Raw genomic sequence first — 245,000 nt, forward strand, 5'->3', positions numbered from 1 at the left:
TCAAAATGCAATGACAGTAAACAGTTACAATTACGTCCAACTTGACGTAGGCTATATCTGTAATATCTGTGAACGTTAGTGTAGGTAGCCTATACAGTTAGGCCTGGCTATAGCCTATTTACATAATAATTTTGTAACATTAAAATATTAGTAGCCTAGGCCTACGTAACTGTATGCAAGAATAACCTGTAACGTTACGAGTTGTATAGTGATTTAATCAATACACTAGAAAATTATGATTTGTTTAACGTTATACATTATATTTTATTTTTTTTTAAATGTAATTTTTTTTATAAATGTAAATGCCTACTGTAGGCTACCAGAGAAGGTAAAGTCGGTAAAGTTGTCTTACAGCGCCGTCTAGCGGCTCAAACACGAAATGTTGCATGGCATTTTGTTTGGCGCCGATGGAGGGAGTCACTCCTGAGATCTTTGGTCAGTCAGACGGCAGAACTTCCGGTCGGCATTTTGTTCTACGAGAGGAGAGCCTCTTGATGAACGCAACAATCGTCATATTTCTTATTTACTGTCGAAATTGGCTGCACTCATTGTTTACGTCGGCGCAGACCGACTGAAACTCCGAAGAACGAATGTTTCCCCATGAATGTACGTTGAAACATTCACCCTCGAGTGACGGAAAAACAACGAATCAGTCCGACACGGATTATTGTTGATAGCTAGCAAGCTAGCTAACCAGCTAGCTGGCAAGCCAATCGAGTTCTTTCTGGAGGAGCTGCGAGAGAGAAGAAAGGGGGAGCTAGAGACACGGACACGGACACAAACCAGGCTAAAACATTACCCTCCCTTTGAACGGAACATCCGAAGGTAAATATAATCACCTAGCTATCTTTATGCAACAAACTTTTTAAATTGCGAATATAACAATAACACTAAAAACATGTTCTGCTGCAAGACCACCTACGGCGTCGTTAATCGTTGACCGGGAGGTAGCGGAAGCTAGCGAACTAGCCAGCCAAGCTAGCTAGGTGTGTTTTTGCTCCGCCAAGGCGCACGGCCTCAACTGGATGTCATTTGTCGAGCCCGAGGATTGGGCCGATGCCACGGAATTATATGCCGTGCCTTTGCTTTTACCTCTAACGTTACTCACTCCAACACATTGCATTTTCCCCGAGTTTAAGGGAAATTGACTAACATGCATCAAACCCCGACAAGCGCTTCCTTGTATTATTTGAATTGCCGTCCGTCCCTTTTCTTGAACAGGGAACAGAAGCTAACCAACAACAGTTATAGCTAGTTAGCATAACTAGCTAGCTATTAAAAAAAGACTATTGTTGTTAACGAATGTAGGCAGCTAGCGTTAGTGATCTTAGCTACTAGAGGTAACATTAGCTTCGCGGTTAGCTCTAAAGATCCGGGCAGTGTAACGTTAACGTTGATTGGTTTGTTCGCAAGTAGCGGACTGCAGCTGGCAGTTCTGCTAACTTAAGATAAACAGTGTAATGAATGCTAACGTCAACTAGCTAGCTGTACGTTATCTAAGTGTTGGGTTGTCATTAGACTCCTAACGTTGTGCTTTGGTTTGCTGTAGCCTTTGGCAGGGCTAATGTTGGTATTGGTTGCTATCTTGTTTTGAAATGTTTTGAGCGACTAACGGTACAGACTAAACACAATCTACTATATTGCCTCAGCTATAGTTACTTAACTTTTGGAGTTTGGTTGAGATTTTAGTGGAATCGTATATGTTTGGTTTCTTGACCACAACAAATAGTTCGATTGCTTTCTGCAGTTAGCCACTTTGCAGAATGCGTACGGTGGTTGTCGGCTACTGGAGGATGCAGCCCCCCACTACTTACTACGTTACTGCCGCCACCATCACAGTGCATCTGTTCCTTTGTGCTGCCTCCTGCCTGTCAGTCTCACAGCTGTCAGCCGAGTCCCTGCGACCTGAGGAAGAGCACATAGACTGGGCATGCTAACGTTACAGCTAGCTAATGTATTGTTTACAAAATGCATCTGTTGAGCCTCTTTCTGTCACAGTTAGCTGTGTCGTGCAGAAGCTGTTGCTGGTATTTACTATTTGACCTCAACAATCGGCTTGCGCTAAGGTCTTGTTGCAACATTGTGTTTACAGATTCACGTGGCATCAATATTCAGTAGAAGTTGCTGTATAAAAAATGTTGCATTTTCTTAGTCATTAAAAGGGATTTCTCATAAGGTCAAAAAGTGTGGCATACTGTTACATTCTAGGTTTGAAGATTGTGTAGCAGTAATTACATGGTTATTGCTAAAATGAAATGCATGTGTGACACTTAATATTGTGATGCTGTATCTGGCATTATTTTTGCTGCTTTGGGTTAGTTTCTTAGTCTGACTGCTGTAGACAAAACTTCTTATTTCATTGTCCCCAAAGAAGCATAAAATGCAATTTTATGTCACAGAGTCTGATGCAGAGCCATGTTCTCTTTCAACAGATTGAGGGAGTAGGACTTTTTATTTGAAATGTCAGTGAGTCCACCCGAGACTGCACAGAATTCTTCAAAAAGGTATCATTATAATGCTTTGAGCCATTTATCATTTCATTGACGTGCCATTATTAACACTAGTAATGCCTGGGTACTCTTAATTTAGGCAACTGAGAATGTTGATAGCGTGTTTAGGGAGGGAGGGTTTGAGGCTTGTGTAATCAATGTCTTTAATTTTGATGTCTATAATATGTAAACACATTCATCATGATTTTGTGTCATGGAGAATACATGTAGATACCGAGAGCCCTGTACTGACCCATCAGCTTGTTGTAGCAACCAGGTTTTCCATGAAGCGTAGGCTGATGTTCTGAAAATTGTAGCTGGCTTTTCCCTCTGCTTTTCTTTGACCTCTTGTACAGTCTTACTTGAGAGGTCACCTAACAAGCAAAGGGATTTAAGACAAATTAAGTACAACATAGGGACCTCATTTGTGCAGATCCATCATTATAAGCTGAGAGTGGAGAGCCCTATTGTTTGAAATTATTGAGGGGGATTATAAGAATGTTATGGTAGTAACACAAAAGATTTACATCAGTTGACTACTTATTCAATTCTAGAGTACTAGGGATATTAAGTGTAGAAAATAGAGGACTGTTGGTATATTCCCACACATGACATAGTATCTAACGTATTACCAGGGCCAATCAGAAAGTCAAGGTTTATCCACTGAAGTACATTATCACTGGGGCAGTATATTCAAAAATATCTATACTGGTGGCAGTATGATGCATGACTATGATAATGCTTTTTCCCCACAAAGCCCCTTTCTTTCGTTTAACCTCATAAGCCAAACGCGGATGTTAATATTATGCAGTTGTGTTTACAACTGTTTTACGATAGATTTTCCGTGCAGAGAATGCATTGATTTTCTGGAAGCGACCAAGATGTTTGTATATGACATAGAGCCTATGTGCTATTAAAAATAATCTAAAGTAAATCTAAGTAATCTGACATGATATTTCTTGAGTAAGAAAGACACCTACCCTGCACTCATGGTAGTGGAATTACATTCCTGATCCTGTGTCCCTGTAACCCAAGCAGAGAGCACTAATGGTTCCCGCTTATGGATCAGTAACATATATGAATAATAATATACTAGATATTTGAGTGAAAAGGGAGATCTCCATAGCAGTTTATCTTGATTGACAAGATCTAATAAGACACATTTATTTGTGGCTTACAGATGATGCAGCTGGCACTATTTCACCCAAAGCACACATAATATCTGCGTCAGGGCAGACATAGCAGTATATAGAGAAAAGATTTCTTCATTCACTGCATTTGATTCCATGTTTTATTTGTATTATTTTCACCTTTGTTCATTTTTTAAATCCCTTTTCTCTGCCTCTCTCATTTTGTAATTCCATACTTTCTCTTGCCCTCTTTCTTCTTCCTTCTCCTTTCGATCACTCATGCTGTTTTTTGTGTCTCTCTCTTTCCCTGACTGACCTTCCTCTCTCCTAGGAGTCAGGAGATGTGAGGACGGGTGTCGTCCATCGACCCCCTGATCTACCTGTGTATCAACACACTCCCCCACCCTCACCTTCAGCATGAATGGGGATATGCCTCATGTTCCCATTACCACTCTTGCTGGGATCGCTAGCCTCACAGACTGTGAGTGACACACAACCGTGCTCCAAACACACTTTCACAGTTTTTGTTGTGTCTCCTCTTCAAGTGTAAGATGCTAAGCTGAAACATTGAACAGATGTAGATTTGTAATTGTGATAGCATATTCTGTCACTTGCCTTGTCTTTCTTCTTCTCTCTACTTTTCTACGACCACGTGTCCTGTATTGCTGATGCTTGTCTGTATCTTTTTCTCATCTTTATTTTTCATCCCCCCACCTCGGTACTTTCCATCATCTCTCGCTTCTCTTCTCAGTGTTGAACCAGCTGCCCCTCCCTTCCCCTCTCCCGGCCACCACCACTAAAAGCCTCCTATACAATGGGAGGATCGCGGAGGAAGTTACCTGCCTACTGGGCTGTCGGGATGAGAATCTGGCCTCCCAGCTAGCCCATGGCCTCAACCAGGTCTCCACAGAGCACATGTGAGTGTATTGTGTCTTTAACAGAGAGACAGGAGGAAACACAATTGCCTGAAAAGAGCTTGTGATCCGACATAACGTGGCTTTACAAATGATCAGTAAAAATAGGTGACAACAGAAGAAATGCCACTGTTGACTTATGGAAACTGTGTGAAGTTGCTTAGTTTTACTAATTAAAATTAAAAAAGCTACATTGTTAATGAGATGCAGACATAAGACTTCCAGTTATGCCAGAATAAATGTTAATGCTTTACCCGCAGGCAAGTTTTTTTTATTATTTTTTTTAAAGATTATTTTTTGGGCTTTTACGCCTTTATTTGATAGGACAGCTAGGTGAGAAAGGGGGAAGACATGCAGGAAATCGGCACAGGTCGGATTCAAACTAGAGTTTAGATTCTCGGCCCGGGCCCGAGCCAGACCCGAGCCAGACCGGACCTCGGGTCGGGCTCGGGCCGTTATTTTCCGCCACATCCTCGGGCCGGGCCCGGGCCGGACCCTTGATCAAGCAATTTTTTTTTTTTTTTTATCCATTAGGCCTACCTTATTATCCTATTTGGGTGGAGAGAAAGCTATGCCATAATCAGAAATATTATAAATATATATATAGGCTATATAAAAGTAACAAATGTGTACAAAAGTTAGGCTGCAGTTACAAAATGCAGCACTTCATGCGCGGAGTCTCCTCCTCTCGCACGCATCACACCGGGAGCTTGAAGATGTAAAGAAAAAAAGAAAAACAGGAGAATTAACTTTGAGTGTGGAGGAAAGTCGGAGGTATGGAAGCAGTTTAAACAAGTCGTGGGCAGTGACAACAATATGTTGTTCATCATTGTTTCTTTTTTATTTTTTTTACGTTTCTTCATTCAGATCCATTTGCGATCCGTTCCATTCTAAACAAACAGCGCAGTTTACATGCTTCGTCCTTGTTGTATTATTCTAAACAGATTTCTGTAGTTCAAACAACTCTGAATTGTAGTTGAGAACGTCAGTTATAACGGCCCACGTATTAAAAAATTGTCGGGTTTAAATCGGGCTCGGGCTCATAATTACAGTTAATGTGTCGGGCCGGGCCGGTCTCGGACGCAACGTGCTCGGGCTTGGGTAGGTTCGGGCTTGATTTTTTTGGGCCGATCTAAGCTCTAATTCGAACCCTGGACCTCTGCATCGAGGCATAAACCTCTCAGTATATGTGCGCCTGCTCTACCCACTGAACCAACCCGGCCACTGTCTATGCAGTTTTAATGCAATCTAATATATTGAAGGGACAGCTACCTTCTCATAGAATTCAGTAGATTGTTCTAGGGCTGCAACTAACGATTATTTTCATTATCAATTAATCTGTTGATTATTTAATCGATTAGTTGTTTGGTCTATAAAATGTCAGAAAATGGGGGGGAAATGTCAATCATTGTTTCCCAAAGCCCAATATGATGTCCTCCAAAGATATTGTTTACTGTCACAGAGGAGTGAAGAAACAATTCATATTCACATTTAAGAAGCTGGAATCAGAGATACAAAATGACTCAGACCAATTAATTGATTATCAAAATAGTTGGCGATTAATTTAATAGTTGTCAATTAATCGTTGCAGCTCTAGATCGTTCAGTCCCCCAACCCTGAATTGTAGGCTACATATCTATAACATTAGTCATATGTATGTTTAATGCAATTAATATTTGCATTAATACATGTTAAGATTATAAACATTCACTATTGTCTATTTTTACTTATTACTATTAATTATGCCACCCACTTGTCCTACTCTCACCATTTTATAATGGGACTGAACTTGTTTTTTTGTTTTTTTTCTGTGCGTTTTCAGAGAGCTGAAGGACAACCTGGGTAGCGATGAGCCAGAGGGGGATGCACCACTGCTGCTGCAGACCATGCTGGCCAGGAACCCTGGCATCTTCAGGGAGAAAAGTATGGAGATACCTGTTGTACATTATGACATGAAAGCATACAATCATAAAGACCACCTTCATGTTGAAACAAATATACTGTATTTTCATTTCTGAACAGATGTTATGCAGCAGCCGATGGTACCACCATACAAGATCACCCAAAATTCCATGCATAGTCCTGCCCAGCCAGCAAACTTCCAGCCAGCTGCAATGTCTCCCAATCCACCAAGGTGAGTCAGGCTGCACAATATAGCGGACTCTAATGTGTCATAACACTAAAAACTGTAACCATGTAACTGTTGTTAACATGTTTTCTACTCTTTTATTAGAGATGCACCGATTACAACTTTCTAGGCCGATTCCGATTTTCTTTGAGTTAGGCCAGCCAATACCGATTTTAGCCAATTCCGATTTCATTTTTTCTAACCACTTTACACCACACACAAATATTTATTTTCTATCTTTTCTTTAATAGAAAATGTTACATTTTGCATAGAACATAGAACATTTTTTAAATAGATAATCGAGCGCTATAAAATACAACTATATAAATGTGTGGGAAATTCACACACATCTAAAGTGCAATGTTTTGGAAGAACCAGTTCCTTCTTTTCACATCCAATATCCAACTAAAGAAAATTGATAAATTTAGCAAACTAAACTTCTGTATGTATGAAAACAGGTAATGGCAATAAAATAATATATAAATAACATAAAAATAAAATAAATATAGCCTTAATGCAGTATAAAGATATTTCTCAAAACACGCACAGAGGCCTGTTTGAACGTCAACAGTAACGTTACCTGAAAACAGCGTGTAGTTCCTTTTTAGCAAGTTTGCTTAATTTGTCATCGTGCATAAATATGAACAATGGCTTATCTGCTAACGTTAGCTCCCGTCGGTTACCTTGGAACAATCCAGCAAATAGACGGTACCCTAGAGTGCCGTTACCTGAAACAGATGATTTAACGTCACCGCTCATTTTACAGTTTAACAACAAAACTAAACTCTTTAAACATTACTACGTTTTTAATGTTGGTTTTGAGTGGTATGCATCCCCACCAACCTGGACAGCGTAAACAGCAACGTTAATACAGCGTGTCGGAGGACTACAGCGTCTTTTTTTTTTTTTTTTTTTTTTTTTTGTTTACAGCGTCTCAGGTCAGTGTGCCCAACGCTATTTTCTGATAAACTGTAGTTTATTTCACGGGACCCGCGTGAGTGCGATTTTCATGTTCCAGTTTTTCAGCCTCAGAGGGGAGAGAGAGAGAGAGCAGCTGACTGTTCGAGCCGTGTATAATTACGACTGTATGACATTTCATAAACAGCTGATTGAGCGGCAGTGCGCCGCTGCTACATGCATACAGCGGAAACCCTGCATGTGCACGTGTGGTGTTGCTGTTGCGCGATGTAAATCATGCGGCGCCCGAGTGCATTTGACCAACATAAAATCAGCATATGTCAGACTGACTGGCAGGTCGCCGGTCATGGCCGATGACATGAAAATCGGCCAATTTCGGTCACCGACCGGTCAATCGGTGCATCTCTATCTTTTAAAGTAGTATATCCCAGTTGCATCACAACATTTTGGGTTATCTAGTTTCATGAATGATTTTCTGTATGTATATGTAGTATCATAGAATAATTGAAAAGGTAATTCAAAGATGTTGTCTTTTAAGTTATATAATGCAATTTATTTTACTGTTAGGCATGCAACTTCCTTCCACTTGCTTGATCATTTTCTTTCTCCCTCATCCCTTCTCCACTTTTGTCCAGCCGGTTCGTTGCCCCCCAGACTGGTCCCAGTAGTCGGTACATGGGCCAGAACAGTCCAGTACCCAGCCCCTACACTCCTCAGAGCCCTGCCCCAGGTTACATACAGCAGTATCCCCACCAACAACCACCCAGCTATAACCAACACCAACAGATACAACAAGGTGAGAGTGTATGTGTTGCATGTTTCATTTCGACTGCAGGAATTTTCCCCTGGAACTAGGAACCTTCTGATGATCTTGCTGTGTTTTGATCGCAGGGACCAGGGTCTAAATTTAACTCTGGGGACATTTTCCAGAGCCTTTTTACCTTCCCTGTATGTATGTATGTACCTTTCAGCTTTAATGGCGCCTTCACTGATGTGCAAGTTATGCTGGCTTTTGAACTTTGCGCCGATAACTGGATGGTTCTTTTCCTCTTTGGCCCGGAGGACACGACGTCCATGATTTCCAAAAACAATTTTGAAATGTGGACTCGTCAGACCACAGCACACTTTTCCACTTTGCGTCAGTCCATCTCAGATGAGCTCAGGCCCAGAGAAGCCGGCGGCGTTTCTGGGTGTTGTCGATATACGGCTTTCGCTTTGCATGGTAAAGTTTTAACTTGCACTTGTAGATGTAGCGACGGACTGTGCTAACTGACAATGGTGTTCCGAAGTGTTCCTGAGCCCGCGTGGTAATATCCTTTACATAATGATGTCGGTATTTAATGCAGTGCCTCCTGAGGGATCGAAGGTCACGGGCATTCAATGTTGTTTTTTTCAGCCTTGCCTCTTACGTGCAGAGATTTCTCCAGATTCTCCGAATCTTTTGATCATATTATGGAGTGTGGATGATGAAATCCCTAAATTCCTTGCAATTGTACGTTGAGAAACGTTGTTCTTAAACTGTTGGAATATTTGCTCACACAGTTGTTAACAATGTGGTGAACCTCGCCCCATCCTTGCTTGTGAACGACTTTTGGGGATGCTCCTTTAATACCTGATCATGACACTCACCTGTTTCCAATTAACCGGTTCACCTGTGGAATGTTCCAAACAGGTGTTCCTCAACTTTCCCAGTCTTTTGTTGCCCCTGTCCCAGCTTTTTAGAAACGTGTTGCAGGCATCAAATTCAAAATGAGTGAATATTTGCAAAAAACACTATAAAGTTGATCAGCTTTAACATTAAATATCTTGTCTTTGTAGTGTATTCAGTTGAATATAGGTTGAAAAGGATTTGCAAATCATTGTATCTGTTTTTATTTACGTTTTACGCAACGTCTCAACTTCATTGGAATTGAGGTTGTAAATTTAAGCTTTGCTGTCGGCTTCCCGACTCCTTTTGAAAAAGACGAGTGTGCATCACAGTGAGACCAAATCGATTTTTTTTTTTTTTTTTTTTTTTTATGAAATGGGTGGACACACTGAACTGCAGGCTAGAGAGTGTGTTTACCCCTGTGACCACCAGCAGCCTTCATCCTGTCATGTTGCTTTAAATGTCAACAGACTAATTTGCCTAATCTTCACGGGTCTTTAGACCGCGATGGAAACACAGACAACATTGGGCTGAAGGAACCATCTAGTTCTGGGGACTTAAAAGGCCCTCAGAACCTTGTGTCAAAATGTGGCTTTTGTGTCATGCATTGGGGGAGGTTCTTTGTTGAAAAATATATCAGTGCTTCCTTGTTTGTGTGTCCCTGTGTGTGTGCACCTAGCTGATGTATATGATCTGTATTATTCTTTGAAAGACATCAGCACAGTTTCAGACTTGTGTACAAGGTTAACATGCTAGTAGCATAGCATTATATAATTATACTCTGAGCCAGGGTTGAACCAGGGTAGACTTTGTGTTTAAAAAGGGTTAACCCGCGTTGACTTTCTCGGCTTTACGACCCGGGTCGAAAGGTGAATTGGATGTGGGTCGATTTCTATTTGAATGGCACGCGACCAGAGTCGCTAAGCACCCGGGCGGGACAAATTATGTCATTTGTTGGAAATGGGGGCCGCAGTTGTCACATGTCGCACATACTTTGAAAAAACAAAAACAACATAGATTTTGTCTCACTGTGCTTTAGAACGTTAACCTATGAAAATAAGTTTTGTTTCTCTCATTCACAGCACCACATATAAATCTGTCAGGTAGCCAAGTTATAAAACTAAATTCTTGATGTTTGTCTTCTAACTGCACTCTGCTTTCTGGTGTATTGTTTGTTGCATGTGGTTAGCAGCTGTGGTTCTGGCAAACTGAGTTCTGTCCCATTTTATTTGGGGATTTCCTGAATGTTTTATGAAAGTAACAAGTTTTGTTGTTGTCAAAGACCTAACTATGAATTCAAATACATGTAAAACAATTTATTTTCCAGTGAATTTCACTGTTGGAAATTTACTGTGGTGTTAATTAATAATAATAATAATAATAATAATAATAATAAAGATCCTATGTTATGGGTTAATATAACGGGTTATGTAGAAAATGCATGCCCTCCAAACATGAATAGAAATGAATGTGCAATTAATTTTGTAACAACTGTGACAGTTGTGACTACTACAATTAAATGTAATTGGTTGAAATGTTGATGCTCTGCATTGAGAGTGCCTGCTCTGCTGCAGTCGATAATATACTCCCAGTTCACTGGTAAAATATCAGACCAACAGGAGGAACAGGTTTGTTTCAACCATGTAGTAATTTACAGATGCCTGCTTCCCGAACAAGTTAGCAGCTAAGAGCCAAAATAAGTTTGCAGTTTACAGACAAAATAATTTTACTATGTATGCAATCCTGTGAATTCAATAAAATGTTCTATTTTTTAGTGGTTGATATGTTAGTGATTTACTTACTATTTTTCCGGCTCTCATGAAACCTCTCTGTGACTCCTGGAAGAACTAAAGCCACATTTATGCTGTTAAACCAAAAACATTTTTAATAAAATCCATGGTCTACTAAGTGCTTGTCAGCAATGTTTGGACAAATCTCCAATTTTTAGGAGATGTTTTTTTTTTTCCTCTTATGATGAACAATGTTAATACCTCACTGAAGGATCATTTAAAAAAAATTACCTTCTATCTTCTTTTTTTTTTTTTTTTTTATCTTGCAGTATCTGTGGCCAGTCCCATGGTTCCAGGTGGCATACGAAATATCCATGAGGGCAAAGTATCGGGGCAGATGGCCAACACTGCCAACCACCACTCAGACAGACATGGCACTGAGGACTACATGAACATTGTACACCGACTGAGCAATGAGGTACGACTGACTAGAAGTCTAGAATGAATACATTATAAGTTTGCCACCCAACAAAGGCACACATTTATGAACAAACAACAAAGTTTGGTGTTGAAAAATGCTATTTTTAAGCGGGTGAAATTTTTTTGCATGAGGTTTGAAAGATTTATAATGTGAGCCAAAAAGATTTTTTTTTTTCTCTAAGCAGCATATAGAGGGCATGCATGCTATGTGACTGTACATGAAAATCCCCACTATCACTGCTCAGGTAGCAAATGGGTAACCGTGAGCATTCAAATGGAACATGGAAAAAAAACTGCTAAAATGAGAAATATCTGTTGTGTAATAGACACAAGCAGACTTAGAAAGAATTCAAGCGCAAGATTTTATACACTGCTTAAGGCTAAAGAGAACACAAGTAATTCTTAAGTTCATAGGGGCGGTTATGTAAGGAATAATGTGGATAAGAGAGAAGAACCCCTTCAGGCTGATTTAAGACCCTCCGCTTTATGTCGAGGTCCTGCATTACACTTTTGGGGTTCGAATTCGCAATAAAGACTGGCTCGCTTTACATTATCCCGCTTGTTACACGGCTTATTAAACAGCTTATTACAGGGCCACTCATAAAGAGGTTACCTGCCTGCTTCCCGGTTGGTTCTGTTAACTTTACTGCTGAAGAGCATCGATTTGTGGCGGAAGCCAGGTCACCCCGGTGAGTGAGCTAACCATGGAGGTAACTAATGCTCTGTTTGCACTGTTGCAAATAGTGCTGCTAGCTATCCTCCTGTCCTCCATCCCCTTTTTCCCTTTGTGATCCGCTGATCAGCGGTATCAGCTCCGTATGAGCACAAATATTAATATAAAAATGTGATTGATTTAAAAATGGTCCGCCAGAGTCTATGATCAAATCTCGACCCATGCAGCGGTCTGTTATACTTAGCAGCAGTCTGGTATACAGAAATAGCAGACAGCAGAATGCCGGGATTGACCAATCAGAATCAAATATTCAACCATGCCATGCGGTTATTTTTAACCAACCGGGCACAAGGGTTTCTGAATAAAACTTGTCCCGCCACATACGTGTAGTTATATTTGTATCCATTTTAATTCTGTTTAGGTTTTAATAACTTGATTTAAAATGGGTTCAGAGAATTTTTTTTGGTGGAATCTTTCTAGTTTTTTCCCCGTATTGAGGGAATATGCCCTGGAGAATGCGAAAGATATTTAGGGAAAACATTGGTATAAACAAATAACACATGCTTAAAAATATACACAATGCTGTAGTGTTTGATATTAAATTAAGTCAACATTAGGGTTCTGAATTGTGGGAAATAATCTGTGCCAAATTCCAATTATTTTGGTCACCCCATTAGTAAATTAGTAGCAAAAATTGAACTTGCCATCAACTGTTTTAAGATATATTTGGAGTACGTTTTTGGTCAGGGTTAAAGCGCTTACCTGGTAGCTTACATCTTTCTTGTCTGTGTGCTGTCCAGGAGGGTGACTCCACCATGAGGAATCCTTCTTTCTCTCTGAGGTCTCCACAGTGCTCCCCAGCAGGGAGTGAAGGAACGCCCAAACGTAAGGACAGTGAAAGAGGAAAGGAGACAGTACAGTGCCTACCTTTTTTCATTTAGGAAAAAGCTGCCTCTGGCTTCTTTAAACTCAAAATTACAATTTCACAACAACAGAATGATTTGAGGCCATTGTCCCTCAAAGGCCAAAGTACATTTCAGTCTTTGTGCCTGTCTTCTTATATAGCATTGTACATTGTCATCACAGTGCTGTGTCTGGTTTTATGCGCTGTTCTTTTTACATACCTTTGGAGGGTAACTTTCGTCTTCATTTGGTGTTCCTTCCTCACAGCGGGTTCTCGTCCCCCGCTGATTCTGCAGTCACCACCTCCCTATGCACCCTCACCAAGGGAAGGAGGACCTGACCAGAAACAGCAGCTCCAGCAAAGAAAGAAAGCCCCAGCAGTGAAAGAGGAGAAAGATATGTACGACATTGTAAGCTCGCCAAACAAGGACTCTACAAAACTTACCCTCAAGCTGTCCAGGGTCAAGTCGAATGAGTCCGATACCCCAGGTAAGGAACATTTTGGATCAGCTCAATCTTAGCTGGATCCCCATTTTTTTTGTCATGCGGTTTCCCTCATCTCCAGTCTCAAATGTAATCAATAATCTTTCACAGTTTTTTAATCAATTAGCAGTACTAAAATGAGGTATGCTGCGCTCATGTCTTTAAGAACAAAAAATGAATCCTGTCATTCAGAACCCTTGAAGTACTGGAAACCATCATCCCTTTTGAATACAACCGTGTTTAAGTGTTTTTGTTGATATTTTAGGGGATGTTCTGCCGGGAATGGACGAGAACTCTGACAATATGGAGGCAGAACTGGGCTTTCAGCAGGTGCCTGTTCTTCAGCAAAATCTAGCTCGGCTGCAACAACAGCAGCAAGCTGGTGGTGCCAGTGGTCTCCAACCTCCCAGTTCCCCTTACGACGAGGCAGAGCTGGATGCCCTCGCTGAAATCGAAAGGATAGAACGAGAGGCGGCTAGTGAGAAGTGCTCCAAGGAGGTGCAAGATAAAGGTGTGTAGAATGTCTCTAAATATGACTATATGGATGAAAGCTGAACACATAGTTGTGAATTCATAACTTTTTATACCTTATATATTTTTAAGGTTTTACAAGTATGTTTTATCTTTATGTCTTTCCAGACAAGCCGCTGAAGAAGAGAAAACAGGACTCTTTTCCTCTGGAGCCAGGCGCAGGGGGACCAGGTGGCCCCACAGGTGCTCCAGGCAGTGGATCAACAGGAGGGGGAAATGCTGGCAAACTGACCCCGCAAGAGGCCACCGCAGCTGAGAACGGTGCCAGCCGCCCTCCCCTCATGGTGAGCATCGACCTCCAGCAGGCAGGTCGAGCTGATGGCCAGCTCGACCCCTGTCTGGCGGCCCCTATTCCAGCCCTTGAGGCCCAACGCTGGCCTGAAGAACCAGCTAGTGGGCCAGCTGCAGTGGAGGGTTCTGATACGGCTTTGCGGTTGAAACCAGATGGACGACCGGAAGTCATCAAGAACAGGGTCGATAAACATGACGGCAGGAGAGATGGTCGGGAGTCATCAAAGCACCGACATGATGAGAAGTCCTCTGACAGACGGGGAGACATGCCAAAGTCATCAAACCGAGGGGAACACGGACGAGACAGGGACCGAGAATCTGACAGAGATAGGAAGCATCGAAGCGAGACTGGTGGTCGAGACCGACGCTCCCCTGACTCTCGCTGTCGAAGTGACCGAGATAGGTACCGGGCTTCTTCCACTGGAGAGCCTGGTCGGAGCGGCAATCGGCATGATGGTTCCAAACCGGCCTCATCTGCCTCTGGTGCTCATCTTCCAGATTCTTTCCCTGCCCAGCTCCTGGGAGGGCATAGTGGCGCACTGAAGAACTTCCAGATCCCTAAGGTGATCTGGGCTGACCCAAACCAAATATCTACCCACCTACCAATCATTCAACTTTCACTGCCTGCAATCTCACGAAAACCAAATCACACCACTGCTCAGTCTTGTTTAGGTTTTTATTTTCCCATTTGTAAGCCTTTTATTTATTCCTGGGATTCGTCTTAAAATTCGGTTAACACATTAACCCACACCTAACCATCTGTTAAAAGTAGAAGAAATTGTTTTTGTTGTTTGTCCTGTGTGTAAACAAAAGCAAGTACCTTGATGAAATGCTCGACTGGTATACTGTATCTCAGATGTTTCATGTGGGTAAATGTCTACTTAAAGCACTCACTGTCAGTATCATGGAGCCCAAAAACCTAGACTGATACTAATTTTCTCTCTACAGTCAAACTTCCATTTGTTTCACCTTTCTAACATCTATTGTCAAAGCAGTGTTGAGAGATGCAACCCCCAGCCACATGCCGTGAAGTTATTTGCCCGCAACAGTAGTGTGCTCAGCCAATTTGTTCATGGTAGTTTTTGTGTGTTACACAAGACAGAAAAGCAAGCACAGTTTTAAATGGATTGCATGCAATAGCTTCTTTTGCGCTACTAGAAAGGAATGAAAACAAAACAAACAAAGGAAAACAAAACAACCATAGTTGTGTTAGCAGCCACTGCATGGTAGCCAAGTTTAGCACCCAGTCAAACAAGGTTACGCTACCAGTTGTTTAATGTTGCGATCAAAGTTTGTAGCTAATCACCCACACAGCATACCAGCAATGAATGGCATGCAAACTGAAAATGTATCTGTTTACCTGGTTTTTAGTTGAGGTTGCCATATAAGTGGTTAAGTGTCATCCTGGCAGGACTAAACCAGCTATGCAGCCTCTGGAGGATGGAAATGTAGCTTAAACTGATGAGTTACGAGGCTACAGGCATAGGTCAGGAAAATTGAAATGGGATCACAGTAACAATCTTTATTGTCTCTTTAGACTCTATTCTTCTTAGCAGGGCTAAGCAAGGTTTTTGATTATAGATTAAATATTTTGAGGTCATTAGTAGTGTTTGCGATGTGATACAAAGTTTTGCATTGGCTAAGGAGTTATGACTCCCCATGTGCTGGAATTGGTTGGAATAAATCATATTCTGAGAAATGTAAATTCTCAACACATAATTGGAGAAGGATGCTAAAAATCAAGAACACTGTGCTCATGATAACTGTGTTAGATGACGACTTAATGAATTAACAACAGGATGGTTGTTTGATTTAAACAGAATGGCTCTTAATTGCTTTTTTTTTAATGAAGTACAAATACTTTGGCTGATGTTTGCTCGCCATTAACTAATTATTTACTTTCAGACAGTAAGGAATGATTACATATTGGACGTCACATTTCTTGTCTTTAAAACATCCACATCCAAAATCTCCCATTTTGGCCCGTCGCTCCCAGTGGCTGGGGGAGTTGCTGCCTTTGCTCTGCAGTTTTGACAATGTACCATGTACTGACCATTACTCCTGCAATTTAAAACATGGAGATAATGAAAAATGGTGGATTGTTGCTTTAAGTCTTGTTATCACATACTGGAAACTTGCATCAAATCAAAATCATTAATCTCATGTCAATCAGTTTGATCCATTGTTTACATTTTATTATCTTACATGGTTTTCTTTTTTGTAAACATAGCTCATGTTTCTCTGTCCGACACTTTAAAGTGTGAAGTTTATTGGAGTTTGAACCTCAAACTTGACAAACTGAGAGGGCTTTCTTGACTTCTTTCTGTTTTTGTGTTTGTTTGTTTTCAGATCAAACGTGACAAGGATGGCAGTGGGTCAAATGAAAGTGAGATGTGGGGACAGCCCAAAGTTAAACTGGAGAGGCTTGGTTTGGTGAAGGACTTTGAGAATAGGCCCAAGCCTGTAGTGGTTCTGAAAAAGCTCTCTGTTGACCAGATCCAGAGGATCATACGGCACAGCAAGTCTGGAAAGAACAGGATCTCCTCAGGAAAGTCTGGGAAAAGTAAGAACAAGAAGCTGTTGAACTGCAAGCCGTTTTGCTCATTTAATCAAAATAACTTTACAGCATTTTTTTCACTCACTCAATACATTTTTTTCCCCATGTACTTAAATAAAAAACAGAATTACCTTTTTGTTAATAACTTGAAAATGTTATTGTCACATTTTCAGGTGGTATGGACCCGGCAGTTCTGAAGGAGCTGCCCCCAGAACTTCTGGCAGAGATTGAGTCAACCATGCCCCTGTGTGAAAGGGTAAAGGTGAACAAGAGGAAACGAAGCACTGTAAATGAGAAGCCCAAATACGCTGAGGTCAGCTCGGATGAAGACTTTGACGCAAATGGCGAATGTGAGTCAAACTATTCTATTCTCGTTCGTTCTCGCTGCTAATCTTTGCACGAGGTTTGGTCATTTGCTTTGAGAAATATTCTTAAAATGTAATGAACCTAAATGAATGCCTGTTGAGATTACTATTTTTGACCATTCCTACACAGAAATATTACGTTTTAAAGTATGTAAACATACTTTGTTATGATTCATATTTAGTTTAACATAACACATAAACAGTTTAATAAAACAATGGAAAGGGATTGAAAGCACATCTACTCTTTCGAGGGGTTAGTGTTGCTTTGGTATAGATTTCCTTTTTTTTTTTTTTAGATTATAGGGCCTGATTTATTCCTCATTTATTATTTTTTTTTTTATCCCTAATCTCTACAGCTGCAAGGAAGCGGCAGCGCCGAGACAAAGACAGGTCCTGGGATATGGAGGAAAGGGAGCGGCGGGGTTCAGGGGATCATCGGAAAAGCGGGCACCGGGACAGCCGACGAGGCTCAGGGAGCCGCTACCGAGACTCCTCCGAGGAACATTCACCTCCACCCAGCATGAGCGAAAGTCTGTATTCAAGTCATCTGTCACAGCATTTCCATTTACGCTTTTTTAACTTTTGTGTTTGACATTGATAGAGCTGCTTTGTTTGGTCTCTGCAGTTAAAGCTAATGCCACATTTGATTGTGAAGTTATGTTCTTTTATCTATATACAGAAAACTAAATAAATTACATGACATCACAGATTAGAAACATTAAAGGAAATGCATCCATTTATATTTTACTTGCCAGTGTATGCGACAAATTGAAACCTAGAAAACAAAGAGAGTTTACTAAAATAAAAAAACTTGTAGAGAGTGTTGGGAATGAATGTTGGGTTGCAACACACAATAAAAACAAAACAAACGGCAATAACAAATTAAGATGAAATTTTTCTCACTCAGTTGCCAGAAAAATGAAGATGAAGGAGAAGCAGAAGAAACGGAAAGCGTATGAACCCAAGCTGACCCAAGAAGAGTTGATGGACTCGTCCACATTCAAGAGGTTCTTGGCGAGCATTGACAACATACTGGATAATCTGGAGGATGTGGATTTCACTACCATGGGTAAGTTGAATGTTAGGAATGTAACTACGGTTCTATGAATCCTGGATGACCACCAGAGTTCTTAGTCACTCGGAATCTTGCGAATCCCGAGTGTGTTGATGCCACCGGAACTTAATACCTTAGCTGGGTCATCCCGAGGTCACATGTGACTTTGTTGATATAAATACTTGACCTGCGCATGCGCGAGACAGATGATCTGGCGGTCAGAAAGGATGAAATAAAAATCAGTGCTGACAGGTTTTGTCAATTTTGAAAATCCAAATGCAGAAAACTGCAGATTTTTTTTTTGTGTTTTCCAGCGGCAGATGATGATGAGATACCCCAAGAATTTCTGCTTGGTAAACACCAGTTGAATGAGCTGGGCAGCGAGTCTGCCAAGATTAAGGCCATGGGCATCTCCAGCAGGGTACTGAATATAGTATATTAGTACAAAGGAAGTTGGGCTGTTGTGGATGTGTGGTGCTGTTTCAGATTTAGGACTAAATAAAGGTCCCTGTTGTTGTAGATCCCGTCAGACAAGCTGGTGAAGCTGCTGAACATACTGGAGAAGAACATCCAGGATGGGTCCAAGCTCTCCACCATGATGAGCCATGTGAGCTCCCTTCCTCCCTCTTTCTGTGTTGAATATTCTTTTATGGTGGTATTTAACTAACATGCCAATTTTGTGATATACTACAGAAATCCAAAGAGTATTAATGTAGGAAAATCAAAAGATACCCACTGGCAGCAAAAGTAGAAAATTAATTGTTAAAATGCTACAAAAGATTTCTTTGCTAAATTTAATAAAAAAACCTTTGGCCTTCAGATAGTAGTTTATTCCTATAAGTCGCATTTACATTCTTTTCCTTTCTAACCTCAGGACCACGATGCTGAAGATGAGGAGAAACTTTGGAGAGACCTGATAATGGAGAGAGTCACAAAGTCAGCAGACGCCTGTCTGACGGCGCTTAACATCATGACCTCATCACACATGCCAAAGGCGGTCTACATAGAAGACGTCATAGAGCGGGTGCTACAATACACCAAGTATCATCTTCAGAACACACTGTATCCACAATACGACCCAGTCTACAGGGTGGACCCTCATGGAGGTGAGGATAAAGAAAAGGAGCTTCATTTCATTTGTTTAATTCATTTTATGTGTGCCTGGGCTGTTGTGATCTCAGTGAAACTAAATTGATAAGTTTTAAAATGATTGTGTGAGAATCTTCTGTCAGTTTTAGGGCTGCCACCTCTTAGTCGATTAGTCGACTAATCGGTCGTTTTGGTCTTAGTCCACTAAGATTTCTTTAGTTGATGAGTCATTTTTTATGCTTATTCATGCTTAATTACTCATTTCCAAGAAACTTATGGGCACATTTCTGGTAAACACAAGATTTAAAGTGGTACTTTTGCAGGATTAATTGTGGAGAAAGTCAGTTTTACAGATGGTTAATTAACTACATTTATATTGTGCTTTTCTAGTCTTAACCACCTCTCAAAGAGCACAGCTCTGTCGATTACATCAACTAATCGATTAATCGACAAAATCATATAAGTGTTAGTCGACTAAGAATTTCTTTAGTCGAGGACAGCCCTAGTCAGTTTTGTTCATAAAACTCCAAGAACTAGCTGAGAGATGGACAAACCTGCCCGCAATTAATCACTGGTGTCTGGAAATTATCATTGGGTTATTACATACAAATGACTGACTTTATAGACTCTTCTGCATGGAAGTATACCTTAAGCACAAATGGTACGACCTGTAGCAGAAATTACAGCTGTAACGAGATCAAGCATGACTCCCTGGATTACATTTAAGAAATGTGTTTATAAAGCTGTTAGCTCTCTTATGATATACGACAGAGTCATTCAAGTGAAGTTTAATTTAACAGAGTGCCAACATATTACACATTTCTTTTTTTGATTAACAGAAACGGAAAATGTTTTTTTAGTATGTAAAATCATGGTTCGTGATCAAAACACTTTGAAAAGGATTTAACAGGGTTATTACTCTTGTTCATCTAGGTGGCCTGTTAAGCTCCAAGGCAAAGCGTGCAAAATGCTCCACACACAAGCAGCGTGTGATTGTCATGTTGTACAACAAAGTGTGCGACATTGTCAGCAACATGTCTGAGCTCCTAGAGATCCAGCTACTTACAGACACAACCATCCTCCAGGTAAACACTAAAAGTACTCACAGTTATAGACTGCAGTTCTGTTTATCAAGTCAAAAATTGCAGCACAAACCAGATGCTGATTCATGTCATTCTTTTTTTTAAATTTTTTTTTTTTACCAGGTTTCTTCTATGGGAATCACTCCGTTCTTTGTGGAGAATGTCAGTGAGCTGCAGCTGTGTGCCATTAAACTAGTTACAGCAGTAAGTCTGTGTTCATTTGTTTCTCTCTCTAAAGAATGTATAGAAATGTGTTTATCTAAAAAGACTGCTTGCGATCTTTTTGGGTCACATTATACGGAATACTACATTGTGGTTTTTTGCAGTTAAATGGCTCCTTCTGACTTTTGTGTACATCTCTTGGTATATCATCCTTTCATGTGTTTTTACTGTTCTACAAAACTATGAAGGTAGAGACTAACCACCTTTTATTTTCTGTCTCCAGGTGTTCTCACGTTATGAGAAGCATCGGCAGCTGATCTTGGAGGAGATCTTCACCTCTTTGGCCAGACTGCCAACCAGCAAACGCTCTCTCAGGAATTTCCGGTAACTTGTTCTATGTTAATTTACATTGATTTATAGCCATTACTAACCCATTAGTATTGTAAGGATAAGGCATCAAATGAAATGCTTTATTTTTGTCCGACCATCAATGTAGCAAAATAATAGTTGAGGCAGAGGTGAAGATTTCACAATTGTGTTCCCAAACCTACTAAGTCCATTATTTTCCTGTATAATACCCATAATAGTAACTGATCATGTATTCTTGCCTCTTGTGTCCCTAGGCTGAACAGCTCAGACCAGGATGGAGAGCCATTGTACATTCAAATGGTGACGGCTCTGGTGCTGCAGCTGATCCAGTGTGTGGTCCACCTCCCCAACGACAAGGACATGTTCGACGAGTACGACAGCAAGGTAAGACAGCAAGCAGACACTCAAAACCACCACGCAAGCAAACATACAATTTATACAAATACAAACGCATTCAAACATGCTCACAAGTCTTTTTTTCTTCGATTTAGGTGGATCAAGATGTATTGATAACCAACTCCTATGAGACGGCAATGAGAACAGCACAAAACTTCCTCTCAGTCTTCCTCAAAAAGTAATTACCATTCCATTTTGTACTGCCTTCAAATAGACTGTGTTCTTTTTTAATAAGAAAGTTGCATTGCACTGAAGCTGTCACCTAAAGTATTTATTACCATGCGACAGTGCAGACTAATGCAGAACAAAAAAAGCTGAAGAACTACTACTTTTTCTCTTTTGGAGCATTACTGCCCCAGTTTGTTATTCCTTCTGCAGCCAGCAGAAATATGTATCAAACCGCCACCATCCTCATGGTGTGCATGTTTCCCCATGTGCATGCTGGGTATTGCATGAGATGCAAACAATTTATGGACCTACTTGTCAAAATTGCTCTATGCCTGTCAAGTACTCACAACACTTTTTTGTGTTTGGTGGATTTAGTGCCGGCTTGTTCGCCTTACACATTTTAATTTTCTATGTCTTCATTATCTGGTGGCTGTATGACGCTTGGCTCCTTTGGCCTGCTACCATTGATATTTTTTCACTATGGTTTCCATTCTTTCCTACTATTTTCCCTTCTTCTCCTCTGCCACCTTCTTCATCTTTCTCCCGTCCTCAGGTGTGGCAGTAAGCAGGGAGAAGAAGATTACCGGCCATTGTTTGAGAACTTTGTACAGGACCTGCTCTCCACAGTAAACAAACCAGAGTGGCCTGCTGCAGAGCTGCTGCTCAGTCTACTTGGTAGACTACTGGTTAGTATGACAGAGCTCTTTCTTTAAACTGAAAATGCAACTATTTGCGCTTAAGTTAAGAATAGATGATTCAGAATAATAGGAGGGCATCTTTTGACAAAAAAGACATGTTAAGAGTTAAGATGTTGCAACTTATTACATTATTATTTGGAAAAGACATCCTCAGGTCGCATGTATTCTTTGAATTTCTAATTTATTTATATCTTTATATCACTAGTTTTTGACTTGCCATCAACATAATTACTTTTAATTTGTGGCAGTCAAGTATTTAAACACTTAAAGATGCACTACTGTAGAAAGTTAAATGTACTAATGCAATGATAAGATGGGTTCTTTCTCTTTGAGTGTGCAAGTGAAAGTCAATCTTGGACTAAAATGTAAAATTCTTGATTTCTTTTCTTTTTTGCTCTGTCTGCTCCCATCAGGTACACCAGTTCAGTAATAAGCAGACAGAGATGGCTCTGAGAGTAGCATCTCTGGACTACCTGGGCACAGTGGCTGCTCGTCTGAGGAAAGACGCTGTCACCAGCAAGATGGACCAGAGATCAATTGATCGAATCCTGCAAGAGGTAGAATAACAACTTCACATTTGATGACCTCACTGTCTCTTGAACATATAAGTTGAAGTTTATAGTGACAAAAATAAGTTAAATGGAACAAGCAAAACAATTATTTTTGTGATCCATCTCTCTCTGATTATATAGTCTCAAGGTAATGATGAGACCCAGCAGCTGCAGAAGGCTCTACTGGACTACTTGGAAGAGAGTGCTGAGACCGATGCCTCACTGGTGGTAAGTTTACATTAGACTGGCTGTGCAAGTGGTGACTTAAAACACATATTTGCATTAAAGTAAGTAGGGCTGGACCCAAACATTTGACTATTCCGATATTTGTTTATTAGGTAGGTTTTTGGTTTTAAATGTTTCTGATTTTTTTTTTTTTTTTTTATACTGTAGAATAACCAAATCCTAAAAAAATAAATGTCTTTAATTAAACAGAAAGGTCTCATGTTGTAGCACAGTATTTCCATTTTAGCTCAGTGTGAGTCTTTATTGTGTTTTGCTGTCATTTACATTTGTGTTTCTTTCCACACACGCACGGTGCGGTGCAATGAGAAAAGTGCAGTGACGACTGGGCAGTCTGCTAACTTGTTGCTCTTGCTACCAATATTAGCTGCTCTGTTTCAACAATTTTAGACTGAAAAAACTTGCATGCAGGCTAAAATTCACCATGGTGTTCTGTCGGGATTAAGCTATGATGCTAGGCTAATTTATACAGTGAAACACTGCTGCCCTATGTCATCTCAGCTGTGAACGGAGAAATTTCTGGCTGGATCGAGTTATAACCAAGCAGTCTGATGTGTGTAAGGCAAGGCAGCTTTATTTGTATAGCACAGTTCAGCAACAAGGCAATCCAAAGTGCTTTTCATGAAAGAGCAATTCAAAACATAAAAACAGCTAAAATAGAATAAGACACATTTAACAGAATAAAAGTTACAGTACAGTGTAAGAAATGAACAGTTACTGCTGCAGAGGTCTGTATGGTTATACTGTAGCAGCCTGGTGTCTTTGAAGGTAAACACAGTCAACGACCATGCACAATGCCTCTGCTGGCACTGCACTGACTGGCTGAGTCCTTGATTTGATTTCATGAGTTTTCTATTAGCGGAGCATGGGTTTTAAGCGTCAATATCTTAGTCGATCATCTTTATTTAATTGTGGGAAGCCAAAATCGTGATTGTGATTAATATTCGATTAATTGTGCAGCCCTACTTTGTCCTCTAGTTTGCTAGAAAGTTCTACGTTGCCCAGTGGTTCCGGGACGCCACCACAGAGGCTGAGAAGTCCATGCGGAACCAAAACCCGAAGGATGAGGACTCATCGGACGGACCACAACATGCCAAGGAGATGGAGACCACCGGTGAAATTATGCAGCGTGCTGAGAAGCGCAAGAAGTTCCTGCGCAACATCATAAAGACCACGCCGGCTCATTTCGCCACCCTGAAGTAAGAATTTGTGAATGTCTCATTAATGTACTCCATATCACATAATAACTTATTGACCTATTTAAACCTATTTCTCTGTTTCTTTTTTGTTGTCTTAGCCACCTGTCAGCTAGAGTTTCACTGTCCGTGTTGTGACTGTATAATCCTATAACATTTGTCCTTTTTGCCCTTCTCTCCAGAATGAACTCTGACACTGTGGACTATGAGGACTCCTGTCTGATTGTGCGTTATTTGGCCTCCATGAGGCCGTTCGCTCAGAGCTTTGATATTTATTTAACACAGGTAAGATCTTACCATAAGTTTATTTTGTCTTTTTAATGAATCACAGCAGCTACATAAAATAATAAGTTGTTCATACAGTATAATACAGGTAATATTAGGACTCACTGGTTTGTCTTTGTTTTGTTAACTGTTGTACTGAAAAAAACAAATCATGTGTAATTATAGGTTGGTGCATTTATAATTATTTTTTTATAGATCTTGCGAGTCCTCGGGGAAAGTGCCATCGCTGTAAGGACTAAAGCCATGAAATGTTTGTCTGAGGTTGTGGCTGTGGACCCCAGCATACTGGCGAGGGTATGTTAGGATCCGTGTTTGCAAAGACAATTTGTCATGCTTGAATTGCACACACAATTGCTCTGTCAAAATGTACTTTCTAATTCTGTCCTATGCTATTCTGTTATGTATGCAAGTTTTCGTGTTGTCTTTCTTCCCGTGCTATATACTGACACTCTTCTCCACTTCTGCAGTCCGACATGCAGCGAGGCGTCCATGGTCGTTTGATGGACAACTCTACCAGCGTGAGAGAGGCAGCTGTAGAGCTGCTGGGCAAATTTGTGCTCAGCAGACCCCAACTCACCGAGCAGTACTATGACATGCTCATAGAGAGGATACTGGTAAGTTGCCCAATCAGATTCATTGTAGACACATTATTCCGTTGTGAGGTCTTACAATCCCACATTGTGATGCTACAATTGGAACTATTATGATTTATCAGAACAGAACATTTTCCAGGCCATTGCTAGTCCATTGACAAGGACATATCCTGCTGTTTGTCCATACTGGCAACAACATGATGTGATCTTAACCATTATACAGTGCACTGGCAGTTGATTATTATGTCTCCCTTGTGAATGTATCAAGAGCCTCCTACATAGCAAGCTTTTTGATGAGGTATCTTTGAGTTGTGGTTCCGTTCATTGTACACCTTTACGATTGTCACATTGGAAAAATAACTTTCTCCCCGTCTCCCACAATATGTTTTACACTTTAAAACCTTACTACTAAACTAGTGTGGAAATGGAGCTGCTGTTGCATGCACCTGTTTAACACGTATTCAAATGTGACGAGCGGGACATCTTCTTCTACTGGGTCAAGGAGGCTATTTTTTCTGGTCGCTGAGTTTTAATGGGAAAGCACTGCAGGGATTGAGATTGAAGATGTTTTAAGTTTCCTTATACATGATAAAAATAATTAAGTAAGGAGCCAGCTTATTAGCAGCATGCAGTCTAAGATTAACACAGATCATTGTGATCGCTGTGGTAATATAAACCATAAATATTGAAATGCAGTCAACACACAAGCTTTGTGTTCATTCTTTGTATTCAGCATATGAGAAGTGAAGGCATTGAAATTGTTGTGCCTGTTGTCATGGAAATGCTCAGGCGGGTTCATGAGAAGTTCACTCTTCATTACAGTCTTATGCTGCCACCTATTGGCAGAAAAATGCTACCGCACCCCAGGCAGTTGTTTCTTTTGTATATGAAAACAAAAGCCTTGTTTTTGATGTAATGCTTGCAGAACATTGCAGAGCCTTTACGATTTGAACTTATTTTGGTGCACAGGACACTGGTATCAGCGTGAGAAAACGGGTGATCAAGATCCTCAGAGACATCTGTCTGGAGCAGCCAACCTTCAGTAAGGTTACTGAGATGTGTGTGAGGATGATCCGCAGGGTCAATGATGAGGAAGGCATCAAGGTATGGATCAACTGCGCCTTTGTCTCTTCACAATTTAAGTGAAATAAATAAATACATTGTAATTCAAAGATATGACTTCCATTCTTCAATCATTATTATTCTATTTATTTAACATGACTCTTTTTTAGATAGATCTCTCTATATTGCAATATGTTCATCACAAAACATTTAAAATATTTGTACACAGTATAGCTCCAACCTAATGACACGTGAACTTGCTGTTTATAGAAATTGGTGAATGAGACATTCCAGAAGTTGTGGTTTACTCCGACTCCAGCCCATGACAAGGAGACCATGACCAGAAAGATCCTCAACATCACTGATGTGGTAGGTTTAACTGAATTGCCAGGTTTTTTTGTATCCAGTAATAAAAATACATCTCAACAAAAAATCTTTCACCAGCCTCCACCCTGTTTCGTTTTCTCATAATGAAGTTTGGCCAGAATATTTTTAATTCTTGCGTCTGATTTCTTCTTCAGGTCTCAGCGTGTCGAGACACCGGCTATGACTGGTTTGAGCAGCTTCTTCAGAATGTAAGCATTTGATTCATGTGTTGGGGCTTCACCTGGTGGGAAATATATCAATGTTTAAAACCTTTTTAAAATAAACATTGTCTCTCTTGTTCTAGCTTCTCAAGTCTGAGGAGGATGCATCCTATAAACCAGCAAAAAAGGCCTGTGTTCAGCTAGTTGACAATCTGGTAGAGCACATCCTCAAATACGAGGAGTCTCTTTCAGGTATGCAAGTTTATCATTTGACACCAACTCAAACTGGGCCATGTGGCAGATGTTGATTTTCTTTTAAACCACTGTCTATACTTCTAGTCAGTGCTCTGTAGTAAGTTTGATTTTGAATTATTATACTATTAAAATTAGAATGAATGTATTTCCTCTTTCCTCTGTAGAGAACAAAGGTGTAAACTCAACACGGCTAGTGGCGTGTATCACCACCTTGTACTTATTCAGCAAGATCAGAGCCCAGCTCATGGTCAAACATGCAATGACCATGCAACCCTACCTGACCACAAAGTGTAACGTAAGTTGTGCATACTAAATCCATTTTGTTACTGTGGAAGTATTAAGGAAATACTTAAGCCGTAGTGCGTAATTAATGACTCTTTACATGTGTGGAGGAATTAACATAACAAATTCACGGCCTAATCTCCAGATTGGATTGAGCAGTGAAAAGACAATTTTGCAATGATTTTTCTGTTTGGTGAACCAGTCGAGTCACTATTGGTACCTGATCTATCAGAGCTTCCCCAGTAATTACTGGTATATTGTTTCCCCTGCAGTCTTCCAATGACTTCATGGTCATCTGTAACGTGGCAAAGATCTTGGAGCTTGTGGTACCTCTGATGGAGCACCCCAGTGAAACTTTCCTTGCCACCATCGAAGAAGACCTCATGAAACTCATCATCAAATACGGCATGACGGTGCGTGGCAGTGGCTTTTTTTTAGAAATGTATATTGGGTACACCATTGTAGAACCAGGTGTGCTCTGTGAAATGTAAGTGAAGTGTAATCAGTGCTACAGAGATGACATGGTGGTCTTCCTTCCTTTTCTCTAGGTGGTCCAGCACTGTGTGAGCTGTCTTGGAGCAGTTGTCAACAAAGTCACACACAACTATAAGTTTGTCTGGGCTTGCTTCAACAGATTCTATGGTGAGATATACAGTTAGCAACTTTGATTGTGTATGCACTGTTTTTGCAAGGACAACAGAAGTCTTCAGTGAGCTTTAAAGTGTCACCTTTACCACATTCCAAGACCAGGCAATATAACTTGTGTTTCAACTTTCCAAACAATGTATCAATTTAAACGAGAGTACACTCTAGTTTTAAGTTAAAAAAAATATATATATAAAAACTGCAAAAAATAAAAATTGGAACTTTAAAGTCTTTATCTTTTTTTTTTTTTCAGGCGCACTTAACAAGCTGAAGGTTCAGCATCAGGAGGATCCTAACAGCACGACATTGGTAGCAAACAAGCCTTTCCTGCTGCGATCGCTCTTCACTGTGGGTGCTCTGGCCCGGCACTTTGATTTTGATCTGGAGGAGTTCAAGGGCACCAACAAGGTAGGATTGCAGTTGATGTGTCATAATATTTAAAATTTGAAATACATAGCATACATAGCTTAGATGTGAAATGAAAGCCATTGCTTTTCCATCTTTGTTGCTGCTATAACAAATGTTTAAATGTACGCTATCTTACAACTACGTGTCCATGTATGTTGTGTACAGGTTGAGATCAAGGAGAAAGTTCTGGAGTTGCTGATATACTTCACCAAACATGAGGACGAGGAGGTCAAGACCAAAGCCATCATTGGCTTAGGCAAGAACACCATTTTTAAATATTAGTTTTGACAAATGTAAAGGTCACCATATTTATTGTGTGCAAAAACCTATCTTTAGATTTTCTTTCCCCAGCAGGTATAGATGAGGTGGATGGAGATGCATTGTTTACATGTCTTTGCTTTGTGTTATTCTATTTCCTCAGGCTTCCTCGTGATCATGCATCCCAGCCAGATGTTTATGCCTGAGGTAAAGACCTTGTACAATGGCATCCTGGCTGACAGTGCCTCCTCCATCAACCTCAAAATCCAGATCCTCAAAAACCTCCAGACATACCTTCAAGAGGAGGACACGCGGATGCAGGAAGCAGACAGAGAATGTAAGTAAAGTTGTGGTTGTTGCTGTACTTTTTAACAGCTTTTTGATTCAGCACTCCAGTGTTACATCCTCTGACAGCATACTGGTTTTGTTTTTGTTTGTCAAAGTTGGTGCAACACATCATATTTTGTGACCTTGCAGGGAAGAAACTGTCCAAAAAGGAGGATCTGAAGGAGATGGGAGACATCTCTTCAGGAATGAGCAGCTCCATCATGCAGCTTTATCTTAAACAGGTGCTGGAGGCATTCTTCCACACCCAGTCCAGTGTACGGCACTTTGCTCTCAACGTCATAGCTCTCACACTCAACCAGGGTCTCATCCATCCAGTTCAGGTAAGATATGAGAGCCAGAAGCTGTCAAACCACCCCACCTCTAGTAATTAATAAAAAATAAACCCAAACTACCATTTTATTAATGCATCTTTGTCCTAGAATTGGGCTCATAGATGTAGTATTTCAATATGATATCAATTATCATTTGGTCACATTTATCCTTGGTTTTGTGTGTGAATCTTAAAGCCTGAAACTAACTCCTAAAAGATAACCATTATTTCATGTGTTCTAGTATAGTTAAACCCTCATTTACTTCAATGTAACAGTTTTGATAAACAGAAGAATGAACGTATGTGACGTCCCCTCTTTTTTTGTCTTGTCTGTGCAGTGTGTACCCTACCTCATTGCTATGGGAACAGACCCAGAGCCCAGCATGAGGAACAAATCTGATCAGCAGCTGGTGGAGATTGACAAGAAGTACACAGGATTCATCCATGTGAGTCGGTGTTCTGTGTTGCCAAGTTTTGAAATATGACTCGCCTTCATTACTTGATGACTTAAGCTAGTTCAACCATTTGTACCTGGAAAAGGAAATCTAACTTAGTCTTTCAGTGCTCTCCTAATAACCTCCAATACAGAATGATCAACATACGCTCACTCAGTCATCCAGCAACATCTTAGTGCCGGTGGTAGAATGTGCTGAATGACCTTTTATATTGATTTGATTTTAAAATATATTAAAGAAACTGAGATCCAAGTGTATCCATGGCAGTATCATATAAAATAGGCAGCTGCAGATCACGTTAAACAGTCACGTTCTATAGCTGCTTTACTGCTGAAGTGGTTTGTGGTAGAACTTTATTCCTCCATTAATAGCCAGTAGACCAACACCAGGAATACACATTAAACACACAACCAGATTCTACATAACATAGATTCAGATTCTGCATAAAATTTTTTCACAATGTAAATGGCACTTCTGTAGTGATGGAGAAATACTGTGACACAATTTTTATTTATTGGCACATTCTCATGGCACCAGCTGTCTCAACAGTTGCCTGAAATGCTAAGTTTGTAACCCTTTTCTTTCAACATTCTTTCACAGATGAAAGCAGTTGCTGGGATGAAGATGTCTTACAACTTGCAGCAGGCCATCGAGTCGTCTCGTAGGACCATCATAAGAGGTTTCAGACAGGACGAGACTCACTCAGCACTCTGCTCCCACCTCTTCACTATGATCCGGGGGAACCGGCAGCACCGGAGGGCGTTCCTCATCTCACTGCTGAACCTCTTCGATGACAGTTCTGTGAGTAAAAACCTGCACTCACCTTAACACGCCTTGGCACTGCTCAGTGTAAAGTGGTATATCCTCGTTAACGACATGCCAAGTAGAAATCTACTTGGCCAACAGTGTGTCTTGGCACGAAATGTAATCACGTGTAAATGTTAAATATGACTCTTAGGGATACAGGCAACTCAACTTTAAAGCAATACCTTTTAATAAAGATACAACAAACACTGTGGTGTTGAAAGAATTTAAATCTAATTATTTTACTGTCTTGCTAATGTAATAAGACTAGGTTATTTTTGACCATGTATGAATAGATAAAATTCTAATAAGCGAACAGTGCAAATAGAGATTGTACCAGGCACTGACTCTCACTCATGCTTTTCCCCTCTTTTCTTTCTATTTCTGCAGAAGACGGAAGTAAACATGCTTCTGTTTGTAGCAGACAACCTCGCCTGTTTCCCATACCAGAGCCAGGAGGAGCCTCTCTTCATTATGCATCACATAGACATCACCCTGTCTGTTTCTGGCAGCAACTTGTTGCAAACCTTCAAAGAGGTAGGATCGCATTTTTAAAAGTAGCTTGCATGTACTGGGGGGGGGGGGTATGTGTTCCTTCCAATGGGGTTGAAAGAATCTTCAAAAGCAAATTTTGTTTACAGTTATTTGTATTTATATGGATTTTTATAAATTTCTCCTGTCCAGCTTCTGCTAAAGGAGCCGAGGCGTAAGGAGAAGAGGGTAAAGGTAAAGGAGTGGAAGAACACGTCAGATGGGGAGGATGAAGAGGAAAAGATGAACTGCGATTCTCCAAGGAGCAATGAGGAAGAAAACAGTGACAGTGACGGTGTGGTACGGCGGCCTAAAAAGGCAAGAAAACCTGTTACAGACTCGGAGAGCTCAGAGTCAGAAACTGATCTGGACGATTTGGATTTGGAAGATGTGGAAAAAGTAATGAGGCTCGTCCCAGACAATCCCACAGGTCTCTTGGACTTTGCCAATTCTGTTCAGGGCATCCTGTTGCTGCTGGTGCTCAAACAGCATCTGAAGAACCAATATGGATTCTCTGACGGGTAAGGTCTACATAATCTTAATTTCTATACAGCCTTTATCTAAATGACTATAATGTCTGAATTTCTAAGTGTGGATTAGTTTGAGCAATTCAAACCTTCAGCCACATTGGGAATTCTATGACCTCTGTAACTCGACATTTTTTGTCTTCCAACAGAAAAATTCAGAAGTACTCTCCGACAGAGTCGGCCAAGGTGTACGATAAGGCAGTGAACAGAAAAAGCAACATTAACTTCCACCCACGACAAACCATCGACTTCATCTCCAACAACATGGCTCGCGCCACACTGACAAACGATGTCAAGAAGCGGATTGTCAGACAGTACCTAGATGTGAGTAATGAAGCTATATCAAACTTTCATTGCCATCACAGATTGCCAGTTAATCTGTTTTTGGGTCTTCTCGACAGTCACATCAGGATTTAAATATAAAGTTATTTCTAATTATCTGAAGAAAGTTATCAATACACTGTAAAATGTGCCAAGATTGGGTTAGCATTCAAGGAAGTTCAGTATTTCATTTTAAATTATGTTTTGACCTATAACTGGGCCTTGCAGTGGGTACGGGCTGTGACTTCATAAATCTACTGGGCCTCATAACAGACACCATTCTCTAGCCCTCACACAATTGAACTTTAAGCTGGCTGCCTTTATCACCTACTCTCACCCAAGCAAAGAGATGATACTCGGCGGCTTGACCAGGCCTTATATCTACATTGTATCTGCGTGGGCTTAACTGTCGTGGCTGGCCCCACTGGCTTGAGTTTTCCCCTTCAAATCATTCAATACCTGTACGTTTCCTATGGTTACCCAAACTCTATTCTGTCGTGTTGGGTTCTTTGAGGTTGATGTTTAAATGCTGCAGAGTGTGAAACTTGTGTCTCAAAGTTAGTTTCTTGTCTTTTCACTCTGCTCAGTTCAAGGTTCTGATGGAACATCTGGACCCAGACGAGGAGGATGAGGAGGGAGAAGCGTCTGCCAGCGCTAACATCAGAAACAAAGCCATAAATGCCCTACTGGGAGGCTCCGGCCCCATGTCAGGACCCAGCCCGCGCAATCAGGCAGGGCCAGAGACGGATGATGATTATAGTGACGACGAAAGGACCCCAGGGGTGAGAGCAATAGACAGACGCGCTATCTGCATTTAAAATGCAATTTAAAAATGTGGGGAGAAACAGTGCAACTTTTTTTTCTTCTGTCCTCTCTGCAGTCCTCTCGAAGGTCAAGGCGAGCTGGTGACTCCTCTGACCCCGGCCGTATGAGTGAGACAGTGGAATCTATGGATGTGATTGCCCTTTGCTGCCCCAAATACAAGGACCGGCCGCAAATAGCTCGAGTCATCCAGAAGACCTCCAATGGATATAGCATCCACTGGATGGCCGGCTCCTACTCGGGGCCCTGGGCAGATGCCAAGAAACGTGATGGCCGCAAACAGGTGCCTTGGGTGGACACTATTAAGGAGTCGGACATCATTTACAAGAAGATTGCCTTGACCAGCAACCACAAACTGAGCAACAAAGTAGTACAGACTTTACGCTCAATGTATGCAGCGCGGGAAGGGGGGGCTAGCTAATGGCTCCCGTGTGGCGTTTTTTTTTTTTTTTTTTTCATTTCTTTTTTTGGTCCCCCTTCTCCATTTCTACTTTATCAAAATCCTCCTCTTCCCTGCTCCTACTCCTCCTCCTCAACTTGCCACCTCCAACAACACAGCCAAACTTCACTGGATTCCTACCCTCCTCCTCTCCTTCCTCATTTTTGTAAGAAAACACAAGAGGGCAAGAATATTTGACACTACATACTTTTACATGAGTTATTCTTGCAAGAATGAAAAAGACACAAAACATAAGACTTATTATATTAGAGGGACTGCTCACGTTTTGTTTGTGTACAAGTGCAGAGGATAGAATCCAGAAGGCATTAAAGGAATAATTCACCCAAATTATCCCTTAAAAAGGCTATCAGAAAAGAGACCTGGAGGGAAATGTTTTGTCAACATTGTTGTGGGAGCTCCTTCGCTGTTGTGCAGCAGATTCTAGTCACTCATTTCTACTCCCACTGTATCATAGTTTAACACAACAAAAAACTAAAATGTTTATATCTCTGAAGACAAAAAAGCTGTAAAAAAAAGAATAAAACCTTAAGTGAATGTTGGAAATTAGTCTTTTTGATGTTCTTATTAAAGTGTTTTGGAGTTTATTATACTACTAGCACCCTGATGGTTTTTTTTCCTTTTAGCTTTTAGATATTTGAAGGAAAAACAAGAAAAAAAGAAAAAAATAAGAATTTTTATTTTTGTTCACTTTTATTTGTCCATGCTGTACAATGGCAGAGTCCTCTGAACATAATTTATTCTATTTCGAACTACGCATGCAGTATATGTGGCCTATTGCAGGAGGATATTTTGTAAATTTAGATTTTGTTGTATTAGGTCACCCTAGTAATAAGAGGAAAGGGGATCCATACCCTTTTGGTGGAACAAATACTGCAATAAATTTTCTACTTCTTTGTCACTTGTCTGCTCAAAGTGTTAATCTGATCTTTTCATTTCATAAATGAAGAAAAGTTTAAGACCTAGATACTGCTAAAACACAGACAGGCCTGAAAGGACTAAGAGGGTTGATCATTTACATATGAGGGAGAAAGCATACAACCCTTCTATTAGTATTTCTGTTCATAGATTTCAAAACGCACAAAACCTGAAAGTAGTCATAATTTGTGGTTTAAATAGTTTCTATAGTATTTGAAAACTATCATAGAATTCAATTTTTTTAACAAATTGTGCCCTTTAGAGAATCACGCCAAACCACTATGGAAGACCTAACATAACATGTTACTACACTCACCTAAAAGATTAGGAACCGTGTTTGACCCCCTTTCGCCTTCAGAACTGCCTTAATTCTTTGTGGCAACAAGGTGCTGGAAGCATTCTTTAGGAATGTTGGCCGATATTGATAGGATTGCATCCCCCACACCATTACACCACCACCACCACCAGCCTGCACAGTGGTAACAAGGAATGATGGATCCATGTTCTCATTCTGTTTACGCAAAATTCTGACTCTACCATCTGAATGTCTCAACAGAAATCAAGCTTATTCAGACCAGGCAACATTTTTCCAGTCTTCAATTGTCCAATTTTGGTGAGCTCGTGCAAATTGTAGCCTCATTTTCCTATTTTTAGTGGAGATGAGTGGTACCCGGTGGGGTCTTCTGCTGGTGTAGCCCATCCGCTTAAAGGTTGTGCATGTTGTGGCTTCACAAATGCTTTGCTGCATACCTTGGTTGTAACGAGTGGTTATTTGAGTCAAAGTTGATCTTCTATCAGCTGGAATCACTCGACCCATTCTCCTCTGACCTCTAGCATCAATAAGGCATTTTCACCCCCCAGGACTGCAGCATACTGGATGTTTTTCCTTTTTCAGACCATTCTTTGTAAACCCTAGAAATGGTTGTGCGTGAAAATCCCAATAACTGAGAAGATTGTGAAATACTCAGACCAGCCCGTCTGGCACCAACAACCGTGCCACACTCAAAGTTGCTTAGATCACCTCTCTTTCCCATTCTGACATTCAGTTAGGAGTTCAGGAGATTGTCTAGACCAGGACGACACCCCTAAATGCATTGAAGCAGCTGCCATGTGATTGGTTGGTTAGATAATTGCATTAACGAGAAATGTAACAAGTGTTCCTAATAATCCCTTAGGTGAGTGTATGTTGTTTCATTCAGTACCAGCTGCATTTAGTACAAAAAGCAGTATGATTACTTGTGACAAATCTAAGTCAGTCAGATACTTGTGGGATTATTACAGTCATAGATAGTCTAATAGGAAAAAACTGCTTTGCCAGGTAAATTAGCCAACATTTTGAATATTCTATTTGTGCAGCTAAGTGTAATTATCCTACGTTTCCCTCAGCTTTTTAGATTACATTCAAAGTTACAAATATTAGTTGATAGTGTTTACATGCTAAACATCAGTGTCAATCACTCCAGATTTTCTTTTATATTGTGTGTCGCTGTGGACAAGTCCTATATTTGTAGAGCGCGTTACGAACCCTTTTTGGGTGAAATAGCTATCCGTACTCTGGTGATGTCACCGCCATCCAGTATTTGTATTTGTTTGGCGGGGTTTGTGACTTCGTCCGTTTGGATCATTTTGTAAACGTTAACTTTCCACCTAGCTAGCTACACAATATGGAGCGGTACGTCTTAAATTAACTTGAGATCCACTTAAAGCCATTTTGTATCACTGGAAACAATCATTAAGTAACAGTCTGACGAAATGTAATGGTTTTGGTAGCTTGCATAAGATATTTACGTTAACATTACCAGTCGCCGTTATTGTGACTTGATTTCAAAGTTAGCTAGATGCAGTTAGCTAACGTTACCGTTAATGTAAACAATGTTACCAACTGTAATAATTACTTTACGCCAGCATTACTTCCTAACAACGTTTATTATATTTAGCTATGTTGTGTTCTGTCTAGTTAATCTAGCTAAGCCACTGAACGAGTAGCTAGTAGCTAGCTAACGTTAAGCTACCGCACAACATACACCGAGATAACATTACTGACAGACTTTACGTTAACGTATATCTGGCCGTATGTGACATTAATTTCAAAATGTAGCTAGCTAACCAATAGTATCGCCCTGATATGCAGTTTTATGTGTTTTGGTGGACTTCGTGAAACAGTAGAATAACGTTATTAAACGTTTATTTTTTTGTAATGTGTGATCTAGTGGAAGGATGAGTCGTGCAACGTTAGCAAGCAGCAGATCATCGGACCAGCCTATGCGAGTGCAAGACAGCAACAGGATGAGTATGGCGTATACAACGCCTAAAAGGTTGGTTTGAAGTAACAGAAACTATTATGCCCATTTGTGGTTGTTATAACCTGGGACCCGTTTCAGGAAGGAGGTTTAACAAACTGAGTCTAACCCTGATCTCTTGAGTTGATTTGGCTACCCTGAGATGGAACACTCTTGAGTTTTCGGTTCCAGAACAGCTGATTCGAGTTGGTTCCATCAACTCGGTGTACGTTCACTCAGAGCTAAGAGCGTGCACCACCAGAATAAAAAGGCAGCATGAATGGAGCCATGATACTACAATTCATCATGGTAACGACCACAAACAAACTGGTCGGCGAAATAATCATGCGCACTACAGCGAGTTTGAAAATAATAATAATAATAATAATAATAAATAAATAATATATATATATATTTTATTTTTTTTAATTAAAAAAAAAAACAACACGGCTGCTGCTGCAAAAGAATTTGTGTGGGAGAAAATTGCTGCTCGAGTCAATGCGTAAGCTCTAATATAGTGTATTAATTTCATATCGCAGGTAATCTATAATATTACTGGTGAAAACTGGAATGGTAGTACACCTATAATTTCATTTAGGTGCAGTCCTGTGGGCGAAAAAGTACTACTAATCCCATTCTGAGGTTGCAGCACCGTCATTTACAGAATTATGATTTACAATCATTTATTTCTTTTTTAATGTCTCTTACTGGTTTGTGTCCAGGGAACTCTACAAAAACGTTTAAAACACGTTTCAGAGCGAGTCACACTCTTCTTACGGCGCTTTGCTACATTTGCTTTACTAATGCTCCGCATCAACAGTGTTGTAAAGAAAACATAATGCGACACAAATAAGAGTAAGAGCATGTCCACGATGGGTGACGTTAGTGATATGGGGATGGATAAGGTTATCTACGTATCTGATGGACACTGAAGAAAAACGATACCGCTCAAATAGGTAGTTATCTGGAAATGAAAATACATCTATAGTCGGGGCCTCAATATCATCTCCCGACATATGTTTTATTTTTTTTTATTTTATTTTGTAGCTCAATTTTGTATTGACATACAAAACAGAGAAACACCTCCCGACATATGTTTAACTAACGAAGTAATACAGCATCTTCATCAACGGGATCGTTGACAAAAGGAAATGCCATGTTCGGAACAAAAACGTTTTTATAGTCTGCCTAACATGGTTAATAAACCAACCAGGTTTTTGTAATTCATGCTGATAACAAACTGCGCTAAAATGCGCCTGATACAGAATGAATGAATGAATGAGGAAATGAGAGCGCTGTGTCAGAGGGAGGAGACTGAGAGAAACTCGAGGTTTATTGACGAAAACCTGCTCCCCACCAGGTTAGGTTCACAGGCTCCGTTACCATAGTAACGGACTCTGAGGTTAAGTTACCTCTCTTTCTGAAACCGCTCAGTTTCCTCATCTCAGGGTTACCAAACTCAGTTTTCACTAAACCTCCTTTCTGAAACGGACCCCTGATGTTAGCAACATCCTAACAAAAACAAACATTATACACTTTGCTCCTTGACTACTTCTAATGACTTTTTTGTATCCATAACATTACCGTGGACTGACGTTACACTGTAGACAAAGGATGTTATGTTTAGTTTCATGCTATTTTCTATACGTTTAACGTTGATACCAAACGGACACAAACACTTGGGCATTATTTAGTTGGAGGCTTCATAGTTTAGACCTCCTAACATTACTTATTTGTGGCATGGGGTGATATTAGAAACATGAGCATGTGACACATGAGAAATGGATTATTGTCAGCATGTTTCAATGTGAGTCAGCAAGTGGAATACATGAATTTGTTCACGTTTTATGTTTCTTCACAGTAATGTTAAACAGCCTTCCTTTGGAAAGCTTAACATACCCAAACCGCAGTCTGTGAACTCTGAAAGGCGGACCAGCTTCTTTGGTGCACGGTACGTGAATACTATTTCAGAAATGTACAAAGTTGCTTTCCAACGTGCTTCACAAAGAAGTGTAAACAACTACAAAAGACTGAGAACATACAATAGATATAGGCTATACATCAGTAAAACCGGACACTGCCAGTACAATTACAATAGTAGTAAGATGAAATTAAGTAGTAAACATGTATAGTCTTTACCTTACACAGTGAGAAGGAAACATCTGTGATGACCTCAAAGAGAGTAATACCTCTGTAAAAACCTCTGTGACTGGGCTTTTAGTTACACTGGTTTAAATTAAAGTAACAACCAGACATTAATGGTACTAAAAGGTATTGAAATGAGTGAACTAGAAGAGAATTCATTCGTTATCCTACTCAAGCTAAAACCAGTCAGATTTGTTGTCTTTGTTTTTCTTTACCACTAATACATTTATACAATGCAATTATTTAGATGCAATTAAAATGAAACTTGTTTTTCTTTATTCATTAATGTATGCTCATTACTCAAGGTGATTGTTGTGATTCACAATTTTTGAAAAATTGAAAAGAATAGTGCCTGAAATTCCCTGAATTTCGTTTTGTAATGTATGAACGTGATTGAGACATGAATTGATATTTGACATTGTGGTGGTATGTTAATATTTTGTCTGCAGGACTAGCGGAGCCAGCATGCCTCGCAACAGCACCATGTCAGGGTTTGGAGGAACTGAGAAGATCAAAGACACCAGACCTCTGCATGATAAGTCCTATGTTCAGCAATGTATCAGACAGCTGCATGAGGTAAAACACTTTGTGTGTGTGTTTTCTCTAATAGCTTAGTTTGTTTACATTACATGTTTGTACATTAAATCCACTGTGTGGGATATGAAAATGAAATATGCTGGTGCCCCTTAGTGGTTATATCTGAAAATTCACTTGACGGCAGACAGCAACATACACCTTATCCCATGTCATTGAACTGCTGCTGAGCATTACTGCAATACACCTGATGGACACATTTACCACACGGAGGTCTAAAAGGCTCCAGCACTCTTGATTTTACAGTCTCACCACTATACTAGCATAATATCAATATTGGCTGATATCGGGTTTGCAATTTATTTGTTTTACTACATTCGTACTGATTAAATAATAATACTGAATGGGAAATCAAAATGTAGCTTAAACTTTTTGTACCTGCATTTGCAGCAAAAAAAAGTAGTATAGGTGTTGGTCAATATGAGTGGGAATCCATACGTAGTTCTGTCCAGCCTGATATTCTCTCTTATGTCTTTGTAGTTCTTGACAGAGCAGGGTTACCCAGGCACTCTGTCAGCCAAGACCCTCCAGTCTCCCTCTACCAAGGAGTTTGTGAAGGTGTTTGAGTTTGTCTACCGTCAGCTAGACCCAAACTTTGAGATGCCAAATCTAAAAGTTGAGGAGGAGGTTCCAGCTATGCTTAAAGCCCTGAGGTAAAATACTGTCTTTAAGTATTAATAAGAATTGTATGTATTCATATTTCTTTGTTTCATTTAGTACCCCCTGCAGACTTAAGTGCATTTTTTTTATCTTAGAAAAAAGAAAGAAAGAAAGCTCTTGGTGGCCTACGACTTTAGCACCACTTAAGGATGGGGCTAGATTTAAAGAAATACAAAGAACGATGGAGAGAAAATCTTTAAAAATGTTATGCTAGTATCAAATTCATAGTACATGCAAGTACCTTACCAATTGTTGTTAGCCTTCATGTTGGCTCCTCTTCTATAGTTTAAGAAATATTGCTGACTGTCTTTATTTCTCCATATTTTTTGGTTTAAGGTATCCATTTGTTCTCTCCAAATCTTCAATGTATTCTGTTGGAGCTCCTCACACCTGGCCTCAGGCCCTTGGTGCTCTCATGTGGCTAATTGACCAAGTCAAGGTGAGACGCAAACAACACTTTTTTAATAAGTATTACAGTGGACTATTACTATCTAAAACCATGTTCTTTTGCATCAGATTCAGAATAAACAAATGTAATTTTTGTGCTTATTCTGTGTGTCAGATCAACTGGTCTTTGAGTAAGCAGGAGCTGCTGTTCAGTGACTTCTGTGAAGACACTGATATCGAGGAAGGGGCTGAATATAACAAGGTACCCTGACTTCTCTTAACAGCACCATAAGGCATAAACCCTTAAAAAACATGTCAAGAGGATGTACTGTATATCTGTTGCTGGAATCAAACACAAGACCTCTTTGTTACATGGTTGCTAACAGTTGTGGGTTTTTCTTACTGATACAGTATATTACAAAGCCATTCAGGTGTTTTCTCTCTGTATTTTTACATTATACGGATCCTCTTATTTTTGTCTGTCTGTCTAAAACATTTGTGAGTTTGTTTGTTTGTTTATTTATTTATGTTTATCTTCTCTTTCACGTGTCACTGTGCAGCTCGTCTTGGACTACACAGCTGAGACATACTCCAAGTTCATGCAGGGTGAAGACACATTTGACGACATGGATGAATTATTCTTCAATAAACTAAGTAAGCACAGCATCTCTATGAAATGTATATTCAAGCATAATGTTAGTTTCAGTTTAGATTTTTATGTCAAATTTTGAGTCCCGTTAAAAGAATCTAGCTATCGAAACATTAACAAGTGTGTGTCTTCACAGAGAAACTTTACAACGTTGACGAAGCCCTGCTGGCCTCGACGGAGGAGAAGTACAGAATACTCAACGATGAGGTTGAACAACTGGAGAAAGAGAGCCGGACGGTCAGAAGACCTTTTTATTGACACGTCCCCATGTGCACATGAATAGATTATGATTTTACAATCTTGCCATTTATTATATACAGTAAGGGCTATTGTACTGCATTCATTTGAAGTGAAAAGGATGAAAACCAAGCTGCAACCTCCGGGGCTGAAAAATTAAGCCCACTCAGAAGTGCCAAAAACTGCAGTTCCTCGAATGGCCACTTCAACCTGGCTCCAAAAGCAAGTCAATCCCCGTAGACGCTAATGTTAAAATGCCCAACTTTAGAGCAGAAATAAACATGTTTAAACCCTGGTACAAACTAAAGCTAATGACCCCCTTCATGTCAACTGTGTATATATAATTCACCCGTTTAAATGTAATCTCGTTTAACTTGAGAGCAACACTAAATCAGACAGATAATGTTCTGTCTTCTTCTCCTGGACAGGACCGTCTAATGACCAAGAGGAAGGAAAGGATAACGCTGCAGGCCGACCTCAAGAATCTCCAGAGTTATCGAAGCAGCATGGAAACCTTTAAAGCCAAACTGGAGAACAGAGATTCAGAACTGAGTGACGAGCTGGAGACCACTGGTAAATATGACCATGTCAGTCAGCCAGTTCTTTGGCAGGATGCACTGGATCCTGTGGGCATCTGATGATGTCTGGATCTCAATAATTAGTCACCATGAAGTCGGGCTGGGCGATAGGGAGAAAATCAAATACCACGATATTCTCGACCAAATGCCTTGATGTCGATATTGTGACAATATTGTAGGATTGACAATTGGTGCTTTATCAAAATATTATTTACACAATGAGATTTTTGATAAATAATCATCAGAAATGTCGATTTCATGACAAAGTGCATAAAGGCAAATAATAGAACAGCTAGAACAGTCTTAGTTCAGAAAATTACATCACTTTACTCTAATGCAGCCTTCAAAACCAGGAAAAAGACCACACTTAATATATTACAATTTTACGATATCCAAAATCTAAGACGATATCTAGTCTAATATCACGATATCGATATAATATCGATATATTGCCCAGCCCTACCATGAAGCCGTCTGTGCTAATTACTACTATGCAAAGTAAAAATTCTTAATGGGCCTGTGCACACTCAGCACCAACATAATAAGGATTCTACTTATGGGTTAACTGGATTTGTGTCTTGCCTGAGAGCCTTCTCAGTTTAGTCCCTGTTGAAAAAAAAAATGTAATATTCCTGTTTTTATTAATAAGCCACCAGAGACCATACTTTTTTTTTTTTTTAACTGCAGATATTCAGTCTCTCACTGTCAATCAGTAACCATGCAGTACATAGAAAGCTTCCACTCAGCAACATAGTTCTTCTGTACTAACTAAACAGTATTCAGGTTCAAATTAGCACATGGTTACCCATGTGTTTTAAATAATCTGTTATGTGGTCACAAGTGGGCTTATTGGGTCTTCTACAATAACTTTGAACATCTCCTTGCAACCAGTACTGAGGATTGAATCTGATTTCATATACATCATGTTTTTTTCCTCTCTGTCTTTCTGCAGGCAGTCAGCTGGAGACTCTAAAACATCAGCAAAATGAACTGCAAAACCTCCTGCAGAACCAGAAGTTTACTCCAGCTGATGTTGAGAGGATCAACCGAGAGAAGAGAGAACTCCAGCAGACCATCTCCAGTCTCAGCAAGTCTCTTGAAGATGCTCAACAGCACAAGTGGAATGAGGAGATTGTTCTGGCCAAAGTGAATGACAAGGTACTGTATGTACATTGACTGTAGTATGTACTGTATGCACAGGAGGAGCAGAAATGGTCAACAAAATGTTTAAGATGGTGTATGTGACATATGCCAAAAAAATTCTTAATAGTTGGGATTAAACTATGATATTTTGTGTCTGTGTTTATTTGCTAACCAGTTGTAGTCAGTATAGATTGATAATAAACGTTCATCCAGTGGCACACATTTTGACCTTTTGATTTAACTTGTTTCCTTGCCCCTCCCAGGCGGAGTTGAAGGTAGCAGAGTACCACAAGCTGGCACGTAAACTGAAGCTGATACCGCTGTCTGCAGAGAACGCTGGTGGTCACGATTTTGAGATCAGGCCGTGTGAATATGGACCCGGCAGCATGGTTCAGCATAAAACCCAGAGACAGGTATTTCCTGCTAATGATCCTGTTTACACAAACTCTTGAGTCGGCATAGGAGCAGTTTTTCATATTTTGAAGGATTTAATTTCAGTACAAACAAGACTACCTTGCTATCCCAATGCTTAGGTTATTTTCAGTTATTTGTAGCTTTGGACATGCACCTTTTTATATTTACTCCATTGTAGGTCGTTGAAAATTAGATTTGTGTCTTTCGTGTGATAATAGATTTGAGTGTTATGTATCCTTGTTCTGATCTATGCTGTGTTGTAGATGGTGCTGAGAAAGCTGCTCAGTGACGTGGAGGAGGAGAACAGTCGATTAGCCAACATGAAACTCAGTCTGGAGGAGTCTTGTGAGCAGGTAACAAAATCCTTATTTTGCTCTATTACCTTTTTCCCATGCTGACACAAAAGTGCGTCTTTTTTTCAAATCACATTTGTCATTTTTTAATGCGTGTCTCTTTTAAGGTGAATTCTAACATCTTGGACAAGTCCAATGACCTGAAGCAAATGAGGGAGCAGATTCGTAAGCTGGACGAGCGGTTGGATTCTAACATGCAGGTATAGTCCATATAGTTTAGACTGCTTAATGTTGGTAGAAATGCCCTACTGCATTCACCAGTGTGCACACATCAAGCACACTTAACCATATTTAGACAAGATGGCATTTGTGCTCTTTAAAACTGAAAAACAGGAATGATTAAACATTTGAACGTGTTGGTGACGTGCAGATGACGCACAGTTGTGTCATACGTGTACTATCAATAGTTTCCTGTGTGTTTGTGTCTGCATAGGTGCTGGCCCAAGAGGAACAGGAATGGCTAGCAGAGAAGGAGTCAATGGAGAACCATTGTAAGCTTCTTGAGAAGAAGGTTAATTTTGGATACGATGAGTCTGTGCAACAACTGAAGGCAGCGCAACAACAGTGAGTTATTGTTACTAGATAGATAGATAGATAGATAGATAATGTCTTAAGGATTACTTCATCCCACTGGAGGCTATGGACCCTACAAAGCAGTGTCAAATGGCCCTGAAATTTTGACATATCTGGCCCATTTATTCTTTATGTGTGAGCTTTAACATCCTCAAGGTTTCTGTCAGTCTAAATTATGAGGGTTTTTTTTTTTTATTTTAAAATAAAACACTTGTGGTTGTCTCTTCTTCAGGTACCACCTAGTGCTGCAGGAGACCAATGAGGAGAGACGAACAGTAGCCAACAACCTTGCATCTGTATTTACCACAGCTACTAACCACTTGTCAATCACAGAGGTAACGTTCTTGCAACTCTACTACATCTGTCCCTGTACTGCAAGGAAGTATCTATATCTCAGGCATACTTCAATTTGTTATGGCAAGAAAACAAGCAAATGTATAAAAATAAGTAGATCTAGCTTTTTTCCCGCGCAAACATCACAAGCACATGACGTATAGGAACATCCTAAGTATTTCACTGTGGTTTAGATGTGACTGTAGCCATCATTGACTTAATACATTGAGGCTTTCAATGAAAAGAAAATGATTGTATGAAATACACAATAGAAATTAGAGCGGCTAAAAACATGAGGAAATATCTGTTGTGGTAGAGCTGCGGTATCAAAGTCCCACCCATACACCTGCCCGACCAATTGCGAGTCAATCTCCGCTGTCGATCAATACGTTTCACCCTGTTTTACAGCATCAAATAACTGATAAAAAAAAAAAAAACACTTGAACAAACAGCATGATCAGAACTACCTAAAATGACCAAAACTATCTTTTTCAAAAAATGATTTGTGTATTAGTATTTAGTATTTATTTCGAGTATTAGTTTGGCCCATGTCCCATCCACTAACATGGAGGGGGTGGGATTTATGACCTATACTGCAGCCAGCCACCAGGGGGCGATCAAGATGTTTTGCCTTCACCCATACCAGTGGTTCTCATCCTTTTTGGGACCAGCGCCCCCCTATCCGTTATCCAGGTCCCTTACCCCCATCAAATAAGATGTAGGCCAATTGCCCTGAATATTAATGATTAGGTCCTATTATTGTTACGATAATTATTATTAGTCCTGTTGTTGTTACTATTATCAAAAATCATCAAAATGTTGGACCGCTAAGTTCATACAGTAGACTTAAAGATAAATGATGTTAACGTTTAATATAGACTATAAAGTTCACGATAAGACAGATTCATAATGCTGCAGTACGCAGTTTATATAAGATGATACTCTGACATCCCGTTCCCATGAAGGCAGCACGGAGCTGCACCACACAAAGCCTAAAGAAACACTAAAGAGAAGAAGAGTTACGATGCACCGTCTCATCCAGTCGCAGTGGCGTAAACTGGCAGGTTTTAATGTTGCAGACCACTGTTTTTTTGCAAGTAGTTTAAAGTGTAAACTCGTATTGTTGTGAACGTTTGGTGTAAACTCGCCTTAAAACAAACGACCCCCAAAGGCACTTCAATGCCCCCCTTTCCACAATATTGCTTCCAGTGCCCCCCGTCATCCTCTGAACGCCCCTGGGGGGCTGTACCACCCCCACTGAGAAACACTGACCTTATGCATCAACTCCTGATTCCTATACCTCAATGTGTGTAATATGTGTGTACGGTACACAGAATTCATGGTTCGGATCATTCCCCGGTTTAAGAGTCACGGTTCTGTGCGAGTTTGGTAAAGCGGAGAAACAACCCAAATGCATTTAATTTTATTTATTGTGAATTGACAGTAGTAAAAGTGTCAATGTCCATACCAAATCCTCTTTCTGTGGACTGAGGTAACAATTTGCCCACTGGCAATTTTGGTAAACTATTTTCAGTTTGAAAATAAGGAACAGTTCAACCAGGTCCATATTACACTGTGGGAACACACTTTCCCAAAAGGAAACGGGTCATAAAAGACTAAAACTGAAAGCATCTCTTATTCTATGGAATTTGAAATACGGGTTTCTTTTTCCTCGTCCCGAGTAAGAGTAATGCTCTTGAATGTGAGTTAGCATGTCTAATGTGTTTCCATTCACAACGGTGGAGCAGCGGCGACGCGCTGTCCTTGTTATATACACAACTCTCTCTCCGTTGCTGTTGTTGCTGACCAGAGGCCTGTACTACCAATCAAGATCAACACGCCCTGGATTTATTTCAGTTACCCGGCTTCACCTAACCTAACAACCGCGGTCCTGCATAAGCTGTGTCACGACGGGGGTTATCAACTAGTTCAGTCAACCCAGGGTTTCCCAATCCAGCAACACGCACACTCACATAAAAGAGGTGCTGTTTGCACAGCACGACCAATCGCAAACATCTACCAGAGCCGCATATTTTACATAAGAGCAAATTATAATTCTACATAAATATGAAGAACGCAGACACGGTTTTACAGGCAAAACGCAATACAGTCACTGCTTCCTAAAACAGGAAGGAAAGCCAGCAAAAAAATAGCCGACGCTGTAGATGTGTAAATCACAAGGCTTATCAATAACACTTCCCCATCAGTCAGGCACAAGATCTGACTATAATTACACTTGTCCTTTCCATAAACTGACATTGCTTTAGCCTATTAGTTCAGTTGCAGCCCTGGCAGTAAGAGATCGTGAGCGCAAATAAAAAAATATAAAAACATAATTCAAACCGATGTGCGCATTGGTAACACCCGGCTCAAAGCCGACAAATGGCCTATATGTAATTCCCTCCCATTAAAATCTATGTATTTCATAAAAATGCCCATCAGGGAATGTTAACGTGGTTGTCGGTCTCTAAATGTTTGAACTTTTATGAGCGCCTCTCTCTCTCTCTCTCTCTCTCTCTCTCTCTCTCTCTCTCTCTCTCTCTCTCTCTCTCTCTCTCTCTCTCTCTCTCTCTCTCTCTCTCTCTCTCTCTCTCTCTCTCTCTCTCTCTCTCTCTCTCTCTCTCTTCCCCCCCTCTCAGCGCACCGAGCTCCGCCTGATCTTAAGAACGGTGACGCCGTTATCAATCGAGTATTGATTGGTCAGTAGGCGGTGCTTTTACACCGGTTAATCTCTAATCTCCAATTTAACCTGCTCCCGACCATGTTAGGTGTTCAGTGTAAGTTACCACGGTGATTTAACCCGGTAACAAGTGATCCACCGTCGTGGTACAGAAAACCCTGGGTTGAACCTGAAGTTACCTCGTTAACGCCAAATCCTGCTTCGTAGTACAGGCCTCAGAAATTGCAGGCATATTATATTGCCTTCCAGCTCCAGATTTTTATGCCAATCAGCTTATTGTGCTAACCTCAGCAAATGTTCAGTTCAGTGTTGCTAACGGCGTACAGCTAAAAGGGTCCGGCAGAACTTGCTCATGTGAACTCTGGTTCTGCATAATGTGCGTAAATCTACATACCATGTATTCTGCATGCACCAGACCGTGACCACCAGACCGTGACCACCGGATCGTAACGTTTTGGTGTGAGGTGTGAATACACAAACCGTTTACAGCCCTAGTGTAATACAACCCATTGGCTCCTGTGGTTCTTGTACAACAGAAGTGCCTGGAGGATCTGCACGGCAGAGTGAAGCGTGTCTGCTCTAAGGCTGTGGAAGACGATGAAGCTGCTATACAGAAGCTGCGGGAAACTTTGAAGAACTTCAAGTCCAAGGCAAACAGTTTGTAAAGTGAAGCGGGAGGATGGAGGCCTTCAGGTCTGCGGGGGCAGATTAGAATAGTTTTCCCTGTTATTTGTTTGTTTAGTTTGTTTCCATCTTGGCCTAATTTGATTTTGTATTATTAGTTCTGAATTTTCACGTGTTTGTGTCATTTTATATCACTGAATAAATAAAGGTTAAATAAAATTTAAAAAATACACTTCTGTTTTTTCATTAATAAACATTAATACATAACTTTAAAACCCTCCAGTTTCTATAAAAGTTTAATATATGGCAATAAGATGCCAGAGGAAAAAGGGCTAGATAAGGTTTGTGTATTTTACTGTGTAACACTGAAATATAGATTTTAATCAATAATTGTAAGTAATGCTTACCAAAAAAAGAAAAATTGTGTTTTAAGGTGTAGTCAGTATATTGTTGTAAACTTTCTCATTTGTGTTAGTGGCTGTAAGATGTATCATCAGTCTTTCCTCACTGTGGTCATACTGGACCTCATCAGATAGTTGTGTTGTACCGAAGCCACTAGAAGGCAGCACATCCCTGGTTGCCAAAACTCAAGTGTTCAGGTTGCTATACATTCACATTTTCCTCTAGGAGATATTTTCGAAACTTCTCAACTGTTGGTTAACGTTGCAGTTTCTACAATAGCTACTTGGTTTCATAAAGTATTCAAACATTAACAAAAGCCTTGTAACAGCTTTTTTTATTAAAGTAAGCACCAAATAAAATCAATATCTTGATTGCAGTAGGAGTCTACAGCAGCCAATACCACCAATTGTTAAAGGTTAATCAAATAAATACTAACTATGGCTGAAGTCAATACAACATCCCTGCAGCACTACCATCAGGCCAAATTTAATTAACTTTATACTTACACAGCTACAAATCGCTAAATTTAAGCCATTTATTTTGGATATTTAATTTTGTCGGAAACAGTTTGGTTGTTATACAGTGTTGACAATATCACATGTTTTGGACACCTTCACTGTGCTTATTTAATATTTGTATTCTACAAACTCAGTCTGTGACTTTATGAATTTGACTTCAGTTAGATCTTGGTTCAGGGAAACGCTGGTTAACAATTAAATAGCAGGCATAGTTTCCATTTGTGTCAGCCTCATTTATCTTATTTTTACTGAACACATTAGAGCATTTAAGGTCCACATACCAGCCAAAACCCATAAAACTGACTGGCTCATTAGTAAATAAAGTGTTTATTATAAGCGTTTATTGTTTTAGGAGTTTTCTGTCATGGCAGGAGCATTTATTGCAAATCATTTGACCGAGGCAAAGTTGGCAGTGACGACGCAAATGGAGTGGGCCATATCTCTCCACAATGCTTTCTCCATGTCATGGTCAACATCACTCATTGTACCGGCTTCCAGTGAACGCTGTATACTTGGCCTGCAGTGTTAGTATTTATTTACATCTATATCCCATGCAGAGATCTGATAAAGATCCTGTGGCAATCTGTACACAATTCAAACCACAATTTTGGTGTACTTTTAGGTTTTCAATAGTTTTTTCTCCTTTTGTGTCCTATAATATCGGCCCTGATCCAGTGTTTGTCAGATCGGTCTTATGGAACTTTTGGGTTTCCAGCCTTTTTCACAGGATCTTGTTCAAATAAAGATATTTCTGGTTCAGCTGCTCTTGTTGGACACAGGGTGTTGATTTATGATTTCACAAAAGTGCCTCTTTTTCCAATTTTCTCATTCCACTCAAAAAGGGAGAATCTGCCCTACAACCTAACACTGTTGACATTGTCCAGTAGCTTGCAAAAATGTGCCTATTGTTTCTTGGTTCATTCTTTTTTTGGTTGTGTATTTTGTATTCTAGTTCCTATCAAAAAATGTCAAAGTGCATGACTTGATAAATCTCATAGAGATGATTTTGTTGCAGCCATATGTCAGACCTTCAGTAAGTGTTATAAATGTCCTTATAATTGTTATAAGTGTCTTAATTTAAGAAGTAAAAATAGTAAAATAAATGTTTTATAGCATTTGGAGAAAAAAAAACAAAAACAGAAAAACTAAAACTTGCATGGTCGACAGGAAGACAACACAAGAGTTAACAGCTTTAGTTTTTCTCAGCCGGTAGTTTTTTGTTGCTCCTTCCACCTGTTCTGAAGCATTGCAGAAAATATAGTAAGAAATGACCTGCATATTAGAAATAAATGAAGTAAAATAATGGCTAGTTTATACAACAGAACGGTGAAATACAACAGTGGTTAACTATTATGATTACTGATCAATTGTTTGAGTCATTTTTCAAGCAAACATTCACTTGCCCCAGTCTTTCAAATGTGAGAATTTTCAGCGTTTCTCTTTTTTTTAATTATTGTAAACTGAAACTTTCAAAATTCCAAGATGTCACATTTGGCACTGAGAAATTGTAACAGACATTTTCTACAACATTTTTGACTAAATTATTTGAGAAAACAATTGGCAGATAAATCGATGATACAAATCCTGAAATACTTAATAACTCAATAACTCATCATCCTAGACTTGTGATATCTATCAATGGAGTATTTTCTGTCCGAAAGCATGAACAAAGTTGAAGTGTCATCCTGGGATTTGGGGCGATGGCCTGACCCTTAAACTTTACATAGTGTCAATACAGTGAAGTGGAAGTAGTTTTTACAAGGGGAACGTTTGAAAACCGTCAGTGCTGCGAGCGTGAGAGAAATGTTTTGGCAGATGTGATGAGGAAAGATGAGGTGATTGTGAGGGGCTCCGTGGAGAGAGGGAATGAAAAATGTGATGGATAACTTCCACCACTGGCAGAGGCAACCCCTGTGTGTGTGTGCACGTGTGTGTGCAGGAAGTTAAAGGAGAGGAGGAAGGCTGGTGTCATGTGTTAACAGCTACAGAGACTTAATTCAACTAAACAGGATAGACCTGGGTGTTTATCAGATCCCATATGGACAGGTGGGTTCCATCACTGCCATTTTACAAGACTTAAAAGTATGTATGTGTCTTTGCATGTGTGAGAAAATGAATGTCCATGATTTGTGTATCTTTGTACCCCCAGAGGCATGTACATGGTGGTCTGAATGTGTATGTGTGACTCCTCGTGCAGGAATGTGGTTGCTTATTTTTGCATAAACCAGTGTTTGTGTTTTTGCCTGTTTCCATGCTCCTTTACATGTTGTGAGTTTGTTTTGTGTTGCTTGTGGCCCTAAGTCTGCATGGACCTATTTTTTATCATGGACCATTGCATTCGAAGACATGCACCATGAATTGTTAATACACTGTATGTTCCTGCTTTCACACAAGGGAAGTCAATGTGACCGGGCCGACTGCAAAGGTGTGTGTGTGTGTGTGTGTGTGTGTGTGTGTGTGTGAGAGAGAGAGAGAGAGAGAGACAGGGCCTCTAATAGAAGGGAGATGTAAGGAAGAGGTATGTGATGGTTTGTGGTGTGCACATGAGACAGACACGAGTAAAAAAGATGAAAAGGTTATCTTCTTCCCTTCTCCATGACCTGGAGATATTTCATGTTTGTTGCTTTACTGTGTACCACAAGGCTTTCAGCAGCTAATCTGTCATACCAGAGACAACCAGGCACAGTAGAGCGGTGAGGTGTTAATGTGGAGTCTTATTAGGGGTTAATTTCACCTTTTCGCCACTAGAATGATCTGTTCTACAGATGTGGGAGAGAAAGGGGAAGATAAAGAGAGAATGCAAGCTCTGTTGTATAATTCCATGTTCTCTATTTTCTGTCTCCCAACTCCCTGTCAAAACCATTGTGTAGCTGAAATCGGTCTTCCTTACCCCAACTTTATGACTAGCTCTGGCATTTTGATTTTTGTTCCAACAACTAATTGTCTCCAGATTTAGAAGACAAATCAATGTCTGCTGTAGCTGTGGCACAGAAATGATGCAACTGATTCAGATTTGAAAAACGTTGCTGTCAGACAATTGTTGACATTTCGACTTCAGCACAATTATTAATAACAATAACAACAATTACAGAAATAATTATGCATCCTTTGTTGGCTGTCAAATATATGATACTATGTGCAACATTTGCTCCTTGCAAATAGCTTGTTTGGGTTCATGTGTAATGTGTTGCTGATGTGGAGGAAGATTTTGTGCAGGTTTCCTAGCGGCAGAGTCTTGGTTAAGGTTAGTTTATTCTTTGTGTGTTGTACAATGGGCAGTGTCTGCTTGTCTACGAATTAAAGATGTAAATGCTTACAGACAGACATAGAAATGCTATTGATCAGACAGCTTTGTATACAAATATGTTATGCTAAATACATCAGGTATGCAACTTTACTTAGTCAAAGCATGTTACAGCAGAGTGTCTGCATCTGATTGTATTGTGCAGTGATCTGCAGCTGGCTGGATGGGGAGGCGTGTTTCCTTACCACCATGTTCGGTTTCTCTGCTCTGCTTTTTAAGTCAAGTCTAATACATTTTTTCAATATCCTTTGATTGTGCATTATATAGTCATAATTTGTGGTTTTCACAGGTTATGTTATGTTATGTTGAATATATATTTTTTATACCTAATACATGTTAAAGTAATACTTTTCCAATCTATCTCAGGAAATAAAGTGCTAAATAAAAAGTCTAGACAAGTTTTGAAAGGTTAGGTCACTGTTTTGCCATTGACTGGACGTTTACTTTGGACCACCAATGAAACTCGATGCTTCCCATTTTCACTTCCATGTGCATGCTCTTCTTGTTGGACTATGGCTCATCTTTTAACTAGGGCTGCCCCCTCTTAGTCGATTAGTTGACTAATCGGTCGTTTTGGTCTTGGTCAACTAAGATTTCTTTAGTCGGTTAGTCATGTTGTATGCTTTTTTCATGCTGAATGACTTATTTCCAAGAAACGTACGAGCACATCTCTGGTAAACACAAGAATTAAAGTGGTGCTTTTGCATGACTCTTTGCAGAGAAACATGCAGATTACAGATCTGTCGATTAAATCAACTAATCGATTAGTCGATACAATTGAATGAGTGTTAGTCGACTACGAATTCCTTCATTCGAGCACAGCCCTACTCTTAACACAATCAGGCTGTTAAGGCTGCACCTTCCCATGTGTTTACTTCTTTTGGTGATTAAGCGTATGAGAATATGTTAAGTAGAGTGTGTGGTTCCCAGTCGGGAATTGGTCCAGCCGAGTCCGATCCCTCCCACTTCCTACTTGGAGCTCTGAGTACACTGATTATAGCAGCACTCAACATTATCCACCAAAAAAAATAAAAAATAATAAATTGTAGTTTGGTCTCCAGTGGACTACTTTAGCAAGTATTGGGTTTAAGCTTTTTGAGTGTTATTTATTTGCTCTAGCTTTTCCAACGTTTCAGACACAGATATGGTGATAATAATGCTCCAAAGGATGTGAAATTGATCATTATTTCTATTGAAAAATCACATTTTCTGAGGGAGGACCCCTAAACCCCTCTACCAAATATGCGCACCTAAGTCTTTGAAAAACCCACAGAAAACACTGTATATAGGGTGTCAAATTGTCACTTGAGGCGGCCTGTGCTTTTTTTAGGTGAATGTCAATTACTTGTTTTGTGCTGAGATTGAGGTACTTTGTTATGATACCTACCTGGGAGACTGGGCCAGGCTTTAGTTTTCAAAAACTGTCACACTTGTAGATGTGCTGTTAGTTACAGTAGGTATAGGGGTGCTGTTCTGCTTGTGTTGGTTTTAAAGCTAATTAGTGAGATTTTGTTTCTGTTTATGTAGTTCAGTGATTTAGCTCTTATTTTAAGAGTCAGTCTTTCAGATATATTTATTTCTTTGTGTTAAGCAGCACCCACAGGCCCTTTTCCCCTTTGTAGGTTGTGTACCTGATTTTGTTGATTTACGTTAAACTCTCACCAATAAATAACTTTACTTTTACCAAAAACACCTGGTTTTAAGTTGCTTCCCTTTCCCCTCATGAGCTGGGTCATAACACAGGCCCAAAAAGCTGATCTCAGTCCGCTGCCCACATCCACTCACTACTGGGGTCTGGACTTTCTCACCAACAGACCACAAGTAGTGATACAACAAAGTCTCTCTTTGGAGATCGAAAACTGTTCTCACTACAATCACAGCTGCTCATTCATCCATTAAAGGGGCACTTCGCTGAATTTACACATGATGATCAGTTTAGTCATCATGGGGAGTATTACTCAGCCTGTGAAAATTGCATGTCCTATGTTGCTCTGGAGGAGCTTTGTTAAATCTCAGACAATAGCCTTGGCGACGTCATAGTTTTGTGATCAGGTTTATCTCAGTTTGGGTTTAGAAGCTACACATTTAGTGTAGACAACCCAAGTTTGAGTTTGAAAGATGTCGTGCACACAGGACATTTTTTCGCTAAAGGGGTGCTGCACAGTATAAATGTGTGCTTTTGATTATGTATGTGCACACGTTTACAGGAGCTACAGAAAAACTGCAAACTGCTGCTTTTGATTATTCTTTTTCTCAAACTGTCTCTTGTGAGTCCCCCAAATGTATGGATGTGCCATACTAAATTGCTGGAGTACCCCTTGAAAAGAATGTAATATCAAACAGTCCTCTGCTTGCTCTGCAGCAATGATGAAACATTAGTTGGTTAGTAGTCTATATCTGCGATGTTCCACTTCTGGGATTGCTCCGTTGCCGGTGGAAATTCCGCCGGATCTCACTCTTTTCGGCCGGATGTCTGTTACCTTCCACTTTCTTTGTGTTAGAATTTTAAACTCCGGTGGATTTATGAGGACTATGGTTAACTGCTCCTCAGATCTCTGCAGGGTAAATCCAGACAGCTAGCTAGAATATCTGTCCAATCTGAGTTTTCTGTTGCACGACTAAAACAACTTTTGAACGTACACGTTCCACCAAAACAAGTTCCTTCCCGAGGCTATTTTGCAGCGGCACCACGGGCTCTGCCCAAGACAATTGTGATTGGTTTAAAGAAATGCCAATAAACCAGAACACGCTTTTCTCCCATCCTGGAATGCTGTTTGGACTAGCCAGACCCTCCTCCACGGTGCTGTGGAGGAGGGTCTGGCAATGTGAGACTAGTTGGTTAGTGATGTGAGAGGAGAATGACACAGTGTCAATATTCACAGAAAAAAGCTCCTGAATGAAGCTGGACAGAGTAGGTAAGTAGCGTACAGTGTCTACCTCTGTCATCACAGGTGTGTGTGCGCCAGCTTTTTCCATGGGCTCTTCCACTGCTCCTGATGTGAGGCCAGTGGTTCCTTCTTGTTATGGTTCCTTTGATGACAGTGTGCTGTGTTGACATTATGGCAGTATCTTCAGCACATGTTGATAGTTCTCTGTGTGTTCAGCCTCAGTGTGAAGCGCTGTAATCAGGGTGTCTTTTGTTGAATAATAGATTCAATGAGTGACCAGTTTACACACAGCAGGTTTTTCCATTTCAGCTCGCTCATAATTCAGCTAAGGCATGAAACATAACAGTTTCTTAAATGTTATTCTTTGGTGTCAGCACAATTTATCCACAGAATCCACAGTATGGAAGATCCACCACAGATTTAGTTAGAAAACAAGACAGGAAGTGTGTGTCCCACAGTGGTGCCACAGTCACATAGAACTCCACATAAAATGAAGAAAGAACAGCTGGAAACCTACTTGCACTTTACAGATGGAGCTTTTCTGGAGATTAAAGCATGTTTTGTGGTTTACCCCCATCATGCAGCTCATTTTATTGTAGAGACAAATTACTGCAAGGCCATGTTTCTTCGACTTTTCTTCAACTTTTAAAAAATGAATGTTGCAGCCATGTGAAACAGAATGCACACAGGCTTGTACAAAGGATATATATTTAAAACATAACAAAATGCTATTACATGATATAAATATTATATATACTAAAAAAGTTAAACTTGCCTATTTAATATTAATGTAGCAACTCTTAAACGGATGATAGTCGGTTTTCTGCTCTACTATACTAACAAAACAAGCATTTAGAAGAATTCAAAACACAAAACAGGCTTCAGTTGTTATAAATGGGTAGTCCAGTGGTTTAGTAGTACTCTTCCATAAACTTGTTAAACATGTGACAGACAGATTAAAAAAAAATTTGTCAAAATCAAAAATCAAAGCTGCTGAGGCTAAGATGTCCTGACTTTTAGTCCCTCCTATGGGTCAAGCTCCCAAAACACTGAATCCTACACTTCCCATAATGCAACTCAGTAACATCTTCTCTACAGGTAACTGTTCACCCCTGTTTCCAGTCTTTTAGCTAAGCTAAGTTAACCAGCTGCTGGCTGTATTTTCATATTTACTGTATAGAACATTAAAGTGGTATCAGTCTCTCAGTAAAAAGAATCAATGCATTTCCCAAAATGTTGAACTATGCTTTAAAATATGTTATAATCATGGTTCTCTGGTTTGCAGATTTGAGGCACTGGCAACTTAAAAATTAAGTTATTCAAATAAATGTCTTGTGGAGAGTACAGGAAAAATGGATAAAAAGGCTATGAATTAAAGTTTTTAGCTCTGTGTTCATCCTGTACACAAAGTAGCCTGTGGTGGGAATTTAGTGTTTCCATCCAGAGTGGAGAGAAGTTAAGACTGTTACTGTTGTTCTGTGTACCTCAAAGGTTAGAGCATGGCAGAAACATTACAGAGGTCAATGTTTTATTTCCTGTTGTTGTAATCTCTGTTAAAATGTGTCCACTTCACAGTGGCGTAGGGCACTTTCCACCATATGGCATAACTTAAACGAATCAAAGGGCAAATAATCCATGTTATTATCCGCCTTGTGCTTTCAACTTTTTGTTAGATCATAGTAAAAAGTAGCCTTAAAACAGTTAGACATCAGTCACTGTGTGTCTCTCTGTGTGTATGTGCATATGTAGATGTGCATATCATGTGTCCGTGTTAAGCGTCTTTATGCTTGCAATCTACCTCTGGATTTTTGTCAGAGCTAGATGATGTGTGTGAGTGAATTACAGGGCAACTGAGCACAAGATATCAAATTTCCATCAGGTCTGTCTCTCCTCACTCAGGCCTGGATGGGGGATATTAAGGCACTATGAGGGGTCATAAGAAGGTCATTGTATACCTATGAAAGGTTATAGAGGGGTTATAAAGGTGCTGTGAGTCAGAGGTTTGAACTGTTTGCTCCCTTTTTTTGCTCTGAGTCATTTTCTAGCTTAGTAGGATCCATTTCAGGGTCCATTCACCTCAGGGGGGAAACAGATGTATGTTAGAGGATCAGAGGCTTGTAAATACTTGTGTAGGTATTTTTGGGATCCTACACACTTATGTTTGGATCGGATCAGTAGCTTATAACTGCAAAATTTGGTGCCAATCTTGTTTTTTCACTGAATTCACGTTCCAGTGGCCTATTAAGGTGTTAACATGTTGCTTTACGAGTATCTGATTTGTCATGGAATCTATGCATTTCTTCAGTTTTCTTTTCAGTTTCTGCCACCCTTGTGGCTCAGTGGGCTGATCTGGATGTGTGATCACTCACAATGTTGTGAGTCTGAATGTGGCTCATGCTCTTATGTAACTTTGAAGCCCTCCTCTACAACACCTCTCCTATTTATTCCTTCTGCATACTATTGAGTAAAGCAAAAACATGAACATGGTCATTAACAGTGAAACTGTGAAATATTTAGATTTTCATTGAGGTGTAAATCAGTTTTCTAACTTAAAACAGCATCTTTTTGTTTTCAGCCTGTGAAAAGGACAAAGATGAGGAAACATCTGTGCAATGCTGCAGCTATCATAGAGGAATGCTTGCTTACATGGTTGGGAAGCCCATATTATTTCAGTGCCCTGATGAGCTGTAGATTTATGTATACACACATGGTTCAGTGTTATGTCAGTTTTTGGCATGCTGATGTGTTTTTTCCATTCAAGTTTAGAGTATGGATGCGGTTTGTGTTAGATGGTAAGGATACAGTGCGTATGCATCTGTTTGTATTTGTGTATTTTATCTGTGTGTATGTTATATTGCCAGTAAGATACTAAAGCCAACCTGCGTAATATATTCATCAGATGTATGATCTTTTATGATCAGATAAAGAGCTAAGACAGAAGTTTGGAAAGAAGTTTATAAAACTTTACAATGATTAATAAAATGCAGGAAACAAAACATAAACAAGGCCACAATTCCAATTTTGTAAGGAAATGAGTTAAGACTAAATAAAATACAGTTACCTCAGAAACATAACAAAATCGAGATGTCCAATAACTTAAATAAACAGTATAAATGTACACCAGAACAGAAGACAAATTGCAGATAATGGCACAGGATTATATATAAAACAAGCGGTTCTATATTAAACCTTTTTAGTTTATATCTTGGTACATATATTCCTCCTCCTCCCCAATTATGGAACCATTACCAGTCAGAAGTTTTAATATTCCTGATGTATATGGCTACTGATAGCTAGCATTACTGTTAGCCAAGCTACTTTCTTGAAATGTAATATCTTTGATAAAAAAACAGCTGTACCCATGCTGCCTGGTAAACCACCTAGCTTATTTGCATTATGTTAACGTCACATCTTGAACTTTTCAGTTGGCAGTTTACATTAGTTAGAAGGTTTACTAATTTGCTAGCTAACAACAATTAGCATCAGCTGATGTTTAACTCTTGGCTCTGGATCAAGAGGGGTGAAGTGTGGCAAAGTAAGCTACCTAGACACAAGGCGGGGCCTGATCAGCCCCCCCGGCTGGGTCGCTTGGTTGAGGGTGTCTGATGACAAGACCCAAAACACCTTGTGACCCCGGGTCCATCACTGACCATGTGTCCATGTTGCACCGCAAGGTGTATCATGCGACTGGCTGACATGTTGCATGCAATGCATGTATAATATATCGAAATTCTCATGCTAAAGAAACTGGTGAAAATTATGAGAAATGTGCTCCCTGTATATGGATTACTAAAGTCAGGTTTATTTTGTGTTAAGTTTGTTTTTAACTTTCATGTATTGAGTAAAACCAGTATGGAGTGTCTTAAAATTTGGTGATTAATTAATTAATCCCATAAACAATTAAGCATGGTGGATCCTTGCTCTCACAGGGTTTGAACCCAGCTTGACCAGTCTAATCAGTGAGCCACTCTTTCACCCATAGTTGGTAGGCTGGTCTACTAAAACCCCAATTTTTTTTTTAATCCTTGTATGACTGAATTATATTCTTTTCTTTAAATGCTGGCCCAAAAACTTGGCTGTTTGTGAGTAGCCATTTAAAACATTTCAATAACTTTCAATGTGTCCTATTTGCGAGGCATAACTGCAGTTACAGAGGGTGAAGGAGTCAGAAGCTCACGCTACAGATCCTTTGCATACCTCTGAGGTGTTTATGTAGGAAGTGAGAGGTTCCTCCCTTTAACACGAGGGAATAGACACAGATACACGCACAGGAGTGCATGTGAATAAGCACACACATTCCTGAGTTTAATCACAGGGGGTATAAGAGAACAAGAAGGATGGAGCGCTAGAGACATTAATGGATGAAGCTAAGGGACATTCTGCCATTTCCTCATGAGGGGAGAATGAATTGTGAGTTAGTGGTCTGGTTGGCCTCTTTGGGTCACACATGCACACACTGTGTTTACAAGGAGATTAGAGCAGTTCCACTCTGTACCTGAGCGTAGCAGAGGTGCTTCAGAGCCATGTGTGTAAACGATGAGAGGAATGTACACTGAGGTATTGACAATGTATGTTATGTACATTTTGTAATATCTACATAGCTTTAACCCCAGAGGGAACAGCTGTAGTATGTTATGTAACTCCCAAATTCAAATTCATGCTTTTTTATATTAAGTCCCTTTAATGATTAATGGTTTAATTATTTTAAACATATTATGGCTGTTAAAGCTGTTTAAAGTTTGTGTTTGATGTTGTTTTTTGTAGGTTTTGAAAAAGTCAGAAGTCAAGAAAACTGTCTTGCCCATAAATTTTAAGGGCATTTTGAGGAGTAGGCTATAACATTAGTAAGCTTTAAAATGTGGGTGATTGCAACATATTGACCCAGGGGAACATACATTAAACAGCTGACCTAGGGAAAAAACATTGCTGAGAACATACAATTGTTTAATGTGTCCTATTAAGAGGATATTAAGCTGGGGAACAAAGGCCCTGGGAAGATATGCTACCAAACAGTTTAGTTCAGGTTAGCTAACAGTTTGGTTTTGTAGCTAACTACAACAGTTTGCTTTTATCTTGCACACAGAATCACTCCCTACGATTAATAGCCGACCTGATCTCCCACCGGTGCTACAGCCTGAGACAAAAACATGTTTCTATCACATTGTGAAGGGCAATAAAGGTTTTCTGAATGAGAATGTGAATCTAAATAGATAAAAACCTGAAGCTCTTGGCAGCCAGGCTAACAGTTAAACGTTTACAAGTGGCCTCAGACAAAACATTGCTAATAAATTTGACAAGTAGAAATGTCACTAAGCCGTACATGCAATCCATCAGTCTATAGTCACAAGCAAGTATATTATTTAACTCTCTGTTAAAAGAAATACAGTTTTGAATAAGTATTTCACAGACGTAAGTCCTAGCTGGTCAAATATAACTTAGTGTGTGCTTGTGTCGTGTGTCTTTGGTGGTGTCATTCAGGATCACACCCCTTTCAAGCAGGCCGTCACATCATCTCAGCAGTTTCCTCTTTGCTTGATGTGGTGTGCCACATTGGAGCGGACAGCTTCATTTCCAGCAGCACTACTGTCCAGTCTGCCTCTGAGCTGTTTCTTATCATTGCACTCTAACAACACAGACAGAAGTGGACGGAAAATCACGTCATCAACCAGCCTGTCAAAATCTTTGGCTTTGCCTTCTCAGTGTGATGCTATCCATCCATTCAGAAAAGGGTTTACACACATCTAGTCCCAAGAGGGACACAGCAGAACAGAAAAGGATAAAAGTTGTTCTATTTTTACACCACTGTTAGGCTGGAGAGCACCAGGAATACACAGTCACATAGGAGGTTTACATTGCAACTTCTGGCTATTAAAAGACTTAAAGTGGCAAATTTATGCAATAAAACTTATTTAAACCGGCACTCTCATCTGGTCCAATACGCAAACATAGAGATTTGAACTTTCTTGTATGAATACACACACAGACAAATACACGTTCACTTATATACATACATGGACTTATATTAATTTCCTGGAGACTTACCCTAACCTACCTAACCCTAACCTTTACAACTGAACCAAAGATCATCTTTTTCCCAATTGTGGACACACCTTTTTGTCCTCATTTGGACAAGCTATCCCCAATTAACTGTTTTTTGGTCTGTAATGGGTCCCTGAAGGTAGCCTAAGTCAGGATCACACACACACACCATGATGTCCCACAGGTGCGAGGCTGAGACGGAGCGTTGTAATGCACATTCTCAGGTTGCACTTGAATATTTAACCATCTTAGCGAACACCTCTCACACACCAACACACAGGTGATAGTGTTACATTTACACCTCTTCCCATTTCCTTCTGCAGCTCTAAAAGTCCTGTCAAAATAATGCATCTGCCAAAAGAGTGTCTGAGTCAGACTTACTCAAGCTAACTGAAGTTCAAATGTCACGTACATTCAAAATATCAAACGCTTGCATCATACGTATAAGCTGCAGAGATATCTTCTCTTTTAACCTCCTTTTGTTGGCGTTCACCACAATCACTGTCTCCCGCAAGCCCACAAAATATTAAATCCCCTGCAAAATTCAAAAACATTTTCCAGAAGCTGACATTAAAAATAGAGGGTTTGGTGAAAGTCACAACACTGATGTTGTAGTGTTTTACAATGGCAACGCATTCTCATAAATGGGTTTGTATGATATTGTACGAAAACCTATGCACAACAATTTGTATGATATCCTATGAAATTATGACCGCCGGCTGATCATGTGACGCCCGGTCCCATGACAGTTAAGTTTAGCAGTCTTTACAGTTAAATTTAGCCGTGAGAAGGTTACTGTGAGCTGGGAACCCGTCACTGCGAAGACGGTCCTTTCAGTGGCTGTTTAGCCGACAAAAGTTGACCGTCATGCAGCCACTAGAGTTAAGTTTAGGCACCAAAACAACTAGTTAGGATTAGAAAAAAGATTGTGGTTTGGATTAAAACACCAGTCCCTTTAAGTAGTACTCCTGTGACGCGAACAAGTGAAAGTCTTGTGTTTTCCCTGGGACACGAGCTCCGCTCCCCTGCTTGAAAGTCCTGTGTTTTACACGGACCAGAGCGCTCTTCAGCAGCAGTCAATGTGGTGTATACACCAATAAATACTTGGAATACATACGAATTACAGTGCATAACTTTTTTTAGCTATATGTACGAATGGATCATGAGAACAGCTTGGCGATAGTCGATTGTTCTCTCTTTTCATCTAGCTGGCCATCGGGTGAATCAGTGTATATTTCATTTGCAGTTCACTATAACGATGACTGATAATGGTGCTTACACACCAACCAGACGGCCGACTGTCGGCAGAAAAGGCAGTCGGACTGATCAGTCGGGTCCCCGAGGTCCAAAAAAATGCCTCAAAACACACTGAGGCGACGCCGACTTGAGCATACGCTCTGCACGTAATACGTCTCCATAGCAGCAGGCGGCGCTTCTCTGTATTGTTTCCCAGAAAATGAAAACCGGCAGCTGATAGGACGAACGCGTCACGTGGTTCTTTTTTCTCCGGAAATTCACAGCCAGACTGTCATGGCGGCTTGTTCAGAATACAATCTCATATTGTACTAAAATAGTTCACCGAAACGTGTTTCTGAAAACATTTTAAGCGAGAAATAGGCTGAATCTGTCTTCATTTCAGATCGACAAAGGTCAGTTTAAAAGATTTTCGTCAGATTTTGAGAGGCTCATCCGCTCGCCATTTCCGGGTGAGTCCCGACTACCCTGTCTCCGACTGAACATGTCGGGTCGGCCAAAATAAAGGCCGACAGCTCCTCCAATGGACGACGGCGCGGAACACACCGAACAGACTCGAGTCACCGACCTTGCCAGACTGTCCGACGGCTGATAATCGGCTCTGTGTGTCAGCGCCTTAACACGTATCTGTCTCTGTGTGTGTGTGTGTGTGTGTGTGTGTGTGTGTGTGTGTGTGTGTGTGTGTGTGTGTGTGTGTGTGTGTGTGTGTGTGACTGACAACACGTATCTGTGTGTGTGTGGGTGGGTGGGTGGGTGGGTGGTAGAGATTAGTGGGGAGCCTTCAGCTGCTGGTCCAGGCTGGAGGTTTGGCGATAGGCCAGCTGACGATGATCAGTGCATTGCGGTTAGCTCCATGTTTATCCCCTCTGCCTCTGCAGTCCAATTACAGCTGTGTTTCTTAAACTATTACTACTCTTGTATGAATCACTACAATACTAGTGTTTTCTTTAGACTTCTTACCATCTACTTTAATATTGCAGAACTTTGATGCCAAAACCCTAAACCTCACTCCTCCTTTTGTATTTCTGATTATGACCTTCAGGCTTTTAAGACTCTCAGATTAAAAGACTCACAAAAGACAAACTACTTTTATCAACTGTGAATATGAGAAGAAAATAGATCTCTTTTGATCTAAAAAACAGGATCAGTATTGTGCTGTCATCATACGTCTTCAATTGGCAGCTGTATTGTTTTGATGTTGTGATGCCTCTCTTCCCTCTTTCTGTGTCTTTACAACTGATTTGTCATATAGCCTGAGTCACACTGACTTCCAGAGCAGTGGCACAAAGAGCTTCTTGTGGTTTGACAGATCTCGCATGAAGACCCGCGACATGTCTGATAATACCGTGATTGCACATAGGTTATCATTCTGATCTTTTCTCACGCCAGCTGGCAAAATGGTGGCGGACATGGCTCTGCCCACAATTACTTCCTCCTGTAAACAAGCTGGTCACTGATTTGAATTGAATTGTGAGAATTTTAGTTACTATGTAAATCTTCTTATAAAGTCAATCTTAAAAACCATAAAGCTGAGACTCAAAGGAAACAGGCTTTCTCCTGAAAGTCTGACAGGTTGACTTTTTTAGCGTCTCCACATTGGTTTGGAAATCATGGGAGAAATGAGCTTCATGTGCCCCATATAAACCTCGCTAATAGTTATCGTTCAAACAACTTTTTTTTTTAAATTAGAAAACATATTTAGATTTGTGGATTTTCAAGAGCAACCAGGATATTGCTTCTAAAAATAGGTTTTGCTGTTGATTTTTGTTTTGTAATTTTTTAGTGCCGTGAGCACAACGTGCCATGACATTGTATTCACCTCCATTGTACTGAGATGATATCTCATGTCTTTAAATGTTGCATGACTAGACACCATCACAGGTAAGAGTTTTGTAATTTAGGTGAACTAACCCTTTGAAGTTCAAAATGTAACATGAATGTGTCAACACTTACAGTTCTGCCAGTATTTAGCACCTGCAGTTTGGAACACCATCCCCTCAACCGCTAACACTTGTGTTGTATTACACTCCGGTGGAACATTATCCTTCATTACAAGCTCCTCTGACAGCATGAACAAAAGAGCAGTAGACTCATCTGACTAATGACACTATCATCTGACTGTCAGTTAGCTCTAATGGTTTCCTCTGTTGTCCACAGCTAAAGCTGATGAACTATGTACATTTCCACAGTGGGGCCAATACCAGTTTGGCACTGTCATGGTTGACGCAGGAATATGTTTAATCGGCCCCACAGTAGCCATTAGACTAGAGTCAACGTTTTGCCAAGCCACACTGTGGGTGTAGTTTTTAAAACATTATTATTATTTTTTTAAATAGGGTTTTGACTCTGATTATTCAGTTCAACAGGATCATCTGTGTCTTGGAAACTAAATTAATGAGTAGGAAAAGTTGAAGTAATGGCTGTGGAACGTGTTGACTCACTATGTGCACTGCATTTCTAGGTTGACCAAAAAGCGATCCTTTTCATTTGATAAAATATTGATGTTGTGAGTAGCCGGTTTCGTAACAAAGTTACTGGCTGCAGATTTTTACTATCATAATGTTACCATGGTGATATGTTCAACATCCAATAAATCAATCAACATTTCAAACACAGTGAAGTAAACATTTCAAGTTTCTTAGTATTAGCTGTAGAGCTGAACATGTCTTAACAGTGAAACCGCAGCTGTCAAACTGTATCAATCACCTGCTCTGAGCTTGACTGGTGTATCAGCTCTGATTGCAAAATGTCTCAGAGAGAATCACAGTGTTGTGTATAGAGATAATGAGTTGCATAAGGAAATAAGAGAGACTTGGCTAGCCCAGTTTTGCCCTGTAGTTGTTGAACCAGGCTGCACTGATTAACAGCTCTGGAGACAGTTAGAGGAAGGGCTGTGAAATGTGAGAGAGCAGGGGATGGATCCTATATCGACCAAACACATTAGTTAAGCCTGACACATCATCTCTTCTCATGTTCTCCAACTCCTGCATCATTGTCTTCTCTGGATATTTGCCACCTTTTAATCACACTGTCTTTTCGTTGTCCTCCCTCTCTCTTCAAACATATATTAGCTCTTAACTCCAAGGGTCATTTTTCCATGTTGTTTTCTTTATGTTGTAACACTGGTCTTCCGTCCATCTATCTTCCATCCCTCATTGTCTGTCTCAACTTCCTTTTATTCTTAGGCACTGGAGGTACTATACTTTACTTTAGGCATAGATACTCCATTCTCTTCTGTGTTTAATGCCTGTTCCTGTCATTTGATAACATCAGATTCTATTCATCCTTTATTACAAAGTTTAAATCCCTAATGGCCTATTGCTATCTTGTTCCTATCCCTCTTTTACATGAAAAGTGACAGCAATACAATGATTCATTTCTGTTACCTAACTTGTTTTTGATCAATGTCAAGTTTATGTAAAAACTGTATAGCGTAATTTTCAAAACCCAAGCTTTTGTCTGAGTGTGTGCTGACCGTTAAGATTTAAGATAATTTATGGCAGCATTGCTTGTTATCTGCTAAACTCATCCCCACAACACTAAATCATGTGTGCTAGTAATTAAATACAGAATACACTACACTGTGTGGAATACATTTATTATTAATTAAATGAGACAATTTAAAAGTGAGTACCGTATAAAAATAAAGCTGTAGTTATGTTTCTAAAGTGAGAAAATCTTGTTTAACTAACAGCAATTCATCTGATAGGACATGAAATTAGCAGTGAATAAACAACTATTCTTCTAATCATGACAACAAAATGCTTTGATATAGCTTTTCTCACATTACTTTCTTACATTGTTAATTAAAAACAAAAAACGGAAACAATGCAGTCAAATGACACTAAAATTGTAGAACATTGTAAACGCTAAGATACTGAGAATGGTTTTCCCGGGAAGAAAAACGTTTAAGGTGTGTGGAGTTTTTGACCACTAGTAGTGCTATAGAACAATGTTTTTAAGAGAGAGTACCTGTTATGTTTGTATTGTATAATCATGTGGGCAATGCAATACACTGCCCTGCCACCAGTTTCAGATATTCCGCTGATCGACAATTGGTGATGGTAACAAGCAAAGTAGCAATGCAACAGCAAAGAAGACTGCAAACTAGGGAACGTGATGTAAACAATGCATGATTTACATTTGAAAATGTTTTATGAGGAAGAAAATATGTATATTAAACTCTTTTGTTAGACCTCTTGGATACACAAAATGTATATTGGTGAGAAACACTGAATGCACACATAACTTTGTTTGTTTACAAGACAACTCCACAGGGCACCTAAAAGATTTTGCAATGTAAACCACCCAGTCTTTTACTGCTTTTATTTGGAAATATACCACTAACCTCTTTTAGTTAAACCTTTTGGCAAACACTGATATATCATATTACAATAAATATACATATTCCTTTTATAAAAACAAAATAAATATCAATAAGTTAATATATTCAAGATTTCATAAATACATTTCATATGTATAACCTTTTCCATGTAACATATGTGCTATACAGTAGACAGAATGAGTCTGCTGAATCATCCATTGTGTCTGATTTCAGTCCTTTAGGTTCAGTATCCATTGAAACATTTAAAATCACACTGAACATATTAGTGACGTAAGGTGTGAACTGTAAAGGAAATTGTGGATAATTTTGATTGAGGAGGAGAAGAAGAGGATCTTTGCTTTGGGGTAAAAACTGTAGACGCCACCTCCTCTACTTATTAACTCCTTTACCGATGGACTCAAGTCACATGGCCACACATAATGCCTGAAAGTTTGCTCACAAAGAGGTAAATCAGAAGAAAAAACACTCACTTCAACACAAAGCATGACACCAGCTCACACTCTACACACAACCACATTTCCTAGCAGAGTGCTTCCTCACAGTGTGGTAGACGAGGTTGTCGTCCAGAAACGAGAGGTCATCATCAAATGCTATTGGCCGACAGCAAGCCTGAGGGGGCGTGTCTTTAGGAGGAAGCCTCCTGTTGTGAGCGAGGTTGTTAAGGATTTTGTCGTAGTTGGTCTCAGACTTCCTGCAGGGTCCGGAGCAGTACCTGAATATCATTTCCTCGCTGGAGCGGTAGCCCAAACCGAGGTCTGTCACATTAAGGTGGATCTGTTTGAGCACACAGCCCTGTCCTCGTCGGTTAGCTCTTCCTTCCCTAACCTTCCTCCCTGTCTCCCCTCCTCTAGCTCTTCCTCCTCTACTCTGCTGGCTCGCCCCCTTCTTCCTCTCCCGTCTGTGTCGAGTCCTGCTGCTCAAGTCTACTTTGGAGGGGGAGGAGGTGGATGAGGACACGGTGGATGAGGAGCGACGTATTCTACTGATGGTCACTTTGATGAAGTCCACCACATCTTCAAACTCACTTGGGAGGGGCTCCTCCATTGTGTCTGAAACACATTAAGAGAAATGGCACTCTTATAAGGGCGTATCAGCACATATTGTTTCACTTTAACTCATTACTCTGGCTATTGAACCGATGGAGTGTGTCTACACACAACAACACATTTAAATGCAGAAATGGTACACATTGTTTGTTTTTTTTAATTGCAGAGGAATTCCATTTGAACTGATTCATCCAAGTTACAACTGTTCTTATTTACGCGCCAGACTGTTGTATGTTTGAGTGGACTAGTTGAATTAAAGATACAGCAGCCACTACATAGCCTGATAGCAAATACCACTAGAGCTAAAATAATTAACTGATTAGTGGATTGACAAAAATGTTGTCAACAACTATTGCTATTTTTAATATTTACAGAAAACATTCATTGGTTACAGTGTCTCATTTGTGAAGATTTGCTGCTTGTGTTTGTCCTTTGTGATTAATAAATTAAGCATGATGAGGTTTTAGACTGTTGGTCAGACAAAACGAGTCATTGAATATGTCACCTTAGGCTTTAGGAAAATGTAACAGGTATTATTACATTTACACTAACAATTATTCAAAAAGAATAATTTGATTAATCAATAATAAAAATAATCGTTAGTTGCCCACCTACTATCATTTAATTCTGTCCAAAACTGATAAACATTTCTAATATGGGTGTTGTACACTGTGGGAAAGGTATGTAGAAAGTAATAACATCAAAATCCACTAGCTCTGAATGAGGCAGGCCTAATTGGTAGGAAGGTTAGAGGCCACCATTGCAAATGTTTCAATAACTCTTGTTGTTAATAAGTAAATAAGTTGTTTAGTAGGCCTATCAAATTCAGTTTAAGCATTGTATTTTTGAAAATTGGCCAATAGAGTGAGTGACCAGCATGACATGTTTCCAATTTAGGAGGTAATTCGGTCAAAACGTTTTTTCTGTTAGACACAAATAACAAGGTCATTATATATATATATATATATATATATATATATTTAAATTTTAAAATTTAAAATAAAAATAATTAAAAACTCAGAAAGCCTGCTGGGTGCAAATTACTTCTTATGATGTTTTGTGGACACTTTGGACACTCCATACAAAAAACCCAGGCTCTTACATTTTTCCCCTCCAGCCAGCGTCTCTTCCCAGTCCGTTATGTCCGCTTCAGCGCGGCTAATGCCCGGGGAAGTGACAGACAGGCGGATCTGAACCGGCGGGAGCTCCAGGGGACTCTCTGCGGCGCGCCCTCTCCTCTTGGAGGACGTGGACTGCGGTCGGCTCCGGAGAAGCCGGCTGGCGTGCACGGCGCTCAGCAGTATCAAACAAATGGTCAGGCTATCCCATAACTTCATTGTCCACTTCAGTCCGACAGAAGGACATGGCGCGATAAAAAATCAACAGGTATCATCTGGCAAACGCGATTAACAACATATTGAAGACGTCCAATAGTTGGAGAGGAAAAGGTGGGGCGCAATCATCGGCTCGGGTTCCAGCCACTGAAAATTGGCAAGATCAATGTGTTAATGCCTGCGTACTGTAAACTGCACGCTATTGCCAGATGGCAAACGCTGTGCAGCGTGGCGCAACATCCAAGAAGGCTCGAAAGCAAAGGCAGAAGCGCAAAAGGAAAAGCAAAGACTTCCCTCTGAAGTTGTTTGCAAATCCATCGACGCTTGGAAAACAAAAAAAATACTCCCAGTTTACAGGCTACAGGTTTTCATTCAGTGCGCACGATTCCTCTTGCACAATGCAGTGACTCTTGCACATCCCCACTCACCATCAATCCTGAGCCGTGAGGAGAAGGAGAGGTCTACAGGAGAGATGGGAAGTGCTCGTGACGTCTGATGGTCCATCCTCTAGGCCTACTTCTTCCTGTCCCCACCCATGCAGACTTCACAGAGGAATGGAATCTATATTCATGATTGAACTTAAGGTCCAGACAGAGTTGGTGAGGGTAGAGGAGTTATGTTATAAAAGAGGCTCAGTCTGTGTACTCAGATGGCTGAGAGGGAGAGAGAAGTTTCACACTTTCCACTATCAATAGTCTTGATTTCCCATCCTGCTTTTTGTGTTTGGTTGACTTTGGATGGGGGACATGTTTCTAATCAGCCAGTCAAAACAGACTGAGTGGATTGTGTTGCTACTTATAACCACAGTGAGCTTGAAATCATGTTTTTTGGCAGTTGATGAGCAGATTACATCAAGGAAGCCTGAGCTGATATTCATTACAGCAACTGGGTGTTTAACTTGGGGAATTTTGACTGTAGAAAACATTATTTTGGTTTTGCTTAATCCGAGATGTAAAGTGTCATTTCATCAGATTTCTTTGTCATGACTTTTAAACAACGTTTTAAAGACGATGATGAATGGTGTTGAAATCTGTGGAATTGGCTCATGCCGTATATGGATCAGCGTACTGCACATGTGTTTTGTGAGTGATCCTGTTAAACAAATTAAACTACTGCAAACTGCCTTTGGAAGCCTGGGTTGTAAACCAGCCACAGTGGGTGTCAATAAGAAACTCAGAACTTTACTTTAAATAAAGCTGCAGATTCTCTTCTTCAGTGAAAGAATGGCAATGAGTAAATTCCATCTTCTTATGTATTCATTGTGTCAAGTCACATTGTTATCCATCTCTGTCTTTTTCATGATTTTTATTCGAGAGCACAACAAGGCAGAGTGAGTGTGTGTGTGTGTGTGTGTGTGTGTGTGTGTGTGTGTGTGTGTGTGTGTGTGTGTGTGTGAGTTTAATGATGAAAACAGAACAAAGATGAGTGGAACTTTTCTGATGTGAAACTGGTATAATTACTAATGCACACACACACACACACACACACACACACACACACACACACACACACACACACACAAACACAAACAGACACCCATCCGAGCAGAGGGGATCTCTTTTCGAATTTCCTTTCGCGAGGTTTCTTCCCATGTCTGTTGGGTTGTTCTATGGTTTGTGGGGAGATGTTCCTCGTCTTCTTAGAGAGCTTGGGCTGGGCACTGTTGCTGATCTAAGTCTGTAAGGCCCATTAAAACACATTCAGCTACACAAATAATCTTGAAGAAAATATACATAAAAATTATGTTGTTGCATGTTTGTTGGTCAGTTGTTGAAAGTTTTAAGTTGCACTACAGTTGTGTAATATTAAAAACTTTGTTTGATGTATAAATCAGAGGGCAAGCACTCTCTCTCTCTCTCTATATATATATATATATACCCTATAGCCTGAAAATATAAGTTCTCTAGTTAGGCTGGCTCAACTGATTTTGTATGTTGGTCTATGTAGTGATTTTTGTCTGGAGTTACATGTTGGTCATCCAAAGATAATTCAATTAAAAACCCCTGAATATTTCTTTCAGTTACATTTTGCAGGTTTACTATGAGTCAAAGATGCTTAAGGCAAGGAAGGTTTATTTAGTGCCACAGCACCTTTCAAACACAGCCTAAATTCCATTTTTTATGGCAAAGAAATGCATTAGAATATTTGAAAACACAATGAAGAGAAAACATCTCAATTAGAATAAAATATAATCGTCAAAATTATGAGTTGACCCCTCGGGCCTTGCAGGTCTGCTTGGAAATCCATGCATGTCTGAATGCTCATAATGGACCAGGAGACATTTTAAAATTGTTTTGTGTGGCATATACTTGTTTCTTAGTGTCAGCTAATGGTGGCCCATGCACTTATTCAAGTGGTAAAAAAAGAGTTTAAAGGCCAGATGGAGAGAAACAAATGAGAGATGAACAGAAACATTGTTGAGGGATTTTGCTTCCTTCCCACGCTGTATTTATTACTATAAACAAGGCCGAACGTGTCAAGGTCTCTTCTTTCAATAGTAGTTAGAATATGTTTATTTCTTTTTAGCCAGTGCCACAGTTAAACTAACTGAACTCAAACAGCTGTAATGTTTTGAGACTTTTTGTTCAGGGTAAGCAGAACAAATACTGTATATATTTACAATAATGTTCAGTATACCACATGTTCAGTTATATGGACATGACCAGGATGACTTCAGTTATCAGGTCCTAAGACACATCGAATGCCTGCAAACATTTGTTCTTCTGCAGTAAATGATTATTGTGGATAAAATGTACTGCTGTTCTGGTGCACACAAACAGTTTTTCCAGCAAAATTGTTCCGCTGTTTGCTCTCCAGCAGAACTAAATAAAGCTGTTTCCTCTATGGTAGTTTAACTTTACAAGGTTGATGTGAAATACATACTGTATATCCGTATGTGTTTGTGCAGTATATGTAAATGTATAAACACACATGCACGTCCATGCACCCTTGAAGTGTAGTGTTTCATGATGAATCATGTTTGTGTCAGTGCATGCTAGCCACATTGTATTGTAATCACTTGACTACACCCAACATGCAAAAACCATTTGAGCACAGTCATACAGAATAACAGTGGTCTTCCGCTTATGTTTTTAGAAGTTAGACTAGTAATCATTCAGAAGAGGCTTCCCTTTCCACTGAACTGCTCACTTAACTGTATGGAAATATCTCATCCTCAAGCAATTACACCATTGCAAGCAGCAAATACACCAAACAGATGTCCATTCCTCTTTTTGCAAAGCATGAGGGCTAATCAGGGGCCAGTCTGCAATTGAATCAGCCATTTTTGGGGCTCAGTTTGACTCACATGCAACACGGGTAATTGCATAGGTCATTTCACCCGTCATTATCGGCCAACATGAAACTGACCTCCCTGAGTGGCTTATGGGTGGGAGGAGTTAACAGCCTGAATGGACGTCTGATTTGAAACACTGCTACTGGTTTAGTAATTAGCTGGAAAAAGAGTATCGCGACTCTCCACACTGACAGGGAGAGTGGGGAGATTGGTGATAGTCCTGTTTTCTACATTTACATGTTTTAATCTCATACTTGTTTTTAGCTGAGCTAGAGGAATGACAATGTTGGTCGATTAGTCCAGACTGAAATATCTCAACAACTATTGGATGGATTGCTATTAAATTTAATACAGACATCCATGGTCCCCAGAGGATGAATCCTTATGACTTTGGTCATAACCTGACTTTTCATCTAGTGCCATCGTTAGGTTTTATTTTTAAATTTCTCCAATACTTTGGTTAATGACTAAATACTTGAATAATTAATGGCATTCCCATCAGCCTCTGCTTTTTGTGGTCAGACCCACCAATCACTGCGTCGCAGTCCACTTGTAAAGAACAAATGAAATGCCTCCTTGCACCGCTGCGCGTGCTCTACTCCTCCCGTGCATGAGCCTGAGCTCAATGGACATCGTCGCAGCATTGCTAACAGTAATCATGTTTGTTTTAAACATTTGGCATGATAATATTAGGTTTTAGGTATCAGGTATTAGGTTTGCTTACCAGTGAATGAGACTTGAAGTAAAATTTCTCCGCTTTATTCTGAAGCAGCGATGCAGCGGTGCTTGTACAAGTCTGTGTTTGGGGGGAGCCCCGAGGGCAGGGGGAGGGGTTAGATGGAGCCTCGAGGAGATGCTACTTTTAAATCTTGCTAGCTCTTTAACATTCTCAACCCTGCCTTTAAAGAAGGCTTAAAACTAGCGATTGAGACCATAAACTCATTATGAAAATGTTTATCGAGGTAATAAATGAAGTGAGAAGTAGGGTCGTCAGTTTGGAGTCGCCCCCTGCTGGAAACTAGATAGAATGCAGGTTTAAGGCACTTCCGCATTGGCATCACTTTTTAGACCCGGAAACTTTGTCCATTATTTTTAACAGTCTATGCTAATTAGCAAATGTTAGCATACTAACTAACTAAAAAAAAACTCTAAACATCAGCATGTAAGCATGATAGCATTTTGCTCAAAGCACTGCTGTGCCTAAGTACAGCCTCACAGAGCCAGCATGGCTGTAGACCATTAAGGCCGTTTTATGGTTGTGTGGAGGCTCCACGCAGAGCTTTCGCTGTAGTCTACGTAAGTGGCCTGATGTTTATACTTGTGCGCTGGTGTGTGTGTCGAGCCGGCATGTGTGTGTGTGTGGGGAGTGTGTTAGAGCGAGGGAGAAGTGAGAGAGTGACGGCGATTAGCTTCAGAGCGAGTACCGACTCTAGAGTCATAGTGAGAGAAACAAAGTGTCTCCCCTGTGTTTTCTGACCACGGTGAAAAATCTGTAGCAGGAAAAGTTAACCCTCTCCTTGATTTCATATTGTTTATAGAGAAGGAGAACCAGGAAATGAGTCAGAGGAAATGCAACGCTACCAAGCCATGGCCGAGCGACGTGCGTCGCTGCGACGTGTAGTTACATTTTTCGAGAGGTGCACGTCAGGCTACGGCGTAGGGTCCGGCGTAGACGCAGAGGGGTCTATGGGGGTACGCCGTCGATTCGACGCAGAAGCATGAAACGGCCTTTAGTCCTGTGTAACGTATGCCAGGGCAGGTAGATAATATCAGCCAGCTTGTTAATTTCCCCAACAACTGCCAGAGTTATGGCTCAGGGCAGGATAAAGAGTGATCCCCTTTAACCCCTCAAAGTCAACTTTAACTGTGGTGGACTCTTTGGATTCACTTAATTCAGGTTGGGACTTCAAGTTAACATTTAGAATAGGATCTACAAAAATAAGAAAATAACCAAACATAATTGCCCAGTTATTAGCAAATCAATTGGTATATACCCTTGATTTACTTTGTCATGGTACTTGTAGGACATACACTTTTTTTATAGGGTAAGTAAGTAATAAGAAGTTGCCTTGCTGATGATTTTGTTGAATACACATGGGTGGTGGATGGATCATTGTGGGGAGCCACAGTGGTGCTTACAATGTAATCCACACCATGTGTATTCTGGTGCTGCTGGAGCCTCGGGGTGAGAGTGATCAGGCTATGAGAGCTGTGAGAGTGGATGTCGTCTGCTAAAATAAACCACTGGGAGTTGGCTCTGAAATGTTGAGATGGGGTCAAATAGACCGTTTACTCCATGTTTGTCTCCAGTTTTGTAATGAGTATGACATTATTGCCCGCTAGATAGATGTGTGAAACCTAAATGTCTGATTTCCGATTGAGAACATTACATTCAGTGATTTCTAATGCAGATTAGAAACTGGGTTGAAAACACTAAACATTCCAGATGTGCCGACTGCTCACACACGTGCATGTATAGGACTTTAATGCTGCCACTGTTTACCTTATTACACATTTACAGCAACAGTGGTGCTCACACCAGAGAGTAATCCTTTCTGTTTTTTTTCTTATTTTATCTTTTGTTTTAAATACAACAACTTAAAGACTGAATGAATGAATGCAATTTTGTATTCATTGTTATGATTATTATAACAATGTGCAATGTGGTAATAACAAGAAATCTTTGCTTATTAGCTGCCTGCAAGTAAGAAAATGGTTACAGCCTGAACCACCTGCGGTAACAGACTTTATTGAAATTATGAAGGATATCTATGTAATGAAAAGACGCAAGTAAGCAGATTTTAGACAAATTGGGATACATTGATTCAATACATTAGTGCCATTGAACCTGCCATTTTTTTTAATTTATTTTTTTAGGATGTAATACAATTAACTAAAAAATGTCCCTACCACTATCATCTAAAGGAAACCAATGTATGTGATTATTTTGTGTGTGTGCTGTTAACAAGATGTACAGTATCTTCTCCAGCCTGTGCCCAGCATCTTCTTAACTGTTTTTCTTCAATATGTTAACATGTAAAACTGATTTTTCTAGGGGTTTTGTGGGGTATGACAGCAGAACAGAAATGTGTGCAAAAGAACAAACTTACTGATGCAAATAAAGACTAAAATCAATTTATCTTGATATTTTCAGTGATCTTTGCAGTGTGGTGAGAAAGAACAAATTAGTTCGCCAAAAATCCAAGAAATCATGTCACATGCCTTTGACTATACGCTGTTGTTTTTCTCACTGAGAGAAACAATTTTCTAAACCACTCATCTGGTTTATTTGCTTGTTTTTAATTGAATAAAAAGTAAGAAATACTGTATTTATTTGGACATGGCTAGTATGACAGCTACCTTGTGTTTCCCTCTTAGTTTTAGTAAGCTTGTTTCCAAGAAATAGAGAAAGATGGACTGGTTGTTTGTGTGAAAATATAGGGTTTGGTTTGGGCTGGCTGCACCCGCCAGTGCATGGGTTTCTCTTTCTGTTTCTCCTCAGTCTCTCCGTCATGTGTTGTGTGTTTGTGTTTGTCCAGGAGATGGAACCAGTGAGTTTCCCTTTAGGTTGTTACATTATCGACATCCCTGAAAGCTCTCCTCAGTTTGGTGCTCAGTATGTCAGTCCACGCTGCTGATTTGAGTTTTTGAAAGTTACATCCAAAGAAAACAATTCTGTCGCTGAAATTGTTTTATGATTCCATAAATACAAAACAAAGGCTACAACAGGATCATTTAATATCTAACTTGTGTCTGAACAGTGAAGTACTATCAACTGAATTAATATGTAACACTATGATTATGTGTCATTGTTGAATTTCTTTCAAGTGTGTCACAAGCTCCAACTGCCAACCCTGGACCTAAAATATAAAAGAGGGCATTGTATCAGTGATAACCTTAGTTTCCTGTTACATATTTTAAATCCACAAATTGAATCCTGATAGAGGGTAAACTTAAAATTAAATGTTTTAGAGCATCTTCCTTTTGTCCACAAGTGTCTCTAAAACAGTGATGATTGTATCTCAATCTGACCTCTGCAGAGGTGTACTGATCTGGCTGTTTGTATAATATTTTGTGATTTGTTGATAGCAGGTGAAGAAACCTCATATTTAGTCTCTGTGACTCAGAGTGTATGACTACATGTGTGAATACAAGTTTCATATGTGAATGTGGAGAAGAAAGGAAGCAAGCTGAATGGAAATTAAGACAACTCTGCAATGTACAATAAGACTAATATAATGTATTTGTTCTGAAAGTCTCTGAGTATGATTGGTGTGATTGTCTTTTTTGTTTTTTGTTTGTTTTTGTTAAACGTATTGCTGCATATCATAAAGTCGAACAACACCAGGAAATAGGTAAACATAAAAAAGACTTGTAATGCAGCATTTATACATAGTATTATTATTTAGTTGATTGTCCATAATGCAGATATAAGGACATTTTAAATCTTTATTGATGTAGAGATTTTTTATATAATTATAACCTCTCCTATGAAGACATTTCATATGATTACATGTGTTATGTTATACTGTCATTGCATTGTTGACAAATACATTATTTGAAGTCAAAAATATCCTTATAGCAATTTGGTATGTAACTCACTGCTGTCGGTGTGTGTCTGTGTGTGTGCACACTATATAAATGCATGGATATGAAATTAACAATTAGAGCTGACATGTCCTAACCTCACTCAGATGAAATCATGTCTTGTGAGCTATATGTCTTAGATAGATGTATTCACCTTCAATCAGTCTTGGCCTCTATTACCATTCCACTTTTACAATACATGCTGTCAGAATGGGTGGTATGGCCTGTGCTACTGCACTGATGGAATCATTATAAAAAAATGACTATAATGAACATGTAACACTACTTGAGGGGTCTTTTGTAAATTCCTACTTGGAAATACTTTTTAGTAGCTGACAGTGTGAGTCAGGGCAAAAATGTTGGATCAGAATTAGATAAAAGGATTTTCATGTATTACTTATTCTGTCCAAATTGATGGTTTGACTAATTATTGGATCTTATGTACTCATTTTGTATGCAGGTAGAATATTTCTGGCTCAGAAAATTAAGTCTAAGTAAAGGACTTTAAGTAAATGGCAGAGTGAAAATGAAAATGGCTAAACAAATCAGCTGGTTACCTGGCTGCTGGTTAGATATTGTTTTATTATATAACATAAATAATACTTGCACTTTATCAATGTTAATAGTGTCCCTATCTGGTACTATTTTACTTTGGCCCTCCTGGGTAAGAACAATGCCTTTTTGGATGAAACGCTGCTCTCTCTCTGTCTCTCTCTCTCTCTCTCTCTCTCTGTCTCTCTCTCTCTCTCTCTCTCTGTCTCTCTCTCTCTCTCTCTCTCCCTCTCTCTCTCTCTCTCTCTCTCTCTCTCTCTCTCTCTCTCGCTCACACACGCACGCACGCGCGCGCGCGCGCACACACACACACACACACACACACACACGCGCGCAGGCATGTGCAGTGCACATAGTAAGTTTAAACATACTCAGACCACTCCTCTCATTCAAACTTTACTTCTTTGTTTCAGGTTGAGGCCACACTTTAGAACACATAATCAGCTCGCCAGTTGTCACATATTGATGAGTACAGCAACAGATTAATTAATTAACATGAATCAATGATTCATTGTTTTGCCTTCCTTGGTCATTGTCACATACACACACACGCACGCACGCACGCACGCACACACACACACACACACACACACACACACACACACACACACACACACACACACACACACACACACACACACACCATTGTATGTTGCCTGAGCGGCTCCCCTGCTTCAAGACATGCTCTCCATCTGTGTCCAGTGTGCGGATTAGAGGCTCGTTATCCTCTTAGCTCTAAATGGCCCCACGTTCATGCACTTCGCTGTCCTTCTCATCTGCTGTTTAAGACCGGAGCGTGACACCAAAGCGAGATGTATGCGTAAAAATGATCGTGCCCATCATTCAATTGTTTTAGTCGTTGCGCATTACGCGCTTATTGTCGGGACAACCCTCTCCATCGTCTGTCAGCGCGCCTGTTGCAGCCGTGGCTGTCTGTCCGTCCGTTAATGTTTCCAACTTAATGATCTTTTGCAGACTCTAATCTTATCAGTGTCAAACCGTAGCTGCCCCTTCTTCTGGGCATTCTTTTATTTTGCCTGTCTTCGGATGGCTTTTGCGCCAACTTCTGGATAAACTGGGATAAAAGAAAACGATTTTTATCAGAGTAAACTTTTATCAGCAAAGGGGTTAGTTACATTTACAGTTACAGGCGCGTATGAATGTGTGATAAAATGAACATTTGACCGTTTTAAATTTTCGACCTGAAGAAGAAATGGAATCTACATGTAAAGAGAGGAGTCTTTTATACTTACTTCTCTTTGCAATATGCACAGCCAGCATTTGCTTTTGTGCAAGAAGATCAAGTCCTCGGAGATCTGGTGAGTTTACCCGCTGACCTTTATACCAGATTTCTAATAACAATAATGATAATACTTTATAATGAAAAATTGTGGATGAGGGCAGCATTAGTGTGTGCTTATTTTTCTATTTGTTTGATTACACCAGTAGCCTAAAGCCAGCTTTTACACTTTGTCACGTCACATTTAAAACATATTTTAGCACCAATTCACAACAATCTAAGTGACCATTTTAAACTTTTTAAGTCCTTTAAAATCTAGATTATGGATATAAAGGCTGAAAAATATGAACTTTGGTTGTTTGAAAACCCTAAACCCTGTTCATACAGCGTAGAAGTGGTTATTCTGCAACAAAAGCTCCAGAGCAGCATGTCACTTAGGTCATTTAAAAAAAGGTCCCCACCCCTCTCTCTGTGAGGCGCGTTTAGTCACTGAGCAGCCGCACAAAACTACATTTTAATCATAATCGGTGAGCTAGAAATTATACGATAACTGTCATTTTCACACTTTAAATTCTGATAGGTTTGAGGCAGGACATTTATGGCTAAGAAGGAAATGCCATTGTTTGTGTTAATAAAAACTGTCCACATATTTTAAGAATTGTACAAAATATGTAAACATTTGTCAACGAAAGAAAGACAGGAAAGTAAATATTCAGCTTTAGACCAACAACACACACATCAACACATTTGCCAATGCACTCCTTTTGGCAGAACCCCCCCCCCTGTCTCTACCTTTTTTTTGATATCCAGTCACCCTGAACACTTTTTCCATCCCAGTTTCTTTCCTTTTCCTCCTCTTTCCATCACTTCCTTTTTCTTTCGCTGTCAGTCTTTCTGACTCTGTCGTATTTCACCCTCCCTCTTTCGGACCCACAGGCTAGTCTGTCAGCACAGAAAACTAACCACAGTTGGGACTGCCATACAGAGGAAGGCTGTAGTTCTGTCTTCATAACTTCCAGTGACATTTGTACTTGTTTTGAGGTCTTTCAGGCTTCATTTTGAGGGAGGGAGATGTCAACAGGGCTCAATGTCCAAATGAATCACATCAGCCTTTACACAACAAAGCTGGTAGTAGGAAAGAGTTAAGATTGAATGACGTCTTTCCCCAAGGTGGTCTTACTTTTTCAGTATTTTGACAGCTTTCTCCCCGGTCAGAATAAGCTATTGAATTATTTTATAGAAGCTTTATTTCTTATTCCTACTGCAGTGTAGATCTAAACTTGTTATAAAAACCATGCCTTTTAAACCCTTTATGTTATTCCGTACAAACAATATTGTTTGGTGAAAGACAATAAAAATATTTGAGAAAGGAGATGGCATTTCACAGTTTGTCTCTTCATATTCAAAGTTTCTATATCAATTACATTGGCATTAGTGGTCATTCACTTTTGGATGACTCAGACCTGGAAAGATCAGCACCACATGACTGACACTGAAAGTTGAGATATAGAATCAGAGTAATAGAGCAGGTGCTTTGCTCTTAAAGAAGATGTCTGATTTGGGGCCCATTGTTGATCAAGTGAGAGCAAGTGTTATGAGAGCACCTTTTTTGATTTTTGACTGGAGTAGTATTAATTTGTCCGGAGCATTGAATCCTCAACATAGATGCTTTGTGCCTGAAAAGCCTAAAAGCTCTTGTCAACACCCTATGAAACAGATGAAAAAAGGCTCCATATTAACATATTTGAAACATGACAAACAGTGAGACAGTGAACTAAAACTAAACCAATATTAGCTTCTTACAGATTCATTAGTATCAGTCAATATATCAGCCAATACGTAATAAGACATTGCTATAGACAAATGCCGAAAATATCTTATAATGTAGAAAGAGTGTCTCCATAGTTTGTCCATCAGAGAGCACTGACACGTTTATCTTGGTTGCAAAATATGTCATTATTGGATATTTTTAAATCTCAATTTTAGATATCAGTATTAGCCTCAAAAATCCAGTATTAGTCAAGCTATTATTTGGACGATACTTCAAACTTAGATTTAGAGAGTAATGAGTTATTTCAAAGGAAACATCACAGAACTGTGGAAGAAGGTGTTTGTTAATCTAGTGTACTTGTATTTGGTGGATTTGGAAAAGGCCTATTTGTGTTTCTTCATTTGTTCTGCCTGAGATTCTGCAGCCGTTGCTTTATTCTTTATTAACAGAGCATGAAAGTGGGTGGTTTTCTGACACCGTGCCTTCGTGTTGCCTTTTTCTGAACAGTGATCTCTTAATAAAAAACAGTGTTGCTGAAAAGATGCAGTTTGCTTCAGAACAGCTTCTGTGGTTTCTGCAAGGCTACCTGTGGAGATGCAGGATCAATACAGAATCAAGTCTTACCTGCCAAAAATAATCCACCAGTTTCAGGATTCATATTTTTACTCTAGTCCCTCTGAGTATTAACATTTTCATCCAGACCTACTCATGCCACTGTACGTTGCTAAATGATATGTTGATGGATGTAAAAATGATGATTTGAGAATTCCCCTATCTATCTGTTCTAATTCTGTGAGTTTAGCTCACCCGTATGTTCGCAGGGCCGCACTCCTGGGGAGATATGGATGATTGGGGAATTCAGCTGACATATTGAATTACCCGCTCGGATGGAAGAACATGGGAGAAGGGTTTGAGAAAGCAGAAAAGAGACGAGTGGATTCAGGAGGGCAGGAGAGAGGTCAGCATAGGAAATAAAAGAAGGGAGTCACTAGAAGTAGGAGAGAAAAAGGAAAGTGGAAAAGAGCAGCGCTGTAACTACATGAGACTTCAATTTAATCCCCATGTCTGTGTACCAGGGAATTCTGTCCTTTTGTCACCTAAATCAGGCCATATATGAATCTACTCTTATATTGCATATAAAAAGTCAAAAATAAAATTAATTGATAAAGCATAATGTTTAGCTACTACTGTATATTGTTATACACTATTTTAAGGAGCGTCTTCATTGTCTGGATGTAACAATCCTCTACTTTGTGTAAATGGTATGACATGAAGCGTATGCCTATGAGACTGAAAAAGTCCTTGTCTGCTCATTTTTCTCCATTAAAGCCATGTAATATAATAATAATGATATACAGCAGGTCATAAGGGGTGTTGATGATCTATACCTCTAGAGCTCTTACTTCTCAAAGAGGCTTTTCAGGCTGCAGATGGATACTGAAGGTGCAATAACAATCTCTTGAAGTGTCACAGAAGTATAAAATAATGACATTTGAAGCCAGAGTCAATTAAGATTAGATACCAGCTCATCTAGCGACAGGTTATGCCACTTTAAATGGTCGTTTTTTTACCCTTCAAATAGACTATGAGGTGAAATACAGTGTAGGTTATGTTTAAATTATCATTGGCTTGTTGGAAACATATTGCAACACAATTGCTTTTGTTCAAATGTCTTGGAACTATTGACAAAACGTTTATATATAATCTGCAGGCAATTTTCTCCCTTATTCTAAAAAAAACAACTAAAATGAGTTTTCAATATATATATTTATACACAAAAATAATCTTCACATAATGAAATTGTAGGATTAAAATTGTAAAGGTGTCTTTTTTTATTTTTTATTTTATTTTTATTTAACCTTATTTAACCAGGAAATAGTCCCATTGGGATTCAGAATCTCTTTTACAAGGGAGTCCTGGCCAAGGCAGCAGCATCAAAGTTTCAACATACAGTAACAAACAGCAAACAACAGATTTAATACAAAAGAGAAAAATTACATTAAACACTAAGAAAATCTGAATTCTGTAACAGGACATGTGCATTCAGTGGTCAGGAAGTCCTTTATCCTAATTTTAAAATCTTCTATGCTAATAAAATAATCTAGATTAAGGGGAATTTGTAGCTCACACCAAAATGACGGAGCACAAACTTTAAAAGCACCTTCACTAAACAGTACGGGTTCGAGGACTGACATAAATCGTGTGACCGAAGGGTGCAGCTACCGATAGCTTTGGGCGCCAGTAGAGAACATAAATAAGAAGGCAGCTTGTGCAACACGGCCTTATACAATCTTTAAAAATATTTTATCTTTATTAAACCTCCATTGGCATTTTATTTGCCCACTTGGGAGCATCGGAAACAAGCTGTAAACACAACATTGACGTATTTGCATTGATGAACGTTGGCAAACAGTTACACGTTGAGACATCCTATACAGAGTAACATTAGCATTAATTCAGAGTTCAGTTATTGAATATAATATTCACTCTTATTGCGGCTCAGTTTTGGGTTCCATCAACATCTACGGGCTTCACCGTGCTCACCAGCTATAGTCGCTACCTTTGTCAGTCTGCTACTTGGTGTTAACAGTGGGTTTTTCAGAGCTGCCTACTGCTGCTGATGGGAGTGGTGAGAGTAAACAAAAGTTGCCGTTCAGAAAACCAAAACAGAGCTTAAAGATGCTAAAACACTGTAGGGTTGGGTGATAATTCTCTGTAGGTTCCTCGTCCGAGCAACACTTTTCACATTTGAGCCACTGTTTATGTTAATCTAAAAATATCAATCAGGACAGCTTTAAGTTTAAATTAGGGTTTAATATTTTTTGCTGACATCAAGATTGTAAGAAGCTGAGATGCTGAGAAGCTGCCATCTGAATCTAACATTAATTGTCTCCGGTTCAATAATCTATGTCTGCCTATTGTCACAGTGACACTTGCACTTTTAAACTTGTATATCTTGTGTTCTCCTCACTGATTATGCCTCTTTGTGTGTGTTTGAATAAACCAGATCGTCTGAGTCCTCCATTGGACATCCAGCTGGAGACAGTCAACTGCACTGCCTTTAGTGTACGATGGAAGATGCCCCGGCGACATGTTAGCACCATCACTGGATACAAGGTAATCACAGACTGTGATTTTACATTAAAATACAATAATAAAAATGTATTATTTTCATTTGAATGTGACGGCTCAATTTGTAATGAAAAAATATTTGAGATAAAAAGCTGTTAGCTGTTATCAGTCACCAACGGGATCTTTAAATGACATGTATTGGGTTACATCTTAAGTACATATATTTTCCATTTCAATTATTCTAAATATTGTTCATATTAGTCTCAATGTGAGATGCTTCATATAGTTAATATCAGGGTGTGCCAGCAGCTGTTTCTGTGTGATGGCTTTCTTGTTGGGTACCACCTACAAATTTAAAGAAAAACAGACAAACAGTTCAAGACCAAGAGAAAAAGAAAACATTTAGCTTTACAAACAGCGGGCTGCCCCTACAGATTCCTTTCAAGAACTCTTTTTCAAAATTAATAGAAAGGATCTTTTTTTCTGAGTGGATGCCCATGGACCTTTTTCACAGCAGACATTTTGACTTGTCATAGTAGGAAAAGCACAGCTGAAATTGATAACCTTAACGATGGCTCAATTCCATCAAGTGTCCCAGTAAGCTATTTCAGTGAGTCAGCATGCTCAATACCAGGACCTCTCCTAAGTGGAATGCAGCCATCATTAATGGTTTAGAATACACCTGTACTTTTCCTACTACATGTCAATATGTCTGCTGTGAAAAAGGTCTATTTCCCTCTGCAAGCCCTTGACGTGGTTGCCCCCCCCCCCCCCTTTTTTTCCCCTGCTTTTAAAGTGCCTGTAAAATCCTCTGTCCAGTAAGATGGCCTTGAGAGCTAGATTGATATTTCGAAATTTCCAGTATTTTGACGGAACCTCTTCACTGCTAAATTTATGCTTTTTAAGGGGCAATATAGCTCTGAAAGATGTGGTCACAAATCTTTATTTTAGTGTCTTGTCAATAGATGTTTTGCTCCACCCTGTGCTTTGAGTACTAAAGTGGGGTTTGCTTTTCTTGGTAGAAACATAATGGACATACATTTTGTAATATTAAAAGGCAGGTTTGTGCTACACAAAGTGGACTTGAATTGAAAAAGTGTCTTTCCTTTCTGTTGTTACTCTGTCATCACTTTAAAGTGCCCATTGTCCTCTTGAATGTTGAATAATTTAAATATTTTTAGTGAGATATAATTTTTCTTTTATAATTTATTTTATTTAAACAGGGACAATGCACAAGTTAACATTAACCTTGTATAAGAACAAGGAGAGATGCATTGTACCGGGGTTGCTTTATGTTTAAAATCAGTGCTATTTTCCGCCTGTAGTCCCTTGGCAGGTCAGTAAAACAATAAAAATTCCACGCAAGTGAAATACAAAACATCAACATATACAATTTTACAACCACAGTCACACCTAATTTACAATAAATACTATCGTGCTCAATCGTTCACCCCTTCCTAAACCCCCCCCCCAACAAAGCTATGCAATCAAAATCCTTACCTCTCCCAATACAAACACACACACACACACACACACACACACACACACACACACACACACACACACACACACACACACACACACACACACACTATTAAGAGAAAGGTCAGTTGTTTCAAAACAACAAGCTGCTTCAATAAGTAACAAGCAGAAGAAAAAAATTATCACCTAGACGCTAAAATCTAACCAGCGAGGTAATTCATCCACTTCTGCAAGCACAAGTTCACTCAAGATCTTCTGTAATTGTGATTGTCAGACTGTAGTGTTACTTCTGAATGCAATGCTATTCTCTTTTTGGAACATAAAAGCCAGGTTGAAAAAAAAAACAGAGAAGTGCTGTTTTTCAGCCCTAATTCATGATTTATGTCCCACAGTCACATCACTTCATGGATTTGTACATGTAATAAGGTGTGTGGGGAGATTATTCCACTGATTTATGGCCACAAAAGAAAAGGATTATTTGCCAAACGAAGTTTTGAGATTGGGAATATTGCACTCTCCTCTAGTGGCTGACCGAGTAGCTCTTTTTTTTTCTGTGTTGAGCGTAATACATTTTTTTAGAGGAGCAACATCATTATGAATGATTTTAAAAAGTAAGCAAACATTCGAATGCATTATCAAATTTCCAAAATTTAAAATATTGTACTTAGTGATTATTTTGCAGTGGTGATATTGACGTGTTTTTTTGTCATGGATCTTAAGGGCTGTTTTATATAATGATTCAAGTGGTCTTAAGGCTGTTTTACCTGCCTGAGACCACCTTGTCATGCAGTACAAAAAGTGTGGAACAATCATTGCACTTAAGTAGGTATTCGATGCCTCAAAATTTCAGTGTGCTACTCAATTTTTTAACATGTTTTTTAAAGGTAAGAGTTGGGTCCAGGGTAACACCCAAATATTTGAATTCGTCCACATTTCTAATTTTATGCACATTTACTAAGACCTCAGGACATTCTGTAAGTTTGCATCTATTTTAAAAAAAAACATGGTTACTGTCTTTTCAATATTCGTGAGACATGAGTTGTGTAGCCATTCAGCAACCTTATGCATTACATTTGTTAATTTTAAAGCAACCTCTGTAGCATTCTTCCCATGAGTGTACAGCACTGTATCGTCTGCATACATTATTAAATCAATATCATTACATACAAGTGGAAGGTCATTTATATATATACTAAAAAGCAGCAAGCAGCGGCCCTAAGATTGACCCTTGCTAATGTATTGTTCACCTGCATGCACTGATGTCGTCCACTCAGGTAAGTTTTGAACCAGTTTTGTGTGTTTATTGAAAGATTGTAGTTTGCCAATTTGCTTAATAGTATCTCATGATTAACCGTATCAAAAGCCTTGCTTAAATCAAGAAAAACTGCTCCCACCACTCCACCTTGATCTAAATTTCTTTTAATTTCTTCAAGGAAGTAGCAGCACGCTGTTTCAGTTGAGTGTTTTTTCCTGAATCCAAATTGCATAGGGTGTAAAAAAGGCCTTAGAGTCAAGGTGAGCAATTAGTTGTTCTGCTACAACCTTTTCAATGACCTTTGAAATGACCGGAAGGATGCTAATAGGTCGATAATTGCTAACCTCTTGTTTGTCACCAGATTTATACACAGGGGTTACAATAGCAAGCTTTAAGCTTTCATTAATAGATTTATTTAGTATTTTAGTTAAAGGGGAGGTCAAAGATTCTTTATGCGTTTTTAAGAAAGCAGTATCAAGACCATTTGCTGTTAGTCAGTGTTGACCAACCTTTATATCGTTTATGGGTGTCATAATAAAATCAGCATTGTCACACACTAAGGAGTAATTAGGTGTTTTTTTAGTAAAATTCTGACCCAGTATTTCCACGGAATTCAAAAAATAATTGTTAAATTCTGTTGCAATAGCTAGGCTATCATTTTGAATATCACTATTTATTTTGAGCTGTATGCTATCATACTTGGGCTTATCCTTGCCAGTTATTTTGTCAATGCTCTTCCATGGTTGTTTACTATTCCCTTTTGCTTCTCTGATGATTTCAATGAAAAAGGATGCTTTAGCCTTTCTAAGCTGCATTGTAACCTTATTTCTCAGACCTTTATAGATTAGATGATCAGTAGTTAAACGAAACGAAACGAAAGTTACGATTTTAGAAACCTTTTTAGAGAGGCATCTCATTTTTTCATTAGTTCCCAGAGATTACTATTAAACCAAGGCAATCTATGTTTAGCTCTAGGTTTCCTGGCCATTATTTTTGTATATCTTGATATAATATATTTGAGGGCTGATATTATTTCATTGCATGCTTGCTCACAGGATTTATTTTCAACAGTGTCCTTCCAATTTGTTTGCTTTATTTCCTTCTCAATTTGTATTAAATCTCTCTTTGGGATAAATGATATAGTGGGATTACCTTTCACTGAGTTTTGGTCCCTGTACCGTGATTTAGTCAGTTTCCTAGCAGCTAGTGTAAGATTATGATCTGACAGACCAGTAACCAGGTTGTATGTTTTAGTTATCCTTTCTGGTGTATTTGTAAAAACTAAATCCAATAATGTTTGGGAAGATTACGTTATTCGTGTGGGTTTATTTATCTTTTGTACCATATTAAACATTTTTGCAACATCCTTAAGCTTTTTTCTGCGTGATTTATCAAGCCAGTTTAAGTTGATGTCACCGATAAGTATAACTTCTTTTCTTTCATGTAGTTTAAGGATTGCAGATAAACAGCTAAAAAAATTATTTGTGGCAGTAGGTGTGCGATAAACTGCAAAGACAAAAAAGACATTTCGGGGGACAATGTAATAGTAACCTCTACACACTCCAGGGTGTTTTCATTCATATCTATTTGTTTGCTTAGGATGCTTTCCCTAACATAAATCAAAACCCCACCGCCTTTCCCTTGACTTCTGTCTCGTCTGTACACCTTATAACCCGGAATATTAAATACAGATAAAGGAGTTGTAGGAGTTAGCCAAGTTTCCGTGAGACACAGGTAGTCAAGGTTTGAGTCCGTTAGCAAATGTTACAGTTGTTCAGTTTTTTACTCAACGCTACGTATATTCAAATGTCCACCAAAAACACCTTTCGGTTTTATTTTTGGGTTCCATAATACGCTTGCGTAGTTAACAGTCTGAAACTGTTTCGTTTGATGCTGTTTAAAAAACACAGTGGCAGTCTGTGAGGCATTTGTCTTAATGTCTTAATAATAATGGCTTGCCAGAACCCAGTTTCCTTCCTTTCCTCTTTCCTTCTTTCCTTACTCTCTTGTGTTTGTTTTGCGTGAACCATTAACAAAGTGTGGACCAGTATGAGTGTTTGTGTGTGCTCTGCTTTTGACCATATGTCTGCACTAAGAGGATTAGTCAGCTACCTAGCTTCCCCAGGACTCACAGATAGACGTTCATTTGGCCAATCACTTTGGAAGTTCATAAATAATCCTGTTTCCTCATTGTATTGCCTCCTAATTATACAGTGTTTACATTGTCACAGCCATGACTTGACAATGGGATGGCTGTCAAATAAATGTTTTTTTAATACACGTAAACATTAGATGCATGAATGCCTGCCAAACTCAACACTGCCGGAATAGGTTTGACTTTTAGTCAAACAGTAAGAATCTGAGACTTTTGTGTTTGTATGAGTCTTCTCTTTGACCATGTCTGTATGTTTTTCAGGTCTTCTACACAGAGATGAGGAATGGCCATCCAATGGGTACAGCGTCTTTGATGGAGGTGCCTCTCAGCTTGGACATGCTGACCACTGTGAGTTCACAGCTTTTAACAGTGCTGCTTTATGTTTAAAATCAGTGGTGAACGTGCTTAGAAAAATGTTGCTTTTGATCTATCTTTTCATGGGATTTGTTGACAATATATGTTAATATTTGGTGACAATGACTATTAAATCCACCATCAAATCTTGCAAGATTTTAGAAAATACATACACTCAAACATTTATGGATACCTCTGCTCTTATTTTCTCAAAAGGGGCAATTTGACGGACAAGCAAGCTTTGTGAGTATCTGACTTGACTTTCCACTCAGATTCTGAAACAATCCCTAATCAGTAATTTAGTCTTCCCCATCTCTTCGTCCACCATCTTTCCTTCTTTTTTTATTGGCTCCTGTCTTTTTTCTCATTTTTCTCTCCCTTTAAATGTCCTTGCAGATATGCTCCTGCTTATTTTTCCATATCTATCTGTATCTCTACCCTCACTCACCCATATGCCGTCTTCTAGGATGTGGACATTGGTAACCTTAAAGTGAACACTAAGTACAGAGTCACTGTCGGAGCGTATGGTTGGGCAGGGGAGGGTAGACCCAGCATGCCCAGAGACATCGGCACTGCTTCACATGGTAAGAAAATGCAAGTAGAAGTAATCCATTTTTACAGCTGATACTATTATTTATACCGTAGTATTGTCAATACCTTCCACTGAATTCAATTTCTTTCTGTATCATTAGACATGTGCATGCCGCCGTCACCCCCCACTCAGCCTGTTGTCAAGGCTGTATCTGACACAGAGCTGGCATTGTCATGGCAGCCAGGAGAGAGTGAGGGAAGCGCACCTGTCCTTCACTTCCTGGTGGCTTACATCAGGTCAGTCATTGAGTGATCTGCCTCAAGAAAGCAATTAACGCAGCTTCATGTTTATCAAACCGGCCTTTTGTGACCTCACCAGCACAGGGTTGCTGCCAATACTCAGACACACATTTACAGGTATATACATTTACACACACACTCAATTACACACAGGTCACACATATACGCCATCAACCATCAATCCAGCCCATATATACACTTACCAGGTGAAGAGCAGCCTGAAGTGGCCGTTTCATAGAGTGAAAGAACAGGCCAGTGATGGAACAAGAAAATCCATGTTCCATAACTGGCTGTAAGAGGAAAAGGAAAAGGCGGCCTGGTTTTATCTTCCTGTTCATTTTCTCAATTGATAAACGGTTTGATGCGGCCATTATTACAAATGTGGAAAATTTTAGGAACTACACTTATTCGCTTTCTTGCAGAGAGTTAGTTGAGAAACAACTGGTTAGCATAGCTTAGCATAAAGACTGGAAGCAGGGTAAACAGCTAGCCTGGCTTTGTACGAATGTTCGGAAATACGACTACCAGCACCTCAAAGCTCACTAATTAACACTCTGTACTTTCTTTGTTTATTCTGTACACAAACTGAAACATTAAAACAACAAGTTGTGGTTTTATGAAGTTATGTGCTGAAACTAAATCTTGGCCAGATGCAGTGATGCAGTTATATGTCATACGATATTAACACTTTTCTTCTTTCCAAACATTTATCGGTGTTCATGAATAGATGTATATAGCTGCACATTCAGCCTCCCTAATCAGAGTCTCTGCATCCACTCATCGTCACATTACTATGATACAGAATACACAGCTCTCTTTTACAGTGAATGTCGTGAGGCCTTTGCTGCTCTGCTTAATCCAACCATTTGTGTTTTGACATGAGGATCAGTTGAGACACACACACACACACACACACACACACACACACACACACACACACACACACACACACACACACACACACACACACACACACACACACACACACACACACACATAAAGAACCTCCCATGTCTAGACGGGTCCTCGGACTACAATGTCAAGAAAGTCCAAAATAATTTGCCTGGAGTCCTTGCCAGACATAAATAAAAATGGCAGATTGAATTTAAAAATGCCTCCATAAGAATTGTTTAAAATAAAATAAAATAAAGAAAATCAAACACAATTGTGTTGCCTATTGTGGTAAAGACCCTGAGATTAGGCAAAGACAAAGAGACAGAGGCAGAGAAACTGTCACTTACTGTGACAGAGAAGACATAAATCAGTGTCTGTTTTTGCATGCAGGGACATTTTCCACACAAAAGGGCCATCTCAGAGGCAAATATTTCTCCCCTTACATCAAAAGAGGCATTGCTGAAGAGAGACATTGATTGGTAATGAAATGACTATTCAACAGATAGTTGTGACTCCAGGCACCCAGAAACAGCACACAAATATGGCAGCTGGAGATGGAAGCAGGAGATGATAGGCAGAAAAAATAAAGTTCAGGAGTTCATCATTTTGTTTTTTGCTCTACTTTTTAAAACAACACTCTGATTAAAGCAGAAAATAATGCGTTAAGACTTAAAGAGGCTCAAAAATAGTAACAAAACAACATAAAAAAACTCAATTAATTCCTTGTTTTGTTTTGTTTGAAAACTTAGTAATTGTACTCTTTGCAATCACTTCTAGACATTTTCAAAGGCATACAACAGCAGAAGGAACACAATAAAGTGAAAGATCACATCAGAATTTTTAAACAACCCTCACAAAAACATATCATCATCCTCAAAACAATTATTTAGAAGTTGTTTTGAGAGTTATGATTTTTGTAAAAAAAAAAAAAAAAAGAATCCCCTAAAGACCACTCATAGTTTGTGAAATGTCACAAGTGGAAACATATTGTTTGTAATTGCAATATCAGAAAATAAAAATTAAATAAGATATATTTGCGTGTCTTGTCGTTCACAGGCCAGAAATGGACACAGAGTGGACATATATCCGTGAGCCCATTGAGACTAACTCCATGGTTTTGAAGGGGTTATTACCGGAAACAGAGTACCAGTTTGTTGTCAGGGCGGCCAACGTGCACGGAGTTAGCCCACCCAGCCACATCAACAACCCTGTGCGCACTGGTAAGGCTGAACGTTGATCTCTGAGCCAAGTGATGTGACAGCCAGGAATGGTTAGTCTCGGCTCCCTCGTTAATCTGGTTTCAACAACATTTTAAAACAAAAGTCAGTTTTAGTTTAGTTTCAACAATACACCCACGCAGAACTAAACAGACTATGTTTATTTTTTTTGCATATCCAAAGTTATTCTCACAATAAAACATTCACCATGTTCAACCACACTGTATAAATCCAAACATTACAATGGAGACATTTCTCCCAGCACTGTGAAGCAATGGAACTGTGTTTTTTCTTTCAAATTCTTGAATTCTCTCTCATAATATGCTACCTTTATTACATTGAAATATTTAAGCATATTTTTTTCCGTTATAAAAGTCTCATCACAATACAATTCCACAATATAATAAGCTCACACAACTTCCTCAAGTCATCATTATAGAATAAATTACATGTATCCCATTCATTTAGACAAGAAAAGACAGTTTGTCTTTTGAGCTTGAATGTAGGACAGCACCTGTCAGTGTGTCAGTGGAGCCTTGGATGATGGAGATGTAGAGCAACAGAGTCATTTACTTTATTATTTTTGATGTAGTCAGCTGTTGGTAGTCGGCTGATGGTAGTGGTGATGGGGGTGGGGGACGGTCAGGAGGACTTACTGATATTAAAACACACACACACACACACACACACACACACACACACACACACACACACACACACACACACACACACACACACACACACACACACACACACGTTCACACAGGTGTGTACTACACATACATACATGCAGTAATAGTAATGTCTTAATGGATCGAGGATCATGACATTCAAACAATTTACCTACAGATTTGTGGGCAAAATGTTAGGCTCATGTGTGAGTGGATGCTTGTGCATATAAGGTTTTAGGAGTATGACTAAATATAATTGAACAGCCATGTAGACACAATCATATTATCCAGATTTTGTTCTGTGACCTACAGACCACACTGCTGACTCTTGAAAGCCATGTGGGCCAGCTGCATCTGCCTCACACGCTATGTTAGATGTCAGACTGTTGTAAACTGCTCTGATTGAATTAAGAGTGCTAAGTCCTGCTAGACTGCTCAGAGACAGAGACACAGAGATAGAAAGACAGACAGGAAGAGAGGTAATATTAGAAAGACCTTGCTAAGAATAATGTCAATGAAAGTTACATGAAACAAGATAAAATTAAACAGGCACAAACAGACAGACAGACAGACAGACGGACCGAAATGAAGAGATAGAGAAGCGTGGTTTCTTAGCAGGGGATAAAAGCGGGTTACGTCCGAGTCTCATCAGACAGGATTAAGGACGGGATGCCAGACCCCTTCTCTGCCCATCCACACCCCTGATGGATGCACACACACAATACGCCACTGCTTGAGTTAACAGCGGGGGCGGGCTTGACTGACTAACATAGTTTTCTTGTCGCTCTTTCTGTGACAGTTTGTGTGTGTGTGTGTGTGTGTGTGTGTGTGTGTGTGTGTGTGTGTGTGTGTGTGCACGCGTGCCTGCCTGCGTGCGTGCGTGCGTGCTTGCATGTGTGTGTGTGTTTATAGAAGTTGGAAGCAGGGTGGTATGGACTAAGGGGGATTGTTACACAACATAAGATTAGTTTACTGAGGGCTTTTTGGGCTTCCCCCTCTCCCTGTATACCAGCACTCAGTATTCAGGATTTATTGTTATTAGGCTGTGCTAATTAGCACTTTAAATCTTGGCATCCATTCAGGCTTAATAGTCAAGTTTCTATGAGATCTTTGATTTTTTTTTGCAGTATGCTATGTTTTATAAGTGGTCAATGATCAATCCATAACTACAAAATATTTTTCAATTCCCTAACTTACCTTACATTATGGTAAACTTGTAATATTTGATACTATAGATGGAGGTGGAAGAGCAAGGAGACAAGAGGGAGGGGATGTTGTTATGTAAGCTAAGATTAAGCTGTGTCAAGGTAGAGTGGATGACAGGGGAAGTGTCAAATTGAACATGCACACTGTTGTTTTTCCATCTTTTTGTACTTTATTTTGTAGAAAGGATTTTTTTAACATCTTAAGCTTCATAATTATTTTATTTCTATACGTTTTATTTTTTTTTTTTTTATTTAACCTTTATTTATCCAGGTAAGTCGATTGAGAACTAATTCTCATTTGCAACGACGACCTGTCACATTCACACAGTTACACATTCATACCTGGAAGTTGCCCAGTACAACCACAGTCTGATCTGCTGGCCACTGAGCAGCTCCATTGGAGCGGTTGGAGTTAAGGGCCTTGCTCAAGGGCACCTCAGTGGTGGTAATGAGGGAGGGACAAGCACTGCTCTTTCAATTTCCACACCCAGATTTTATCCTGTCGGTCTGGGGACTGAACCGGCGACCTCCTCCGGTCACAAGCCTGCCTTTAGGCCACCACTGCCTAAATGTACAACTGTTCTGTCGGTCAACATACTGTATGTGTACCAAATATATAACACATTTATGCAAGGTGTAAGTGGTCTTTCTGAATGTATGTTTAAATGAAGGTATAATTATTTATGATGTCTTATTTATCTCAACCAAAACCTTGTTAAGTTATTCAACTAACTATTTATATTGGAAAAACTACTAACTGATTAATTAAGTAGGTTTATTATGAGGATTATTTTTGCAGCAGCAGTTACAGTAGCTAACCAAAAAATTGGTTTTATGCTACGCTCAGAGTATTCACTGTCTGGCTTTCTTTTTGTACATTATTAGCTGCCGTTCCGTATCGAGGAGACATGTTTCAGTACGTGGTGCAGCAGCCTGGGTACAGGCAAAAAGGTAGACCCGCTGGGCCAGAAGCTGTTACTACTATTTCTTCAGTGAAATGTTGTGACATTCCCCAGCCCATGATCATTCATCATAGGAAAACAGTCATACACAGAGGACCCAAGCATCATCTCTTTCATGTGAATTGGACACCATTGTTGTTTGGGCCATTTTCATTGTCATCATCATTTTGTGACCAGAACTTAGTGTATTGACTAACGGCTGACTTGTGTTTCATCACTGACCAACTTTGTTTGACCCTTTAACGTGCAGTCATTGTGTATGTTTTTATCAACTGTCTTTAAAGAATTAAACCTTTAAAAGCATGTAATAAACAGTATGTGTTTTTACTGGCATTCTGAACAGGTGCATCATATGTTGGCAGTGGTGATTATGGACGTTACATCACAGATTCAAGGAACAAAGATGAAGATGTCTTCGACATTGATGACTCTGATTATGATATCTTTATTGAGGAGGTGGGTTATTACATACAACAGCTGGACAGGGATACTTAAACATTTCAGGCATATTTAATCTTATATATCATCTTCCTCTTATTAGTTGAAGCCATTCCCAGGTATCAATCAGGATAACAGGAAGTCCCAGCTTCGTTCACGCCCTGATCCGCCATCTGGTCGGAACGTTGTTTACCGTATGAACACCATCGCTCCTCCCAACGTTACTGCCCCTCCAGCTTCCTCCACCACCTCATCCATCTTCCCAGATTTCACAGATCTGGTTTTCTCACCTATCTCAGAGCCCAGTACCACTATTGACACCACAACTACTGCCCCACTTACCACTTCCAGGTAAGATGTACGCTAAAAACCTCAATTTACTTTGCTATCTGTTTTAATGAAGGTATCTGTTTAATATTGATAAAATATCACTGCAACTGGAGGGGGAAATGGCCTCTCTTTTAAAAGCAAAGTTGAACATGTACAGATGTTTCCCTATGAAGGGCGAAAAATAAAGTTATCAAGAAGGTTTCGTTTATCTCAACAAAATCACAATTATTGCGATTCCTCTTGCTCTTTGATTTCTAGATTGCTTTTTCTACTGGCTTTCTGCTTTCTACTAAACGCCATCGACAGCTTATTTTTTGTGGTGGAGACAGAATGGAGAATTTAAGCTGTCATTCTGATTGTGATGTACAGCACTTCTAGCTTGGCATCGCCAGACTGCTCTGGAACCTCTCAGTTCATTTTTGATTTCAAAATTGCATTTGAAAGTAAAACATAGTTGTTAGCTAAACTACTGACTATGCACTGTAAACCATACTAAACATCCTTATCTTTCTTCCTCTTCTGATCCACCTTAGCATCACTTTGCCCACCACCACTACCACTCCAACCATGTCCCCCTGGAAAGGTGAGGTGCCTCGTGTGTACGACCTGACCTGCGATGATACTGTGTGCCCACCTGACAGCTTCTGTCTCAGCGATTACGACGGTGGAGGCTCACGCTGCCACTGTAACCTCGGACGGAGAGGGGACACTTGCTCTGAGGGTGAGAGAATTGTAGTTGGGTGCAAGCCTTCGTAAAAGTGTGGTGATGGGACAGCTCTCATTTTTGTAACACTTCCAGCTTTTTTTCAAATATACATTTGCCATGACTTTAATCTTTGTTCTTCTTCAGTGGTATCAGTGAACTTTCCGAGGTTCTTTGGCTACTCTCACATGACCTTTGAACCCTTGAAGAACTCCTACCAGACCTTTCAGATCACTTTGGAGTTCAAGGTAAAGAACCATGTGTTTTTTTCCAATGATCTTTTTCTTTCAAAAGGAGAAAAGAGCTTTGAAACAGTTTCTCTGTGGTACAGGCAGACTCTGAGGATGGCTTGTTGCTATACTGTGGAGAGAATGAACACGGCCGTGGAGACTTCACTTCTTTGGCTCTGGTGCGAGGCAAGCTGCACTACAGGTGAGAACACATATGGGTTTAGATTCTCAAAGGTTTAGCTGGTGAATAAAAGCAGCATACAGAAACTAAACTTTAAAATGATGTCAGCTGTCACATACTGTTGGTCAAAAGAAAGTGGATTAAAAGATGTTTTTTTTGCGAAAACAAAGTGTCCTTAATGCTGGAAAACAATTCTTTAAAAGCATCAAAAGCAGCTTGCTTGTAGAAACCATCTTATAGGGGATGTAAACATAATACCGTATTTCCATTTGATTTAATGGTGTCTTGCGTATCTTCAGTGACATGTTAGAACAAGCAGATAGAGAATAGATCTGTGATATTGTATGAAGAGTTAAAGAGGCTAAGGATGCATACGCTTATTACAGCATTTGTGTCATGTCGGCATATGTAACAACTGAATATTTAATCTGTTTTCCCTCAGGTTTAACTGTGGTACAGGAGCTGCTCAAATAGTTAGTGAGAGTCACATTGTTGTCGGTCAGTGGCACATGGTCACCATCTTCAGAGATGGAATGAGCGGCTGGCTGCGTATGGACAATGACACCCCAATATCTGGGCGCTCACAGGTAACCGTAACACATGCAGGTTTTTTTTGCATAAATGGATCTTGTCAAAATAAAATACATCTTTGAAAATGAAAAAGCTTTTTGCGGTATAAATATGAGACATTGCTGACAATATTGTCATTTAAGCCATTCGGGGAGTGGACCAGCGTCAAAGTGTTTTTACAGTAATAAAGGATCAAGCACATTTTGTTCTCTTCACTCTTTGCTCCTTCAGGGCCAGTACACTAAGATCACTTTCCGCTCCCCGCTGTATGTGGGTGGATCACCGAATGCATATTGGCTGGTCAAGGCGACAGGGACAAATCGTGGCTTTCTTGGCTGCATTCAGAGTCTGACCATCAACAACAAGGCAACAGACATCAGACCCTGGCCTCTGGGCAGAGCTCTGAGTGGAGCTGATATAGGTGAGGAAGCATACAGTATGTGTGGGAGTTTATACAGGTATTATCTTTCTTTGGCTGCTGCCACAAATAAATAATCCTTCCCATGTTACCCATAATGCACTGATTCTCCTCTCAGGTGTTGGTGCTCAGAGCAGCTATGCCTCTGTATAAGTAAACTACTTATTTTGGACTTTGTACATAAAAAGTCATAATATTAGAGGGCTCTATTTGAATTTAGATGGCAGTATATATTCATTGCACAGTTTGGTACTATTGTACTATTTCACTTTATCTAACAAATAAAAGCAAAGCAAGGCACATTATGACAGCATTCATTCTAAAGCACCTGACAGTTGCATCCCAAAATAATATAAGAAAAGAAAAAATCTGGTTATTATTAGTGGTCACGACTTAAGATACTTTTTTTGTCGCAATCAGAAAAAAAATAGCCTTTTAATAATTAGGTTTTAGTCCATTTGTATTTGAAGCAGGGAGCAGACACGTTTTACAAATTATGCTATTATTATATCTATACGCCCAGTTATGGAGAAAGAATGTTACATGGAAATAATGAAATTCCTGAAACTGTATTTGCTTTTATGTATCCATCTTTTTCCAGTTATCTGTACAGGGACATGCTGAGCCTGCCTAAATCACCTCATATCTCCTTGCCACCAGGTGAGTGCAGCGACAGCATATGTGACCTGATCAGCTGTGCCAGTGGTGGGATCTGCTTTGCAAACCGCGCCGATGGCTACATCTGCCTGTGCCCGCTCGGCTTCAGGGGAGCACTTTGTGAAGAGAGTGAGTCAACTCTATTTTCCTTTGTCTCACACCTACAAAAAGAACACATACCATGGTGAAAGTAGAGAGTAAAATCCCTTTGGGGTTTATTCTTCCTTGATGGCTGTCATTGTCACACAAACCTTTTAAGTAATTACTGACCACTTTAGTGCTACATGAAGGAAAATTGGTGGAGATAAGTATTATTATGTCTTAGATAGTGCCAGAGGGATTGATAGCATGTAAGACCAGCTTTCACACAATATAACCCTCCACTTTCTCTTCTTCCTCCCTGTGTCCTTTCTCTCCATTTTCTTCTGTTCTATCAACTTTTATTTCTTTCTCCTCCTCTTCACTCTTAATCATTATAATGCTCATATCTCTTCTTCCCCTGGGGCCCAAATCCTTCTTCTGTCTTTCATTCCTGCTCTTTTCTTTTCATGTCTTCTCTCTAACTCTTCAGCTTTCTCACTGTTCTCACCTCTCTTCAATGAGACAGTGTTTTCGTACGCTGTCATCCAGTGGCCTCAGTCCTCTCAGAGTTATCTGTCCTTCATGGAGTTTGAGCTGACGTTTCAGCCATCGATGCCCAACGGGACGCTGCTGTACAGTGATGACGCAGGCAGCGGAGACTTCTTGGCTATCAACCTGGTGGACAGATATGTAGAGTTCAGATTTGACTGCGGCTCTGGAGGAGCTACGATAAGGTATTAAATAGCTGCACTCACTCCACTCATACTATTCTCTGTCTCCTTTACTTTCTCATTGCTACTGGTCTCTGTTGTATGTGATGATCTGTGCTACAGGAGTGAAGAGCAGATCAGTCTGGACACATGGCATGAGCTGAGGGTGTCTCGTACAGCAAAGAGTGGTATCCTTCAGGTGGACAGTCAGAGGCCAATGGAAGGAATCGCTGAGGTATTTTGTTTCTGTGCTGCGTAAAGCTGCATTAGGTCATTTTTAGTCTCGCTTTGCCAGACCTTCCTCCACAGTACTGCGGAGGAGGGTCTGGCTAGTCCACACAGCATTCCGGGATAGGAGAAAAACATTCTCTGGTTTATTGGCATTTCTTTAAACCAATCACAATCGTCTTGGGCGGTGGTAAGCACCGGGAAAAGCCGTGGTGCCACTGCAAAATAGCCTCAGGAAGGAACGTTTTTTGGTGGAACGTGTACATTCAAAGGTTGTTTTAGTCATGCAACAGAAAACTCAGATTCAACAGGCTAGCTGTCTGGATTTACCCTGCAGAGATCTGAGGAGCAGTTAACCATAGTCCTCATAAATCGAACGGAGTTTAAAATTCCAACACAAACAAAACTGAAGGAAATGGACATCCGGCTGAAAAGAGTGACATCCGGCGGAAGTTCCAATGGCAACGGAGCAATCCCGGAAGCAACAGGGTCTTTGTCCACTATTAAATTCTGTGATGATGAAACTATCTTTTTATAAAGACAAAATTGACCTTAAACTTTCTAAATGGCACTTTTTCACTTAGTTTCTGAAAAGGGAAAACATTGATGTTAATCTTAAAGAACATATGTGTTTATATGGCATAACTAGATTCATTAACACATAGCTGACATAAATAACTAGTACATTTCTGTTTGATTTACTCTTCAGGGAGCTTTTACTCAGATAAACTGCAGTTCACCTCTTTATGTTGGCGGAGTACCAGAATACGATAAAACCAAGAGGACAGCAGGTGTGATAAAGCCCTTCACTGGAATTATTCAGAAGGTATTAGCATATCCACACCTGTAACACCTGTATTTAAAAATGTATTTGCTGCTACAATTATTTTGACATTCATTACAAATCCATCACACTGGTAATGAGTAAACAATAAGAAGTTTATATTTAAGTCACAACACTTGGTTCTGTCGCAAAAAAACATGATGTAGCACATAACATCTTTACAGTAACAAAACTGTGTCTAGTTGAATTTGTATATCCTTTCTTGCCACCTCCTCCTTTTCCTCCTCTTTGTCTCTGTCTGTTTCTTTTCTTTCCCCTTCCCCAGCTGATACTCAATGACCGCACCATCCCGATAACAACTGGCTCAGCTGGTGGAGTTAATGTAGCAAATTCAGCTCACCCATGTGTGGAAAGTCCCTGTGCCAATGGAGGGACCTGCAGGCCAAAGTGGGACAGTTACGAATGTGACTGCCCTCTAGGCTACGATGGGAGGCACTGCCAGAAAGGTCAGTTGCTTAAACATTTTTATTTTTTTACAGAACTGGCTCATATTGTAGCAATGTAACATATGTTTGGGGTAAACATACTATACATACTGGGACTAGTATAGTTATAAAATGGGTGCAAGTTCAGTATTTGGTTTGTTGGTTGAGTTCAAACAATTACTGGGAATCCCAAAGGTTTATGGGACACTGCGCTGATACTGACTGTAGGAGAAGAACTGCCATTTCACAGTTTGGTGCATTGTGATTAGAGAGCATCAGAGATAAAAAGGTATCAGATGATATCACTGAAAGCAATGTGTAGTTTAGACACTTCTTATCGAAAGATATGTTTTAATGGTTTTTGCTTTAAGTAACGAAGAATAACAGAAGATGCAATTAACTTTCAGTTAGAAATCAATTGTGAAGAAATGAATGTCGACAATGATTTTTGTTCGTCTGTTATATATGGCTTTAATGTGGCATGACCTTACTCTTCTCAGGGATACATTGTGTTTTCTGTAATCATGTAATGTCATAGAATGATGTATTGCACAACCTAATCCCTAAAGCCTATCTATGCCTTATCTGTTTTAATGCTTTCACTGAACAGAGTGTGGGAATTACTGTTTGAACAGTAAGTTTTCTTCTATGAATTCAAAAAGCAAATATTGACAACCTGCAACCTAATTAAAATAATGTTAACCTAACATTACATTTGAAAATACATATATCCCCTCCCCTCATTCATTTCTCCTCACAGAATCATTTCAGTCTTTAGTCTAGCTAAGCCTAAATCAGTAGATACATGCTGATGCTGCCACCTTGTGATGATACAAAGTAAATATAATGTTTTCTCTGCCCAGCTGTGACTGAAGCTATTGAAATTCCGCAGTTTATTGGCCGAAGTTACCTCACATATGACAACAGAGATATCCTGAAAAGGTTGGTAGTGAAATGGGGCTGCAAAAGGGTTTTGATTACAATTCAAGTTACAATTCCCCCTTTAAAGTTTTTATCTTGTTTTAATGATGTTTGTTACTATCATAGCAACAGTTCTCGCTTTCATTGCGCTTGTAAGTACATTTAATTATTTTTCAGGGTATCTGGGTCCAGGACAAACCTTTTCATGCGTTTTAAGAGCACAGCCAAGGATGGCCTATTGCTATGGCGAGGAGACAGTCCAATGAGACCCAACAGTGACTTCCTGTCGATGGGGCTTCAGGATGGAGCACTAATCTTTAGGTAATGGTTTATTCAATTCAATTCAATTCAATTTTATTTATAGTATCAAATCATAACAAGAGTTATCTCGGGACACTTTACAGATAGAGTAGGTCTAGACCACACTCTATAAAGCCCCAACAATTCCAATAGTTCCCCCAAGAGCAAGCATTAGCAGTGGCTATTGCGACAGTGGCGAGGAAAAACTCCCTTTTAGGAAGAAACCTCGGCAGACCCAGACTCTTGGTGGGCGGTGTCTGACGGTTGGGGTTATGACGGTACAGGATGTAGCGTGGCACAGCAGAGCATGGGTGGACGCGGTGGACGCAGCAGGACATAGCCGGGCATTGCAGGGAATCGCAGAGCGTAGCAGGGTGTAGCAGGTCCATAGCCACAGCTGCACCCAAGACCCAGGTCTTGGTGTCGCCCTAATCCGAGGCGATGTTCTAGGCGAAGAAGAAACATAAGGACTCCGGGGAGTAAACTCCCCAGAGCTAGGTGAGTAACAAGCACTTCTGAGACAGGATGTGCATAAAAGGAAACAAAAGAAAAGAGCGTGTCATAAGAAGGAACTTCCTCGGCAGTCTAGAATTATAATAGCATAACTAGGAGAGGCACTATATTATTGATTATACGATAGGTAAATCTGATGACTGTAAAGAGAAGCAGAGAAAAGCAGGGGTGCTGGGTCTGCAGCTATACACCCTGCCCCGCCGGTCTAGGCGTTCACTGCAACTCCTCACTCCCTAACTATAAGCTTTATCAAAGAGGAGAGTTTTCAGTTTAGTCTTAAATGTAGCGACGGTGTCTGCCCCCCGAACCCAGATTGGGAGCTGGTTCCACAGGAGAGGAGCCTGATAGCTGAAGGCTCTGCCTCCCATTCTACTTTTAGAGACTCTAGGAACCACAAGTAACTCTGCATTCTGGGAGCGTAGTGCTCTAGTGGGACAATAAGGTACTAAGAGGTCCTCAAGATATGAAGGAGCTTGACCATTTAGAGCTTTATAGGTCAGAAGAAGGATTTTAAATTCAATCCTGGATTTTACAGGAAGCCAATGGAGAGAAGCTAATACAGGAGAAATGTGATCTCTTTTCTTAGTTCTTGTCAGAACACGCGCTGCAGCATTCTGGATCAGCTGGAGAGTCCTAAGGGACTTATTTGAGCATCCTGATAATAAGGAATTACAGTAGTCCAGCCTGGAAGTAACGAATGCATGGACTAGTTTTTCTGCATCGTTTTGAGATAGGATGTTCCTAATTTTAGCAATGTTACGAAGGTGAAAAAAGGCTGTTCTAGAGGTTTGTTTTAGATGATCAAAAATAACTCCTAGATTTCTGACAGTAGTACTGGAGGCCAGGGCAATGCCATCCAGAGTAATTATATCTTCGGCTAATGAGGTTCGTAGGTGTTTCGGGCCCAGTACAATAACTTCGGTTTTGTTTGAGTTTAACATCAGGAAATTGTAGGCCATCCATGATCTTTAATGCAAGCTTGAAGTTTAGCTAGCTGGCTGGTTTCGTCTGGCTTGATTGACAGATATAATTGGGTGTCATCCGCATAACAGTGAAAGTTAATTGAGTGTTTCCTAATAATATTGCCTAGAGGAAGCATATATAAGGAGAATAGAATTGGTCCAAGCACTGAGCCTTGAGGAACGCCATGGTTAATTTTAGCGTAATTGGAGGGTTTATTGTTAACATTAACAAATTGCGATCGATCAGAGAAGTAGGACTTAAACCAGTTTAGTGCGATTCCTTTAATGCCAACTAAATGTTCCAGTCTCTGTAAGAGGATGGTATGGTCAATAGTATCGAATGCAGCACTAAGATCTAATAAGACAAGTATGGAGACAAGTCCTTTGTCTGATGCAGTTAGAAGGTCGTTAGTAATTTTCACCAGTGCCGTCTCTGTGCTATGATGCTTTCTAAATCCTGACTGAAAGTCCTCAAATAAGCTATTGCTATGTAGAAAATCACATAACTGATTAGCGACTACTTTCTCAAGGATCTTGGAGAGAAAGGGAAGGTTAGATATAGGTCTATAGTTGGCTAAGACCTCAGGATCGAGGGTGGGTTTTTTCAGTAGAGGTTTTATCACAGCTACTTTAAATGACTGCGGTACATAACCTGTCAATAAAGACATATTTATCATATCTAGCAATGAAGTGTTAACCACGGGTAACGCTTCTTTAAAGCAGCCATATTATGCTCATTTTCAGGTTCATAATTGTATTTTAAGGTTGTACCAGAATAGGTTTACATGGTTTAATTTTCAAAAAACACCATATTTGTGTTGTACTGCAGTGCTCTCTCTCACTGCTGCAGATCCTCTTTTCAGCTGGTCTCTGTTTTAGCTACAGAGTGAGACCTCTTTTCTTCTTCTTCTTCTGTACTATCTTTGATTGCACTGCACATGCCCAGTAGCTCAGATGTAGATCATGTCAGCTAGCTAGCTCCATAGACAGTAAAAGAAAGGCTGTTTCTACAACTTCAGTCAGTTACAAGGCAGGATTAGCTGGGAGACTTCTAAATGAGGGCGCACATGTAAGTAGTTCTTTTGTAGATTATGGTGAACTTGTGTGTGTTGTAGCAGTGCTTTGCTATTGAAAACGAGGTAGCATGCTAGCGTTAGCATGCTAGCGTTAGCCATAGCGTTAGCATGCTAACGCTACGAGCTAATGGTTGCGGTTAGCCTGCTCGTTTCGGCTTGTGACATCACAAGCCGTGCTGATTTTGAACAGCTCACCCAGAGACTGAAGGCAGGACACATTCAGAAACCGTATCTCACTCTAAACAGCATGGATGGATTTTTTTCAAAGTTTGTATGTGTGTGGAAGCACCAGAGACACAACATAACACCCCAAATCCCAGAAAAAGTGATTTTTTCATAATATGGGCACTTTATGTAGCCTCATAGAGATGGGGTCCAAGAGACAGGTAGATGGCTTTGCTGAAGAGACCTTTTAGCATTAATTGTTGAGGGTTTATAGGATAAAAGCAGTATATGTATATGTCAGGTCTAGTCGTTCTTTCTAGCAGTCTGTCAGTTAAAGGTGACCCATTAGAGGTTGGGGGCAAGAGGTGATGAATAGTATCTCTAATTGTTATAATTTTATCATTAAAGAAACTCATGAAGTCATCACTACTCAGAGCTATAGGAATAGATGGCTGTGGCTATCTGTCAGCCTGGCTACAGTGCTGAAAAGAAACCTTGGGTTGTTCTTATTTTCTTCTATTAGTGATGAATAGTAGTCTGATCTGGCCTTTCTTAGGGTCTTCCTATAGGTTTTCAGACTGTCTTGCCAGTCTAAACGAGATTCTTCCAGTTTGGTGGAACGCCATTTACTTTCAAGTTTGCGCGAGATTTGCTTTAATTTACGAGTTTGGGAGTTATACCAAGGTGCTAGTTTCCTTTGCTTCATCGTCTTCTTTTTAAGGGAAGCAACAGAGTCTAAAGTAGTCCGTAGGCAGGCCGTAGCACCGTCTACGAAATTATCAATTTGGGAGGGACTAAAGTTTACATAAAGATCCTCTGTTATATTACGGCACGGTAATGAGTTTAGTGCTGTTGGAATATCTTCCTTGAATTTAGCTAAACTGTCAGCACTGTCAGATAGGCTTCTAGCGTAGAAGCTTTTATCTAATTTCGTATAATCGGGTAGTAAGAATTCGAAAGTTATTAAGAAGTGGTCTGATAATAAAGGATTTTGCGGGAATACTATTGCGTCTTCAATTTTGATGCCATATGCCAGCACAAGGTCAAGGGTGTGGTTAAAACAGTGCGTGGCCTCGTGCACACTCTGACTGAAACCAATTGAATTTAGTAGTGAGTTGAAAGCAGTACTAAGGCTATTGCTGTCAACGTCCACATGGATATTAAAATCACCTACAATAAGTACTTTGTCTGATTTTAGGACTACACATGATAAAAACTCTGAGAATTCCGATAAAAATTCAAAATATGGACCTGGTGCTCGGTAGACAACAACAAATATAATTGGCTGTACTGTTTTCCATGTTGGATGCTGAAGATTAAGAACGAGATTTTCAAAAGAGTTATAATTTAGTTTAGGTTTAGGATTAATTAACAGGTTTGAGTCAAATATGGCTGCAACTCCCCCTCCTCGGCCTGAGCTTCTAGGAATTTGAGTATTAATATGAGTGGGAGGAGTGGCTTCATTTAGACTGACATACTCTTCATGGCCCAGCCATGTTTCAGTTAGACAGAATAGATCAATTTGATTATCGGATATCAATTCGTTTACTAGTATTGCTTTAGAAGACAGAGATCTGATATTTAGTAGACCGCATCTAATTTTCCTATCCTGTTCTATCATTGCAGTGGTAGTTGTAATTCCAATTAGGTTGTTAAGTATTGCCCCTCTTTTGGTTACCTGTGATTTAACTGATCTGAGTCGAGTTACAGACACTGTCTCGTTTTTTGGGGCAGGTTGTGGCTGACGTGAACTGGATGCTAAATTGACTATGTTTGCAGTCAACTTCTTATTACTTAGGGGATTCAACACTTTGTATGGTCTATTGTTGATTATAACTGGAATAGTACTAGTACTACATGTTACCCTGCAGAAAACATTTTCAGATTCATTCACTTGTAAAGTGCCATTAGGATCAATACCTGGGGGGCATGAATCTGTGATATTTTCAACAGAATGTTTATGTGTTTGTGTAACATGAGTGACAATATGAAAACATATAAAAACAGTTATGTAAGTGTATCCACTCATTCTTACTGAAATTATTTTCTTATAAATAAATATTTATAGTCAAAGTACAAGTCCTGCTTGCCACATGGCTCCTCCCTGCAGTGAAAAGCGCAGATTTCAGCAAGAAAAGAAAGTTTAGTGTAAGAAGAGGATGACGATGAGGATGATGATGGAAAAGGACGCTGATCCCACCAAAGGGCAGGGATAGCTAAGCACCCAGTAGAGGCAGAGCTAAAAAAAGACCTGAAGCCTAAGGCAGGACGATGACCTGGAAAAGAACCAGGATTTATCTGGGCAGTACCATACAAATGTGAACCCAATGCACCTTTGTAATTAGCTAAACGCGTTGTATGTGTTTCCATGTTGTTGTAGTTATAACCTGGGCAGCGGTGCGGCTAACATTGCTGTCAATGGGACCTTTACCGATGGAAAGTGGCACAGAGTCAAAGCTGTGAGGTAAGCTAAAAAAATTTCACTTTAATAAAAAGTCTTGTCAAATAAGGTGATCACAACGTCTGTGGCTTTGTTTTTCTTTCACTTGAGAGCTCGGACATTAAAGCTGCACCAATTAGTTTATTTGTCCACTTGGCGGCAGTAGAACAAGCTGACATACTGTATATATATATATATATATATATATATATATATATATATATATATATATATATATATATATATATATATATATATATATGTGAAAATGTTAGCAAACGGTTGCCTATCTACACATCCAGCAGGCATGGGACAACATTTGCGTTTATTTAGAGTTGTGAGAGCTTTGAAACAAAACAGTAAAGTTGCAGTAAAATAAATCCATAATAATGAGCTAAAATACACTAAAATGCTCTATAGAGCTGAGGGAAACTGCAGAGTTGCATGATGATTGCCTGTGTTTTTGTCCTTACAAGCAACCCCTTACATATAACACATAGTTATTCGATACATTGTTAATATACAGGATTAGCACAGCTTTAAGGAGAGATCATCTGGCAACCTGCTATTCTTTCCTGTGCAGCACATTCAGAAACAGGTTAACTTTCAATCTATGTGGAAAATGGAAAACCCAAAGACAGCCTTTAAAGGACTTCAAATTTACTAATAAGTTTACCATTATCACTTATGTCTTCAGGGATGGACAGTCAGGGAAGCTGACAGTGGATGACTATGGAGCAAAAACAGGCAGGGCACCTGGAAAGATGAGACAACTCAATATCAATGGACCCTTATATGTTGGTAGGTGGTGTTCACAACTCATTATCCCATACAGTGCTGTAATGTAGATCAAACAATAATGTCTGCATTTTTATGTTCACTCCCTAAAGGTGGCATGAAAGAGATAGCTCTTCACACAAACAGACAGTACATTGGAGGCTTGGTGGGCTGCGTGTCCCACTTCACACTCTCCACTGATTATCACTTAGCACTGGTGGAGGATGCTGCTGACGGCAAGAACATCAACACCTGCTCCAACTAGAAAATGGCTTCAATACATGAAGGTCCCTGTACAGCAACATTTTCAACTGGAGCGAACACCTCAACCAGCTGATTTGTCATCTTGAAAATGACTAAAACAGTGACATTTTGGTCTACCAATTCAGGACTACTGACATGCTATAAACTCGAAGTGGGAAAAGACTAACAACATTGTTACTTTCAGTCACAAGAAGATTAAAGTGGCTCTTGTGTGCAAAAGTTTTCAAACCAACTCAAACCTGCCAAGTTGTACATTTTATTTTAACATTAACAACTTGTTGATGAATTGCTTTTAAAAACAGTTTTGACATCTGACAACAGCAAAAACGACCACGGGGTATTACAAAGCACAAGTACTCTGTGAAAGGAGAAAAAAAGCTTAGCATTATAGGTATTGAGGGTCTTTGAAGGACAATTCTTTTCATGGGATGATCCAATTGTATCTTTATTTTTTTCTACTGTAAATCCTTATTTGATTGCTGGAAGAACCAAGAGGCATCACATGTGTGAGCAGCTAGCAGAGATAAACTTCTTTGTAGAAGATTTTGGTTTTGGCCCTAGAATATTTCTGTTGTTTTTGTTGTTGTGGCATTCTTGTTCGTGACGTGTTATCTACTTTCTAATTTGTTAAAAGTCTGACTGATGGCAGTTTTTGTAAAGGTTGCTAGTTTTGAAGGGTGAAAATGTCAGCTGTTCACAATATTTGTCTTTATATGCTCTTCTTTTAGTTTACATGCTCCTTTATTTGAAAATCTCAGATACTAGTCACATTGAAGTCTGAAGTTGACATGGTGAAGCAGTCAAAACCCTGGAGAATTTTTTCATGACAGTGTCTATCATCTGAAACCACAGCCCTTTGAACTTCAGCCTTCAAGTTGAACGTATGTTTTCACACCAGAGTAAATAGAGAATTTCTCGTATTTTAAGCATTTGCAGTGAAGCAGTGCAAGATTGTCAATTTAGTGCTTTCCCAAGCCTAAGCTTGACTTCTTAAAGGGGAAAATGACACCAATGTCTTAATAAGATGGATTTCTCACGAGAGCCACACCCTGGTTTCAAAGTCTGAGCGCAGAACAAATCTAGTTATAATTGGTCAGTTATTACACAACTTTACAACTTGAATTTATTTGAAGGGGAACAAAAGAAAGTCAGTGGTCGTCTGGCATTTTCAACAAGTGTGTCAAGTCCGAAAGATTTTCAAATGAGGTGCATCCAATGAAACACACCATGTGACTGTGTAATGTGAATGAGCATGAGCAATGTGATCCACCACTGCGTAACCATCCATTGTACAAAATGTAGCACATATTGAGTGTTGAAACATGTTTGTTAAATAGCAGTGAACCATAGACTGTTAGGAAAGGTTGGTATAGCATCTGTAATGTCAGCATATGTGTCTGAAGATCCATTTAAAGGTTTACTATTGCTGCCAACTTTGTCAGCTAGTGGAACCAGATAATCCAAATTTGTGCTGGAACTGACCTGGGTGGAGCTGTGATGGGACGAGCAAGCAGGAATCATCACAGCTGAGTGTGCTCATCCCAAACATTCTACTACTCAAGCCTTAATACCTCCCATAATAATCCCCTCAAAATGAAAATGAGTAATTTACAGTCCTAAAGAAGTGTATATAGGTGTCAACATTTGTTATTTGATGAAAAGTTGATTGTAGACGTGTTTGAAGGTATATCTTTCCATTCCATTTTTGCAGTCACAATTAAACAGAAATACATTATGTGAGTTAAATAACATTAGATTTTCAAAACTCTGTTACCATTTTCTTTTTTAACATTAACATGAAATGTTTGCTGTATTTGTAAATGGTACGCTGTGACAGCTGTCTGTCAAAAACTGGACGCTGCAATAAATGCTAACCAAATAGCCTGCTAATTAAATAGCATTTTGTCATGGTTTGTCATGAGTGGTAGTGCTCTTACATTTATTTCATTTTTTATTTATATTCATTATAGCAAAATTCTCTCAAAGACACAACATTTACTTAAAACAGCATCGCAACAAAAAAGCTCCTATCACCTGCTGCCCTAAGAGAGGGTTGTTTAATTCATAACAAAGGAGATTGTAGTTTTAAAAAACACCAGTCACTATGGTGTCACTATCTTAAACAGCTATACAAAACAAAAGAAAATCTTATGACATAGAGGTAAAATTGGCCAGCAACGGCCATAAAACAAGGGAATGATTATTGACAAATCACTGGTTGCAGCAACCAGAAACCTAAGAAATTGGAAGATGTGAATAAAGTACTGGTTGACCCTGTTTAGACTGGTAAAAAATAAGATTTTTGCAGAGAACAAGATAAAAAAAATGACAACCTGAGACTGTGATTCACAGAAGCAATCTTTCCCCTAACCTAATTCAAGTACTTTAAGTTGCCTGCACTTAACCATGGTGATAGATCAGAAAACACTCACGGTGTTGGTTTGAGGAATTGTTGGAAACATACAACAACGACAACCTGTAAAAAACCCACACAGCAGTTCTAGATCTGAGAAAATGATTTTTTTGTGCCATTTTGTACAGAACATTTTTAAATGGTGATACACAAACCCACAGGAACACAATGTTCAGGAGAGGAATGGTCTGCACATAACAAAAACACATTGATTTTCTTTATTTTGTCTTGTCTTAAATTGTATTTTTAACCACCGTCATTATGGACCTTTCTGGAGGTCCTTTCAATCACAACCAAGGTTACAAGATGATTTGACATGACATTTCAGAACATTCTGGATGTTTTGAGACATCCAGGTGGCTACAACATTTGTTGTACTTTGAAAATAGGGCAGTTTGATGCACTTGCTGCAATACAACCATCTATACAACATGATGTAGTTCAGTTCAGAGTCCATATTGTAATGTCTATCTTCTGATCACTGTAGAGTTATGATTTTGACATAGAGAAGGACATTGTCTTCACACAGCACCATCATATGAATATAACCATGTCACTGATTGGGGTTTTCCTTGTGATGTCAGCTGCTAATTGCTAAGAAATAACCTACATGGTCTTGGTACCTCTTACCACCTCATTTGCACATTGCTGGAGATCAGACGGCACATTAAAGGACTGAGTGTCGCTCAGTGGAATTTTATATTGGATTTAAATCGACTCTCGTGCTGCTGTTGTTCTGTCCTGTCACCTAAACACATGCAGGAACTCGTGTACACATACACACAAACACATAGCACTCCAGGATAAAAATTTTCCTGAGCGTTCACACTCAAATGAACTGAGAGCGGTGGTGACTGATGAATCCATCTGTTTCATTTAGATGAAACCATTTAGTTATATTGAGGTCATGCACATTTAATCACAGTTTAAGGTCAAAGGTAACCTCTGAAAGATTCACTCTAAACCTGCCACATTCAATTTACTTGTGATAACGATCCCGTATGATAGCTAATGGGATGTGATTTGGTTTTATCTAATCATTTTGTAAGTTCCCTTTGTATTAATACTGTTAACAGAACAGTTACCTAACCTGTACTCTAACCCTAATCCATTTTATCACTATGAACATTAATTTCGAGTCGACTTGAATACCATAACAAATCATATTAAATACACCAGGAGCACCATAATCTCATCATGCTCTACTTACAACTAATAGTCCATTTAAAGGGGTTGACCCACTCCAATCACAGAAAAACACATTTTTCACTTACATCCAGTGTATTACTTTTTGTCAAATTTATGTCCAGTTTATACTTTACTGTATGTCCAGGTTTTCAGCAATAAACACCAATCCTTTAAATACACACACTGAGTCTTTAAGGGGAAAGAGCTTTTGGAGCAAACTTACAATAAATCATTGCGTCATCACTGCAAACAGCCTGATTAAAAACAGACTTTTGAAACCATATTAAGACAATTGCATACTGGTGAAGTGTGCAATGCAAGACTTAACATTTGAGATGCGACAGATTCCACATTCATTGCATTCTGTTTGAAAACATAGCTATGCAATGGCTTTGAAAGACGTGCTAAATTGTATTGGGAGAACTGGGCTGCAACAGAAAATGGAAACACATTTTGCATTTAGTAGACAAACTAAACTAGGATGGAAATGGACTTGCACCTTGAACTGGCTCCACGTTTCTTTGTACCCAGTTTTTCGGAAGACTCCGAGAGCCTCGAGGAGATGGAATAACAAGAAAAGTCACGTGACTTTTGTTCTTGTGTACAATTCTGTCTTTGCTCGCATACGCTATTAAGAAACAAGGTGATGTTCTATTGGATCTCTACTCCCCATATTCACTACCCTAACAGAACATACTGTATTTAATGGAGGATGAGAGGAGAATATTTAGTCCTGCCAAATAGGGATTTAGTTTAATGGTTTCCACTGATCGGGTCTGCCTTCTGTGTAGTACTTTTTCAAGTATTGCTGTGACGTCATCCTCATGTTGCCTGTAAAGATATGGAGTGCAAAATGAGTGTATGGGAAATAAATAAGTTAGCGCGTGGCCTTCAATGATTCAGTAATCAGCTGGAACAAAACATCAGAATAGAATATCAGACTCTGCAGCAACAGTCTGACGTATGAGCCATAATGCTTCTTAGAAAAATCTTTTTTCTTATTATATCCCTTACTAAATGATAAAAGAGTACAGTCCATTATCTCAGGGTAAAATCTCAAATGTAAATTTAAACAGGTGAAAGCCAGAGAAAACATGTCATGGTGTCTGACTCTGTTCATGTTAAAAGCACAGTCTGCTTCTTCCTCTTAGTGTCAGGATCACACCAGTCCTGCATTACCTGACCTATCTCCACAGCGCTGTGCAGAAGGTTCACATCAGTTGTTTTTTATATGTAAAATAAATAATACATACATCGCTAAAGTCTGTTCTGTGATATTAATCATAAGTGAAGTGAGATTTCGTTCTTTTGTATGTCTTTATTCTTGTTTTGTTATTCAACAAATCCTTTTCGAAAAACAAAAGATTAGAACGTTTTAAGGACACTCAGAAATACTCTTACAAATGAGAGACTAATCCTTTAAGCACAAATATTACACATGTGCATGAACTCAGAAAAAGGGATTTTTTTTAAAGTTCTGAATTGGAGACTCTGGAGATGTTTTTATTGCTTCATGAGATCTTCTCAGGTCACTTAGTATTGCCTCCTGCCTGTTTCTGCTGCCGGCAGTGTTCGCTGGTAGTGAAGACAACGTTGAGCCGCTTGAAATAGGCCAATAATCCTCTTCTCCTTGTCATAGTAGCTTCTCCTCATAGTGTAGAAAAAAATCACTTCTGTTCTTTGTTGCCATTGTTAGCACTGCCAGTGACTGAAAACAGTCTTGTTTTGTGTGTGGAATGAAGGCACAGCACTGCCTGAATTCAAACATGCTCAAATGCACAACATTGCCACCAAGCAGAAGTAACCACTTCCTAATATGAGGTTTCAGCAGACTGAGTCAAACAAATCAAATAGTTTTCTTCAAAAGTTAGTGTGTTTTGTAAAAGGTTTGCTCTTTGTGTTTCCCCTGTAAAGCTAAACTGCCAAGTCAAAATGTTGTCCAATGGCATATGGTCAAATGTAGATATGTCATGAATGATCCCTGAAAAAAAACATACTTTAGTAATACTGTGACTAATAATAATAATAATGATAAATTGCTTTATCATGTGATTTTAAAAGCATTTTCTAATGTCCCTCACATAGACTAATGGACAGAGCATGTGTGACGTCACCCATTGGTTTGTGGAGATCTGCTATGAGTCGTCAAGTTTGCCATTACGATTTTACACGAGAGGGAGGAATGAGGGAGGAGCTGCTTACACTCTACGTAACGTTACACACTTTCACTGGCAATCACATCATAGCCACGCTCTAAAACACCCCTTGCTTTATATATATATATATATATATATATATATATATATATATATATATATATATATATATATATACATATATATATATATATATATATAAAATTAACATCATTCTGTATTGCAGAAGACTTAAAACTAGCGATTGAGACCATAAACTCATTATGAAAATGTTTACTGAGGTAATATATGAAGTGAGAAGTGGGTCACTTTCTCATAGACCTCCGACCTCCTTTTGCAACCGCACGTGTTGCCCCCTGCTGGAATTCAGATAGAATGCAGGTTTAAGGCACTTCCGCATTTGCAGCACTTCGCCGAAATGGATGCTTTGTCCATTAATATTGTACAGTCTATGGTCCCTCAGCCACAATCCTTTTTAAGCATGAGATAGACGGACTAAAATATTTTATTATCGCTGAAGGAAAATTGTTTCTTTGTTTCAAAAAAATCATGAGAGCATTCATGTGAAAAGCACATTTGATGTGATTGCTGGAGAAAATTGAAATGTTGCGGCTGTGCAACTCAGCAACAGTCCATCTCTTGGCTCAGTTCTGTGTGTTTCACATTGTATTCCTCTATTTTTACCTGCTCTGCAGCAACTTTTCATCAGCCTGATGAAGCTGTTGCCTGGTTTCATTAAGCTTGAGATGCGGTTTTCACAATTGGTTTTGTTAGTGGCTATTCCACTGGTGTCTGTGAGGACATGTTGCCTCTTCATTCTGGGGTGCTTCCAGGCTTCACCAGCACCATACACTCTTCTCGTCAACTCCGGGACGTTTCAGCCAGGCAAGGCCACTGCAGGTGAGATTTTCATGGTTACTTTTATAAGAATAAAAACAGAAAATATTACAAATTATTAATAAACCAGTAGACAGATAGCTGTCACTATATACAGTATTTTTGAGCCATTATATTATTGTTAAAGCTGATATGATAACAATGTATAAAATTGCAAAGTGATGTTGATTTATTGTCCACCTTGGACCTTTTCTGTGTGTATGCATCTGTTTATGAAAATTGCTTACTTTTAACACTATTACTGGTCTGCAAATGGTATTTCTCATTATATGTATGCCTACATTTAGAATTTAGGATTTAGTTTAAAGGGCATATTTTATAAAGCAAGTAAAATGTTAAAATACCAGTTACTTACCCTAACTCCCTCCTCCAGACACAAGGCTCCTTCAAGTGAGTCTGAAGGACCTAAACTCTTAAACCAACCAACCAACCAACCAACAAACAAACCGAAACTTTCACAGATCACTGCTAAATCCAATCTTGAAGAAAATATATTGTTTTACCTTCTTAAAGGGGTGATAGAATGCAAAACCGATTTTACTTTGTCATAGTTGAAAAAATGACAGTTTGGTGGGTAAATAGGACATACATAGAACCTCAAAATTCCATTGCCACCTCTTTCCTATTCAAATCTAAAAATTTGAAACTGCCTCTGAAAACAGGTGAATCTCAACAAAGCTAAAAGTTGACGTCAACTCCTCAACTCCTACCTTTGTCACGCCCCAAAATTTACATAGGCTACACCACTGACCTGAGATCAGGCGTCTTCTGAATCTAGGTCGCGCAGATCTCAGAAATGTTATACGTTGTTTGTCTGCTTTTGCATCACTAAATTCACTTCTGAGACTTTTTTATGCGAGAAATCAACTATGTAAAGCTCAAATATGGGCCGTTCTACGAAAATGTATGGCTAATTGCAAATTTGGTAAGACAGTTTCGGACTTGAGGAGCTCCACAATCTGCCGTGACAGGCGGCGGCTGCCGACCGGGTTTGATACCCGCTGAGCTGGAGCTCTGTCAGGAGCTCACACACAAGCTGCACTGTGTACTTTAGAAAGAAGAAGTTTTTAAAGGATATTGAAAATGAACTGTGGTCGTAAATGCAGTGTTCCAGGCTGTACAACGGAATAGCCCACTGGCCCAAAGAAAAGTGTTTAGAACGAGTATATCGGACGAGAGAGAGTTGTGGATCTAAACGCAGCGCCGCAGAGGACAGGCTTGCAGGGGTTCACTCTCCGTTACCCGCGCTTACTAGCTACAAGGTGAGTGGTGATTCTTTTGTGGTGTTTTTTATGTCCAAAGGGTAATGTTACAACAACACTAGTTGTAATGAAAGTGTCGAAACTTTGCATTTGGTCTCGGCTGTTTTAGCCACCTCGGTTCGCGCACAGGTATGTCTGGGCATGTAACAGTGTGTCTGCGTGTGTGCGCAGCTCTCTGTCTGTGTGTGTGTGTGTGTGTGTCTGTGTGTGTGTGTGTGTGTGTAATATGAGACCTGCTATATCGTCTCCAAAGAATGTGTATGTGGTTCCTCAACGAGTCAGCGCACAGCTCATCTAAATATTCATGAACATACCACATTTGGAAGAAAAGCTCTTGTTCCAAATAGAGCCATTACACAGGGATGCAGAAGGGCGAAAAGAAATAGCACCTGGGACATTTTCAGCCCAACCAATGTTATATACCCTATTAGGAGACCTTAAAGAACAGTGTGAAATACCCTATATAATCATTCTATCACCCCTTTAAGTCAGAATGATTTTATTGTGTGAATATGAAGTGGATACAACCCAAATCTACAAGCCCTGTCTACTTCATGTAAAGCAAAATACTTGTTCAACTGTTTTTACAATCACAAAAACATAACGCTACTAAGTACCTCTGCTCTCTAACTCTGTCTAACTCAGTGGTTTTTGGGGGCCACAGTAGTCCACTGCTCTGACCAGAAGTAGGTACAACTGATCAAAAATATATTCAAAGATGTTTTTACTGTTGATGATTTGTACTTATCTTCTGCTTCTCATTGAAACCAGGAGGTCTTGGTCTGGCTACAGGTGCAAATGCAGTAATAACGACCAATTTGACACAGTGTTCTAACATTCAGCAAATTTTGTTGCTCACGTTTCAATTTGGGTTCTAATCTGCGACTTGATATTACCAACTTCTTCTCCGAGGACTACCGACGTTAAACTTCATAACTGCCCTCCGGGGGGTTGTAAGCAGTATTTATAAATACAGGATAACTGATAAAGCCAGACTTGACCTAGTCTAATCTGTGCATCCTGGCTTGGTGCGTTTCACGAAGGCCAAGCCAGGCTTGGATAGATGCGCGTTCACGGCTTTCCTTAACAGACCGCTAGGTCGATCACAGATTTACTGATGCTAAAATGGAGAATACTCATTGTTCATACTTTATACAGAGTGAGCAGCAGCTTCTTCTGGAAGTATGATAACGTGAAACACATTATTTGTAATATAAGAAAAGAAAAAAAGAAACATGAAAGCGTGGCAGACGATCGCAAACCAACTGAATGCGTAGTAGCCTAAAAATATACATTAACGGACTACTGCTCTAAAATTGAAACCGTCATAATCATAACATTCAAGGATTAGGCTACTAATCATTTGCACAAATTAACAGTTGTACTCTTTGCCCTCAAAAGTAAGCAGAAGATAATGTTACTCAGGAAATTTACCATGAAGATCAATTTTCTACAATGTTAGAATATGATGCATAAATATCTCTTTCACTCTGTTTCTCCCTCAGGCAGTTGGTCAAGGCCACACCCCCACCCTCCACCTTGCCCCCGCTCTCTCCTCCTCAATAGCATTTAAAGCTACAGACACAGAAATGGCACATGGCTGTAATTCTGCACCAAGGCTGAATTTCGGGAAAGATACTTCAGATACAGTATTAGGGGACCACTAAGGCCTATATAAAAGCATCCATAAAGCAGCATGTCATAGGACCTTTAAAAGCAGTAGTTCGTAAATGTATATTTTTAGATATATCATTCAATTGGTCCACTATTATCTGCCACGCTTTTTTTCACTTTTTTTTTTTTTTTTTTTACAGAGGCCGAGTTTCTTTCTTTACATATTATATGCTTTGCTCCCTATATATTTATCTGTGATTATCATGGTCATTTCTCATAATGATTAAAAAAATCCATTAAATGAATTGTATTCCTTTAATTTCAGAGAGAGAAGGAAAGACGGCAAGAGAGAAGGCAACGAGAGAAAGTGAGTCCTACTGTGGTTGTTTGTTATTGACTGAAATTGATTCCGCTTAGTGAAGAGCATTTTATGACCTTATGACAGGCTTTTACCACATTGTTTGATCTATGACTTAGATTCCCAGTATGGGGGTGAACAAAAACCCAGGCAGATACTAAAGAGGCTTATGGCATGCATTACATTTGAGATCTATATCATACCCGTTATGTCATGTTTGACTCCAATTTCTCTGCTCCAGCTGTTAGGAGGTGCAGCAGCAGCAGTCTACTTTTACTAAAAGCTTATTTTGTGTATTTATCTGCTGCATGTCTTAAAAACAGCTATGCAGTAATTCCAATTTGGTAATAATTTAGGGCATGGGCCAAGTACCATGTGATCAGTTGTTGGGGCTTATGAAATCTTTAAAAAAGATTAAATCAAATTTGTGAGATAGATAAAATCATGCTCTTCTCTCATGAACTACTGCACATACTTGAGTAAATCTGGCACATGCATCCAATCACACCTGACAATCATACTGCTCTGTACAGTATATAACTTATTTGCCTCTATGTAGTGAAGTATTGATCTTCAACAGACTCATGTGCCAGAGGATGCAGCCCTGGTCACAGGGCCAGCACCACTCGATAATAATTAGTATCTTTTCCACTGTGAGCCAAAAGCCATCTTTAACAGGGGATTCAAACATAGGACTTAAGCACCAGCGCTGGCTGGTTCAATAGTAATTGACTCATTGACATATGAAATGCTGACCTCTTTTGTCCAGGTCACGCTTCACGTTTTTTTTGCATCGAGACAAGGTCATTCATCCAGATGGTGTGGAGTGAAACAGAGGGAAAGCTACAGGTAGCTGGCACTCTGAAGATGAGAGATATGGTCTTATAACCTGTTTAGCTATATTTGAGTAAAGGAAAACATTTCAGTAAACTTTCACCCCCATCAATAAAAAACAGACTGTACTCACTCAGAAAGCAACATAGGTCGATTGTGCAAGCAGCTCCATAATTACGTTTCTTGTTTGACGGAAGCCTCCTGTGGCTGTAGTTATTATGGAGAAAGCAAATGAAAAACCGAGCTGACAAAGAATAAGAGCAAAAAATTCCGCATAAGGATGAAGGTTGGGGTAGTGGATTGGTCAAACAAACACAGGACTTTGTACTCAGGACCAGGGTTCGTGTCTATAAGTCAACTGCCACCTTTTGAAATTAACCAACTTTTATGAACCTTAGTCTGTGACGCAATGACTTCTGTGACGTCACGTTAGGTCCTCATTTTAATACTTTTGTATAATGGAATATGTTTTACTTAACAATTTTTTTGCCAATCCCTGATATTTTACTTACACAAACTAAGTATTGTTGTTGCCTAATATTAATTAGTTGAATTTCAGTATTTTCCCTACACATTTTAAACTGCGCCCATTACGTTAAAAAGAACAGTCACATGATAACAATTTACACCACAGTCACGTGTTACAATCACATGTTTAAAACGGCCACCATGCGGCAGTAAATGGAACAGTCACATATGTCATTTTGGGAATCATTAAGAATCCACCTTTTCTGTCATACAGGTATGAGGATGTGTTGCTAAAAACATACTACATTGTATTCCAGCAAAAATAATATAAAACAAAGCTTTTTTGCGGGCGGTTTTGAGGGTGAAAAGATATTTTTTTTAATGTAGGATGCTTTCCATTCTGAAAACCATTAAGTAAATTTAGTACACAATTATTACAAGTAGAGGTTAGACTGCAGTACTGTCAAGCAGAAAAAGAATGATTGTGCTGAAAGATGTTTCTGAGTTGTTGACAGTCAGTTCTGAGAAGTCTTCTGGAAACAGGCCTCCTATTTCTACAGGAAAAAAAAATATTAAAGCTACATTTAGCTCTTTTTTTTCTTTTCTCCTAGATTATTTACTAAATGACCTGAGAGGCTCCTGAAATACAGATTATTCTAAATAAGGCCTTTTCTATTTTTTTAAAGATTATTTTTTGGGGCATTTTTCAGCCTTTATTTCGATAGGACAGCAGAAGACATGTAATGGGAGAGAGAGGGTGGAATGACATGCAGCAAAGGGCCGCAGGTTGGAGTCGAACCCAGGCCAACTACGTCGAGCAGTAAACCTTTACATATGGTGCCCGCTCTACACACTGAGCAATCCGGGCGCCTTATAACATTTCTACTTGAACGATTAAACCTTTCTAAATACCTTCTCTATATAATGCACGTCATTAAAATTATAACATGCATATCAAAACATACAACTGAGTACATACTGTACTCAGTTGTATGTTTTGATTATTTTATGTAAAGCAACATGAATTCTGGTGTGTACAAATATACTTTTCAAGTAAAATTTTCATCTTGTGCAGTAGAGATGACTTGCCTCTTTCATCTTTGTCTGTATTACAGTAACATGACAAGTGGCCTTGCAGTCACAGTCAGTGTAAGGAAAATCAACATCATATTTCATCTTATTTATGAAATCTATTTTCAGCTTTATTATTTCACATTATGACAATACAGAATTTAGTCTGTTTATCAAAAGCATTTGTTTGCAGATAGGTTCTCAAATGGGGAAAAATACAACAAAAATCCTGCTCCTAATGTAGCACTAGATGCATTTTTCCCTGCTGTGCTGCCATAATATGAACACAACAACTGTGATTAGGTCATCAAGAACATCAGAACCCTACAACAGTAATCCCTGAAAACATCTGTCCCTGCATGCTGTGTGATATAGTGCACAAATACACACATGCATACAGACATGCATGCACACATGCATGCACGCACGCACGCACGCACACACACACACACACACACACACACACACACACACACACACACACACACACACACACACACACACACACACACACACATATAGATGCAGAGTATCATGTAAGTTCTTATTCCAGTCAGATCTTACACTGATCCACATGCATGCACAGTGTGCAGATTAAAGCTATCCCTTGCTGTAGGGGCTTAGTTGACATCTCTATCTAAGCTCTGTATTCTTCACCTCATCTCCTTTACAACATGTCCAGCACCATAAAAAAGCAACGACCAGCAGATGAGACATACTTACTTTGGATGTCCTGTCGGCAGTCATAAGACTATTATTTGAGCAGTGCTTCATTGTGCCCCCATTTGCTCTTCTAAAATAGATCCCGATGACATTAGTACCACTACAGTAATTATACAATTCTTCTTGTAGACAATATGCACACAGATTCACATTGTCAGATTCAGTATTAGGTAATGTCAATTCAACTTATTTACATTAAGTTGATGGTTTCACAGATCTCAGTTCTGAAAATGTTAATTATTTTGCATTGAAATTATAGGCTGTGTATACATGTTATATAGTCCTCACAGTTTAACTATTTTCCAATGTTGGTGTATATATTTTAAATTGGGACACTGCATGGTCATCATATTACAGAATTATATTATTATATTGACATATTTCTGTAAAGCATTTGAATATGTTGAGTACTCATTTAAAACAGCTCCACTACAGTGTTTTGGCTATTTAAAACTTTCTTAAAGCCGGCCTCTGCACATCTATAACCTTTTTCTATTGCTTAAGGTGAGGTATGAGATGTTGAAAAGTGTATGTGTTCAGTATCTTTTTTTTAAAATTTTGTTTATGGTGCAACACAAGTGACAAGGAAATGAGCAAATAAAACACAAGACAAGCAGATGGAGTAGAATACCCGAAACAAAAGCAAGCAACCACCAACAACAACAACAATTTTTGCTTGTTTTATTTATTTATTTTTTATATGTTTGCCTTACATTTCCGAGCTGTGGTGAATCAACTGTATATGTTGGGAGTGGGAAGACCAATTAGTTTGAAACAATGAGTGACCTTAAAATCAGTCCTTCCAGAAAAAGAGTTTTTTTGTGATTGTTGCGGGCAAAAATCCTTGATTATGCGCCACGTTTTCTTAAAAAATGCAATGGAATATACGGGATATTTATGCAATTTTATGCAATGAAATTGTGGGAACTTGCAAAAATTGCGGGATTTTGCAAAAACTGCGGTTTCATCATGGCTTCATCGCGGGGTTTACACATAGACTGTATAAGTTTACAGCTTTTCGAAGATGTTCACGTCGCGTAATTACGTCACTTCATAACGTTCCCATGGCAACAGGGGAAAATGGCTGCTCTTGTGTGAAGTAAACACAACATTTTTCAACTTTCTGCTAAGATATATGTGACTTTTTTGCAACGAAAATGCGGGGATTATGAAATCATGCAAGCCCTGCATATTTTGCGCGGAAATCGGCAATTTATGCGGCGAAAGTGCGACGTATTTGAAAAAATGCGGCCCCCGCATTTAAATATGACTTTGGCTGATTATGCATTGAATTATGCGATCGCATAATCGCGTTTTTCTGGAGGGACTGTAAAATGTCTGTGCGTGTTGGTGACTGTAAACACAGTGCAACATGCAAGAGTTTTCAAAGACTGGTCAGCTTATGTAATTGACTTCTGTAATGAGTTCCAGAGTGGCAGGAATCCATACACATGAAATGCATCATTGGGTGCCTGGCTAAAATGTTAATACTGGTTAGTGAACACTATGTTTGTTATGTAAGGATCTGGTAGTTAGAGAGTTAGAGCTCAGGGCTGAGCCATATTACATGAAGGGAGGGTTGAGGGTTAGAGAGAGAGAGAGAGAGAGAGAGAGAGAGAGAGAGAGAGAAGGAGAGAGGGAGAGAGTATGACAAGGGGAGGGCTGAGAGAGCAACACAGAGCAACATGGGACAGTGAGAGAGAGACACATAGAGAGAGATGAGAGGTTAGGAGTTGGCAAGATAATCAGAGACAGGCCACGGGTTCAGAGCTTGTGCGCAGCTGGTTGAGACGGGTGAAGAAGCTTCAGGCTAACACTGAATGGATGGACAGTGACAATGTGCAACGAGTGGGGAATTTAATATACTGGATGTATATTATCAACTCAATAACCCAAGTATCAAACAGAAAACTGCAGACCAGAGGAGAATAACAGAATGGATGTTCCTTCAACATTTGGTGCATTTGGAGATAACCTATGACTTAATGGCTGTGGACGTCTTCTATCATCTAACACTACTGGAAAAAGAAGTAAAAGAGGAACTAAATAATGTAACATTAGCAACTTGGTACAGCATATGGACTTGACATTTTACAAAGTGGAGATCACCTGCTCCTTCGTGTTTAGTACATAGTACTGAATGAGTGGTTTATGATGGGAATAACAAGGGCTTTCCTCATCATCCATCAATCTAGAACTCACTGTAGCACGATCTAGAGAAGATATTGTACATCTCCCTTGCATCTCTTGTACAAATGATACTACTATGGAGACCCGACACAAGCAAAGCAAAGTTTACAATCTGGTAAACCCACTGCATCCTACCATGTTGGCAGCCCTGATGAGGTGTTTGATTCATGTGGTCCACTGAAATCATGGAGCTGGAGAACAGACACACCCAGAGCAGCTTCTTCAGCAAGGTGGATGTGCCTGACCATGCTCACTACATCATCGCCTTATTCGTCTTTGTCATCGGGACGCTGGGCATCACTGGCAACGTGCTGGTTATGTTCGCCTTCTATAGGTGGGTTTGTGTGCGTAATCAGTGGATTTTGACTGAGCATACAAAAGTCATCCGACTGTATTTGCCCATACTCTTTTTAATGTGGGCCTTTTTTTAATCAGACCCCTGAGGGGATGTTATAATCACTCAGAGATCTTACTGTCTCACAGACAGAGAGAGCTTTTTGTTGGCTTTCATGTGTAGAAATGCATTTATATTTCTGATTGAAGGTTTTTGCTGTCTTTTAGTCACTGCAGAGTGAGGTTAAGCTTTTGCCATGTTTTTTTAGTCTACAGAGGATCAAAGGGGTTTCCAAAAAGCTGGCGATCACAAGTAAAATAATCTTTGCCTCTTAGTGTCCTGGCCGAAATATCATCTGTTTCATGGCATGGAAGTAGAATGAGGTGTTCATCGCTGCAATAAATGTGTCCTGCATCCTTGAGAAATTATGTGAAGTACTATCACTACCAGGTTTTATGTTATATATTAAGAACCTTCCACAGCCTTTTTCATGCAAATGTGCTTCTGCATAGCAAGTGCAAAGTGAGTTGAGCATAAGTGATATAAGATGACAACTGAGGCTTTTAAATGTGCTATTACCCAAATGTAATTATTTGTATGCAGTGTAAAAATCTGCATTTACATATAACTGGATTTTTTTAACCGTCATAAATCAATTTTACAATGCATTTCCCATCCAAAGTGAAATTAACACACTTCATTTAGAGTCAAATGTGTGTAATTTTGCAAGATGAGTGACTCTTAAATTGTAAAATTTCTTTGAGAGGTCAAAAAGGAAGAATGTGTTTTATTTGTTGTGCAGTTTTGACTACCATTTACTAACATTGTGCTACTGATGTTAACTAAAATTGGGTCAGAGATAGAAAGTGTGTGTGTGTGTGTGTGTGTGTATGTGTGTGTGTGTGTGTGTGTGTGTGTGTGTGTGTTCTGGGGATTGTCAGGAGCTTTTATAATCCATCTGTCCATTACTGTAGATAGATGAGATGGGTTCTTCACTGTGGTGTGCTGATCATTTGTGTTTACTGAATCAGAAATGAGCATGATGTTATGGGTTCCAAGAAAATCGTTCACACAGAAAAACACATGTACACACACACCTCACATACAAAACCAGATTGTTTGGTCTTCAATCAGAGAGCAGCTACTTTTAATTCAGTAGACACAGAAAAAGAGTTTAATCAATAAAGGGTTGTGGAGGCAGACAGCAGGTCAATATAATGCTCAATCAAGCTTCCATGAATGCAGGTTCACGCAGAGTTGACCAGTTCAGCAAAGATCTACAAGTATAACTTAAAACGTGACTCTTTTCCTTCCCTTAAAACAAAAGCATGACTGACAGACATTTGTTACAACACACAACCAAGGGAGAAGCTAACTGATGCCTGAGCAGTTTCTTTATCTCTTTAACATCTTGATCAAAATATCTTTAACAAAAACAAACAAGCCTCATAACATGCTTATTTTCTCTTTTTTTACATTATGTAATTATTTATTAGCTGTACACCTAGTCACACAGTGGCGCAGAGTAACAATTATTACACCAGTATATAACATGCAAACAGATTCCTCATCTACCCGTCATTAATTAAAACTAAATATATTATCACTAAATATTGTTCTTAATGTAGCACAAATGTCTTTTTATTTTTATTTCCCTGCTGTGCTGCCATAAAAGTAAACACAAATAACTAAACTTTGTCTGAAAAAAACCAACCCAAACAAAAGCTCAGATGTTGACTAATCAAAGCAAATGAAGGGCTAAAACGTGTACATTTTTCACACTGAAATTAAACTTCCCTTCCTTTCCTTCCTGTGTGTGTGTGTGTGTGTGTGTGTGTGTGTGTGTGTGTGTGTGTGTGTGTGTGTGTGTATGTGTGTGTGTGTAGTAACAAGAAACTTCGTAACCTGCCTAACTACTTTATCATGAACCTGGCGGTCGCTGACTTCCTACTGGCTTTCACACAGTCCCCTGTCTTCTTCATCAACTGTCTCTACAAGGAATGGGTGTTTGGAGAGATGGGTAATGCTCATATTTTTCAATCATACTGAAGTGATTATATCATGTCAAAAACACATTAGATGAAATAGTATTCTACTCTTGTTGTTGAGTCAAGTCTGTGCGTGTTCCTTCTCTGCAGGCTGTAAGATGTATGCGTTCTGTGGCGCCTTTTTTGGTATCACCTCCATGATAAACCTACTGGCCATCTCTATCGACCGCTACCTTGTTATCACCAAGCCTCTGCAGGCCATGCACTGGGGCTCTAAACGAAGAACCACCCTGGCCATCCTTATTGTCTGGCTTTACTCTTTCGCTTGGAGTCTGGCTCCTCTTGTTGGCTGGAGTGAGTTTCTTCTACCTGGATGTCTTTTCTCATCATCCTACTTCACCTTCTTCAGAAGTGAAGCTCATTAATACTGTACAGTATACACAACAGAAACAGGCAAATGACCTGTGCTGTAGAAAAAAACTGATGTAGGGATGAATGTAACTGATTTCCATTCACATCCCCCTGCAGTTACACAATTCTCCTGTTTTCTTACTGTAATCTACTGCTCCACAGACATTACATCCAAACAAGAACAAAAGCAAAACCGTTGATGTTTTACCTGATCTCTTACTTTCTGTGGGTAAAAAAAACTTCTTCTTTCACCCTTTTAGGCTCTTATATCCCAGATGGCCTGATGACATCTTGTACATTGGATTATATGACATACACATTGGCCAATAGGTGCTACACGATGATGCTGTGCTGTTTTGTTTTCTTTATTCCACTGGGAATCATCTTTTACTGCTATCTCTTCATGTTTCTGGCTATACGGAAGACTGGCAGGTACTGTAACTCTTATATCAGAGAGTATGTGTGTGTTAAGTAATTTGTGCCTGTGTGGGTGGAGATACATGGAAATATATATAAGTTTGGAGAGTTTGAATTCAAAAATACCAGTGTTAAATAATCCAGAAATCAATTTTGTATAATTAGCTTTCTTCTTTTTTTGCTGTGTTTCTCAACACTCTGTTTGAAAAGGATCTACTTTCTACTGCTTACCTACTGCTAACTATTGTGTTACTTACTGTTTGTTTAATGTGTTTGGTAATTTCTTTTTGGTACAGTAGGTGGCTGTGTCTAATAAAACTGTGCTATAGTACATCTCAGCAAATGCAGATTTTCTAGATGTTCTAATCGAGAAAGGCATGTGTACAATTTACTGTATGTACAATATGCCCATATCCTTACAATCGTCAACTACTGTCACAAGAAGTGAATATTACTATGAGGTTTTGTTTAGCTTAATTGGCCAGTATCCCATACATTTACCTGATATTTGTTTCAGGGTCTAGCTCTGTCTTTAACTGCCCCCTCCGTCCTGCTCCACCTACAGGGAGGTAGAGCGTCTGGGGACTCAGGTGAGGAAATCCACCCTGATCCAGCATAAGTCCATGAAGAGTGAGTGGAAGATGGCAAAGATCGCATTTGTCGTCATTGTGGTTTATGTCCTCTCCTGGTCACCATACGCCTGTGTCACAATGATTTCTTTTGCCGGGTAAGACTTCTTTCATAGATAAGAATGTTTATTTTTTAGTTTTAGTGTGCCTGCACATTTTTAGATAATAATTAATAATATATTTTTTTCATTTTTAATCTGTTATAGCATCTTTGCTGTAATCAGTATTCTCTAAAGACTCTATAACCAGTTATTTTTTAATACATATAATGACCTATTATTGTTGAAATAATGGTGTGTACAATGTAACCAGTGTTTGATTCACAACTAACATGATGTAGCTTACAGTAATCAGTTTCTGCAGTGCTACATAATGCAGTATTTGCAGGTTTAAAGGGACATCATCTTAAATTTTATATTGACTGAATTTTTTTTCACTTTTCTTAAATCTTTAAGTGTGAATTACTGTATGTTTAAAGAAACATGAACATTGGGCATTGGTTTCTTCTATCATAGATAAAATGCAGAAATGATTTGACACTAAGCACCATACTGTTTGAAAGAATTGAGTTAGAGCTGACTGATTTTCATGTTTTACTGCAAGCAAATAAGAATCCAAAAATAATGTTAAAGCGAACGGTGTGACCAGCAGCAGCCAACACGACTGCAATGTTCATCTTGCAATGTATAGGGCAAATGCGCATTGTCAATTTCGTCCACTAAAAGTGCAATTTTTGCCACTGACAGGCTCAGATTGTTGTGTCTGACATTATGGAAAGGATCCCTACAGAGATAGACCTTTTTAAAAAGAGTAAAATCTCTTTGTTTAACCAGAAATAGCTTTGAAATCGCAATCACTAAACCCACCAGACTCCGTTTAAATAAACAATACTTTTAGCGTGTGTAGAGCCAAAATATGTTCTCATGTAAATCGGTAAACTATGGGTTTATTTCAACCAAAACTAGAGTTGTGATTGTTGGAAAATTGGAAAGATAAACCAAAACGGCTTTCATAGTTTTATTTTGTGTCTGTCGATTTTGAATGAAGTGTATTTTACGATGATAAAATTACTGTTTATTAACATGGGGTCTGGTGGGTTTAGCTATTTCACAGATGTTTTTATGTTTTAAAAAAAATTATCTTACTCTCTGACAGAGAGTCGACCTCCTTATAAATCCTTTCCATAATGTTGTCAGACACTTTTGTGAATGTAAATTGAAGGTGCGCAAATACCCAATAACTTAGGCTTGTAGCTTGTTTTGGCTGACTGACTTAGAGTATGGATGGCTTGCTGGCAATTTGGATTAGAATCTCCCCAAAATGGCACTGAATGTGTCATTATATAATGTTGTGTCAGAAATAGGTTAAGTACCCCAGGACGACAGACGGTGAAGTTGCTTGTATGTCCTTGTATGTCCTTATCTAACCTATCTCAACATTCACTAAACCCATATCTCTCCTGGGAATCACAGAAGGCTGATGTGTACTTATGTAACTTTAAAATAACATATTTTCCCTGGTCTTTCACAGGGCTTACGCCAATATAAAGAACCAATATAAAGCCACACACACACACACACACACACACACACACACACACACACACACACACACACACACACACACACACACACACACACACACACACACAGGATCAGATGGACTGAGCCACCCCTCTGTGGCAGCTTGCACATTTTAGCTGCTGTAATCCCTGATCCATTATGACCTTTTATTATGTTACAAAATATAGAAAGATAAAGGGAACTTTGAGTTGTGGTGGGTCTGTCATGTAGGAAACAAACAACAAGATGAGGATGTTTTTTTCAAACTGCTGTTGTTCTGTCTCTTTCAGTCATGCCAATATCCTGTCACCATACACCAAGGTTGTCCCTGCAATCATTGCAAAAGCCTCCGCCATCTACAATCCTATCATCTATGCTATCATACACAACAAATACAGGTAAATGAGAAATCAGTGTCGCTGTATTTTTGTTTTTCAAATCCTATTAGATCTTGTATTGGAAGTTATAGTTCGTCATATCCCCCTTTGTTAGGATAACTCTGGCGGAGAAGTTTCCCTGCCTGTGGTTTTTGTCTCCCACTCCTCGAAAGGAATGCATCTCCTCTATCAGTGATTCCTCTTTCAGGGACTCAGTCATTAGCAGACAATCCACAGCATCAAGAACTCACTTTATTACAGCTTCACCTGACATGGTAATCTTTTTTTATTTTGTTGTTCTAAGATTGCTTGTATTGTCATCATTGATCTAAGCAAATTTGAATTATGTTGTCTTAAAGGCATACTATGTAACTTTTCCCTCTTTGGTCCCCCTACAGGTTGTCTCATTGGAACTACAGCTTGCGCGGCTGTAGTTTCAATGAGACAACCTGTAGGGGGACCGAAGAGGGAAAGGTTACACAGTATGCCTTTAAGTCTCTTTTAGTCTAAATTTTTTGGGGGGACTTTTACAGTCTCTTACTGTAACAACAATCTGTAAAGAAACATGCATACATGTTATCTATCTTGCTTAAATTACAGTAATAAATACCTAATTTTTTTATTAAAACATTTTGTAACATTCATTCTCATGTATTTATTTATTTCAAATGTTGCTGTTGGTCAAGTTAGAATTTGTACAATGTGTGCACAACATTGTTCCTCCAGAAATGTGCTTGAGATAGGCAGCCTCATATATTGCAAAGAACGAGTGCATAAGCAAAATATGTTTTAAAGAAATAGATTTTAAATAAAGAAAAGAGTGGACATTTTGTGAGCGTCTTCCTACAGCTCTTTTACTGTTTGTGACGTAATCGGTATTTAAAAAAAATAATAATTTTGTATTCTATTAAAATCTAAATACAATCTAAGATATAGTACCGAATCTTTACTTGATTTTTACTATTTATGAGATACTTTTTGCTACAATTAAAACCTTGTTACACAGGAAAATAATTGTAGTATTTTATTTGATCTATGTCCAGCACCACAGTAAGACTTACTGTAAAAGTGAACCTCCCAGAGCTTGACTAACATCATCTTATACATGTGAAAAAATGTGAAGTTCATCATCCAGCTTTCGGTTCTTGACACATTTTGAGTTTTACTCTCAGAGGAACTTCATGTTCAAGTTAAATTGCATGCCATCTGAGGTGAGTTAATCTTGAATGATTTCCTTTTTAGTTTAGTCCAGTTGAGCTCACCTCAGTTCTGTTCTGTCCTGCAGGTATTAAAGGATGTAGAAATGGAGCCTTTGGGAAGGAAATCAGGCAAATCCTCCAGAAGAATACCATCTAACAGACAGTCTTCCAGAGGCAGGTCCTATAAGGAACAGTTAGAGCGGAAGACATCCAAGACACACGCAGCAGAGAGGGTGAGAAAACACAACATAAAAAAGGGTGAATTCAGCTTAAATATGTTTTGTGTTAATGAGGAATCTTTTTTTTTTTTTTTGACATGCCAGCACCCATCTACCATGAGTAAATCATTGAGCAACTTTGACCATGAACTGGTTTCCAGCTCTCTCACCGTCGCCTCTCTCCCCTTACTGGTTCTTACCAGGAGGCACAGCCAGAGTCTGACTAATGAGATTTCAGATGCACAGGAGAAGAAAGACAGCATCATGGATTATCACAAGAGCGACCCGCTTGATTCCCTTAATTTTGGAAAAATCCCATCCACTGATCCCAGGTCGCCTCAGGGTGTCCCACGCATAATCGTCATTAGTCCTACATCTGAAAGCAGCCTCATCAACCATGACAGTGTCTGCTTAGAAGACAGTATTGAGGCAATGGAGAACAATGTTTTTGTCAGCCTGAACTTCTCAACCGAAGTCTTTGAGGCAGTGGAGCTAATCTCTTGACCAGCTGGCCTTGGCTGGACAATAATTACCATTGTACTCTTTTTCACTGATATTATTTATTATAACCACAGACCACATCATATTCTTCTCTACCGGCCCAGGCTTGTTTTGGCTGTGGACAAAATGAATCAAAATTGTTTCTGTTTGTTGACGCATCCTGTAAAGTTACACCACTCTATTGCTTAGATAACTGGAATTGGATTGCAGAAGAAAAGTTGGTATGAAAAATGAAACAATATGACCTGGGTCTGGTATGCACTGTGCAGTGTTTGCCAGACTTGGCAGGGACAGGTGCACCCCAAGGGCATGAGTTACATATTTTTGTTAGATCCCTCATAAATGACAAGTGCAATAACATATTTTCATAAGTTTGGGGCCCAAGCTTAACATTGTGCATCCTTAGTTTAACTATTCAAGCTAAAATCCATGAAACTGTGATGAAGTTTTGAGATGTTTAACTCCTAGTTCATCTAGGCACACTTCATAGATTATCTGCTGGAGACTGAAGAGAGGACATCTGCATCTTAAATTAGACCAGTTTAGTTAAGAACAATGGTAATATAGCCACCTTAATGTGAAAAGGAGAAAGCATGAACAAAAAAAGCAAGACTGTTCATTTTGAGTCCTAATATCACAACTCTAAGGAAGGAAAGCAAAGCAATGACATTAGGTTGTGAGGATGTTTTTATAGTATATACAATTTATATATAGTCAATTCTTGTCTTGTGGTAGTAGTTCCTTCAGCCAGTGTGGACCACTACAACTTTTACTTGGCAGGGAGACAGTGGTATAATATATGTGATGCTGTTAAAGGTCCAGTGTGTAGAAATTTCTCCCATATAGCGTTGAGATCATACTGTATATTGCAATCAACTCTCTCGCACCACGCAGTTCAAAGTATGTATTACAGCTACGGTAGCCTTCACACTTCAAAAAGCCGGTCTCTTGCTCTTTTCAATATCCTTTTTCTTTTTCTGGGTGAAAAAGAAGACTCCTATTCCTGAAATTTGGATTTTGAATATGTGTGGTCCTCCATGTTTCCTTCTTCAAACTTGCCGGGGCCGGGAAGCAACGATACCCATTAGCAGCATTAGCAGCACCTGTCAGTTTATCATGTGACAGCGAAAACACGAAAGGCGGAGCAGTATGTCCTGTTTGTCCCTTACCAGCTAACGTATTTCAAGATGGCGTATGAATATGGAGCATCTGTCGGTACACGATCCGTTCTGCCTGCACGATCCGTTCTGCACATGCGCAAAATGTTCGCGCATGCGCGGTTGTACGAGGATTTACGACACTGCACGATCTGTTCCACGCTTCCGGTCGACAGCCAAGCTAACGTTAGTTTAGCTAACAGCTAATTCGGCTAACTGCTAGCTGAGACAGCATGTAATAACTTTAAAAGACCCTCAAAATAAAACTTGAAAATAAACCTTGACATATATAACAAACACCTAACATATATAACAGCTGTTACGTCAGTTCTACTTTACTTGTGCTCATTTAAAATACAATCACTCAATACTTGTCTTTATTGTTATTACTGTGAAGTCTTAATTTAGCTGTAGCCTGCTTTTCCCATTACGTTTGAGTTAACGTTATTTTAGACTGAATCTAGCTGTCAGCTAGCGGTTAGCCGAATTAGCTGTTAGCTAAACTAACGTTAGCTTCCCGGTGGAGGCTAGCCATAGGCTAGCGTTGAACAGATCGTGCGGGTCGTATGGATACGTAAAACAGTATTATCTTGCGCATGTGCAGAACGGATCGTGCAGGCAGAACGGATCGTGTACCGACAGCATCTACCCCAGTTCATGCAAATGCAAATGTAAAATTTCAAGCCAATAGGAATACTTGGAATTGATGGTGGTGGTAAATATTCATGAAAAGGACAAGTTTGTGAACGGGCAACACAGATTTTGATAATGAACAACTAAACATGTTACACACTGAACCTTTAATACTGGTCAGAAGACTGAGGCAGAGTCAAATGTGTCTCATAAAACAATAAACTTGTGGTACTTTTAATGTATTGCTGTCATTATGGACAATGTGCTTAACAAATGCTCCACTGTTCCCTTAAATATTCCTATTTATATAGAAACATAATTGTACTATTTTGGTTCTATTTTGGTTGCTTGTGAATGCTACAGTGTTGGTACCAGTGATAGAAAGAATTTGTTGTCATTGTAGAGAATACAACGAAATTAGGAGTGCTATTCCTGATCAGTGCAATAAAAGGAGCAGCAATTTGAATAAGTGTATGATTCAAAATCCCATTATAGGAAGAAAGCACCAGTAATGTAGATTTCTATACAGTACACATATTATGGCTAAATGTGCTTGCTGAAGACTGTGTTTATGTGGATGGTTAATTTATTTCAATTCAAATATCCTTTCTTTTTGACAGATACTAGAATTACTATTTAATGAATGGCAACTCCTTTTGCTCTTAACTGGCTAATTATTCCTACTTCTAATTAGTGTAATCACTCCAGTAATTTAGCAACAATTCTTGCAAGTGTAACAAAAAGTAGCTGTTGGTTGACAATTAGGATTAACCTTTGGTGTCATGTCTGTATCATCTGCGTTTTAACATTTGATACTTATGCATCTGTTGGTTTTATAACTACAGACATTATGGGGCAATGATGGTGAGGGAATGTTGGAGTAGTACTTTCATGTTAGCTCATGGGCTGATCACACACTCTGAATCCACCCTTTGTGACATTTCCATCAACATTTGACACCTAACACCACCAACTGTAAAACCTGTTTTTCTTCTAAAGAGCCTAATCTGGATGGTGTGATGTTTTTTTCATGCCCTCATACCCTGATGTTTATATAATTTGATGTGATTTTTTGTCTGGATATGCTGTTGGCTAATGTTTCATGTATACTGTTTATCTTTCACTTTGCGCAATTGTGATAATGCCTCAGACATACTTTCTGCAGGTAAAAAAGAGTTTATAAATACATTTTCTGCATTACATTTGTGGCCATATGAAGAAAGCCACATGTACGAATTGTAATACCGCATTTAAACTGGGGTTTGATTTCACCAAAATCATGTACTTGAAATCAACAAACCTGCTTTGCTGCACAAAAAAGATTCTGCAAAGTTGGCTATACAAATATTGTATGCACATTTCCCTACATGTGCATATTAACAAACTAACTAAGCAGAAATATGATATACATGTAATGACACTGAACAGCCACTAGAGGGATGTAGTGAATAATATTTCTGATAACTAGGAATTCACCCATTGTCAAAGATGGTGTAGCCTCTTTCTTTATTACAGTAATATATCAACAGTGTAGTCATTTTAGAAAGTAAAAGAAAAGAGAAAAATGCCACATTAACTCTCACTCATGCAGTAAGAGAATAGTCTACTGCGTGTGTGTTTTCCTTATTGTTACCCCAAACATTCAGACAACTAAATTTGACATTTTAGAGCAGTTGGAAGGTATCATATTGTCATGTTATGATCAAACTAAAATATAGTATATATATTTTGGATAGAGTTTTGAAAATATTTTAATATGGCCTACTGTATGCCTTATGAAAAGTGTAGATGTCTGATGACCGACCGGTCTGACGTTGGATTTGTACCACACAGTATCTTGAAGTGGTGGACATTATTCTGGGAGGCTATTTATACGTTAATTAAAGGATAGTGTAAGATTGAATTATTGTATAACATGTTTCTAAAGTTTCTTTAAAACTCAAATTAACACGGTCACACTACCTTTGGAAATATGTCCAGTGAGTAAAAGACTTCCGGTTAAGAGTTGTTTTCCCTCATAACAAGTATGGTAATAATAAGTGTGTTTAAACCTAAACGCAAAAAGCCTTTTTGCAATCAATCCTCTCGGTGTTGACCTCCACTCTCCCGGCTGAGTGCGTAAGTACAGAAGCAGGAGCGAGACACTGACAACACAGTGAGAAAACACCTGCTTAACCCACAGTGAATGCTGTTTGTGCCTTCTGTAGTTTTTGTAGTTTATTTTGGCTACATTCTGTGGCTATCAGCGGTCTTTTCTAAGGTGTTTTTTTTTTTTTACTTTTATCTCAAAATTCAATAGTAAAAAGTCTGACGCTGAGTTATGGTAGGTAGGCGACGCTAGGCTACTGTAGATCACTTCTTTGGTGGTACTCAAATTGGTTTATAAATGTCATGTTTTTTTGTTATTTTTTTCTTCAAAAATCCATAAACCCTAATTTTTGTATTTAAGGAGGCAATCACTGTCATGCAGTCCTGGATGGTGTTATGGGTTTCTTATGGTACGTATTTGGTGTATTTGTTAAAAATGTTGCACATATTTGATTTGTGCTGTTGTGACAATATCAAGAAGTAAATCTTAGGGTATCATTAATGGCTATCATTTCAAGTAAAAGATCAAATTAAAGATAAATGACATTATGGCAGATAGAGAGAAGATAATGTAAAAATGAGGTTACATTAAGTGAAATCAAGTCTAAAAGATATTGGAAGATATATCCACATAGAGAGAAAGAGGCGGAGAGGTGTAGGAAGAGTGTGTGGGGGGCGGGGTAGTAATGAGGTTTGGTCATGCTTTAGTCTATGCTGAATGGAGCAGATGCTTGGATTTCCCCTTGAGACCCTGCTAATACTATGGTGCTGCCTGGGGCCACTGATATATGGGCAGCAATGCAAGTGTACACACTGATGATCTTAGCTGCCCTACGTCACCTTTTTCTCTTTATATCCTGTGTCCATGTCTCCCCTCAATTTCTGCAGTCAACGCAGACTGCTAGAAAGGAAGGAAGTGAAGCATTGGAAAGGCACAAAAGTCAGTGGACCAAATGTGTGCATGTGTGTTTCTTTGGCTCAATGGTGTTTTAAGCCCCCGTTGACTTCAAGGCAGCGCTGCGACCGTTGACTTCAAGGCACCTAACCCTAACCTTAACACCTTTGCCTAATCCTAGTGCGGTTTCTTTGTCTTGCTTATGCTTCTGGGTTTATAGGTGCATATTTGGTGTTTGGTGTTTTAAAGGCATACTATGTAACTTTTCCCTTTTCGGTCCCCTACAGGTTGTCTCATTGGAACTACAGCTTGCGCGTCCCGCTGCTGCGGTCCCCCTACAGGTTGTATCATTGGAACTACAGCTGCGCGAGCTGTAGTTCCAATGAGACAACCTGTAGGGGGACTGAAGAGGGAAAAGTTACATATCGCCATGTCGCCTACTAGGCAGCATGGCAATGGTTATGTTTAGAGTTAAGGTCATAGACTGTATATAAGAATGGACCAACAGATCCCGTTGCTCTGGGCGGAGACCAGTGAAGGCCAATAGAAGCACTTTTCTGGTGATGGCTAGGGTTACTGCGCAGCCTCCAACTGAGAGAGACGACGTAAATGTGCCGTGAGCAACGTGTCTGAAAGTTGTAAGTCTTCTGCTAGCTGTGCCAAGAGAAATCTCAATCATTCCCAATCTTGCAGAGACGGAGAGCGTAGGTATATGTAAGGAGATAACATAGGCACAGGCTAATTATTGCTAACTAAAATGCTAGTTAACATTAGTAATTACACTTAAACAGCTAATGTGAGACGAAACTACTGTACTATATGGTAATTCCTCTACTATGCGACAGTAAGTCGCGTGGTTATGACACAATCGTTAGCCTATTTTTACAAAAACGTCTGCTACGGAGCCATAACGTGAGTACAAGGTAATGGAGCCTTTTATACATTGTCGTGTTTCTTTAGAAATAAACAATGGACAAATAGTCTTTAAATGCTTCAGATGTAAAGTTATTCGCTGTCAAAGTGGCGCAAGTGTTAAAATGGCGCCATAGGAGGTTCGCAGTCCGAGGAGAGGCTTACCCCCTTGGTTAAGGTTAGGGTTAGCTGCCTGGAAGACAACGTTGGAGGCTTAAAACACCATCAAGCTGCATATTTGCCTACAAGTGATAGGAAGAACACCATCCATGCATTCATTTTCCACTAAAGCTTGTCATGACACTGAGGATGATTTAATGAACGTAGTCTTAATCATGAAAAGTTATGACAAACTGGCAAGTCTGAATGCTGTCAGTTTGTATGCAGGAAATTATTTTAGATATGGGCCAACATACATCAATCATACTGCAATTGTGGAAAGCCAATGCCAGTACTGCCAAAATTTAAAAACCAGAAAGCAAAATGCTTTTGCAAAGATTAAATATAAATTTTTTTGTTTTCCAAGATGTTCCTGGAGCTGTCTCACCACTGTGCGCAATTTGTTTAAATTTTTTCCAGCTGCAAGTAGCTGCTCCATTACTGTTATGCATTGCACTGTGGGAAGATTCCATGCTCTGAAAAGTTGGTCACTTTTTCACTGTCAACTAGAGGCTGAATCGTCCCTCCTGTCGGGCTGCTGACAGCGCATGGCAGCCAAAAAAATCAGTAACACTGGACGGCAGCAGAGGAGGTTGTACCAGTGTCTCGTTCAAAAGTAGTTGCAGTCGCACCAAGGCTGAGAGTGTCAGAACAGAACAGAGATGAGTCGAGTGACACAGTGCAAGCCGAGTCTGGGTTCTTCTCGACTGATGACTCGATTCGCCTTGATGGATGGTGCATACATAAACATATTGAAAGGATATAAACAATAAATACAGAAACAAATATGTATAATATAACTTTAGACCTTGTGACAGCATGGAAAGACGCCTGGCAGGAGGGAACATACCCCAACGGGGCTGCAACGGGCTAGCTACCCGTGGCACCGGGATCCAGCATATAGTGCATGAGTCCAACCCACCCTTTGCTACGCAAACTTCTAATGAAAAGATAACCCCTGATTCAGCAAGAGCGGGGGCAGAAGATGACTCATCGGCAGACAACCTGGCAAACAACACAGGAACGTAACAGACTATGATCAGCATACCTGAGGCTGCAATAGCTGCAGCAGGGCATAAGCTCCAGAGCTGCATATGTGGCTGGGCAAAGGTTAACTCCACCACAGGCTTAAAGATACATCAGGGCAGGAAAGGTTGTCTAAAGAAAGGGCAACAGGGTACTCTAATCGACAGCTACTTTCTGAGGAGCAGGTCGAGTCAGTCAACTGAAGTTTATCAGCAGGACAAAAAGCACAGTCTGCAGAACATTAAAAATCATTTCCCAGTGGCGGAAGAACCAGGCACAAGAGAGGAACCAGAGCCCAGCACATCACGACCTGCAGCTAAAAAGAAAATTCAGGGGCGTAGGCCCCTGATTAAGTGGCCAAAATCCTGCGAAAAGACTACGTGGAAGGAGTTCAATGATGACCTCTGGAACACCTTACAGACGCTCAGAGGCACAACAATGAAGAAGTTGGAGAGAATGGACGATCTAATCTACATACAACTATGGAGTGGAACGGTTTGGAACACTTGAGAGGAAGAGAGTTACACCCGCAGTCCCTGCTAAGTCCAGGAGGCAGAAAGAAATGGATTGCCTAGGCTGAGAGAGGAGGCATCTAAAGAAACAATGGAGGAAGTCCACAGAGGAAGAGAAGGAAGGCATAAACATGTTGCAGACAGAGATACGGGGTAGGCTTGCGGAACTGAGGAGAGCCTAAAACCTCGCAAAGAAGCGCAGGAAGAAGGAGCATACAAGAACAAACTTTTACAAAGATGCCTTCAAATTTGTGAAAGGGCTCTTCACAAAGGAGAAAATTGTAAGTCTCTCAGTGTCAAAGGCAGACATGGAAAAACATCTGAAAAAGTCCTGCACTGACAAGCGATGCCACGAAGAGGTTATCCTCCCACCTGATATGCCACCAACCGATCCACCGGAGCACCAGCTTGACATCAGTCCACCTAGATGGAGTGAAGAGAAGAAAACAGTTCACAGTGCAAGAGCAGCATCAGCTCCAGGCCCTAATGGAGTTCCATTTAGGCTCTACAAAAATGCACCAGATGCCTTGCACTTCCTATGGAGGCTAATAAAAACGGTATGGCAAAATCAGGAGATACCAACATCCTGGTGAAGAGCTGGAGAAATCCTTATCCCAAAAGAAAATGACTCCAGACCACCAGATCAGCCTCCTGAATGTCGAGGGCGTGTTTAGCGTAGCAGCTCACAGACTGGCAAGATACCTGCAAAGAAACCACTTGATTGATACATCAATCCAAAAGGCAGGCATCTCTGGCTTCTCTGGTTGTCTAGAGCATTCAAGCACCATCTTGCATCCGATCCAGGTCGCCAAGGAGGAGGGAACAGACCATGTGGTGTTCCTGGACCTTGCCAATGCCTTTGGCTCAATCCCCCAACCTCCTCTGGACTGCTTTTGACTACTTCAGGGTTCCAGCAGCCCTCACAAGCCTCATCAAGGCCTACTTCTGAGATATGCAGCTATGCCTGACGACAGAAGTACAACATGGCGTGGCAACATCTGGAAGTGGGTATCATGGCTGGTTGCACCATCTCCCCACTAGCCTTCACTATGGCCATGGAGGTAATCATTTGTGCATCTCGCTGGGTAGTTGGACAACGCATAAGACCTGGCCTAATGATGTTCGAGCATACATGGACGACCTCACAACACTTACCACGACCAAGGCTTGTACCGTAGAGCTGTTGAGAAAGCATCAAGAGAAAATCAAGCTGGCTCGGATGAAGATCAAGCCTAGCAAGTCCAGAAGCATCTCCATCGTCAAGGGGAAGCTTTCAGACCAACATTTTTACGTTGGCAATGAGGTTATTCCAACTGTTTTAGAGAAGCCTGTGAAGAGCCTGGGTCAGTGAAATAACTCCTCCCTCAAAGACACAGAGCAAGTAGATGCAAATGGACTCCTCCCATGCCTCATGTGGCCACTTACCCTCTATACAGCGCCACTCTCAAAGGTGGAAAAGCTGGAGAGATTGAGGAGCTCATATGCAAGGAAGTGGCTTGGTCTTCCCAGGTGCCTCAGCAGCATAGGGCTCTATGGCAAAGGAGTCTTGGAGCTACCCATTTCCAGTCTATCAGAGGAGTACAAGTGTAACAAAGTCAGACTGGGGATGATGCTAATGGTTTCCAGAGATCCATTTGTAGCCCAAGCCACACCCACGCTAACCACTGGGAGGAAATGGAGCCCATCTGAGGCAACCAAGCAGGCGATAGCAGCACTCAAGCACAGGGTCATTGTGGTCCAAGTGCAGCAAGGGAGGGGTGTTCTTGGCCTTGGGGCGAGTACCCCAGCCTGGCACAAGGCTACGACATTCCAAAGATGCAGGCTTATGGTTGAGGAGATACAGCAGCAAGAGGAGGCAACAAGGTGTGCAAAAGCTGTGCCTCAGGCAAAGCAAGGGCAGTGGATGACATGGGAGGGAGTGAAGAAGAGGAAGATCTCCTGGAAAGAGCTATGGGAAATAGAGACATTTAGAGCAAGCTTCACCATCAAGGTTGCCTATGATGTCCTGCCATCTCCCGAAAATCTTAACCAGTGGTACGGAGAAGACCCCACATGCCCTCTCTGCAGCCAGACTCCGGCAACACTCAAACACATCTTGGTGTGCTGCAAGACCAGTCTAACTTCAGGTCGTTACACTTGGTGGCACAACCAGTTGTTGCTATGTCTTACAACAGTACTGGAAAGTCGGCGAATGAACGTGAGCGCCCTCCCTACTTCATACTACTACTGATCGAAAATTACATTTGTCCGGGAAGATGAGGGACAAGCCAGGCTCTCCACTTCAGCACCAGACACTGGACAGATAGGCGGGGCACGCGATTGGAAGCTGGTGGAAGACTTAGGCCAGAGGCTCTGCTTCCCAGCTGAGATTGCATCAACCAACCTCAGACCGGACCTCGTACTATGGTCTGCCTTACTCCAGCTGGTTTGCATCATCAAGCTTACAGTGCCTTGGGAGGATACTGTGGAGGAGGCCTTTGAGTGCAAGAAACTGAGATATGCCGAGCTGGCAGCTGATGCGCAACAGCGAGGCTGGACAGCAAAGGTTCGACCGGTGGAAGTAGGCTGCAGAGGGTTTGTAGCCACATCTACTTCAAAGCTACTCCGGGAGATGGGAGTGCGAGGGAAGGCCCATCGGCAGGCAGTCAAAGGCCTCTCCAGAGCTGCTGAAAAGGGGAGTCAGTGGCTGTGGATGAAAAAGAAAGGACTCCACCTGGGCCCTCAAGTGAGCAGATGGCATCTAGGGGGTGAACCTCTGAACCCTCTGGAGGTGTCATGGGCCTGTCAGTGAAACATCAGTGAAAGACGGCACCCACTTGATAACCCAAAGGATGCCATCTCTTACTCGACCATCTCTCACTCGACCATCCCACAGAGCCTTTTTGAGCAGTTTTGTCTCAAGTATGCAACTAAGGGAAGAAAGTTGTATGGATTAGTGCAGGATGTGCAGTCCAGGATAAATAGTATGTGCAATGGAGAGGTATATAGACCAGGATGTTCGTTAATGTAACGTGTAGTGTCTGGGGGGGTTAAGAGACTGTGTCAGTGGGGGTCCCTGGCCTTGTTGATGAGGCCGAATACAAAACGCAATATAGATGGATGGAGGGATGGATGGATGTGAGACTTAACATTTCCATAAAGGCCTTCTGTAACGTTTGTCCTCAGTGTGGGGGGGAAAAGAAAGCTCAAAGTTCATCTTCTGGGGAGCATGAATGCGCTCATTAAAGTTCATGACCTGCTCATTAGATTTGGAAATGTATACCTGAGGGTGGTGCTACAAAAAAGGAGAGGTTAGTGAATTGAGTGTTTATAGCTCTGCTTCTAAAAAGGAAGTGAAAGGAACGATTAAGGGCAGCTGATCTTAAGTTGTGGATGTTCTCTGTGAAATGTGTGTACTGTATGTCTCAGAGGCAACATTACACTTGGCTTTTAAAATGCCTCTCTTTAATTGACCCAGACTTGACTCAAACTTTGTGTGTGTGTGTGTGTGTGTGTGTGTGTGTGTGTGTGTGTGTGTGTGTGTGTGTGTGTGTTCATGTCTCTGTGCGACTGAAGCCAGATTTCTCTCAGTTTATCTCTCCTAGGATGGACAATCATTTGGGCCGAGCTATCTGTCTCCCAGTGTGTTTGTCTGTCTGGTTGGCTGGTAGGCAGAGAGGAATATTTTCCACTGTAAAAGCGAGCAGTTATAAATGGTGACTGAGTTCAAACAGGAGATATAGGGTTTTGATAGTAAGTTCATCTCTGGATTTCAAACAAGCTTTCAGTATTATTGTTATATAGTATACTACACTAAATTTTGGAGAGAGAGCTATATCTTGGGTGCATCAAATTAAGACAAAATCACATTTTTGTATTTTAAAGGGAATTTATTCCACGTTGCCATCGAAACCTATGTCATAAATAACTTAGTTTTCTTGACCAGAACAATGGAAAAATAATGTTTACCCATATCTAAGGCTAACTCTGTTTTTATGTGGCACAGGTAATTGGAGGAAAAGTCAATCAACAGTGAAAAACGTCCAAGTGTTGGACTGTCTGCTGGTGTCTCTGTATGCTTCCCATAAGAAGACATATGACAAATAATGAACAAGCATTAATATACTTACTATACTGTTTTGGCAGTAAATTAAACTAAATCCCTGGACAGGAACCATTTTTACCAAAAGCACTATCAAAAGCCTTGACAAAGAAAACCCTACCCCTAACTGTGCAGTATTTACAGAGATGGGTTGGGGGATTAGTTAGGCTTATATCAGTCTGGAGGGGTCAGACTGATTAGATGGCTGGCAAACAAATACTCTCCCCAATATAAACAACCTTACGCATGTGTGTCTACCTGTAGATACGTCTGTATACACCTGGAGTTTTTTGGTTCTTCTGTGATTTGTGTGCGTTCTCTCACTGTAGATTATTTAGGTTTGGCATGCTGCCAATTTCCTCGGTGTTCATCAGTCTAATTGAAGAGGACACATTTTCCACTCTTTTATTTTCACACTGAACAAAACTGCCTTCCTAAGGTCGGTTGACATCGGTTATTAGATCTTGCAAGGCAGAATCATCCCACTTGTAACATAAAATGACTTCTACATTTTAGTACATTTGAATCTATAGTAAACTAGATGGTTTACAGAATAATCAAACCCCTTTTCAGCAGGCAGGCAGGCAGGCACGTTTATACCTGGGAGTTGATTTAAAACAAATTTAGAATTAATGATATTCAGACCACAGCTGTTGTCTTCAGTTTTGACCTGAAACATGATTTATACACAAGAGTGTGTGTGTGTGTGTGTGTGTGTGTGTGTGTGTGTGTGTGTGTGTGTGTGTGTGTGTGTGTGTGCGTGCGTACGTGTACGCAGCTGGCAGAATAGGGGGTGGGGGCCCCCTCCCTTTTATTCATGTGGATGATGCATTAAATGTCATTTAGAGGGGCAGATTATCATACCAGTAAGGGGTGGGCCTTGTCTCAGTGTGAGCATGTGTGTTGGCTGGGGGCTAAGCTGTGATCATTAAGCATGTGGAGAGGTCAGCATATGGGGACTGGAATAGACCATTTGGCCGAACAAAGGACTGGCAGGGTGTCTGAGGTTTCGAGCTATAGCACACTCTCTATTGTCAGTGTTTGATATCATTATCCTGTGGCCCAAAAATCTCCTTTGTTCTGTTGCAGTTTTGGCCATTGGCCATTTTTGACAATACAAGCAATTGATCATTGTTTTAAGACAAAATAGACTGATGGGCCCATGGGAGGGCCCATAGTTTAGAAATTATATCTTCATGGGACTCAAAACCAGTACTCTCATCACATGGGGATGGGGCATTGAAAGATTACCTAAGTGCAGTTTATAGTTATTTTGTATTGATTATATTTGGTTGTTACTTGGAAGATTGTTTCCTTTGTATCCTTATGAACAATGTATCAAAACCTTGTCTTTACAGGGCCTTTTCATCTTTCACCCTCTCTCAAAAGACACCTTTGTGTGCGGTTCTCATAAAATATATGATCCTGGGGAAAAAACATAATCTGTAGTACACAGGGTTTACAGCTGTGAAACATTTGGTTAAAGTGGATTTAAACATGTGAAATTAGCACTAAATCCTCATCATTAGTCCTTATAGTGACTGTAAAGCAGCTGAATGTTGTTACCCTAGTGGGACATTTTGCAAAATCAAGCCAGAAAAAGAATAACATAGCACCTGGGTACAGGGCTTTTTCTGTGGAGACAATCTGTGCATATGGTTCACTGTTGCTTTTTCTAGCTTGCTATCGCTGGTCGAAACTTTGAAAACGTTTCTCTCTCTCTCTCTCTCTCTCTCTCTCTCTCTCGTCGTGTCTAAAGGTCCTGACACACCAACCCAACGGCTGACTGTCAGCAGAAAAGGCAGTCGGACTGATCAGTCAGCTCCCCAAGGTCCAAAAAGTGCCATGGAACTCACCAAAGCGACGCCAACTTGAGTGTACTTTCTGCTCGTGCACAAGACTTAATACAAAAAATGAAAACCGGAAATGACGAACATGTCACGTAGGTCTGGCTTCTCCAGCTGACCTATAATGGCGGCTTGTTCAAAATACGATCTCATATTTTACGAAAATAGTTAACTGAAATGTGTTTCTGAAATCATTTTAAGCGAGAAATGGGCCATACAGTTGCTGAATCTGTCTTCATTTCAGATCGACAAAGGTTAAAAGATTTTCATCAGATTTTGATAGGCATTCGTCACTCATCCCGCTTGCTATTTCCGGGTTAGCACTCCACCTATCAGATTGGTCATTGAGTCTGACTGCCCGCCCTCTGACCCAGCAAGTCAGGTCGTCCAAAATGAAGGCCGACGGCCCCTCTGACAGACGACGGCACGAACATGACGGAACACACCAAACAGACTCGAGTCACCGACCTCGCCAGACTGTCTGACGGCCGATTATCGGGTTGGTGTGTTAGGGCACAGAGTCTGTGCCTCCACATCTGAGGGTGTACCACAAATCAAGTTCAACATAGCCAGGCTTTCTTTTTAACTGGTTTGACAAAGCTAAAAACCCCACTCAGAGATAGCCAGTACCACAATAGTGGTTATCAACTGTCTTTGTTAACTCAGGTTTTCCTTCGTCAGGCTCTGTGCGTATGCCCATAAAAGGGGGTGTTTGGCATGTTATTTGACTCGTACAAAACAGATCAATAGCATACCACCTATTTATGCCTTTGAAGAATCTTAAAATATAATTACAGCAAAAAGCAACACTTTTGCAAATAAGACAAGAGAGGAATGCTGGTAGAAAATTACTAATTGTGTAAATTTGTAAGTTAATATATTTGTTTTACCACTCTTAATGCCGACCTTTTATTTATTAAGTGACAGCTGCACATTCACACACAAAGTTTGCTTAGAAAGTATGCCTTTTTTTGTGCCTATGCAACTTTTATAAATGAGGCTCCCTGGTCCCATGCAGCATAAGTTACCATGACATTCTAGCCAGGTTAAAAGAGAACCACCTTCGTGACATTAAAAACTCTGGCTTTAGGCTCAACATACCTTGCTAACCCACTAATCTCACTTCGTGGTAGACCCCTCTGATTTCCTGTTGTTATCTGTTTACCTTGGATACCCCTGACTTTAGGCATACTGTACAATGTTAAATGTGGGATCTTACAGTATCTAGAAAGGAAAGAAACGGATGTCATGGTAACTGTTACGGCTAATCAGCAGTGTGTTTTTAATTAATTTAACAGCAGAGACTTTTGGCATTAACTTGGTTTCTACAGTGGCAGGCAGGTCTGAGAAAGGCTAGATCCCTTGGTGTTTCCCATAGCATGAAACAAGGCTAACCAGGGCTCATTTATTATCCATGACATCTCCACAAATAAAGATGCGGTTAGTCCTTTTTACAACAGGCATGTGCAACCATCTGTGATATAGTTTGAATAAACGCATTGCCTTTTGTGATTACATTTGCTGTAAAATGTACGTTAACCCTATCAAGACCCCCTCAGCTCTGCAGAGGAAACAGGGTTAATGACTGCACCGTCTCTGCTCCTCCCAGGGTTTGCTCTGCTATTGTTAAACCTGGCTGTGCTGGAGAAGCATGCAGTGTCTGTGTTAGACTCAGTGTGGGAACGTCCATTAGCAGGTTAATGAAGAGCATCCTGTGTTTATGTGTGTGACTTTGTGTATTTAATCTTCTCATACTGTGTATCCGTCATGATGTTATCTTAGTACAAGTGTTAGAGGCAGGTTAAATGTAATAATTACCCTGCTTCCTTCTCCCTCTTGTTCCCCCATCCAACTTTCTGTGTGCACTTTCTCTCTACCTCTCTTTATCTACCTTGAAGATCGTCCAGTTCCTGTCCAGCCACCTACTCTCAGCTCATGTCCAACTTCTTTCTTAAGCTCTCCATCTCCTCTTTGGTATTTGTTGAAAACGTATTTTAACTGTGAACTTTACAGGCTGCTTTAATGAACAGTGCAGACTAGGTGTGTGTGTGTGTGTGTGTGTGTGTGTGTGTGTGTGTGTGTGTGTGTGTCTCTCTCTCTCTCTCTCTGGGCCAATAAAGTAATGGGATGAGTGTTTAATTGAGCCACTACTATATCAGTCTAAATACAATGTCAATATTGATCTGTCTGGGCTAGAAAAGGGGGAATGGACGAAAGCCAGTGCAGAAGTGCAAAAGGAGAAGAACTGCCAGCTGTCTCAACATAAATAATGAGGAAACTGATAAATAAACAAGATGGGAATGATGGTGCTGCACTTGATGCACTAGATTGCTCACATCTTTGTACAAAATGTACAGAGGTTAATCGCTTCATTGGTTATGCTTGCCACTTATTTATTATTTGGGGGAGGTAGAGGTAGAGCCATGACACAAGAATAAAAACATTGGCGATTTACCTTATAATATCCAGCAACTAAAGCGGATTAGCTTAGGACCAGACACTTAGAAAGTAGAATTTAACAAGTAGGTGACAGAGTCAATTTAATGGTAAATTAAAAATGTGTGAAATCAACTGAAGAAGAATCTCATCCTTGCTGTGATTTTCCAAAATGCGTCTCAGAGAGTCTTATAGTTAGGGCATCAGTGCAGCAGTAGTTAAACAACTATGTTACAGGAGTTGAACAAGGTGAATTTATATCCAACCACCATCACCCCAATGGTAACCTTTTGAAAGACATTTTAATCAAAGCCTTTGGGATGTGTTCTCGGGTCATGATCTGGTTACGGCTGGTTCCACCTTAAATGAAGCAGCCTGCAGCACTGAGTCAATGTTCCCAAAATATCCAGATGAAAGATAAACTGTCCCCTCTCCTTTGCCCTTCTCTCCCTCTCCCATGCCTCCTCTCCCTCCCTTTGTCATTTTATCTGTGTGCAGTGCTCCCACACTCTTTTCCTTAATCCCCCCCTTCACCCCCCTTTTCGTGAGTGTTGTCTCCTCCCATCCCCTAATCCCCCCCTTCATATCATCTCCCTCATTTCTCCTCCTCTTCTGTGTCCCACTCAATCCACCCATGGGTGATTCCCCTCCTCTTTCTCCTCCCTCTCTCCTTCCAACCTAACCTCTACCCGTTCTCCTTCTCGCCTCCCTCTATTTCTCTCCCCTCCTCCACCTTTCCCCTCCCCTCTCTCATTAGCTGGTATATAAGAGCATTCCATCCCTCTCCACCTCTCTCACACACATACAGTGTGTTTGCTGGGAAGGGGATAGTCCAGGGGAAAAAAGGGATTACATTTTTTACCTGCTTGTGAAGGAATTATTTTCCTCTCTGGAATTTCCATAAAAGAGGTATAGCCTTTCCATTTACAATATAATAGCACTAAATAGTAGGAAATGTTCTGCAATTATATTAATGTTAGCTGTGTAATTGTCCTCTGGTGAGGTTTTCCTGGGAGGTTTTGTAAATCTTTTATACATCTCAACTGCTGCAGCATACTCTGGTATCATTTGCATGTATACATGTTTGTATTTCCACCTGCTTACAAGTGTGCAGCCAGTTGCATAATGAAATTGTAATCATTTTTGCGAAAATTTTGACCATGAAAATTCATGTTGAATATGTGCATTTCTTTTGGGTGTTTACTGAAAGTGGCTGTAACTATACTGTTTTTAAAAATGTTTTTCAAATGTCCTTTTCCCTCGTTTTCCTCGTCTCCTCACTTTCCATTATCCTCTTGACCCCTCTTCTCATCCATCACTAAATTTTTCTTCTCGCTTCCTTTGTCTTATGTAACCATACAATAACAAATCTAATGTATGCTTTTCGTTCGTTCTACCTTTAGATATTGGAACAACATCCTAAAGGGAGCTGTAGCCAAATTCTTACCTATCATCAAAACCCAGTGACATCACTATTATCACCTGATCTGCAACAAATTTTCCTGCCGTCAACATCATCACTTGTCAGTAACATCAACGACGAACACATTTGACGTCGTCCAAAGAGACCATGAGCAGCAATTATATCGTCACTCTCTTAGGCCCGGCACCCTGGGGCTTCAGGCTGCAGGGAGGGAAGGACTTCAACATGCCCCTAACCATCTCCAGGGTAAGACTAAAATACACACACACACACACACACACACACACACACACACACACACACACACACACACACACACACACACACACACACGATGATAGGTCGATTTCAACACACTTTTTAGTATTATCTACTATGCGATAAAAGCAAATGTCCCTGTTTTATCTTGCACACATCAGAGTGCAGCTGCACTATGGCATCCCAGCAATGCCACATGGCCTACAAGTGATTAAAAAGATGAAAACTGATTTCCTTCCCCTCTTTCTCTCTCTCGTCCTCCTCTCCATCTTTTCACTACCTCGCCACCACCACACTTATCATATGCCATCTGTCATGTATCACCCACACAGGAAACCTTTTCTTACTCTCTATGCATCCCATTTCACTTTGCCGCAATCAAGCAAGTTCTGGTGCACAAATCTTGGCTTCAGTCCCTCTGCTTGAACAAGTAACTTGATGGTCCCTTGGTTTATGTGACTTTCAGTGTCTATTCCTAATATAACCTCTTGTTGCCCTCGCAGTCTGATGTTTTTTCACAGATTAGAGTTCACACAAATGTTTCCTGCATCATTTTAGCTATAGTATGATCCTGAATCTGATAATCCTTTGCTTAAGCTACTGTTCCATTTTGCTTGGACAGTGCAGCACTGGCACACACAAAATAGAGGGAAGCATAAATGCAATGCACCCACAAATACACATGCAGTGCATTCACACTAACACAAATTACTAGAACTGGCGGTGTACAGACTTATGGCAACATGAGACTGATGATGAATGGCTTGCCAGGTCCTGTGCCAATCCCCCTTGGGGCCGCTGTGGGTTGCCATGTTTGTGTTATTACTTTGGATGTGATACTTTTCCCACTAACTGAAGCCATGTGAATTCTTACCACAGTGTGTGTGTGTGTGTGTGTGTGTGTGTGTGTGTGTGTGTGTGTGTGTGTGTTTGTGCTCGAGAGTGTGTGCATGGACTCAAAATGATGGAAGATGCTGATTTGAGTAGCTGAGAAAAAAAAATTACAGACAGAAGACAGAAATAGAAAAAAGAAAGGGACAAGCTAAAATATTTTTTTGTTAATTATTAATTAATTAATGCTGTCACATCTGAAATAACTAATTTTAAGAAAAGTATTCTGCATTGCAAAAGATGTATTCTAAAGAAATGCTGATAACATGGATAAAAAGGATGAGAGAAGGAAATAAATGGTGATTGGTCAGTAAAGGTTTCATTATTCCCAGAGAAGTTGGCAGTTACTAAACTATAATTGTCTCTGCAGCCCACTCTGACCTTTACTGCAGTATCACAATGACATTATATGGTTTGAGGTTTTAAGAAGTTGGCAGGAGTGTAAGTAAGACCTGGTGCAGGTTTGGGTGCTGTTGTTTGTTAGGTCTGTTAAAGACTGTAAAGTGTACAAAGTGGATAATATGATTTAGTATACTTCTTAATTTCTGAATAATTCCAGACTGCGGTCAGGTCACAGCTACAAATTCCAGCTCTCCAGTTTTTTAATAAAAAATATATAATAAAAAATATTTTCTTTTTTGAGAAAAAAGTATATTGTTAAACAGAACAGCAGTGCATCTGGTTTGGGAAGACTTAAACTGAGAGAAGGGTGGCCTTTAGTTAACCTTGGTCTTTCAGAGGAGAAAAGATAGGCAGAGGACACGGAGAGGAGGAGAGCAGGAGGATATGACTGAATGTGAGGTGATATTGATATGCAGTGCATGGTAATGAATCTACACATTGTATTCAGAGACTAAGGGTGTCTATGTGACACAAACAAGTCATCTGTCTAGATCTGCCCTCTCAACCCCACTCATTCTTATATTACCTCTATCCCCTCATATCTTAGTATCTATGCACCTCTCTATTTCATTAGATCTTATTTAAAATATGACTCACCCCTCACAAACAATATAGTTTTTTAATCTACATACAAACAAGAATCAAACAAAACCCTAATCCTATTCGACCTATTAAATCCATCTTATGGTGATGAAGGGCAGCGCTGACACATACACACATATGCCCATAAACTCTGAGTGTTTCTGTTGTGTGTTTCAGGCACATTGCTCTCTGCCAGTCCAACCATAGAGTTGGTTCTAAGAAGGGGTTATTAGGGAACGCAGCACAACTGCCAAACCTCACTTCCCCTAACAGCTGCTGTTGCTAAGCTCCATACGTATGTGGATATACTGTGTGTCGCTTACGTAGCCACGTTATTATCCCATTGTACCGGTATTGCATCATAGGGTCGAGTAGGTGTAACCACAACTGTACGTTCTGAGCTATCTGCCCAGTAACTGCTGTTTTCACCACCATTTTTTTTTACAGAGTAGAAAAACAGTTTTATAACATGCCAAGATTGACAGCACTGCTTCTCAAAGTGTCATTGAAATGTTTTACTACAGCAACCCAGTTTGACATAGCCCATAAAAGGAGATATTTGGAGAAGAAAGGAAAAGAGCTGGGTTGCTAAGTTCTCCTCAAGTATATTTATTGATAGCATGCAGTAAGAACACAGGTAAGGGTATTGTTCAGAGACAATTGACTGATGATAGGCTTAAAGCGAGTACTAGAAGTGTAAGCTGTAATAGTTTAGTTACACGGTAATACCTTGCCTTTTAGTGAAGCAACCATTTAATGGAAATGCTGCTGAAAAGCTTTTGTAGAAAATAGCCCGCAGAAGCACTCCAGTTACTGTTAATCCTCAGTAAAACCATTTATTGTGAAGTCCATTTACTTGTTTTATGGATCAAAGGATTTTCAAGAACAAGGTCTCTCATGTTTAGAGACAGAAAATAGCTGCCCTCTATTCTCAGTTAAATTTACAACACTGTGAATCAATATTTAAACATTTCTGAGGGCAGACCACTTACAGGATCCACTGCAAAAATAATTTAAGGGAAGGCAGCCCAGGGGAGCGTGTGCATTAAGCTTCTGAAAATAGATGCATCACTTCACAGGTCAGCTCCACATGACCACACCCCCTCATGAGACAGACTGGTCTCGGATCTGTACCCGTGTTTTAAGAGCTTCTGTGTGTAGGCTGAATGTTGACCAGAGTGTATCAACATACAAACTGCAACATTATGCTAGGATAGGTCATTTGGATTTGATATTATTTAAGGTTAAGAATTAGTTTATCTCTCCTCTTTAATGTTGTTTTAATCAAATAAATGTACAGTATATGTAGATAACAGTAATACATTTTTATAAACACATTCATGAGAATGCATCTGTATGTCATCACTGGATAAATCCTTCCTCTAGCTCTCTACACAGGAATGTCTGTAAAGATTAAAAACTGGTTTCGAAGAATTGTTACTCACAAGTGATTAAGTTTGTGCTTTGACTACAGCAAGAGGGCTTATGACAGCTAATCTATATTAAAACCTTTTCATGGAAGAATGCAGTTCCTGGAACTGCATCAGCGATAGTCACCTCCTGCCTCCCCAGAGATGCTTCAACAGGCGATGATAACAACTGACCACAGTGGTGGGTCTATTTCAAAGACTGTTTAGTCTCTCTTTTCTCTCTGCCTTTCTGCCTCCCTGCCTCTTTTTCCTTCTCTTAAAGTTCAAGTCCCAATCTTGCGATGCTGTGAACTTTGTGCCTTTTCATACCAGAGTCAGTTGACAGCTCCTCTGTATGACTTTAATAATACTTTAATCTATCTTAATCCCAGGTTTCCCTCTGAGTATCTATTTTAGTGAAATAGTCCCATAGCCAGAATCAACAATTTATCATTTCCTCTCCCACAAATCTATCTGTCAGTGCTGATGTGTGTGCCTGTTGGCACAGACTTGTTGTATTTGGACAATGTAACAGACTGGAGCTTTATGCGTTCACAGCAGCACAAGAATTAATCTTACACTCCTGAACATTTGTTAGATTTGAAGTTGCATTTCAATATTCGCCGTTCAGTTATTGTGGCTTTTTGTGATGTCACAAATATTCATATCCATATTGCATGTTGACAGTTATCTGGTCCTACAGTACTAGTGACCTCACTAAGACATTTCTGTCTTCACCGGTAATGGATTTACTAATCCATCGTAAAAAGCCCTATCAGTGTCTCACATGTCAATACAGGAACCATGCCAAAATGAAAATACACAGCAGTCGAAAACCTTTATAGTTTTTCATACAGGGTCACACTTGAAATATCTTACACTAGTTGGCAGCTTCAGGGATTCATGTTAGTGAACTAACTTCACCAAGGATTTCATCAAGTCACTTATCTACAGTATAGTGATCAATTGAAGGACATGATAATAAAATATAAAAGACACTGACAGAATAATCCTTAAAGCAATGTTTTTAAGGATGCTGCTTTAGTGTAACTGGAATTAACAGAATTATTTGAGGCCAGAAAACATTTATAATCCTGGCAGAGAAGCACAACCAGATCATAATATGCACTGCAGTAAATTCACAATGAAGAGACTTGAATACCCTATTGTTTAATGCGGCTAAAATGTATTTTCCACCGTAGCTGCTAATCCGGCAGGGTCTCCTCTGCCTTCCTGTCAGGATTTTGGCCTGAAATCATATTTATTCATAACAATATTGGTTGACTACAAAGACAAATGGAAATAAAAGTTGAATGTGTGTCAGTTGGGAGTACAATAGAAGAAAACAGCTCTATCCTCTTTCCTCTTTGGCTTTTAGATGTTTGCTTTTGCTGCTTTGTTTGGATGTTGTTCAGTGGACTCTAGACCCTAAAGTCTCATGCCTACTGGCAGAATAAAAGACAAAACTAGTGATGGTGATATTTAAACCAGAGTGAATTTCAACAAGCTTCAACTAACATGGTAATATTTAAACCAGAGTGAATTTCAACAAGCTTCAACTAACATTTACATACTGTATGTTTGCTGGTGGTTTGGGCCTGAGAATTGTTTACAGAATCTGTCCATATCTCAGGGTACAAGAGGAATTAAAAAGCTAGTTACAGGCAGGTTAATATATCAAGTTAAAATATGAGTACTTGTACAATTAGCTAATCTGATATGTCTTTTTTATATTTCACTGCACCTTGTATTGTTCAACTGCCACTGTGACCAGAAACCCCTTGATACTCATGCCTTACTGAACACTCGAGCTGTTTTCATTTCCAGAGTGTCTGGATGAATTTCTCACCCTCTTAGCTACAACTTGATTAAAAGCATTCTGAGTTATAACACTTCTTATGTAGAATATTGTTACACTAACTCATGCTAGTGTTTTTTGCCCAGGTTTCCCGTTTCAGATTTGACTATAGCAATCAAACTACAACATATTACAAACAAGTTAAACATGATATAACCTGTAACCTAAAACCACCATTTTGGATTAATTACAGCCTCTGTTCTGTTTGTGCCACAGATGACGCACACTGTGCACTCATATGAAATAAGAACAATCCAGTCTTGTGTTAATATGGCTGTATTCCTGAATGTGTGTTCACTAGCCCTGCCAATGCTAAGTCCCCCAGCACCATGACAATCACATCATTGAGTGGTTGTGAATGCTGGCTTGTTCGCTTCTAGTTTACCAAAGTGCAGTTCGTTTTTACAACGCAAAATAATGTCACGTGGATTTGTTGATGCTGGTACTGTGTGTAGTTTGACAATATAGCCCTCTGTTACATATGTTACTCTGTTACTATAACCCCTCACTTAATTTCCATGTAACTGTCCATGTAAAGGAAACTCCCACCCGTCAGTATTTGAATACCATCAAACTCATATACAGTATATGACATGTCTAATGATTTCCAGCAGGTACATTGTGACAGAGTGAAATACTTAGGTACCCTGTAGAGTTTGAGTGACAGGTGGCTGCCGTCACAGGAGGCAAGCATAGACTGTAGGCTTCATTCGGCCCGCCTTCATCCACGCTTCACCCCTTTGGCCATTTTTGGATTAGCCGACATCAAGCACTGCCAAGACGGCGACGGCCAGAGCCACTGGGAGCTGCCCACTTTGAGCTTCATTTTGACGATCAGAAACCTATGGGTGACGTCATGGAGACTGCGTCCATATTTTATACAGGCTAATATGGTTTTGGTGAGTAACACTGAATGTAGACATGTTACAAGAAAACTCCACAGGGCACCTTTTACTCTCAGCTTCAGGTTTAGCGCATCCATTGTATTGTTGTTGTTTTTTTGGGTTAAGAATAGACACACTGATGACTTTGCAGCACACTCTTAGACATTATCTTTATCATTGTTAGTGAAAACAATTACTTTGAAAACCCATATCGGAGGAATCTTTTAGTTTCTACTTTTTGTGGATATAATAATATCAGGAGAACACAGCTTAATCTTCACAATGCTTATTGGCTGGTATCAGAGTTGGATTATGCTTGAATGGGGAGACTTCTTGTAAGTATGGCAGATCTCTTGGCCAGATTCTAAATCCTGTGCGCAATATGTTTAATGTGTACGGTTTGGCAGCTGTAGTTGCAGTGAGCTATCACTGGGAACTCAATCCGATATATAGCCTTTTCTTGCTAAGGTCTTCAGCATTAACATACAAGTCAGGCAGTGATTATTAGACACCCAGGGGCGTAGCACAAAATTCGGGGCCTTTTAGAAGGCATTTTCTATGGGCCCCTCCCCGCATCCACAGCTATTTATTCTAGCATCTTTTTGGGCCCTCCTCACATGAGGGCCCTGGGTACTCAGTCCTCTTTCCCCCCCCCAGTCTGACGCCCCTGTAGACACCGGTGCGCACACAGCTGTAGGGAAAGAAACTGTTATTTTCCGATGCTTTCGTGTGTGTGTGTGTGTGTGTGTGTGTGTGTGTGTGTGTGTGTGTGTGTGTGTGTGTGTGTGTGTGTGCGTGCGTGCGTGAGTGTGTGTGTGTGTGTGTGTGTGTGTGTGCGCGCCAGCATAAGGGTGTGCATGCAATGGGTACACGTGCAAACACACCATGCATACTGTCACAGGAATGTTCAATCATTTAGAGAGATCCACTATCAGGCTGAGACCATTTAAAAACTTGCTGTTTAACATTATATTAATTCTAACTCCCAGCTGGAGCGCTGCCACTTCTATAAAGATCTCCAGAGTCTATTCTTTTCTCCATTCTCTACTTTATATTCCTGTATCATGTATGGCATAGTGTAGATCCTTTTAAGGTTTTAGTGTAGATATATGACTAGAAAGCAGTGAGCTGTACTCTACAATTCTATATGTTAGGAATGTAATGGGCTGAAAATTCTTTCATCTGATCATCATTTTCAAAAGCTTGACTTTTAACCATGAAGCAATCAGTCTGCCAGCATCAGACTCTTGTAACAACTGAAAAAGAACAGTGGATTTTGTCGGATAAACACCAGATCCTGTTTCAGGTATTTCCATGATGCAGCTGACATACCTGCATGATTTATCTCCTTCAGGAGCGGAAATTGTGAGTGAACCTTTGCCTAACACAGTATGTGTTCCTGAAGGATCATACAACTAGGTTGAGGTGATGTCTGCCCCAGCTTCTGTCTCCTGCACGTTCTTAATCTTCCCTTTTCTCTCTTCTAACTTTTTTTCCGTCTGTCGTTGTACTTCTTTCATAAATCTCCCTCACCTCTATATAATATTTCTTCCACTCTGTCTCATACCCTTCAAACTCCGTCTGTGCTTCTTCATACAACATTTTTGCGTTATTTTGCTGTTTACTTTGTTGCTAAGAGATCAGAGCACAGAAACTGTCATGCTATTTTCCTGCACACGTTTCATTTTAATGTCTATACTCTGGTTATAAATGAGGAGCTGGCCAAAAAACAGTAATGTTTTTGATAAAAAATGATGGTGATAGAAAAAGATTACGCCATTTTCCCTAAATTGAATTTACTGTTCACACAGGGGATTCAAATATACATAATAATAAAGGAACATTTCTGTCATTTAGGATCACGCTAAAAGATGACCTACTGGATTTCTGGCCTGAGTGAAATAAATATTTCTGAAGGCTGGCATATGGAAGCAGCTTTTGTGGATGTTTGAGTTACAAGGAGCAATCTGGATATTCGTGTCACCTGCTTTCAGCGTTTCAATCATAGCGTGATGTGAACCATCTGCCTGTCATCTCCGTCACTCCTTGTGCTGAAAGCAGGCATTGTTGAAAGCACTCAAACTGGTCAGTGTATGTTCAAACCAGACAATGTTTCAGCACTCCAGCTAACCTTTATTGCTATTGGAACCAGTTTACTTTTTCAGAGCACTTAAATCAGACAGTGTATGTGTTGAAAACTGACGCTGCAGAAGCATAATGGTTCAAAAGTTCATCTGTGAAGGCTTTGCACTCTGCATGTGTTTTTCTTATTTTTTTGAATAAGTGTTGACACAAATGTTGACCCTTTCACTTGTGCATGACTATATAATAAGGCTATAATGGCCATTTTTAAACAAAGGTAGTGTAGAAAATGAACAATATCAGGTATGTTATAAAGAAAGCCTACATTGTGACATTTAGTTAAAGCTGGATTAACGATTTGTATTTTGGTCACCTAAAGAGCAGAAGAGTTCCACCTAAAAAACGCAGACTTTATGATACTATACCCCTCAATTGTCTGTAGGAATTGTGTAATTTCTTACAGTTTTAGAAGGCACAGACAAATGACGTCTTCCTGCCGACAGAGGCATCAGATCACACAGTTATATGTCATTTAATTTAGATGACTTGTTGGTTTCTGACCACCTGATGAATGTAAGTGCAATGTTCACTCCTGTTAGCTCTGTATTGGTCTCTACAAATTCCTGAATCATATATCTTGGTGTTTAATTGCTAGATGCTCCACTATGATCACCAGCAAAATTTTGCTTAATTTGTCTGTCTACTTGGCAGGTAGCGTACTATGGGTTTATCAGAGCTGGTCTCTCTGTTACTAAATTACATTTTAATTCAATTTTATTTATAGTGTCATAACATATTTATCTCAGAACACTTTACAGATAGAGTAGGTCTAGACCACACTATATACTTTACATAGACAATTCCCCCAAGAGCATGCATTTGGCACAAACACTACATTTATTACGAACACCTTTCAAATGAAACATATGCATTTAATCTATTGTTACTGTAGAAAATCTTTCTTAGAGCCTAACAGCGAGCTTTTTGTGTCTACTCATACATTTTGGATTTTTAAGGATTTCAATGCAAGCTTCGATGGCCACATTAGCCATCATTGTAAATTCACATTGTGAGATCATCAAGTCCCAGTCTGACAGGACTGAGGTGAAGGGAAGTTTCTAGCATTTTTCCTTAATATCTATTGACATATTGTGGATTTAATACAGTAAATATATTACATATTGCACCTTTAACGGATGTCCCTGCACATTTGGAGCTGAGCTCAGCTGCTGTTGGAGAGTGTGCTTGATAAAACAGCATGAACGTACATACATGTACTCTATTACCGTATCCAGTGGAAATGTGTGTAATGTTAAAGCTGCTGTTTTGTGTCATGGCCAAAACAACTGAGCCATAAATCAAATACCCTGGGAAACTTGAAGTGCTTGGCTTGTTGCATAGATGGATTATTTAAATTTCTGTTTTTGATTTTCTCAATGATTTGTTGCACTCTCTTTGATATGAAAATTGAAACTACTTTGAGCTCTGAAATCTTTGTAATCATAGTGATTGAAAACAAATGTTTGCTTTGAAAACAGGTTTCCTGCCAGCATGGAAAATTCTTTAGACATATTTAGAATGAAAACATACAGATTAAATACTTTTAACACAAATTAAATCCTTTCTCATTCTCTGTCTGTTGTATGGCCTCTTGTTCAAAATCAGTTGAACTATCTGATAGGATGCAGGTTACTTTGATGCAGAGAGAAGCAGAGTTAGGGTGAGTGTTTCTGTATGAATGTGGAGACAGAGAGGTAGCGTTGTGTGTGTAGGGGGCAGGAACAGAGCACTAATTGGGGGAAAACATAAAATTGAACATTTTGTGGTGAGCATTTGGTCCATAACAGTGCCAGAGTGGTTAGCATGAACACACACCCCTTGAAAGGAGTCAAAATGCACGGAAAAGAAAGAGCCCACAGATTCAGCAGTAGCAGTTTTTTCTCCTTTCCCTCTGTTTCTCCCTTCCTTTCCATCCATGCAATTGTAATCACTGTCAAGTCGATCCCTCATTACTCTCTTCTTCCTGCCCTCTGTGGTTGTGAGTGGTGGTGAGTGATGTTGCGTGTGTTGGGCTAATATGACTATAAAAGGTTGGGGCCGCAGAGCCTCAACACTAATCCGGGTGCAGAGCCTCTTTTATTAGCCCTGCCTGTGTCTGTCTGTCTTGTGTCCTGTGTATGTGTGTGTGTGTGTGTGTGTGTGTGTGTGTGTGTGTGTGTGTGTGTGTGTGTGTGTGTGTGTGTGTGTGTGTGTGTGTGTGCACGTGCGTGCGTGCGTGCGTGTGTGTGTGTGTGCATGTGTGTGAGTGAGTGTGAGAGAGTGAGGGACAAAGATAGAGGCTGAGGAAACAGACACAGAGACGACTAAACCCACATTACACTTTCTCATCCTTGACTGTCGTTTCTAATTCAGCAGAAACAAATGTTCTTGTAGAAGCTTAAAATTCAATAGCTGCACTTGAAGTGATATATGGTGGGTATAAGAGTAAGAGCCACTTCTTAGCTAGAACAACTACAGAAGTGGTCTGTGTGCATGTATATGTTCAGTGAAGTGGTCTGTGTGGTATTTTTTCACTGTGTCAAGAGAAACTAATGACCTCACTCCCCTTTGGACACACTCGGACCTTCTGTGACTAAGAATGGTCAGAATTATATCTGCAAGGTCTTTTTGTTCTCTAAGGAATGGTAATATATATAATATCTAAGTCTCATTTTATCTTAATATAACAAACACTAATCCAAATTGTTACAAAAAGTGATATTAATAATTGTTATGAAAGAAAATGTGTTGTAATGATACCTTCACATTGGTCCTGGATACAGTTCTTTGGCGTTCTTTTGGCTTGTTCTTTGCGAAAAAGACAAGAGATATAGTGTGTAACAACCTACGCACATTTTCTAAATTTGTCACAGTCCTCTCTCAGCCTACTGATAAGAATGGCTCTGGTTTATATGACACATGCTGCCACAATGTGCAGTTTTGTCCTGTTTGTTGATGACTGTGTCTGTGGGTTAAAGAAATACAAAAAAAATCATTAGCAGATACTAATACAGTATCAGAAACAAACAAAAGTTCCACAGAATTAAATTGTTTCTCCTGTTTGTTTTTCTATCAATGAGAACATTATATTTGTGTCACCATAACTTAACACATTTCAAATAATTCATCTCACCTATATAGATATACTTCAGTAGCACACACTTTAACTTTCCAAAAAAGGAAACAGGGTGAGTTTCAACACATAGGCTAAATATAGAACACATAATTACACATTAAATGTAATTTGATTTTATTTTGGTGTGGACTCAGGCCCAAGTTATTAGTTGCCTCGCAACACTTCAAATCTGTTCAGCATTGCTCACAATAAGATGGACTACAACAGCAGTTATTGGTGTGGAAAATGTTAGTTTTTCCCTGAGCATGATTACCATTATATATTTAACATTACTGTCAAGAACAAAATTGATAAAGTACAGCATTTGTGCATGTTGAAGCCATGTTGAACTGGGTTGAGCAGGGTTGGTTTTAAATACCAGCCCTGCAGTTCAACATGAGTTATTTTGTGTGGCTTGAATCTGGTTCAAATTACTTTCCCCAGAGTGGAAGTGAAGCAATACAAATTTGTTTAGATGCAGATATTTGAAACATACCTCAAAATTCATGGGAGACACTAAAAACCAGAGACAAGTGGATGGTATGCATATGTAATGATGCATGCAAAAGAGATGTCTGGCTTGTAATTGCTGTTTCCTCAAAGCCAATAAAACTGGTATGTGTCTACACCTTATAGCTTCGTCTAATTAGCTATTTGTCACCTTTTTAATTGCATTTTATACAGAGTATAATGACATAATTGCTTTTTACTAGGACTAGACTCACTGTAGTTGATCTTTAGTGTAACACAAGATAAGCTAATTTATTTTCTCACAGAAGCACACATTACAAACACCAAATTCTAAATAAGTTTTCTGCATGTCAACTACCATGGTCTTGACATACAGAAGGCAATATTTAGAATAATAATCTAGCCTACATTTGTTATTGCTGTGTTCTTTGTGATCAAATTTAATTTTCAACATTTCTGGCCATTTAGCTTTCGGATACATTTTCTAAAAATAAAAAATAGATATATAGTCTTGATTTTCATTAAACAAGATACTAATAAGAAATGGCTACATACAGTAGTGTAGAATGTGGACACAAGGTTTGCATTATGGCTGTAATCTTTTTTCTTCTCACATGCTGTGGTTTCAGGAACTTTTTTTTCTTTTCTCTAACGAGCTGTAAGCCCAGTATGACAGCATGTCATAAAGAAGAAACAAAGGTAACTCAGAGATGAAGGCTGCTGCTATTAGACACGCATCAGTGAATGTACAGTAGACGTACCATCATGTGGTAGAGGACCAGGTCTTTCATTAACTTTGCCCAAATACTTCTGTAATGGAATTGATCCATAAATCCTCTGATAAATACAAAGTGAATGTTTCCCACCCTCCTGCTTAATAATCCTGACTGTGATGCTGTTTGTTATGTAGATAATATAAGCGGTTTTTGTGTCTCTGCAGCTGACAGATGGTGGGAAGGCGGCTAAAGGTGGCATTGGTATTGGAGACATGGTTCTGTCTATTGACGGCATCGCCACAGAGGGCATGAACCACCTGGAGGCCCAGAACAAGATCAAGAGCAGCACTGGCAACCTAAACCTCACCCTGCAGAAGTAAGCCTGTGTGTGTGTGTGTGTGTGTGTGTGTGTGTGTGTGTGTGTGTGTGTGTGTGTGTGTGTGTGTGAGTGGGTGGTTATGAAACCAAACTTAAACCACTTCACTTTAAAATGATTTAACGTGTGAACATGAGTGGGAAGCCATTTATCTCTATGACAACACAGGATCCATACATTCCCTTTTCAAACACAACCCATCTCTGCATCAAATTTAAAGTCTGTGCTTCCCCTTTGAACCCCAGCTATCCCACATACAGGCAGATGTTCACTGTTTTTGTAGGAGTTAATCTTAGCTCTAACACACAGCAACACCATTAGTTCTGCCTGATCTCCCATTCCCTGAAGGAAAGAGAAATAACTGAAATCACAGCACCCCCTCTTCCCCAAGGTCTACTCTTCAGTGTTTGGTGGAATCCGTACAGTGGAGCTGATTTATCACAAGGAGTTGTTTTGCTGTGTGTGTTTGTGTGTGTTTGTGTGTGTGTGTGTGTGTGTGTGTGTGTGTGTGTGTGTGTGTGTGTGTGTGTGTGTGTGTGTGTGTTTATATTGGTTCTCATGTGGTTTGAATTGTCCAGTTCCCTGGCAGCACCTGTAGGCATGCGTGTGTTTTCATTTAAACACTGTGAGATGTTCAAGGCTCCTATACTTGTCCTTTTTGGATTCGAGATCATGAAAGTTGTACACGGTACATATAAAGAATGAATGGATTTTGCTATACATTGAATTAGAATTGACATAATTGAAGTAATAAAATGCTCAGTTTTCTTTTATTTATGTGTGTTGTTTTTCTCTTCATCTGTATCTGTCTGGTTTTTCCATTCTGTCCTCCCTCTGATCGTTTCATCTTTCTGTCACCACTCCCCTCATCTGAGGCTAACTGGGCATGTCCTCAAATGATGTCCAAATGATGAGAGACCAAAGATGTTTGCTTTTGGTTGAGTAGCAGAGAACACACACGGTAATACCGCAGGTCTTGTAGTAATTCAAGGTCAGTGTGGGATTTCCTGTGAAAGAGAGACCCATGATCATTTTTTTTTTTTTTTATGATGAGTGAAGCAGGTCTTAGAATAAAACTTGGCTAAAAGTCATCAATGGATGATTTATTTGTCAAAGTGGGAGTTCATATTCTGATGTATGGCCAATGTTTTGACTCTGAAGAACGTCAACAAGTATTGCTGTGGAAGATATAGAACCAATTGGTCTGGCAGTCAAATACCTTTAAGCTGTTTCACACACAGACACATTGATAAAACATCATAAAAAGCTTCTTACTGATTGAGTTTTTTACGATAATTAGTTTTAAACAGATTAGAGTGTAGTTTGGCTCATGGTTTATATAGTGGAGCAACATTACCACACATGCATCTGTTTATAGAGTTTGTCCCTCTAAAGCTGCATTAAAACATGTGGATGAGCCGACTAATGGATTCAACATTTCTGTGCTGCATCTAACATTTGGCATATAGTGAAAGAGGTTGATATGGTCTCGGTGCTTTGCAAGACTCCTCACATAACTAAAACCTGCCAAACATATTATTTATTATTATTACTGGCACGCCATATATCTTCTCTTAAAGGAATAGTTTGACAGTTTTGGAAATATGCATATTCACTTTCTTGGCAAGAATTAGATCAGAGGATTAAAACCACTCTTCTGAAGCTAAAGCCAGGAGATGGTTAGCTTAGTTTAGCATAATTTCTGGAAACAGGGGAAACTACCAAGGTTTTAACAGCTTTGTCCAAAGGTAAAAAAAACCCTGCTCCACTAGAGGACGTCACTGCAGATATAGTATATATAGTATATGCATATAATCTCACGTAAAACCGCAAACGTTGTTTTTACACTTCATTGTTTGTACAGATTAAACAAATGTGATATAACATATTATTCATTGAACTTTAGAGGTGCTGGTAGGTGGATTCTTTACTGAAATTCAAGCATTTTTCCCGAACCCATTTAACATTCATTAGTCTTTTCACAGTTAATTATTTTCAACTGCAGTGACGACCAGGGCAAGATTTGTATCCGTCATTGACTTTTGTTTTAAATTACTTAATTTAGGCTCCAAAGGAGCTGCCAAGTGCCAGTGTACTGTAACCGAACAAATCTCATGTAAGGGTGCGCTTGTTTTGAGGACCAGTTAAAGGATGATCTGTTCTGCATCACTCTGTGCCCTTGAAGGGCTGATTCATGCCCTATTGGAAACACATGGAACGGCTTGTTTAATTAAGTGGCAGTATTATTTTATTTAGGCTGTTTGACCAGGCAACCACTTTGGGGACAGCTGGCTCCAACTTCTGCTTTACTGGAATACTTTAAAGTCCAGGAGATTGACAGAAATCCCTGCGCCTTCTCCAGACCCAATTTACAATAACAAATAAGATCAGAGTTTCAATGTTTCTTTCTGTTTGTTGCTTGGCATTCTTTGGCGCTGTGAGTTAGACATACTGTATATCCAAAGAGTGTCATGCCTAGGTCAACATCTGGACTTTAATGGGTTTACATGCGTAATGGAAGAACCAATCTAGTCTCTTGTTTCTGTTAGTTTTTATAGGTGTCGCTCACTTCTCTTCTCATTTTTCCTTTCTCCCTGCAAATTTTGATTGGGTTTGTCACTGGGTCAGATAGCAACAGGAATTATAACAGTGAGAAGATACAGAGAAATGTTAACAATGCATGTGGCGTCTGTATGTGTGTATTTTAAAAGGAGACAGGTTGTTATTCCTTTTCCAAATAAACAAGTGATGGGGAAAAGAGATGGACAGCAGATGTGTAGACAAGGACAAGACAAGGAAAAGCTGTAGAATAAAATGGTTTCTGCAAGAAGAATTTAAACTGATAGAAAGCTGAATTTGTCCCGGCCAACATTATTTTCAAGGATGACAATGCAGTTGGAGGGCCAAATAACTCTAATAATTTAGAGGGCCAAATTATCCTATCACTGACTGGAACTTGGATTTATTCCCTGAAAAGTAAAGCTAGATAAATGCATGAATGCAAATACTATTGTTACCAGTTTGATCATCACACACCAACATTCATTTAGCTGTCTGTGAGACTTTCTTTATTTCAGTGGAAAACATATTACACTGATGTAGTTTTGGCACCTGTTACCTGCATTTCAGTGCCGCTTGCTTTAGTGTAAGTTTGTTGTTACATGTATTCCAGCTCAGATCTTTCCATTTTAGCTGATCTATAGCAAAATCTAAAACCAACACAAAAAATAGTCCCTTTGATGAGTAGATTAAACATGTCTTTGATTTTCTGTGACTTATTTTACAAACTCTTGATGTAGGTTTTGGCAGTCACCCTATCATGGTTTTCGTGTTACAACAGCAGGTTTTTTACATCACACAGGTTTTGTACTTGAAAAGCAGATCTCTCTTACATCATCAAAGGGTGTTTTATCAGTGTCTTTCATCCAGGAATGATCCTTCTTTTATTGTTTTATTACATTTTGTTAACTTACAAAGATTACTTTTTTTTTAATAGGGTCCATCTCACTTAGTTTGTTTCAGGATTACTACTGGAAAGACACATTATTCATGATTAGCATGAATTTCACTGCTACATCTCAGCAGATAGGGCTGAACTACATTCTGATATAGCAGCTAATGTCTGGCAATGCAGTGTGTAAATTGAATTACATGGCTGTAAGTCTGCTTTATCACAGCGTGACCGAGTGAGAGTTTCTGTATTCTTTCAAAGATCTATATCACATACAATGATCCAGTTAACTGTTTAAGCCTATCAGTCTATTTTTATTTTTACAGTATATGTACCATAAGTTGCATTGAAGGCAGTTTTTCTCAGATTAATTTAGATACATTCCCTGTGTAACTGGAATAGCAGTAGAGAATAAATGGTGACATACTGGTCTGAAGTGTTTGTTGTTTTACTTGACATTACAATCGTTGCCTGAGTTTTTCTTCTGTCTAGGAATGCACTCTGTATTGTTACGTTAATAATATCTCTCAAAACACTAACTTTCAAAAGTTCATGACCTTTGGAGCTTTCACAACTATCTGTTAAACAGTGTTTAAATACTGAAATAAGCAGAAATGGGAAAGATTGAAAAAGCTAAAAGAAGTAAAGTTAGGAAAATGAAAATGACTGCATGGCAAAGAGATAAAAGAGAGACACATAAACAAGCATGGCGATGGATTCTCCAAGGCCGCCAGTTTCTGATCAACTTGGTTGACATCTGCAGTTTATGTAAACGGTGGATCACCATGCTCGATGGCAACAGGCGAGAACGTTAAAACATCACTTCTCTGTGTTTAGATTCATAGATATCCATAAAGTTTTTCTATGATTCATTCTGCACAGCTGTGGAGAAAATGCAGTTGAGTTTCTGGGAATTTCTTTTGTCAATGAATCAGTTTTCCATTTTTATCTTCATCGTCAAACTGAATTTCATTTGATGAGACCTATAAAAACAACTAATATCTTGCTAGCTAGACAGACTGTTTTACTATGAGGGAGATATCACCACATGTGGAGCACATGTGTTTATAACACACACACACATAGACTGGTTGTTAAGGTTTTAGTACGTTGAACTCTTTCTAGCAAGCAACAGCACATGGATGACAATGTTTTTTTGCTACTTACCTACAACAGCAAATATGTTTTTTTATTAACAAAATAAAGAACCATTATTGAAATAGCTGCAACGTTGCAAAATGTTGAAAACATTTTCCGATTTTCTACAATATCTGGTCCTACCAACTAAAGCGTGATTTATTCATTCATTCATTGGCATGTTTAGACACTCACTTTATTAACATTTAACCTAAGCTACAGTTACCATCTTTTATTAACGTTACCCAACCATACTCAGATCCCCGGTCTCCGGTCAGTCACAGTCACCCCGACCAACTCCCACTGATTCGCACAGCAGGCACACAGTATTGCAGTACCTTCCACAACCATAATTCACACAAATACAATTGTTAAAACAAATAAGTAGTCTATTAATGTAATTACAAGGAGGAGTTTGTCAGGGAGATGTCAACAGAGCAGGGTGAGGTCAGAGGAATAAAATAGGTTATGTGGAAATAAACTGATAAGGGTTGTGGATGAAAAGATGCTGAAAGATTACAAGGAAGTAGGAAGTAGAGAGAGAAGGCAGGAAAGGGAAAAGGGACAAAGAAGGAAGAGTGAGAAGCTGACATTGGAGATTAAATGAAAGAAAAGGATTAGAACTGAAGTTTAAGGGTTTGATGTGAAAGCTAAGAGAAGAGTGGGGTCTAATATTTAGAAGTTGAGGAATTACAAACGCAGAAGTTTCCTCCCTGCTGATGACTTTGTCCTGAAGCAGTTCCCCACGTATAGTGCAATCACAAAGTTTCAGCAATGGCATTATTTTCTTTAGAGGTATACCAGTACGTATTAAGCTATTCATTTCAACCAATCATCCCATGCCTCAACAAAACCACCTTTGTATTTCACTGCTATGCACTTCAGCTGCCAGTGTCTGATTAAATGCTTTATTCCCAACAGTAAAGTCTTTTTTTTCATTTGACTATTTAATGGGCCGGTGTGCACGTGTGAGTTTTTCACCAGTGGTGGCACAATCTCAAGGTCTTGATGTGTTTGAGGGAATTTAATAGTACAAACTGAAATGCAGTTGACCTGATCCACTCACCCAAATATAAGCAGGCACATCACAGAAGGCTGCAAATGAATGCACGATTTAAATAAATGTACGCAATTACGCAAAGAAGAAAGGTTTTGAAGCAGCTTTTGTTGTGCTCAGTTAATTGGTCCCACTTCTTTTTTTCAGAGCATAGATCTCACACTGTTGAAAGGATCTCAAACAGGATAATTACAGTGTTTGACTAAGTCTAATTCATAATAGTGGAGCTGTATGTGCTCATGCAGAAAGCCAGAAGGACAGGCCCTTTTAAATCATGATAAACTCAATCAGGTTTTAGATCTCTTCTGCATGTGCGGTAACGCTGAATTGCACCGCTGTGGTGTTGTTGTTTTGCTGCAGCGACACTGATTTACAGACCCCCCTTTCACATGCACAAACACACACATCAGTCAGCAAGGAAGTTTAGGTCACCTCAGCACTTTGTATCTTGCACACACATTCATTAGCTCTCCCTATTCACATGTAAATTGAATCTGAGGAACTGAATATTTTACACAAGGTATTATATCATTTAATGTGCCAAACGAAGACATGCACACACACACACACAGACAGATCCCATGGCAGCTGCAGGAGTTATTTAGGTTGGGTGAGGGAAGTTTATGAAGGGTTGGGGTATACGTTTTCATTTTGTTTACATTGCATTCTCTGAATAGAGACAACAAGATCCCTGGAGTTGTGCGTGTTTATGCTGATGCTTGTGCACAGCCCTGTGCCCAACAAACACAGGCACATGATATATTGGCCTGGCCACTTCTAGCACAGAGGTTCATATCATTTTCGAAAACTGACACACATCCGTCCTCCTGTAGGCACATGCATGACTAATAGGCTCTCATCATATCAGAAATATGACAAAGTATATGTTACATAATTACTCATTTGATGTATGTGTCAGTTACATGTTTGTAGGCAACACATATACTTTAATCAACTGATCTATTGCCTGTTTTTAGCTTACACTTTGAAATGAAACCCAGAATGGACGGCATGCTTTTTTTAAAAACTGACCCGCGAGTAACAAGAACAGCGTGTTTGAACAAGCTTGGCTTTGAAGAAGAGGCATAATTGGATTCCCTGTTTACAAAAGACTGGAGAGACCATGCTTTTACAAAAATACCTGGGTTAATGCAACTACACTTCAAACATTTGGCCTGCCCAAGTGTTTCAGAGCGAAAAAGGGCAACTTTCTATGAAGGGGCACATAGAGGTGTAAAACAGAAAAAATATTACACTACAGTGGAGAAAAAAAGTGTGATATTAAAACATTAAGAACCCCTACTCTAACATGATAACCCCTGGTCTGTATTTTTATATATCCCCACATTCTCACTTTGTTGGCCCTGGCTTTTCTAATACTGCCATTTACACTGGAGATAATGTCAAGAGGCCAAGGAGAATTTAAATCTAAACTCAAGCACTAGTCTACGTGGGGTGGTTAATGCTGTTCATAGAACTTTCAATCTAAAAAAAAACTTAATAAAACTAATCAAAATGTGGTAGATAACAAGTATAGTATTGGCTTGATTAGTTGGAACTTGTGAGACTTGTACTGTAGCTGCAGAAATTCACAGCCCTTTGCAAATCCTCTGTACTCATAGACCCTGTGCAGCTGCCATTGTCACTTACTCGCCTCTGATATTTGCCAAAGATGTTCCAAAGCCAAGACGGCTAAACTGGGTTCACCTGTCTCTATCTCTCACTGGTCTGTAGTATTTGCTAAAGATCATCTATAACTGATGGCTGTCATCTTTGGCTAGGCTTTTAGTATTTGCCAGTAATATTCTAATACCAAGAGAATGCAGCTACAGCTACACACACCTGTCTCTGCCTGTCTCTTGCAAGTCTGTTTTCACCAAAGAAAATATAAATCCCAAGAACATTAGGGGTCTGTGAATGTAGCCCACAGATATTCTGAGGCCAAGAACACTGTGTTTAGCTCATCTGTCTCTGATTTTTTTTTTTTATTCCTCTCTGCTATTTGCCAAATATATCTTAGTGTAAGCCAAGAGCACTCATCTTTAGGCCAGCCAGCATTGTTAAATGATACCCAAACGGGCCACGGGAACAGTGCGAAGAATCATTTGTACTGATTCAAAGCTACATTTCATAAGCGCTGAGTAATTACTATAAATTACTTTCAGCGTATAAGACACAGTCAGAACATAAACTGTACACTCAGCAGTTTGGTTCCAAATAAAATAAACGTCTAGTTATAGTTACGAATGACTCTATCATTAATTGTAATCACCATGTTTTAAAACACAATACATGTTCCAGATTCAATTTACCGTCTTCTCTTGTAGTTCTCACATTAAACTTTAAGTCTACTTTGTTATCACTTCAGATTGGCTGGGATAAATTTCATTTCAGCCAAAGGACTCATTATGTATTTGTTGTTTCCCTGATTGATTTACATAACCAGATGACACCATGTTCAACTCAGGCAGAGAGTGTAATCCTAAGGAGCATACTGTATGTTAATAACATAATATATGTATAATGTGGATATATATGATGCACACATGTACATACTGATGCAAGTGTTCTAGTGTGTACCTCGTGCACTCATCCTTCCCTGATTTTTTTCCACCATTATCCTCTTCAGGCTCATCTGTTGAAAATACTATGATTTTATAGTGGGGGAAAAAGAAGCTGAAGGAATTCCATAACTTCAGGCATTTGTTCAATGTCAGAGCCAGGATCATTTTATGATCACTGTCATATAACTGACATCGCTGTCGTCTATGTTCATGACTCTCAGCGTCACTCAGCGGGCCCCTGCGTGTGTGCGTTGGGCCAGGTAAACAGAAACAGAAAGTTGGACCGAGAATCAAAAATAAGATGAAAAAACATTGAGGGAAACAAAATAAGCCAGTAAATCTTGCACCTCTGTGAGTGAATCATCTGAGTGATACTGACGCACATCAATATCCATAACCCTCTCAACAGACCTAAGGCCAGATGTTGAATGTGGAAAACACTTCCTGGTCCAGCTGCGGATCATTTTGATGGGCAGGTTGTCTGAGCCCTGAGTGTTAGACCCAGCTGGAGTGCTGTCTCTTTAGTCTGTCTTTCTTCTGTTTGATGTACTGCGTTGTTTCTGTTTCTACTCCCTTAAAAGAATAACTGTGTGCTGCTGCAGAGAAAACTAGAAGCTATAAAGTAGAAAATAGCAGAAAATAAAACTCACATTCTCTCACATTAAATGCACATTTCAGGTGTACCCTTCATTATTCTACAGTTTATTGTTCTGTTGAATACACACATTGATGATGTAGTAATTGCATAAATACATAATTTGAGACCATGGTTAAGTGTTGTAGATCTTACAAAACCACAGCACTAAAGGCTCATTAATCTTGTATCTGTGCTTTAATTCATCCCATTTGGGGCCCCTTAGAATCATATTGATGTCCTCATCCAGTTTGGGCCCCCCTGTACCACTGGTTTCCCTTACGGAGGCCCAGCATGTACTGAGTTTGCCTTCAAGGAAGAGATTCCTTAACTCCCTCTGTCCAGGACCCACACTTGGGAAACAATGCAATCTTCATATGAGTCTCATGAAATCACACCAGGACTTTGGTTGTGTTGGGTTGAACCTGAAACACAGTACAAGCTGTACGTTAAATAAATCTGACAGCACTGACATGGCTTTGATAAACCCAGATTTGCTCTGGGGATTAGCCTGGTGTTTCTCCAACTCCTCCGGTTTTAAAGTTCTAGTCAAGATTGTTAATCAGCTGCAGTGAGAAAGAAAGCTCAGTTTAATGATTTCTATACTGTATGTGTGGTTGCAGTGTGGACATGTCTGGTATGTCTTTCACAAATAGGCTGACCACACTTAACTTTTACTGAATTACACTTTAAATCCTTTAAACGATGATGGCAATTTTCCATGTGGGAGTTGCCGTGAAGTGTTCACAGCAGTATGGCAGTTGGCATTATGGGATTACCAGGTCAAGAGTCATTAACAAAGACCGAAAGAATGCTTTAAACATGCCAGGTTGTGTTGCAAGGAAAGTATCAATATATGTGCTATTTGGGTGTGTGACTGCAACACGTGTGTGTTTGTTTGTGTCTGTCCTTTTCCTTGTGCTCGTGTGTCTTTTTTAGCAGCTCCATGTGAGCTCCTTTGTTTATATGTACAGTTTCTACTTCTTGGTCAGTCTGCTATGAAACAAAGCTGTAAAACTTTAAATTAGGTTTCAAAAGACAACACAGGACTCCAGTCCTCCCATATACTTATTTTACTGCTCAGAGACAGCCACTCAGACTAACTTACTTAGACACTTAGACACTTCCATTAAACCAAACATTACTGTTTCACAGAAAGAGATATATATTTGCATGAATGTAATGTTGGATCTTTGGAAAACATCTAAGAAGAATTACATGCTTTAAAAGTACAGATACTGCTCATCTGTTTTAGTACCTTAAATGATAAAAGAAATTTGGTGTGCCACTGGATGCATTTCAGCAGTAACTCTTCTTTTTTCGTTGTCGTAAAAATGTCCATACATTGTATAAGATTTTACAGCTTTTTGTCTCCGATATATATCTTCTCCACCCTTCTGTTTACTAATGGACATCAGTCAAATATGTATAGCAGCTATATTTCAGTTCCTGTGCCTCGTATTTCTATTTTTACACTTACACTTTACATTCTCAGACATAATCTATTTTCATCTAATTATTTTTGTTTTATAACCTTTATTTAGTCAAGACTGAGGTGCAGTTGGTCCTTCCTCCTCTTCCTGTGGAGCATTAGTTATAGAAGTGCTTCTGTGCTCTGTTGGGGTTATGATCCAGTACTGTTGACCTTCAGGCTGTTGGAGACATTGCCTCCTTTCTCCTGCCCTGGTGGGGTTTAACTTAATGTGCCTGTTTCCTCTCATGGTCTGCTTTTAAGAACTCCTTAGGGTACTGGTCCACTGCTGTGTGTTTTTGTTAGAAATTGAGCTACCATAGAATGTGCTTGTTTGTTGCTATGCTTCCACAGGAAACACAGTGGCTGTGTTGCATCTTAAGGCATTTTCTGTCCGTTCATTTTTATTCAAAAAAAGGACATTCTGTGTCATTATTAAATCTCCAGCTAAAATCAATAGTTTTTTCACAGATTTGGAATACGAAAATGTTATAAAATGTGTCTTTATGTACACATTAGACAACCAGAATAGCCATCTTAAAACCTACCATACAGAAAGAGATATTGACCTAGATGTGAGGGTCAGGTCAAGTCTGTATTGAGCACAAATCTTTGTTTTTCATCAGATAAACAGACAGCAAGCAGCTAGTGTGAGTGTGTGGACCCGTACCCTCAGGCTTTTTGTCTAGCTATATTGATCTGTGGCATAGGATAAAGAAGCAAGAACAGTACAAAAAATATATAAAAACACAACTCCTTATTTCTAACATGGGCTACATGGGGTGTAGCGTTAGTTTGTCTTGAATGAGAAAAACTGATGGAAACACAATCGTTGAAACAATCGCAGAAATTCAACAATGGAATGTTTTTTCTTCCGTCTGCGACTGTAATCGTTCAAACATACTTCCAGTGTTCCCAAAGTTGATTTATTTGACTAATATTTTTGCAGTAACACCACTCTAGTTTTCACACGTGTTCCTTTGGTCTGGTCAGCGTCAAAGCTTCTTTAAGGATCTCATGTGATGTCATACTAAAAGTCCTGTCGAGGACTCTGTGGAGATAGTGGTGGGAGGATGTGGATAAGGAATGGGTAGGATCACACACACACACACACACACACACACACACACACACACACACACACACACACACACACACACACACACTAAACAGACCTAGAGTATGTGTGATCCGTGGGTGACCCCTGTCTCCTATGGTCTTGCCCAGTGTGAGGACTGATAAAGACAGGCAGACTCAGTTTCCAGATCTATTTAAAGGTCAGTTCAACATACATGCACACACTGGTCTTGAAATAGCAGATAAAAAACACAGTTGCTTTTGGATTTAATTGCACCAGCAAAGAAATGTTAGACTATCTTGTGAAATCAGGCGATATACTGTAGTCTTTGTTCACTCATCATACTTCTTTCTCTCTTTGACTTTGTAGTCATAGCTACACCATACCTACACTTACTACCTCTACTACTATACCCCGACACCACCACAACCGCTACACTACACACATACAGTACACACTGTTGACACTCAAAAGCTGAACCACACGTGGCAATAATCCTGCCAATCACTCTGCTTTTACTTGGTGCCCTGGCATTCTCTCCCGGTCACGTTGGTCTGTCTGCTTCAGTTTAAGGGGAAATTACAACAAAAAAACTGTACCAAACCAGCCCACTCTTTCCACTTCTTCCTAATAAGGCAGAGAAAAAGAAAAAAATAGACTCAGAGTGTGTCCCACCTTCAGGAATGACGACTGAATATATTTTAGAGGGCTTTGTGTTGATAATCATTATCACTTTTGTTTAAAGAACAGTGACCTCATTCTCAGGAAAGAGAAAAAAAGAGGCATGAACCGCAGGAAAGAGTAAGTAGGAAAAGGAGGAGATGATTACAACACAACAGAAAAGGATGGAAAGGTGTAGAGATGGACTTAAATGAAAAAGACAAAAGTTAAAGCCATGTTTTACATTAATGACCCTGGGCACAGTTGTGCCTGTCCATAAGTCACCAAGCTGCTAAAGTCCCTGATTTACCCCCCTTCTCTGAATCATGTTCTATCTCATTGCACATGTGGATGATGCATAGACACACAAACCAAGTCACAGTATCATTTTGGCTCTTGTGCACTATATTTATTTTTTATTTATTATCTATTTAGTGCTAGTTAAAGTTACAGAGAAGGAATGAAAAAAGAGAAGGGAGAAGAATGAAAAAAGGGTTAATTTGAATTATTTTTGACAAACATCAGGAACAAGTGGATTTTTCGAATATTGAATTGATTTATTGAATTTTAAAGTGTTTTTTGGACTTCAGTTGGATAATATTATTCCCTACTGTTCTTGGAAAGAATGCAAAATAAAAAAACAAGCAGAAGCTGCCCAAAAAATTCTCAGCAAGACAAATTAGGTGCAAATCGAAGATAAGATCACAGCTCAAGAACCAGACAGGATTTGAGGCAAAGAGGACTAGCTCTGGTAAAGAAAACTGAGATATTTATAACTGGGCTGATGTAGTTCAAGTTTTTCACGCATATAATATTTGGAAATGCCCAAGGTGCTAACATCAGACCTGGACACACATGCTGTGTATGTGCATTCATTTAAGCCTATTTGCAGGTGCAGATGTTGCAGAGTTTATAAACTGGTCCTTGTAGTCTGTGTTATTGCACTACCCTGAAGTAACATTTCCTGGGCCAACCCATCATGCCTGAAATCACTGTCACCACACCCTGCATAATACATCATATTGTGTGTATGTGTATACGTATATTTGTGTGGGTGTATGTCAACTGGGCCTTTGTCCGTTCACTACTCTCACCCCTTTTTTAGACATAAAATCACACACGCATGTGCAACAATCTCTTATTGATTCAGTATGGCTGGTTGCTTGTTGGTAAAGCTGATGGCATGTTAGGGCACAGCCCTGGAAACATCGGTCAATGATCTCACTCCAGTAAGAATAGAACAGAGAGATTAAACACAAATGCAAAACTGAGAACAGAGAACATCCGTGAGGGCACGGGTGATTTGAGAGGAGATGAAGAAGAGATGGCATCCCCCTCTTTATGACAGATCAATTTACTGCATAAATGAAGGTAAAAAGCAGCATAAAGGTCATATATGGGGGTACATCAAAACAGAACATGGTGTTCAAAAGAATATTTGACAACAAAAACCACAAGTTTTAAGTTTAGCTCTAGTTGACTTTAATAATACAATGCATTGTACAATAATATCAGATGAGGAGATTCACAGAATGATAGAAAATAACTGGGACACTCAACAATTGAAAGAAAATGTGCTAAAAAAAAATAATACATTGAATCATACAGTTTACAGTACTGCAGGGCTGGATGCCATTATTTTGTAAGATGTCCTGCTGTTTTGTTCATTCCCAGTAAATTCCAAAAGAGAAAATTGTTGAAGAGAGTGGAAACAACAGCCCATGAAAGCATTTACAAAGCTATTACATCAGTGTTATGTAACAGCCTGTGTATTTCCCAAAAATAATTTATTAGGAAAACATCAAAAATCAGACTAAGGAAACTAAGAAAACATACACATTATTTATGCACACGCAAACACTGATGAAAACACTGATGATCAATATTCAAAGAGAAGTAGAATAAATATTACCGTAAATGACTTATACTTAACAAAATATGGAAATATGTTTAAGCTCCACCACAGTAGCCACAGCATGCACTCGGATGTGGTAAGGAATCAAAGCAAAACCAAAATGGCTGTCACTACAAAAAGATTGCTGGGGAAACACAGACTCGCAGTTACACGAACAGACTAATCACTCTGTTTTATATCACTGTTATATGATATAAAACTTCCATAAACATGAAACAGAATTTACACAGACACGTAGAGCCTGACAGTTAACATGGTACATGCAGGGTTACAAATGCAAACACAGAGAACGGAAACATATTTTATACCAGCTGCTATTAAACTATGAGCCAAATTAAACAGTTGGTGGGAAGAACACACACATGTACAGCCCAGCAAATGTTTCCATATGAAATGTTTGTCACTGTCACACTGTCAGTGTCTTTATTGCATCCACTTACTCTCTGACCCTCACACATTTGAGCTATGGAGAAACATTCCTGTGGCAAAGTGTTTGAAACAGTACAAGGTCCTGTTGTTCCTCTGCTATGCTTAGAGATTCAGCGCCCATATTCCTGTGACATACTGCATTGTTTTTTGTGGCAAATTTCAGAATGAAAACAAAATCAAATATGGTTACTGCTGTTTCAATGCGTACAGTATGTCGCTTGTTTAAAAGCCGAAAATTACCTTTGACTATGTAAATCCCCAGAGAAAAGGTTTGAAAGCCTCTGAGTTAAATTAGACTCTCATTCACTTGCATCTTTTTTTCCTCCCTCTTAGCATATGACTCCAACACATTTCCATGTTGGTGTTTCCAGTTATAGCTGCAGTGCAATCTAGGCTACAGCACACAGGGATGATGGTGTCGTATTTGAAATACCTACCTGATACCCTGGTACCCTGATCTTCCTTCTCTTTGTGCCTCACTCATGTCCATGCCATTGGTTGTGCAGGTGAAATCATTGCTGTCCTCAGATCAGCTTTGATGCCATTGAATACTTTGGTGTTGCACTGATTGGGTACTTGTTGGACTATTTACAGTATAGTGTGTCCAGGGAAACCCACAGGCCAGGCATACTGCTAACATAGTCATGAGACAAAAAAAAGGTTAGGTATATTGCCTCGACGAAAACAGGAATGTCTGTAACGCTTTAGCAGCCTTGGAGGCTTATATTAAGGCAGCATAATCATCCCTCCTTCTTTATTATTAGTGTCAAACCACAACAATCAGGGTTCTTTAAACATCCATATCTCAGAGTATTTTGTCAGTAAACCTTGTTGGGGGAAGTACATACAGAGCCTGGGAGGCTTACTTCTGTGCGGAAACGCTCTTACAGATATGTTAAATCCTCAGGTTTAATGAGAGTTGCGTGTGACTGCTCAAAATGGGATTTAGACTGTTGTAGAATAATTTAATGGCATGGTGTCTCTTTTGCTTCTAGTGTTAAACAGGATGGCATTATCAGGACACTGTTGGCAAACTTGAACAAGAGGCGAGGAGGTAAAGGCCAAGTGTATGAGTAGCTGTGTCTGTAGACTGATATGTTTCCAGCTACTACAACGCTGTCGGTTCAAATTTACAGAGGTGAAGGACATGAAACTCCCTCTGGAAGTTTCTAGAAGGGTTGCTCCGAGAGGGCTGCTGACATTCACACGTCTTCGGTTACTGCATAGCTTACTTAACCTTTAATTAACGTTAACTCGTGTATTTTACCCTTTATATCATGCTCAATTAAGTTGTGATGCACTGCAACAACCATTGAGTTACATTCATGTGTTCCATGTGTGTAACTGCTCCTTCTTAGTGAGCAAAATTCAGTCTTTTGAACACTTAATGTTATATTCAAGTGTTCGAAAGAGTGACAATTGATCCATAACTCTAGTAAATTATTAATTTTGCATCAATAAAGTTGTGTCCTATTGCAGCAATATCATCTTAAACCAGACGGTTCAACTAAACACTGTAAACAGATGAAACACGATCTGTATTAGGATGAAGTGCTAAGCTGATGTCACTTCTGAGTCAATTTAACAGTGTGAGTAGTTACAGAAGGTTCCTCAGATGACCTTTATGGCAGCTCAGGGCATCAAGAGTATCAAAGACCAAGAGTATCAGATTGATACAAGCCTTTATAGAATAAAAACAGCTGCCTTCAAAAGCACACATTGAAAGAGGCCACAATTTTTTTAGCCCGAGCAACTTAAGTTTCAGACTCTTTTGGATTCTCTCACAGCTGATGACAGAAACCTCTCCATGTTGGTTTTCCATGCTGAGAGCTCAGGTTTAGTCATACACAATAACACACACAATAATAACACATACACACAATAACCACAGTTTCTCTCAAGATTTGAATATTTTACAATATGGCCTTAGCAGCTTTGATTAGCTTTATAAATATCAGCAAGCACACTTCTAAAAAGCTTGTGCTATTTCATTTATCAAAAACAGACAGTTTTCAAAGGAAATATTGAAATGAAAAATAATAATACTATCATAACTAATGCACTTTCTCTTTCTCTTCTTCCTCCCTCTCTCCAGGGCCTCCAGTGTTCCTAAACCTCCTCCTGTGGCACCAAAGGTACTGTAGCACAGCATGTCAGTGAAATGACAGAAAAGTATTATACACTTGAGTGCACAGCATGTTTATTGGTAGAAACAATAAAATCCTAAAATGTTACTTTTTAATTAACACAAGGCACGCCAGGTGAAAAAGTTTGATTCTGACTTGATTGACGAATTGTCAAAAAACAAATCTTAAGTGATAGCCCTTTCACTATTGTAAAATTGTTCATAATTTTTTTAATTGGGTCTTGCAATGCACAATTTGTTTGCCATGTAGATATAAGTTTTGTTCATTTAAAAAATGTAATGATTTTTTAATCGCCAACCTGTGGAACAGGAAAAAGAAACGTGTGACTGATTTATTATGATAAAAAAGAAAGAATAAAGGTAATTTACCTGGGGTACCAAGTGCTTTATATACTTTTCTTTAGTTACTACACCCTTCTGAAACGATGCCATACACACATATGTGCTGCATGAAAACCACATTTGTCTTGATTTATGTAATTGTGTTTTTTTCTAATGTTGCTACATTTATTTTTTTATTGTAAATGTCAGTTAAGTATACTGATGCTTCTCAGAACACATTTACAGAGACTAAAGTTTTTTTGTAGCTACTTTATTATATGGACAAATCGTCAGCTTATAAAGGCTGCGGGATAAACACAAAAAATATAACCTGAGTTGCATCAGTATAGTGTGTGCTGTGTTGTGATTTGTTTTTGTTTTGTATTTGCATGCTCTTCTCTCATGCCGATAGGATGACAGATCAGACATCATAAAACCATTGGCCCTCACCCATCCCCCTCCACCATCCCATCCCCACCCTCACTCCTCCAGCCCCTCCACCATCCACTACAATAAGGCCCCCAGACCTTACGGTGGCTGTGCAACTGAGAGCGAATACCCTCCTTCACAGTCCCCTTTCACTCCCTTCATCCCATCCCCATCCTCTGCCTTCACTCCTGCCTCCTCTCACACCAGTCCTCCTCTTCATCCTCCTCCACCTCCTGTCTCTTACCCATCCTCTTCCTCCTCCTCCCCCCCTGTCCTCGTTGCGCCCCAGCCATCAGTGTATAACACACCGATAAACCTCTACTCCACTGAGAACGCATGTGAGGTGGCCATGGGGCAGAGGCGGGGCCTTTTGGAGAGTCAGGGTGGAGCCTTGCCTTTGCAGTTTCATGGGTGAGTGGCGTTTTCTCCAGCCAATCAAACAAATGAATCAATTCTCTGCATTTTATCTTCCTCTGACTTCCTCTGTCTTGGTTCTGTTCAAGTTGTCAAATGGGAGATGAGATCCTACTTAGCCTGTCAAATGTCTACCATATAATTTTTAGTGTTTTTCCAAGCTTATGTCAAATTTTATTTCCCTCGTTGATCAGGCTCGCCAAGGTTCTTCCATATCATTATATCAGACCCACATGTCTGTTTGGTGTTTTGTTTAGAGGACAAACACTACAAAAATAAAATAAAATACTGCACACTGTACTGAGAGCCACAGTTTGAGTTTGCAAGATGAGCCTAATTTTGATGCTTCTTTTTGTGAGTGTTGTTTATTATAGTGTTGAAATAGCTGCTGGTTTGGTGGCCATTTAAAAAACAAATGTCACCAAACCGAAATACTGTCAGTTGTTTGTGTACTATGTCATGTCAGAGAACTTCAATTACCTGTCTGGAAACACTGACATGTAAGCAAACCAAAGTTGGTGAATGTACCATTTGTTTACAGTAGGAACTTGAGAAGGGAAATTCTGCACTGAAAAAAATTCAATAGCTGGGTTCTTGTGATGGAAAACTGGAAAGTTGATGGAGTTTAAAACATAACCTTAAGTTTTTCAAGGTTGAATGTTTGGAATTTAGGACTTTAACATACAGTTGACATTCAGTTTTAGAAAAGATTAGAACTAAAATCACTACAAATCCCTGGCATGATGGCTGTATGGATCTTTGTTCTCATCTTAACACATATCAACCTATTTCCATTAAACTAATCAAATGGTCACTCACTCTCCCAATTACTTGTGTTTGTGAGTGCATTTTTGTTGTTTTCCCTTCATTTTTTTATGAATCATTCATGATATTCTATTAAAAAAAATAATATATATATACAGTATTAGTGGTTATTAGCACTCAAAGATAATACTACTAATAATTACTTTCTACTCACTCATCGTCTCTCTTTACATAATTCCCGACATCATCTTTTCCCCCCTTCTGTTTTTGTCTCATCCCTAACTCTCCTCTCTCCAGAGGCCTAGTGAGTATAACTAATGATGTGATGCTATGACTAAGCTGTGTATATATAGACTGCATTGGTAATTGGAACTGTGTGGTATTATCTTTGCTCTTGTAGCAAATCAGTCAGTAAATAAAGGTTTCAACCTTGAATCCAAGTAGATTTACACATACACGTCGTGATTGATCTCAAAACAAAACAAGAGCCAATGTTTTTGATTTATTGTACTCAAGATAACCAATGGATTGAATTTACTCCTCTTCTGACTAATAATTTCTATGTTCATTTTCATGTTTACACTCTCTGTGCTCTTTTTTTGCGGGCAACATTCAACAAAAGGATCAGTGGTTTCTCTTTTGTTGACACTCAGCAGATGATCACACTTAGTGATCTGCACAGTGTAAGCCACATGCAGCCGTGCACCCACGCACAGACACACAAGCTGCTTTTCAGTTGGGTACATAGCTTTCCCCAAGTATCCTAAATGTAATTTACTGTAATAGCATGGGATACTAAGATCTGGGTCTGTCTTTAGTATTTCTATGGCTTTGACTTGCTTTCTTCACATAAACATTTCCATCTCAATGTTCTTTTCACCTTTTTAAATCCTCTTTGCTTATATTCCCAGTGATGTACTATTCAACAACTACAAAAGTTATTTGGTCATCTAAAGTAGAGGTCAAAGTATGGGTTCAGGTTCATACACTTAGTTTCCTATGTAACAATTAATCCATTCATTTTATTTCTCTATTGCTGAAGTGACAATGTGAGACAGCATGAGTTTCCGTAACTTGTATCCTGTTGCTTGTTTGCATGCTGTAAATGAGCTGTGTGTTTCGTTTCAGAGGGGTTTTATAATGACAGCTTTCAATGTTCTTACTGTAAAATGGCAAGAATTTGTGTCATTGTTCTCTGTCTTTCTCTCTTCTTTTCAACCATTATTTTTCTGCCTTGCAGACTGCGGCACCTCCTCAAGTCACAAAGTTAGTCTCTGAAGCATGTCAGGTTACATGTGTTTGACTGCCTGCCTGCCTTTTTACTCTCTTTATCTGTGTGTCTACTTTATCATGGCAGCTGCATGCATTTGTTTATGATTTTACTGCAGAGCATGATTCATGATAGTAATGTTTTATAGTTCAGTTAGCTTATTTTCATGTTTAAATTATGCAAGAACTGCAGCACAAATGCATTCAGCTAATTAAAGGTTTTTGTGTAATACAATATGCTGAGGCTACAGCATATTTTGACTGTAAATCACAAATTTTGAAATTCTGTTGACAGAGCGACACACACAAACACACACACACACACACACACACACACACACACACACACGCACACACACACACACACACACACACACACACACACACACCCCAGTATAACTGTAAGTGTGTGCAAGGCACATTTACTGTTTATGCATTCACACAGACCACACATAACTTCACATTATGCTGCACACTCATGTTGTTCCTTGAATAAAAGTCTTGTATTATGGTTACTGTCCAAACTGTCCAAATTAAGAACAACTATAATTTTATAGAAATCCACTCAATCCAGCAGCACCACCATGTGGTTGAAAATAGAACTGACTTGTATTTAGAAGCTGTTGATGAGATTTTGACTGGTATGTTTTGCATTCATTAGGAGTTGTGGTCCATATGTTGTGTTTTTTTTTTTTTTAACTTTCTTCCATCTACTTCTACTTCGTCCTTGTTACAGTAACATTTTCTTAAATTATTTCTTAATTATTTCTTCCTTCTTGTATCTCTTACTCTTTTTCTACTTTACTTCCCCTTTAGTGGACCTCAAAGTATTTTGAAGTAAGTCTTTTCAGATGGTCTCTTTATGAATGTTGCTGTTTTATTTAATTTTTTTCCCTGGCTTTATTCAGTCTATTTCTGTTTTTCTTCTGTCCTTTCAAGAAAACCCCTGCCGCCAAGGTATCAGCTTGATTCAGACCTAGACACCAAATCAAAATGTCAAATTAAGTGTGGTGTGATTATTTTTTACAGTGTGCCATATTGCCACCTTATGTAACTTACAAAATAAACAGTTTAATAATATTCCTATAACTGAATTAGTGTGTTTTTTAAATAATACAAATACATGTACTGGATAGAAATTTAAATCCTTGGTTGAAATTAACCTCCTAAAAAGACTAGAGGCTTCGTCTCACAACACTCTGATGGTCTGAGCTACTGTACTTACTTACATCAGAAGGTCTAGAAGTATAAAATGTTTTATTGAATCCTGCAATTATTAAAGTTCTACTTATTACTTTAATATGCTGTAATATATCCAAGGAAATGACATCAGTCTCCATCTCTATTACTTTGATCAGTTATACGAGAAGGAGGATGTAAAATTTAAAGTATATTTGCTGATGTCATCAATCCTATTCTACCCTGTCCTTGCAGAGTTCCCAGGAAACACGTTGTGGACACAGACATCCAATTTTACCATGTGCCCACTCATGCTGATGCCAGCAGGAAGCGCATAATGGAGGACACAGAGGACTGGCGCCCACGCAGTGGCACCACCCAGTCCAGATCTTTCAGGATTCTGGCTCAGATCACGGGTACCGAGCGTGGTACGTTACTAACTGAAGTGCATACGGTGACAATGTTTGTTGTGCACCTAAACTAGTGACTAGACACATCTGTGCACAGGGCAAACAAACATGACAAAAAAAAACAAACATGATGCTTACTGTGTACTGTATCATTTATTTCTAAATCAAAAGCTCATTGCAGCATTATTTCAATTAATTATTAAATAAAAGGTAACGGCCACATTCTTTTCTTTAATGGACTTTCTATTCTTTCCCTTGTAGCTCAAGATGAGGAAACTGACGCAGCCAAGAACACAAAGTAAGTGCAATGAAACTGCTGACTGTGGTTTTAATAGCCCCAGACTCCCTAGCGCCAGTTCTGTGTGTTGTTCTTTACATGAATAAATGCATTGTGTGTCATACTGTTATTTGATTTAACCCACTCAGTCGGCTGCTTCTAACATATAAAGGCTACATTAACATACATGGAGCAATAGAAATTCTGACCGCAGATCTCTGTGGCACAGTTATGGCAATTGTATTGATGCTGTGTGGCCTCTTCCTGTCTAGACGGCAAAGAAAGGATCACATTTGAGCCATTAAGTCAAAAGCCAGACTTCTGTGCACTGTACAATACATCCATTTTTAGCTGCTCCAAAAGTTCTGGAAGCAGTTTTAATTAAATTTCCCTCTGAGATTGCTGAAAGTTGTCTGTCATGTCGGAAGCTGAAAGTGTTTTCACCTGCGCTTACCAATCAAAGTGTAGCTTTATGTGATGGTTTGTGTGCTCCTACTGGTTGTTTGCACATTTGGTTGTGGATGTGACAGCCTTGCAGTGCTGCATGTTATTATAACCTGTGATTGTGTCATTGACAACCATGGCTGCACTGTTGGTGTTGTTCTCAGTGTGATGTGATCCATTGGCTGTCCATTGCTCTTGGTGGTTTGTGGCAATACATGTGATCACCGTGTGTCTGATCGTACAGTATGTGTTAACATGCAGAAATGTCCACTGTATGTAGGTGTGGGTGTTGGTGCTTCATGGTTGAATTAATTCATAATTTCAATCCATATTGGCCCTGATTCACAGGCCACATTTTGATCTCATGACACAGAAGTTAACTGTTCTCCAGATATTTCTCACAGTTTACTTTCTTTCTCTCTTTGTAATGATTTCTGTCAATTTCTATTCTGATGGCTACAGCAAAACTGCACATATCCACCCCTTCAAATCATTCCCTGTGTATCATCAGCTTCTTGTCTGTGGCAACAGCCCTTACCGTATCATCAGGCTTTCCTTGTGGCAAGGCTTACAGTATATCTCATTGCAGGCTGCAGGGCAAGCACTCTAATTTTCCTAAATCCTTTTTTCCCTCTCTTGTTTGGTGTGCTTTTCTCTTATTCTCTCTCTCTTCCTGTGATGGCAGAGTAAACAAGACCACTCGGATGGTGATTGGTCCTAAGTACAACGAGCTGAGAGACTGGCATCATGGAGTGTCTGCTCGCACCCTCAATGTCCAGTAGACTGTGTGTGTGAGAGTGAGTCTGATTGTCTACATGTTTGTGTGCACTATATCAGTTGGAATTCTGTAGGTGGTTGTTAATGAATTTGACTGTTGAAGGGACAAAAGCTTGTGGACTGATGGAAATAAAGGAAATAAAGCAAAGAATAGAGTGAGAGCTTGCAAAGAAACAGTGTGTGTGTGTGAGTGTGTGTCTGTCTGTCTGTCTCTGTCTATGTGTGTGTGGGGGGGGGGTTGTCCTTCACTGTTACTTTATGTGGGTGCACTGCTGCTGGCCTCATTCAGACCTTTAATTAAAGAAGTATGTTACCACTGGAAAGAGGGTCTTTTCATCAAACTGGGCTGTCTATGCAGTAGAATTGTGCAAACTTGTTTTTAATTGGTGTTACATGAGCAGAGAAAAAGCTCTGATATTCCCTTTCACTCAAAAGGTAGAGAACCTACAACTACCAGAATGCACTAAGCTGCACCAATAAACGCTTCTGTAGAATGGTGGCCAGCTGGTAACAAACAATCTTGTGTAACAGTTTAACGGTAAACTGAAATATGTTTCTGAAAACATTTTAGGCAGAAAATAGGCAATACATTGACATCTTGGTTTATATTTGATCGGCTGTCTACAGTGTAATCTGAGTTCGGTCTGAGTTTGAGAAAGAGAGAGAGGGGCTGTCTCTATCGATCTGCTTCTATACTCTTTGTGTCCATATGCAGAAGTACAGTCTGTAGTTTGAGCGACAGCCCTAGAGCCAGCAGCAAACCTTCAAGTGACGCATTTTGCGTCAAACACGTCACTTTTTCTGCTGGCCTGTGAGTAGGGAGGTCTGGGCACTGGTAAGATGGAGGGAAGTTTAACATAGTTCATTTACAAATACTATCAACATTATTATGATACAAAGTTGGTTGAATATCGGCAAAGTATCCCTTTAATTGTTGCTGTGGTGTGTGCTTGGCCACTCCACTGACTCCAACCCTAAAGGTATACATAAATACTCAGTTTTAATAGTGTATTCACCTCATTATTCATTAATTTGGGTATTAGTTAAAGCATGTGTATGCTCCTTTCTGTGTACAAAGTTGTGATTTCATGAAAAAGAAAGGTATATGCATGCTAATAAACACTAAAACATTAATTTGGATGGTTAGGATGAAGTACTGAGCCAAAGAACATGTTACCAGCTGCATCTTTGTGTGGTTTTGTTTTGCATGATTTTCCACAGTAACAAATATGGAACATAAGTAATCCAGAATTTTTAATAAATGGATCTAATCAATTATTCTATGCAAATTTAAATATGCAGCTGTCAATCATCATCCTTGCCTATGTGAGACTTAACTACACAACTTATAGTCTTTACTACAGCGCATACAGTACATATACTGAGTTTATGATGCACAGAAATCACAGGAATGTTTAAAGCTATAGTGCGTAGTTTCTGTCACCCCCATGAGGAATTCTAAGTAATGACAACAAAACTGTCGGCGCGTCCACATGATACAAGCCTTCCGTGATCGCGCACAGCCCCCACCGCCTCCTTCACACAGTTGCTAGTAGCCAAGGAGGACACAGAGGATTAAAAAAACATGATGGATTCTTCAGAAGAGGTAACTCTCTTCACTCAAGTTTCTGCATGCGAAAGTTGCCGGACGACACAATCTTCTGAACATAGCCATACTGAGAAATACAGAGAGAGTTGTGTGGAGCTGATAGTCTTAATTTGCTTTGTAGCAACTTATTTGGCAAGGGCTTAAATGTAGCGGACGTTCATTAATATTAAAAAGTTACGCACTAAAGCTTTAAATAAACAAACCCTGCAGCCTATTCTGGAAGTCTGCATACAGCTAATGAGAAAGAAACACAAAAAAGGACCGACAAAACGGTCTTTACAAATACACTACATTACGACACTGTTGTTTCCTCATTGTCTTCTGTACTACTGTAATGTAGATGTGGCAAAATGGGAAAGGTGTGTGATTTGGAGGAAGAAGTCTATTTATAAATCTATTTATAAATCACTGAAAATAGCAAATCTGGCCTTGGTCTGTGTGAGAGTGCAGCCAGTGCATTAGACAGTTATGAATGTTCCTTCATGTTATTTGGACTGTTGTATAACTTCAAGTTATGGAAGACACATCAGGCCTATTTAAAAGCTTTAATGGATTGTTTACAGCTGTCATATATGCATTGGAACTATATTATAAAACAGTGTCTTGAAATATGGTGGCATCTGAAAAATGGAAAGAGAAATTTCAACTTGCTATGCGTGTATGTACAGTATAAAACAATGTATGTGGATGTAACTAGACCGTCCAGATCGGTGCTGTAAGACATTTGTATGGTATAGGTTATATGCAAGTCAGGAAGGCTCTTTTCAGAGAGCAGGTTGTTCAGCTATGATAGTGTGCAAAAGGACTGTATACATGCTAGAAATGGCTTGTAATGCAAAGGTATTATTTTAAAACCCTTGCAATGTAAAATATTTCTCCAGTGCCTTTACATTTATTTCATCCCTATGTTTACTTACTGCAGATTTAATAATAGTTTCTTCTTCGTAGATTTTAATGGTGTTGCTTTTTGAAAACAGTTTGACATTTGAGTTTGAAAAACTATTATTCTATATTGTAGCTAATAAAGTGATTACATATTTTTCTCGTTTCCTTTTCTCTGGTGTCCCTTTCCTTCCTTCCTTTCTCCCTTCTTCCTTAGTTCCTCCACTCTTTCCTCTTCTAGTTGTCTCACTGAGTCTGAGACAAACAGTGGGGAGGTCAGGTATAAATCATCATCTGAACTTGTAACACTTTTCTTCACCTATTCACCTTTCACATAAAATTGTCCCGCAACACAGTAGTCACTTTTAAATTAAACAACAGTCACGTAAAGGCTTTTAATTGAATCACAGGAACTAACTAACCACGTCTAGTCTGTGGTGTACAAAACTGTGTTCAATAAGTTAATGTGTTACAAACTAAAGTTTAATACACTAGTGTTTTGTAAGCTATAACACTGATTTCACATACATGCATTTACTGATCTTGTTCACACCTCCACAATAACAAACTTCATCTTTGAACAAAATGATATACTTGAAATGCACCAAAAACTAAGTATGTTCTGCTATCTGTAATCTGCCAGTGACAGATCGCCAATGCATCAATCCTCTGACCAAGTAGGGCTTTCACTCTCTGCCTTCAGTGGGCTGAATGATGCAGGAGCCACACCCACATCTGATCACACTGACCAACCACAGCCACAGTCATCAAGCTTATCAGCCTATCAGCAACAGCAAGAGGAGGGCACTACAATACCCAACTATGTCCTCATTTCCAAACCTGGCAGCCTCTTAAATACTCAACATCAAGCAAAGAATGTGTCATCTACAACACCCTTTCACTTAGTCACCTTCCCAATGACGTATTCCAATTCTGTTGACATGTTTTATGAAATACACCCCACCCATTTGTCTAACATGAACTATCTATTAGCTCAATTGTTTGTACCTTTACCGTGCACTGGTTCAACCCCAAGCCAAATGCTATTTTGTCATGCCCAAAGGCCAAATGACACTTCTCTTGATGAAGTGTTTATGCCAGCCAGCATCCCACATTTTCTTGGACTGAGTTCTGTTTGTACCCACACTGCAGCATCATTTTCTAGTGTATCATCTGTTCAAGGACTATACTCATTATTTCAAAACTAAGCACAAGAGGCTTCTTCTGATTCTGTCCCTGTCCATAGACCAGCTGCTTCAGATAGTACAGTTACAGAGCCACCAAGCTTTTGATGCCCACAGCTAAAAGGTACATTGAGCTTGGGATGTTTTAAGAAAGTTTACAGTATTACCCTAAAATGCATAATGGGTCCAAAAAAAGGCTTTGACTATAATAATTTATTTTACTTTTGGTACCTTGGTCTATCAATTCCCCTGTGCCACCACTGGAGGACAGCACAGACTCAAAAAATATTTGAGTCCAGTGGCCGTGTTAATGATCATGATGGTAATGACCACAAATTATAACAAGCTACCAAGTCTTTGAAGGCTGTGCAAACTCAGTTTGAACTTTCTCCTCAACACAGGTGCCACACATACATTTTACACTTGATGACATGAAGGTGACAAGTCATTAAATTGCTTTCAACTCTCTGTCCACTCTGTCCATGTCTGTCCCCTCAGTTTCACAGTCCAAGTCAATTCTCATCTATCTCGTATATCAGCACGTCATCATGTACTTTCTACCAAACCAGTCAGGTACAGTGTTATGAGGATTTTTACTTAAATGTTGCAGGAACAAAAAATTTGTTCACCTTACTTTTACTATAATTAGGAACAATGCCAAACTGCCACACTTACTGAAACAATGTTATGGTCATTTTCTTCAGTATTGTCTGTGGAGACAGTTAATATCACTGTGGTTGTGTATTTGTAAACAGAAGAGAGCTCCTGTCAAGTCCTCTGGAATTCCTACCCAAAGCAGCCCCCTGCCCCCTTTCTCTTACCCCCAGTGCCCCCAAACAGCTTACACGAAACACACACGCTGAGCAGCGTAGTCCAGTGCAGGCGAGGTAAACAGAGAGTGTGTGTGTGTGTGTGTGTGTGTGTGTGTGTGTGTGTGTGTGTGTGTGTGTGTGTGTGTGTGTGTATGTGTGTGTGTGTGCTTCCCTCTGAAAGTATCCTTTTGTGTATTCCCTTCCAACGACGTCTATCTTTAAGCTTTTAATGAACTACTTCTAAAACCTTTTTCTCTTTCTACCCTATTTGTAATGACTCAAAATTGACATATTGGTTCCATCACAATTTCCCTTTCATCCTCTGCCTCCTCTCTTCCTCAATGTGTCATCACCTTGTCAGAACAACTTATCAGAGCAGTCCTTGGCCTCCTGAGAAGGCAGCATCTCAGTGCTTATTGGACGCCCTGCTCATCACCCCAATCACTCAAGCTCCACCACTACACTTGAGGAAGAAGAAGAAGCATCGTAGCGTCAGTGAGCTGCACCTGCCCAAGAACAAGAGGTAGACGGGGCAGACCTGGACGAAACTAGCATTTACTGTATAACTGAAAATGGCATCGACTGCTTGAGAATTGTTCTTTGACACTTTTAAGTTGAAAAGGATTGAGAACAATCAATATTAATCAGTATTCTTCAAAATATTATTGTTTTGGCTTCAACATTTTTTAAACATTGGTTTTGTCCAGGTCTGAGTCCAGGAAAGAGTGACAATAATAAAATCATCCACTTACAAATAATGTGATATAACGTGTAGAGACTCATTCGCTGTGTGATGGGATGCATGAGGCTTCACAATAATAGCACTCATAAACTCACTTCAACAAGGAAGACGATTTAAGGATTACAAATGTTGTTATAGAACTTATTTGTTGTACAATTTGACAAAAATACATGTTAGACCGATCCCTATTTTTAACCAATGGTGTAAACAGCCTTGAGTCCACTGAACGTGCTATTCATTGCAGTGAAAAAGCCGTGTTTGGTTAGAGCATGCCAGCACCGAAAGACATGGCCCATATGTCTCTGTGGAGACAACTCATACCAACTATGACATTCTGTGGTCACTGTGAAAAAACTTGGCAGCTTCTCACAGAGATCAGTCATTGGCTAGTGGACACAACTGTACACATTTAAACCGTGAAGTATGAAAAGTGTGTGGGAGAGAGTGTTTGAATGGGTGGATGTCTTTGTCATTGTGTGTGCGTGCATGAATGCACGCGCATGGATGGTAGGCCTATAGTGTGTGAGGATTGAATTTGATCCAAAGAATATCACAGCGCTGAATTATAGACCATCTGTTGTGTGGTGGAGAGAGCTGCTGGACAGCAGTCAGCTATGTTAATGGACCATTTGTTCAATGTTCATACCAAACCAACACATTTATGAGATGCATAATACAAGTTCTCGTCGGTGCTACAGACACACGGGGCAACTTAACATATGTAAACAGTTGGGGGACTGAACTGTACTCCATCCAATACCAGCAAACAAGAAGTCTCATTATTAGGTGGCATGCAGTGCTGAAAATAGAATGCAGATAAGATAAACACAAGAACAACAGGGAGCAGAGCAAGGCCACTGACAGGGTAGTGATACATGATCAAGGTTGCACTGTGTTAATGTGAAAAAGTGTAGAATACAAAACAGGGAAGAGAAAGACAGATAAAAAGAAAATAAATGTATTCCTCTCTCTCTCCCTCCTTACTACCTCCCAACCCTCTTTAATTATCCCTGCAGTTAACAAGGTTCATACAGTATGTGGACCAGTACTTCCAGATGGTCAGCACTCTAACCGGCTACTATTGAATCAAAACAGCGGGGCCTCCATTAATCAACCAATCACAGTCTTGCAGAATACAATTAAGTTTCTACATAATTGGCCTGATTGGTGGAGAATATTAACGAGCTGTGCTGTAATTGGCTCTGATGAATGAAGGACTGGGGAGCATCTTATTTCCTGCTCTACTTGTCACCTGTTGTTATCCAATTACCATAACAATAGTGAATAAATTGTTGAATGCTTGTTCGCCCAGATAATGTGAATAGATGGCACTATAGCCTTTAATCTTGCAGAGCGTTATAGCTTAATAGCATGATGAGGATGGGGTCCTTCCTGTTCTTTACAGGACCGTTCTGTTTGACGTCAGCTGATGCTCTTCTCTCTGTTTCAGTATAGAGAAAACAGCTGATTTAGTTGGGTTAATTAGTCAGAAAGCTTACTGATTTACTTGATTTATTTACTTGATCTACCTACTTTTCTACCTTCATGGTTACTTATAGCAGTGGTTCGCCTACCTGGGGATCACTTATTGGTTTAACTGCACACAAACAATGTTTATAGTAAGGCCATAAGGGATTGCAAGTATGCTCATTTGTTTTATAGAGTCACAAGCTGAAAACACTGGGAACCTTTCAGAGTGACTTGTGAAGTTAATCCCACCTGTTAATCATAAGAATAATTCTAAGAATGTATTCGATTTCTGGACACTAATTTCAATCATGAATATTACAGAATTGGAGTAAATGAAAGTACAATACATAAAGTATGGAACTACAAGCAGGGGTGGAGGTGCTATTGGTCTATGCAAAATTGTTTGCAATAGTTAAAATGTAAATGGGGTCTAATGAAAATGGCAATGAAATTGCAGCTAGTTGGCACTGTCGGCCTACTATCTACACCCTCTCTCTCTCTCTGGCTATAGATGTAAGACAGTGTATCCACTGGCTCCTCCTGTCAGACACATGCAATACAAAACAATAAGCAGATAATGAGAATGAAGAAAGATGCTCTGCAGTGTGACAGTCTCTTTCCTATAGAGAGTTCTTACATCTGACTGTATCGACTAGAGGCTGATTAGCTGGAATCAATGCAAACACAACAGTCCGCTGGGTGCATTTATCACAATCCTTGTCAGAGCACTGTAGCGTGTGTTCATTGTTCATCAGTGTGTATTCAGTAGATGCCTTTTCTAACCATTTGTCCATTCAGTTGAGATTCACATTTTTTTAGTGTTATCTTCTTTGTATTTGACCATAACAAATAGTAAAGGTGGGAATGCCATTGTTGACAGTCATCTAAAAAACCATCTCTGTCATGTTTTGTTCATGTATTACTTTTTCCATTCCTTATTTCTGTGCTATTTTTCTTCTCGCACCAAAGGGTGTCTTGGCATCAGTCTGCCACAGAAGAGGGAGACCCTCTCTTCTCTTCTCCCGTCAATGCTGTCTATGTCTTTAGGTAAATTTAAAGTCTCCTCTCCTTTCCTTGTTAGTTGTACATTTGACCACATATCCTGCAACTGCTCTTCCACAGTACTCATTCAGAAAGTTTAAATCTGTGATTTTAGAGGTAGTCCTGGGTGGTAAACCAAGTGACCCCCCTGCTCTGTAGAGAACATTTGATGTTATGGATGTCCCAAGTGTTGAAATGAAGTGTTTGTGCAAGGAAATATCATGGCAGAGGCCTGGAGGGCAGCTGAAACACGGAACATCTACTGAGGTGAAGCCAGCACAAACACAAGTGCAACATTTTTCCTCTATCGTTGTCTCTGTCTCTCTCTGTCTGTCAATTCACCTCTCAAAGGGTCTATCACTCTCTCTCATTTCTTCTCTTTCAGCCTTTCTCACTCACACAAAACATTCAAGCACAACTCAACGTAACTATGGCTGCAGTTGCCATAACACTTGTATCCCATGAGTCCCCTAACAGCCAGGCACAAGGGGAACACAGCAGTGATCCAACTGTTGGCATCGGCTACAACTATGCATTATGGGTGTAATACGTCTGGGGAGAGATTTCTGGCCCACCCAAGCTTGCGCTGATGAACACACACATACTTGAAAACACACACACACACACTTGATGTTACTAATAGAGAGGTTATTCATTTTGCCTCATATTAAAGGGCAGTGGAGAGTTTAAGGCTCTGAGGCCCCAAATGATTGAAAAGCGAAGGTATTTTGTTCCTTTCCACAGCGATAGCTGGACGAGCTCTGGCATCTCTCTTCAAGACACAACAGTTAATCAGAAAATGACTTTCAAAGCCTGTCTTGGTATTCTTTAAACCAAACCTGCAAACATATTTTGTATTCAGTCAACATGACTTAATTCCAATGAAACAAGAAAGCTTTAAATATGTACATGCATTTTCAATGTAGTGATTAATAATGGCTTTTAATGTGAAAGAATGTTTGTGATTTGAGATGTTTAATGATCAGGATCAGTTATAATTATTGGACAATCAGTCAATATAACCCTTATTAAGAGAACTTGAATGACCCTGATGAAGAAGTGTCTCGACAAAATAAAAATCTTCCAGACACATTTTTCCTTGAGAAAAAAAAGGTGCTTCCCTCCATGTAGGTCTGACCCAAGAGCATTGAACAATGAGCGACTTTAACAAAACAAATATTGCATCATGGGGGATTATTTTGTTCAGAGACGTTTTGGCCTGAAAGAGATGTGTGCAACATAAAAAAGAATGTGTTGCCTTAGTACTCGAAACAATGCCACGGATATTACATGTTTACATTTATTTAGACACAAAATGTGCAAAACTGCTCAGTGAATATAAACTGAATACCTATCATAGCACTATGCTAGGCTCAGTTCTATCTACTTTGTGTAGAGAGCTGGTCCTGTGGGGTCATTTTCCCTCTTCCTTCACTTGAATGAGTTTTCTGGCATCCTTTGATGTGATCACCGCTAAAGTTTACTGCAGAGTCTCTTAAAATGAATCAGCCTTTGACCCAAATGTGAAATTTAGTTTTAATTTTTGGGGCCCAATTAAAGGGACTGCCAATGTTGCTGTGGGGATTCATTCATTCAGGTTATCTCTTCACAACTTCAATGAAGCATCCAAACCTATATGTTGCCTGTGCATTTAGAGGAGACATTTGAAATAGAAATAACCCACTAAATAATGTGAGATCTATACTATAAGAACGTTCCTCCACCATTAGTACTGGTAGTCTGGTATCTGTCTACAGCACATCTGGAATGCTATATTTATTTATTTATTTATATTTACTTACTCTGTTGTAGTTCATGTCTCTCTGTTAAGTCATTTGAATTGATATACTGGTATCAGTTTTGAATGGGTGTGCTGTATCATTAGTGCTGTGCAAACCTACAAGTACCCTATCCATCATCAGGCCAGTGGCCTGGACTCTGTTATGCTGTGAAAGTGGCACACGGGCAACATTTTTGTGCGTACTGTACTCACAAGTAGGAAGTGCATCGTGAAGTTGAGTACTGTACTGTTTTGGCTGTAGCTGCATGCTGTGTTTTGTTTGGTACCATATTTGTCTCCGCTCTGTCAGCAGGTAGGTGCTCTGGAATCTGTCTTACTGCATTTTGACAGGAACTTGAAAAATGAGACTGTGCTGGCATTTTTTTCTTCTAATGGCTACGAGTACAGTGGGCTCTCAAAAAATATTTAGCTGGGAATGACATCTTTGTAAATAACGGAAACTAAGACAGACTAGTATGTACCCATCACTCTGAATGAACGTAACCATGAATAACCATGTATTTTGCAACTCAAGCATTGCAAATTGAGTTTAATGTGCAGCGGCAATGGTTTCTGGTTTGTTTTAATTCAATTAATTTAATTACAAAACATTAATTGATTTACATAACATTTCCATTTTGTCTCTCCGCACAGTGAGGAGGCAGAGGAGCCAGAACTCAACAGCCATGAGTCTGCAGTTGTCAAGACCATGACCAAAGGACCTGCTGCAATCCAGGGTAAACACTGTGTGTGTTCTCTTCTGTCCACTTGTTATAGCAGCACATCTTAAATGTTTTTTCATTTACTTTTTTACACATCCACAATGAGCCCTGGTTATTGCAGCTGTAATTTTTCCACTCTGTATAAAATATGATTCAGGGATCGGGGACCAAGCCACAATTGGCATGTGTCCTTTTAAATGTCTGAAATAACATTTCCGTCTTTGTGAACACATAAAAAAATACAGGATATATGCATTCATACATGGGTTTCAGTGACTAAAATACAATTTTGTTCAGCCAATTGCTGCATGAAGTCTATGGAATGGTATATTACTGCCTAAATCCATTGCCAAATCCAACAAAAGCATTTATGTATGCCTGTGCGTGAGTTGCTTTTACTGTAGGTATGTTGTGGTATTTCTATTACTAAATTAACTAGTGGAGTATATTATCAGGCTGAGGTGCCAGAAATGTTTTCTTAGCATAAGTCACGGTGAATGCATGTATACCTAATATGAAAAGTCCCCCAAAATAGATTCCTAAAAATAAACTCATTCAGGGTTTGAACTAAATCTTCTTTTATGGACGTACTTTGATTGATTGGTTAATATATTCCCCCTACAGCTAAAATAATGTTTTTCCCATACAAAAAAATGTTTGGTTCCAAATCCTGGCATAGTGTAAAACTGATTTACTGCTGTTGGATTAAATGTTGTTGCAGCCAGTTAGCAAGAGGAAAGAGGCTTATTTTCCATGGTTGAAGCGTGACATATGTTGTGAAATAGGTCATTGCAGACTTTCTTTTTCTTTTCTCGTCTTTTTCCTCTGTGGAAGGCCATTAAGCAGAGAATGAAATCCCCGCTTTGCCTGTGGCGCCTTGCTCAGTCACACATGCAGCAGTTTTACTCAGTTAGAAAGATAATATTTACTGAAGGGACCTGTCGGGAGTTTTGAATAAAGGCAAGCCACAGAGCTGCAGTATAATGCCCATACTCCATCTGCACTCAGCCCATAGATACTGGGATTGATTGATCTAGGCAGTTCTCTCCCTGATGTAACTGCCACTCAACAAAAATTGTAAATGTAGCCACTTTCCCGGGAACCCAGGCTCGTGAAAATATACTACTAGCCGTATAGCGCCCTAGCAGCAGTAAGCCACGGACCCATCTTGAATTCTGAGCTGCAGTTAAGGAACCCAGGCTGTCAGACAGTGCCTTTTCGCAAATGTCCATTGTAAAATATATTGACATGTTGTTAAAACACAACTCAGTCTCACGGCAGTTCGTGAAATGGTCACGTAATTTGATTCGTTTACACAAACACGTTTATCTTGTTTTTTTCGTGATGGTCAGCACGTTTTTTAAACTAATGTATTTCAATGGGAAGCATCTTTCATGATCACAGCACGATTCTCAATGAGAAGATGATGTAGCATTACGGTAGCGAGTAGTATGAAAGCCCAAAAATCCGCATAGGGAGGTTGCTTGGGGTGGTGAATGGGTCAAACAACACAGGACTTTCACCCAGGAGACCGGGGATCGTGTCCCGCGTGTCACGTTTCCTAAACCCAACTGTTGCTTTCTTCTTTTACTAAACCCAACCGTCTCGTTCTTCTTTTCTTAAAACCAGGCGCGCCCCGTTATTGTCCCACGTCCCGTTCTTCTTTTCCTAAACCCAACCCGTCCTGCTGTATACAGCTATGCAAATGTTGGTATTATAAAAAACATGCTGACCATCACGAAAAAAAAACGTGCTGACCATCACGAAAAAAACCAGATAAACGTGTTCGTGTACACGAATCAAATAGATTAAATTACGTGACCATTTCACAAACTGTCGCGAACACAAACACACACACTAGGGATGTCCAGATCCGATCACGTGATCGGAAATCGGGCCCGATCACGTGGTTACAGACTCGATCGGAATCGGACGTTACCTCCCGATCAGGACTCGGATATATATGTATATATATTCTCATTATTTTTTAACACATCTATAGTTATGCGGTGGCACAGAGTTAGACCCTTTTGACTCCACACAGAAACAGCAACGCGTGCGGCATGACATCACTTTGTTGCAGAGACGCTATTGGTTAAATGCCGGCAAAGTAGAACACGGAAGCAGCTTGAAGCGAAAAGCGCGAGTATGTCTGCGCTCTGGAGGTATTATAAAGTTGAATTATTATAGAAGTATCAGATCGGGACTCGGTATCGGTAGATACTCAAAATCAAATGACTCGGACTCGAGGGCAAAAAAACCTGATCGGGACATCCCTAACACACACACACACACACACACACACACACACACACACTCACACACGCACACACACAGACACGCACACACACACACACACACACACACACACACACACACACACACCCCTCATTCCTGAAGCAACTTCACTTTCAACATGCAACCTTATGAAGTGCATGCTGGTATGATTAATGGCAGCTTCACTAATAGGTTTGATTTGATTTGATTTATTATTTATCTCGAACAATCAACAATGTTGCAAAAGAAAACAAAAAAATTAAAACCACAAAATTAAAACACAAACAATCAGAATTTACCAAAGACCAAAAAAATTTAAATTAAAAAGAATAAGTTTGAGAAGGAGCAGGTGAAAGCATACAGCTTATTAGGTCCTGCCCCTACTTCACAACATCATATTATTACAAAACAAATATATTTGCAAATACAGCATACAATATTTCAGGTCTTACAATAACTTACAACAATACCTTTACATTACAATTCCATTTCTATGTTTCAGTCTATTCCTTTCTGTATTGGTCAAGAATTGATTTCTTTAATCTATTTTTGAACTGAATGATATGGCTCTATTTGATGTAATTGTTCAGTCCATTCCATAAGGTCACCCCACAAACTGAAACACACAGTTTGCACAAGAGGTTGTTTGAACATACATTGTCCTCTTAGATGATAACCCCCGTCTCTATCATTAAACATTGTGCGTATGTTATATGGTCAATTATTTTCTTTAACTTTAAACATAAATTGTGCAGTTTTGAATTTAACAATGTCCATAAATTTCAGCAAATGTGAATTCAAAAACAGATGATTAGTGTGCTCATAATACCCTGTGTGATATATTATCCTGATTGCTCTTTTTTGCAATGGGCAAATATTTTGTAAGGTGCTTGTGTAGGTATTTCCCCAATACTCCTGGCCATCTTCATGCACAGATATTTAATGTGGGGCTTCCAGCACAGTTTATGGTCAAGTACAACACCCATTTTCCACTTTTCCACTTTCATAGACTTTCAATTATTTCATTATCAATTACTATTTTCACATCTATATTTATAGTACGATTTCCAAATATCATATATTTAGTTTTTTTCAAGTTTAAAGATAACTTATTTGAAGCAAACCAAAGTTTTAATTTATTCATTTCTTTTGTGACCATTTCCAGCATCTGCTGCAAGTCATCCCCACAACAAAAAATATTTGTGTCATCAGCAAAATCAGTTAATTTTAGTACATTTGATACTTACCGAATGTCATTTAGGTAGAGGATAACCAGTTTCGGGCCTAATACTGACCCCTGTGGAATGCCACAGGAAGTACTAAGGCTCACTGACCGGTGATTACCCATTTTAACAAACTGACTCCTGTTTTCAATATAGTCTTTTATCCAGTTATAGGCCACACATCTGATGCCATACCTTTCCATTTTTTTTAACTGGATTTCATGATCAACAGTACAAATTTTAGATCAATGAAAATCCCCACTGCATAGTTTTTGTTTTCAATACAATTTGTTAGTCTTTCTACTAACTCAATTAGTGCCATAGACGTTGATCTACCAAATCTGAATCCATACTGACTGTCCATTAGTAAATTGGTTTTATCAATGAAATTATCTAGCCTTGTGATAAATAGTTTTTCAAGTATTTTTGAGAACTAAGAAAGCAAGGATACCGGTCTATAGTTATTGAAAATATGTGAGTCACCAGATTTATACAATGGGATGACTTTAGCTACTTTCATCTTGTCAGGAAATACTCCTTTTTTAAATGATAAATTATATAGTGGGTTTACAATCCTGTCTATTACTTTTTTTTTTAGAGACATATCAATATCACAATCTTTTGAAGGGTTATTCATCTTTTACTTACAATCTCTATAATGTCTTTGTTTTCTAAAGTTCCTAAAAAAATGACTATGGGTTTGTTTCCACATGATCCATCACAGAACATTTTATCCCTGTTATATCGTTGGCCAGTTTAGGGCAGTTTGAAACGTCAAACTGTGTAAAATATCTTTTTATAACATTTAACAAATTAGTGCTATTATTTGGCAGGACATTTTGGTTTAAGCAGCCTTATAGTGCAGGAAGCATTCATATTTATGGCATCTTAAAGCTGTGTTTTAGCCTCCATCTAGGACTGTCAAATGCAAGCTTAAACCTAAAGCACCTATACTCAATATTTTTATTATAACAATGTATCAAATGACAATGTGAAATGGGTTGCTGTTAGTAATGGACCTACAGAGAATTATCACCTGAATCTGCAGCTCTGTTTGGCTTTACAGAGCTTTACAGCGACTTTCACCTCATCGTTTAGCTGTCCAATCCGCAACTTTCGGTTTTGGTTCACTCTCACCACTGTCAAAGCGCAGTTTTCAGCTGCAGCAGGTGGTTGTCTTCAGCAAATAAGCTTTAAAAACCGAATGTAAACTCTTCCTGCTAAACACTCAGACAGACAAAGTTAGCAACTAGCTGGTGAACACAGTGGAGCATTTAGCAGCTAAAAAAACCCAGATATTTGCCTCAGGAGAAACAAATTAATGATAATGTTGCTCCACAGCTGTTGGATATGTAAATAAGTAACTGTTTGCTAACAAGTTCACTAGATTAACTTAAAAGGTGATGATATATTCACAACTTGTTTCTGCTGCCCCCAAGTGGCCAAAAAAATCAGTCATTGTAGGTTTAACCTCCTCTTTCATTGAGTTCAAATGAATACCTTACTACCCATAACATTAAATGTAAACCCAGCCCTGTTCCTAGCCTAAACAGACACACTTAAACATGGCATGTAATGGTAAAGCCAAGCTCTAAAAGTAGCTCTTGCCTCATCATGCACACACATACAAAAACAAATCTCCATCCAGAGTGTGGACATCAAAGGCAAAGGCCAAGCTACATGTTTAGCCAGGTGTGGGTCTGGGTTTTAGCTGAGGGAATGTATTGGTGGTCTATGTGTGTGTGTGTGTGTGTGTGTGTGTGTGTGTGTGTGTGTGTGTGTGTGTGTGTGTGTGTGTGTGTGTGTGTGTATGTGTGTGTGTGTGTGTGTGTGTGTGTGTGTGTGTGGGGGGTGTTTTTAAGGTGGAGGGAAAGATTCTGGGAAGATTGATGTGGTAAATTCATGGTTATGACAACAGTAGTCAGCCAGCTGTATGCACCGTCATGATACCTGCTGGGTGTATAGACATACAGGGTAGAGGTCAAATAACTTACACACCTGGGAAGAAAACACAGACGCACACATGCACGCACATCCTTTGTGATGCTATGTGTGTAAAGTGAATGCTGTAAGTCCCATCTCTGTCTCTCTGTTTCTTAACCAGTATAACCTTTTATCTCTCTTTATCTTCTTTAGGTCACAGCCCACGGACTAGTTTGATCACCCCATCTTTCGGGATGAAAGGTAATGGAAGTGCCAGTGTCCCGAGGGGTCCTGTCCCAGCCCGACCTTTACCTCAGCCTCACCCTAAAGATGAGGACACCCTGGTCCAGATGGCAGAACACATCCCTGCTGGGACTCGGGCGCCCATGTGTGCCCACTGCAACATGGTCATCAGGTGAGGGACAAATACTGTGGCTAATAAGGTTGGATCAGAATGAGGCTGTCATAACCATTTATAGTTAAAAAAAACAGTGGACATGCATCGTGTTTAGTTCTATCATATCATGCATACTGCGTGCACAAGGATAATCAAAAAAGAGTCAATCCCTTCAACTTGGCTGCACAGATATCCATTTGTACTCAAGCAAATTAAGATCGGAAAGGAAAATATGTCCACTTCTCAATTATTCAGTGTATAGTTAGGCACTTAAAATAATAATTTATGTCTAGATATATCTAAATAATCTTTGTATAAAACTGTAGAACTACAAAGATCTAAATGTAGTGTAGATAAGGGGAATTAAGTTGCACCTGCAGTAGACCTTCGGTTTAAAATACAGGGTTTGTCTTTTGTTTCCCTCTTGTGTAAGTCCACCCAGAGTTGTATACAATGGCACATCATTGTGGACTCTTTTCCGCTTCCTCTTTTCTGCCTACCTCTCTTCTTTTCCTGACTTCCCTAACACAAGTGTTTTCTCCCAACTTGTGTCACCTTACATTGCATATCACTAAGGATAGGGTAGCTCACAAGCTAATGGCTGCCAAGCTTGCCACTATCTGAGAAAGCTCAGATAAGCGCAGCTATTATGTGGAGTAAATTAGTCTCTGTTGTTTTCCCACTTTACCTAATCATCAAAGTTGACAGTGCTAAGGTGCTGTCTGAGTGGAAGCAGAGGATGATGGTCACAAGACATTGGATTTCTAAAATGGGTTCCTCCTTTTCTGAAGAAACTATTGACCTGAATGGAGTACTGAAATGATTAATCGCTTAGTTGATGGAACAATTTTGAAAATATATTAATTGGTTATGTTCTTAAAGCACAAAAGCCAAATATTTCTGCCATCTGCTTTAATGTGAAAGATATGAAGAACTTTATATCATTGTAAATATAAGAGGTATTTTCACTGTTCGTCTGGGACAGTTCATTGGACAAAACCAGCCTGTGATGATGTGACTAAAAGGTCTTAGAGTAGTGGCATTTCTCCCTATTTTCAGACACAGTCTATAATAGAATAAGTAATTAACGTATTAAAAAATCTAGATGAATCAATAATAAAGATAATCACTTGCAGCCCTCCTAAATACATTATTGTATCTACCGGCTCTCTGGTTGAAAGTCCTTTCCAAATATTGCTGGTTTCTTGTTTTTAAGGCTTAGTTGTTTAAACCACCACATACAGTACAATCATCACACATTTATTATAAGACAAAACAATTCTAAACATTATGATCAATTTTCTGCACATTCTGAAAATATCACATCAGAATGAACTAGATGTAATCAGATGTAAATTATGATATTCAATGCAGTAGCTCTCTTAGAGGAGGAACAATGGAGGAGCAGGGAATCTGCTGAGTTACCAAGAGACAACTTGTAGAAGTTAGACAGAGTTATGTTACTCACATTGTCATTCATTCATTTATTTATTTGTGGTCTGCCCATTTGCCCTCAAGTGGGTGTTTATAGACATGGCAATGAAAACAAAGCACATATTGACTGCATGACCTATCAGCACTACTGCTGAGCAGTGTGGTACTTTGCATGTATACTTTGCATTTAAGACATGTGTCATGATAATACAATGAATTACAATAGTTAGCTTGTGTCTCTTGCATATGGTTTAATTTCTGTCAATACAGAGTTATTATTAACTTAAAAGTTGAATCCTTTTGTCTCTGTTTGTCCATTTGTTTTTCCCAGAGGGCCATTTTTGGTAGCAATGGGGAAATCATGGCATAAGGAGGAGTTTAACTGTGCCCACTGCCGTACATCCCTGGCAGATATAGGCTTTGTGGAAGAACAGAGATCTGTCTACTGTGAACACTGCTATGAAGATTTCTTGGCTCCGACATGCAGCCGCTGCCAGGCCAAGATACTGGGGGTGAGTTGGTATGAAGCGAATTGGAGCGTGTGTGTGTGTGTGTGTGTGTGTGTGTGTGTGTGTGTGTGTGTGTGTGTGTGTGTGTGTGTGTGTGTGTGTGTGTGTGTGTGTGTGCGTGCGTGCGTGCGTGCGTGTGTGTGTGTGTGTGTGTGTGTGTGTGTGTGTGTGTGTGTGTGTGTGAGTATACTGCACTTAACAGTTCAGATTATGTAACTAAAATAATTTTCTGCAATGCAAAAGACAATGAAGATGACAACTAAACTTGAGCATTACAGTGCATGGAAAGATAGCATTTATAAAAGCCTCAATGTTACTAAAGCTTTTAGCCATTTGTCTGAAGGTTTTTAAGTTGGTCCTGTTCACTTACTTTACAGCTGGCCTTGACATTGTGTGTGGCTATTGTTTTCAAACTCCACCACCTGTTGTTTGGAGACCAAAAGTGATAGTCCTCCTATGTGGCATTCAGTGCAAACACATACTGACATTATTTGTTTTATGGTTTTTCTGTTTCCCCCCTTTAGTTCTTCAGAAAGATTAAACCCTTTGTATTGTTGTGTAAAGGTTTACAGCATCTAGATTAAACATGTGTCTTCACTCCTCTGTACTTTTTCACTATGTGCCAGCTGTAGGTTGAGGTGTTGGAAGTGGCCAATTGGATGCATAAAGAAGTTTGGTAGCCAGCACTGCATGAACATGATTACATGAAGCAGCTCCCAGATATTATATGATTATATGATATATATGTGAGACACTTTAAATATTAAAGATACAGAAAAGTGGCTCTTGTTGATTGTACTTAAAACATTCTACTTCTGAGTGAGAGTTAAAATAGAGGTTGACCCAACATTTAAAGTTATCACTAAACTGATATACTGTATGTGCGTTATACCTTCTTCTGTCTTCTTCTTGTTAATTTAGATAGACAATGGGTATTATCAATTTGAGACCAAATAATAATAGGGCATGAATTGCACAGGTGTAGATATCATCAAAGGATCACTTTGAAAAAGGTTGTTGCATTTTTGCCACATTGTACCTCTGACCCCAAACATGCAGGATAAATCCATAGAGGGCCAATGCAAGAAAGCTATAGGGAATTTCTAAAATGACCATCACTGAAACTCAGGAATGCGGCACATGTTCAGGTGTTAGGAGAATTAGTCTTAGTGTCCTAGAGGCTGCAGGTGTTAAACCCAGCATTAAACTCAAAGTGTCAGGAAGCTGAGATCTCTGCTCTCATAACAGCTCTGACATTCATCCCTCACGTGTTCTAACCTTTTTAGCCTCAATGCCTTTCAACCCTCTATTTCTCACACATCTTCAACCAGCTTACGGCTTCTTATTAACCTGCTTTCTCACTCCCTCTCTTCTAATCCTTCATTTTACTCCGGCCCACCAACTTTCCATTGATTCCCTGTCCTGTCTTGTTCTCACAGTTTAAGGGTGGGAAAGAAAGCAGCTTGTCTGTTTTAATCTGAGTCATGTGGCCCCACAAGAAAAAATCCATAATATTTAAATGTGACATGAGAAAAGGGCAGACTGTAGGAAAGAATGTGTATTCACATGTAAAACAGACACATTTATCCATACTGATCAAATAGGGATTGATAATAGAAATGGACAATTTTTGTTGACACATTTCATGTACAGCAGTGCTACAAATAATAACCCAATAAGCAAGGTAACATGGTAGAATCCCATCAAAAGTCTCTGTATCCTGGATCAAATTTTCCAGTTACTGCGACCGACACACACAAAGACCAGTGCTCCTAATTAACTGTATGATGCCTCCAACTAACCACAGTGTTTGCTTTTTTGCACCTAGGAGGTGATAAATGCCCTCAAACAGACATGGCATGTCTACTGCTTTCTGTGTGCTTGCTGTCAGCAGCCAATCAGAAACAAAACCTTCCATCTGGAGGATGGAGAACCATACTGTGAACAAGGTGAGTGATGAGGACTTTGAAAAATGCACTGATCGGGGTGATGAAGGGTGTCTCAGACTCAAAGACAAAAGTCTGTGCATTGAAAGACACAATAGTAGCTATCTGTTATGAATAGACCTTTATTTTGGTGCCAACAATAAAGAAAACAAATATTTCGGTTTGAAAAATAAAATAAAAATTGTTGAAGTTTAGTCATGCCATCTTGCTTTGTCTGTATAAAAAAAAAGACTTCTACAGTGTGTTTGGGACGAGCTGCCATGGCTGTGAGTTCCCCATTGAGGCTGGAGACAAGTTCCTGGAGGCCCTTGGTTACACCTGGCATGATACCTGCTTCGTCTGCACTGTAAGTGAAGGCCTCACAGCATATTCACAGACTCCACACAAACTCCACACAAAAAGGGCCAGAGCAGGGGGCCTAAACCTGGGTCAGTATTGATGTGCAGACACAATGGTAACCACTGCCACTAACCAAATCAAAAACTTTTCTATGACACACGTGCATTAACCATTTCTGGACTTGGTGGATATAGATAAAGGTTTTGTTCATTTTTCGTAGTTTTTGTGAGTATTATACAAACACAGTCGGGAGCAGATTCAGAGTCTCTCACAGTGATATGATAGATGCACCTTCTTGCATATTTACCTTAATTTCTTAGGAGAAAGTGATCAATGAGGAGATTTAAAGTTTTCTGGACAACTTAATTTATGTAACCTTTCTGTGTGTTTGTGTTTGTGTGTGTGTGTGTGTGTGTGTGTGTGTGTGTGTGTGTGTGTGTGTGTGTGTGTGTGTGTGTGTGTGTGTGTGTGTTTCCTCAGGTGTGCTGCACCACTCTGGAAGGCCAGACCTTCTTTTCCAAGAAAGACAAACCTCTTTGCAAGAAACATGCTCACACACTGAAGATATGAATCTTGGACTTTCTTCACAATGTTCGAGCCATACGTTCTCCCTTGGTGGATGGGGTGGGAGAGCCTCTTAATAGATCATGCAACAATAAAACTCAAGCAACACTTATACAAGCAAAGAGGTCAGAAAAAGGGAAACACTGTAACATGTAAAAGTGAAGTTATTCTTGTCAGGGGACCCAGACCCATTGTAAGACATAATCTCCAGTACTTTTTGTGATTTCTAATACAAGCAGCAACATACATTGCAGTAAACCAGTTTACCCTTTTTTCACCAAAACTGACCTCTGATTTTAAGCTATTATTTTTTCATTGTTTTTTATACATTATTTGCTCATGCATAGAAAAGTAGAACAGTTTTACAGCCAAATGGTGCAGTGTATGTGTACTAGCACTAGAAAACACAGTCAGACATTTAATAATACATAGGATTTTGTGATCCCAGTCTTTATTTCTCAATCCAGAGTTTAATCTTGAGTTTCCCTAAACCATGTCATGTGTTGAGTTCATCACATTTTCCATTGTCAGTGAGTCAGTGTACAAAGAGGCTTGGGTAACCTGTTAAATCACATTTAACGCTTGAAATTAGACATTACCAGAAATGTGTGGAAAATATATATTCATACCCTTACTATATGAATTCAGAGAGAGGAGTATATTGGAAAGTTATTTTCTAAGCAGGCATTTCTTTTTTGTTAATGTTAATGTTTGTGTAGCTGTAATCAATTTTAACAATCTAATCCGCAGCTATTAAGACAATTTCAAGAGAATATTAACCATCCGATTACCTGTGTTTATTATATTTTGTTGCTCTTTGCTTTATCAGAATCTGCATTAAAAAATGTCCGGACTGTGCTTCTACTAGTTGTTTTAATACAGGTGAGCTGGATGTCTGGGGTGATGGTGAAACCTCTTGCCTTTGATCAGTGCTTAGAATTATTTGAACTTTTTCTGCATTTTTTAAATGAATTTTATGTATTTTATTTTTTATTTGTCATGTGAAACTTGTAACATTGGCAAAAATGTTCCGGTTTCAAAACAATAAGTAACATTTATTATATACAACATTGAGGCACTTGAGAAAGAGAAGTAGACTTGATTTAATGGAGGACGGAATTGGCTCTAAATATAAATTAAATAAATATACATACAAAATAGATAAATGTATAACAAAATATGAAGCCCATATTATGTATATCTATGTATTTTGACTTACTATGATAGACTGACATCTTCACAATTGCATGTGAATGCACATGTTTTTTATTGTGCCATATAGTTTAATGAATAATGTTCAAATTTTACCTCATGATATATATATATATATATATATATATATGTATTTTGAATGTTATAATTATTGCTGGTTGATTCGGTCCTCCATATGCTTCATAAAAGTGAGTCACTCTTTCTGTCCTGGTCTGCAGAAAAATTAGGTCAAACATGGCTACTATAATCCTTGTGTAGTAAACTGTATATTTTAATTTGTTTATAGAGGTGAGAAATGCCTTATCTGACAGATGTATTTAACTGTTTGGGTGACTGAGTTTTTCCATTTCAGGGAACTCAGCAGGGAATGGATGGGACAGGGTAGTTTCATGTGACTGTCCACTAACCTTCCCAACATGTTGTCTTGGAGATATTTACTTTTCATTATGGCTGAGGGATACATGTGGTCTATTTTGTTTAGTTTTCAAACACCAAAACAAATGGCAGCAAAACTCACTTATATTAATTTCACATAATTATCATTAAAGAAAGAAGGGTTTTTACTGTATGGGACTAAAAGGGGGTGAAGACAGTGTGCAGCAGTAATCAAACATGTTATTAAAAAAAGTATAATTGTCACCTACAAAAGTACAGTTGCAACTATTGAAATTGATGTGACTTGTTTAATAAATGATGCGCTTTTAAACCCCGAAGAGAAATATCCTGTGTTTCTTTATGTTTGCTTACTTCTAGTCAGTGTAATACTATCTTACCACTCTAAACTTTGTATTATTGCTTGCCTTGAGAAACCAATTGGCAGTACAGGGAAGTCTGACATAAGCAGTGTGAAATGCAAATTTTAACGCACGTCTCCACTATTCTGAGAAAGGTGTTATGTAGGGATTGGTATTTGTGCTGTGCTGTGTGTGTGTGTGTGTGTGTGTGTGTGTGTGTGTGTGTGTGTGTGTGTGTGCGTGCGTGCCTCCTCCCTCTCCTTTCCAGGTTGGTGATTGCTGAGTGAGCACACCTGTGTTCAGCTCCCTGGATAAAGAAGAGGAGGCCGCGCCTCTTTCCCTTCCACTACTCTCAAGTTTTTTGTTGTGTTACTGTCAGCAGACAGTGCTGTCCAAAGCATGTATCGGCTTTTGTCTGCACCCTGGCATGCTCGCCTTTTGTTTGTCGTTGACCTCAGCTGCCGTGGAGCAGCTTTGCACGTTTGTGTTTGTTTTGCAAATAAATTGTACTGATAATTTTGTTAAAAGTGCCTCCCATCCTTTCTTCAGTTATTTTTACATCAACGGTTACTCTCTGATTCATAGGGTCGTAACAAAGGTCAAAGCCAAAGGAGACAGAGATAGAAAGAAACAGAGATGAAATGGATACTGTGAGAGAGGAGAACTAGTAGAATGAAGACGTGATGGTAAGAATCTGTGAATGTCATTATTATTCAAATAGTTTTATTGAGTTTTCACAAGACAAATTAACAAACCAAATTTTCCCAGAACCCACTACACAGACCAACATCAATCCCTAAACATGAACGTGGATTTGTCCAACTTTGAAAACAGATCAAATAGGTTGCCAGATCTGAAAGTTTTCTGGTTGATCAAAGAGTAGAGTGCTTTAGCTCTTCAACTTTGAGCTGTATAATGATACAGCCAATACTGAGTATCTGATGATAGTGTTGCACTCTGATAAAGAGATGCTTCTGCAGTTGTACAGTACACACTGAAGTAGGCCTACATCACTTAGGCTACCTAAGCCACTTTTCAAAGTGTTTTCAACAGGGTTTAAGACTGTTTACACGGATTCATCCTTGCAAGAATGTGAGTCTGAAGTCTGAAGGATGGATGACTTTTACTCTTGTCACTTGATTATTTTGCAACTGCTGCTCAGCCTTCTTCAGAGCAGCCATGAGGGTGTTGTTCCCCTGTTTTTGCTCATCAAGCAGAGCCACATAGGAGGCTATCATTTTCTCATTCTCCATCAGCAGGGAGACTTTCTGCTGCCATAGAATACGATCACTCGCTAGCTGATCTTCAACCTTTTTCTTTCGAGCAGCCATGAGGTCTGCATCTCCAGATGGGCAAGATAGGTGCCCCAGGTTTTTTTTCCAGCTGTGCCGTGAGGGAAGACTTGTCCAATTGCATAGCATTTGATTAAGACAGTTTGGTTAGATTTGCATGTAAAGTTGCTTGTACGGTTTCTAGTAGTCTTTTCCCAATTTATTCAACCCAGTTTTGTGGGACTAGTTGACATAAATGTAACATTTATTTCTAAGAGCAGGTGTTTGAGATGATGGTACAGTCCTTTTCAGTCATCAAACAAGCAGCCTAGACAAAGACTGTGATATCAGTAAATAAGGGTCAGACTGAATCATCCTCAGTGTATGTCACATGTTCTACCTATATATTTAACACAATGATAGTTTACATAGCTGATTTGGGATTGGTTGTGCTAATTGCCGACTTAATAATGAATTATGATTTGCAGGCATCTTCAACATTTAGTGCATATGTGACCAAAATTTGTAAGGGTGCGACTAAGATTTTTCCTAGGTTGCACCGGTGCACCTAACGTCCTCGCATCCGCTGCCTCTCCACTAACAAAGTGATGTCGTTTATATCAATATGGTTTAATGTTGCGTTACGTGACCCATTTCTTCTGTAAAGCCGTGCCTGTGTTTGGATCTCTCCTCCGCGCAGCCCCGCCCCCAATCACTCACACACGGCCCACCTGCCACATGCAGACAGACACAGCGCCGCCGGTCCAAACTGCTGACATTTGTCTACAGTTGTAATTGTTATTAAAGGAGAACTCCGGACAATTTTTACGTTAATCTTGATCGCTATAAGTATGTGAGTACTGTCAATAGCAAAAAAAACGAGCCGAATCGGTGCTAGCTAACTGGAGCTGCTGCAGCTAATGCCGAGAGCTCCCACTTAGCTAAAACGGCAGTTTTGGGGGCATATCATAAAGAGTGCCTTTGTGCCTCTTAACAGACACAAAATGCAATTAAAATGTCTGTGCAACATGAACAGGGCCCTTACATAACAACAAGATGCGTTTTCAACTCAGACATTGTTTAAATTCACCTACCCTGTTAGCTGCTAGCTGCCGTCTGGGATGAGTGAGTGTGTTCAGCCAGGCTTCGGTAATAATCACCAAGCAGCAGTTCCCTGTGTATTATATATCCATTTTGTGTGCGATCCATCTGGCGTTGGTGAATAGTAGTCTCTGCAGTGGCGACCTGTGTGTTAGTTCCCTTAGCCAGGCTAGCAGGGCCGACCGGCATACTTCTAATTCCTCCCCGCCTTCCTCACCTGCCGCGGCCGACAACAATCCACGGGCGCCCGCTGGTCTGGTGGATGTCCTCCAGAGGACAGTTCATGCTTTCGCGGTGAAATTTTTGCGGCGAAAAAAGTTTATTTCCCCCTCAAAAATAGGTAATTGAGCACTGTAGTGGTTATGATCATATCAGTGACTATGTAACTACATGGAAACGGGACAAATGATGCCTGGTTCTTGTAAAGTAACAGCGTTACAGAAGGCTGGCTGTAGTCTTGCGCTGAAGTCCCGTGGGATTTCAGTTGTAGCAGGAAAAGGTAAACAGCAGTGTGCAGATCAGAGCGTGGTGTGAGAAGAGTGAAGAGCGGAGGTGTTCACAAGGGAAGAAGCTTGGAGTAACCTATGGAGCTAGAGCTAGCCTTCAGTAACGCTATTACTGTACAAGAAACAGGCATCATTTGGTGAATTTTGTGCTGGTGCACCTAAATAAAAAAAGTTAGGCGCACCAGTGCGACCAAGGCAAAAAGTTAGTCTGGAGCCCTGTTTAGTGTTCAAGTGTCCCATCATATTAGAGTGGAAAGTCAAGAAATATGCTATAAGTCTTAGTCTTTTGCAAAAATATCCATAATTGATAATAATTGTGGTTATTTTCAAATAAACACATTCCTTCCTTTCTAACCAGCACACAGAGCCCACTTTCTGCATTGTTTTTCTTTAATGAAGGTTACTGAATTTATGAAGAGACAGTGCAGTTAGTTTTTTTCAGTTATAGTAAAAGAGAGTGCTTGTGGAAGCCAGTCGACAGAGCACAACTTCACTCAATCACTTTTGTCTTTGCTAATGCACTTCTCCGTGGCATGAATCACCCCTCATACTGCTGAGTGAGGACCAGAGAGGTTTTCGTGTGTGAGACCACTGTTACCTCGTGTGTGTGTGTGTGTGTGTGTGTGTGTGTGTGTGTGTGTGTGTGTGTGTGGGGAGAGAGAGAGAGAGAGAGAGAGAGAGAGAGAGAGAGAGAGAGAGAGAGAGAGAGAGAGAGAGAAACTACAACTCTGTCGTGAAAACAGACCGACTCTCGCATCTGTACCCGGAGTACCGAGTGCTAAAACTCTCCATCAAAATAAGAAAACTAAGAAAGTAACCTTAGGTGAGTAAACTTGGAAGTGGAGGCGGGTGACATTAACAAACAGTATTTTGCATGGTATTACATTTCGAATGTCTGTTTTTAATTCGCCACTGTTTTGCGATCACCTTGGAAAGTGTGACAGGCTTTGCTCTTTTTGTTTGCTAACGTTAGGTGTTGACAGTCTACTGCACGTGCGGTTGTTGGAGATTTAGCTCACTGCGTAGATGTTGTAGCAGACTCGTTTTGGTGATAGGAGTTTGAATAGTTTGCCCATAGCTATAGATCAGCGGTGTTTACATTATTCTCAGCGCCGCATCGCGTTTGCCTTTAAGTGTTAACCTGTAGACCTGCATTGTTTCCAAAGAAGAAGAGTCCGGGCAAATAGCCCACTCACTGTCTGAAATACACTCAATATTCCAGGATCACATAATCTGTCATTAGTTCAGGCCACTGTGCTGTGTAACTATCATAGACTGTAATATTAACAGTCTATGGTAACTATATTTAAATTTAAATACATTGTAAAACATAATGCTATTTTATGCATTTGGAAAATGACCCAAAAGTGAGCTAATAACAGTGGTAGTGATTGTTTTCATGTTTTAATTTGTTGGGCCCAATGTCAAATTGTATTTGTGTAAATGAGTGTGAAAGTGATTGCATGTGTTTAGGGTACCAGAAAAGAACAATCTCTTGTCCATATTATCTGTATAGTAGTAACTTTAATGGTGATGATAATAGCCTATTACAAGCTATTTTCAGAAAGATACTTGGACAAAACGGCAGCAGTAACTGCAGACATAAAACTAAATACATCAACACTGATAGTCAAAAAAGTCTTGAAAGTGACTATTTATTTTTCAACTCACCACTTTTTTAGATACTAATGGGTGAAACATCATAATAGCAGATGGATGTTTTACTGAGAGCAAAGCCATTTTACAGACCTTGATAGCTGTTGTCATTCAGACAAACCTAATTCCTTCAACTTTAAATTTAGATGCAGCTATTTTCCATTCACAGTTTTTTAGGCAAACCTAACAGTTCCTGGATTATGTTCATCAAAAAGTTCACAGGAAATGCATCTGTTGAATGTTTTGTTTAGGAATTCTGTAAAAATATTAACACTGACTATATTCACATCAGTAAAATCACGATACTCAGTCATCCATCAGAAAAAAATGTAAACCCTCTCTTTCGTGATGTATGTGGGAGAATGACTCTACATATTGTAGTAGCAATGACCTACCTTTAATTTTTGAGACTTGGTGAAATGAGCCCCCGTCTTCAAGGGCTCAGAAAGCACAAAAAATAAAACGAACCTCAACACAGCCTCCAGCGCTGAATAACCTACAACCCAGTATTCCCCATACACCCCACTTATACTCACACACAGGCATGCACATACTATACAACTCTCCCTCCGAGTCCAGTAACCAGGTCCAGGTGTTTGTCAGTGTGGGTTATGACAAGACTATATCTGTATGTGAGTGTGTATGGGTGCACATGAGCAAGCATGTGTGAATGTATATCCAGATGGCATAATACTATGCCTCAAATCTTACCTCACCTCATCTGAGGGGGTCCGGGGGCATGCAACACTGGGGAACCACGCAGGAAAACACTCAGCAAATATGAATGAGAGGTCCAGATGTGTGTGTGTGTGTGTGTGTGTGTGTGTGTGTGTGTGTGTGTGTGTGTGTGTGTGTGTGTGCGCACACACTGTTTCCTTGTTTGTCAATCTAGTAAGTGTATGCAGTTGTTGAGGCTTCACGAGGAACAGCAATCCTATTTAGGTCAGGAACACATCAGGCAAATCTGAGAAACAGCCACATTCTCAATTGGCTGTGTAATTGAGTTTCACATAGCAGTGGTAAACAGAACACTTCCCTCATTTTCTATTCTCGTTGTGTATGTGTACGCATATGTGTGTGTGAGTGTGGGGGGGGGGCGAGAGAGGGAGAGAGAGCATTTGAGACACTTAAGAGTTTCAGACATCTCATGATGTGAGACGTGTCTAATTCTGACTTCTGGAAATTCAGATCACATTGCCGGTGCTTAATCTACATGCCAAGAATAGCAAACTTGCCAAAAACCAACTACATTTCTGTCTGATGAGTGGAACACAACATGGAAAAGACTGACAGAGAATATAGTGAAAGGGTACATGTACATGCGCAATGGCCATGTGGAGCAATATTCAGTTTATATCAAATGTCATGTAAAGTCTGATTGATTTATTCAGAGTGAGGTCAAGGTCAAAATGAGAAAAAGTATAGCTAACATATCTACAAAATCTGTGGATGTGTTTCCCTATATGGATGTCTCGGTGTTATTGAATGTAGCTTTTTCTAAACGTGTAGCTGTCAGAAAGTTTACAGAAGAAGTTAAATTGGATGTAACAGGGTAAAGAGGTTATAATAGGGTGAGCAGTGGTGGCATTTAATGAAATGGACTTCCTTGAGTTTTCAGTGAGAACAAAGGCCAAAAATGTTTGATGATTACGATTATTGGTATTGTCGATTCATCAGTCGAATATTTCCTCGATTAATTGAGTAGTTTACTTGGTTTGGTCTATAGAATGCCAGAAAATGGTGGAAAATGTTGCTCAATGTATCCCAAAGCCCAAGACGACGTCCTCAAATGTCTTGTTTTGTTCACAACTCAAAGATATTCAGTTTACTGTCATAGAGGAGTGAAGAAACTAGAAAATATTCACATTTAACCCTCCTGTTGTCCTCGGGTCAAATTTGACCCGTTTTCAAAGTTTCTATATCATAAATTTGGGTTTCTTTCAACCAAAGTGCCCAAAAAATAACATGAATGGTTCCAAACAATTGAAATGGTTTCAAAACAGTAACGTTATACTGACAAAACTTTGACATACAGTATACCCGTCTGTGATTATCCACTCACACACATCTTCTGATCTTAACAATTAGTCAAAATAATTCATAATATTTGCTTTTTTTTAACTCATAAATTAGGTATAATTTCATATAAATTAAGTTTGTTGACCATTGAATTCCAACAAGAAGTGTAAAACTAGTGGTAACAAGTTGGAATGAAGTTGGCTAAGAAGATGTTACACAGAATTGGGTGATAATTTATACTTTGTTTCATAAACAGGTAACTGTAAAACAGACGGAGGACAACACAAGGGTTAAGAAGCTGGGATTTTTACGAAATAGTTGCCGATAAATTTAATAGTTTTGACAACTAATCGATTAATCTTTGCAGCTCTACAGAAATGAGTCATGCTCTTCACGCTTCCCATCTGATGTGATGGCTGCGTGCCTCTCATGCTTCTTCACTTATACGGGGAACCTTTCTTAGAAAAAGGTAAATGCCTTAAGCACATGAATGCGATTATAGTCACCACATTATTTCTGCGGAGGTAAACGTATCTGAAAAAATGTATTCAACAACAATAAGAAAGACATCAGTGCAAAGATTATAAAGAGAGTAAAAGCTATTGTGCATGTGAACCTGAGGACAGTTTGTAAGTGTTGTGCTTTTCTAATATCCAATTTCCTCAACTTAGAGTTGATAACAATCAAAAAGAGATAACAACCACTAGCCTGAGGCCTTTTTCTCAAAGACCTATCCATCTTTCTTAATTACAGTGTCAATGTGATTCATCGAAACCTTCCAGCATTGATGTTTACCTGAATTCGGTAACAGCGAGTGTTTAAGAAAGTTTTCCACAGGCCTTGAACGTTTTTCAAAGCTTATAGAGTTAAGACAATTGAAGAATATGAATAGTAGGATTGTCTGAAATTTTTGCATCACATTCATCCTGAAGAAATGGAGCAACAAGCACAGGAAAAGGTATTGCTTGCTTTGAAAATATGTGTGTTGCAGGTTTGAGGTTCACCCAAACTGCTGTAATCTCCAGCAGCTCTTCACCTAACCCTTAGCTCTTTGTAAAAAAAAAATTATCCAGCTACAAAGACAGTGGCTAAACATGTCCAAATGTAGATTTAGACCACTTTCTTACCTCAATTAACCTAACTAGGGTTAATAAGCTAAGCTATGGTCAATTACTTTCCCTTAAGACTTCCTGCTGCTATTTCACAATAAAACTTGCATTTGCTAGAAGAGTTTTCTGTGTAAAGTTCTGTTAACAACATCTTCTCTGTCTCGTTTTCTCCTCTGCAGTGCTAATCTGTTTTATGGGATGCAATCTGTTAGGGCTGCCCCCTCCTAGTCGATTGGCGACTAATGGGCCTTAGTCAACTAAGATTTCTTTAATCGATTAGTCATTTTTTGAATGACTTATTTTTTTAAGAAACTTATGAGCACATCTCTAGTAAACACAAGATTTGAAATTGTGCTTTTGCATGATTCTTTTTGGAGAAACTTAGTTTTACAGATCTCTCGAATAAATCAACTAATCGAACGTTGTGCTAGGAAAACACCTCAGAAATAGTACTATCACGCTGCAGTTACGCTTATCTTGAAAAAACTGCAATTTAACAATTATGGCAACGTTTCAGTTTTCAGTGTTACTTACGAAGGTCCTTGTTTACTTTGCTGGTTGCCAGATTTATGTCAGCTCAGGCCGTAAAGGAAAAAGTGGAAGAACAGATTATATTGCTTTGATTTGGAATCTTCCGTGACATGTTATACTCAGTAGAATAGCTCATCAGACATCATTTGCATTCATGAGATTAAAGTCAAGAGCAAAGTTTTTTGGCACTTGAATTGAATTGTAAAACAGCTCAACAGGGTAACGGGGAGGAGGGTTAGCTTTATTGTAAAGCGAGTAATGACATTTTGGACACTTAATGTAAATCACAGGAAAATATAGCCCAGGTTGGAAAATAAACTACAACCTTTTGAGCAACACTTGAGCTCACATGTCAAACAGCAGAAGTCCTGTTGGATTTGTTCAGATTTATCAAGGGTATATGTGGACAGGTGAATTACAGCATTATTTTCCCTAAAATTATACCATTTCTCTTAATCTCTCAGTGGTGGGAGGGTTATATACTGTATTTTGACAAAAGGCTCACTCAGCTGTCTGAAGCTCAAGAAACTCAAGCAAGTATATTCTCATTTAACTATGGTCACTGCTTTACATGGACATGGACTTCGCTGTCTCCGAATACATGTTTTCTTCTGTAAAAGTTTATCACATTTTAATGCATTGAGCAGTCGGAATCTACTTTTTTTTTTAAAGTGATTGAATAAGCAGAATAAACGTGTGCATGTATGTGTGTGTGAGATAACTTCCTCTGTTGTCCCCTGTAGCTGGTATGAATTAAACATTTGACCCTTTGCTTTTTAGATGGAAACTCCTGTGCTGCTTTTATTTCTTTTATTTTTCTCAAAGATTATTTCTTGGGCATTTTAGGCCTCTATTTATACAGGACAGCTGAAGACATGAAAGGGGAGAGAGAGGGGGAATGACAGGCAGCAAAGGGCCACAGGGCGGAGTTGAACCTGTGGCCGCTGCGTCGAGGAGTAAACCTCCACACATGGGCGCCCGCTCCACCAGCTGAGCAACCCAGGCGCCCCTGTGCTGCTTTTGACATGTTCAAATAAGTATGCACACGCAAAAGGCTCCAACACTATTTTTCACTGCACATTACACACAATAATCTGCTGATAATGTATGTCATGAAATTAAAAAAACTAGTGCAGTGCCTGTTTAAAGCATGCCTATTTTGAACGGGCTGATTGCTTGGCCTGTGTTATTGCTGCTTGTAGCTTTCTCCAGAACCATTGTACCCCAAAATAACTTACAGAGGGACCTCAAAGAACTTAATGTTTAACTTAACTGTATACTACTGACTTACTGTGTACTTCTACTTCATAGGAAAACATTGTACTAATACTTTTACCTGACAGAGAAACGTTACTAAGTTATGTTGCAGATTCAGATTTTACTCAAAAAAACATTATTAAAATATGTGTAATTTGTTTTTATATAACTCAACCTGTAACACATGTTGCAGCGCGGTTCAGTCAGGTGCGGCTGCGACTCATCTTGAGATTCGGCGTGTCCCGTTTTTTGTGTAGCAGTCACACACTGAGGTAGTATTAGGCATGAAAGGGCAAAGAGAGGGGGAATGACATGCAGTAAAGGGCCACAGGTCAGAATTGAACCTGTGGCCACTGCGGTGAGGACTGAGCCTTTGTACATGGGGCGCACGCTCTACCGGGTGAGCTACCCAGACGCCCTGGATGATCAGTTTTTGGCACGACACCGTTAGCCCACTACAAAGACACTCTTGACTGAGAGATACCCTGCCCCCACAGCTGCACAGAGGTCGCTGTTTTGTTTTCTTTACAGCGTGTGATGGGACATCTTTTGTGCATGCGGGATCGTTTGAGAGACACACATACACAGACACACACACACAGAGGCTCCTCGATTTATAATTAGAATAATACTCCAATGATAAAAAGAAAATCTGCTATTTGTATACTTCGGACCTTCATCACATACTGTACATTTCATGAATTTAACTTGATGAAGCGTTGTAACTACAAGTAATCAACAGTGTGAAGTATTTTTTGTCTCTTCCCAGTTTTAAGCATGCAGTAAAACTGCTGCATGTGATCATTTGTGTCAGCTGCAGAGAAGATAGGATCTGACAGGAAATGCGTGCGTGCGTGTGTGTGCGTGCATGGATGCGTGCATGCGTGTGTGTAATGGAGAGATGAACAAAAGAGTGCCCACAGTACCTGTGTGCATGAATGAATGTTCTTTGTGTGCATCTACAGGCCAGTTAGATAATAAAGTTGAGGTTTTAGTGTTTTGTATGCAGGTATATGATGCATATAGGGTGCATTTATATTCACGTCCGCTTATCAGTCTTTTCAGAACCCGATCAGGCAGCCTCACACTCTCATTATCCTAATCTTCATCTCCATTACTCCCCTGTTCCCCCTCAGGGTGGACAGTTAAACACACAACCCATCCTGATCTCATGATGGAGTTATTCTGTCCTAGTGCTCTATAATTCACACAGGGCACACAGTTCAGCCACTCCTCCCCCGGTGTTCCCCTTTTTATTTTTTTAATGACATGACAAAGAGTTGGCATCAGCACCTTTTAGAAACAATACTTGAAATGTTCCAGCCCTCTGTATATTGAGGACAGCTCCAGGACCCAAAGGAAGATCATAGTAATCAGCAAATGACTGTGACGAACTTTGTGGCTAAAGTAAGGATGCTGGTCATAATACTGCACCGTGAGCAGCATAGGTTGATGGTATAAAACAAGTTTAAATTATGATTTATTAGCCCAACTAATAACCCACAGAATCAGTTTAGGCTTGTGTTTCTTAGGGCGGATGTTAAAACATACTACCATCTGATCTCATAATTCAGCTATTTTTTCTCACCGTTTTCTAATTCACAAGGCTCAGCCACTCCTCTTTAGTTTCTTTCCTCTTTGTTTTTTGCCATCTGCACCCTTTATGCATGAGTCATTTTCTCTAATCTCACTACCTTTGGTGGTAAAGTATTACTGTTAACACACATGTTAATGTCTGATAACACACATTAACAGGTTGAGCCCTGAGGAAGCATCATCTCGCAAACAGTCAGCTTTGAACTGTGTGGCTGTTTTGTATTTGGTAGACCACAACTCTGTCTTCTTGTGTTTGGTTTGGCTCATTTCTAACTAAAGTAATCACTGAGTCCGTAGTTCACTTAAAGGAGAGAGAGAAAAAAACAGGGAAATGATGGAGTGATGAGTGGGGGACTGAGGAAAAAGAGAGGAAATATCCATCTGGATCCACTTTGGGACAATTTCATCACTCCTGCCCTCCAAACCTGAGACCCCCAATTTTCATGGTGCCTCCTTTGAGGTGCCATTCCATCAATGAGGGGAGAAGTATTTGCCTACGAGCAAGTGTCATTCTTAAGTTTCAGGAAGTGCCTTCACCTCTTGGTCTAGACATCCCCTCACTACTCAAAACTTTTTATTAGGGTGACTACATGCATAATAATAATTGGTGGCCTGGATATCAATATTTTAGGTAGTTTTCATAAATAAAGATTAAGGTAACGGTAACTCAGGCTGAGTCAGTTTTGATAGACAAGGGCATCAAGTATCAGTTTTCACTTTTCTTTTTTAAGTTACTTCAAGTTGTGATTTTATAATTAATAACTGTCTGCAGTTATTAAAGGTACAATATGTAACATTTCTGCATTAAAATGTCTAAAAACAACCATACCTATGTTATATATTTTTTTTAGTTGTGTTCTTACACTATCCCAAATGTTTCCACCAAATGGCAAACCCAGAGAAATCTGTTATTTTATTTTCAGACACGTCACGTTTCATTTAGTCGCCCGTCAGTGGCGTCATATAACCTTTCACCCTCTAGTTACTCGTAACTTCCGTCAAAACACGGCACCCTGATGATATGTTCAGGAGTAATTGTAAATCATACAATGTCACAGTAAAAAATACTTGTAACCGTAATACTGCTTTTTCTGCCACAAGGCATCATTTTGTGATTAACTACATGCCACTTTGCAACACAGTAATACAACAGAAACCTTATTTATTGATACATATCAATATCGATCAAGCTTAACGTTACTACAATGTGTTGGTTGACAAGTAGCTAACGTTAATGCTAATGCTTGATGGATAACATTATAGGGTTACAACATCGTTCAACATGCTCATAAAGTTATTTTTAGTATGATTGTTTTGACCACGGATAAAAGCAGCGCCGGGCTAACCCACAAATAAGTTCACTAGTAACGTTAACGTTAGCTGTACAGATAGACGGCTAATCTAATGCTAATTTAGCCAGCTAGCTAGCACACCCCGGTCTGTCTGCCTCACTCCCCCCGGCGCAAAGACACTTCATTCGGGATAAGTGCTGACAACACCCCCGGGACATATATAGCTAGTTACCGTTAGCCCCTAGCCAGCCAACAGCAATCCTTATCTGGCCAGCACTTAACTTCAGTGCCAGATGGTAACGATGCTAACGGCAGTTTAATCAAGCGTCGGGAAACAGGCCATATCAGAGCCAGGCATCCAGTCACAACAGCAGCCATCCACAACGTTGGCTGCGTCTCCGTTAGCGCTACCGGTGTTCGTGCCAAAAATCTCCTCCCTGCTGAATTTCTCCCCCCTTCGCATTTAGCTGTCTTTACAGTTAGCTAAATTAACCCGACAAAAGGTGGGTTAAGCACCAAAACGAATAGTTAAGATTACAGAAACGTGAAGGGGGAGATCGTTCTGGGCAGCTGGAGATGTTCTGCTGGTGCACTGCTGGCTAGCTTGCTGGCTCACTAGCTAACTGGTCAGCTAGCTACCAATATAGATCAAATCAATAAAAATGTAATTATGTTGGGGACAATGCAGCTATTTTCTTAGAATGACATGAATAAATGTTACTAAACGTAACGTGAATAAACTTGAATGGGTGCACTCGCCTGTGAACAGATGCATTCTAACCAAGGGGGTAAGCTTCGCTTCAGAGCTCGAACCTCCTATGGCGCCATTTTGATGCTACAATCACCCGACGTTAGCATCCCATTGACTGCCATTCATTTTGACGTCACTTTGACAGCTAATAACTTTACATCTGAAGCGTTTAAAGACTTTATTTTTCCATTGTTTATTTCTAAAGAAACACGACAATGTATAAAAGGCTCCATTACCTTGTACCTCACGTTATGGCTCCGTAGCAGACGTTTTTGTAAAAATAGGCTAACGATTGTGTCATAACCACGCGACTTTCTGTCGCATAGTAGAGGAATTACCGTATAGTACAGGAGAAGCTCGCAGGCAGTTTCGACTTACATTAGCTGTTTAAGTTTAATTACTAATGTTGACTAGTATTTTATTTAGCAATAATTAGCCTGTGTCCATGTTATCTCCTTACATACTCTCTGTCTCTGCAAGATTGGGAATGATTGAGATTTCTCTTGGCACAGCTACCAGAAGACTTACAACTTTCAGACACGTTGCTCACGTCACATTTACGTCGTCTCTCTCAGTTGGAGGCTGCGCAGTAACGCTCAGCGCTCACCGGAAAAGTGCTTCTAATATCCTTCACTGGTCTCCGTCCAGAGCAACGGGATCTGTTGGTCCATTCTTATATACTGGCTATGATTCTAATCAGCGATGTGTTTAACAATAAAAACTACAACTCCCATAATTCCACACAACTTCCCAACGTCATCAAATGTCTGTGTTTACAATCCATTGTTTTGGTTGAGAGACCCCTAGTGGCAGAGAGTTACATATTGTACGTTTAATTTTCTAAGAATGTCTGAGAGGTTAAAGGTCAGACTGAGTGATGGAAAACCCAGACTTCCTGTTTTAAAAGATGGGCTGTGTACAGTACTGATGGCTTGCCGTCACAGCAACACAGAATATCTGACCACCTACCACAGGTGCTTTTGTTTTGACAAAGCTTTTCAATTCAGGAATCCAGTGTGAAGGTGTAGATGAGACCTATCTACACATCACTGTGGAGTAAGGCCGGTTACACACTGGATGCGTCGCGCGAGCGTGTCAGCCGCGTGGTGTGTCCGTTTTTATTTCGGCTCCCATGTTAACAGGTTAGAGCTTACAAACTGCCTGCGTGAGACGCGTGTGAGACGCGCGTCTCGAGCCGCGCCTGAGACGCGTGCCTGCTAGAAATAGAACCGACGCCTATTTTTCACGCGAGACACGAGCGTGTTGGAAGCATTTCCACGCAAAATAGAATAGGAAAATATGTTTATATGTCATTTAGACACAAATGCATATTAATAAATGACATCTTGATGTTTGAAAGTCTCTAGGTTTTGACATCAATGTAGATATAAATGTAATAAAAAATTTCAGAGAAAAGATTTTCAAATATAGCACCTGTCATACAGAACGAAATATTCTGTAACATATTTTGCAGTCAATACTGCCGACTTGCCTTACTTTAATCAAATCAGTAGGCTATATATTTATTTTAAGTTTAACAACTCTCTCCCCATACGTCGAACAAGCCTATATATAAAGGGTAGAATAGGCTACAATAACAACGTAGTGTGTGTTCTGAGTGACGGTCCAGCTACACAAAGTTGTTATAAACAGACAGCCCACTTACCCAGTTTTCAGAGTTTGAATGTGTCGGCGCTATGTCCCGAGATCAGCCCTCCCTGTACCTAGCAGCAGGAGCAGCGCCGCGTCAGACACGCTTCTGGTGTGTAGGACACAGAAAAATTCACGCAGCGGCCACACTTCTGAGACGCAACAGAAACGCCACGCTCGCGCGACGCATCCAGTGTGTAACCGACCTAAGGTCTGGCTACACCACAGATACATTCTGGGATAGGAGAAAAAAAAAACCACTCTGGCTTGTTTGCATTTCTTTAAACCGATCACAATCATCCTGGGTGGTGCTAAGTTCTGGACTCAGTAATGGTGGCTCTACAAAATGGTCTCGGCAAGGAACTTGTTTTGGTGGAACAAAATATCCCAGTTAGACAGTAAATGCTGTAAACATATTCTTTGTTCTATACATCTTTACAATCATTCCACAAAAAAACCATACAGGCCTGCCTTGTTGCACGATTTAAATTTTCTTCAAAAGTTGACATTTCAAGTGTGAAGCTTGCTAGCTTGGATGTTGTTTCCCGTAGCAAAGGGGTTTTGAGAACGGCAACACAGAGAGCTTGACAGCTTGTGCGTGCGAGCCACGCGCCGGATGTCAGGCTTTATCCTGGAAATGTACTTTCGTTGATCCAGACTAAGAAGAGGTAAACAGACAAATAAGATAGTGATTCACTTGTGGTCAGACTGACAGAAGCAGACAGCCAGAAAAGAATGTTTTTAAGTGAAAAAATAAATTGTAACTATTGGAGGAGTTCCTGCACCTCGTGGTTTGTAGTTACTTATTTGCCTTGTGCTCTATTTTACTGTCTGTCTCCCTCGTAGTCTTTGACTGACTATAGTCCTCCACACGTGCATTTAGGTCTGGAATGATAAATGGCTTTCTTTGATTTGTGCAGATGTGTCTTTGGCAAAGGATGGGCTATAATGTGTATAATCAAACTCAGGCCACTAGTTATTCTTTCTCTCTCTCTCCATGTCTGTCTCTCTCTTTCTAAAAGCCCTCCATCTGCTGCTGCAGATGTATTGTTTTCTGTCACATCATTGATACCCTGATGGCTGAAATTGTGTCCACATTGCCTTTGCAGACACCACCTTCCCATGAGACATAAACTCATGATGGGCTTGTCAATGTGTTTTCCAAAGTCATTATCCCAGTAATTAAATCCGATTGATACCAAATCAAATTTTGTCCCTGAGATAGTGAATCTGATGCACCTGAAATCAAATCTCGAGGGGGCCTGTTTCTTCACTTATACATCCGGTGGATTTATACATGCCCATCTCACAAGCAAATTAAAATGTGAAGCAGGCCTCAGGGAATCTTTGCGTTGTGTCCTGTGCAACACTGTAATTCTTATCGAATGAGTTTATTGATAGATGCAGCCAAGGGTGGGACTCCGTTGATCACTGTCATCTGCTAGTGAGATAAACATGAACAAGATATTTATGATCTAGTCTGATGTATACTTTCTTTAGAGATTAACAATGATTTTAATTGCAGACCAGTAAATGGAGGAAATGTGAGGTTCATAAAAAATTGTAGATCACATCATGCCAAATACACCAAATCAGCTCTGCCAAATCAGGGGGACAGCAAGATCCAAAAGGAGAAAGACATTTAGAGTAACAGCTTACAGAGAGACCAGATGTCCCTAACAGGCCCCTGTAGGTTCCCAGCCAAACACCATCAAGCAGATGACTACATATTAGGTCAGCATCACACACACACACACACACACACACACACACACACACACACACACACACACACACAGAGTGATTGGAAACCTTGCCACCACATTATAACCTCCTGCATGAAGCATCACTCAAGAAGTCATACATTTCTTTCTTAAAATATGTTCTATTTATTTATCTTCACTCATGTCTGAACACTCAAACTACTTTTTCTCTCTTTTTAAAGTTGTTCATCTGTCTTTGGACATTCTGTCTGCTCTCTCACACACATACATACATACACACACACACACACACACACACACACACACACACACACACACACACACACACACACACACACCTATTCTCCTGCACACACTCACGTGTGCTACCAGCATCTCTAGGTTCACATACATAACCAAACAGGTGTGCGTGCATACACACAAATTTGCACCACATGCCCACCAGTTTTATATTCAATGTGATATGCTGGGCGCAGTGTTTTTACAAGTGGAAACCCCTGAACCATGTCCACTCAGCTTCCTGTATGAAAAAAAACCCCTGCTCCTACCCTGCACTCCTACCTAGCTGGAATACATTATGTTCTAAGGCTTATAGCTGGCTTTTCTACTCAGCATACAGTAGCAGATGACACAAGACAGTAGAACGGGACTGACATAAAGGTTAAGAGCACAAGTCCGGCTTAAAATGTTTCATGCATGGGCCAGGTTTAATGCTTGAAAACCCTTACCTTCTCCAGGGCAGCTGTGTCGATGTTCCAACATGAAATACAGGAAAGCATTCAAATTGCCATCAATTCTGTAGTTGATGTTCTGTGTCTCTTTACAAGTTGTATTTATTTTGTTGGGCTGGACGGTATGGTGGATTGGTATGGAGATCTCATTGGTTATAGCTACTGTCGCAGCCAATTTAATGAAGGTAAACACAGCGGCTGTGCGTAATGCCCAATATACAGTCTATGGTAATGCCACTACGCTCTGGCACTGATTGGCTGAGTAATTCCCGACTCAACTAAAAATAAGGGTCTACCCGTCAGCACTGTATAGTCACAATTCATACCATAGGACAAATTCATACCATTGTACTTGTATACTGTTTATTCCGTTTGAACCCCTAATTTAATGTATTACATCTTGCTCTCTAAGTATTGCAAAATGAGATGCATTAATTTGTAAAACTCCAAGTTGATACACTAATAGGAGAAATGTGTGCAACATAACAGAGCTTTGTTATTTAAACCTTTTCAAAGTCCTACATATTCTACTTAGTTGTGCCACATTCAACAGTACACGTAACAATCTTTAGCTAACCTATTTATTTATTTTTAACACTAGAAATGGTAAACATTTGTTGTGATAGGTGCCTAAATCACAACATTAGAAAAAGAAAGTATTAGTGTTGTGGTATACCTAGTTGTTGTGACTACTTAAATGGATGGTACAAAGTATCTGTTATTGCTACTACTATGAATCACTGTAAAGCTGCCAGCTAGCTCAGTCATATCAGCAGCAGACAGAGATCAGGGCGCCGACAGACATCAGCAAGTTTGTTAATTTGCTGTGTGGAGTCTGCCTTCTTTAAGATTCCAGTAAGCCAAATCAAAATGACACGATTTGTCATGAACATTGTAAAACACACCAGTTTTGTTTTGAAAGCTTACTGACCGACGAGGCAAATAATTCTTTGTCCTCTAAACCCAGTTCTTATAGCTCTCATGTTCCAACATGAGCGACTGCAGCAGGCACAGTGAACGATTAATAGATAGCAGTGCAATTTGTTTTTGTGTGTGTGTGTGTGTGTGTGTGTTCTCCTCAGAGGCATCTGTTGCAGGTTTCAGGCACATGTGGGATTAAGGAATTAGCTGCAACAATAACCTCATGCACACACACCACACACTCAAGTCAACACATAACACCCCACAATTACCACCTCAGACCTGTACACATCCACACATGTTCCTGCAGTGTTTGAATCTTGTACACTTCATCTAAGTCCTCCTTTTTTCTTCAACTCTGTTCATCTCCGCTGTCTCTGTTGAATCTTGGTGACGATTGTGTAAAAGAAAAAGGTATCGACGTAACAATGAAAGTTGCCTTACTAGGCTTACAATAGTAAAAGATAAAGTAATAGGACGGGGAAAGCCAATTGTGAGAGACTCCCTTTCTCTAAAAAGGAATAAGGAACGCTGAGCTTTCCAGTTTTGCCACTGGGTTCAGGTTCTAGCTAATCAAGGGTGCACACAGCCGTGACTGTTCTGTTCCAGGGGACTAGAGATGGAGGGAGGGAGGGGGTGGACAGGATGAGGGGTTCTGCCTGAAATGGGGGCATTAGTGAAAAGAGAGAGAGAGAGAGAGAGAGAGAGAGAGAGAGAGAGAGACTCAACGACCGTTTTTTTGCTTGTGTCAGTTAATTGTAGATGAACAAATTATGCCAGTGGTTCCAAGTCACCTAATAGAGAGTTAAGTGAGTTGTGTTTCTGAGGTAGTGCTTTAATCACTATCAGATGTTTGAGTGGAAGATAAAGAAAGAGAGAGTGTGTGTGTGTGTGTAAATGAGAATGAACAAAGAAGGAAAGAATGGAAGCAAGACGGATAGACAGAGAAAGAAAAATGATATGGCTGCTGTATGTGCATGACAAAGAATGCTAATATAGTGCGTGCTTATGACATATGTGCTTCTATTATGCCAAAAATGTAGTCAGTCCCCCCTCCCCTCGTTTGTAGTGGGGTGCACAGATTGACTATGCGAGTGCAACACTGCAGATGGATACTGTCACTATTTTCCCCAAAATCATCAGTTTGGATAGTTGTTATTGAGTATTGCCTCTGGACAGCACACACCCTAGACAGAAATACAGAGAGAGGGAGAGTGTGAGTGTGTGTGAGAGACAGAGAAACTGGTACAATTACAAACATATATGTTTTTACAGTCTATGGAACACTTATTTCTGGCAAAAGAATGTCACAATTGATAAGATGACAGACATCTTTTTATTTTTAATGGTGATGGATATATAGCTCCTGTAGCAGGTTTTGTGCCCATATGATTTCTGTTTTAGTTTCAGTTTGAATGACCCGCGCAGCCCGCATCCACAGTCTCAGCACTCAGTCAAGCAGCGCAGCAGAGAGGAGAGATGCCTGAATATTAATTAATTCACGTACATTTTTAATTCAAACACATGGCCTCATATATAAAAGATTGCGCAGCTTTCATACCAGAAGATGGCTTACGGCCAAAACTTGAAAAGTACCTACGCACAAAAATATTCACATTTATAAAACAGGGCGTACGCCAGGTCATGCACATCTTTCCTTTATACATGACAATCAACATGAAATTGAGCGCACGTGAATGAGCCACCGACCCCGCCTTGCCTCCTCCCATTAATTATGTTAATGACTATAAATGTGCCCCCGACGTCATTCTTTGTCCAATCACAACAGGTTATCCTGCTGCAGACGGAAAGAAATGTCACTGACTGAGGTTGACGTGCTGATCGCGGAGGTGGAGGGAAAAAAAAAGTTCTCTTTGGAGGTGTGTCATCAAATCAATCAATCAAATCAATAAAAGAAAATCCCCAGAGTCACAAATGGTGACCGGGCAATGAATGCACCGAACCATGGAAGACATTTAAAAAAGAAAATAATAAAAAAAGGTCTATGTCGAAGTGGAAATTAAGATAATAGTGGCAGCGCCACACCATTTACCAAAAAACATGCATCTCAGTGTCGGTCCAAATTACGCACAATAAGCAGTTTGAACCCACTGATGTAATACCAAGTGTTAGTAGGCTCAGTGAAACCAGACTCAGAGGAGGAGAGGTTAGTGAGGCCAGCGTCGCCACGGCAGGTGACAGTGTGCACGGATCCACTGCGACACACATGGATGAAATAATGAAATAGTAAATAGGACTACAGTAACAGAAATATGTGCAGAATCAAGACAGTCAAGACGGCCCAGTGTTTGGTGGACCGGGTACACCTTGTTCACTTAATAGCCTACAAATCATCCACGGGATCAATTACGCATCACATGAGTTTGTCCACCCAACACAGCGTTTGTTCCTGGGGAGATGGATCCGTGCGTCCCGCCTCCTGCGTGCCATGGATGTCTGAGCCTCAGCAACTACAGACTCACAGACATTGCATTTTTCTGTGCCGATCTTTTTATTGCACAATGAGTAGATATGTCATCTATTGGAAATACAGAGGATGACTGAAAGTATTTTCTAAGTGGATTTTTCATTAATTTCCCGTCCTCACCGAGGTTTAGTAGCCTGCGAATTAAACAGTTAATAGTGTGAAAGATGTGTAACGTTATCCACATAAATGATCAAACGTTTTTTGGAGTATCAGCGGATATAATTGTTTTATTTCATATACATTGTCTACGGAGCCCCGGAGGTGACATGGAGGAAAAAAAAAAAAAAACATGTACTGGGGGAAAACAATAACGCGAGATCTCGAGTTTGAAGTTAGTGTTTGCCCCCAGTACGTGTTTTTATTTATATTTTTTTTTTTTCCTTCGTTTTTTTTTTTTTCCTCCATGTCACCTCCGGGGCTCCGTAATCGTCACAGATGTATGCCAGTAACTGAAGTGGAAACTTTATTTTGTAATGTTTGGTTTTTTAACTTAGAATTCACCACATTACAGAGCCAGACAAGACTTTGCGGACACCCGCACATTCTCATGTCTGCTTAAAAGTTTGTGTGACGAGTTCAGACCTGGCATTTAGGACCTGGCACAGTAATGGTGTCATCAGTATCAAAGACCTATACAAGGATGGCATATTTGCGTCCTTCACAGAGCTCTCTTCCCTTTATGGTTTGCCTAAGTCACACCTTTTTCGCTTTTTCCAGATTCGGGACTTTGTCAAGAAGACATTCCCCCACTTTCCAAACCGCCCCCCCCCAAAACCCTGACTGATTCCCTCCTGGCGATAGACCCCAACCGAAAGAAATGCGTTTCTGTATTGTAAGATTCACTGTGCTCGGCCTCCGCAAACCCTCGTACTTTGACAAAAGCTGCATGGGAGGGCGATCTGAACATGACTATTACGGACCAACAATGGGACCTTGCTCTGGCTATGGTTCACTCTTCTTCCATATGTGCTCGTCATGGCCTAATCCAATGCAAGGTCCTTCATAAAGTCCACTATACAAACGCAAAATTGTCTAAAATATACTCCACTGTCCGGGACGTCTGTAACAGGTGTAACCAGTCTCCTGCCAACCATACTCATATATTCTGGTCTTGCCCTAAATTAACAACTTTTTGGATGGGCATTTTTGACACCATGAGCAGAGCCTGTGATCACATTATCTGTCCTAACCCTTTGTCAGCCATTTTTGGCATTTCCTCTGACGCTGACCTCCCTGTTGCACTGAGGCGGGCCCTGGCGTTTACATCTCTGCTAGCCTGGAGACTGATCTTGCTCAACTGGAGGCTCTCCCCCCCTACACATGACCGTTGGATTAAAGAAGTGCTCGACAATTTGAAGCTTGAGAAGCTTATATCTTCTCTGAAAGGCTCTATCTCGACATTCCTAGAAACATGGAACCCTTTCCTAGAACTCGTTGACTCCCTCAGCTTATCTCCTGACTTGGAGGACTGAGCTCATTCTAGACTGCTCCACTCGATGTCAGCTGCCCCCCCCCCCCCTCTTTTTTTTGTTCTTCTTTTCTCTTCTCTACCTGCATTTGTTTATGTACAGTACTTATTTATTTGTTTATTTTTTTTATCTTTTGGATGTTGCACGTCCTTACTGGTGTGTATTTGTCTGTGTGCATGGGTCTGTGTTGTCTGTCTCTGTCTGGTTTGGACCTGATCTGGGTTGGGTTGCGGGTGGGCAAGGGATTGGAGGGGAATTGACATTGATATGCTTCGTTCACCATGGCCTGTATACTGTATGTCATTTATTTTGAAATTAAAATAAAAATAGTTGGGGGAAAAAACAAGTTTGCGTGACAGCCTGCACATTGTCATGTCAAGGTAATTTTTATAAATCGCACAGTGTACGGGAAAACCAGTGTACGCAAGCTTTTTGTGCATATGCAACGTTTATACATGAGGCCCCAGTTGTCCAACTGTCTATATTGAAATTATTTTACCATGGTGAGTTGAGTTTGAATACTGTTCATTACTGATCAGCGAATCTAGAAACTTGTGGGTGGCATGTTTAGTTTTGCTGCATATAAAGGTGTGTTGCAGTAATTGAGTGTGTAGGCTCTACTTGTATTCAGCGAGGCCATGTCCTAATCATTGTCAGATGGTGGACAGAGTCCTTGCGTCTGGAGCCATTTACGAGGCCTACAGTTGCCTGAAGGGAGGAGGGGAATCCACCCAACGAGGCTGTCCTTTGTTGTCTGAGAACTTGTGAGGTGGAAAATAGAGAGCAAATGATGGAGAATTAGTGGTTAGCTAACATATTTTATATGACAAACTAATTTTTGTTTTATCTACTTTGTGTTGGAGTATTATTTCAGTTTGAAATTGCTCATATTTTGATTGGTGAGGGGAGAAAGCACTGATTATTGCATGTTGTACATATTGCCTTTTACACCAACACTTGAGCTGCATCAGATGCGGGTTGAATTTTGGTGTAAAAGGTTTATCTGGCTCAAATGACTTGCAGTTCAATTAGTAACATGTCTTATTATTGAGTTATGAAAAAGTCCAATATTTAATTTATAAAGTTTTTGTTGTGATGAATTTCTATGCATAAGAATGAAAGACGATTCCATTATTTATTAAAAAGTAGTTAAAATTCAAAATATTCCTGATACAAGTTAGACAGTGACCACCCATTTATGTGACCTTCTTCTTCCACGTGTCAATGGCTTGACTCATAAATATCATTCGTCATGAGGTTTGAGGTAGACGAGTCTATCAAAAAGTCAGCTTAGTATTAAAAAACATGATTTGAACAGCGGCCTTTGGTGTAAAAGGAGGATTACATTGCTTCCTTGATCACAAACTTCTGTTCATACGTGGCTCATGTAGTGGGAATATTTTCCTATGCCAGTGATGTTATTGCTTTAAAATTGTAAATGTTCTGCTGCCAGGAACTTGACTAAGCTACATATGTATGTTGTTTGACATCTTGTCATTTCACAAACTGGCAAACAATTGCTTAGAAATGAGGCACACGCTTATAAAATAGTAAAACAATCAATTTGGGCAAAGTTCCTATTCTGTTTTAAGATTTAATAAGCTCAAGACTGGCACATACAAATGTGAGGGACTCTGTTGGGGGAACTTAAACACAACAGAGGTAGGTGAAGGATGTCAAATAAAATATAAATGGAATATTCAACATGCAGCTGGTAAAACAATGAATGCTTTAAACGATTGACTAAAATAGCCTGTGTTAAAATACCTACAGTGTGGAGAGTTTTTGAGAAATTTCCATACACTTAATTGTACTTCCATGAAGTGTTAAGACTTAGCCTACATATGTTTGGGTAGGTTCCTGCGTCATACTGTTACAAGCACTTTGCTGTTACTCTTCTACTGCGTTTTCTCTTCTGGAAGCACTCCACAGTGCTCTACTTACCTACAAAGTGCACATGATTTATTAGGAAATTTGTTAATGATTAGTTTTTTAGATAGATTTTGTAGGCAGGGATGCTACAATGCTGATCTCAAGCACCGATTCCAAACCTTTTCCTGACCCTTTTGCAAATGTATGTAATTAAGCAATGAGAACTTGTTTGAGCTGTGCCATAGCCAGGCCTTCTGCTGCAGGAAATTAAGGATAATCTGGAGACTGTGGACACTATTTGTTGCCACAAGGCGTTCTCAATGTGAAGTGGCTCTCCTTCAAGATTGGTTTTCATCCCATATGAATTAGTTCTGCGTGTTTCTGCCCTGACTGTGCCCTTCTTGTTAACTCTCGTGTGTTGTTTTCTTGTCTGCTTGTGTGTCTGCTGTCTACTTTAATTCTAACCATAACCCTGATAGGCTGGCCTTCTATCCAAATAAACAAAATAGGCTGTTCTGTAACAAGCTCTGTAATCTCTAAATTTCTACCATCATTTACTAAGGAATGTAGATACAGTAGTGTATGTATTGTATAATTACAATCAAATAAATTGTATAAATAAATTAAAATTGTACAACTTAATAAACAAAAAAATCCTAATCCATAAAGCAGTTTTTCCACAAAACAAAATGCAGCTATCCAGAAAAATCTATTATTTATACTGTAAATACATTTTATAGATTTTTCTTTTTTATTTAAACATTGCATGTCATAAACACCTTTAATTTATCTAATCATACCAGACTAAACACCACTCCTTTTTAAAGCAACATGTGCATGCCATTGGCAGGCTGCTGATTCACTGATTAATTTACGGCTACTGGCACATTTTTTATTCTAATTTAAGTAACCGAAAGGAACAGTGTTATACATTCACTAAACCATGTAAACAAAATAATCTCTGGTTATTGGCCATAATCACATTATTGCATCAGCCAAGGAGGTTATGTTTTTCGGCTCAGTTTGTCCGTTTCTTTGTTTGTCGGTCTGTCAGCAGGATTACGGAAAAACTACTGGCCCTATTTTCATGAAACTTGGTGGAATCTTGGAGTGGATTAAAATCACAGGGCATATACAAAAATAATTTTTGACTTTCGTTAACATTACGAAATTTGTGCTGCATTCATGTAGTGTTGGAATAATTAGTTTCCTGCTGTGAAAATTCCCACTGCATTAACATTGCGAGCAAGGGCATGCCTTGGCGGAGGTCTACTCTCCATAACTAGAGAGTGCCCTTCTAGTTATGCCCTTCTAAACATGGCTGCTGTTTAAATGCTAAGTGATCTCAAGAAAGAGCAGCAAAAACATCACAGCAATGATCACGCTAACAAAAACATAATTTTCCTAAGATTTGTTGTTGTGCTATGATTTATTGAAACACCAATTTACGAGTATCGGATATTTCGATTGTCCTTCTCTCTACTCTCTCCACATTCTTGGGGATTTAGTCAGACTTGGTTGCAGGTAGGTAGGGCCTCACATATTGGTTATAAAAGAGCAGTGAGTGGGTCTACTGTGTAGAATGTAGCAAGGGGCTCTGTAGCAGCAGAATGGTGCATCTATGTTTTGAAACCAAAGAAGCAATCCTTAAAATGTTTACAGTTCTCCATTATAAAGGTCAGTGTTGAATTTAATGTTCCCTTTTAAAAACGCACTTGCACCCAAATGGGTAAGAATTGAAATGTACTTTGAGCCCAACTTCTGACATGTCGGCTGTTAAAATGTACCCAGATTCAGAGGACAACTTGTACAACAGTAGATGCCATTTTCGGTTGGAAAACATTTCACTTTCTAACTGATTTGAGACACGAGAGCCTGATTCCCCAGATTTACTCAGGAGGAGCATGTGATTTCATGGTGGGTCTGCTTTGCTGTGGTGTTGAGTACCTGTGTGTTTGTTGTTTTTTTGTAATAAAAGAAGAGAAGAGGAGACATAAAGGGTAGAGATTTATCTACTGGTAGGATGGTATGCTTCAAGTTTCAACAGTTTTGATCTTCCAAACATGTAAGTCCTTACATCAACCTGTTCTTTTGCAAGTGAAGGCCCTAGTCACAGCTCATTTATCTTAACAGGACACCCATTTTAAATCCAAAAACTTTTCTAGTATTAAAAAGCAAAGACATCTAATTGGAAGAAACAAAACAGGAATCTAACTACTGGCCAAAAAGTGTCTACTTTTTACACACAACACATTTCAACCTCACAGTGTTGAAGGTAAAAAAGTTCCAGGGCGAACAGGCGGAAAAGATTTGGCAGGCAGGTAAATGCATTTGTTCCTTGTTTTAATTCGCCAGGTAGAGAAGGTGCATACTGAGGGGTCTATAGAGCCAGTAATGAGTCATATCCTTCAATTTGCTGTTCTCTATCGCCGACACCTCCTAAAAATCACACACACACACACACACACACACACACACAGTTCTAACCTGTTCATGACTCCATACTGTACTTCACACCTCTGGGGGTGTTTTCTGGGGAAACACATCACGTCAGTCACCAACGTCAGCGCGTCAATCAAACTTCTGCAAACACAGTCAATGTTTTCTGGCAGGTGTAGCCAGCAGGGGTGGTCTGCAGATGCTGACTGACAGGATGCACTTTGGGTGAGTCCCTCTGCGGACTGTCATCAGGTCGTAGAATAAATAGGGATATTTTCAGTCACAACATCATATAGAGAACTAAAAGCAGCATACAAACAGGAACTATGACTGTAGGGATTGGACCCGTAACCAAATGTAAAGGACATTCAGTGGCAGATTACATCTACCATGTGTGCTGGAAACACAGTATCTATATTACATCTAAAAGGTTTGAGTAAAGAGGAAAAGTTCAGCTGAGGTCAGACTATAATATGGTTGCCTGGATTTTATTGGAGTTGGCAGGAGTTTGCCATAGAGAATTAAAGCTCCATGTTTTGTGCTGCTGGCTTAGATATTGCCATTGTCTCATAAATAGACCCTGGGAATGTTTTTCATTAAAAAATAGATGAACATCCTTGACACTGTGTTCTGCTTCTCATGACTCTTAGAATTTAACTGTGGGTGTGTACGCGTAGACAGTGCAATTTGAATATGTCATGCAAGTTTAATGAAGCCTGTTTGTGTGTGAGATCTGATCTCTAGCTGGATGAAACATACTGTGCTGCAGGTTACAAATGATTCCGTTCTCTGCCCCAATGCACTCAGTCTCCCTCCCTCCTCTCTGTATCACTCTTTCTCAGGGTCTTCAACACATTCTACTTTCAATAAGAATTTACCATTAAATTTTGTTGTTGTCATATAGGTACTAAACATAGTGTACATAAAGATCACAGCAATTATGTAGTGCAGCGATCGTCAACTGGCGGCCCGCGGGCCACAGCCGGCCCGCCAAAGCTTTCAGTCCGGCCCACAGAATAATAAGGAATTCAGAAAATGTGAAGAAGTAAATGCATTCTGATATTTAGCATTTCGAGAATTTACAGCAGGTAACATTCCACAGGGAGAGCGCAAACCCACGTAAATGCATCTCTATAACATTCCGATTAGTTTTGGTATTGCGGATTAAAGTTAAAGGTCCCATGACATGGTGCTCTTTGGATGCTTTTATATAGGCCTCAGTGGTCCCCTAATACTGTATCTGAAGTCTCTTTCCTGAAATTCAGCCATGGTGCAGAATTACAGCCACTAGAGCCAGTCCCACAATGAGATTTCCTTAGGATGTGCCATTTCTGTGTCTGTAGCTGTTGAGGAGGAGAGAGGGGGGGAGCAAGGTGGAAAGTGGGGGTGTGGCCTTGACCAACTGCCACTTTGGCTCTATATTACTTGTTGTAATATGCCTTTTAATGCCAATATTCTTGTCCACAAATGTATCAGCGGCGCTGGTTTATGATCGTCAAATGCTGTTGCTTATTAGAGCTGAAATGTCCAGTTGTATGGGAATCGATGATCCACCCCCACTACCACCCTGTGTCCGCCTGTGCTTTCCGGGCCACGGCTTCTCGCTGTACCGGGACTGGAGAAGGAATCCTGCGCACCCGCCCAAGAAGCGTGGTAAACGGAGGAGGCGAGGGACTAGAGCGGGCCTCCAGGTTAAACATCGCCACCTATGGAAATATTCCCATGCTGGCAACTGGACGGACTGTCTGCTCTTGGATCGTAACCTCACATCTCTCTACCAACCAGGCGTTGCCTGGTCACGGAGCCCCGCCAGATCATCCTACCTGCGGCCAGTGTTTCCGGATGTGCCTGGTGGATTGCTGAACAGGGATCCACCTCCCCTATACCTTGGCCGGGATCATCGTGGCCTGCCTACGCTCAGCATTATCGAGTGCACATCCTCTTCTATCTCTGAAGATTCAGTTATCGCATCTGTGAATATGTGCTTGTTAAATGCCCGCTCTGTGGCGAACAAGGCACATGTTCTGATTGACCTGTTTGTAAGGCAAAACCTGGACTTTTTATTTTTGACAGAAACCTGGCGATGTAATTCGGAGTTTATTCATCTAAATGAGCTGTGTCCTGTTGACTGCTCGTTTATCGGAGGACTTGCCATAGTATGGAGAAATATCTACCCCTGTCAGCTGGTGAGCGTGGAAACTTTCTCCTCTTTTGAATTGCAAATCACTAGAATTGGTCGGATAAAGCCGTTCTATTGCATTCTTAGTTATCGCCCCCCCTGGTCCTGCCGGGCAGTTTTTTTATCTGAGTTCACAGACTTTATGTCATCTGTTATTAAATTTGAAAAGCTATTAATGGTTGGCGATTTTAACCTGCACACTGACGTTGCCGATAACCATGCTGCAAAAGATTTCCTTAGTATTACTGACTCACACAATCTAAAGCAGCATGTTCGCGGGCCCACACATGCTGGCGGTCATACATTAGACATTATTTTCACACTGGGTCTGGAGGTTAATTCTATATGCTGTGAGGATATGTTGATTAGTGACCACAAGTGTATCTTTTTTAATCTCTCTACCATTGTTGACCCCCCCTGCCGGAAACGTCTGACATGTCGGCGCATTATTACTCAAACAACTGTTGAGCAATTTATCTCCCGGTTTGGCTGTGACTTTATTACTATGGGTAATAATGATGTTGAGCTCTTAATGCAATCTTTTAACAACCTCTGCTCTTCTGTGTTAGACGAAGTGGCTCCTTTAAAGTTAAAATCTAAGCCCATCTGTAACGCCTCGCCTTGGGTGACGGACGATGTGCGTTGTCTAAGGAGGAGGTGCCGTAGGACTGAACACCTGTGGAAATCCACTGGGCTTGAGGTACACCGTCTGTATCTTAAGGAGCTTATGCGGGATTTTAATAATTTAGTTAGGAAATCCAGGTCTGCCTATTTTTCTAATTTAATCTCTTCTTCCAAGAGAAACCCCAAGGTTTTATTTGATACTATAAATAATATTGTCTCTCCTCCTGCCACTGTGCCAACAATATGCTCTCAAGATGACTGTAATAGGCTGCTGTCATTTTTTATTGATAAGGTAGAATCTATTAGATCAAATATTCAGCCTGGGCCACACCTTCATGTAGACTGCCTTCCTTCACCTAGGCCTATTACTATTGCATTTTTTCAACCAATCAGCCTCCAGGAGTTGCTAAACCTGACCAAGAAAATGAAAATGTCCTTTTGTCCACAGGATATAATACCATCCTCATTATTCTCAAAAGCACTTCCTGCCATTGGCCCTAGTATAGTGGCTATTGTCAACTCCTCATTGGCCACAGGCTGTGTCCCGTCCTATTTTAAACATGCCATTTCAAAGCTGCCATTGTTGTCCAAAATTCTCGAAAAGACTGTGGCTAATTTCAGTCAGGCTATAGGAAGAGACATTCTACTGAGACGGCCCTGCTGAGAGTCCATAATGACCTTCAGATGGCCTCAGACATAGGTCTATGCTCACTGTTAGTACTGTTAGACCTCAGTTCTGCCTTCGATACAGTCGACCACCATATCATGATTAAGAGGTTACATGAATGGGTGGGCATATCAGGTGTGGCCTTGGACTGGTTTGCATCCTATCTCTCAGGTAGAACTTTTGATGTCTCTATTGGGGATTGCCACTCTGCATCATCACCCCTGTCTTGTGGTGTTCCACAGGGTTCAGTGTTGGGCCCAATATTATTCATTTTATATATGTTGCCTCTGGGTCAGAATATTCGCAATTTTAACATTTCTTATCATTTTTATGCAGATGACATACAGCTCCATTTTACTTTTAGGCAAAATGAGACATTCAAACTTACTAGGCTCCTAGATTGCATAGACGCCATAAACAACTGGATGGCTGAAAGCTTTTTGCAGCTGAACCCAGATAAGGTTTTAATCATAGCGCCAGACAGTGCTATTCCTCTGATCAAGCAGAACATTGGGCCTTTGTCATCTGCGGTCCGGCCCAGTCTAAGGAACCTTGGGGTAACATTTGACAAATCCCTATCTTTTGAAACTCACATCAAATCATTGACCAAATCCTGTTTTTTTCACTTGCACAATATTAGTAAATCAAGGGCTCTGGTCTCTCAGTCAGAACTAGAGATGCTCATCCATGCATTCATTTCTTCCCGTATTGACTATTGTAATTCACTTTTCTCCTCACTCAATAAATCTGTTCTTCACGGCCTGCAATCCATTCAAAACACTGCTGCTAGGCTTCTTACTAGATCAAACAGGCGCACCCATATCACCCCTCTACTCTACTCCCTACACTGGCTTCCTGTAACCTACAGGATCCAATTCAAAATTCTTACTATAACCTATAGGGCTCTACATGGTCAGGCCCCTGATTATCTTGCCAACATAATTCACTTACACACCCCCTCACGGTCTCTAAGGTCTGTCAATCTAAATTTGCTATCCACGCCACGCACTCGTCTGAAGACATGTTGGGATAGAGCCTTTGAGGCTATGGCACCCAGACTCTGGAATGCTCTACCAACCAGCATTAGGTTTGCTGAGAATGTGTTTTAAGGGACAAGTGAAGACTCACTTGTTCAGGCTAGCTTTTGGGTAGTAGATAATTGTGTCTGTTATATTTGTATTTTATTCTATTGACTATTTTTACCATGTTTTTATTGTCTATGCATATTGTAAAGCACTTTGTGACCTTGTCTGTGAAAAGCGCTGTATAAATAAAATTTACTTACTTTACTTACTTACCGTGCAGATGAAAACGGATGAACGGGCACGGGACGCCCAGGAGGCCGCTGCGCAAACGTCGGCCACTGTCACGCTGCTGAGAGGGCCGCGGACGGTGGCAGCGCTCTCGCGGAGTGCGCCCGAATGCTCCGAGGGGGAGGTTCCACTCCCTCCGCGCTACAGGCGTGGGTCATAGCTTCACACAGTCAATGAGACAGACGCTGCTCCGAAAGAGCCACACCTTGGGTGCGTTCTCTGAAGTTAACGAACAGCTGCTGTGTTCGTCTGATGTCTGTCGTGCGTAAAACATACTGGAATAACGTGCGCACCGGGCAGGTCGGTGAGACGCCTCCTCCGCGTCGTTGTTATGAGGCGGAGGGAAACTCCCTCGCCCGAAGGGTTGTTAAAACTTTGGTGTGATGATGGATTTGGCTGTAAAGTGGCCACGCTCCCGTCCCCTCTAATGGAGAGGAGCGTGCATAAATCACACACCCTCTTAGCCAATGTCGAGGCGAAGGAGGAGCGCTGTTTTAGTGACAGCATCCTGAGAGGGGCTTGTGCCAGAGGCACAAAAAGGAGGGTTCCCCAGAGCTCGGAGCACCAGGGCTAAAACCCATTCAGGTGTGAGAGAGCGCACAGCAAGTTTCTATTGTCCGACCCTTTCCAAAAACGTTTTACCAGGAGGTGCGCAAAAACTGACCTCTCTCGCCGTAGCCCTCGTGGCAGGACGAAATGGCCGTTACGTAGGCTTTAATTGTAGACAGAGTTAAATCGTTATCCACCAACGGGGCAGAGGACACGGCGTGGGCTCTGCACCCTTCTCCGTGCACCAGCGCTGGAAAAGCAGACCAATGCCCTGCGTAACACGCCGTAGTAGAGGGGGCTCTTGCACCCTGAATAGTGCACACCACGGCAGGGGGCAAGCGTTCCCGCTCAGCGGCCAGCCCCATCGCCGCTGGCTTATCACCGGGGGGTGAAATATCACGCCATTCAGCTGTGACAGAGAGTCCTCGTGCCACACTAGTTGCCAGGGGGACTCTAGCAGCTGAACCAGAGTCGGGAACCAGGATGCGCTCTTGCGCTCCAGTGCCACTAGAATGACTGACAGATTCTCCTCCTGGATGCGTTCCAGGAGGCGAGAGATCAGAGGGACCAAGGGGGAAAAACGTATAGGAGGGCTCTGGGCCAGGGTTGGTGAGAGAAGGTGCCGACGCCGAGGGGTGGATTGTCCCATGTGCTCGAGGAAAACCACAGCGCGCACTGTGTGTTCTCTCGTAAGGCGAACAGATCCACCTCCGCTTTCCCAAACCTGCTCCTATACGAAATAGAACTTCAAACCACAGAGATTAAGTTAGAAGCTGATAACGTACTGAGAGCTGAACACAGAGACTTAAAAACGTCTTTCTCTCCTGCACAGGTTGCGCCGCCCGTCAGTAGACCTCCTTATGTCGCCACACAGACAGACTGTGGGCAGTGCTTTTTCAAGTCATCGCACGTTTCTAATGTATGATTTATGTGAGAGTAACAACTGACATTCATAAACACACGCTCACACACAACCAGGCTATGCAAACGGAAATGATGTATGTGTTTATCTGCATATAAAGTGGGGAAGTGAGACCCGATCACAAATGGTCACTCATGCATTTGGAGACACATTCTACTGCCAGGTGGGAACACACGTATCTAGAGCTGTCCACTTGTGATCCGATCACTCAGATCGGATTTTAAAACCAGATCCGAACGGGGCCATGGATCACATTCTCCAGGATCACCTTCAGCACAATGCAGTCTTCTCGTAGATCAGACCGGAGATGAGCTTCACTCCGCCGCGGCGAGCCAGAGTGCAGATGGCTGGTTTGGTGATCCCCTGGATGTTATCACAGAGCACTTTACGTGTTCTGATTTCATAGATAGCTATCCACAATGTTACTGCTGTATCACTTCCTGATTTCCCAAACTACTGAGACCCAAATCATAGAACGCGCCTGCATTAATTGCATGTCAAAAAAATTTGTGGCGTTAAAGGAAATTTGCATTAACTCTGGAAATATTATAAATACACAATTTCATTGATCCCAAGGTAAAGTATGTGTGTGTGTGTGTGTGTGTATATATATATATATATATATATATATATATATATGTATGTGTGTGTGTGTGTATATATATATATATATATATATATATATATATACTTGTATTTGTTTGTTTGACCAACAGTCCCAAACCAATTAAGTTACAATTGTATAGATACATCTAGTCGATTATTAAAATAGTTGCTGTTGATCAACTAATTTATTTATTGATTTCCAGTTTTCCCTCTTCCCCGTAATTTACCGTTACCATTTTCTTCCTTTTCCTAATTTTGAAATTGTATTTGAATGTAGCAGCTACAACTTGTGACCTTTCATGGGGAGACTATGGCCTGCGAATGAGTTGGATGGTTTTCATTGCCAGGTCACTGTAAATACAATTACAGAGCTGCGGCTGGCCATGGAATATAGCCTTCTATAAATGTGCGTTTAAAGAGAAAAACAGACTTGTGGTACATGCTTGCCAATTTAAAGTAACCTGTTTTACATGGTATGCTACACTGCAGTCTCTCCTTGAGTCTGGCTTTATTTAAGTTTAGATCAATGTTGGTGTAGATTTGGAAGGCCTGGACACTGGGCATCAGGCACACTGCCAGGTAGACATACATGCTTTAATATGATTGCCACTGAGCACTTTAAGTGTGTGTGTGTGTGTGTGTGTGTGTGTGTGTGTGTGTGTGTGTGTGTGTGTGTGTGTGTGTGTGTGTGTGTGGTGAGACCACCTAACAACAGAAGTGCCTCAGAGCAGTGATGTGTGAGTGTAGGGTAAAATGGCAAGCTTGCTGAGTGATTGCCACTTTACCCATAAGTATGAATCAATCTTCTGTTCAGACATTTGGCTATTTAGAGACTCGCATGAATTTGATCATGTGTTTTCTTTTAATGGTTTTCTAAGATTAACTAAAACCTCTATGTTAGTACTGTTTTACTGGATAGCTCTGCAGATGGTGGAGGGTGGATGATATGTCGGCTTGTAGAATGGTCTGAGATCAGAATAGAGTCCATGACAAATTTAGTAATTTATCATAATATTACAAATACTATATATAGAATTTATTTCAGTGGGACAAATACATTAACCCCTTTAAATTGTTTTTGTTCTGTTGAGATTTATGATGTTGAAAGTCCTTGAAGTAGTCATGAGTTCCAGCGGGTGAAAATATACAATATTGAGATTAATTTTATATTTGATCCTTGACTTTAAATTATTCTGCTTATTATATAGCGCAAACTAAAGCCATGCATGATGTGTTAGTGCTTATGTGTGTGGATGGGGTTATGTACCTGTGCAAATGCTTGTTTGTCTATGGTTTGGTGTGAATTAGCTGAAACACTGTAATCTGAATACATTCATCAAAATACACCACCTTCACATATGTGTTCTCCAAACAACATATTTCTCTCATCTATGCAAGGTTTCACATAGATAAGAATAAGGTTGTTACAAAAAAACACACACAGAGCTTATCGAGAGAAACAACGAGACTCCGCACAGACAAGAAAATGTTTGTGTGTCTCTGCTGTAGGCTATTTCTTTTCTCGAGTCACCCTACCTGTCAGTGTTTTCATTTGCTCTCGTGAAGCAGAGAGAGAGATGACAGTTTGTAGGAACTCAGTGAAAGAAGGGATTTAGGCAGTAATCTGCCTCACTGATCTTTTCAGAAACAACCAACTGTCTGGCACACCGCCTGGCTCTCGCCATAACACGCCTGCTTTTGATACCTGAAGGCTGATCTGTAAGCTGACACCCACAGTGGCATTTTCTGCTTCCCACAAACCTCAGATCAGACGTGGAGTAGAAAAAAGCTATTTATTATTTCCCTCAGTTGAGAAAATGTTGGCTTGCAGGTGAGCTGAGGTGTTGTACCCCATGTGTTAATGCACACTATAGCCATCAGATTTTTTATATTAACGTTAGAATGTGTGACAGGGTTTTTCTCTTTATTTTAAGTGCTAATATTTGCAAAGCTTATACTTGTCATGTTATAGGTTATTTTGTCCCTTTACTGTTAAGGCCAGGTCAAACTGATAGGATTCTTTTGTTTGAGAACATATGGCGTAAACAAAGACTTGTAAACTACTTCTTCAGACCGGAGCCTAGTAGGTGTCATCTGTCTAGCTTATCCAAACGCTATCCTCATTTTTAATCGTCTTCATGCTGATATTCAGTTTTGCCAAAAGTTGATAATCAGTGTTGGTTCAGCCTGTTTAAAACTAATGTTCTCTGTCTTAAGAGCACAGTCATTGCCAAAAAGATGAGTTTGATTAGTCTTGCTCTATAAATCTTCCATTCTTCCTTCAGTCAAGCCTGGGCCTGGGTTAGACATTTTTTATATTCTCTTAGATGCAATGATGATTCTCATTTATTATCTTTCATCTGACAGCTTTGCAAACTATAGTTGTTTCGTATTTCTTAATCTGTGTAACATTTTTAAAGGTATATCTGAGCATACATCTCATTCTAGTCTTGTTAGGGCTTATGCCCTGTAATGACTATTAAAGCATGGAGAGTTTTGGTCCTCCGGGATGTATTTTACTGGAGCTGTGTGTAAGCTAAAAGAACTATTATTCTTGACTTTTTTGACTCACAGCAATTACCAAATGGCATGTAATTGTCTTTGTCAGAAACTGAATGGCACCTTTATTTGAGTAAATGTAGTCATTTTAATTTATTTTTCCACTGGTTGTGCTTTGCGAGATGTATTAAAGTTTGTAGACCTTTGATTTATGGACAATCTGGCCTTTTTAACACCTAATATGAATTGACCTCTTTGTCTAATGGTGGTTCTGACTATGGGGGTTAACACATGCAGAAAAGGCCATAGACAGACACACACACACACACACACACACACATACATAAGGCTGGAGTGGTTTATAGGGTGGCAATAAAAAGAAATGTGTGAAATGAATCCAGTGTGCGTTACAGTGTTTTGGAGGCTGTGTTTTCTTAGAGATGAAGAAATGGACCCGCCCAGAGTGTCATGTTTAAATAAAGATTATTTATTTGAGTAAAATTTTCCAACTCTGCAGGTGGGAATCTGTACGACCTGACCCTCCACTTACAAGATCTATTCAAATGTGCAATCCTTGGCTGGCAACCTGCGTTTCTGTATTACAGAAAACACAATGTTTGAAAGTTATTGTATATGCCTCTTTTGTATGACTTAATGTATGTTTCATTTCTTGATACATCAAATAAAATGAGGACAAACGTCCATGAAAGCTGCTCAGCATAAAGAAAAGCTGACTGAGGTATAGCTAAGGATTTGATATAAATCAATCAAATTATTTGATTCTGTTGGATACCACTATAGAAGGACAATAGAAGTCCTTTTCGTAAATTAACGTAACAGGTGTACATGGTAATTTAAGCTCCAGTATACAGCCTGCAGCCTCAGGGGATGACTGCTCTGTGTTTGTATGAAATCAAGTCCAATTCACTCTCTTTAACATTAACCATACTTATGTAAAGGAGCCTTTACTGTATATTTTCTTACTGTATTTTCTCTGTATTTTTTTGCGTTTATTATCTCTATGAGGGCCAGGGTTCTTTGGGCTGCTCACATGGCAATATATTCCCATAAATACTGCAAGATATTCTTGGATTACTTTGTTGGTCAAATAGTATATATTATATGTGTATACGCACGTATACGTATGTTTAAGATGCCACTTACTTTAAGTTCCATTTTCATGGGAAGTGCCCTCAGTGAAATGTGTTTATATACCAACCATAGAGTACTGGACCACAAGTGCGCAGGATGATTTTTATTAGATATTCAATGGACCAATACTATTAAAGTTGGAAGCACACAAATCACTAAAAAGTCTAAAGCCTATGGATGAGATTTGATAAAGTAACAGTAGATTATCGGTGTGGTCCATTATTGTAGTCCTGGAAACTCTCATCAAGGGAAAATTGAAGCGCTCGGAAATCCTTACTGCTTTCTTTGCAAATACTTGATTTTGCAGCCAACCAAGCAAACCAAAATAGTCTACAGTATGCAGCTACAGTAAGTCCCTTAAGGAGGTGGATGGCAGTGAAGGGAGTCAGTCTCACGTTGCTTGTTTCTCCAAAATCCAAACTTGCCAAGAGCAACATAAAGATAGTGACACCATGTCCTTTATAAATTACTGTATATTTGACTTGTCCTAAATATTTAACTTTAGCTGTAAAAGCTCACTTGTAGGCCATCAGTGGTATTTCACTACTTTTTCTTCGAGCACATTGTCTATAAACAGAATTTAGTGTTTTTGAGCAGTGACTCTGCACAAACATAAGAGCGACTTTTAAAAAGGAGATAGTAGTATAGCTTGTAGAAAATGTTCATGTACTTTTAGGTATTTTTTTTACATTTGTTGAAAGTTTGGAGAAAACCACACCAAGAGTTGTAAACACTGCTTGTTTGCAAATGTTTGTTTCCTTTGGGACAGCAATCTGTAACATTAGCCCAAGTGATTTAGCATCAGTTGCCAAGTGAAAAGTTATTGGTATCTGGGAACATTTTATAGCCAGCTGCATGGACAACTACAGCAAGTAAAAGCCCCATGAGCTGAAGCAGGGGTATTAAGCATTTGAATGCCTTGTCAATGCATAATTACATGCTTTACAAGCAACCTAATGTCATTCACTGAAACCAAGCCTGGCTCTCAAAGTATGGAGACATGTATAAATGCATCAATAGCATTCATGGATTGTGTAGAAGTGCTCAACAAAGTAATAGAGGGCCGTGCATGTGTAGCAGAAAAAGCTGTCCACAGCACAACTGGCATCTGGACAAGTGTATTCTTCACCAGTGCATATGTGTTCCTTAGAGGACACTGGGCCATTCAGTCAGGGACGGCAGGTGCTGTTAACTACAGATTTACATATGGATGCTTTAAAGGACCACACTTTAGCCAGCAGTTTGGGATATATTGAGCAGATGGTACTTGGTTAGCAGAGTGAAGGAGAGGCTCTCAGTGGGATTGTTTTGAAACTGATAATGCCTCAAATATGAAGCATCCTGACTGATTATGTCCACAGGTGTGTGGACAAAATGATGACAAGGTTGCATCCACTCAGTAGGATGCCTGCCATCATCATGTTTGAGAGGGTTGTGGACTGAGATTGACATTAAGACATTTTTATGGAAGCAATGTTTACTGTTTTTGAGGTTATGGTATCTTTATCCTGTGTTGTGCCATGAGTTAATACATTGCAGGTTACTTTGATCCATCTGGAGTGTGATATAACTCTAAAGAGAGTTGCAGTGGCTAGAAAGCATGTTAATCCATATTTACTAGAGGTGGTGGTGATGGTCGTGTTGAAGATTGGTGTGTCAATAAGACAACGTATATATATATACATGTGTATATGTATGTATATATATATATATATATATATATATAGCCAGTGTTGGGCAAGTTACTTCTAAAATGTAATACATTATAGATTACTAGTTACTGTCATTTGAGAGTAATTAGTTATA

General features: G+C 39.8%; 6 protein-coding genes and 1 long non-coding RNA gene across 15 annotated transcripts; 5 read left to right on the plus strand and 2 right to left on the minus strand.

The window, feature by feature from the left end:
- The first annotated feature begins 422 nt into the window (after positions 1-422).
- On the plus strand, positions 423-33,730 carry nipbla (NIPBL cohesin loading factor a). 3 transcript variants are annotated; one of them, XM_031308835.2, is made up of 49 exons: positions 423-825; positions 2,433-2,504; positions 3,951-4,100; positions 4,371-4,536; positions 6,356-6,456; positions 6,556-6,667; positions 8,215-8,375; positions 11,287-11,435; positions 12,911-12,995; positions 13,281-13,502; positions 13,762-14,007; positions 14,136-14,881; positions 16,668-16,881; positions 17,049-17,225; positions 17,597-17,770; positions 18,148-18,309; positions 18,609-18,715; positions 18,815-18,901; positions 19,169-19,400; positions 20,317-20,468; positions 20,589-20,669; positions 20,911-21,011; positions 21,251-21,380; positions 21,488-21,570; positions 22,114-22,246; positions 22,672-22,815; positions 22,951-23,037; positions 24,031-24,251; positions 24,431-24,533; positions 24,729-24,827; positions 25,001-25,147; positions 26,096-26,230; positions 26,459-26,557; positions 26,710-26,763; positions 26,859-26,967; positions 27,135-27,265; positions 27,525-27,665; positions 27,801-27,894; positions 28,151-28,305; positions 28,471-28,561; positions 28,727-28,900; positions 29,041-29,231; positions 29,560-29,667; positions 30,277-30,477; positions 30,871-31,017; positions 31,165-31,532; positions 31,688-31,862; positions 32,447-32,641; positions 32,740-33,730. In XM_031308835.2, the coding sequence occupies exons 3-49, from the start codon at positions 4,037-4,039 to the stop codon at positions 33,100-33,102; spliced, it is 7,617 nt and encodes a 2,538-aa protein (XP_031164695.1). In that variant the 5' UTR covers positions 423-825; positions 2,433-2,504; positions 3,951-4,036; the 3' UTR covers positions 33,103-33,730. The 3 variants fall into 3 exon arrangements, with proteins under 3 accessions (XP_031164695.1, XP_031164696.1, XP_031164697.1); XM_031308836.2 differs by having other exon boundaries at positions 3,954-4,100; positions 32,740-33,102; XM_031308837.2 differs by having other exon boundaries at positions 424-825; positions 14,136-14,311; positions 32,740-33,102.
- Positions 33,731-35,540: 1,810 nt separating this feature from the next.
- On the plus strand, positions 35,541-48,089 carry ndc80 (NDC80 kinetochore complex component). The gene is made up of 17 exons (XM_031308690.2): positions 35,541-35,728; positions 36,267-36,371; positions 38,197-38,286; positions 38,930-39,056; positions 39,555-39,727; positions 40,071-40,173; positions 40,297-40,383; positions 40,682-40,775; positions 40,907-41,007; positions 41,436-41,580; positions 42,538-42,743; positions 42,992-43,141; positions 43,406-43,495; positions 43,603-43,695; positions 43,929-44,059; positions 44,301-44,403; positions 47,618-48,089. Exons 1-17 carry the CDS (start codon positions 35,721-35,723, stop codon positions 47,744-47,746), a joined length of 1,935 nt encoding a protein of 644 aa, XP_031164550.1. The 5' UTR covers positions 35,541-35,720; the 3' UTR covers positions 47,747-48,089.
- LOC116056551 lies at positions 41,185-153,867 on the minus strand. The gene is made up of 3 exons (XR_004106607.2): positions 153,773-153,867; positions 144,842-144,844; positions 41,185-41,250 (listed from the first exon to the last, which is right to left on the minus strand). It is a non-coding gene; the product is annotated as an uncharacterized LOC116056551 (long non-coding RNA).
- Positions 65,690-69,719, minus strand: LOC116056550 (glial cell line-derived neurotrophic factor-like). The gene is made up of 2 exons (XM_031308692.2): positions 68,604-69,719; positions 65,690-67,504 (listed from the first exon to the last, which is right to left on the minus strand). Exons 1-2 carry the CDS (start codon positions 68,836-68,838, stop codon positions 66,957-66,959), a joined length of 783 nt encoding a protein of 260 aa, XP_031164552.1. The 5' UTR covers positions 68,839-69,719; the 3' UTR covers positions 65,690-66,956.
- On the plus strand, positions 77,985-107,845 carry LOC116056546 (pikachurin). 3 transcript variants are annotated; one of them, XM_035992464.1, is made up of 26 exons: positions 77,985-78,588; positions 83,288-83,397; positions 88,506-88,592; positions 88,815-88,841; positions 89,065-89,182; positions 89,291-89,426; positions 91,380-91,543; positions 94,302-94,367; positions 94,722-94,834; positions 94,920-95,167; positions 95,680-95,867; positions 95,997-96,097; positions 96,181-96,281; positions 96,703-96,847; positions 97,062-97,251; positions 97,909-98,034; positions 98,477-98,720; positions 98,820-98,931; positions 99,634-99,750; positions 100,034-100,214; positions 100,804-100,827; positions 101,057-101,135; positions 101,292-101,435; positions 106,511-106,594; positions 107,268-107,371; positions 107,461-107,845. In XM_035992464.1, the coding sequence occupies exons 1-26, from the start codon at positions 78,483-78,485 to the stop codon at positions 107,610-107,612; spliced, it is 3,267 nt and encodes a 1,088-aa protein (XP_035848357.1). In that variant the 5' UTR covers positions 77,985-78,482; the 3' UTR covers positions 107,613-107,845. The 3 variants fall into 3 exon arrangements, with proteins under 3 accessions (XP_035848357.1, XP_035848359.1, XP_031164540.1); XM_035992466.1 differs by lacking the exon at positions 100,804-100,827; XM_031308680.2 differs by lacking the exon at positions 94,302-94,367 and having other exon boundaries at positions 77,986-78,588.
- Positions 122,251-130,823, plus strand: opn4xb (opsin 4xb). Its single transcript, XM_031308691.2, has 9 exons — positions 122,251-123,119; positions 125,006-125,139; positions 125,258-125,461; positions 125,779-125,950; positions 126,501-126,662; positions 128,417-128,524; positions 128,619-128,778; positions 129,789-129,935; positions 130,026-130,823. The coding sequence occupies exons 1-9, from the start codon at positions 122,953-122,955 to the stop codon at positions 130,422-130,424; spliced, it is 1,653 nt and encodes a 550-aa protein (XP_031164551.1). The 5' UTR covers positions 122,251-122,952; the 3' UTR covers positions 130,425-130,823.
- On the plus strand, positions 146,819-206,281 carry pdlim5a (PDZ and LIM domain 5a). 5 transcript variants are annotated; one of them, XM_031308687.2, is made up of 20 exons: positions 146,819-147,076; positions 147,571-147,836; positions 160,522-160,673; positions 177,165-177,204; positions 180,385-180,410; positions 181,230-181,250; positions 181,353-181,370; positions 181,848-182,020; positions 182,264-182,300; positions 186,209-186,271; positions 187,674-187,748; positions 187,931-188,062; positions 188,349-188,510; positions 191,169-191,246; positions 193,675-193,757; positions 199,379-199,580; positions 201,328-201,508; positions 203,334-203,454; positions 203,682-203,797; positions 204,271-206,281. In XM_031308687.2, the coding sequence occupies exons 2-20, from the start codon at positions 147,738-147,740 to the stop codon at positions 204,358-204,360; spliced, it is 1,869 nt and encodes a 622-aa protein (XP_031164547.1). In that variant the 5' UTR covers positions 146,819-147,076; positions 147,571-147,737; the 3' UTR covers positions 204,361-206,281. The 5 variants fall into 5 exon arrangements, with proteins under 5 accessions (XP_031164547.1, XP_031164548.1, XP_031164543.1 ...); XM_031308688.2 differs by lacking the exon at positions 181,353-181,370; XM_031308683.2 differs by lacking the exons at positions 180,385-180,410; positions 181,230-181,250; positions 181,353-181,370 and adding an exon at positions 177,949-178,376.
- The last annotated feature ends 38,719 nt before the right edge of the window (positions 206,282-245,000 follow it).

Source organism: Sander lucioperca, chromosome 2 (genome assembly GCF_008315115.2).
Source record: "Sander lucioperca isolate FBNREF2018 chromosome 2, SLUC_FBN_1.2, whole genome shotgun sequence".
Taxonomy (NCBI): Eukaryota; Metazoa; Chordata; class Actinopteri; order Perciformes; family Percidae; genus Sander; species Sander lucioperca.

Bases quoted from the DNA above. Each gene is read 5' to 3' on its own strand.
- nipbla (XM_031308835.2), top strand. From the start codon at position 4,037: ATGAATGGGGATATGCCTCATGTTCCCATTACCACTCTTGCTGGGATC. The intron at 18,716-18,814 runs GTACTGAATATA...CTGTTGTTGTAG, and splicing joins CCATGGGCATCTCCAGCAGG to ATCCCGTCAGACAAGCTGGT. The intron at 21,381-21,487 runs GTAAGACAGCAA...TCTTCGATTTAG, and splicing joins TCGACGAGTACGACAGCAAG to GTGGATCAAGATGTATTGAT.
- ndc80 (XM_031308690.2), top strand. The intron at 39,057-39,554 runs GTAAAACACTTT...ATGTCTTTGTAG, and splicing joins GTATCAGACAGCTGCATGAG to TTCTTGACAGAGCAGGGTTA. The intron at 41,581-42,537 runs GTAAATATGACC...GTCTTTCTGCAG, and splicing joins TGACGAGCTGGAGACCACTG to GCAGTCAGCTGGAGACTCTA.
- LOC116056550 (XM_031308692.2), bottom strand. From the start codon at position 68,838: ATGAAGTTATGGGATAGCCTGACCATTTGTTTGATACTGCTGAGCGCC. The intron at 67,505-68,603 runs GTAAGAGCCTGG...AATGTGTTTCAG, and splicing joins GCTGGCTGGAGGGGAAAAAT to ACACAATGGAGGAGCCCCTC.
- LOC116056546 (XM_035992464.1), top strand. From the start codon at position 78,483: ATGGAATCTACATGTAAAGAGAGGAGTCTTTTATACTTACTTCTCTTT. The intron at 88,593-88,814 runs GTGAGTTCACAG...TTTTCTCAAAAG, and splicing joins GCTTGGACATGCTGACCACT to GGGCAATTTGACGGACAAGC. The intron at 91,544-94,301 runs GTAAGGCTGAAC...GTACATTATTAG, and splicing joins CAACAACCCTGTGCGCACTG to CTGCCGTTCCGTATCGAGGA.
- opn4xb (XM_031308691.2), top strand. From the start codon at position 122,953: ATGTGGTCCACTGAAATCATGGAGCTGGAGAACAGACACACCCAGAGC. The intron at 125,462-125,778 runs GTGAGTTTCTTC...TCACCCTTTTAG, and splicing joins GGCTCCTCTTGTTGGCTGGA to GCTCTTATATCCCAGATGGC. The intron at 125,951-126,500 runs GTACTGTAACTC...CTCCACCTACAG, and splicing joins GCTATACGGAAGACTGGCAG to GGAGGTAGAGCGTCTGGGGA.
- pdlim5a (XM_031308683.2), top strand. From the start codon at position 147,738: ATGAGCAGCAATTATATCGTCACTCTCTTAGGCCCGGCACCCTGGGGC. The intron at 193,758-199,378 runs GTAAACACTGTG...TATCTTCTTTAG, and splicing joins AGGACCTGCTGCAATCCAGG to GTCACAGCCCACGGACTAGT. The intron at 201,509-203,333 runs GTGAGTTGGTAT...TTTTGCACCTAG, and splicing joins GCCAGGCCAAGATACTGGGG to GAGGTGATAAATGCCCTCAA.